At 43.6% G+C, this 288,358-nt stretch overlaps 9 protein-coding genes and 1 pseudogene across 26 annotated transcripts; 6 read left to right on the forward strand and 4 right to left on the reverse strand.

Moving 5' to 3' along the window:
* The first annotated feature begins 9,566 nt into the window (after nt 1-9,566).
* On the forward strand, nt 9,567-144,886 carry LOC139549383 (glycerophosphodiester phosphodiesterase domain-containing protein 5-like). Of its 5 annotated transcripts, XR_011669875.1 has the most exons (18): nt 9,567-9,917; nt 80,621-80,796; nt 104,747-104,850; nt 109,917-110,010; nt 110,276-110,335; nt 112,220-112,318; nt 113,489-113,582; nt 119,499-119,644; nt 122,031-122,113; nt 133,504-133,654; nt 134,189-134,410; nt 136,013-136,170; nt 136,261-136,408; nt 137,307-137,389; nt 138,780-138,794; nt 141,564-141,676; nt 142,010-142,277; nt 142,543-144,886. XR_011669875.1 is itself a non-coding variant. In XM_071359837.1 (17 exons), the coding sequence occupies exons 2-17, from the start codon at nt 80,680-80,682 to the stop codon at nt 142,626-142,628; spliced, it is 1,773 nt and encodes a 590-aa protein (XP_071215938.1). In that variant the 5' UTR covers nt 9,568-9,917; nt 80,621-80,679; the 3' UTR covers nt 142,629-144,886. The 5 variants fall into 5 exon arrangements, 3 of the variants coding, with proteins under 3 accessions (XP_071215938.1, XP_071215940.1, XP_071215939.1); XR_011669876.1 differs by lacking the exon at nt 138,780-138,794 and having other exon boundaries at nt 9,568-9,917; XM_071359837.1 differs by lacking the exon at nt 142,010-142,277 and having other exon boundaries at nt 9,568-9,917.
* On the reverse strand, nt 142,932-150,832 carry LOC139549384 (heat shock 70 kDa protein 13-like). The gene is made up of 5 exons (XM_071359841.1): nt 150,030-150,832; nt 149,401-149,741; nt 149,024-149,237; nt 146,881-147,048; nt 142,932-146,628 (listed from the first exon to the last, which is right to left on the reverse strand). Exons 1-5 carry the CDS (start codon nt 150,052-150,054, stop codon nt 146,039-146,041), a joined length of 1,338 nt encoding a protein of 445 aa, XP_071215942.1. The 5' UTR covers nt 150,055-150,832; the 3' UTR covers nt 142,932-146,038.
* A 469-nt stretch (nt 150,833-151,301) lies between these two features.
* On the reverse strand, nt 151,302-190,903 carry LOC139549381 (SAM domain-containing protein SAMSN-1-like). Of its 5 annotated transcripts, none has more exons than XM_071359833.1 (15): nt 190,618-190,903; nt 188,285-188,440; nt 187,517-187,560; nt 186,563-186,603; nt 184,442-184,543; nt 181,330-181,466; nt 181,125-181,187; nt 178,929-179,115; nt 178,364-178,746; nt 159,951-160,160; nt 158,281-158,399; nt 154,037-154,193; nt 153,707-153,919; nt 153,161-153,308; nt 151,302-152,200 (listed from the first exon to the last, which is right to left on the reverse strand). In XM_071359833.1, exons 1-15 carry the CDS (start codon nt 190,639-190,641, stop codon nt 152,049-152,051), a joined length of 2,136 nt encoding a protein of 711 aa, XP_071215934.1. In that variant the 5' UTR covers nt 190,642-190,903; the 3' UTR covers nt 151,302-152,048. The 5 variants fall into 5 exon arrangements, with proteins under 5 accessions (XP_071215934.1, XP_071215933.1, XP_071215935.1 ...); XM_071359832.1 differs by having other exon boundaries at nt 178,364-178,749; XM_071359834.1 differs by having other exon boundaries at nt 154,037-154,188; nt 158,282-158,399; nt 178,364-178,749; nt 190,618-190,901.
* Nucleotides 190,904-194,842: 3,939 nt separating this feature from the next.
* Nucleotides 194,843-196,559, forward strand: LOC139549394 (CD59B glycoprotein). The gene is made up of 3 exons (XM_071359862.1): nt 194,843-195,012; nt 195,978-196,079; nt 196,217-196,559. Exons 1-3 carry the CDS (start codon nt 194,958-194,960, stop codon nt 196,300-196,302), a joined length of 243 nt encoding a protein of 80 aa, XP_071215963.1. The 5' UTR covers nt 194,843-194,957; the 3' UTR covers nt 196,303-196,559.
* Nucleotides 196,560-201,068: 4,509 nt separating this feature from the next.
* LOC139549390 (V-set and transmembrane domain-containing protein 5-like) lies at nt 201,069-217,334 on the forward strand. The gene is made up of 4 exons (XM_071359857.1): nt 201,069-201,611; nt 214,165-214,491; nt 214,760-214,903; nt 215,027-217,334. The coding sequence occupies exons 1-4, from the start codon at nt 201,536-201,538 to the stop codon at nt 215,056-215,058; spliced, it is 579 nt and encodes a 192-aa protein (XP_071215958.1). The 5' UTR covers nt 201,069-201,535; the 3' UTR covers nt 215,059-217,334.
* Nucleotides 215,298-223,396, reverse strand: LOC139549386 (mediator of RNA polymerase II transcription subunit 17). Of its 2 annotated transcripts, none has more exons than XM_071359847.1 (12): nt 223,262-223,396; nt 220,468-220,732; nt 219,237-219,400; nt 218,725-218,944; nt 218,462-218,598; nt 218,139-218,373; nt 217,753-217,883; nt 217,364-217,548; nt 216,993-217,130; nt 216,289-216,406; nt 215,863-216,022; nt 215,298-215,720 (listed from the first exon to the last, which is right to left on the reverse strand). In XM_071359847.1, exons 2-12 carry the CDS (start codon nt 220,706-220,708, stop codon nt 215,512-215,514), a joined length of 1,938 nt encoding a protein of 645 aa, XP_071215948.1. In that variant the 5' UTR covers nt 220,709-220,732; nt 223,262-223,396; the 3' UTR covers nt 215,298-215,511. The 2 variants fall into 2 exon arrangements, with proteins under 2 accessions (XP_071215948.1, XP_071215947.1); XM_071359846.1 differs by lacking the exon at nt 223,262-223,396 and adding an exon at nt 221,120-221,203.
* LOC139549389 (centrosomal protein of 295 kDa-like) lies at nt 223,390-229,488 on the forward strand. 4 transcript variants are annotated; one of them, XM_071359852.1, is made up of 14 exons: nt 223,390-223,520; nt 223,665-223,820; nt 223,911-224,001; nt 224,272-224,385; nt 224,469-224,597; nt 224,800-224,983; nt 225,237-225,386; nt 225,555-225,809; nt 225,938-226,038; nt 226,190-226,396; nt 226,571-226,650; nt 226,911-226,986; nt 227,889-228,649; nt 229,353-229,488. In XM_071359852.1, exons 1-9 carry the CDS (start codon nt 223,507-223,509, stop codon nt 225,991-225,993), a joined length of 1,149 nt encoding a protein of 382 aa, XP_071215953.1. In that variant the 5' UTR covers nt 223,390-223,506; the 3' UTR covers nt 225,994-226,038; nt 226,190-226,396; nt 226,571-226,650; nt 226,911-226,986; nt 227,889-228,649; nt 229,353-229,488. The 4 variants fall into 4 exon arrangements, with proteins under 4 accessions (XP_071215953.1, XP_071215952.1, XP_071215956.1 ...); XM_071359851.1 differs by lacking the exon at nt 226,911-226,986; XM_071359855.1 differs by lacking the exons at nt 226,571-226,650; nt 226,911-226,986.
* A 3,040-nt stretch (nt 229,489-232,528) lies between these two features.
* On the forward strand, nt 232,529-235,227 carry LOC139549387 (uncharacterized). 3 transcript variants are annotated; one of them, XM_071359849.1, is made up of 9 exons: nt 232,529-232,668; nt 232,799-232,962; nt 233,085-233,247; nt 233,290-233,415; nt 233,548-233,742; nt 233,974-234,539; nt 234,699-234,837; nt 234,955-235,027; nt 235,162-235,227. In XM_071359849.1, the coding sequence occupies exons 1-7, from the start codon at nt 232,665-232,667 to the stop codon at nt 234,786-234,788; spliced, it is 1,308 nt and encodes a 435-aa protein (XP_071215950.1). In that variant the 5' UTR covers nt 232,529-232,664; the 3' UTR covers nt 234,789-234,837; nt 234,955-235,027; nt 235,162-235,227. The 3 variants fall into 3 exon arrangements, with proteins under 3 accessions (XP_071215950.1, XP_071215951.1, XP_071215949.1); XM_071359850.1 differs by having other exon boundaries at nt 232,799-232,972; nt 233,085-233,415; XM_071359848.1 differs by having other exon boundaries at nt 233,085-233,415.
* On the forward strand, nt 234,799-246,051 carry LOC139549647 (coiled-coil domain-containing protein 150-like; annotated as a pseudogene).
* An 81-nt stretch (nt 246,052-246,132) lies between these two features.
* Nucleotides 246,133-287,446, reverse strand: LOC139549385 (endothelin-converting enzyme-like 1). 4 transcript variants are annotated; one of them, XM_071359844.1, is made up of 18 exons: nt 287,070-287,440; nt 282,253-283,444; nt 282,041-282,109; nt 281,705-281,815; nt 281,418-281,510; nt 277,709-277,833; nt 257,786-258,008; nt 256,361-256,459; nt 253,932-254,006; nt 251,693-251,796; nt 250,973-251,031; nt 250,491-250,542; nt 249,533-249,600; nt 249,051-249,175; nt 248,889-248,954; nt 248,396-248,491; nt 248,204-248,280; nt 246,133-248,091 (listed from the first exon to the last, which is right to left on the reverse strand). In XM_071359844.1, the coding sequence occupies exons 2-18, from the start codon at nt 283,111-283,113 to the stop codon at nt 247,992-247,994; spliced, it is 2,403 nt and encodes an 800-aa protein (XP_071215945.1). In that variant the 5' UTR covers nt 283,114-283,444; nt 287,070-287,440; the 3' UTR covers nt 246,133-247,991. The 4 variants fall into 4 exon arrangements, with proteins under 4 accessions (XP_071215945.1, XP_071215944.1, XP_071215943.1 ...); XM_071359843.1 differs by having other exon boundaries at nt 246,133-248,280; nt 282,253-283,440; nt 287,070-287,446; XM_071359842.1 differs by having other exon boundaries at nt 246,133-248,280; nt 287,070-287,446.
* Between the last annotated feature and the right edge of the window lie 912 nt (nt 287,447-288,358).

The raw sequence follows: 288,358 nt of genomic DNA on the forward strand, positions 1-288,358 counted from the left end.
ATTACAGATATGAAAATAAAAATGTACCTCTGAATGGAACCAGTTGCTCATCCACTGTTACTTCAGACCCAGGGTTGTAGAGGTATTGCAGATGCTCCACCCACTTCTCCCAGACCTCTCTTATGTTCGCCAGTTTGTCTCTCCCACGTCTTGCAGGTCTTGAATCACGGTTATCAAATCGTAGCATGCTTGAGAAAGTGTAAAAGACTTTCAGTGGCATCGTGGCACGGAAAATCACCCTTCCACTCTCTGCATCCCAGAGACTACATGTAGCCTCGCCTCAGGACCTATACACACCTGCTAAGATTAGCAGCCCTATGTAGGCATGCAGGTCAATCTCATCCATCTGTAACGGCAGATTTCCTCCTCTTCGTCTGAAGAGGAGGTGTAGCAGGGATCGGACCAAAGCGCATCGTGGTTAGTGTTTATCATGTTTTAATAATGACAAAAACGTGAACACTACAAACTACAAAACAATAAATGTGAAAAACCGAAACAGTCCTATCTGGTGCATACCACAAAGACAGAAGACAACCACCCACAAACCCCAACACAAAACAGGCTACCTAAATATGGTTCCCAATCAGAGACAATGACTAACACCTGCCTCTGACTGAGAACCATATCAGGCCAAACATAGAAACGTGAAAACTAGACACACAACATAGAAAGCCCACTCAGCTCACGTCCTGACCAACACTAAAACAAAGAAAACACAAAATAACTATGGTCAGAACGTGACAGTACCCCCCCCCCCCCAAGGTGCGGACTCCGGCCGCAAAACCTGAACCTATAGGGGAGGGTCTGGGTGGGCATCTGTCCGCGGTGGCGGCTCTGGCGCAGGACGTGGACCCCACTCCACCATAGTCTTTGTCCGCTTTAGTGTCCTCCTTTGAGCGGCGACCCTCGCCGCCGACCCTGGCCTGGGAACCCTACTAAATGGGCCCACAGGACTGAGGGACACTTCTGGACTGAAAGATGCCTCTGGACTGAAGAAGCAGCTCCGGACTGAGGGGCAGCTCAGGACTGAGGGGTAGCTCATGACTGAGGGGTAGCTCATGACTGAGGGGTAGCTCATGACTGAAGGGCAGCTCATGACTGAAGGGCAGCTCATGACTGGAGGACAGCTCATGACTTCAGGGCAGCTCCTGACTGGAGGGCGGCTCTGGCAGCTCCTGACTGGCGGGCGGCTCTGGCGGCTCCTGACTGAAGGGCAGCTCATGACTGGAGGACAGCTCATGACTTCAGGGCAGCTCCTGACTGGAGGGCGGCTCTGGCAGCTCCTGACTGGCGGGCGGCTCTGGCGGCTCCTGACTGGCGGGCGGCTCTGGCGGCGCTGGGAAGACGGGCAGCGCAGGCGGCGCTGGGCAGACGGCAGACTCTGACCTGCTGAGGCGCACAGTAGGCCTGGTGCGTGGTGCCGGAACTGGTGGTACCGGGCTAAGGACACGCACCTCAAGGCTAGTGCGGGGAGCAGCAACAGGGCGTACAGGGCTCTGGAGACGCACAGGAGGCTTGGTGGTGGTGCCGGGACTGGTGGTACCGGGCTGGAGACACGCACCACAGGGCGAGTGCGTGGAGGAGGAACAGGGCTCTGGAGACGCACAGGAAGCCTGGTGCGTGGTGTTGGCACTGGTGATACTGGGCTGGTGCGAGGAGGTGGCACCGGATATACCAGACCGTGAAGGGGTACTGGAGCTCTTGAGCACCGAGCCTGCCCAACCTTACCTGGCTGAATACTCCCCTTAGCCCGGCCAGTGCGGCGAGGTGGAATAACCCGCACTGGGCTGTGCTGGCGAACGGTGGACACCATGCGTAAGGCTGGTGCCATGTACACCGGCCCAAGGAGACGCACTGGAGACCAGATGCGTTGAGCCGGCTTCATGGCACCTGGCTCGATGCCCACTGTAGCCCGGCCGATACGAGGAACTGGGATGTACCGCACCGGGCTATGCACACGTACAGGAGACACTGTGCGCTCTTCCGCATAACACGGTGTCTGCCCGTACTCTCGCTCTCCACGGTAAGTTGGCGCAGGTCTCCTACCTGACTTCGCCACACTTCCCGTGTGCCCCCTCCCAAGAAAAATTTGGGGCTGCCTCTCTGGCTTCCAGCCACGCCTCCGTGCTGCCTCCTCATACCACCGCCTCTCGGCTTTAGCTGCCTCCAGCTCTTCACGAGGGCGGCGATATTCTCCAGTTCGAACCCAGGGTCCCTTACCGTCCAGAATTTCCTCCCATGTCCAGGAGTCCTATGTACTTGGCCGCTGCTGCTGCTGTCCCTTACCACGCTGATTGGTCCGGTTTTGGTGGGTGGTTCTGTAACGGCAGATTTTCTCCTCTTCGTCTGAAGAGGAGGTGTAGCAGGGATCGGACCAAAGCGCATCGTGGTTAGTGTTTATCATGTTTTAATAATGACAAAAACGTGAACACTACAAACTACAAAACAATAAATGTGAAAAACCGAAACAGTCCTATCTGGTGCATAGACACAAAGACAGAAGACAACCACCCACAAACCCCAACACAAAACAGGCTACCTAAATATGGTTCCCAATCAGAGACAATGACTAACACCTGCCTCTGACTGAGAACCATATCAGGCCAAACATAGAAACGTGAAAACTAGACACACAACATAGAATGCCCACCCAGCTCACGTCCTGACCAACACTAAAACAAAGAAAACACAAAATAACTATGGTCAGACCGTGACACCATCCTTTCCAGTTTTCTCCATACTTACGGAAACCCTCCAAATTTGTAATCTCCAGGATGATTATTTTAGATGGCTGGTGTGCTGAACATGTAGAATGTTGAGGCAATGTCCTGGGCATGGGCAACTGCATGTCTTGTGGACCCTGGGGTCATCCTTCTGACATTTTGTGCTGCCATCCTGCTCTGGTTGTCATATGGTGACAAGGACCATGTTATTTTGTTATTTGACCAAAATCTGGGGATTTCTTCTTCATCTGAAGATGATGCATCGTGCTCTGGGTTGTATTCTCCCCCATCTTCTTCTTCAGATACCTCCTCCTCTTCTAAATCGTTGTTCTCTGGTTCCTCCTGGACATCTGAAAAAATCTGATCTGCGACCTGTTGGGCACTGAAACGTGCACTCATGGCTTCAGCAAAGAGAGAACTGGGGGGACTGTCATCTGCAGCAACTTTAAAGCCTCTGACTGCATTCCCCATTAGTAAGCAATACTTTCAATAGATTTTTATTTTGTCTGAAATGTAGTTTATTTTCTCTGTAATTGTTTTTATTTTGTCTGTGAACTTGAGTCATGTGTGGGGTCATGGAGGGGAGTGTCAAGTTCGTTGAAAGGATCGGACCAAGGCACAGCGTGCGTAGAGTTCCACATAATTTTAATAAACTGAAACTCACCTAACAAAACAACAAACAACCAAACGAAACATGAAGCTACTGATGTGCACTAAGGCAACTATACATAGACAAGATCCCACAACACAAATGAGGGAAATGGCTACCTAAATATGATCCCCAATCAGAGACAACGATAAACAGCTGTCTCTGATTGGGAACCATATCAGGCCAACATAGACATACAAAACCCCCTAGACATACAAAACCCTAGACATACAAAAACTACCGTACCCACCCTAGTCACACCCTGACCTAACCAAAATATATAGAAAAACAGAGATATCTTAGGTCAGGGCGTGACAGGGAGATGCTGCACATGCACAATACAGTTTTAGTTTTGTCTGAGTTCACTCAGTAGCACACATAATCTCCATTTCTCATTGTATGTGTGTGTGTGTGTGTGTATGTGTGTGTGTGTGTGTGTGTGTGTGTGTGTGTGTGTGTGTGTGTGTGTGTGTGTGTGTGTGTGTGTGTGTGTGTGTGTGTGTGTGTGTGTGTGTGTGTGTGTGTGTGTGTGTGTGTGTGTGTGTGTGTGTGTGTACATAATCTTATAACTGCCGGGTCAAAAATTACTCTAAGACAATCTTTGTACCCTGGTGGTGTACAACTTTCATGGAAATATGAACAAAGGCGATGTTTCACTTTTTGTAATGTTGGGGTCACTCTAGGAAAAGTCATAAAACTTCAAGTTGAAAGAAAATAATTTAGGGGTTTTCTCTGCAAATAAACATAGTGGCGGTGTTAAGGGTGTGTACTGGAGGCGAAGTCGGGTGCAGGAGAGCAAAGTGCAGAACAGAACAGAGCAGAACAGGCACACTTTTTATTCCGGTCCAACGAAAGCACAAAAGTACATAAATGTGCCCAAACACGGAACATAGACAAAAAGTATGGCGCGTAACAATACCCACATAACATAAATACAATTTCACACAAAGACATGGAGGGGAACAGCGGACTAAATACATGCAGTGTGATTAGGGAATGAAAACCAGGTGTGTATGGAACAAGACAAAACAAATGGAAATATGAAAAATGGAGCGGCGATGGCTAGAAAGCCGGTGACGTCCATCGCTGAACGCCGCCCGAACAAGGAGAGGAGCCGACTTCGGCGGAAGTTGTGACAGGCGGGTCATTTTTGACCCTTGAGACAACACAAGGTTTAAATTGCCGTCACATGCCAGCTGATGAGAGACTTGCCTTTTGGTGATTGGGGGAGAATGTTCCTGAGGCTTCTACAAACACAAGTCCGCTACCATACCCATGCCGCAGTCCCATGTCCCCACCCCCTCCCCCAGGCTCTGTTTTTTTATTCTATAATAGTCAAATACTCTGAAATTCCTCATCCCCTGCATGAGTCAGGGTAGGCCTAGTTCAAACAAGCCTGGCCCAATCCCCAATGGAACTAATCTACATGCAAAGATGGCTCTATCCAGAGTAACAATACATTCGTTTTTGAGTGAGGAATCTATAAAACTCACCAGGGCCTCATACGTGCATATTCCATTTTAGTTCAGCAGACCAAAATGGACTTAACGGTGCTCCTGTGAAAGAATGTATATTCTATACTACTGAGCCATTTTCTTTATGTTAGTATTCTTATCTTTTATTATTTATTATTGTTGTTTCCTTGTCGAGAAGAAACTTTCAAGTAAGCATTTTGTTGGCCAGTGTATACCATGTGTATCCTGTACATACGACTAATACAACTTGAAACTCCTGTGAAACGATGGAGGGACTAGTAGGCCTACGCCTGGTGGAGATAGGGGCAGATGTTACACATTTCTGTTGCTCTTCTGTACCTCTGTACACAGCACTTATATATGAAATCAAAAGCCTTAGGGGGTGCTACTACTTCTTACTTAACCCACAGGGTTGAAAGGCTAGGGTTGTGTTTCGGGGGACACACGGCTCTCGAAAAAGGGTAAAAAAACAAAACTGTCATTTTGCTCTCATGCTGAACGTTAGAAACACTATCAGCATTTTCTGTGTTTGAGTTTTTGTGTTTCTACATGATTGGACTTGTAAAACACTACCGCTATGCAGGATTCTGTACCTTCACTCAGCGAATATGACAGACACAAGGGATCTATTGAGTTAAAGGAAGCTTGGGTGGTGCTGCCAAGACTAACATATGATGTAAGACCTCGGTGATGTTTCCACGATGCTGAAGGATGTACATTTCTGAAGCATTACCTTTAGGTCTACGTCTTGTAGATATGTAAAGAGCAGCGTAATTAAAGAATCAGCAAATGTATCACGATCATGCAATTCACAAATCGTGAATAGTCTACGATGAATAATACATCTATAAACTCGTTATCTTATAGGAGGTATTTTGATGCCATGTCAATATATTTTTATACTGTGGTTGATAGTATGTGTAACCATTGACCAACACAATACATTGGAAAAACAACTATTGTGTATTTCTGTCAAGTTGAAGTATGTCACGTTCTGACCATAGTTCCTTTTTTATGTCTTTATTTTAGTTTGGTCAGGGTGTGAGTTGGGGTGGGCATTCTATGTTGTTTTTCTATGTTTTGTTCTATACGTTATATTTCTATGTGTTTGGCCTAGTATGGTTCTCAATCAGAGGCAGGTGTCGATCGTTGTCTCTGATTGAGAATCATACTTAGGTAGCCTGTTTTCCCACTATGGGTTGTGGGTAGTTGTTTTCCATTTTAGTGTTTTCACCATTCGGGACGGTTTCGGTTTTCATTTTGATTCTCTTGTTCTTTTTGTATTTTGTATTCATTCTTATTAAAAGTTATTATGGATACGTACCACGCTGCATTTTGGTCCACCTCTCCTTCCACCAACGAAAGACGTTACAAAGTAACTAAACTTCTATTGCTTAGAATCATTCATTTTTATTTTGTTCCAACATCCAGCTCTTGTTCCAAACTCTTGAACTTTACATATTAAACTTGATTTGTCTTAATTATGGTTTGATTAACTTTTGCTCCTCTTCAGGTCTGTGTCTGTGCTGGGCTGACAGAATAGGCTAATGACTGCCTGGGGGTGGGACAAAGACCGTATAAAAGGGTAATCTAGGGAAGGGCTAGTAATACTTGGCTATTGGATTAGCATGTCCTCTGGTGGTCTAAAGAGATTAGACATGTTCCCAAACGGCAACTAAGTTTCCTTTTCACTGTGCAAGTGCAGTACTTGAGGGAGACTCAAGTTTATCTATTTTTTAATTGAGTTCACATTTTGGCACTTTAAAATAATTGTAATAATCTTGTTGCGGCTTTAATATAACCCTGAGGTTAGTTCTGATTGGACTCCTATTCTCATTATCTGTCTTCTGAATATAGACTTCTTATTTTATTATTATTTATTCATACTAATTCATCTGTTTATTTTCCTATTTAGATAAGCATACATATTAAAATGTTTATTTTCCTATTTAGATAAGCATACGGATTAAAGACGTGTCAAAATGAACCTGTAAATATTCACAATGGGACTAATCCCATTCCATTCTACACATAGCCACTGGATGGTGGTCAAAACAAATAAATGCCTTGTCTGATCTGAAGTTGAAAGTTTTGAACTGAGATTGAGACAACACTGTAATAAGTCTTTGCAATTTTGATCCAATTGGAGGAGAAGGTCAGTCAAGGAACGTTGGATCTTCTCCTCTAATGCATTTTGAGAAAGAGGGCAGGAGAGAGTATGTAAGGAATCAAGGAAAGACGATTGAAAAAGAGCCCAGTTCTCCATCACCTGAGAGGTCGCAAGCTGTTACATCCTAATTTGACCCTTGCTTCACACACCTTCACCTGTACAAAGACCCCAGTCTGTGATGGCCCCAGTACCTCTATCACCAAGCCACCCTTCCTGCTGCTTGGCCTTTTGGAGGAGGGATGTACAGAATCATCAAACCAGCTGGAGCCTCTGACTAATGCCTGCCTAGGGAGAGCAGGGGGTCTGCTACTCTGCTGCTGCTCCCTCACACATCAAATGTCACAGGAAGTAGTCCAAACACCATGCTGCCTCCCCTCCTCTGTGCCGCCGCACGCTCCCAGCCTGGAAGTGGAGCCCTGCGTGAGTGTGTGTGTGTGCGCGTGCGTGTGTGTTTGAAATGTAGATGGATGATCCGCTGGCTGTCATGCATCATTTCATGTGAAGAGATTAATTGGACTTAAATCATTAATTTTCCATTACTTCCATCCGTGGGTTGTTCAGTCTCTTGCTAATTGAGAATTACAAAGTATAAATGAACCAGATGGATGCATAAAGGATCTACACTACTACAGTGCTAAAATGATGTTCAATCATTTTGGGTGCCATCCATAAAATCACACTTGTACATGTCTTGACAACAATCACTGTGCAATTCTCATTCAAGGTTCTCCCTCTGTCAAATTGAATTGACGTCAGAATGATAGCAATGAAAGCCTTTTCTGTTTCCTTAGTGATACATAGAAATATATATTTATTTCCTGGTCACAATTCCCCTTCCGCTTGAGATAGGGATGCACTGTCATGCCAACCACAGATTCAACTACTTGATAGAAAGAAAGTTACACCTATAACTAGTGCCTAGAGTTTTTCCTGATCAGGTAACATGGTCAGGAAAAAACATCAGGCCTTAATTATGATGAAAACTATAACACTATGAACATATACAAAATATATACTATGAAATGTAGAGTTAATTTTATTCTGCACTTTTTAGGACATTCTAATGTTGCTATTCTTTGTGTGGGAAATCTGGATGTGCGCAATTGCAACTTGGGCAGAGATTAAATGGTATGAAATTAACAGCTGAGCCCCAACCAGAACAGAAGCTGCTGTTTATCAAAGCCTGGTTCTGTTAACGACAGTAAGTTCCGTTTGGGTGAGTGAGAATCAATGACACAAGCCTTTTTTACCCTCAATTATGCAAACAAAACAACATAATATTGTCCTGAGAGTTGCATAATCTACATTTTAAAAAATCCTTACATTAAAGTTTTACATAATGAATGAAGAGAGCTGACAGTTTATTAGCACCTGATATTACACAAAAAAAATGTGGGGTCCAACAAGGGTTCTTCTAAGATCCTAAAAGTTCCTCAAAGAACCTTAGGGTTCTTGGCTCTGAAAAATGCACCCGAAAGGTTCTTCCAAGAACCCCAGAGGGGGAGGGGTTCATCGAGGAACCTCCTTAGTTGGTGGGGGTTCGAACCTAACTGCCCAACTGAAACATTTGGATTTGAGATGACAGCAGGTGCAGGCAGAGAAAAATGTAAAGATCTCCTCAATGTAAGGTAAGGTTTCTCCCTTGTTTGATCTAAATTGATATTGTTTTATGATCATACCATCTATTTTTTTATTTTTTTTATTTGTAGAAATGGTAGTGTTGTTTCACATTTTGTCCATTTTCTAAAACAGAAGATGGACACAATTCAATGGATATCAATCAACAAAGAGGTAAGAATATGTTAAAGGCTGTAGCTGCATTGGGTGCAGATGACTGAACTTTTGTGTGTGTCTGAGTCTGCAGGTATACTGACCAGTAGGCAGACAAAGGTATGTACAATTGGTATTGGTATGTTGTGCAGATCACATGTATCATCTACAGTTCATTTTGGTTTATCTAAACCCTTACAAGACTCAGTCACAGCAGCATCCCTTCAATGAAAATCCCAGAGGCGTTTATACAAAGGGATTTGTATAAAAAACATTATCAAAAGTGAAAAGTTGTTTTTCATTCACATTTACCACAGAAACCAAGGTATGAATACTGCCATGTGCACATAAAAACAAAAAAAATCTGTATAATTGCTTTTTTTTGGATTCACACACTTCACCCTCCCACAATCTGAATAAATGATCATGGCTGTAGTGACAGATTCAGATTCAGATTTGTGACAGCAGTGGGGTTCCTGTTCCTCTAGTCTACTGGGTGGTGTTGACTGTCCACCAACAGTCTCAAGGTGTTTTAACACTTTTTCTTTAATAGATTGCTATTGAGTCAGTGATGCTTTTGGCCGTGCCCCATCAGAGCCACTATATATAGCATTTTACTGTGTGTATGATGTGGGTTATGGAGCTATATTTGATTACTTTTACATGATCATAACCTCATCCTTTGTTTTTCAGCCTTTTCATGCTTCTTACAATGGGAGACGTCGCGTGCCGGAAGATGGGTGACGCTCTTTCCCTTTAAAATAAAAGCTACAACTCCGCCCACTGGTAGTCAGTCGATTGATTTACTCTCCCGGTGTTCATAGGCAAGGCTTGCATTAACCTCAGAAGACTCTAACCTTGGAATATTTACTGAGAAAACGAAGTTAAACTGATACACACTTCAATGTAGCATAAACCCACGAGGTTGAATTTTGTGGAATAACTCTGGGTCGAATGGTTTTCCTTTGTTGTGACAGGACACATTTCCTTTTGACAACATTTGGTGGCCACCCACCTCAACACAGACAGCAGCCCATTTGTCGCGTGGTGTGAGGACAGTTGGTCTGAGGACTTCGTAAAATATTCCTACAACTTCACATGGGAGAAAAAGCCTGAAATAATTGATAAAGGTGAGTGTTGTCATATCCAAGCGATTATCTGAGCAGTTGAAGTAAGTGGGTGCCATGACATGGTATCAAAGTCGTTTTTTGTTGAAGAGGAACAAAAACCGGTGGTTATTTACCTTTTGTGACAAAGTAACCTACCCATTTGTTCATTCACTCAGGAGAAGTTGTTGCATTTTTATTTCTGTAAATTTAGTAACTTCAGAAGCTCACATGCATGGCACGCTTATGAAATATTAATTAATTCACACCTTGAATTAACCTAATAGGCTACAAAGGGCACGCCCGTGTATGCGAGACATAGCCTATGGTTGGAAAACCCTAACTGTATTGGGAGAAAATATGACTATATTTAGTTAAGGATGTATTATTTATCTATTTATAGGCTACACACCGCCTCAGACAACCAGCCTTTACAGGCATTTTCATCTGTCCAATTTACGGACAAATAAATCTGGCATCAATGGCAGTAACTTTCACTATTCTTGAACATGCAGGTTTCACTTCCAGATCTATGGATGTATGAAGCAGCAGTAAAACATAGGATAACAGCCCCCTTTTGACTAATGCACATACCCTAATTCACATGCATCTCTGAATTGTGGTATGGCATCGGCGGCCCTCCCATTAGGACGTTGGGGCGGCGCTCCACTTGTAATTGCCAAAAAAACACACACTTGTGATAAAAAAAAGTACCAATTTTAATTGAAATATCGCACCATTAATGGATTTTGTTTTAAATGTGTACCTGTTCGATTCCAGGCTGTATCCCATCCAGCTGTGATTATGAGTCCCATAGGGCGGTGCACAATTGGTCCAGCGTTGGCCGGGGTAGGCTGTCATTGTAAATAAGAATTGTTCTTAACTGATTTGCCTAGTTAAATAAAAAATAGACTGTCTTGTCTCGCTCAAATGTTTGCTCTAGTCTCCCTCCCAATATTTATCTCGCACCATATGGCTTACTTCCGCACGACTAGATCTGCTCTATCAGGTACACATGGCGTTAAAGTAAAAAGCTAATTGTAATTAACTTGTAAATAAATAATCATAACAGTCATGGAAGCCTGAGAACTGATAAACCAGACCTCTACATCCAACTAACTAGAACACTAGCTAGAACCTTCTCATGGCGGATCTGGTAGGACAAAAAAGCAAGACTGTGGCTTATTGTTTCCCCCCCATGTTATTCATCAGGTTCTAATGTAGCTAGGTGACAGGGCAACATGTTGTGTGGACTACAACTGTATTAAACCGGGTGTATCACAAAGCATGATCAAATGAATTAGGCAGCTACAGTAATTTTGATTAACAGAAATATTTGTTTTGTTTATTTTATTACATTTTTATTTTTTTAAATAATGAACCAGTCGATCATTGATAAGCAGCTAGCTAGTTGGTAGCTTGCTAGCTCCCATGACAATTTCATGTCTTTAAAAACTAATATCTGACTAACTCTGAAATTGATAAGCAGCTAGCTAGTTGGTAGCTTGCTAGCTCCCATGACAATTTCATGTCTTTCAAAACTAATATCTGACTAACTCTGAAATTTGAAGTTATTTCAAAATGAAAGTTAACTGGCTAGTGTATCATTCTTTGTGACATTGTTAGATGTGTGTTCACTTATTGCATTTGCATGGTGGTTGCGTTCTACCTAGTGCACTCGTTCGCTGGCTGCTCATTCTAAACAGTAAATAGTATAATATAATCTGTTCAAAACAGTGGCAGAATTGTGAACGCTGCGTGTAACACATCTGGTGTCAGGATAAATAAAATGCAAGGTCTGCTAACTTTCTTTAATTATGTTTAATTACAGTAAACAATGAATGGCAAATGCAATTTTCGTATATACGGGTTCGCTGTTTCACTGCGCAGGATGAACAGAGAACTGGCAAGAAGTACGTAAACAGCTGTTCTTATACCGTGATGACGTCGTTTCAACGCGTCTGTTAGCCTATCACAGTAGAGGCTGGGCTTGGTTTAGACTTTGCCCCACTTTGCTGGCCCCTTGGCGCGTTCCTTTGTCCACATCTGGTTGCTGGGTAGATTAGCACCGTCTTGGGTCTGTCGATTCTACACTAAAACAGTTCCTAATATGGTATTGTCCAGTATTCTAACCTCCTCGTTGGTCTAGAGAGATGCACCCCTCCCCTCTCCAGACTGTCCACAACTTTTATGGCCTGTGTTGGTCAGTCCTTTCACCTACACACCCACACCCCTCTGTATAGTTTGTGTATGTGTGTAACAAAACAATATTCCTCTTCAACCAATATGCTAACAGGCTATTATGCTTAAACATAAATCCTAACAGAATGTGCTGCAGTGAGCGTTTGGTTTTTGACAAGCAAAAGTGAAATAGGTGTATTTATGCTGTTGTTCAAATGCACAGATTTCTTTGAGAAGATGCATAAAGCAACTACCAGTAGTTCAAAAAACTTGGCATCATATTTCTGTCCTGCTGCTTGGTTGACAACTCCAACCACCTCGTGCCCTGGGTATTCAGCCAATCAGCGGCCTTCACTGATGTATGGCGAATTTCAAAATGCATAAAAACAAACTGCAGATATGTACATAGAGGAAATCATGAATAAGGTCGTGTGAACCTGCCAGTACCAAGTAGAAAAAGCAGATTTCTTTTTTTTAAGGTATGATATTTAAAAAAAATATATATATAAATTATTTCACCTTTATTTAACCAGGTAGGCCAGTTGAGAACAAGTTCTCATTTACAACTGCGACCTGGCCAAGATAAAAGCAAAGCAGTGCGACACAATCAACACAGAGTTACACATGGAATAAACAAACATACAGTCAATAACACAATAGAAAAAATCTATATACAGTGTGTGCAAATAAGGTAAGATTAGGGAGGTAAGGCAATAAATAGGCCGTAGTGGCGAATTAATTACAATTTAGCAATTAAACACTGGAGTGAGATGTGCAAGTAGAGATACTGGGGTGCAAAGGAGCAAAAATAATATATATATGGTGATGAGGTAGTTGGATGGGCTATTTACAGATGGGCTATGTACAGGTGCAATGATCTGTGAGCTGCTCTGACAGCTGATGCTTAAAGTTAGTGAAGGAGATATGAGTCCAGCTTCAGTGATTTATTTTTTTTGCAATTCGTTCCAGTCATTGGCAGCAGAGAACTGGAAGGAAAGGCGGCCAAAGGAGGAATTTGCTTTGGGGGTGACCAGTGAAATATACCTGCTGAAGTGCGTGCTACGGGGGGGGTGACCAGTGAGCCGAGAATAGGCGGGGCTTTGCCTACGAACGACTTATAGATGACCTGAAGCCAGTGGGTTTGGCGACGAATATAAAGCAAGGGCCAGCCAACGAGAGCGTACAGTTCGCAGTGGTGGGTAGTTTATGGGGCTTTGGTGACAAAATGAATGGCACTGTGATAGACTGCATCCAATTTGCTGAGTAGAGTGTTGGAGGCTATTTTGTAAATGACATCGCCGAAGTCAAGGATCGGTAGGATAGTCAGTTTTACGAGGGTATGTTTGGCAGCATGAGTGAAGGATGCTTTGTTGCGAAATAGGAAGCCGATTCTAGATTTGATTTTGGATTGGAGATGCTTAATGTGAGTCTGGAAGGAGAGTTTACAGTCTAACCAGACACCTAGGTATTTGTAGTTGTCCACATATTCTAAGTCCGAACCTTCCAGAGTAGTGATGCTGGACAAGCGGGCAGGTGCAGGCAGCAATCGGTTGATGGGCATGCATTTAGTTTTACTTGCATTTAAGAGCAGTTGGAGGCAACAGAAGGAGAGTTGTATGGCATTGAAGCTCATCTGGAGGTTAGTTAACACAGTGTCCAAAGAAGGGCCAGAAGTATACAGAATGGTGTCGTCTGCTATCTATGCTCTGTCAAAAATGCTATCAACTTTGACTGACGTGTGTTGCGTGAGGCAATGCATTTTACTTTGGCATCAAAAACCTGAGTGGTGAGTGTCAATTTCTCTACACTCTGATGTAGACAGACTAGATGTCTCGTATTATTGGCGAGTGTGAACTTAAAAACATCAGTCATCACAGATATTGTTGTCTAGATGCTGAAATGTGTCATTTTTTATGGATAACTCCGCATTATTGCAGCAGTCTGGCTAGGACAGGCACAGGAAAATGGACTAGAACATTCCATGGAATGCACTTGTGTCCTCAACAGTTATTCTTATGTGTTTCATGTGTACACACCAAACACACTGATTGGGGTGCCTACAGCCTACACCTTGACTAGAGTTTGAGTCAGTTTCAGTTTCACAGTAATTGATTCTGAGGAAGAGAATATCAGTCTCACTGTTAACCTATTTATAAATGGCTCATAATACAAATGTTAAGATGACATGAAATGTTACGTGATGGACTCTAATATCTGGAACCTTTTCTTAGACAATTTTTGTTTATGTATTTCGAGCATAAGCTTTGTCCATTTGCACTGGTGCGGTTCTCAACATTTCTTTGTCTAAGAATATCATGCAGCCCATCTTGCTTGCATAATTGCTCTTGGGGGCATGAACTGCCAGAGGAATGTTTATTCCATAAATGGTGCCATCGTTTTCTTTTATAGCCAGTGTGTGTTCCTTGAGGAAGGCAACAGTCAAGATCTGCTGTTGGTCTTACGTCTATAATAAGAGCTTCTATCACTAAGGCAACAACTGCATGTTTAGCAGTCGAGATGAGATGGCAGTGTGGTATTATCCTAATTAACATGTGGGAGCGGAAGATGGTGAGCGAGCGTATTATTACAGCCTGTCCCGTTGGGAGTTAAGCCCTCCACCACCACCTACCCTCTCTTTGACACCCTACCTCCAGTAAAGACACACCTTCTCTCTGACCCCCCCATGTATCCTGGTGTGATGAGTAGGCCTAATGTAAGAATGGGGTCACTGCATGCCTAACCACACCCCTTTAGCACTACCACTGGAGGACAAGAATGTGATTTGGGGGGGGGGGGTGGGTCAGTTCCACTGCTAGACTGGGGATTTGAAATTCTCACCTTATGTATAGTACTTTCAATCATATGACTTCTATCTTTGGTTTTTGTATAAAGGCAAACAGCCTGTCTTAAGGCGTCCACACGCTCCCCAAACTAAACAGTTCGGAAGAGTTCATGCATATACAATTGAAGTTGGACATTTACATACACTTAGGTTGGAGTCATTAACTTGTTTTTCAACCACTCCACAAATTTCTTGTTAAAACTTACGGCTGAAATCCCGGTAACGGGATCGATTTGACAACAGCCAGTGGAAGTGCAGGGTGCCAAATTCAAACAACAGAAATCTCATAATTAAAATTCCTCAAACATACAAGTATTATACACCATTTTAAAGATAAACTTGTTGTTAATCCCACCACAGTGTCCGATTTCAAAAAGGCTTCACGACGAAAGCATACCATGCGATTATGTTAGGTCAGCACCTAGTCACAGAAAAACACAGCCATTTTTCCAGCCAAAGAGCTTCATCAGATGGCACTCATAGGACTTCATGTTACACAATACATGTATGTTTTGTTTGATAAAGTTCATATTTATATCCAAAAATCTGTTTACATTGGCGCGTTATGTTCAGTAATGTTTTGCTTCCAAAACATCCGGTTATTTCGCAGAGAGCAAAATCAATTTACAGAAATACTCATCATAAATGTTGATGAAAATACAAGTGTTATGCATGGAATTAAAGATATTCTTCTCCTTAATGCAACCGCTGTGTCAGATTTCAAAAAAGCGTTACAGCTAAAGCACACCATGGAATAATCCGAGTACAGCGCTCAGACTAAAACAAGCCATACAGATACCCGCCATGTTGTGGAGTCAACAGAAGTCAGAAATAGCATTATAAATATTCACTTACCTTTGATGATCTTCATCGGAATGCACTCCCAGGAATCTCAGTTCCACAATAAATGTTTGTTTTGTTCGATTAAGTCCATCATTTCTGTCCAAATACCTCCTTTTTGTTTGCGCGTTTTGTTCACAAATCCAAATTCACAAAGCGCAGGCACTTAGTTCAGACGCCAGTTCCATTACAGTTCGTAGAAACATGTCAAACGATGTATAGAATCAATCTTTAGGATGTTTTTATCATAAATCTTCAATAATATTCCAACCGGACAATTCCTTTGTCTTTAGAAAGGAAAAGAGCTCGTGCTTACGGCCGCGCGCGAGACTTATCTCATGGCATTCTGCCAGACACCTGACTCAAACAGCTCGTATTCGCTCCCCCTTCACAGTAGAAGCCTGAAACAAGGTTCTAAAGACTGTTGACATCTAGTGGAAGCCGTAGGAAGTACAATCGGACCAAATTTTACACTGTATATTGGATAGGCAAAGACTTGAAAACCTACAAACCTCAGATTTCCCACTTCCTGGTTGGATTTTTTCTCAGGTTTTTGCCTGCCATATGAGTTCTGTTATACTCACAGACATCATTCAAACAGTTTTAGAAACTTCAGAGTGTTTTCCATCCAAATCTACTAATACTATGCATATCTTAGCTTCTGGGCCTGAGTAGCAGGCAGTTTACTCTGGGCACCTTATTCATCCAAGCTACGTAATACTGCACCCCGGCCATAAGAAGTTAACAAACTATAGTTTTGGCAAGTCTGTTAGGACATCTACCTTGTGCATGACACAAGTTATTTATCCAACAATTGTTTACAGACAGATTATTTCACTTATAATTCACGATCACAATTCCAGTGGGTCAGAAGTTTACATACACTAAGCTGACTGTGCATTTAAACAGCTTGGAAAATTCCAGAAAATGATGTCATGGCTTTAGAAGCTTCTGATAGGCTTATTGACATCATTTGAGTCAATTGGAGGTGTACCTGTGGATGTATTTCAAGGCCTATCTTCAAACTCAGTGTCTCTTTGCTTGACATCATGGGAAAATGAAAAGAAATCAGCCAAGACCTCAGAAAAAAAATTGTAGACCTCCAAGTCTGGTTCATCCTTGGGAGCAATTTCCAAACGCCTGAGGGTACCACGTTCATCTGTACAAACAATAGTACGCATGTATAAACACCATGGGACGCATGGCACGCAGCCGTCATACCACTCAGGAAAGAGATGTGTTCTGTCTCCTAGAGATGAACACACTTTGGTGCGAGAACTGCAAATCAATCCCAGAACAACTGGACAATGACCCCCAAGCATTCTTCCAAAGTTGTGGCAAAATGGCTTAAGGACAACAAAGTCAAGGTATTGGAGTGGGCAACACAAAGCCCTGACCTCAACCCTATAGAGAATTTGTGGGTCCGCCGTTCAGACGATGGCTCACTGGGAGAGGTAGGGAGGTCCTCCAGTACCTCCCCCAGCAGAACAGAGGTCCTCACTACCCGTCCCTCCTGTACCCGGTTCCAGTGGGATGCGTCTTGCCCTTCCCGGAGAGTATGATGGGACGGCGGCACGTTGCCAGGGTTTCCTGCTACAGCTGGACCTCTACCTGAGCAACGTTTATCCAGCTCCCTCGGGAAGGAAGAGGGTGTCCGCCCCTTAGGGAGAGCTCTGGAGTGGGCCAACACCGTGTGGGGAGAAGGAGATGCGGCGTTGGATGACTTCACGCAATTCACCGGTGAATGTCTGTTCCACCTGAGGCAGGGGACGAGGAGCGCCCAGGAGTTCTCACTGGAATTTCGGACCTTGGCCGCCGGAGCGGGATGGAGCAACAGGGCTCTCATCGACCACTACCGTTGCAGCCTGCGCGAGGATGTCCGTCAGGAGTTGGCCTGCAGGGATACCACTCTTACCTTCAACCAGCTGGTGGACATGTCCAATACGGCTGGATAACCTGCTGGTCACCCGCGGACGTCCAGAGAGGGCTTTGTCGATTCCTTTTCCCAGCACCACTGCTCCGGTGCCTATGGAGCTTGGAGGTGCTGCGCACAGGGAGACCGGAGGAGAGGCTTTCACGTGTACCATCTGTGGCCGCAGAGGTCACACTGCTGGTTACACTGCTGGTCGGTGCCGTGTTGGTTCCTCTAGGGTTCGAGGCAGCAGGCAGGACACTCTGGCGTCACCCCAGGTGAGAAGGCACCATTCTCACCCAGAGCCCTCGGTTGCACACATGTTTTTGTTTGTTACTTTTCCTGAGTTTTCACCGCATTCCCAGCATAAGGCGCTTGTCGATTCTTCAGGCGCGGCTGGGAATTTTATTGACAGATCATTTGCCCATAGTTTAGGGATCCCCATCGTTCCCGATAGTCGACCATTAGGGTCACGGTTGATTAGGGAGGTAACCGCTCCATTTGGGCATGGTGACGCAGGGGGGTCATACGGAGAGAATTAGTCTATTCATTATTGACTCTCCTGCGTTTCCCGTGGTGCTGGACCTACCCTGGTTAGTTTGTCATAACCCCACTGTTTCTTGGCTACAGAGGGCTCTCACAGGGTGGTCGCGAGAGTGCTCAGGTAGGTGTTTAGGGGTTTCCGTTGGTGCTACTACGGTGGATAGTCCAGACCAGGTCTCCACTGTGCGCATTCCCCCTGAATATGCCGATTTGGCTCTCGCCTTCTCCAAAAATGCGACGACTCAATTACCACCTCATCGACAGGGTGATTGTGCGATAGATCTCCTGGTAGGCGCTGCACTTCCCAGGAGTCACGTGTATCCCCTCTCAAAGGCGGAGACGGAGGCTATGGAAACATATGTCTCCGAATCCCTGCGTCAGGGATACATTCGGTCCTCCACTTCACCCACCTCCTCGAGTTTCTTTTTTGTGAAGGAGGGAGGTCTGCGCCCGTGTTTTGACTATCGGGGTCTGAATCAGATCACTGTGAGGTATAGTTACCCGCTACCGCTTATAGCCACAGCGATAGAGTCAATGCACGGGGCGCGCTTCTTCACAGAACTAGATCTCAGGAGCACTTATAATCTGGTGCGTATCCGGGAGGGAGATGAGTGGAAGACGGCTTTCAGTACCACCTCTGGGCACTATGAGTACCTCGTCATGCCGTACGGGTTGATGAATGCTCCATCAGTCTTCCAAGCCTTTGGAGATGAGATTTTCAGGGACCTGCACGGGCAGAGTGTAGTGGTGTATATTGATGACATTCTGATATACTCCGCTACATGCGCCGAGCATGTGTCCCTGGTGCGCAAGGTGCTTGGTCGACTGTTGGCGCATGACCTGTACGCCAAGGCTGAGAAATGCCTGTTCTTTCAACAGTCTGTCTTCTTCCTAGGGTATCGCATTTCCACCTCAGGGGTGGAGATGGAGAGCGACCGCATTGCAGCTGTGCATAATTGGCCGACTCCCACCACGGTAAAGGAGGTGCAGTGGTTCTTAGGGTTTGCCAACTACTACCGGAGGTTTATCCAAGGTTTTGGACAGGTAGCGGCTCCCATTACCTCACTGCTGAAGGGGGGCCCTGTGCGCTTGCAGTGGACAGCTGAGGCGGACAGGGCTTTTAGTCGCCTGAGGGCTCTGTTTACCTCAGCTCCCGTGCTGGCTCATCCGGATCCCTCTTTGGCGTTCATAGTGGAGGTGGACGCGTCTGAGGCTGGGATAGGAGCTGTGCTCTCTCAGCGCTCGGGTACTCCACCGAAGCTCCGCCCCTGTGCCTTCTTCTCGAGGAAGCTCAGCCCGTATAAAAGTACAGTATAAAACACTGAATAGTAGTACCACAGTAGTGAACAAGGTGTATCAGTCACCCAAGTCTATGGAGGCCACAGAATTCAGATTTTGTAAAACGACTTCAATTCATATAGATAAACTCCAAGATAACATTGTAGTCAACTTTTAATTTTTAGACGGTTACATCATTTGAACACATAAAATGTGGGACGACAATGTCCCCATAGACGATGATAGTAAAGTAGAATGAAAATACAAATATAATGCAAACAAACAGAACAAGCCAATAAAAACCTGCCATCTGGTTCTGGCTCCTTGGCATCAGAGTCAGACCGAGGCACCTGCGGTGGATGGTTCAGGCGCGCGGAGGAAACATAAGTCGCCGCCCATGTCCACCTTCAGCGCGCCGTGCTGCGCCAGAAAGTGGGCGCAGACCGCCACCGCAGTAAGACCCCGGTGTTCGCACTGGGGGACCGGGTCTGGCTCTCGACCCGAAACCTGCCCTGCCGGAAGCTGGGTCCGCGGTTTTTGGGGCCATTTAAAGTCCTGAGGAGAGTGAACGAGATATGTTATAGGTTACAGCTTCCCCCCGATTACCGCATTAACCCCTCGTTCCATGTGTCTCTCCTCAGGCCGGTGGTGGCTGGCCCGCTCCAGGCGTCTGAGGTGCAGGAGGTTCCTCCGCCCCCTCTGGACATCGAGGGGGTCCCGGCCTACTCCGTTCGTTCCATACTGGATTCGAGACGTCGGGCGAGGGGCCTTCAGTACCTCGTGGACTGGGAGGGGTATGGTCCGGAGGAGAGATGCTGGGTTCCGGTGGAGGACGTGTTGGATCCTTCTCTGCTGCGAGAGTTCCACCGTCTCCATCCGGATCGCCCTGCGCCTCGTCCTCCGGGTCGTCCCCGAGGCCGGTGTCGACGCGCTGCTGGACCCGCGCGTCGGTGCGGGGGTACTGTCACGACTTCTGCCGAAGTCGATGCCTCTCCTTGTTCGGGCGGTGTTCGGCAGTCGACGTCGCCGGTCTTCTAGCCATCGCCGATCCATTTTCCACTTGTTTTGTCTCGTTTTTCCACACCTGGTTCTCATTTCCCTCGTTATGTGTTGTGTATTTAACCCTCTTTCCCCCCCCCCATGTCTTTGTGTGGTATTGTTTATCTGTTTCATGTATGCGCACGTATGTCTGGTGCGCTGGGTTATGTCAACCCGTATTGTATTTTGCGTTCGTTGTGCCGTGTACTTTTGGCTCACCTAAGTAAAAGCTCCGTTTGCTACCCACTATCTTCTCTCCTACGCCTGACTCCCTTGCAGCCATTTACACATACCTGACAGATGCAGGTTAGTCGAGGTAATTTGTACATGTAGGTAGGGGTGAAGTTACTATGTATAGATAATAAACAGCCAGTAGCAGCAGAGTAAAAACAAAGGGGGGGAGGGGTCAAAGTAAATAGTCCAGGTGCCCATTTTATTAATTGTTTAGCAGTCTTGTGGCTTGGGGGTAGAAGCTGTTAACCTCTTGACGCTAGGGGCCAGATTTCTTTTACATTTTTTAATAACGTTCCCAAGGTAAACAGACTATTTCTCAGGTCCAGATCGTAGAATATGCATATAATTTACAGATTAGGATAGAAAACACTCCACAAAGTTTCCAAAACTTTCAAAATATTGTCTGTGAGTATAACAAACCTGATTCTGCAGGCGAAAACCTGAGAGAATCTAACCCGGACGTGATTTTTTTTAAATTTTAAATCTGTGTTTCCTGGCCCGTCTTCCATTTAAAGGGGTATCAACCAGATTCATTTTCTAATGGCTTCCTCAGGCTGTGACCAGGCTTTAGACATAGTTTCAGGCTTTTATTTTGAAAAATGAGCGAGATTTTTCAAAACTAGTCAGGTGTCCTCTGATTAGTTCCTGCACGCGAGAGGGGTAGCGCTTAATTTTCTTTCTCTCTTTTATTGAATAGGTTACGGTCCGGTTGAAATATTATTGATTATGTTTGTTAAAAACAACCTGAGGATTGATTATAAAAAAACATTTTACATGTTTCTACGAACATTACGGATACTTTTTGGAATTTTCGTAGAACGGAACAAGGCTTTAGTTTTCTGAACATAACACGCAACCCAAATGGCGTTTTTTTGTTATAAAAGTAATATTTATCGAACAAAAAGAACATTTGTTGTGTAACTGGGAGTCTCGTGAGTGCAAACATCCGAAGATTATCAAAGGTAAGCGATTAATTTTATTGCTTTTCTGACTTTCGTGACCATGCTAATTTGGGGCTAGCTGTTGTAGCATTGATTGATACACTCACAAAAGCTTGGATTGCTTTCGCTGCAAAGCATATTTTCCAAATCTGACACGATAGGTGGATTAACAACAAGCTAAGCTGTGTTTTGGTATATTTCACTTGTGATTGCATGATTATAAATATTGTTAGTAATATTTTGCGCCCTGCAATTCAGCGGTTGTTTAGGAAAATGATCCCGCTAAAGGGATCCGTAGCGCAGAGAAGTTAAGGAGCTTGTTGTGCGGTAGCAGAAAGAATAGTTGACTGTGACTGGAGTCTTTGACCATTTTTTTGGGCCTCTGACACCGCCTTGTATATAGGTCCTGGATGGCAGGAAGCGCAGTGATGCACTGGGCCATACGCACTACCATCTGTTGCGTCTTAGTCGGATGCCATGCAGTTACCATACCAGGTGGTGATGCAACCAGTCAGGATGCTCTCGATGGTGCAGCTGTCGGACCTTTTGAGGATCAGGGGACCCATGCCAAATCTTTTGTCTCCTGTCGTGCCCTCTTCACAACTATCTTGGTGTGTTTGGACCATGATAGTTTGTTGGTGATGTGGGCACCAAGGAATTTGAAACACTCGACCCGCTCGACCACAGCCACGTCGATGTGAATGGGGGCCTGTTCGGACCTCCTTTTCCTGTAGTCCACGATCAGCTCCTTTATCTTGCTCACATTAAGGGAGAGGTTGTTGTCCTGACACAACACCTCCCTGACCCCCCTATAGGCTGTCTCATCGTTGTTGGTGATCAAGCCTACCGCTGTTGTTGTCAGCGAAGTTAATGATGGTGTTGGAGTCGTGGTTAGCCACGCAGTCGTGGGGGAACAGGGAGTACAGGAGGGGACTAAGCAAGCACCCCTGAGGGGCACCAGTGTTGAGGATCAGCGTGGCAGATGTTGTTGCCTACCCTTACCACCTGGGGGCGGCCCGTCAGGAAGTCCAGGATCCAGTTGCAGAGGGAGGTGTTTAGTCCCAGGTTCCTTAGGTTAGTGATGAGCTATGAGGGCATTATGGTGTTGAAAGCTGAGCTGTAGTCAATGAACAGCATTCCCACATAGGTGTTCCTTTTGTCCAAGTGGGAACGGGCAGTGGGGCATGCGATTGATCTGTGGATGTGTTGGGGTGGTATGTGAGTTGGAGTGGGTCTTGGGTTTCTGGGATGATGGTGATGTTAGCCATGACCAGCCTTTCAAAGCACTTCATGGCTAGTGACGTGAGTGCTACGGGACGGTAGTCATCATAGGCAGGTTACCTTCACTTTCTTGGGCACAGGGACTATGGTGATCTGCTTGAAACATGTAGGTATTACAGACTCGGCCAGGAAGAGGTTGAAAATGTCAGTGAAGACACTTGCCAGTTGGTGCATGCATGCTTTGAGTACTTGTCCTGGTAATCCGTCTGGGCCTTGTGAATTTTGACCTGTTGAAAGATCTTACTCACATCGGCTACATCCGGAACAGCTGGTGCTCAAATGCATGCTTCAGTGTTGCTTGCCTTGAATGCATTTAGCTTGCCTTGAATGCATTTAGCTTGTCTGGTGTCTTGCGTCACTGGGCAGCTCGCGGCTGGGTTTCCCTTTTGTAGTCCGTAATAGTTTGCAAGCCCTGCTACATCCAACGAGTGTCAGAGTCGGTGTAGTAGGATTTAGTCTTAGTTTTGTATTGATGCTTTGCCTGTTTGGTGGTTCGTTTGAGGGTTTAGCGCAATTTCTTGCGCTAAACGCAAGCACCCGGATTAGTGGATTAGTGTCCCGCTCCTTGAAAGCGGCAGTTCTAGCCTTTCACTCATTGCAAATGTTGCCTGTAATCCATGGCTTCTGGTTGGGGTATGTACTAGGGATGCATTTGTCAGATACCGATATATTTCTCCTTGCCAAAAAAAAACTATACTGATATTTGAATCATTCTAGTACAGTTAAATAGTTGAAATACACACACACACACACACACACACACACACACACACACACACACACACACACACACACACACACACACACAAACTGACCAAAAAGTTATTTTGTCCACATTATGTTTTACTGGTAATCAAAACCTATTTCTTTCACTTACTTGCTGTGCTGTTTCGTTGTTAATTTGTTCAGTCTCAACCAGAATTTAATCTTACAGTACATGTCAAGCCTTGAAGTTTCAGCTCTGTCTGTCCGTGGCCTCTCCTCCTCGGTGTGCACTGTTTTTGTGTCCTTTTCCATTTTGTCCAGCTGTGTCTGTAATATTTTACGCAAACCCTGTTTCTTGTCTGCATCGTAGTAGCGGTCCTTGTACCTAGCATCGAGCATGGCGGCAGCACCGTAAAGCGGCTCCGAGAGAATGCCACCGAATCGCTTGTTCATAGCCTAAAGTACTTTTGCAAGTTTTAACCCCACGTTCTTTGTCGGCAGTTTTGTTGAGCAGGCATTTCAATGCCATTACTGATAGTATCATGTCTGCTGCATACGCAGTAGATTATCTTATTTCTCGAGTGAGTTGTTCAAATGGAGCTATGAGTGTATTCATGTTCTCAAATGCCATTGAAATGGCAGCAGCGTTATGAGAACCAGCACATTCTTGAGCATGCAATACGGCTTTCCTCAGTATGAAATCCTCATCGACCCACTGTGCTGTCACTCAGCATGCTCATGGGGCTGACATCGCTGGTCCAAATGTCAGTCGTGAAGCTAATCGCAGTCCAAGTAGCTCAGGGATATAAGTTTCAACGATACTTTTACTCCAGTAGGGCAACATCTGAAAAATAGCGCCTACTTGGCAGTGTGTACCGGGGCTTGAGGTACTCGACCAGTCGGCAAAAGCCAACATCATCCACGACAGAACGGTTGATTGTCAAGAGCAATGAATTTCATTATCTTGGTGTTAATGGATTTCGCCTTTGCGGTGTCCCGCTGAAATTTTCTTACTCTTTCAAATGACTGCTCGACTTGAACTTTTTTAGTTGTTGGAAGTGTGTGCTTAGTGTTTTTCTGCTTTTGTTCTGTGTAGCACTGTATTTTTCTTGTCATCTACCTACGTTATATAGGTATGCACATCAGCTTTGACATAAGTTTTTAACGCCGATGTGCAAAACCTAACATCGGGCCGATGCTGATGTTGGCATTTTTAGCTAATATCGTCCGATTCCGATATGCTTACCGACTATATATTGCGCATCCCTAATATATTGCGCATCCCTAATATGTATGTACGGTCACTGTGGGGAAGATGTCGTCGATGCACTTATTGATGAAGCCTCTGAGGTAGTATACTCCTCAATACTATTGGATGATTTCTTGAGTTTGAGGAAAGTGTATACTGGACAAACGGTACTATTGCCGCTTTTTCCTCGTTTTTCAAGTTAAGGTCTTTTTAAGGGAGTATGCGAGCGCACTAGCTGAGGCGCCAGCTGTACTGAAGCATGATGCTGATTCCTTTACCTGATTAGATCAGTAAAGATTTTACCCCGCTTATTGCTAGCAATTAAATCTTCTTTGAACATCATTGGCATAAGGGCTGGGAATTGCCAGGGACGATACGATATTATCACAATACGATATGTATTGCTATTCTCACGCTTATCTCGGTTTCTATATGTATTGCGATTCGTTACTGATTTTTGTGTTTCGATGTTCCAAACATTTTGTTCACCTGACTGCTGCAGAAGGACAAGAGAGCCATAAGAAAAGTGTTGATCAGTCATGGAAATAAAAGTGCTGAAAACAAATTGGCTCCCTATTTATAAAGAAGATGGAGAAAAGGCTATGAAGGAAAAATACTGGAGTTTTGGTGCAGGTATAGCGAACTAGCGCAAAAATAATATTTGATATTGTCAAAAATAATATCCTGACATGTATCTGTATAGATTTCCCCCCCATCACTAATTGACATGTTTACTTAGTCTCCATAGCGACTCAAAGCTAGAGGCACCCAATTATGTCATATTTCTACCCCCACGGTGAAAGGCAACACTAGTCTAACCATATGGTGAGTCAGAGCCAACAGTGTTCCTTCTCTTTGCAGACACAAATGTTTGTCCTGTAAAACAAGTATGAAATGAACCTTCCAATGATTAGAAGTCAGTAGCGCTGCAGCTCTCTCTATATGGTAAAGAGATTTTCAAGGAGAAGGATTGCTTAACAGACTGTGCTTGTCTGTCTGCCTGTCTGTCCCTGACTGTCTACCTCAACTCAGTGAGGAGAACATCACCTGGCACAGATCAGTCCCCTGATAGAGGACATAGCTCTGTGTGATGCCAACAACAGACAGATGGCTACCGTACCGACCAACCATCTATTGCCCATCCATACAGATGGCACCTGCCTGGATACTGCCTGTGTCTACGTTCAGTACAGTAAAACACGGGCTGTACTGTAGAGCACACAATGAGTTAATGAGAATGGCGATGGCGTTTGTTCGTTCACACAACTCAACAATAGTTCCTCCTGTGTCTGCATGCCACAAAGGCCTTTGTCAGCAGTTTCCTTTCCAGGCCACTGTATCAGCACCTATGATTAGGAGCCAACACCAGAATTACTTTCCCTGGCCTACCTCGACCTGCCAGACAGACTGGGAGGGAGAGCTGAGCCATTGTTTTAATACTGAGCAGGCAACACCAGCATGATACAGGGAACATTGTGTGAGGCAGACGGGACAAGGTTTGAGGACGCGCCCCAGGGGGAAGTGTATGCAACATGAGATCGGCCAGTCAAAGCACTGTTTGTTCAGACGGAGGGCCTGGTTCTGTTGCTCCTTCATCTGAGAAGCTGCTTCAGCCAACAAACTAGAGGCAGTTAAAGGGGAAATATATTTTTCTAGGGGTTATTTTTCATGTGGAGGTATAACCATGCCACCGAGATACATCTCTACAGTCTTTGACAGAGGTTCTCTGCTGGCAAAACCAAGGGCCTTTTTGTTGTAAAAGAGCAGGAATAGGAATCCATGTGATTTGTTAGGTAAGAATCCCCATCTGTGTGGGGAAAGGTCAAAATGAGAGGCGAATCGCCCCGTTGGGAAGAGCGCATCGTGAATTGTAAAGAGTTCTTACTAAACAGTAGGCCTACTGCGTCTGTCCTGGAGCAGCTGGGCAAATTGTTGCAATTACACATTATGAATTGCTATATAATTCGCAGTTTTATCAAACGGACCATAGTATAATTAATGATCTCTCTCCATTCCACTATCTAGTATGTCCTGAGTATCCATAAATAAGTATAATTTCTGATTAAATTTCATCCCTAAAAGTTCATGGTCCATAACAAGTCATTTTACAAAGACAATTACGTGGCTGAGTGATGAGAGTATTATTAAGTCTCCTTTAGTGCACTGTAATAGCTCTAGCTATGTAGCCTCTGTATCTAAAAGTGTTCTAAAAACCAACCACACGGAACGTCCCCTCACACAAACTGTTGCTACTGTAGTCATACGTTTTCAAATACTTTCATAGCTTCTTGAGACTGCAAAAAAAGTATAGAAGTAGAGGTCGACCAATTATGATTTTTCAACGCCGATACCAATTATTGAAGGACCAAAAAAGCAGATGCCGATTTATATACATATACATACAGTGGGGCAAAAAAGTATTTAGTCAGCCACCAATTGTGCAAGTTCTCCCACTTAAAAAGATGAGAGAGGCCTGTAATTTTCATCATAGGTACACTTCAACTATGACAGACATAATGAGGGAAGAAAATCCAGAAAATCACATTAGGATTTTTCATGAATTTATTTGCAAATTATGGTGGAAAATAAGTATTTGGTCACCTACAAACAAGCAAGATTTCTGGCTCTCACAGACCTGTAACTTCTTCTTTAAGAGGCTCCTCTGTCCTCCACTCATTACCAGTATTAATGGCACCTGTTTGAACTTGTTATCAGTATAAAAGACACCTGTCCACAACCTCAGTCACACTCCAAACTCCACTATGGCCAAGACCAAAGAGCTGTCAAAGGACACCAGAAACAACATTGTAGACCTGCACCAGGCTGGGAAGACTGAATCTGCAATAGGTAAGCAGCTTGGTTTGAAGAAATCATATATATATATATATATATATATATATATATATACAGTGGGGAGAACAAGTATTTGATACACTGCCGATTTTGCAGGTTTTCCTACTTACAAAGCATGTAGAGGTCTGTAATTTTTATCATAGGTACACTTCAACTGTGAGAGACGGAATCTAAAACAAAAATCCAGAAAATCACATTGTATGATTTTTAAATAATTTATTTGCATTTTATTGCATGACATAAGTATTTGATCACCTACCAACCAGTAAGAATTCCGGCTCTCACAGACCTGTTCGTTTTTCTTTAAGAAGCCCTCCTGTTCTCCACTCATTACCTGTATTAACTGCACCTGTTTGAACTCGTTACCTGTATAAAAGACACCTGTCCACACACTCAATCAAACAGATTCCAACCTCCACAATGGCCAAGACCAGAGAGCTGTGTAAGGACATCAGGGATAAAATTGTAGACCTGCACAAGGCTGGGATGGGCTACAGGACAATAGGCAAGCAGCTTGGTGAGAAGGAAACAACTGTTGGCGCAATTATTAGAAAATGGAAGAAGTTCAAGATGACGGTCAATCACCCTCAGTCTGGGGCTCCATGCAAGATTTCACCTCGTGGGGCATCAATGATCATGAGGAAGAAGAGGGATCAGCCCAGAACTACACGGCAGGACCTGGTCAATGACCTGAAGAGAGCTGGGACCACAGTCTCAAAGAAAACCATTAGTAACACACTACGCCGTCATAGATTAAAATCCTGCAGCGCACGCAAGGTCCCCCTGCTTAAGCCAGTGCATGTCCAGGCCTGTCTGAAGTTTGCCAATGACCATCTGGATGATCCAGAGGAGGAATGGGAGAAGGTCATGTGGTCTGATGAGACAAAAATAGAGCTTTTTGGTTTAACTCCACTCGCCGTGTTTGGAGGAAGAAGAAGTATGAGTACAACCCCAAGAACACCATCCCAACCGTGAAGCATGGAGGTGGAAACATCATTCTTTGGGGATGCTTTTCTGCAAAGGGGACAGGACGACTGCACCGTATTGAGGGGAGGATGGATGGGGCCATGTATCGCGAGATCTTGGCCAACAACCTCCTTCCCTCAGTAAGAGCATTGAAGATGGGTCGTGGCTGGGTCTTCCAGCATGACAACGACACGAAGCACACAGCCATGGCAACTAAGGAGTGGCTCCGTAAGAAGCATCTCAAGGTCCTGGAGTGGCCTAGCCAGTCTCCAGACCTGAACCCATTAGAAAATCTTTGGAGGGAGCTGAAAGTCCGTATTGCCCAGCGACAGCCCCAAAACCTGAAGGATCTGGAGAAGATCTGTAAGGAGGAGTGGGCCAAAATCCCTGCTGCAGTGTGTGCAAACCTAGTCAAGAACTACAGGAAACGTATGATCTCTGTAATTGCAAACAAAGGTTTCTGTACCAAATATTAAGTTCTGCTTTTCTGATGTATCAAATACTTATGTCATGCAATAAAATGCAAATTAATTACTTAAAAATCATACAATGTGATTTTCTGGATTTTTGTTTTAGATTCCGTCTCTCATAGTTGAAGTGTACCTATGATAAAAATTACAGACCTCTACATGCTTTGTAAGTAGGAAAACCTGCAAAATCGGCAGTGTATCAAATACTTGTTCTCCCCACTGTATATATATATATATTTTTTTTTTTCCCATTTAATTTAAAAAAATGTTTTTTTTAATTTGTAGTAATGACAATTACAACAATACTGAATGAACACTTATTGTAACTTAATATAATACATCAATAAAATAAACATGTTCAATTTGGTTTAAATAATGCAAAAACAAAGTGTTGGAGAAGAAAGTAAAAGTGCAATATATGCCATGTAAAAAAAGCTAATGTTTAAGTTCCTTGCTCAGAACATGAGAACATATGAAAGCTGGTGGTTCCTTTTTAACATGAGTCTTAAATATTCCCAGGTAAGAAGTTTTAGGTTGTAGTTATTATAGGAATTATAGGACTATTTCTCTCTATACGATTTGTATTTCATATACCTTTGACTATTGGATGTTCTTATAGGCACTTTAGTATTGCCAGTGTAACAGTATAGCTTCCGTCCCTCTCCTCGCTCCTAACTGGGCTCGAACCAGGAACACATCGACAACAGCCACCCTCGAAGCAGCGTTACCCATGCAGAGCAAGGGGAACAACTACTCCAAGTCCCAGAGCGAGTGACGTCACCAATTTGAAATGCTATTATCGCGCACCCCACTAAATAGCTAGCGATTTCACATCGGTTACACCAGCCTAATCGCGGGAGTTGATAGGCTTGAAGTCATAAACAGCGCAATGCTTGAAGCATTGCGAAGAGCTGCTGGCAAACACACGAAAGTGCTGTTAGAATGAATGCTTACGAGCCTGCTGGTTCCTACCATCGCTCAGTCAGACTGCTCTATCAAATCATAGACTTAATTATAACATAATAATAACACAGAAATACGAGCCTTTGGTCATTTAAAATGGTAGAATCCGGAAACTATAATTTCGAAAACAAAACGTTTATTCTTTCAGTGAAATACGGAACCGTTCCGTATTTTATCTAACGGATGGCATCCCTAAGTCTAAATATTGCTGTTACATTGTACAACCTTCAATGTTATGTCATAATTATGTACAATTCTGGCAAATTGATTACGGCCTTTGTTAGGAATAAATGGACTTCACACAGTTCGCAATGAGTCAGGCGGCACAAACTGCTGCATATACCCTGACTGCTTGCACGGAACGCAAGAGAAGTGACACAATTTCCCTAGTTAAAAGAAATTCATGTTAGCAGGCAATATTATCTAAATATGCAGATTTAAAAATATATATTTGTGGATTGATTTTAAAGAAAGGCATTGATGTTTATGGTTAGGTACATTGGTGCAACGACAGTGCTTTTTTCGCAAATGCGCTTGTTAAATCATCACCCGTTTGTCGAAGTAGGCTGTGATTCGATGAGAAATTAACAGGCACCGCATCGATTATATGCAACGCAGGACACGCTAGATAAACTAGTAATATCATCAACCATGTGTAGTTAACTAGTGATTATGTTAAGATTGATTGTTTTTTATAAGATAAGTTTAAAACTAGCTAGCAACTTACCTTGGCTTCTTGCTGCCCTCACGTAACAGGTAGTCAGCCTGCCACGCAGGCTCTTCGTGGAGTGCAATGTTAGGCAGGTGGTTAGAGCGTTGGACTAGTAACCGGAAGGTTGCAAAAACGAATCCCTGAGGTGACAAGGTAAATATCTGTCATTCTGCCCCTGAACAAGGCAGTTAACCCACCGTTCCTAGGCCGTCATTGAAAATAAGAATGTGTTCTTAACTGACTTGCCTAGTTAAATAAAGGTGTTAAAAAAAAGTTTTTTTGTTAAAAATCTGCAAATCAGTGTCCAAAGATACCGATTTGTTATGAAGACTTGAAATCGGCCCTAATTCCGATTAATCGGTCGACCTCTATATAGAAGACAGGCTTACTTGATTTGAAACTCAGGTGGAGAGGAGGGATCCCAGATGGCCTACACCTGCTGTCAGTTTTGGTATAGTAGAGAAGCAGCAATAGAGGCAGGTGCCAGCCAGCCAGCCAGCCAGCCAGCCTTGCCCACAGGTCTGCAGGACAGTGTTAGAACACATCAGACTTGCTTCTGTTCTGCGTGGAGATTGCTAGCCAGAAGCGCGTATTACACCATGTCTGGTTGATGGTGAGGAAGTCCTCAGGTCTCAGACAAGCCTGCAGGCAGCAACATCCTCTAAAAGACCTGAGGGTAATGATCATTAATGGAACGGTTCACCCATTTTGAATGTTATATTGTTTTTGTGCATCTCTGAGTGATGATCTATCGATTTCCCTGGGTCATTTCATGTGTATCTGAGTTACTGGCATTCAAGCAGGCAGAAATCCAGCAGGTATGACGTAGAACCGTGATGAAGTCAGTCTCACTACACTGGAAGTTAATAGGAATACGACTTTTAGATCGCGGAAATGTATATCATACATGTCAGATTTCAATACTGGCTGATCTCATAACTCGTGAGGATGTCTTTTCTCAAATGAGCCATTTATCATATTTTTGCGACATTCCTACCTCGAGGAAATGTGTAATTTAACGGAGGGTCTAGCACACTTTTCCTATTTGTCTGCCTCTTTAGGCCAGGGTGCATTGCATGGTGCAGTGTTGCCAACTCCTCAGTAAGGAAAGTAGCTATTGGCTGTCCTAAAAGTCGCGAAATGACGTCATCGCCTAATTTGCATTATTGGCCATGTGCATGTACTTGTGATGGACGCTGTAGGAAGGAGGAATAAATAACATTGTGGGAGAGACAAAAAGTGAGTAAAAAACACCCTAAATATGTTAAGACCTACAAATGAACTTCGTCGATTTTTGTTTTTATGTCACAATTCCAACCCTCCTCCTTTATCCGGGTTTGGGACCGGCAAAAGTGACCCAAAAGGGACACTCTGGCGGAGTTACTTAGTTTTTTAGTTTAGTTTTCTTAATTTGGTTTGGTTTTTAACCTTATGGTCCACTTAGAAACCTACAACAAGTCACAGTAAAACATGAACATTTTTAACCATAACATTTTTTACATATTTTTTGTATACAATCTACATTAACAATCTAAATGGACCAAAAAAAGACAATAGAAAAAACTGTCAATGGCAATGTGAGAAATTTATGGTAACTAGTCTGGCCCTAATTCAGCCAGCGGCGGCTTCCGGCATGCGCGATTCATTTGCAGTCTGGACGTGGAGGGGTGAACATCTCCTGCTCTGACTGCAGCGCGAGGACTGGGCCGCCTGTGAGTGCTTTGGGATGGGGGTGGGGCCCACGGCAGCACCCGCTGCCTGTTGAGAAGAGTAAGAATGATAAGTGCTTTCACTTCAGTCTCCAATAACACCAGAAAAAGTCGCTAGATTTGGCGCTAGTCATTCTTTTGAAAATGTGTCGCTAGAGGGGTGCTGTTGCCGGGGGTATTATAGAAAGAAGATAGGAATCCAATGAATGAAGGAATGTATAACGTGCCACCCAGCAGACTGTCGATCAATTGCGTTCACTTTATCATGCTGCGTCACGTGCTTGCTAAGCTAATCAAATCAAATGTATTTATATAGCCCTTCTTACATCAGCTGATATATCAAAGTGCTGTACAGAAACCCAAACAGCAAGTAATGCAGGTGTAGAAGCACGGTGGCTAGGAAAACTCCCTAGAAAGGCCAAAACCTAGGTAGAAACCTAGAGAGGAACCAGGCTATGAGGGGTGGCCAGTCCTCTTCTGGCTGTGCCGGGTGGAGATTATAACAGAACATGGCCAAGATGTTCAAATGTTCATAGATGACCAGCATGGTCAAATAATAATAATCACAGTAGTTGTCAAGGGTGCAACAAGTCAGCACCTCAGGAGTAAATGTCAGTTGGCTTTTCATAGCCAATAGCCAATCATCGCGCAATCCCTTCTAGATGTCGAGAAACGTGCCTATTTTCCTCAAGTATGCAATGTCACGATTCCAAAGCTATACGATACTAAAGGTAGCCAGTTAATTATCTCACATCTCTGAAAATATTTTTAATGTTGTACTTCTTGTTGATGAAATTTTGGTTGTTTGGTTTTTGAGCTAGCTCCCATTCACTCCTTGAAGGAGAGTGCTCCTTGTCCCAGAATCGCCCAGAATGCACCACGTGGCCCATTGATGTAGCATGGGCAATGTTTCCCATCTCCTCAAAAGTAAGGTGACCAGATTTCTGAAATTAAAACTGGGGACATTTCCAGTTCGGCGGTCAATATATCATTAAAATATACAATGTTATTATCTATGAAATAAAAAAGGGTGGACGATTCCGGTTACATGTATTTAGTCTAACAGGCACACTGTGATAGAGAAAACAACTATATTACAGAAACACTACAGACAAGACAGAACTGTCCAATCTGAACAGCCATTCAGTGGTCCTGGTAGTCTGGGTAGAATAAGAGCAGAAGAAAACATGAGCAAAATTGAAAAAACAGACAATAGTATATGTGAAATACTTAAGATAATAAAGAAATAAGACGATGATGAGATTGGTAACTACATAATATACTTATACCAACCAAATCTGTATATTTCTCAGAAGAATGTATCTTCAGGATTGATCTGTCTTTGGCCAGCTTCTCCATGAACTCCTGGCAGGGGAGGTTGAAGTTTGTCTTCACAATAAGCATGGCCTTGATGGTAGGAACCTATTTCTTGCTGCTGTCCATATATCATTCATTTCGGAGAACACTCTCGACTGGTGCATTACTTCCAGGTAAGCACATGACAACCGACGCTAATCTAGCCAGGTTAGTGTGTGGGATGTCGTTCTCTTTGAAGTGGGTAACCACCGTGCTCCATCTCTGACTAAGTGGGGTCTCAGATGTTTTCCATTCTTCAAGCGATCCCCCCTTTAGGAACTCTTGCAGGCCACTAACCTCGTCAAACAATGCATCCTCATTGATGGTCACATTGGGGCATTTTTCCTGCAGTGTGCCTGCTGCCTTCTGGATCTCTTCACGCTGAGGTTGCCCTTTTAAAAGGAGACAATGTAAATCTTTTAGATTATCTGTGTGCTTTCCCCATGCTTGTAAGTCGTTCACAGCCGTAGTGAAGAATGATTGGGATGTTTTAAGAGAGCTCTCTTTAGACATTGCTCCATTTCCTTCAAGCTCTCTCAGAAGTCCTCTGACCAAAACTGGAATGAAGTTGTCATCACATCTTGCAGTCTATTTTGCCTCAATGTTTCTCAGAATTGCAGCTGACTCCACAGCACAGCGGTCCTGGCATTCAAGCATCTTGATCATGTCACTGAATACGGTCAAGTTTCCATGGACAAAGGCCAGCCAAAGTTCAGTCAGTGGATCTTCAAACATTGTTCGCAGGACAACAGGGCATTTGTCGTCAGAAAGAAAAAAGGATTTAAATGGCACATACCTTTTCAGCACTCTTTCTAGAGCATGGACAGCCAGCGATCATTGCTGTGTCCTAAAGTGTTATGGTACTCCTGGCCAACAAACTCACAAAAGCTCTTCAGTCTTTCTACTCTGACGGTGAAAATATCCAAATATCTTTGTGAGCAGGTACTCAACATCAAGGGGAATCATAACCAAAGCTGTTCTGGTCGTGTTATGAATGATGTGGGCAGGACAACCTAAGCCAATCACCTCCCGCTGCAGAGCATTTTTAACTTTGGTATGGACATTGACCCTCCCCAGCCCATTCAGTCCTCCAAAGTTGGTATTTGTGTTGTCGGCAGAGAATGCCACGACTTTGTTTTGCAGGTTACATTTTTGGATGACCACCAGGTGCAATCTCCTCTGCTGTTTCTCCTTTCAATTCAACAAAATCATGCAGTTTTGTTTTCACAGATGTGTTGCCACCATAAATCTTACAATATCTGACTACTATTGGCAGCAGCTTTACATGTCCATGATTGGATGCATCAATGGACAGGGACACATTCAACCTGGTCTAGGTCCTGTGTTACCAAAGTAGTTGCCCATGTTGCTAACACGTTACTCACTATGGCTTCACATTTTGTCCTAGCACATGTAAACTTCGGCTCATAAAGCTTTCGTGTCAGTTGTGCTGTGCAGTCCATAGATCTGTAACTATGATTGTGTCGCATAGTGTGGTATGCAAAGACACCCTCCTGCACAGCTAAATCATATTCTTCTTGGGAAGGCTCTACCTTCTTGAAGAATGTGGTGACTGAGGGCATACCAACACTGGCAATCAGAGAGGCTTTATGCTTTTTTGTCTGTTGATGTTCTGCCACTGCCGTTCATCCCCCGCTGCCAATTGAAAAAGAGGAATTACAAAGGGTGCAGTTAACCATTCTTTTGTCTTGACCTGAGTGTATAAATGGAAATGCTCTCATGTTGTCATTAAAATGGCATTTCCGTTTCTTGGAAAGAGCTATTGTACCTCCTCTGTCTGCTCTTCTTCACTCTCCTTGTGTCACTCTTCTTACTCTTAACTTTTTCTTCTCCTCCAATCTTTCTCCACTCATCTTCCTGCTCTTTCTTCCTTTCCTTCTCTTTACCTTTCCACCTCACTCTTCCACACTCCTCGCTTCACTCTTTTTACTCCCTTAATTTTTCCTTCTCCAATTTTTAATAATAAATAGTACACTATTAGATAAAATACTTTGGTTAACAGAATCTCATTGCTTGCCTCATTTTTGTATTTTATCTATAAAAAAAATTGTTTGCAATAATAAATTGGCAGGCTCTGTAATCATATTTACCTTTCCTCCTCTCTTTCACTCTTCTTCCTATCCAGTCTTCCTCCTCTCCACTACCACCTCCTTTCCTCCTCCTTTCCACTCCACTACATACCATAACAGTAGCTGGCTAACCTAGCTAGACAACTTAGTCGACATAGCTAATGTTAGCTAGCATAACCTATTTAAAACCTTATAAAGCAGAGCATCTATCTATATAATAAATTGTGACATAACATCATTAGCTAGTATCTCAAACGAGTAACTTACCTGTCTTGAAAAGACATTTGTGGTGATGTTGTGGATTCACTTGACACTTGCTAGCTCCTGGCTGAGTTTTCCACAGCAGTTTTCTCTAAAACTAGCACGAGCAAGTAGTTAGAAGAGTGAATGAAGCTGATATAGCGAGCAGCCCCCTCTGCTGGACAAAACAAGCACAATGCGATTGAGACGTCAACCGGTAGGCTCTGCTGCTCGGTCTTGCCACGTAAAATATTATTTAACTTTGCAGTCTGTTTTTAACGCACAGTTAAAAACGGGGACATTTCCGGGGACAGCTCCAGCTGTCTGGACACCCTACTCAAAAGTATATTTGCGCTGCAAATGTTAGACTCCTCTCTGAGGCACATCGATCTACAGGTTGAACATGGTCAGATTGTAGACTCCTAAATCAATAGTGCAGTTTGTTTAGCCTATTTTACAGCTAACTTAGTTACGTTACATGGTATTATTGTGTGTAGGTATGTTTGCTTGCTAGCTAGCCAGAGAGTATTGCATTGTGGATTTTGTAGTCGACCAGTGATTTTCCATGTTGCTGCCAACCTTATTATAATGCCAAAATGAAACATTTGCTCACAAATAATATTGTTCTCCCATATTAGTGTTATTTAACACTGTACATATAAAGGAATTAGTGGTTTTGGGTGTTCTAGTATGTGTTGCCTCGTAATAATGGATGTGCTGCACTTTACTCTGGACAGTTAACCTCTCTAGGGTATGTGGGACGGTAGCGTCTCATCTCGTCAACAGCCAGTGAAACTGCAGGGCGCCAAATTCAAAACAACAGAAATCCCATAATTAAAATTCCTCAAACATACATGTATTTTACACCATTTTAAAGATACACTTGTTGTAAATCCAGCCACAGTGTCCGATTTCAAATAGGCTTTACGACGAAAGCAAACCAAACGATTATGTTAGGTGAGTGCCTATTCACAGAAAAACACAGCCATTTTTCCAGCCAAAGAGAGGAGTCACAAAAAGCAGAAATATAGATAAAATTAATCACTAACATTTGATCTTCATCAGATGACACTCATAGGACTTCATGTTACACAATACATGTATGTTTTGTTCGGTAAAGTTCATATTTATATCCAAAAATCTGAGTTTACATCGGAGCGTTATGTTCAGTAGTTCCAAAACATCCGGTGATTTTGCAGAGAGCCACATCAATTTACAGAAATAGTCATCATAAATGTTGATGAAAATACAAGTGTTACACATTGAATTTTAGATCCACTTCTCCTTAATGCAACCGCTGTGTCAGATTTCAAAAAAACTTTACGGAAAAATCAAACCATGCAATAATCTGAGTACGGTGCTAAGACGACAAATCAACCCAAAGAGATATCCGCCATGTTGGAGTCAACAGAAGTCAGAAACAGCATTATAAATATTCACTTACCTTTGATGATCTTCATCAGAATGCACTCCCAGGAATCCCAGTTCCACAATAAATGTTTGTTTTGTTCGATTATGTCCAAATTCCTCCTTGTTGTTCACGCGTTCAGAACACAATCTAAACTCACGACGCACGTGCAAGTCCAGACGAAAAGTCCAAAAAGTTCCGTTAGTCTGTAGAAACATGTCAAACGATGTATAGAATCAATCTTTAGGATGTTTTTAACAAAAATCTTCAATGTTACAACCGGAGAATTCCTCTGTCTTCAGAAATGCGATGGAACGCAGCTAACTCTCACATGAACGCGCATGGTCAGCGCATGGTCAGCTCGTGGCACTCTGAGTAAGGTCTGTCCCAATCTCCTCTCATTCGCCCCCACTTCACAGTAGAAGCATCAAACAAGGTTCTATAGACTGTTGACATCTAGTGGAAGCCTTAGGAAGTGCAACATGACCCCATTTCCACTGTATCTTGGATAAGCAAAGAGTTGAAAACCTACAAACCTCAGATTTCCCACTTCCTGGTTGGATTTTTTCTCAGGTTTTTGCCTGCCATATGAGTTCTGTTATACTCACAGGCATCATTCAAACGGTTTTAGAAACTTCAGAGTGTTTTCTATCCAGATCTACTAATAATATGCATATCCTAGGATCTGGGCCTGAGTAGCAGGCAGTTTACTCTGGGCCCGCTTTTCATCCTGACGTGAAAATACATGCTCAATACCCCAAAGAAATTACATTGTTGTGTGGGTGACTTGGAAACTGTACTACTCTGGCCTGGCCTCCACATTGCTACTTTTGCTTAATGGCAACCAACCCCTGCTTTTGTCTTTTGATTTTCACCCCACTCATCAGGTCTCTAAGCACCATCCTGTTGGTTAGCGCTGCTCTCCTCCACTGTCTCTGTGGTAGCCTTAATCACAGGCTTTCACCTCTGAGGGAGAGGAGGCATCTGCAAACATACATTGTGCCCACATGACAGGCTCACTGTTACGGAGACTGCATGACTCAATGAAATGCATCACCACCTGACAGCCTGAAAGAGAGCTACTGCTTGTTGATGCTAGTCTGATTTAATTGGCTGTTTGATCAAGGAGAACAAAACTGTTTGAAACCAAGTAGTGTGCGATTATGCAAAAGTCTGCGTTGTGTATCCAAGCAATATCTCCTTTACATGGTGTGTCTTTTCACATTTTTATCTTAATATGTAATCCTTTAAAATCTGTGGAACATAATTCTGGATTACAGCATATCTCCCTTGCCTGCCTATGTAAAATAAAAAATGTATGTACAGTGAGGGAAAAAAGTATTTGATCCCCTGCTGATTTTCTATGTTTGCCCACTGACAAAGAAATGATCAGTCTATAATTTTAATGGTAGCTTTATTTGAACAGTGAGAGACAGAATAACAACAAAAAAATCCAGAAAAACACATGTCAAAAATGTTATAAAATGATTTGCATTTTAATGAGGGAAATAAGTATTTGACCCCCTCTCAATCAGAAAGATTTCTCGCTCCCAGGTGTCATTTATACAGGTAACGAGCTGAGATTAGGAGCACAGTCTTAAAGGGAGTGCTCCTAATCTTAGTTTGTTACCTGTATAAAAGACACCTGTCCACAGAAGCAATCAATCAATCAGATTCCAAACTCTCCACCATGGCCAAGACCAAAGAGCTCTCCAATGATGTCAGGGACAAGATTATAGACCTACACAAGGCTGGAATGGGCTACAAGACCATCGCCAAGCAGCTTGGTGAGAAGGTGACAACAGTTGGTGCGATTATTCGCAAATGGAAGAAACACAAAAGAACTGTCAATCTCCCTTGGCCTGGGGCTCCATGCAAGATCTCACCTCGTGGAGTTGCAATGATCATGAGAACGGTGAGGAATCAGCCCAGAACTACACGGGAGGATCTTGTCAATGATCTCAAGGCAGCTGGGACCATAGTCACCAAGAAAACAATTGGTAACACACTACGCCGTGAAGGACTGAAATCCTGCAGCGCCCGCAAGGTCTCCCTGCTCAAGAAAGCACATATATATGCCCGTCTGAAGTTTGCCAATGAACATCTGAATGATTCAGAGGACAACTGGGTGAAAATGTTGTGGTCAGATGAGACCAAAATGGAGCTCTTTGGCATCAACTCAACTCGCCGTGTTTGGAGGAGGAGGAATGCTGCCTATGACCCCAAGAACACCATCCCCACCGTCAAACATGGAGGTGGAAACATTATGCTTTGAGGGTGTTTTTCTGCTTAGGGAACAGGACAACTTCACCACATCAAAGGGACGATGGACGGGGCCATGTACCATCAAATCTTGGGTGAGAACCTCCTTCCCTCAGCCAGGGCATTGAAAATGGGTCGTGGATGGGTATTCCAGCATGACAATGACCCAAAACACATGGCCAAGGCAACAAAGGAGTGGCTCAAGAAGAAGCACATTAAGGTCCTGGAGTGGCCTAGCCAGTCTCCAGACCTTAATCCCATAGAAAATCTGTGGAGGGAGCTGAAGGTTCGAGTTGCCAAACGTCAGCCTCGAAACCTTAATGACTTGGAGAAGATCTGCAAAGAGGAGTGGGACAAAATCCCTCCTGAGATGTGTGCAAACCTGGTGGCCAACTACAAGAAACGTCTGACCTCTGTGATTGCCAACAAGTGTTTTTCCACCAAGTACTAAGTCATGTTTTGCAGAGGGGTCAAATACTTATTTCCCTCATTAAAATGCAAATCAATTTATAACATTTTTGACATGCGTTTTTCTGGATTTTTTTGTTGTTATTCTGTCTCTCACTGTTCAAATAAACCTACCATTAAAATTATAGACTGATCATTTCTTTGTCAGTGGGCAAACGTACAAAATCAGCAGGGGATCAAATACTTTTTTCCCTCACTGTATGTCAGCAGCAATATAAATGAGGACACCTGTTGTAACTGATGCTTTGATGCCCCAGCAGGTGATGCCTCCCTCTAACTCCCCAAGGAGAAGGCTATATTTACCTAAATCTATTATCATCTGATCAATCACCTTCTCCTCGGGCTCTGATTCCAGATGCACATTGGATGCAGTATAACCCAGTATTACCAACCGTCTGACTCAGCTCTTTTTTCTCTGCCTGTGTCCTGCCTGCGACAGATCACACCTCTCCTTGGCCCATGAGAGGAGACAGGGCCTGAGCCCTTCCTCTGAGATAGATCCTTTTTCTCTAATGAGAGGAGGATCTCTTTATGGCATCTGACCCAGTTCTACTATACCCCTCCTGTCCTGGCAGACTTCTGGTGCTCCTTCAGGATCCCTATGCTGACCTTTCCTGGCAGATTTCCGGTGCTCCTTCAGGATCCCTATGCTGACCTTTCCTGGCAGATTTACGGTGCTCCATCAGGATCCCTATGCTGACCTTTCCTGGCAGATTTCCGGTGCTCCATCATGATCCCAATGAGCTAGGTGACAGCTGTGCCTTTATTCATTCATTGTACTAATTTTAATTGAAATTAATGACCCAGTGGCACACCCCCATCATTCTCAGTAATACCAACGCGTTATTAGACGTCCATTAGATGTTAGATTACCAGTGACCCATTTTTCAGAATGATGAATGTAGCTTAGTCTCAGCCTTGCCTTTCACGCTGTACAGCATCTCTGTTGAGAATTTAGAGCTGGGGAAATTCAGTGTGTGCAAATGTTGGATCTGTTAATGAGGCAAACCGCAGTGACTAAATCGTAAGAAATTAAGATGTTTCTTCATTGCTTGCTTCAGTGTTATTATGGCCAAGGGAAAAACGTTGCTGCTAGGTATCATCATATTAGTTTTTGCAACATATTAGGTTATACCCTCACAGACAATGTCAGCAGTTTGGAAAGTGTACCTGCAACATTAGACTTTACTGCAGAGGGGCTTTGCTTCAGGTTACTGTGACGTTTCCTGTGCCTTCTGGCAAAAAAACAATGCCTTTTGGAGATTCTCTTTCCTTCATACCTCACTTGCTGTTACAGTGAATGTACCAACATATCATTCCACAACTATCTCGCAGTCTGTCTCCTGACTCTCCTCCTCACCGGATGCCTGCCTATGACGGTGACACTTGAAAACTAATTGTGCCTTTTATAGTCAAGTTGTGGAATTCACACGTGTTGATCTACGGTTGGCCTATTCCCATTTTAAACTTTTAGCTGAAAAAAGATCTGTTGGGATTATTTTACTTTGAATATCTTTAATTTGCAGGATTTTGCTTATATAATATCTGTCTAGACCAGTGCAAAATGGAGACTAACATGCCCTAGTTTTGCAGATGTTCTCCTAAAGTAGCCTAGAATGGGTCATTAGTTATATCTTTTTTATTTTTTTACCGTTATTTTACCAGGTAAGTTGACTGAGAACACGTTCTCATTTGCAGCAACGACCTGGGGAATAGTTACAGGGGAGAGGAGGGGGATGAATGAGCCAATTGTAAACTGGGGATTATTAGGTGACCATGATGGTTTGAGGGCCAGATTGGGAATTTAGCCAGGACACCGGGGTTAACACCCCTACTCTTACGATAAGTGCCATGGGATCTTTAATGACCTCAGAGAGTCAGGACACCCGTTTAACGTCCCATCCGAAAGACGGCACCCTACACAGGGCAGTGTCCCCAATCACTGCCCTGGGGCATTGGGATATTTTTTTTAGACCAGAGGAAAGAGTGCCTCCTACTGGCCCTCCAACACCACTTCCAGCAGCATCTGGTCTCCCATCCAGGGACTGACCAGGACCAACCCTGCTTAGCTTCAGAAGCAAGCCAACAGTGGTATGCAGGGTGGTATGCTGCTGGCTTGAGTAAGGACAGTGCTCATGTTCCCAATTTTATCATGGATATCTGGAAACTTGTTGGACCTACACTGCACATTTTCAGTGGTGAACAATATTGGGTAACTGAGTGTCAAAACAACTCATGTTCAACTATAATTACCCACCACCTCTCTGTGAACTTTGCTTGTATTTCACATGCTTGTATTGAATGTGGTGTGTGTGTGTGTGTGTCACCTAAAGGTAAACAGATCAACGTGTCTATAGTTTCATCAGGTCACCCTTCAGTATCACAAGATAAGATGGGCCTATTCCATCAGGCGCCCTTGTTATGCTTGGGTGGTATCCAGATTGTCATACCTTCATACCGTCCTTGTGCCATACCTGGATATTCGGTAATACCAGCATTGAACACAAAGGGAGCGGTTTTCAAACTCCACTGATACTCTGTAATCTGAAGGTTAGCGATGCTAACAAGTACATGTATAATCCCATAGAGAATGCTAACTAAATGTTTCTGCCCTAAACTATACAAGTAACTCAAATGCTACTCAGTTTGCTCTACGCACAAAACAAATATTAGCCAGTAGGGGATTCTCTGCTGTTATCAAGTGAATGCTTGATTTTGGAAGAAGCTAACCACTTAGCTAGATAGCTAACTAAGCTCAGCAAAAAAAGAAACGTCCTCACTGTCAACTGCGTTTATTTTCAGCAAACTTAACGTGTAAATATTTGTATGAACATAAGATTCATCAACTGACATAAACTGAACAAGTTCCACAGACCTGTGACTAACAGACATTTAATAATGTTTCCCTGAACAAAGGGGGGGGATCAAAATCAAAATTAACAGTCAGTATCTGGTGTGTTCACAAGCTGCATTAAGTACTGCAGTGCATCTCCTCAAGGACTGCACCAGGGTTTGCCAATTTTTGCTGTGAGATGTTACCCCACTCATTGCGTTCATTTCATCTGTCATATTACTATGTGCAAGTTCCCGGACATTTCTGGGGGGAATGGCCCTAGCCCTTACCCTCCATCCAACAGGTCCCGGACGTGCTCAATGGGATTGAGATCTGGGCTCCTCGCTGGACATGGCAGAACGCTGACATTCCTGTCTTGCAGGAAATAACACACAGAACGAGCAGTATGGCTGGTGGCATTGTCATGCTGGTGTCAGAGTCAGTAGAAAGGCCTCTTTAGTATCCTAAGTTATCATAACTGTGACCTTAATTTCCTACAGTCTGCAAGCTGTTAGTGTCTTAACGACCGTTCCACAGGTTCATTAATTGTTAATTGTTTATGGTTCATTGAACAAGCATGGGAAACAGTGTTTAAACCCTTTACAATGAAGATCTGTGAAGTTATTTGGATATTTCCAAATTATCTTTGAAAGACAGGGTCCTGAAAAAGGGACGTTTCCTTTTTTGCTGAGTTTAGCTACTAAATTAGCAAACCAAATGCACAACTGCAGAGCATTTAGCACATTAAAGACAGTTGGCAAACATTTAGTTGTGAATTCCATACTGTAACTAGATCACCTGGCACGTGCTGCACAACAGTGAGAGACTCACTGACACGTGACTGGGGACTACCGTAAGCTTCATAGTAATGTGACAGATGAAATGAACGCAATGTTCTTTATCTCCTAATGTATTGCACAAGTTGATTGCAGGTGTTTACTTAAAATATTCAAATGTATTTAAAAACTTCTAAGAAATGGTTTAAACGGTATTGAAAAACCATCTTATGGCTTTTTCCAAATACCCCGGTATACACTATTTATTTCACCTTTATTTAACCAGGTAGGCTAGTTGAGACCAAGTTCTCATTTACAACTGTGACCTGGTGAAGATAAAGCAAAGCAGTTCGACACATACAACACAGTTATACATGGAATAAACAAACATACAGTCAATAATACAGTATAAAAAGTTGATATACAGTGTGTGCAAATGAGGTAGGATAAGGGAGGTAAGGCAATAAATAGGCCATGGTGGCAAAGTAATTACAAAATAGCAATTAAACACTGGAATGGTAGATGTGCAGAAGATGAATGTGCATGTAGAGATACTTGGGTGCAAAGGAGCAAGATAAATAAATAAATACACTATGGGGATGAGTTAGATTGGATGGGCTATTTACAGATGAGCTATGTAAAGGTGCAGTGATCTGTGAGCTGCTCTGACAGCTGGTGCTTAAAGCTAGTGAGGGAGATATGAGTCTCCAGCTTCAGTGATTTTTGCAGTTCGTTCCAGTCATTGGCAGCAGAGAACTGGAAGGAAAGGCGGCCAAAGGAGGAATTGGCTTTAGGGGTGACCAGTGAGATATACCTGCTGGAGCGCGTGCTGCTATGGTGACCAGTGAGCTGAGATAAGGCGGGGCTTTACCTAGCAGAGACTTGTAGATGACCTGGAGACAGTGGGTTTAGCGACGAGTATGAAGCGAGGGCCAACCAACGAGAGCGTACATGTCACAGTGGTGGGTAGTATATGGGGATTTGGTGACAAAACGGATGGCACTGTGATAGACTGCATCCAATTTGTTGAGTAGAGTGTTGGAGGCTTTTTTGTAAATTACATCGCCGAAGTTGGCAGCATGAGTGAAGGATGCTTTGTTGCGAAATAGGAAGCCGATTCTAGATTTAATTTTGAATTGGAGATGCTTAACTTCTCTGCGCTACGGATCCCTTTTACGGGATCATTTTCCTAAACAACCGCTGAATTGCAGGGCGCAAAATATTACTAAAAATATTTATAATCATGCAATCACAAGTGAAATATACCAAAACACAGCTTAGCTTGTTGTTAATCCACCTATCATGTCAGATTTTGAAAATATGCTTTACAGAGAAAGAAATCCAAGCTTTTGTGAGTGTATCAATCAATGCTAGAACAGCTAGCCCCAAATTAGCATGGTCACGAAAGTCAGAAAAGCAATAAAATTAATCGCTTACCTTTGATAATCTTCGGATGTTTGCACTCACGAGACTCCCAGTTACACAACAAATGTTATTTTTGTTCGATAAATATTACTTTTATAACAAAAGAAACGCCATTTGGGTTGCGCGTTATGTTCAGAAAACCAAAGCCTAGTTCCGTTTGACGAAAATTCCAAAAAGTATCCGTAATGTTCGTAGAAACATGTCAAATGTTTTTTATAATCAATCCTCAGGTTGTTTTTAACAAACATAATCGATAATATTTCAACCGGACCGTAACCTATTCAATTAAAGAGAGAAAGAAAATGGAGAGCTACCCCTCTCGCGCGCGGGAACTAATCAGAGGACACCTGACTAGTTTTGAAAAATCTCGCTCATTTTTCAAAATAAAAGCCTGAAACTATGTCTAAAGCCTGGTCACAGCCTGAGGAAGCCATTGGAAAATGAATCTGGTTGATACTTTAAATGGAAGAAAAAGTAAATGGAAGAAAGACGGGCCAGGAAACACAGATAAAAAAAATCACTTCCGGGTTAGATTTTCTCAGGTTTTTGCCTGCAGAATCAGTTTTGTTATTTACACAGACAATATTTTGACAGTTTTGGAAACTTTGGAGTGTTTTCTATCCTAATCCGTAAATTATATGCAAATTCTACGATCTGGACCTGAGAAATAGTCTGTTTACCTTGAACGTTATTTAAAAAAAAAGAAAAAAAGAAAAGCTGACCCCTAGCGTCATTAATGTGATTCTGGAAGGAGAGTTTACAGTCAAACCAGACACCTAGGTATTTGTAGTTGTCCACATATTCTAAGTCAGGACTGTCCAGAGTAGTGATGCTGGACGGGCGGGCAGGTGCGGGCAGCGATCCGTTGAAGAGCATGAATTTAGTTTTACTTGCATTTAAGAGCATTTGGAGGCCACAGAAGGAGAATTGTATGGCATTGAAGCTCGTCTGGAGTTTAGTTAACAGTGTTCAAAGAATGGCCAGATGTATACAGAATGGTGCCGTCTGCTTAGAGGTGGATCAAAGAATCACCAGCAGCAAGCGCGACATCATTGATGTATACAGAGAAGAGTCGGCCTGAGAATTGAACCCTGTGGCACCCCCATAGAGACTGCCAGAGGTCCGGACAACAGGCCCTCCGATTTGACACACTGAACTCTATCAGAGAAGTAGTTGGTGAACCACGCGAGGCAATCATTTGAGAAACCAAGGCTGAGTCTGCCGATAAGAATGTGGTGATTGACAGAGTCGAAAGCCTTGGCCAGGTCGATGAATACGGCTGCACAGTAATGTCTGTTATCGATGGCGGTTGTGATATTGTTTAGGACCTTGAGCGTGGCTGAGGTGCACCCATGACCAGCTCTGAAACCGGATTGCATAGCGGAGAAGGTACAGTGGGATTCGAAATGGTCGGTAATCTATTTGTTAACTTGGCTTTCGAAGACCTTAGAAAGGCAGGCTAGGATAGATATAGGTCTGTAGCAGTTTGGTTCTAGAGTCCCTCCCCCTTTGAAGAAGGAGATGATCGCGGCAGCTTTCCAATCTTTGGGAATCTCAGACAATACGAAAGAGAGGTTGAACAGGCTAGTAATAGGGGTTGCAACAATTTCGGCAGATCATTTTAGAAAGAGGGGGTCCAGATTGTCTAGCCCGGCTGATTTGCAAGGGTCCAGATTTTGCAACTCTTTCAGAACATCAGCTATCTAGATTTGGGTGAAGGAGAAGTGAGGGAGGCTTGGGTGAGTTGCTGTGGGGGCTGTTGATCAGGGTAGGGGTAGCCAGGTGGAAAGCATGGCCATCTGTAGAAAAATGCTTATTGAAATTCTCAATTATAGTGGATTTATCGGTTGTTAGTGTTTCCTAGCCTCAGTGTAGTGGGCAGCTGGGAGGTGGTGCTCTTATTCTCCATAGACTTTACAGTGTCCCAGAACTTGATTGTGCTAGAGGATGCAAATTTCTGCTTGAAAAAGCTAGCCTTCGCTTTCCTAACTGGCTGTGTATATTGGTTCCCAACTTCCCTGAATAGTTGCTTATCACGGGGGCTATTCAATGCTAATGAAGAACGCCACAGGATGTTTTTGTGCTTGTCAAGGGCAGTCATGTCTGGAGAGAACCAAACGCTATATCTGTTCCTGGTTCAACATTTTTTGAATGGGGCATGCTTATTTAAGATGGTGAGGAAGGCACTTTTTTAAAGAATAACCAGGCATCCTCTGCTGACGGGATGAGGTCAATATCCTTCCAGGATACCCGGGCCAGGTCGATTTAGAAAGGCCTGCTCGCTGAAGTGTTTTAGGGAGCGTTTGACAGTGATGAGGGTTGGTTGTTTGACCGCAGACCCATTACGGATGCAGGCAAGTAGGCAGTGATCGCTGAGATCTTGGTTGAAAACAGCAGAGGTGTATTTGGAGGGCAAGTTGGTTAGGAGGATATCTATGAGGGTGCCCGTGTTTACGGATTTGGGGTTGTACAGTGGGGCAAAAAAGTATTTAGTCAGCCACCAATTGTGCAAGTTCTCCCACTTAGAAAGATGAGAGAGGCCTGTAATTTTCATCATAGGTACACTTCAACTATGACAGACAAAATGAGAAAAAAAATCCTGAAAATCACATTGTAGGTTCAGACACACGGCTAGGACTTCTGGGTTGGCAGAGTGTGCTAAAGCAGTGAATAAAACAAACTTAGGGAGGAGGTTTCTAGTGTTAACATGAATGAAACCAAGGCTTTTACGGTTACAGAAATCAACAAATGAGAGCACCTGGGGAGTAGGGGTGGAGGTAGGCACTGCAGGGCCTGGATTAACCTCTACATCACCAAAGGAACAAAGGAGGAGTAGGATAAGGGTACGGCTAAAGCCTATCAGAACTGGTCGTCTAGTACATTCGGAACAGAGAGTAAAAGGAGCAGGTTTCTGGGCACAATAGAATAGATTCAAGGCATAATGTACAGACAGAGGTATGGTAGGATGCGAGTACATTGGAGGTAAACCTAGGCATTGAGTAATTATGAGAGAGATATTGTCTGTAGAGACGTTTAAACCAGGTGATGTTACCGCATACGTGGGAGGTGGAACTAAATGGTTGGTTAAGGTATATTGCGCAGGGCTAGAGGCTCTACAGTAAAATAAGACAATCACTAACCAGGACAGTAATGGACAAGGCATATTGATATTAGGGAGAGGCATGCGTAGCCGAGTGATCATAGGGGTCCAGTGAGTGGTTGGGCTGGCTGGAGACATGGCGATTAAGACAGCTAGCAGGCCGGGGCTAGCAGAAGGGCTTTAGAGGGATGTCGCGACGGAGGAAAGTTTGTTTTAGCCTCCGCGTACGGTGACGTCGATAGACCAGTCGTGATGGATTAGTAGGGTTCCGAGTAGCAGAGGGATCCAAGTCCAATTGGCAAAATAGGTATAGTGGCCCAAGAAATTGGCCGATGGATCTATTCAGCTAACAGTCCAATATGCTCTAGACAGCTAGCGGGCCGTGGGTAGCAGCTAGCAGATGGGCATACAGGGGAAGTCGCGACGTAGGGGCCAGTTGAGTACCCCCTCGAGCAGGTTACGTCGGGAATCCAGTCGTGAAGGATCGGCGGGGTTCCGTGCCCCGTACCGGCAATAGAAGGGGTCCGGGTATTGTAACCCAGGAGTGACTGATGGGCCTCTTCACCTAGCTGGGAGAATGGGCCTAGCATGGGCTAGCTCCAGGCTAATTGGTGCTTGCTTCGGGACAGACGTTAGCCAGGAGTAGTCACTTGGATTGCAGCTAATTAGCTGCAATGATTCAGGTGAAAAGGTTCAGAGCTTGCGGTAGGATCCCGGAGATATGGAGAGAAAATAGGTCCGGTATGCTCTAGTTTGAGTCGCGTTGTACAAACTGGCGAGAGCTTCCGAGCTAAAGGTTAGCTGATGACCACTAGCAGTGGTTAGCTGACTACTAGCTAGTAGCTAGTGAGCTGGCTAGCTTCAGCTGGGGGATTCTGGTTCCGAGGTAAATAAAAATACTTTAGAAAAACAGATCCACACCACATTGAGTGAGGCGGGTTGCAGGAAAGTATTTTGAAGTTGAGGTTTAGAAAAATGTAAAAAGATATGCGAAGAAAAATATATCAAAAGATATATACGTGGGACACGACAAGACGAAGGACAAAGTTGTCTGACTGCTACGCCATCTTGGATAAGACCGATATATCGAAAAACCGCCCAAGCCTAGCCCTTGTGTAAGTAAGACTTTTGAGAACTTGCCGGCTGAAGTCTTCCTAGAAAGGTGTTTCATAAGCACTGCAGTCGGTGCAAAATCTTCAATTCACTCAATTCCTCTGGTTTGTTGTTTTCTTTTACCCACAAAGTCGACCCCTCCCTCGGCAGAGCTTTGAAGAATGTTCCCTGGCTCCTCTGTGCTTGTGTGGATAGGGACTATGGGGAGCAGTGGTAGTGAATAGTTTGCTGTGAGGTAGGGGGGTAAACTCTACTTCCCTGATGCTTCTGGTAGTAGCTCACTAGCCCTGGTCTCACAGGCCCTGGCATAGAGGCATGCTTTCTCCTGGTGTCTCTCTGGTAGCCAGCTATCCCTTGTCTCAACGGGCCTGACTGGGATGCTTTATTTCCCTAGACTCCAAGCCTTCCTGTTACAGTTTGAGTTGATACATGACTCATCTGCTGCTGACATATTAAAGGCAGCAGCCTGTTTGCCTGCCTTCAATATGCCAGGCAGCAAGCCACTGGGAGAAACTACTAACTGTATTAGGCTTGTCACTCATTCTTTACAGTGCACACAGCTCTTCAAGCTCTTATTGCTCTGTTCTGTCTTCTGGGCATGCGCAGTGAGTGAAATGACTTAGTCATAGATATCTAGGAGTACTATCTTGCTTAACATCTCAGGTGGAATAGAATATGCCTTGTTGGTTCACCTAATGGTAGCTGTAAGCACATGATTATGTATCAATAAAAACGACTCTAGTGCCTGTTGAAATGTGCAGAATGTACATGTTGACAGATCCGTTAGGACATATTATGCAACTTCTTTTTTAATGGGCCTCCAACGGAGGCCAAAATGTTCTTGCCGTGTTTCTTTACAAGCTGTTGATGAATACTCTGATTTGTTGTTTCAACCCAGTGTCGTGGGGTATAGAAATCCAAGAGTCAATGTACCTCGAACTGCCATGCCACCGGTCTTGTGTGCTTACATAACATCTATATTCATCCAGGTGATTGTGTGTTTTGAAGGACAAAAACTTTAGTCAATCACAATTCAGTCAAACATGTGCTTTTCCTATGTTTTCATATATATACAGTACTAGTCAAAAGTTTGGACACCTACTCATTCAAGGGTTTTTATTTTATTTTACTATTTTCTACGTTGTAGAATAATAGTGAAGACATCAAAACTATGACATAACACACAGAATCATGTAGTAACCAAAAAAGTGTTACAAATCAAAATATATTTTAGATTCTTCAAAGTAGCCACCCTTTGCCTTGATGACATCTTTGCACACACTTAGCATTCTGTCAACCAGCTTCACCTGGAATGCTTTTCCAACAGTCTTTAAGGTGTTCCCACATATGCTGAGCACTTGTTGGCTGCTTTTCCTTCACTCTACGGACCAACTCATCCCAAACCATCTCAATTGGTTCAGGTGATTGTGGAGGCCAGGTCATCTGATGCAGCACCCCATCACTCCTTCTCAGCCTGGAGGTGTGTTAGGTTATTATCCTGTTGAAAAACAAATTATAGTCCCACTAAGCGCAAACCAGATAGGATGGCGTATTGCTGCGGAATTCTGTGGTAGCCATGCTGGTTAACCTCTTTAGGGTACGTGGGACGGTAGCGTCCCACCTTGTCAACAGCCAGTGAAACTGCAGGGCGCCAAATTTCAAAAAGGTTTTACGACGAAAGCACACCAAACGATTATGTTAGGTATGAGCCAAGTCGCAGAAAAAGACAGCTATTTTTCCAGCTAAAGAGAGCATTAACAAAAGCAGAAATAGAGATAAAATTAATCACTAACCTTTGATAATCTTCATCAGATGACACTCATAGGACTTCATGTTACACAATACATGTATTTTTTTGTTTGGAGAGAACTTTCTAATATCACGTGCATAAAAAAACTCACGCTGGGGCGACCGTTAGAGATATTTGGAACTCACGCATGAAAGGGTTAAAGCACACTTAACTTCTCTAGGGTAGGGGCAGCATTTTCACGTTTGGATGAAAAGCATATTCAACTGCATATTCAAAAGCATATTCAACTGCCCAAATTCAACTGCCAGTTACTCATCCCCAGGAGATAAGATATGCATATTATTAGTAGATTCGGATAGAAAACACTCTGAAGTTTCTAAAACTGTTTGAATCATGTCTGTGAGTATAACAGAACTTATTTAGCAGGCGAAACCCCGAGGACAAACCATTCAGAATTGTCTCACTGTCTTTTCAATGAGTTTTCATTGGGAAACCAGATATCTAAGCGAATTGCTTGCAGTTCCTACGGCTTCCACTAGATGTCAACAGTCATGAGAAATAGGTTGAGGTTATTCCTTTGTGTAATGAAGAAATACGGCCATCTTGAAGTCAAGGCACTCCAGGTGTCCTGGACATGCGCTTCAATCAAACAGAAAGCATGCAACATTTCATTTAATCCTGTATTGAACACATATCATCCCGTCTTCAATTTTATCGATTATTAACGTTAAAAAAATAAATGGACATTTTGGATATATATCGACGGAATTAATCGAACAAAAGGACCATTTGTGATGTTTATGGGACATATTGGAGTGCCAACAACAGAAGCTCGTCAAAGGCATGAATTATATTTTTATTTCTGCGTTTTGTGTCGTGCCTGCAGGGTTGAAATGTTCTCTCTCTTTTGTTTACTATGGTGCTATGCTCAGAAAATAGTATCGTATGCTTTCTCTGAAAAGCCTATTTGAATTCTGACATGTTGGCTGGATTCACAACCAGTGTAGCTTTAATTTGGTATCTTTCATGTGTGATTTAATGAAAGTTTGATTTTATAGTAATTTTCATAGTAAATCATTTTAATTTGGCGCTCTGCATTTTCTCAGGCTTTTTGCCAAGTGATCCATTCCAGAATGTGTTTGTTATGTAACAGTACATTTAATCTGCGCTACCCTCAAACAAAAGCACGCAGCCTGTTTTTATTTGTCAATTTTAAATTATTTTCTAACAAGTTTTTTATTTTCTAATAACAGTTTGAAATGAGGTGTGTTCAGCCTCATTCATTCACATAAAAGTAGTCATTTTTACTTTTGCGGACCAATTAATTTTTTTTGACATTTCTGACCCGGACAAAATTCCCCAAACACTTCTCAATTGTTTGTGCAGGACATTTACTCATCTGCCGTCCTGCATACACGTGTTCATATTATTCCACCTGTCGCCTGCATCGAAATCAAAGTTGTTTTCGTTACCAATAATACCTTTGGAAATGTGTGCGTTTCTATCAAAGTGGTTTATTACGTTATAATAGTTTCTGCATGTCGTGTTATGTCGTTTCTACTGTAGCATCATGTTTTTGTGTATATTCCTTATAACCGCGGACACGCGATGTAACGTTACTCATTTCATAACATTTATGGTGTTATACTCAATGCTTAGGTAGCTAGCTACATTCGCCTATTAGCTCTGGAAAACAATGCTAATTGCGTCAGGGAAGTATTAGCATGTGTTGTATTTTGAAGCTACCCTGGCCTTTTGACTCCCAAGTGGCACAGCGTCTCAGTGCTAGAGTCGTCACTACAGACACCCATCTTCAAATCCAGACTGCGTTTCTATCAAAGTAAGTGCCTAATTACGTTATAATAGTTTCTGTGTCGTGTTATACCGTTTCTACTGTAGTTCACTGTGTGTATGGAGCATAATATATTTGTGTATATTCCTTATAACCGCGGACACGCGAGGTAACGTTACTCATGTTACTCACCTTTTATGGTGTTATATTCAATCGTGCTTATGTAGCTAGTTACATTATTCTATTAGCTCTGTAAAACAATTATAAATGCGTCAGAAGTATTGGCATGTTGTATTTTGACGCTACCCTGGAAAAATTGAAAAATATCTTATACCACTTGGTCGTTTTCTGAGTGCATTCCACAAAGCTGTTTATCATGTCGGCCTTATCCACTGCCCCCATTTTGAGGTAATAGTCAAGCACACAGTCTGGTTTCATGTTTCTCTGTCTGGTTTGTTTCTCTCTCCCGTCAGGTGGTTCACCTTCCCTGTGGCCGACATGGTTGCTGTATGGACAGTGGAGAGGACATGGATGTCTCGTTTGTCATGGCACTTTACTGCCAGCTGTTAACATTTCTTATTTTGTATAACGGGTCATTTAGGATGGTAGTAGCGTTGATGAAATGCAGTCATAGCAGCAGAACTAGAAAGCAGTCTTTACTGTCACCAGGAATGTATACATTTCACTAATTGTGGTTGTCCCCCACTCCTGGCTCTCTCTTATCCTGTAGCTCCAAGGCATAGCGATTGGTCTCTACTATGTCTCCCACCAGCTCCTCTGTCAGAAACAACTTGAAGCACTCTGCCTCAGTTGGAAATGGCAAGGGGCGTTGCACTCCAGACTGGGACTCATCAAAGCAAACACCAGGGCCAGGAGGGGTGAAACAGCAGGGCCAGGAGGGGTGAAATGACTGGTGGCCTTCCAGCTACCACAGAACTCCTGTACTTCATCCACTGTTGGTATGCCTCCATCACCACCAGCATCTTCAAAGGGAACTGGGACTTTGTCAGTGGACAAGGGAAATTCAGATTCAGGGTTCTCAATGGCTACAAGGTTGGGGGGCAGCTCCTCACTGTCAGAATCTGATTCCTGACTTTCATACTCAGACTCATTGTCAGAATTTTAAAAAATCTCCAGAATTTCCACATTTGTTTGTTGTCTCCTTTTGAAAGACATTGCTAATGCTTCAGCTCATCTCACTAGCTACATACATAAACAACAACACTGAATGGTTTAGAGTGAGAGGGTACGTGGTTGACTGCCGGCACGCGCCACTTGTATCAATAAATCACTATCAGAAAATGTTTTGTGTGGCAATTATTTGTGTATTTACGGTTTTATTCACATGTTTTCAAATCTAGGTGACAAATCATGCATTCCGATTCTTGCACAGATTGTAATGGACACACATTATGTGTGTAAAATACTTTTTTGAAGGTTGTACTGATTATGATGAGCTAAGCTAATTCCAGCTGTGTAGTCATGTTTGTTGACATTCAATGCATTCTGGGTTCACGTAATCGTCTGTTTGACCAAAGATGTTATAACAAAATGAGGTGAGTAAGAGTTCACTCGTTTTTTGAGGACTTCCGGAAATGAAGGGTGGGATGTGAACGACGGTAGACGACACACCCCTTCAACATGCATACTATAAACAGACCAAACTCATCTGGTCTTCTCTTATTATCTTCGGTTTCTGTGAGGAAAAAAATGCATGGCTGCGCGCTGAAACTAATCGTCGGATTACTTTCGATTTCTAAAAAGTGCTTTACCTAATTATTTCGATCAATGGTGTGCTCACCCGTGATGTGATTAATTATACATAGTAATTGCTATTAGCTAATTCATATTGTAGTTTATGTCAGCCGAGAGTTAGAAAATATGACTGCTTGTGTTAGGTCAATCTTTCCTCAGCGCTAGGACAAATGTAGCCTACATTTTTCCGGTTAGGATGATTGTGTTATGCTATATATTCTTCTGTGAATATCTGAACATTGAATCCAAAAATAAACTGCTCACATTCTGGACATAACTTTGTAAGGACTGTGTTTGTGTATATAGTTTCTGGAAAAAGTGTGGCCAGCTCAAACGCTGATTGTTGCGTCATTCGAAACTGGCCGTTCTAAACGAGCGTTCTAAATGAGTGTTCTAATCACACGGGTGTGATCGTACGCTTCAGGGACCACTGTAGAACGATCACACCCGTGTGATGGTACGTGTGAAAGGGTTAAATTCTAAATAAATCACTAACAGTGTCACCAGCAAAAAAACATAGCTCTTCCTCCATGCTTCACGGTGGGAACCACACGTGGAGATCATCCGTTCACCTACTCTGCGTCTCAAAGACACGGCGGTTGGAACCAAAAATCTCAGATTTGGACTCATCAGACTAATGTATAGATTTCCATAGGTCTATTGTCCATTGCTTGTGTTTCTTGGCCCAAGCAAGTCTCTCTTCTTCTTATTATTGGTGTCCTTTAGTAGTGGTTTCTTTGCATCAATTCGACCATGAAGGCCTGACTCGGTCTCCTCTGAACAGTTGATTTTGAGATGTCTTACTTGAACTCTGAAGCATTTATTTGGGCAATCTGAGGTGCAGTTAAATAAATAAAAAATGAAGTTTTTTTATTTGACCTTTATTTAACTAGGCGAGTCAGTTAACTTCTTGAGGGCAGTATTCCGTATTTCGGATGACTGACGTGCCCAAAGTAAACTGCCTGTTACTCAGGCCTAGAAGCTAGGATATGCATATAATTGGTATTGGATAGAAAACACTCAGAAGTTTCTAAAACTGTTAAAATAATGTCTGTGAGTATAACAGAACTGATATGGCAAGCGAAAACCCGAGAAGAATCCATTTAGATTTTTTTTTTTAGGTGTCTGCCCATCCAAATCCTTGTTTATGGGAAAATCAAAGGAATACCTCCCAGATTGCAGTTCCTAGGGATTCCACTAGATGTCAACAGTCTTTAGAAAGAGTTTCAGGCTTGTTTTTTGAAAAATGAGCTAGAATTTGTAGTTTTTCTAGGTGGCTCCCATTTTGACTGTAGTATTGTGGCACGCGTGGATGAGGGCGCGCAATTCGTTATTTATCTCCGGTATTGAACATACTATTCTCCGTCTTAAATTTCATTGTTTATTTACATATTAGGGTACCTGAGGATTGATTAGAAACGTTGTTTGGACAAAGTTTATTGGTTACTTTCAGGATTCCTTTGTATGCATTTTGAACGAGGGGAAACAGGTGGATTACTTGAATCAAGCGTGCCAACTAAACTGACTTTTTTGGGTAATAAAGAAGGACTTTATCGAACAAAACGACCATTTGTTATGTATTTGGGACCCTTGGGATTGCAAACAGAGGAAGATCTTCAAAGGTAAGTGATTTATTTTATCGCTATTTCTGACTTTTATGACACCTGTGCTGGTTTGGAAAATGTTTAATAGCTTTGTGTGTGTGTGGGGCGTTGTTCTCAGATAATCGCATGGTATGCTTTCGCCGTAAAGCCTTTTTTGAAATCTGACAAAGCGGCTGGATTAACAAGAAGTTAAGCTTTTAAATTATGTAGGATACTTGTATTTTCATGAATGTTTAATATTACGATTTTGAATTTGGCATGCTCCGATTCCACCGGATGTTGTCGAATTTGATCCCGCTAGCGGGATTTCCGATCTGTGGTATTAAGAACATATTCTTAATTACAGTGATGGCCTACCGAGGAACAGTGGGTTAATTGCCTTGTTCAGGGGCAGAACGACAGATTTTTACATTGTCAACTCGGGGATTCGATCCAGCAACCTTTCGGTTACTGGCCAAACGCTTTAACCACTAGGCTACCTGCTGCCCCAAGAAGGAACTTAATGGACTTATCCTCTGCAGCAGAGGTAACTCTGGGTCTTCCTTTCCTGTGGCGGTCCTCATGAGAGCCAGTTTCATCATAGCGCTTGATGGTTTTTGCAACTGCACTTGAAGAAACTTTCAAAGTTCTTGAAATTTTACGGATTGACTGACCTTCATGTCTTAAAGTAATGAATGATGGACTGTCATTTCTCTTTGCTTATTTGAGCTGTTCTTGCCATAATATGGACTTAGCCCTATTTGGTAAAATGAATAAAATATAAAATAAAATACCATCTTCCTACCTTGTCACAACACAACTGATTGGCTCAAACGCATTAAGAAGGAAAGTCCACAAATTAACTTTTAGCAAGGCACACCTTTTAATTTAAATGCATTCCAGGTGACTACCTCATGAAGCTGATTGAGAGAATGCCAAGAGTATGCAAAGCTGTCATTAAGGCAAAGGGTGGCTACTTCGAAGAATCTCAAATATATTTTTGTTTACTACATGATTCCATATGTTATTTCATCGTTTTGATGTCTTCTATTATTCTGCAATGTAGAAAATAGTAAAAAATAAAGAAAAACCTTTGAATGAGTAGGGGTGTCCAACCTTTTGACTGGTTCTGTATATTCACACTGAGGTTGGAATAATACTGTGAAAAGACTGCCTGACATTTCAGCCTGATTTGCTGCTCTGGAGTTTTGGCCTTCCATGGTGACATCAACATGCGGTAAATTAGATAATAAACCAATAAGGGTTCCAAACCTCTGCCAATAATAGCAAATTTTTCGTTTTCCCCTCCCCACTCCCAGACAGTGCTAACAAATTTCTTGCTTGAGAAATTTCTCTCTGCTAAGAAGGTATTTTTTGTTTATTTTTTACCATTTTAATTGAAAACTGAGTTCTTACCCTTAAATTATTTGATATTGAGATGAAAAATATCTGCATTGGATCTGTAAGGGGATCCCTCATCCAGAACCACCTGATTAGGAATGATGGGGCATGACGGTAGGAATTGACGGGGAGCGATGGTAGGCACTTCGAGAAAATATACAGTAGTCTGAGCACTGCTTTTGCTTCCCTGCATGGCTTTTGTAATTTGTCCACTGGGGTGGTGTATGCCTGTGTTTTTTTATGGCTTTGCAGAGCACCGTTGTCCATCTCCATAAAACCCCATGGCTCTTTCAGATGCATGAGGCGTAACACCTCTAAAGGTTGAGCTCCCTGGCCCAGCGCACTGCATGCATGCTCATCTCAGAACACATCTGACAGGTGATGGCCTTTCTGGCCCAGTGTGTTCTGGGAAGTCAGCTTGCTGGGAAGGATCTGGTCGCTTCCTGTCAGCTGTCATGAAATGGCATTTAGTCTGCAGCAATAGAGCACAGTTACTCCAAGGGGTCAGGCCTATGGAGCTGGCTGTTGGAAAAGGACTCCAGAGGAGTGAAGTTTAAGCAGCTTAGTGTTGTGACTGCATGTTTTATTAGAATCCAATCCTACTTGCCTAACTACCTACCGTAGGCCAGGGTTAATGGAAACTATGGAGCTGATGAACTTGATGACTCAACTGTGGAGTGCGGACTACTTCCCAAGTGTGTGTGGTGGTAATGGTCAGGCTTTTTCAACCTGGATGCACCGTATAATGGATACACCACGTAATGAATGTATTGCTAGTGTTAATGCTGTTGTGAGTTTTCAGGCCTCATATTAAGGCTACCTGTGGTCTTGGTACCTCATCAATATCCCTCCCTCCTTCTGAGTGAGTAGCTGGCTAATTAGTGTCCCCCAATGTCCCTAAGAAGAGACAATGTCTCTGATTATTCACAAGCACGCTCATCTGTTTCCAAGGCTAGCTGCCTGCCCCAATTAAAGCTCAGAGAGCCAGGGCGCACACATCTGTTTTATCCCTACTTAACAGTACAGGCTAATAGGCCATTGGAGAACTGGGACATTTTCAGCTTCCAGGAATTGTTTACAGATCCTTGCGACATTGAGCTGTGCATTATCATGCCGAAACATGTGATGGCGGCCGATAAATGGCATGACAATGGACCTCAGGATCTCGTCACGGTATATCTATGCATTCAAATTGCCATTGATAAAATGTAATTGTGTTCATTGTCTGCAACTTGTCTGTCCATACCATAACCCCATTGCCACTCTGTTCACAATGTTGACATCAGCAAACTGCTCCCCCACACAACGCCATAAACGCTGTCTCCCATCTGCTCGGTATGTTTGAAACCGGGATTCATCCGTGAAGAGCACACTTCTCCAGCGTGCCAGTGGCCATCGACAGTGAGCATTTTCCCACTGAAGTCGGTTACAACGCCGATCTGCAGTCATGTCAAGACTCTGGTGAGGACGATGAGCACGCAGATGAGCTTTCCTGAGACGGTTTCTGACAGTTTGCGCAGAAATTCTTCGGTTGTGCAAACCCACAGTTTCATCAGCTGTCTGAGTGGCTTGTCTCAGATGATCCCGCAGGTAAACAAGCCGGATGTGGAGGTCCAAAACTGGCATGGTTACACGTGGTCTGCGGTTGTGAGGCCGGTTGAACGTACTGCCAAATTCTCTAAAACCACTGAGGCGGCTTATGATAGAGAAATGAACATTCAGTTCTCTGGCAATAGCTCTTGTGAACATTCCTGCTGTAAGCATTCCAATTGCGCTCTCCCTCAACGTGAGACATCTGTGGCGTTGTTTGACAACAGCACATTTTAAAGTGGCCTTTTATTGTCCACAAGATGCACCTGTGTAATGATCATGATTTTTGATATGCCACACCTGTCAGTTGGATGGATTATCTTGGCAAAGGAGAAATGCTCACTAACAGGGTTGTAAACAAATATGTGCAAATCATTTTAGAAATAAGCAGTTTGTGCATATGGGACGAACACTTTACGTGTTGCGTATATATTTTTTCAATATATAGTATTTGATATCTTTCCAAAAAAGCTTAAAAGTTGTGCTTAACTTAGCAAGTCTGACATGATGGCACCTAATGGAATAGTCCCAAAAGTTTAAAACCCACCCACCTGGAACTCTGCTGAACAATGGTTGTTCATGATCATCAGGCTCTCTCTGATGATCGGGGATGCCAGGACATCCCTCTGCCTGTCCAGTGGAATGTGCCAACTGTATCCTTCACATTTGCATTAGAGTTACGCTGACGGGAGTACTTTTGGAAAGTGTTTTGTGTGTTAGCCTGCTATTGTCCTCTATGTTTAGCAGCTGTGGGGGTGAAGGGTGTATAGGAGTGTGCTGGGCCTGGGACGGTCGTCTGCTCTGACTGCGCACGACACGCAAAGTCATGCCGCACCACACCGTTACAGCTGTCTGTGTGATTTATCATGGACTCCTGTTAGGAACGGTGTGTGATGGGGTTGCTGTGATTTCTGTGTAGCTTGAGGCCACGTGCATCATGTGCATGTTCAAGGCTAGTAGGCTACAAAATCAAATCACATTTTATTTGTACACGCGCCGAATACAGCAAGTGTAGACTTTACTGAGAAATGCTCACTTATGACCCCTTTCCCAACAATGCAGTTTAAAAAGTAAGAATATTTTAACAAATGGATAAAAAGAAAATAGTAACGCAATAACAGAATACAATAACGAGGCTATATACAGTGGGGCAAAAAAGTATTTAGTCAGCCACCAATTGTGCAGGTTCTCCCACTTAAAAAGATGAGAGAGGCCTGTAATTCTCATCATAGGTACACTTCAACTATGACAGACAAAATGAGGAAAAAAAATCCTGAAAATCACATTGTAGGATTTTTAATTAATTTATTTGCAAATTATGGTGGAAAATAAGTATTTGGTCAATAACAAAAGTTTATCTCAATACTTTGTTATATACCCTTTGTTGGCAATGACAGAGGTCAAACGTTTTCTGTAAGTCTTCACAAAGTTTTCACACACTGTTGCTGGTATTTTGGCCCATTCCTCCATGCAGATCTCCTCAAGAGCAGTGATGTTTTGGGGCTGTTGCTGGGCAACACGGACTTTCAACTCCCTCCAAAGATTTTCTATGGGGTTGAGATCTGGAGACTGGCTAGGCCACTCCAGGACCTTGAAATGCTTCTTACGAAGCCACTCCTTCGTTGCCCGGGCGGTGTGTTTGGGTTTCATCTTCAATGCCCTTGCTGATGGAAGGAGGTTTTCACTCAAAATCTCACGATACATGGCCCCATTCATTCTTTCCTTTACACGGATCAGTCGTCCTGGTCCCTTTGCAGAAAAACAGCCCCAAAGCATGATGTTTCCACCCCCATGCTTCACAGTAGGTATGGTGTTCTTTGGATGCAACTCAGCATTCTTTGTCCTCCAAACACGACGAGTTGAGTTTTTACCAAAAAGTTATATTTTGGTTTCATCTGACCATATGACATCCTCCCAATCTTCTTCTGGATCATCCAAATGCTCTCTAGCAAACTTCAGACGGGCCTGGACATGTACTGGCTTAAGCAGGGGGACACGTCTGGCACTGCAGGATTTGAGTCCCTGGCGGCGTAGTGTGTTACTGATGGTAGGCTTTGTTACTTTGGTCCCAGCTCTCTGCAGGTCATTCACTAGGTCCCCCGTGTGGTTCTGGGATTTTTGCTCACCGTTCTTGTGATCATTTTAACCCCACGGGGTGAGATCTTGTGTGGAGCCCCAGATCGAGGGAGATTATCAGTGGTCTTGTATGTCTTCCGTTTCCTAATAATTGCTCCCACAGTTGATTTCTTCAAACCAAGCTGCTTATCTATTGCAGATTCAGTCTTCCCAGCCTGGTGCAGGTCTACAATTTTGTTTCTGGTGTCCTTTGACAGCTCTTTGGTCTTGGCCATAGTGGAGTTTGGAGTGTGACTGTTTGAGGTTGTGGACAGGTGTCTTTTATACTGATAACAAGTTCAAACAGGTGCCATTAATACAGGTAACGAGTGGAGGACAGAGGAGCCTCTTAAAGAAGAAGTTACAGCTCTGTGAGAGCCAGAAATCGTGCTTGTTTGTAGGTGACCAAATACTTATTTTCCACCATACTTTGCAAATAAATTCATTAAAAATCCTACAATGTGATTTTCTGGATTTTCTTTTTCTTATTTTGTCTGTCATAGTTGAAGTGTACCTATGATGAAAATTACAGGCCTCTCTCATCTTTTTAAGTGGGAGAACTTGCACAATTGGTGGCTGACTAAATACTTTTTTGCCCCACTGTACAAGGAGTGTCGGTAATGAGTCAGTGTACTGGGGTACAAGGTAGTTGGTGATTTGAGGTAATATGTCCAGGTAGCCGTTTAATTAACTGTACAGCAGTCTTATGGCATTGGGGTAGATGTGGGCGAACAACGTCTCACATATCTGGTTTGAAGCCATATACTACCTTGAGAGAAATTTCTCACCACTATATTATAAATTGCTGTTGCTCTGCATTAAAAGGTAGTTGGCACTGAAGGGGGACACATATCCTATATGATTGAGAGTTTTATATTGAACATTTACTGTTGTAAGCAATCTACGACAGTGCATCACATTCATGAGGTCTCCTATTCTAAACCACTCACTATTCCCTTTGATTGGATGCCTATATGACACTGAAAAGGCTGTTGAGAGAATTAATTGAAAATGTAATCATGTGACATTTGGCATTTTAAGATTTTAATTTAGTCTTGGGCATCTTGGCCTAATCATATTTCTTTCACATACCGCTGCTATAGCCATGTGAAATGATTGTATTTGCAGCCCTCTCAGACACAGCCCAGTCCATTTCACTAAATAGGATTAACTTAGAATGATTGACCCTGAAATAGGAAGAGGATTTGAAATGTGAGAGGGTGGGCTGTGTAATGGATTTCTCTATTATGTCACTCAAACTGCTGTTTATTTAAATGACTAAGTATCACAGTGTGCCTTAGATTCCCCTCATTTCATTATGTCGTCCCATTATAGACAGTTAAAATTGTATTTCCCAATGGGATGCCTAAATGCAGAATAGTTTCCCTTAAGAAATGAGTGATATTATTATGAATCAACCACTTTGTTGGTGCCTCTGTACCTCAGTGGGTTGATGTGGAGTGGGCAGGCTCTCAAGAATACTTCCACTATATCTACTCCCTAATGCACTCTGCAGTGCACTTCACTGGGCCTGAGGAGTCTAATACAGGACTGGAATAGGAGAGACTCAATAATTCCGCCCACTGCACATGGAACTCTATCAAACCTGCACAGAGTGAGATTGGAGCCCACACACCTAAACAGACAGTTGTAGCATGCCACTCGACGCATTGAGGTGAGCTCTCTGGCTCACGAGGTGTTGGTGCATGAATATGCGCCGCAGTTCCTGGCAAGTGATTTAGCGCAAGTGGGACGAGGAGCTGTGTCAGCCTTTTGGAGCCATGTGGGAGAGTGACTCGAGGGAGGAAGTCACTCGTTTCGCAATTGACCAAATGAAAACCAACCATCTGTTAATTAAATGTGTTGATGAATCACAGAGGGAGAGAGGAGAGGGCAGATGTGACACTGAGTGACAGGCTGACTGTCACCACTCCACTGACTCATCAACTCTGCCTGAGACTCTGAGCTTCTTTTAACGTCAGTGATCTAATTACTATCAGCCTGCTTGTTAAAATGTACTCTTCACTGAGCGTTTCATTAACCAAAGCCTCCCCTATTCATCTATATGCTTGATGGCTATAGCTCAATTCTCCAAGGAGATGGTTGTGGTTTTTAATGGCAATGAGGAGAGATTTATTAAAGCCAATAAAATCCTTTAATGAGGTGGTCTTATGATAGAATGTCAGGTACTAATGAAAGGACCAAACTAATCTATCAATTCAAAAAGGGAATCCATGCTTGGAGCTCCATCTAGAAAATTGACCCTTTGCGAAGCCCTGTCCCCCTTGATTACTGTTGCGGCCTCGGACAACATTTTCCCGGAAGCCCAATTTCCCATTCAACCACTGGCGAAATCCCCTCACAATGATCTAAAACTGTGTTTCTAATACCCAATTAAATTAAATGCAGACTACCCCTTGCTAGTCGGGAAACTTGGGTATGTTGTGGTGGACTGTCATTACAATGTGAATGGGTCTTAATTCACTGTCAGCATGCAATCAAAGCTATAACCACTTTTGGAGCTAGAGGTTTCAAATCATATCCTGATGTCGACAGCAGATGGGAGTTGTATTCATAACATTGCTAACTTAGCTAGGTAACTTACATTTTGAAAAAGCAAGGTATATTAAGTAGCTAGCTAGCAATGCTTGGTGGTTAATGAGACTGAGAGCTAGCTAACCAGCTGAGCTAGCAAACAATGTAACAAAAGTATCATTTTGGATTTGAAAAATACCCCCAACAGGCTCTGCATTTCAGGAATCAGAGTAGCAAGTCCTGCTGGTGCACTGTTCAGTTATTTATTCATAACTTGTTTTTTTCATCATTTCATGCGATTTATAATATTTTATATTTTATTAACAATACAAAACATAGACATACAAACGACTACATCATACACATCTGCCCAGACCCACTAGCCCCCACCCCTATCTCTAGCGCCCTTTTCACTTTCTGCCTCATGGCCTCAAACTGCACAATTTTGTTTCTCTATGTTGCCCACTCTCTTTACATTTTTAGAATAAAGCATTTGACCTTTCCATTGCTTGAACGATGGAGGATTGGCAGATTTTTTTATCTTTTTCTTTTTTCTTTTTTTTTCTCCCAGTTTCATGTGATTTCAAACGTGAGCTTGTCGGACTCGATTGGAGCGTTGTGATTTGTTGCCCAAATTTCTGAGGCGGGGTTTAGCGTATGGTCAATTGTCTATAGATTTAAGTTTGCACAAAGTCCATCTAAAATAGCCTTGGGAATCTGAATCCGACTGACCCTGTGAAGTTTAGCTGCCTATGGGTCTTTGAGCTCCAGCTAGTTGGGGCGGCAGGTAGCCTAGTGGTTAGTACGGCGAATCCCTGAGCTGACAAGGTAATAATCTGTCGTTCTGCCCCTGAACAGGCAGTTAACCCACTGTTCCTAGGCCGTCATTGAAAATAAGAATTTGTTCTTAACTGACTTGCCTAGTTAAATAAAGGTACAAAGAAAAAATTCCAGTGTGTTACCTCTGCTGAGAGGAGAAGCTATGAAAGTCTGAGAGGTGTCTGTACTATGTTATCTGTAACACTCCAGCCCAATGGCTGTGGCCTGACATCTGGTCATGCTGAAGGCCTGTGCTACTTGGCCTCAGTCTACTTCTAGTCTGTTTGGTGGTTAATGGAGTCTCACTCTCCCCTCTCTCTCTGCTGGCCTGGGAAAAGTGCTGAAGCATTTCCTACCCTGCCTCTTTGATTGGAGGAAATGAGGCAGCAGAATCTGAGATGAACAATTTGGGCCTTCCTCCCCCTTCTGTCTTATTTCTCAGACATTAGGACAGAGAGCATTCAAGGCAACGTGATTTGCTGTCCGCAACAAATATTTTGAGAACGTTGGGCTTTGTAAAGAAAGAGCTGGTCTTGTTTAGCAGACGGTAACAGACAATGTGTGACTTTGTTGGGACAGCCCACGCTCCTAACAGTATGCTGCCAGGCTTCTTTACTTGCAATCGGTCACCATTGCATAATGCTCAGGAAAATTAACAATGGTGAGAAAAATGCACTTTAGACACATTTCAGTCGTGCCTTTACTCAATTGGATCACATTGGAGATAACGAGATCACGATTGCTCTGCAACTAGTCTAAACTGCATCGGCTATATTTACATTAGTTATTTCTACATCTTTCATGTTGTTGTCTTTATCTTGAAGGCTTAGTCTACATGCCCAGCCATTACATTACATATCTTGTCTAGCACTTCATACAAGCAGTTGTTAATCCTAATTTTATGCAAGATAGATACAAGGCAATCTGATTTACATGATTTTTGCTGGTAACGTAACTAATTAGTTCGTTTTTTTTGTAATCAGATTACATGTAATCAGTTACTCCCCAACCCTGGTCATGGTTTGTCATAGTGAGCTTTCATCTAGGTGGTGCACGGTTTACACCAGTGGTCACCAACCTTTTCTGGGTCAAAATGCAAGCAGAGACCCCTCAGTTTTTTTAAACATCACTTAAAAAACGTAAGCCTATGCAACATTAATCAATACAAAAAATTAACCAATTCATGTTACTCCTATGACCAGAGAAAGTTAAATATTCCTTGATATGAAAAAAGACAAGCCGCTAAAAATAACAACGGCAGTTTATCGTAACACTTTGCTGTAGTCATTCATTACAGCTGCAGTGTATATATTGTATATATCAAAGATGTCGCTCTTGCTACGGGTGATTCCGTGATCCACCTCTACGCAGACGACACCATTCTGTATACATCTGTCCCTTCTTAAGACACTGTGTTAACTAACCTCCAAACGAGCTTCAATGCCATACAACACTCCTTCCGTGGCCTCCAACTGCTCTTAAACGCTAGCAAAACCAAATGCATGCTTTTCAACCGTTCGCTGCCCTCACCCGCCCGCCCGACTAGCATCACTACTCTGGATGGTTCTGACCTAGAATATGTGGACAACTACAAATACCTAGGTGTCTGGCTAGACTGTAAACTCTCCTTCCAGACTCATATCAAACATCTCCAATCCAAAATCAAATCTAGAATCGGCTTTCTATTTCGCAACAAAGCCTCCTTCACTCACGCCGCCAAACTTACCCTCGTAAAACTGACTATCCTACCGATCCTCGACTTCGATGTCATCTACAAAATAGCTACCAGTACTCTACTCAGCAAATTGGATGCAGTCTATCACAGTGCCATCCGTTTTGTTATCAAAGCGCCTTATACCACCCACCACTGCGACCTGTATGCTCTAGTCGGCTGGCCCTCGCTACATATTCATTGCCAGACCCACTGGCTCCAGGTCATCTACAAGTCTATGCTAGGTAAAGCTCCGCCTTCTCAGCTCAGTGGTCACGATAACACCCACCCGTAGCACGCGCTCCAGCAGGTATATCTCACTGGTCATCCCCAAAGCCAACACCTACTTTGGACTCCTTTCCTTCCAGTTTTCGGCTGCCAGTGACTGGAACGAATTGCAAAAAGCTGAAGCTGGAGAATTACATTTCCCCCATTAACTTTAAACATCAGCTATCTGAGCAGCTAACCGATCGCTGCAGCTGTACATAGTCCATCTGTAAATAGCCCACCCAATCTACCTACCTCATCCCCATATTGTTTTTATTTACTTTTCTGCTCTTTTGCACACCAGTATCACTACTTACACACCATCTGCTCATCTATCACTCTGGTGTTAATCTGCTAAATTGTAATTACTTTGCTACTATGGCCTATTTATTGCCATACCTCATGCCATTTTCACACACTGTATATAGACTTTCTTTTTTTTCTATTGTGTTGACTGTACACTTGTTTATTCCATGTAACTCTGTGTTGTTGTTTCTGTCACACTGCTTTGCTTAATCTTAGCCAGGTCGCAGTTGTAAATGAGAACTTGTTCTCAACTAGCCTACCTGGTTAAATAAAGGTGAAATAAAAAGTAAATAAATAAATAAAAAGTGCTGGTTGTAGTGTGAGTGGAAGTAGGGAGATCACACACTTTATGGCTTATAACAATGTTGAACGAAGTGTTGACCATGCTGAGTAACAACTTAACATGAACTTACTCATAAAAACAGCAGCTCTTTGCTGTATTCGTTGAGTCTCTCTCTAGACATGGTTTTACATTTTTGAAATCTCACAGTATAATCTTTGCTGTGCGTTCAAAGCTTTTTTTTATTATACATTTTATTTCAACAAGGAAGACTGAGACCAAGGTCTCTTTTACAGTCTAAGCCTATGGCTAGTGGAAACTATGCAGACATGATGATCTATCTGATTGGCCAACGCTAGGCCTTTAGGTGCCATTGATTGTCTCTCTGGGCTTGCCGGGTAGGCGGACTTCTACCATCAGACACATGAAATGGTTAAAAATGGGAACACTGCCTTCCCGGCGCTAGGGCTGCTGACTCAAGTGCACCTACCGCCAACAATGCGAAACAAATTTAAAAGAAATAGGAACTCAAGGCTTTATCGTTATTTTTTTTACATAAATGTTTGGTGATTGACAAGGAATGCCTTGGAGATCGACATCGATCGTGATCGACCGGGTTGATGACCACTGGTCTACACCTTTACTCATCTCTCTCTTTGCCTGTTCATTATCTAATGCAAACAATCTTTCTGTGAATATCGAATTGTCTGCATTCTGTGCAGTATAATGTATTAGTAACTAATGCTGAACTGGAACACCTAGTCTAAGAGTATGCCCAACCATTGTTATTGGTCATGCCTTTCCATTGGTCCATTTGAAAATACCCATCCACTTCATTGGGCAATGGATATTCTGTAACGATCAATCTCTACTCTGGAAACCTGACTGGACTAGAAACCTAAATACAAATAATTATCAGAGAATGGCATGATCCAAGATATTCACTACAGTGAAGTTGAGTGCTGCCTATTAACCCTACTACATAATAGGATGACCTAGAATAGGTGTGTATATGTTTTACTTGAGCTCATATTTGAAGTTGGTTAGTTCAGTGTCATCATCCTGTCTATGAAACTAAGACCCTCCCAAGTCCTTTCTTCTCCATATTAATACACACACACACACATGATAGTGCCCAAGAATAGAAGCCGGAACTACTTCATTATGCAGTACTCACTTTAATATATCCATTCCTCACTAAACCTTTGAAGTACTAGTACCACAGTTCCTTAGATACGAAGTGCATATAGTCACTTAGTTACAGCCTTAAGGATTCTGATGGAAGCAGTGCAGCCTGGGAGGTTGGGAAGTCTTTGGACAGCAGTTTGTTTCCACAGCAGATTTTATAAGCCCATGGTTTGTCCTTGTGTTATGCATCCATCCACCCCTCTGATGTGATTTATTTAGACAAAAAACAGGTGATCAAATAGCTGTGCTGCTGCAAGGCAGGGCAGGCAGCAGTGTCTGATCCTCAGCTAAACCCTACAGCACCCTGAAGCTCCTCAGCCAGGACTAGTCTTACTCCACCACATGGCTCAGCCTGATTTTGGTCTGGTCACGGAGCTGCACCACAGGGCCAGCTCATGCATGACAGGGTGGTCTTGACAAGCCCCCTGCCCTCCTCACTGCAGTTCCACTAATAACAGGAAGCACAGCCTCCTCCGACGATGCAAATAAACAGCTGTCTAGAGCAGCAGAGCTCACACCGCCCTGATTGCATGCTGATGAGTGTAATTAACATGCATTTCAAATCCCTCCTAAAACACAGTGCTGCTCACAAAGACAGCCCATAGGATAGCTGCAATTTAAAACCTGCTCAGTGGGAGGACTAGCAAGTCAGGCAAAATCTTCAATTGAGAAACATGCTGATAATATTGCATTCTAATCTCCATTTGTAATCATTTTCATTAATCACCAAGCCATGTTTACTAACAGTTTAAACTCACATCCTCGGGTGTAATCTTGTGTACAGATGAATTATTTACACTCTTGATAACATCTTGGATTGTTTCACATTCAGATTGTAATCAGCATGCATTTTTCAGAGTAAACTTGATCAGCATGTTCCTTCATACCCCAGGAGGACTGTGACACATACAGTATGGAGCCAGCCAGGCCCAGGCTTAATGTTAATGTCATTATTGTTATTATTACATCTGATATGAGTTGCTGCTGAGCCAGCAGGATCTTTCAGTCAATCTCTGAGTAATTAATCTGTGATTAGTCAGAGTAGACCCAAGCCAAAACTGGCTTCTTCCCCGCCTGCCCAGTGCAGCCCCCCCCCCCCCCCATGCAATGTTCAATAGACGCTCTGTGCGCCCAGTCCTTTAAATTATGACTATATTGTAATTTAGCTCTGACCCTGTAGGTATCGATGGAAGCCACAAGAGGCAGCCACAGTTGTCATTAGAACCAGGATTTGACAATGGCAATTCGAATTTGTGTCTTGGCTTGGTATCAAAGCACTGAAAGGGCTTGTCATTGTACTGTGTAGGGGCTGATTGGGACCAGAAATCGGCCCTGGCATTTCTAACACAAGTTTTTAAAAAATCCACCCTTGAGGCCCCCACACCAGACAATTTTTTCCCCCCTTGAGGCCTCCATTACTAGCCAGATAATTCTCATTTTGCGCAATAAAACCAAGTTAGACAGACCCACTGCGCTAAAAATCGACCAGCCCATCTAGCATTTTCCCGTCATGCCAGATGGCCAGTCCGCCACTGGTACTGTGTTCTTTTTACTGAGGTACTTCAATGACACTTGGGAACATGTTTTTTTTTGCTTTGATTAGGGATGCACGATATATCGGTGAATATATCGGAAACAGACGGTATTAGCGAAAAATGCCAACATCAGTATCGACAATGTCTAGTTTAACGCCGATTTGCAAAACCAATGTCAAAGCTGACGTGCATTCCTATATAACGTACAGTTGAAGTCGGAAGTTTACATACACTTAGGTGGGAGTCATTAAAACTCGTTTTCAACCTCACCACAAATTTCTTGTTAACAACCTATAGTTTTGGCAAGTCGGTTAGGACATCTACTTTGTGTATGACACAAGTCATTTTTCCAACAATTGTTTTCAGACAGATTATTTCACTTATTATTTCACTTATTATTTCACTCTGTATCACAATTCCAGTGGGTGAGAAGTTTACGTACACTAAGTTGACTGTGCCTTTAAACAGCTTGGAAAATTCCAGAAAATTGTCATGGCTTTAGAAGCTTCTGCTAGGCTAATTGACATCATTTGAGTCAATTAGAGGTGTACCTGTGGATGTATTTCAAGGCCTACCTTCAAACTCTGTGCCTCTTTGCTTGACATTATGGGAAAATCAAAAGAAATCAGCCAAGACCTCAAAACAGTTGTCTGGTTCATCCTTGGGAGCAATTTCCAAACGTCTGAAGGTACCACGTTCATCTGTACAAACAATAGTACGCATGTATAAACACATGGGACCATGCAGCCGTCATACCGGTCAGGAAAGAGACGTGTTCTGTCTCCTAGAGATGAACCTACGTTGGTGCGAGAAGTGCAAATCAATTACAGAACAACAGCAAAGGGCCTTGTGAAGATGCTGGAGGAAACGGGTACAAAAGTATCTATATCCTCAGTAAAACGAGTCCTATATCGACATAACCTGAAAGGCCGCTCAGCAAAGAAGAAGCCACTGCTCAAAAACCACCATAAAAAAGCCAGACTACGGTTTGCAACTGTACATGGGGACAAAGATTGTACTTTTTGAGAAATGTCCTCTGGTCTGATGAAACAAAAACTGTTTGGCCATAATGACCATCGTTATGTTTGGAGGAAAAAGGGGGAGGCTTGCAAGCCGAAGAACACCATCCCGTCCGTGAAGCACGGAGGTGGCAGCATCATGTTGTGGGGGTGTTTTGCTGCAGGAGGGACTGGTGCACTTCACAAAATAGATGGCATCATGAGGTAGGAAAATGATGTGCCTATATTGAAGCAACATCTCAAGACATCAGTCAGGATGTTAAAGCTTGGTAGCAAATGGGTCTTCCAAATGGACAATGACCCCAAGCATACTTCCAAAGTTGTGGCAAAATGGCTTAAGGACAGCAAAGTCAAGGTATTGGAGTGGGCATCACAAAGCCCTGACCTCAATCCTATAGACAATTTGTGGGCAGAACTGAAAAAGTGTGTGTGAGCAAGGAGGCCTACAAACCTGACTCAGTTACACCAGCTCTGTCAGGAGGAATGGGCCAAAATTCACCCAAATTATTGTGAGAAGCTTGTGGAAGGTTACCCAAAACGTTTGACCCAAGTTAAACAATTTCAAGGCAATGCTACCAAATACTAATTGAGTGCATGTACATTTTTGACCCACTGGGAATGTGATGAAAGAAATAAAAGCTGAAATAAGTAATTCTCTCTACTATTATTCTGAAATGTCACATTCTTAAAATAAAGTGGTGATCCTAACTGACCTAAGACAGGGAATTTTTACTAGGATTAAATGTCAGGAATTGTGAAAAACTGAGTTTAAATGTACTTGGCTAAGGTGTATGTAAACTTCCGACTTCAACTGTAGGTACATGATGTAATGACGCCACGTAAAATTTTGCGCTACACGTGTAACACAGCATTCCCAACCTAGCCCACAATGTCTGCTGTGTGGATCGAGCAGTCAAGTCGAGCAGTTATTTGAAAGAGTAAGAACATTTCAGCGAGACAACTCAGTCGAAATTCATTAAAGCCAAGATAATAGAATTCATTGCCCTTGACAGTCAACCGTTCTCAGTCGTGGGTGATGCTAGCTTCCGCTGACTGGGCGAGCACCAATACACATAACCAAGTGCGCTATTTTTCAGATGTTGCCCTACCGGAGTTACACAGTAATAGCGTCACTGCTATTAGCTTCACGCCATGCATACTGTAGAACGCCGTTTGGGTCTTTGTGTGTCAAAAAAGATACAGTATCACTGTCAAAGTTGTACAAAAAATGTCTGCAAACACCGGCCACGAACGATGTGTTTACTATACCGCGTTGGTAATGAAGCATCATTTGTTCAACCGCAACTTCTGGGGCAGCTAGCTTTAGCTTAGTACCTAGCTAGCACCAATACAACCAGTCTGAAAACAATGACCATTAGAAACTGCAGTCATTTTCATTATTCTTAGCAATGATTTAGGAATCCTTGTGAGTAAGTATTAGCTAGGTTGGTGTGTGTGTGTGTGTGTGTGTGAACTATATAACTGTTCTAGAATGCTTAAAAGGCAGCTAAAACTTTAAATATCGGTATCGTTTTTTGGGGGGCAAGGAAAATATTGGATATCGGTATCGGCCAAAAATGTCATCGGTGCATCACTAGCTTTGATGGTAGATGTTTTTTAAACCCCTTTTTCTCCCCAATGAAGTGGTATCCAATTGGTAGTTAGTCTTGTCTCATCGCTGCAACTCCCGTATGGACTCGAGAGGCGAAGGTCGAGAGCCGTGCGTCCTCCGAAACACAACCCAACCAAGCCACACTGCTTCTTGACACAATGCCCACTTAACCCTGAAGCCAGTCGCACCAATGTGTCGGAGGAAACACCATGCACCTGGCGACGTGCACTGCGCCCTGCCCGCCACAGGAGTCGCTAGTATGCGATGGGGCAATGACATCCCTGCCAGCCAAACCTTCCTCTAACCCGGACGGCGCTGGGCCAATTATGTGCGCCTCCCCATGGGTCTCCCGGTCATGGCCAGCTGCGACAGAGCCTGGACTCGAAACCAGAATCTCTAGTGGCATAGCTAGCACTGTGATGCAGTGCCTTAGACCACTGCGCCCCTCGGGAGGCCATGGTAGACATTTAACTAAAGAGATCCATCAAGAAGCTTTAAAATTCTGGGGGAATTGTTGAATTGAAGTTGAGCAATATTCCAATTGTAGGCCTATTTCTGTAAGGGGGTAGTGAAATCAATCTGCCATAATTAATGAATGTGTTAGTTATATGCAATTAAAAGTTATATGTTTATTGTAATTCAACGACCACTTATGTCTTTCTAGTTCAGTGCAATATGTTGGTATTGAAGTCAAATCAAATTTAATTGGTCACATACACATGGTTGGCAGATGTTATTGCGAGGGTAGCGAAATGCTTATTCTTGTAGATAAAACTTTAAATATCGGTATCGTCTAACAGGTAATATCTAACAATTCCACAACATAACCTAATATCTGTTAGGTTCAAATTTTTCAGAGTAAATAAATCACGGACACTAGAGAAGCTTAACCAAGTTTAATTCTTCCCAAAGTGTCGTTACAGCTGTAAGTCAGCCAAAAAACATGTTCTCACCATCACAATTATATATAGATATATATATACCCCACTTTGGACACTCCTCCTTCTCTCCAATCCTTACATCTTATGGTTCCACAGGAAGAGGGTAATAAACCCTTATTACTCCCTTCAGGGGATCTGACCTGACCTCCTAACTCAACTTTTAATCCACAGATGTCCATCTGCTCCCCTATAGCAATCCTGTGATCTCCTGCCGTCCACCCAGCACATTCCACAGCCACTCTGTCTTTCTACACATCTCACTCCTTTATATACTATACGTCTGATCTATCATGTCTTTAATATCTCAATGTTCAAAGTTTATCCCGAATCCAACAGTCCCTCCTCTTGAACAATAGCGTCCTAATGTTCAATTTACATAAACTTGGAAATTACTTATAAATGGATAAACAATGATTATAAAACATGAATTAAACAAACAAACAAATAGAACAAACAATAAATAAACATTCACTGTGAGGTTTACAAATTCAGAGACTTATGACCTCTGTACTATGATCACGTCATACACAATTTTATTTCCATCTCCATCACACAACAAAATGCTATTCCAGCTGAATCTGCTGTCTTGTTCCATGTCAGATGGAGCGGCTTTTAGTTTCTCCACTTCCCCCTTCTGGTTCCTAAGAGAGTAATAGAACAAGACTTGGAAAGCAACAAAAATACATAAAATATAACAGCATTAATAATCTGATAAGCTATGCATAATTATTATGCATGAAAACCAAAGTCTGAGACCATGACAATTCCCACTCTCTCTTCACCTGACTCTATGCCTCCAGGATACTTTCCTGCTGGGTTCCACAAAAATGAAAGCTCTGTAAAAAGCTTCCTCATGCTTTTGCCCAGTCTTCCCCTTTCGGCCCCAGGTTCCGAGAGGTGTTCCCAAGCCATGTCATTTTCACTTTGTTCCCCATCTCCTCCATTTCACCTGATAGGCACGTGACCTGATATGCAAGTGCGTATCCCTAATCAATGTTACATCCTCTTGAGGTAACTCAGCACTGTAAATGCTTTCACGTCAATGTCTTCAACATTTTGTTCATAGTACAATTACCCAAACATCTATCCTCTATGATATGATGCATTAACCAATAAAGCAGCTAACCTCAACCCAACTAGGATGTTTAAAGTAGCTCCCAGAACCAACCCATCTGTATGTCTTACAGTGGAATCTAGTCTCGCTCGCTTGCTCCGTTTCCTCTGTCATGGTGTCTTCAAGCTCACCCATTATGCTGCTGGACCTCACTTCATGTGAGAACTATGCACCCCCCAAGGAGAGACATGACGATCTTTACCGCTGCAGGTACTGTACGGAGTAGTGTGTGTGGCCCAAATCAACGCTGTCCCAACACCCCCGCTTGGTGTCTCTTGATGTACACTCAATCTCCAGAATTCAGCCCGTGCCCTTGGTTATCTCTGCTTTCACCTGAGGATATACACACTGCAACACATGGGTCATTTCCTGACAACAAAAACTCTCCACCTATGGCAAGATCACTAATTTGTGACATTTGAATAGCCTCCCCTGTACTCCCATCGGTCTCCAAGTTACCAGTTACCAATCCATGTGGCACAAGTCCTCATAAACTGATATTTCAACAATGCTACTAAAGTAACCCCTGCTACTACTAACATGTCCCATGACTATAGTCTCACAATACGCCTCATTTGAGCAGTAGTCCAGTTCCATGCTGTCATTATAGCATCCTTCGCTACTAGTTATGCTCCTTCAGTTACTGTCGCTACTATGACTGCCGTGAGAATAACTCCTGCATGTAATCTGTCAAATGTTTGCTGGTTGTTAGAAATTGGGAAAAAGATGAATGATTTAGGAAAAATATCCAACCTAACAAAACTCTGAGTCACATGTGTCCTGAAAGTTTACCATAGTGTCTGAAATGCCACCATTATCTCTTCTACTCTCACCATGAACTAAGTATGTGTAATGTTCAACTACATCCCCATATTGTGTACATTTAGCTCATAGAAGAGGGAAGACAGCTATCTCCTGTAACCATATACAGTCTCTGGGAACTACAGTTAGAAACATACTAACACATTCTCACATCAGTTAGTCAATATACATCATTCCCTCCTCTGGAACAATGGAGGGAATGATGTATATTGACTAACTGATGTGAGAATGTGTTCGTATGTTCCACGAAACCTAAAAACATATTGACTTGAAAAGGAAAGCGAAAAAAAAGTACATGTTTAATAACTTAGCACCATCCATTGATGCGATTTAACAGTACAATTCTGAATACAGGGTAAAACAAAAGAGAACAAAAAACTTTCATGGTTGTCCCAAGCTATCATCCAGTGATTCCCTAACAAACCACCTCCCTTCAGGATGACACTTAGAGATAAGGTTTCTGGAGACTCTCTCGGCCAAATACATTTTAGCAGCGCCCCCACCCCTCATCGTTCTGTAGCAATTCTCTCTCGCTGTATCCCAATCATAAATAAAACATTTGATAAATTATCCAACCAAAATGTAGAATGGCAGTCCTTAGTGCTGACTTTGAGTCTAGGACTCGAATTCCAGCTTCTCAATTTAGCACACATCATCCCTGTTAGAACATATATTTATAAACAACCTTTTATTGCTGGTAATAACTCTTCTCATTACAGCCCCCCTTTGTCCCTGTTTTCCTGTCACAAGTGGCCTGGTAATAAAATATCAGTATCTCAATGCATTCTTAGTCTAAATAATTAGCAGGTTGTATACCACCACCCCCCATTTCCTTCACCCGACACTTATCATTCTAGCGTGTCTTCTTCAGATATCGTTTACAGTTCATTTTCCCAACGGTGCCTGTGACATTTCATGGCCCTTGATAATGTCCCGATTTTAATATCCAAGTAGATAGTTCCGTTTCTCCCACGTACACCAGTCTCTCACCTGAGCCGTTCTCTCTCTCCACGCTCACTCCACAGGCGCTATCAGCACCCCGGCCCCGGTTTATGGCTCGGACTCAGATAGGAGTGGTAAAAGTCACTGTCTCTCATTGCACGCCTTTGTCGCTCTTTCTTCAGCCGGTTAGAGAGGGTTTTGAGGTTTACACACACTCTGTGGTCAAGTTATTCCTACCATGCATTAAGACACGATCTGACCACCTTCTATGATAACCTCAAAAAAGTACAGATCATAACAATAGTCTAGTTCATTTCTGTTTCAGGAAATCCAAACAAACATTGACTATATGACGGATTTTGACATTAACCTTTTCTTCATAACATTATCTCAACGACAAATGTCAAAAAGCATAACATATTGTTACTGCTAAAACCATTTTTCTAAATTAGTCCATGCTCCTTTATTCTACTGGCGACTTCTCGGAAGAGTTACCAGATTATGAAGTTAGCACCCTAACCCCTCGCAGAAATCCACACTCCATTATCCAATCTGGTAAAATTTGTATCAAAACAAAAACACAAATGAAATCAGCAATACATATATTACAATCCATTTTAAATAATTGTCATACCTTATTCACATTTTCCTTTCTATATGCAGACTGAACACTGTACCAATGTATAAGTACAAAGACCAGGACCTCAGGGAACTGGTAATTTTCCCCTTTCGAACACGTGATTCAAAAAGATGTTAAATCAAAAATAAACAAATTCGAATAACTAATCAACTTAGAATTACAACTCTTTAACTCCCTACGGAAATAATAATCTCCTAAAGTAATGGTACAATTTGGATAGAGATTGGTGTTTCTCATTCATTTTATAATTAAATCCCCCTATTCTGTTAATTTCTAGTGAGGTTGATCATTCCTCACAATAATTTTTTAGGATACAGGCCATTCGACACCATTAAAATGTTTCCTCTACGTTTTCTTTCCCTGTCCTTCAGAAACCATTTAAATACCTTTCAAACATTTCGATCCTTCTGCATTCCCAATTTAACTGAATTGAAAAGACCCTATTCAATAAATCCCACAATATCAACACACCACTGTCGCACATTCAATACCAGTAAATGGTGTGTGCGTGCTGGTGAACCGTAGGTCCAGAACACACATGAACCGGCCTCACTTATTATCTTGAACTCGTTTATGGCCTAATCCAGATACGTTAATACCTCAAACTGCCGAATATCACTAACTGCTCTCCCCCTTCAATCTCAGGGGACCTTCCAAATCAAAATAATGAAACCCCTCTTTCGGAAGTTTAGTTCACACACATTCCGTTAGCATTCACTATGCAACATTTTAATCAGCAATCCAAAAGTATTAATTATAAACTAAACCTGTTAATTATAAATTCACTGTCCTTACTCCATTGATTAAATATTTGTTTTAATCCACCCCATCCTTTATTTAGCATGTACTACCCTTAGACACGGCGACATTATCTCACCACCGAGTCTAACACTGGTCTTCTTACCCCATGATTCTCCATAACCAACACACCACATAAAACATTTTAAAGTTCATTTTAGGTTTGGTAACCCCAATACCAATTCCTCGTGACCCCTCCACCCTTTCGACCATTCTATTCCAGAATAAGACGACATAAAACCTAAATCTATTTAAAAATAAAACCACAAAATGTCTCATGATATAAAAAAAAACAAACAAGGCATTCTGAGTTTGCAAGGAGTGTTTGGCCATCTAATTTAAATGTGTTACCTTTAGAGTCCATTCCCCTGGCATTTCGCCTAGATTCTTCCACCCAAAATACATTTTCCTGTGGCAAATCTAGCCAATTTCCCATCGTAAGGAATCCGCAATATTTAATCCCTGGCCTCTACTAAAAAGTTAGGTAAAACGTGATGTCATACGTTTCCTTCACATAGAAACTGTAATCTCTATGAACCACTTATCGATTGAACAGAGCCTATACACCGCTAGGTGAAAGTTTCATTCCTGCTACTTTCCGGAGGACTTTCAGGAGTTTTTCAATCTTTCTGTCCCAGCTTTGATGCACCTGTGCTGACCTTGCCTTCTGGATGGAAGCGGGGTGAACAGGTAGTGGCTCGATTGGTTGTGCTTGATCTTTTTTGCCTTCCTGTGACATCGGGTGTTGTAGGTGTCCTGGAGAGCAGGTAGTGTGCCCCTGGTGATGCGATGTGCAGACCGCACCACCCTCTGGAGAGCCCTGCGGTTGTGGGCGGTTCAGTTGCCGTACCAGTCGGTGATACAGCCCGACAGGATGCTCTCAATTGTGCACCTGTAAAAGTTAGTGAGGGTTTTTAGGTGACAAGCCAAATTGTTCAGCCTCCTGAGGTTGAAGAGGCGCTGTTGCGCCTTCTTCACTACACTGTCTGTGTGCGTGGACCATTTCAGTTTGTCGGTGATATGTACACGAGGAATCAAAAAACTTCCCACCACCTCCACTGCTGTCCCGTCGATGTGGATAGGGGGGTGCTCCCTTTGCTGTTTCCTGAAGTCCCCGGTCATCTCTTGTTTTGCTGACATTGAGTAAGGTTATTTTCCTGACACCACACTCCAAGGGCCCTCGCCCTCCTCCCTGTAGGCTGTCTCGTTGTTGTTGGTAGTCAAGCCTACCACTGTAGTGTCGTCTGCAAACTTGATGATTGAGTTGGAGGTGTGCATGGCCACGCAGTCGTGGGTGAACAGGGAGTAAAGGAGGGGGCTGAGAACGCACCCTTGTGGGGCCCCAGTGTTGAGGATCAGCGGAGTGGAGATGTTTCCTACCTTCAACACCTCGGGGTGGCCTGTCAGGAAGTCCAGGACCCAGTTGCACAGGGCGGGGTCGAGACGCAGGGTCTCAAGCTTAATGATGAATGTGAAGGGTACTATGGTGTTGAATGCTGAGCTGTAGTCAATGAACAGCATTCTTACATAGGTATTTCTCTTGTCCAGATGGGATAGGGCAGTGTGATGGTGATTGCATCATCTGTAGAGTGGGTCTAGGGTGGAGGTGATGTGATCCTTGACTAGTCTCTCAAAGCACTTCATGATGACAGAAGTGAGTGCTACGGGGCGATAGTCATTTAGTCCAGTTACCTTTAGCTTTCTTGGGAACAGGAACAATGGTGGCCATCTTGAAGCATGTGGGGACAGCAGACGCCGGTATCGGCGTTGAATAATCATAATCGGTTGACCTCTAGTTACAATCCCGGATATGTCTTTGGAAAGCAACTCTTGCCTTAATTTTGTCGACTTTGTTAACTAGGGACTGGACATTAGCGAGTAATATACTTGGAAGCGGTGGGTGGTGTACGTGCATCCGAAGGCTCACTAGAAGACCACTCCTTCGACGGTGTTGTTTTGCGTCGGCCTCTGTAATCAGTTCAAATGCCCTGGGAGGTGCAGACAAAGGATCCGCTTTGGGAAAGTTGTATCCCTGGTCGTTGTGCTGGTAAGTTGACGTCTCTCTGATATCCAATAATTCTTCCCGGCTGAATGTAATAACACTTAATTTCTTCTGGGCTAACAATGTAAGAAATAATACATGAAAAACTAAATAATGCACAGTTTCCTAAGGACTTGAAGCGAAGCTGCCATCTCTAGCGGCACTATCTTTCTCTTCTCATTCCATGCGTAAATAAGCGTGTGGCATGTTGCTTTTCAAATTTCATCTGTCTTGCTGACTTGATATTCAAATGTCACCTCAGTGAAATACCCACAACAATCAACCTTACACCGGTCTTGTGTCCTAATGGATACAATATTTCCTTTTAGAATGTATTGTAGGCAATACTGATGTTTCTGTTTTCTTGTTGCTCTCCCATGCAGGTTTCCCGTTTGGTCAATGGGATGTTAGAGGTCTGGAGGCGTGCCAGAACTGAAGGAGCATGGTGAAGCACCAACCCCTGCAGGTTTACGAGAGGCAGCTGTGTTTGTCATGTCTCACAGGGATCTATGGGTGCCGGTGGAAACGGTACCAACGGTCACATGATGACACCACCAAGGTGAGTTCTGCCTAGCAGACCTTACGTTTGTACCTAAATGACCATAATGGACATGGCATATTGGTGTTGGTATATGGAAGTTAGTAATTTCTGGAAGATCTATTATCGGCCAAATGTCAGTTGGTTGACGGGAGCGAGTGTAATCGAATGGTACCAGTCCACTTTTTCTTTTTTTCGTTCCAAGTTCACTGCAGGATTACAGCACCACACTGCATCTTATATCTCACTATTAATTAAAAACACTCTAATTTGTAGTGTCTGTGAGAGCGTGCAGTGCATGTGGGCAGGATTCCTCCCTTATGCCATCCGTTACCCATGCCCAATCTTTCAAGATGCATTTATAAAAAGCCATGTAGGCCCTGGCATAGAAATGTGATATACAGTGCCTTTGGAAAGTATTCAGACCCCTTGACTTTTTCCACATTTTGTAACAAACAATTGTTCCTAATCAATCTAAACACAATACCCCTTAATGACAAAGCAAAAACTGGTTTTTGTAAATGTTTGCAAATTTATTCAATTAGAAACTGATATCACATTTACGTAAGTATTCAGACCCTTTACTCAGTACTTTGTCGAATGCACCTTTTGGTAGCGATTACAGCAGGGTGCCTTATTGGTTATGACGCTACAAGCTTGGCACACCTGTGTTTGGGGAGTTTCTCCAATAATTTTCTGAAGATCCTCTGTCAGGTTGGATGGGGAGGGTTGCTGCACAGCTTTTTTTTCAGGTCTCTCCAGAGATGTTCGATCGGGTTCAAGTCCGGGCTCTAGCCGGGCCACTCAAGGACATCCCGAAGCAACTCCTGCGTTGTCAAGGCTGTTTACTTAGGGCCGTTGTCCTGTTGGAAGGTGAACCTTTGCCCCAGTCTGAGGTCCTGAGTGCTCTGTAGCAGGTTTTCTTGAAGGATATCTCTGTACTATGCTCAATTCATCTTTTCCTCGATCCTGACTAGTCTTCCAGTCCCTGCTGCTGAAAAACATCCCCACAGCATGATGCTTCCACCACCATGCTTCACCGTAGGGATGGTACCAGGTTCCCTCCAGACGTGACGCTTGGCATTCAGGCCAAAGAGTTCAATCTTGGTTCCATCAGACCAGAGAATCTTTTTTCTAATGGTTTGAGAGTCTTTAGGTGCCTTTTGGCACCTAAAGGATGATCAATGGAAACAGGATGTACCTGAGCTCAATTTGGAGTCTCACCGCAAAGGGGCTGAATATTTATGAAAATAACGTTTTTTTTAATTTATTTTTATACATTTGTAAAAATGTCTAAACCTGTTTTCTCTTCGTCATTATTGAGTATTGTGTGTAGATTTTAAATGTATGGAAGGATCCATATGGGGAGGGAGAAAGGTAAACGCATCAATCAATCAATCAGTCAAATGTATGTATAAAGCCCTTCTTACATCAGCTGATGTCACACAGTGCTGTACAGAAACCCAGCCTAAAACCCCAAACAGCAAGCAATGCAGGTGTAGAAGCATGGTGGCTAGGAAAAACTCCCTAGAAAGGCCGGAACGTAGGAAGAAACCTAGAGAGGAACCAGGCTATGAGGGGAGGCCAGTCCTCTTCTGGCTGTGCTGGATGGGGATTATAACAGAACATGGACAAGATGTTCAAATGTTCATAGATGACCAGCAGGGTCAAATAATAATAATCACATTGGTTGTAGAGGGTGCAACAGGTCAGCACCTCAGGAGTAAATGTCAGTCGCCTTTAATAGCCGATCATTCAGAGTATCTCTACCGCTCCTGCTGTCTCTAGAGAGTTGAAAACAGAAGGTCTGGGACAAGGTAGCACGTCCGGTGAACAGGTCAGGGTTCCATAGCCGCAGGCAGAACCATTGAAACTGGAGCAGCAGCACAACCAGGTGGACTGGGGACAGCAAGGAGTCATCAGGCCAGGTAATCTTGAGGCATGGTCCTAGTGCTTAGGTCCTCTGAGAGAAAGAGATAGAATACTTAAATACACACAGGACACCGGATAAGACAGGAGAAATACTTCAGATATAACAGACTGACCCTAGCCCCCCGACACAAACTATTGCAGCATAAATACTGGAGGCTGAGACAGGAGGGGTCGGGAGACACTGTGGTCCCATCCGACGATACCCCCGGACAGGGCCAAACAGGCAGGATATAAATAACCCCACCCACTTTGCCAAAGCACAGCCCCCACACCACTAGAGGGATATCTTCGACCACCAACTTACTATCCTGAGACAAGGCCAAGTATAGCCCATGAAGATCTCCCCCATGGCACGACCCAAGGGGGGGGGGGGGGGGGCAACCCGGACAGGAAGATCACGTGAACCTCGCCTGGTTCACCAACTACTTCTCAGACAGAGTTCAGTGTGTCAAATGTTGTCCAGACCTCTGGTAGTCTCTATGGGGGTACCACAGGGGTCAATTCTCGGGCTGACTCTTTTCTCTGTATATATCAACTGATGTCGCTCTTGCTGCGGGTGATTCCCTGATCCACCTCTACGCAGACGACACCATTCTGTATACATCTGACCCTTCTTTGGACACTGTGTTAACTAACCTCCAAACGAGCTTCAATGACATACAACACTCCTTCCGTGGCCTCCAACTGCTCTTAAACGCTAGTAAAACCAAATGCATGTTTTTTAACCGTTCGCTGCCCGCCCACCCGTCCCAGCATCACTACTCTGGACGGTTCTGACTTAGAATATGTGGACAACTACAAATACCTAGGTGTCTGGCTAGACTGTAAACTCTCCTTCCAGACTCATATTAAACATCTCCAATCCAAAATTAAATTAGAATCAGCTTCCTATTTCGCAACAAAGCCTCCTTCACTCACGCTGCCAAACATACCCTCGTAAAACTGACTATCCTACCGATCTTCGACTTCGGCGATGTCATTTACAAAATAGCTTCCAATACTCTACTCAGCAAACTGGATGCAGTTTATCACAGTGCCATCTGTTTTGTCACCAAAGCCCCTTATACCACCCACTACTGCGACCTGTATGCTCTAGTCGGCTGGCCCTCGCTACATATTCGGCGCCAGACCCACTGGCTCCAGGTCATCTACAAGTCTATGCTAGGTAAAGCTCCGCCTTATCTCAGCTCACTGGTCACATTAACAACACCCACCCGTAGCACGCGCTCCAGCAGGTATATCTCACTGGTCATCCCCAAAGCCAACATCTCCTTTGGCCGCCTTTCCTTCCAGTTCTCTGCTGCCCATGACTGGAATGAATTGCAAAATTCACTGAAGCTGGAGACTTATATTTCCCTCACTAACTTTAAACATCAGTTATCTGAGCAGCTAACCGATCACTGCAGCTGTACATAGCCCATCTGTAAATAGCCCACCCAATCTACTTACCCTATCCCCATATTGTTTTTATTTACTTTTCTGCTCTTTTGTACACCAGTATTTCTTCTTGCACATCATCATCTGCTCATATATCACTCCAGTGTTAATTTGCTAAATTGTAATTACTCTGCTACTATGGCCTATTTATTGCCTTACCCCTCGCCATTTGTGCACACTGTATATAGACTTTCTTTTTTTTCTATTGTGTTATTGACTATACGCTTGTTTATTCCATGTGTAACTTTGTTGTTGTTTGTGTCGCACTGCTTTGCTTTATCTTGGCCAGGTCGCAGTTGTAAATGAGAACTTGTTCTCAACTAGCCTACCTGGTGAAATATAAAATTAAATGAACTCAACCCACTCAAGTGACGCACCCCTCCTAGGGATGGCATGGTAGAGCACCAGTAAGCCAGTGACTCAGCCCCTGTAATAGGGTTTGAGGCAGAGAATCCCAGTGGAGAGAGAGGGGAACCAGCCAGGCAGAGACAGCACTAACTGAAGTTTATTTAGTGTTTTATCTGGGAAGCCGGAAAGTAGAGCATTGCAGTAGTCTAACCTAGAAGTGATACAAGTATGAATACATTTGGACAAAGTTTCAGATTTTTGCAATGTTACGTAGATGGAAAAAAAGCTGTCCTTGAAACAGTCTTATTTGAGACGACTGTACAACCATCAAGATGAATTGTCAGATTCAACAGAAGACCTCTTTGTTTCTTGGGACCTAGAACTAGCATCTCTGTTTTGTCCGAGTTTAAAAGTTGAAAATTCCCTTCGGGTGTGGCATACAATTTGACACACTGTAACATGTATTGCAGTGTCATCCTACATCTCACGTGCACCTCAAACACAAATATGTCAAAGTACCCTTTTTCTAGTTATAGGAATGACCTCTCGTCCTGTGAGCTTAACATGCAAGCTATGCTGAGTGGTGGATGGATGAGCTATACGTTTTGACCTTTCATTCCTACCCTATTTGCCCTCAGGAAGGTAATGCTGCATGAGTTCTTTAAATCTTCAGATAGATGGAGCACATTCATGTTTGACAGGTCGAAGGCCACATGGAGAATTGTTTTTCATCCTTTGGTGGGAATAGTATCCCGTGGCTCTGTTTCCTGTTGTCTCTGAGACTGGTAGATATGGTACTGCAGAGTCAGCTGTGTGTGTGTGTGTTTGTGTGTCGCCTTGGCCACCATGGCCATGTGTGGCGGGCGCGTTGGCCCACTGGGGGAGAATCGGCCAATCAGCAGCCTGTCTGTGTATAGTACCACAGGATTATATTGGACCTGCTGTGGTGCTACTCTGTGTGTTTACCAGTCTCCTCCTTTGCCAGAATCTGCATCCCAACCTCAGACCCCCACTATGCCATGTTTCAGTAGCATATTTCTCTGCTTCCTCCCATGAGCCTATTATTATGGAAGTACTGTACATTTGAAATGTACAAGCATGAATAACAACTCAGTAAAAGAAGTATAACTGTAAAAATTAAGTTAAATTGGATTTCTAGTCTACAAATTGGCATAATTATTTTTTTGCGTTTTGTGTAACTTATGTTTTAACTTATTGTGTACATAATATTGCTGCTACCGTCTCTTATGACCGAAAATAACTTCTGGACATCAGAAAAGCGATTACTCACCACGGACTGGAAGAATTTTTTTCCTTTAACGAGTCCGACGAAAAGGATATCCTGCTTTCACTGGAACAGGCCCAGATCCACACCTTTTGCGTGAAGAAAAGACGCCGGAAAAGGGGACGCAGATTGGCTGTCCTTCTGAGAAGCCGGAGGCGAGCGAGTAAACTCCCACTGCCATCCGTTCTTCTTGCTAATGTGCAATCGTTAAAAAATAAAATTGATGACCTATTATTAAGATTATCCTACCAACGGGACATTAAAAACTGAAACATCTTATGTTTCACCGAGACGTGTCTGAACGAAGAAATGGACAATATAGAGCTGGCGGGATTTTCCATGCACCCGCAGAACAGAGACACTACCTCTGGAAAGACCAGGGGTGGGGGTGTGTCTTTTTGTCAATAACAGCTGGTACGTGATGTCTAATATTAAAGAAGTCTCGAGGTATTGTCACCTGAGGTAGTGTGGTCGACAACTTATCATAAGGTACTCTATCTACCAAGAGTTCTCGTCTGTATTATTCGTAGCAGTCTATTTACCACCACAAAGCGAAGCTGGCACTAAGTCCGCTCTCAACCAACTCTATAAGGCCATAGGCAAAGAAGAAAATGCTCACCCGGGAGCGGCTCTCCCTGTGGCCGGGGAGTTTAATGCAGGCAAACTTAAATCAGTTTTTCCAAATTTTTACCAGCTTGTTACAGGTGCAATCAGGGAAGGAAGAAAATCCTAGACCACCTTTACTCCACTCACAGAGATGCGTACAGAGCTCTCCCCTGCCCTCCATTTGGCAAATCTGACCACAATTCTATCCTACTGATTCCTGCTTACAACCAAAAACAAAAGCAGGAAGTACCAGTGACTCGCTCAATATGGAAGTGATCAGATGACGCGGATGCTACACTACAGGACTGTTTTGCTAGCACAGACTGGAATGTGTTCCGGGATTTATCCAATGGCATTGAGGAATACACCACCTCAGTCATTGCCTTCATCATCAATAAGTGCATCGACGACGTCTTCCCCACAGTGACTGTACGTACATATCCCAACCTGAAGCCATGGACTACAGGCAACGTCCGCATCGAGCTAAAGGCTAGAGCTGCCGCTTTCAAGGAGCGGGAGACTAATCCGGACGCTTATAAGAAATCCCGCTATGCCCTCAGACGAACCATCAAACAAGCAAAGCGTCAAGACAGGATTAAGATTGAATCCTACTACAAGTGATTTGAAAGGCTGGTCATGGCTCACATCAACAGCATCCTCCCAGACACCCCAGACCCATTCCAATTCGCATACCGCCCCAACAGATCCACAGATGACGCAATCTCAATCGCACTCCACACCGCCCTTTCTCACCTGGACAGAAAGAACCACTATGTGAGAATGCTGTTCATCGACTACAGCTCACCATTCAACACCAAAGTGCCCACGAAGCTCATCACTAAGCTAAGGACTCTGGGACTAAACACCTCCCTCTGCAACTGGATCCTGGACTTCCTGACGGGCCGCCGCTAGGTGGTAAGAGTAGGCAACAATATGTCTGCCACGCTGATCCTTATAACTGGGGCCCCTCAGGGGTGTATACTTTGTCCCCTCCTGTATTCCCTGTTCACCCATGACTGCGTGGCCAAACACGACTCCAACACCATCATTAAGTTTGCTGACGACACAAGTGGTTTGGCCTGATCACCGACAACGATGAGACGGCCTATAGGGAGGTCAGAGAACTGGCAGTGTGATGCCAGGACAACAACCTCTCCCTCAATGTGAGCAAGACAAAGGAGCTGATCGTGGACTACAGGAAAAGGCGGGCCAAACAGGCCCCCATTAACATCGATGGGGCTGTAGGGGACCAGGTCGAGGGTTTCAAGTTCCTTGGTGTCCACATCACCAACGAACTATCATGGTCCAAACATGCCAAGACAGTCGTGTACACGACAAAACCTTTTCCCTCCCAGGAGACTGAAAAGATTTGGCATGGGCACCCAGATCCTCTAAAGGTTCTACAGCTGCACCATCGAGAGCTTCCTGACCGGTTGCATCACCGTCTGGTATGGCAACTGCACGGCATCTAAGGTGCTACAGAGGGTAGTGCGAACGGCCCAGTACATCACTGGGGCCAAGATTCCTGCCATCCAGGACCTATATAATAGGCGGTGTCAGAGGAAAGCCCATAAAATTGTCGGAGACTTCAGTCACCCAATTTATAGACTGATTTCTCTGCTACCGCACGGCAAGTAGTACCGGAGCGCCAAGTCTAGGACCAAAAACCTCCTCAACAGCTTCTACCCCCAAGCCATTAGACTGCTGAACAATTCATAAAAATTGCCACCGGAAAATTTACATTGACCCCTAACTAGCGCTAGTGCAATTGCTAACTAGCGCTAGTGCCATTGCTAACTAGCGCTAGTGCAATTGCTAACTAGCGCTAGTGCAGTAACTGGAAGTCTGAGTATCTGCTAGCAGATACCATAGACTTCGTCACGGTGCTAATTATCCTTGGCTTGTGAAACTACCTCTAACTTCCTTCATAATGGACACAGAGCCATGAAAATCCTATCCACAAGTTCATCTGACTCTGGGGAAGTAGGTAAATGGCCTCATTGCCAAAATCCCAAAGTATCCATTTAACTATGGATGCTGTGCTGCCTTGTATTGGAGGACTATAGTCATCTCACATTTGGCAGATCGCCTGTTAAGTGTGCCAGCACTGCCAGGTCAGATGACATCATAGATGCATCTTTAATAGCCAATGTTACCAATCAGTGTTGCTAATCAAAGGATGGTATCAGTTACATGATGTGATGTTTAAACATGACAGGCAGCGTCACTGAACCATGACCATGAGAAACCCAAGGTCTTAATGTGACATGGACTCCCTTCATAATGCCCAGATTCAGAACAGAATAGAAGTGGTTGCTGTCGTCGTCTCCTCTGAGCTGGATAATGAACAGGCCAGTGTGCCTGAGCCTCCCTCTTTGTTAACTTGGTCTTTGAGTTAGTGGTTTGTAGAAAGGCCGACCACGTCACTGGCACTGCAAGCTGATCTGCCCTCAGTAATAATTGAGTTTTTCCATTTAGCCAGTCTTTACCAGTCTTTACTAGGAACGAGCATAATTCTGTAGACTTGGTCTGTTAAATGACATAGAGACACGTGAAACTGAAATCCTGTTCAAATCATTTGCTACCATCACCGTTTTATGTCGCAACTAAAGTCTGCACTAAACTAGAAAACCAGATGGGCAACATTCTAATATGGCAGGGAACATTCAGGCAACATGCAGGGAGGGAGCATTCTCTTTGCTAGCTTTTTCTTGGCTTCCTCTCAAGTCTTCCATTACTTCTTTAGTTCCCTGACAGAATAAAAGGTCAAAAGCTTCAACACCTCTGCAGAAAACACATTTACAGGGTGTCAGAGCTGTAGAAGTTACTGAGTAAACAAGCGTTAGGAGGATGTCTCTATATTCCCGTGGGACAGGGCCAAGAGAGCCTTGGAACACAAACCGTGATGTGCAGTGATGGTGTTGGTGGGCCCAGGAGCGTTCTGTGATACAGGTGCACCAGCACTCATCCTCCGACTTCTGTGTGATGATTCTCTTCTATGAGATGACTAAACATGCAACCGCTAGGCTAGCTGAATGAGGGGACGATGGTGATAGTCTGTCATGATCGTTAGTAAAGCTTTAGAGGGACTAGAAATCAGTCCTAGGTTTTCTAATCTCTGATCATATTAATGATGGAAATTTATTTTGATGGTAATTTGATTACGTGAAATGAAATTTGACTAATTTAAGCACTATGTTCATATAAGACATTCAGGTAAGCAATTATATTAATACCCTTTGGTGGAGGTCACGATCAATTGTCTTTGAAAACAAATTAACTGGTAACCTTTGTACTAATAGCGCCTTGTCTACCCGTCTCTATAGTTCAATAATCATATGTAAGCACCTTTTCAGTCAGTCTGCACTCACTTCCAGTAGTGCTGACATTCAAACAAGTGCTCTTAATATTGGGCGAGGAGGGGAATAGCCTAATCTTCCTGAATCAAGTCTCTCCAAAGGGAAATGTTTTCTGTCAGTTTGAATCCCTCTCCGGCTGTCTGTCTGTCTCTACTCAGATTCTCTTTGAGTTCGCTAAGTTCAAAACGGCAGGAGGGGACTGTTTACCCACTACAATTGCCGGTTATATTGAGGGGAATTATTCCATGTAAACATTAGAGGTCGATCAATTATGATTTTTCAACACCGATACCGATTTATTGGAGGACCAAAAAAAGCCGATACCGACTAATCAGCCGATTTTTATTTCATTTATTTATTTGTAATAATGACAATTTCAACAATACTGAATGACCACTTATTTTAACTTAATATAATACATCAATTAAAATAAATTTAGCCTCAAATAAATAATGAAACATGTTCAATTTGGTTTAAATAATGCAAAAACAAAGTGTTGGAGATGAAAGTAAAAGTGCAATATGTGCCGTGTAAAAAAGCTAACGTTTAAGTTCCTTGCTCAGAACATGAGAACATATGAAAGCTGGTGGTTCCTTTTAACATGAGTCTTCAATAATACCAGGTAAGAAGTTTTAGGTTGTAGTTATTATAGGAATTATAGGACTATTTCTCTCCATACCATTTCTATTTCATATACCTTTGACTATTGGATGTCATTATAGGCACTTTAGTATTGCCAGTGAAACAGTATTGCTTCAGTCCCTCTCCTCGCCCCTACCTGGGCTTGAACCAGGAACACATCGACAACAGCCACCCTCGAAGCATCGTTACCCATCGCTCCACAAAAGCTGCGGCCCTTGCAGAGCAAGGGGAACAACTACTTCAAGGTCTCAGAGCGAGTGACGTCACCGATTGAAACGCTATTAGCGCGCACCCCGCTAACTAGCTAGCCATTTCACATCGGTTACACCAGCCTAATCTCGGGAGTTGATAGGCTTGAACTCATAAACGGCTCAGTGCTTGAAGCACAGCGAAGAGCTGCTGGCAAACGCACGAAAGTGCTGTTTGAATGAATGCTTACGAGCCTGCTGCTGCCTACCACCACTCAGTCAGACTGCTCTATCAAATCATAGACTTAATTATAACATAACACATAGAAATACGAGCCTTAGGTCATTAACTTCTCTAGGGTAGGTGAGACGCTAACGTCCCACCAGGCCAACATCCTGTGAAACTGCAGAGAGCTAACATATTAAATACACCATTCGTTGTATTAAACATTCTTGTAAATATATGTATCTTACATCATTTAAAAGATGAACGTCTTATTAATCCAGCCGCTGTGTCAGATTTCAAAAAGGTTTACTGCAAAAGCAAACATGCGATTTTCTGAGGACGCCGCCCCACACACACAGGTATTACTAGCATTTTCCAACCAAGCATTAGCGTCACGAAAGTCAGAAATAACAATAAAATAAATCGCTTACCATTGAAGATCTTCCTCTGGTGGCAATGCCAAGTGTCCTAACTACACAGTGAATGTTCGTTTTGTTTGATAAAATCAATTTTTATAGCCTAACACGAAACATTTGTAAACCGGTTGCGTCGTGATTTCCGTCTTATTCAACTTTGGACGAAGCGTTCGTGGTAATTACACACACTAAACCAACGTTTATCCAGTCATGGTTGGTTTCATTGCAATCCCCTGGTTGTTACTAACACAACCATACATGATGGCTCTTTTCCCGGGACGTATTGACCGAAACAAACCGATTGGAAGACACCAATCAATGACCTCATTGCGCACCAATTTACATTTACATTTACATTTAAGTCATTTAGCAGACGCTCTTATCCAGAGCGACTTACAAATTGGAAAGTTCATACATATTCATCCTGGTCCCCCCGTGGGGAATGAACCCACAACCCTGGCGTTGCAAGCGCCATGCTCTACCAACTGAGCCACACGGGACCGATGGTCCCAATGGTAGGACCGGTCTATCGTTGATTGACTGTATTTTGGCCCAATGACCACTGATCATCTTGAAATCTAGCTTGGAAGATAGCCAATGAGCTGAGGTAAACCGCAATATGTAATGGTTATACGTTTGAAGACCAGCCTTTGTCGTAAACTCTGGCGTAAAAGAGGTTCATTCGCCATTGCAAATCCTACTTGACGGAGCCACGAGTGTAACGCATAGCAGTACATATTCAATAGCATTTTCAACAAGTTTATATATTTAAATTATGGCGAATAAATCAGGAAAAGCTAAAACAAAGTCTAGAGTCTGTGAACACCACAACCAGTGGTGTTCACCTGCCCAGATTCATCTCTGCAGGCATGAATGTGCTTCAGTGCAAAAAGGGCACAGTAGGGAGACGTCGTTGTGTGCTTTGTCACAGGAAATGCCCCATCACCTGCACCACCTGTTCAGTAAGCCTCTGCTTTACAGCAGAAAGAGACTGCTATGGGCCATGGCACCAGCAGCACAATATTGTGTAAAGGACTGAGGGTCTTCACAATATTGTAAATAGAACATGTGTAAATAGTTACCCTTGTTGTTTGTTTATTATTATTTATTTATTTTAATAATTTTTTTCATATATATATATATATATATTTTTTGTGGGGTGTGTTAGAATAGCATTTATGTATTTTGTTTATAGTTATTTCCTTCAAAATGTATCACTGTACCAATTTGGCCACTTGGGTACATTTGTGTGGGACACCTGGGTGACTTCATGCTCAATGTCATGTAGCTCGCTCATTTTTGAAGTTATCTGTCTAAAACCTTGCTCAGCTATTGTTGCCATCTTATGTTCTTCATTCAAATCATCCACAACATCCTATCTGTATGTTTGGCTGTTCTTGGTCATTTGAAAGATGATGCAGCAACAATAAAAAACAGAAAACGTATGTTTAATTCCTTGTATTTTCTTCTACCAGATCTATTGTGTTATAGTCTCCTACATTCAATTCACATTTCCACAAAATTCAGAGTGTTTCCTTTCAAATTATACCAAGAATATGCATATCCTTGCTTCTGAGCCTGAGCTACAGGCAGTTAGATTAGGGTATGTCTTTAGGCGGAAATTGAGAAGAAGGGGGGGTGCCCCAAAGAAGTTAACATGGTCAAATCCGGAAACTATCATTTAGAAAACAAAACGTTTATTATTTCAGTGAAATACGGAACCGTTCCGTATTTTATCTAACGGGTGGCATCCATTAGTCTAAATATTGCTGTTACATTGCACAACCTTCAATGTTATGTCATAATTATGTACAATTCTGGCAAATGAATTACTGTCTTTGTTAGGAATAAATGGTCTTCACACAGTTCGCAACGAGCCAGGCGGCCCAAACTGCTGCATATACCCTGACTGCTTGCACGGAACGCAAGAGAAGTGACACAATTTCCCTAGTTAAAAGAAATTCATGTTAGCAGGCAATATTAACTAAATATGCAGGTTTAAAAACATATACTTATATATTGATTTTAAAGAAAGGCATTGATGTTTATGGTTAGGTACACATTGGTGTAACGACAGTGCTTTTTTCGCGAATGCGCTTGTTAAATCATCACCCGTTTGGCGAAGTAGGCTGTGATTCGATGAGAAATGAACAGGCACCGCAGCGATTATATGCAACGCAGGACGCGCTAGATAAACTAGTAATATCATCAACCATGTGTAGTTAACTAGTGATTATGTTAAGATTGATTGTTTTTTATAAGATAAGTTTAAAACTAGCTAGCAACTTACCTTGGCTTCTTGCTGCACTCGCGTAACAGGTAGTCAGCCTGCCACGCAGGCTCCTCATGGAGTGCAATGTAAGGCAGGTGGTTAGAGCGTTGGACTAATCGACAAGATCGAATCCCCGAGCTGACAAGGTAAACATCTGTCGTTCTGCCCCTGAACAAGGCAGTTAACCCACCGTTCCTAGGCCGTCATTGAAAATAAGAATGTGTTCTTAGCTGACTTGCCTAGTTAAATAAAGGTGTAAAATAAAAAATAAAAAATCGCCCACAATCAGTGTCCAAAAATACCGATTACCGATTGTTATGAAAACTTGAAAGCCGATTTAATCGGTCGACCTCTAGGAGACATGTTATTAAAGTCTGTTGTGTCCTTACAACAACATAAACAACAGCCAGGCCTGGTTGCAAAAATAGCCTGGTGTTTTCCTTTATAAACTAGCCTATTAGGTGGTTTTCTTTTGTCATCAACCTTATTACTAATGCTGTGTCATGTCCTTTGCGTGTAGATCTATGGAAGGAAAGATCGATATGACACTGATTATACTTGGCTGGTTCTCTTTTGGTTAATTCAGTACATCCCTTCTCAATTTACTTTTCACCAGCTCTTGGCACTGTGTAAAGACATTCTATGGGTTTGTGCTTTTTAGAAGATAAGATGGATACAAACTTCTAGAGAATGTTTGAAGCACAATTTTTCATTTTGTTTTCCATAATCATATAGCTTTTGTTGGTTGGTGGAAGTGTAGGCTACCTTCTAGTACGTGTTATGTCCAAAAGGCTAACCAGAGAAAATACACTTTCAGCAGTAGTGTGTGACTCTTACCACATTGTGTGATTTATCAGAGGCTGTATTCTCTCCCCTGTGTTAGTGTTCAGTGAGTCCAGCCAGTCCGTGAGGTTACCAAAGTCTCCAATGTTTTCCTGAACTTTTCAACTCTTCAGATATGAGTGTCCAATGACAACACGCTGTTTCAGATCAAGAGCTGACCAAGAAGAACAGGTAATACCAAAATATCTAGGGTATCAGTGTATCATATTAGTTGTAAGGTCAGCAGCTCCACAGAGCTGAAGAGGCCATTCTGTTCTGTAATAAGTGAAGCCACGGCCAGTTGGTGCTCCTGACAGTTCTGTCTTAATTGGAGAGAGGGTGGAGGAACAGAGGGCTGGAACCCTCTAACCCTGATCTTCTCAGGGCAATGCTGTTGGTCTGATAGGTGGGCCTTGGCTGGGTGGGGAAACACACTAATGATTTTGAGGGAGTTGTGAAGGGACTAGGGCTGTGATGACCTGTGGGACATTCAGTGACAACCCCACCAGCTGCTGGTCTGGCCCAGGACAACAAGGACAACAAGGAGACGGGCAGACCACTGCCCCAGGAAAGGGTGGGTGATGGTGGAGAGGATTCTCTCGCTCGCTCGCTCGGCCTGTGTGTACACCTGCTTCAGTCCCTAGTTGCATTCTTAAAAAAAGAAAAACATGTATTGAATATTTAAAACATACAATATACTTGCAGTGAAGCCGCTCAACAACTACACCACATTAGTCATCTAATGGACTCCCATCCAGAGCGACACACAGAAGCAAACAGGGTCAATGCCCTGCTCAAGGGCACGTCGACAGATCTCCCACAAGGTCAAAAATGGGGACCTGATCCAGCGATCCATCAGCCACCGGCCCATGCTCCCAACCGCCAGGCGACCAGCCCTCTAAGATCCCCCCCCCCCCCCCACAGTTCCCCAAGAGCTGCCCCTCAACCATCCGAGACCCCTCCCACAATAAAATAATCCATTCCCCACCTCCAAGACCCCCCCCCCCCCCATGACCAAAAAAAATAACAAAAGACAAGGAAAACAGAAAACAACAATGCAAACAACAAAAGTCATAACAGAAAGGCGAACTGAATATGTTTGAGTGCATGTATAGCACTATTTGTGTGTGTGTGTGTGTGTGTCATCCAGAACGCCGCAGCCCGTCTGGTGTTCAACCTTCCCAAGTTCTCTCACGTCACCCCCGCTCCTCCGCTCTCTCCACTGACTTCCAGTTGAAGCTCGCATCCGCTACAAGACCATGGTGCTTGCCTACGGAGCTGTGAGGGGAACGGCACCTCCGTACCTTCAGGCTCTGATCAGGCCCTACACCCAAACAAGGGCACTGCGTTCATCCACCTCTGGCCTGCTCGCCTCCCTACCTCTGAGGAAGTACAGTTCCCGCTCAGCCCAGTCAAAACTGTTCGCTGCTCTGGCACCCCAATGGTGGAACAAACTCCCTCACGACGCCAGGTCAGCGGAGTCAATCACCACCTTCCGGAGACACCTGAAACCCCACCTCTTTAAGGAATACCTAGGATAGGATAAAGTAATCCTTCTAACCCCCCCCCCTTAAAAGAGTTAGATGCACTATTGTAAAGTGGTTGTTCCACTGGATATCATAAGGTGAATGCACCAATTTGTAAGTCGCTCTGGATAAGAGCGTCTGCTAAATGACTTAAATGTAAATGTGTGTGTGTATATGCATGTGTATAAACACCTGCACGGCATCATCCACAGGCAAACCCTAGTTGCATTCTTCATAGTTTGGCATATTCCAGATAGTTAATTGATGATAGACTTTGGACTGTAGTGTTAAGTGGTGAAGTGTGTTTTAATACAGGACTGGACAGATGCACAATTTTGATGTTGTTGGTTCCGTTTTTTGTGCTCCGTTTTATTTACTTAATTTGTTATGGATATGGGGCAGCATTTTCACATTTGGATGAAAAGCGTGCCCAGAGTAAACTGCCTGCTACTCAGTCCCAGTTGCTATTAGTAGATTTGGATAGAAAACACTCTGAAGTTTCTAAAAATATTTGAATGATGTATGTGAGTATAACAGAACTCATATGGCAGGCGAAAACCTGAGAAAAATCCAACCAGGAAGTGGGAAATCTGAGGTTCGTAGGTTTTCAACTCTTAGTCTATCGAATACACAGTGTCTATGGGGTCATTTTGCACTTCCTAAGGCTTCCACTAGATGTCAACAGTCTTTAGAACCTTGTTTGATGCTTCTACTGTGAAGTGGTGGCGAATGAGAGTCAGAGGTCTGCCAGAATGCCTTGAGCTCGTGACGCTCATTCACGTGAGAGCGAGCTCTGTTCCATTGCTTTTCTGAAGACAAAGGAATTCTCCGGTTGGAACATTATTAAAGATTCATGTTAAAAACATCCAAAGATTGATTCTATACTTCGTTTGACATGTTTCTATGAACTGTAATATTACTTTTCGTCTGAACCTTTGCCTGGACCTGCCCGCGCGTCGTGAGTTTAGATTGTGTACTGAACGCGCGAACCAAAAGGACTAATTTGGACATAAATGATGGACTTTATTGAACAAATCAAACATTTATTGTGGAACTGGGATTCCTGGGAGTGCATTCTGATGAAGATCAACAAAGGTAAGTGAATATTTATAATGCTATTTCTGACTTATGTTGACTCCAACATGGCGGATATCTTTTGGGGTTGTGTTGGTCTCTGAGTGCCGTACTCAGATTATTGCATGGTGTGCTTTTTCCGTAAAGTTTTTTTGAAATCTGACACAGCGGTTGCATTAAGGAGAAGTATATCTTTAAATCTGTGAATAACACTTGTATCTTTTATCAATGTTTATTATGAGTATTTCTGTAAATTGATGTGGCTCTGTGCAAATTCACAGGATGTTTTGGAAGCAAAGCCAAATGTAAACTGAGATTTTTGGATATAAATATGAACTTGATCGAACAAAACATACATGTATTGTGTAACATGTTGGCCCGGGAGTGTCATCTGATGAAGAATTAATTTTATCAATATTTCTGCTTTTTTTTACTCCTCTCTTTTGTTGGAAAATCGCTGTATGCTTTCTGTGACTAGTTGCTGACCTAACATAATGATATGTTCTGCTTTCGCCTAAAAGCTTTTTTGAAGTCGGACACTGTGGCGGGATTAACCTCTCTTGGGTACGTGAGACATTAGCGTCCCACCTCTTCAACAGCCAGTGAAACTGCTGGGCACCAAATTCAAATACAGAAATACTCATTATAAAAATTCAGAAAACAAAACATATTTTACATAGGTTTAAAGATTAACTTCTTGTGAATCCAACCACGGTGTCAGATTTAAAAAAATGCTTTACGGCAAAAGCATACCTTACGATTATTTGAGAACATAGCCCAGCAGACAAATCATTACAAACAGTAACCAGCCAAGTAGAAGAGTTACACAAGTCAGAAATAGAGATAAAATTAATCCCTTACCTTTGATGATCTTCATATGGTTGCACTCAGCAGACAATCATTTACTCAAATGTTCCTTTTGTTCGATAAAGTCTCTTTATATCCAAAAAACTCAGTTTTGTTCGTGTTTTCTTCAGTAATCCACAGGCTCAAACGCAGGCAGACAAAAAAATCTAAATTGTATCCGTAAAGTTCATAGAAACATGTCAAACGATGTTTATATTCAATCCTCAGGTTGTTTTTAGCCTAAATAATCGATAATATTTCAACCGGACAATAACGTCGTCAATATGAAAGGTAAACAAAGGCACTCTCTCGGTCTCGCGGATGAAAAAGCTCTGTGACACTTTAGGGTCCACTCATTCAGACTGCTCTTACTTCCTAATTTTTCAGAATACAAGCCTGAAACAATTTCTAAAGACTGTTGACATCTAGTGGAAGGCATAGGAACTGCAATTTGAGTCCTAAGTCAATGGATACTGTAGTGGCATTGAATAGAAAACTATAAAACCCCCAAAAAACTACTTCCCGAATGGATTTTTCTCAGGTTTTCGCCTGCCAAATCAGTTCTGTTATACTCACAGACACGATTTTAACAGTTTTGGAAACTTTACAGTGTTTTCTATCCAAATTTACCAGTTATATGCATATCATATCTTCTGGGCCCGAGAAGCAGGCAGTTTAATTTCGGCATGCTTTTCATCCAAAATTCCGAATGCTGCCCCCTACCCTAGAGAAGTTAACGAGAATTGTATCTTTAAAATGGTGTCTAATACTTGTATGTTTGAGAAATTTCAATTTTGAGATTTCTGTTGATTGAATTTGGCGCCCTGCAATTTCATTGGCTCTTGGCGAGGGGTTCCGCTAGCGGAGCGGAACCCCAGTCCTTGACAGGTTAACAAATAAGGAACACACAATGTGCACTTAGAATCAAAATACAGCTGTAGACAGAAGTCAAAGATCAAATATCAGACATACAACTGATGTCTCTCCTGAGTTCTGCAAAATAGGAAAAGTCCTAAGTTATTTTATTAAGCCCGAAGTCCAGCCCTAGTGATGTCACTGCACCAGCTCTCTGGTCTTGGCCATTGTGGAGAGGTTGGAGTCTGTTTGATTGAGTGTGTGGACAGGTGTCTTTTATACAGGTAACGAGTTCAAACAGGTGCAGTTAATACAGGTAATGAGTGGAGAACAGGAGGGCTTTTTAAAGAAAAACTAACAGGTCTGTGAAAGCCGGAGTTCTTACTGGTTGGTAGGTGATCAAATACTTATGTCATGCAATAAAATCATACAATGTGATTTTCTGGATATTTGTTTTAGATTCCGTCTCTCTGTTGAAGTGTACCTATGATAAAAATTACAGACCTCTACATGCTTTGTAAGTAGGAAAACCTGCAAAATCGGCAGTGTATCAAATACTTGTTCTCCCCACTGTGTGTGTGTGTGTGTGTATATATATATATATATATAGAGAGAGATTAACTATATATAGTTAATAGTTCATCTTGATTAACTATTTATATATATATAGTTAATCTGTAGTCCAGGACCCTATAAATGTGGAGGGGGAGGGGTCTTATAGCCCTTCCCCTTCTATTAATACAACATAAGCATAATCAATTATAATACATCAAACATTTGGTGCAGCCCCTATCATGACCCCATCAATGTACAGAAGCTAACTAAAGCATTATCCTATGAGATTGAGGAGTGTGTGAATACTAGGCGGAATTGGTTCTCTAGGCTAAAACGCTCTCGACACATTTCAATAGATATTGCCAAGTGTGCCTTCTGGCGTGTGGTAGCGTGTTTGCATGATGTGTGTATATGATGAGTAATGGGTGGGTTCTTCCTCACACCTCTTATCTTGCTTCCACAGAATTGCCATGTGAAATAAGTGTAATTCAAAGTGTTCAATAAGTGCATTCAATAAATCTCATGCAAATTATTCAATTTAGATTTTTTTTTAATTGAAGGATTGGATACCATTTAGCCTGAGGACTGTTGATGTGTAGAAGTAGTATTTCTGTGGATTGACTGGGCTAATGTAGTTTGAATTGTCGTGCCTTACTGTAACATCATTAATTCTGCAGACATAATCCTGTAGCCAGTCCAACAAATTGCCTTCATTCCTTTAATATTGTACAAGATTACATTATATACTGTAGCACAATAAATTAGACATGAACAGAACATTTATATAATTTATTTCGGCAATGGCAGCAGTCAATTGTGTAGCTACTAATGAAACATTGTTCTTAACCTCTGTAAGACGATGTTCCAAACACTCATCTAGAATGTCTCTACATCTCCTTTCTGAGTTCAAAGTCTTGCTCTGCTCTAGATGTCCACATGGATTCCCTTCCAGTGGATTCCTTTCCAGTGAACTTCACATGCCTGCATGCTTGATTTGATAGACCCAGCCCTCAGGGGTTGGTGTGGAATTAGCTCATTCCTCTACTGAGCTGCAGTCAGGAGCTACTGTAGATGGGACAGCAGTAGGGCAGGGGAATTCTGGAGCCTAATAATATTATCATCATCATGGTGTTAGTGAATCATTCATTTATTATGTGCCCCATCTGTCTGTCCTCCTATTACCTTGCTGGTGCACTTGGATCCAACGTTCCCCTTCTCTGTTTAAAACAGGGAGTTAAACCTGATAATGAGTTTACAGTATATGTGGACGTTCTAGTTTAGCATCACTACATTCATTATAATTTGCCTGCCTGTGATTTTTTTTATTTTATGACCGTCTCGTGGGAGTGCTCTTTAGCTTGCTGACCTGCAGTGAAGGTGGACTGTTCTGTGCTCCATGCTAGGTTTGTGTGTGATATCTTCCGTGCAGCCGAATGCTGGTAGGTCTATCTATAGTCATAATGACACTATAAAAGCCTGGACTCCTAGTAGGCATGGGTAGAGGCAGACGCTATAATGACGTTGGTACTGGGAGGTAACGAGAGGAAATGGCCCCACAAGAGAAAAGCCAATACAATCATAAAACACTACACTCCTGACTGCTGGCTGTTTAGATGGAGCCACTGGAGAATAGTGGAGAATACTCTGTTAGCCTTGGAGCTAGCAAGTAGGAAGGAAATTGGATTACTTGCAAGCACCTTTTGAGGAGTAGACCCATTTAGGCACAGCACAGCAAGATGGCCTTGAACATATACAAATATATTGCGTCACCAAAACTAAACTCGTTATACCTAAACTGGTCAGTAGAAAGCTACTGTGATGTAACGAGTAGAGCTCTTTTCTAACCATCTTGAAATATTAATTTAAAGATGCGCTATGCACAAATCACTCTGCATTTCCTGGTTGCTAAAATTCTAATAGTTAATTTGACTAACCATGCAAGTGTAGTGTAGAGAATCATTGTACCATCTAAACCTCTGTGAAATACCTTTTCAAAAACCAAAAATATTGTATTTTCAGATGTTTGAAGCTGGTGTACAAAACCTAAAGTAAAAGATGCAAAAACTAAACTTAAGAACAGGAAGCATAGAAATAGCACATACAGAACATATCTACTGCTTTCAGTGAGAATGACACAACACACATTTCTATGTGAATTTGGTCAGGTTACCCCAGAGAAGTTACATATTGCAGCTTTAACAATTTAGAATATGGCGTTTGTTCGACTGTACATGCAAATATGTTATTTAAGTGATGACATGTCTGCAATCTACTCATATTTGGTCCTGAGAGACAGTGGAGGATCCTCTCAGATTTTTAGCAGTAATACGCGGGTTTATGGTTCCACAGAAGATAATTATCCCTTGATCCTTTTCATCCCTCTATTTTTAGCCTCTGTTGGTCAATGAGGCTTAGGCTATGATGTATTCCATCCTTATTCAGCTGTCTGCCTGCCTAGTGCCCTTCAGACAAGCAGTACAGCAATTTTTATGACATTTCAAAAAATATATATACATTTTTCTTCTCGGTAGAGGAAAGTAATTTCCTCACCCCGCTCCCACTAGCAGAGTACAAGGCTGAATGAGTCGGCTCTGTTGGGCTTGAAAACCTCCCATTCAATACAATCTAAAACCTTTTATTTCCTCTCAGACCCATTAAATACTATACTTTTACAAAAAATATTCCTGACCCCTCTTGACTGGAAGATAATATTGACCATTTAACCTCACTTGGACACGTCTTGTGATAAATATAATAAAAAGGTTGCATCCCTCATTTCCCTCATTTTTGAATGGAAGTTCAAATATCATTCAAAATGATATGATTCAACAGACTACTAGATCTATTACGCTCAGTACATTTTGAGTTGGTTCCTTGTTTCGACTGTAGTCAGAAAGCAGTTTTTAATGCTATGGTGTCGGCCCTGGCCTGAAGGCGTATGTTCCTCCCTAAATAAAGCAAGCCTTGCAGAATGCAAATGTGATGTCATCAGGCAGGCAGGCCGTATCATGCCAGACATCTCTGATTTTGATCAGCTCCTAAACAGCAGCAGAGAAGAACAGTGAGACAGGATTAAGGTTCAGTCATACTGTACACGTTGCACATACTATACATGATGCTGGCTTGGCTGAATATTAATTGAAGGAAAAAATGTGACAGCCAGCCTAATAATGCTCAAAACACGTTTGAAATTATGTTAATTTGAAGCTTGAATTGCACATTATTTACGTACACATTTATTGCACATTGTATGCAATCTTTGCCACTCACAACTGGCCTGGCAACTTGATTAGCTCCCAAACAACCAGGTTAAAAGGATCCCCAACGTTTTGTCTCCTTTGTTGTCCAAACACTACCTACTAATTGACCATCCAGTCCCCTCTCCCAGGGGTGTCACCTCTGTTCACGTGCTGATGGCAAAATGGATTACAATGTCCCCTTGCATGACCTCAAGGTGTCCCTCTCCCAGGTGTTTCTGGGTAGTCATTAAAAGCCAGGGGGACAGGGCCAGAGCAGTTGGATCAGTCAGCAGGGCTGCCAGTCAGACCCTAGCCTGCACCACAGGGACCACCTCCCTACCACAGGGTTAACCCTATAGTTACCTTGATGTCTGGCTTTCTCACGTTGCAATCAATATGAGATTTGGAAGTGTAGCCATGTGAAACTAACCCTATGGTAACCGTTCTGGAGTCTGTATTACTATGATTTCTGAACAAGTGATTTTCTTAGTACGGTCATAGAAGGAATTAGTAAATATTCTAGGTCAGAAAATAGAGAATAGCCTAATCTTCATGACTAATGTTCAAACTTAGACGTCAAACAGTAACAAGGTTCTGGTCTATATAATAATAATAATTTAACATATGTTGTTTTCCCGATTTTTATAATTACTTATCCGGAAGAGATTGATGGCTAAAAAGAATCACCACCTACAAATCCCACATGCTTCCTTCCCTCATACTACTATAATCTCAATCCCTGCCCCAAATCACCAATCTGCCCCATCCTGTTACGTAATAATCCTCATACCATCCCAAACATGTGCTTTAGTGTCCCCCTAGTTAAACTGCTGTTTGGCCTGGGCTGAACTCCACATAAACACATTTAGGCTCTCCTCTCAAGTGCCCAGGGAGATGGGCAGAAGGTATACAGGGGGCTCAGGCTGGTTATCTGTCACCACCCAGCCATTAGACCTGGCCCTGTCTGACACCCTGTGCTACTGCCAGCTGATGCCCTCCATGGAACAGTCATCCAAGGTGAACGTCCAGACAGCTTTGTTTGTGCTCTCATATCACCTTGATATCTCCTGTCAAAGCAATGCTACAGGGTCAACTGGGTCTTATTCTGGATGGTGCAATGTAAGAACATTATTAGAGAAAGAAATGTTATGTATAGAGCTGGAACAAGTGTTTTATTTTGTATTTTTATAATTTTTTTGCAAATCAGACAGTCATGTCAGTTATATTTCTACATCGCTATCTAAGCGTTCTCCAGTCCTCCAGACTCTGAGTAAGCCTGATTGCTAATTTGTGGGCTGGTGTACAAATACAGTGTGAAGAGCAGCCAGTCTTGCTGTCTTTGAAAAGCTCACGTTTTGTGCATTGTCTTCCAAGTTGTGTGCATGTCCGCATGCTAACATTATATCTTGTATCTCTTTTATTAGAGCTCTTATTACAGCTTGCGGTGGCATTGGAAGGCTGACCAATAGTAGGCTCATGGTCTCATTGGCTATTTAAGTTAATGTGAGTAATTACTTGATAGGGATGACAGTGGATTGGGGGGATGTGAGCTTTGAGCCCCCCTGCTTTTTTACTGAGACCATGTCGCCCTATGACAGTTCAGATCTAATTTTATTTGTCATATACACGTGTTTTATTTGTCACATACACTGCATACTGCCTCTACCTCCGCTGATACCAGACATGTGGTTCTCTCTTTTTAATCAGTTGCAAAGCGGCTTGAATGTTGTTTTGTCTTTGGTCATGCAGGCTTTGTGAATGTGTACACAAAGTGGAAGTGTGAAATTATTTAGTAACAGAATTGACAGTACATTCACTATAAAACATGAGCATTATTGTATTGACTTGTTCTCCAGACCATTCCTCATTTGTTTGTGGTTTACCACCTTAATCTGATGCAGCTAGCGAATGGTGTTTTAAATGTTTGTCATGACTCCAGGTTTGAGCCATCAGTTTGTGTGCCGGCACTGGCTGCACCGTCATCAGTCTCTCTACATCCAGATTATAGTCTTTGGCTCTCACGTTGGCTGGATTAGGGCAGATTGCCCAATGATGACTCTGCCGGATATTTAGGAGACTATTGTTGCTTGCATTTGTGTTGTCAGTGTTGATTGTGATGTTGACGTATGGGGGTAATGTTAAGTGGTGTGCCAGTCTGGGGTGGAGAAAGCACTTTCTCATCAGCCCTTTGCTCATACAGTGAATGTACCAATAGTATTCCAATGTTTCCTCACCTGTTTCAACACAACACTGGCCAAAGTGCTTTATGTTAATCTGATGATATTTGACTAATGGTACTGTGGTAAAGGTAATAATCCTTCCTTTGTGTGTTTTGATTCCCAGTGGGAGTTCCTGTGGTCTCTCATCCTCTTCTTCACCTTCTCTCTGCTCCTGGTCTGGTTCTACTTCTGGTGGGAGGCACACAACGACTACAATGAGTTCAACTGGTGAGTCCTGCTGTACCGTGTGTGTGCTAGTTATACAACTCATAGATTAATGTCTCTCAGTATATCGGCGTCATCCGTCAGTGTTCTGTTCACTAAATGATCCTATGACCGTCCCCTACATTGATTCTCTGGCAATTACTTAGATTAATGTTTTACTTTTAAAAGCTGCCATTTTGTCTCCATATGTTTTTGCCTAAACTGAAAATACTAACTCTAGAGTGTTTTTTATTTTATTGGTTGGCCAACACATTTTGGGATAATCCTCTTCCCTAATATGGGTGCGGATGTATGGGCCTTAGGGCATCTATCACTGCAGATTATTGTGAGCATGATTACATAAAGCAGGAATACCCTTTGACCCCAAATCACCTCTCATATTATTCCATTCATGTCTTCCACACAGTTACCATAAAACCAATTATACTTGGAGACAATTCAGGTGTTGGTTTTGCCATGAGACAAGAGACATTGCGCATTCAATTGAAGAATATACTACCACTGAAATTATGAATTGGGTTTATTTAGCTGAGCTTTTGACCAAGCTCTTGACCAAGTCCTCAAAGCCTCCTACATTGAATGTGCACGCTATGTCCCAGAGTCCACTATGATAAGAGAAACTCCTACATGGCAGTATGTGCCTCTAAGCTTTAGTCCAGCCAGATCCGTGTGTACTGTAGTTTCATAGTGTTCAGTGGCATTTCATTCACGCTGGGCTGTCAGACCAGACAGACACACGGTCAGGTCAGCTTGTGTCTGACAATCATTCTCACCCAGAAAACAGAGACTAAAGACTAAGTTCTCGTACACACCAACAGCGTTTGCTGGCCGAGAGCACTTTGCACCTCAGAGTGTAATTTGCAAACCGAGCTCATACCGATTTTACATCTAGAATTGCGTGAAAAATGTTGGCAGTCAGACGTCTACAAACACATTTAGTGCAATGTGTGCGTGCCTTGAGAGAGAGAGCAAAGCTTTGTTTCTTCTTGTAAGGTGCAATTTGCTTTGTCCCCCCAAGGTCATTCCCCTCACTCTCTCTGTTCGCCACCGCCTTTCTCTTCCTCTCATTAGTGCTCAATGTCACCTCTGCTTCCCCCATCATCCTTTGCTCTGTATTTCTCTCCCTGCCCCTTCATCCCACTTTCTCCATCTCCTTTCATTCTCTTATCTCTCTGCTCCTCTCTTCTCCTCTCTCCTATTAATTTTATCATCACTCTCTCTACACACTCTCTAAAGGCGTCAGCATGCTTCAGTTCGGCTGGTGCCTAGCTGAACTCAGCTAAATCAAATAAAATCTTATTGGTCTCATGCGACAAATACAACCGTTGTAGAACTTACTGTGCAATGCTTACTTGCAAGCCCTTAACTTCTTTCGGCTGAAATCCCGTTAACGGGATCGATTTGACAACAGCCAGTGGAAGTGCAGGGCGCCAAATTCAAACAACAGAAATCTCATAATTAAAATTCGTCAAACATACAAGTATTATACACCATTTTAAAGATAAACTTGTTGTTAATCCCACCACAGTGTCCGATTTCAAAAAGGTTTTACGACGAAAGCACACCATCTGATTATGTTAGGTCAGCGTCTAGTCACAGAAAAACACAGCCATTTTCCAGCCAAAGAGAGGAGTCAGAAAAAGCAGAAATAAAGATAAAATGAATCACTAACCTTTGATGATCTTCATCAGATGGCACTCATAGGACTTCATGTTACACAATACATGTATGTTTTGTTCGATAAAATTCATATTTATATCCAAAAATCTCAGTTTACATTGGCGCGTTATGTTCAGTAATGTTTTGCTTGTAAATCCAGCCAAAGTGTCCGATTTCAAAAAGGTTTTACGACGAAAGCACACCAAACTATTTTAGGTATGAGTCACAGAAAAAGACAGCCATTTTTCCAGCCAAAGAGAGCAGTAACAAAAAGCAGAAATAGAGATAAAATGAATCACTAACCTTTGATGATCTTCATCACATGACACTCAAATTCATGTTACACAATACATGTATGTTTTGTTCGGTAAAGTTCATATTTATATAATATATATTTATATCTCACTTGGCAAAAAGCCTGAGAAAATGCAGAGCGCCATATTCAAATGAATTACTATAAAATCAAACTTTCATTAAATCAAACATGAAAGATCCCCAATTAAAGCTACACTGGTTGTGAATCCAGCCAACGTTTCAGAATTCAAATAGGCTTTTCGGCGAAAGCATACGATGCTATTTTCTGAGGATAGCACCATTGTAAACCAAGAGAGATAAGCATATTCCAAACCTGCAGGCACGACACAAAACGCAGAAATAAAAATATAATTCATGCCTCACCTTTGACGAGCTTCTGTTGTTGGCACTCCAATATGTCCCATAAACATCACAAATGGTCCTTTTGTTCGATTAATTCCGTCGATATATATCCAAAATGTCAATTTATTTGGCGCGTTTGATCCAGAAAAACACAGGTTCCAACTTGCTCAAACGTGACGACAAAATATCTCAAAGGTTACCTGTAAACTTTGCCAAAAAATGTCAAACTACTTTTGTAATACAACTTTAGGTATATTTTAACGTTAATAATCGATAAAATTGAAGACGGGATGATCTGTGTTCAATACAGGATTAAAACCAACCGTAGCATGCCTTCTCGTCATGCGCTTCTATCTCACAGGACACCTAGAGTGACTCGACTTCAAGATGGCCATATTTTTTAACCTCAACCAATTTCTCTAGACTGTTTGACATCCAGGGGAAGCCGTAGGAACTGCAAGCAAGTCGCTTAGAAATGGTTTCCCAATGAAAATTCATTGAAAAGAGAGTGACCTCAAAAGAAAAAAATCTGAATGGTTTGTCCTCGAGGTTTCGCCTGCTAAATAAGTTATGTTATACTCACAGACATGATTCAAACAGTTTTATAAACTTCAGAGTGTTTTCTATCCAAATCTACTAATAATATGCATATCTTATTTACTGCGGATGAGTAGCTGGCAGTTTAATTTGGGTATGCTTTTCATCCAAACGTGAAAATGCTGCCCCCTACCCTAGAGATGTTAAGTTCTGCTTTTCTGATGTATCAAATACTTATGTCATGCAATAAAATGCAAATGAATTACTTAAAAATCATACAATGTGATTTTCAGGATTTTTGTTTTAGATTCCGTCTCTCACAGTTGAAGTGTACCTATGATAAAAATGACAGACCTCTACATGCTTTGTAAGTAGGAAAACCTGCAAAATCGGCAGTGTCTCAAATACTTGTTCTCCCCACTGTACTTCTCCTTAATGCAACCGCTGTGTCAGATTTCAAAAAGCTTTATGGCAAAAGCACACCATGCGATAATCTGAGTACAGCGCTCAGCCACCATACAGATACCCGCCATGTTGTGGAGTCAACAAAAGTCAGAAATACCATTATAAATATTCACTTACCTTTGATCTTCATCGGAATGCACTCCCAGGAATCCCAGTTCCACAATAAATGTTTGTTTTGTTCGATAAAGTCCATCATTTATGTCCAAATACTTCCTTTTCGTTCGCACGTTTAGTACAGTAATCCAAATGCACAACGCGCGAGCACTAAGTCCAGACGAAAAGTCAAAAAAGTTAATACAGTTCGTAGAAACATGTCAAACGATGTATAGAATCAATCTTTAGGATGTTTTTATCATAAATCTTCAATAATGTTTCAACCGGACAATTCCTTTGTCTTTAGAAAGGAAAAGGAACAGAGCTCGCTCTCACGGCCGCGCGCGTGACTAAACTAATGGATTTCTGCCAGACACCTCGTTCAAACAGCTCTTATTCGCTCCCCCTTCACAGTAGAAGCCTGAAACAAGGTTCTAAAGACTGTTGACATCTACTGGAAGCCTTAGGAAGTGCAATCAGACCAAATTTACACTGTATCTTGGTTAGGCAAAGACTTGGAAAACCTACAAACCTCAGATTTCCCACTTCCTGGTTGGATTTTTCTCAGGTTTTCGCCTGCCATATGAGTTCTGTTATACTCACAGACATCATTCAAACAGTTTTAGAAACTTCAGAGTGTTTTCTATCCAAATCTACTAATAATATGCATATCTTAGCATCTGGGCCTGAGTAGCAGGCAGTTTACTCTGGGCACGCTTTTCATCCAAACGTGAAAATAGCGCTCCCAGCCATAAGAAGTTAACCAACAATGCAGTTTTAAGAAAAATAAGAGTTAAGAAAATATTTACAAAATAAACTGAAGTAAAAAAAAAAAAATGAAAGCGAAACAATAAAATAATAATAACGAGGCTATATATAAGGGGTACCAGTACTGAGTCAATGTGCGGGGGTACAGGTTAGTTGATGTAATATGTAAATGTAGGTAGGGGTAAAGTGACTATGCATAGATAAATGATGAGTAGCAGCAGCGTAAAAAATGGGGGGGGGGGGGTCAATGCAAATAGTTTGGGTAGCCATTTGATTAGCTGTTCAGCAGTCTTATGGCTTTGAGGGTAGAAGCTGTTAAGAAGCCTTTTGGACCTAGACTTGGCGCTCTGGTACCGCTTGCCGTGCGGTAGCAGAGAGAACAGTCTATGACTAGGATGGCTAGAGTCTTTGGCAATTTTTAGGGCCTTCCTCTGACACTGCCTGGTATAGAGGTCCTCTGGTGAAACAGCCTAGATTCGAACATCTGGCCGTGATTGGGAGTCCCATAGGGCAGTGCACCACTGGCCTAGCGTCGTCCGGGTTTGGCCAGGGTAGGCCGTCATTGCGTAGTTAAATGAAAAAAATAATGTATAGTCAGCCAATTAATTTCCCTCAGGGTGACAAAAAGACCCCTGGGGATAGGAGCACGACGTTGCCCATAGGCACAGATCTAGGAGCCGCTTCCCTTCCCCCTCGAATCCAAACCTTTTCCACTAGAGGAAACACAAAACTGACATTAGATCAGTGTCAACACCTACTCCTGGTTGGCCAGTGCTGGTTTCTACGATCTTGCGCTCATCATCTCAGAGACCAAATCAGCACTAACTGTAGCCTGTCCTGATATCCATGAGACGCTACTATTGTGTAACTGGCTTCCTTCCGTCTGACAGGTTTTTATATAACCGCTCTGGGGAGTGGAGCGACGGGACCGTTCCAATCCTGGCCACTACCGCTGCCGGCTTCACTTATATTGCATTTTTAATGGTGAGTTGTGTCATCTCATCAAACTTTCACTGTGAGATGATATTGATGCTGTGTCTAGGGCCTGGGTAACAGCCAGGTAATGTTAGGGGTGTAACCTGGCAGGGCAGAAACGTGTTGCCATGCATGTCTGGACCAAGTCCAGCCATGCAGCCATGCATGTCTGGACCAAAGTTATGATGGCGCAGGCAACTGTGGACCTGTTTTGAAAATGGTGGTTGTGGAAATTCACGTGATATGATTTATTTATGTGTGTCTATTCTTTCAGATTTTAGCACTTTGCCACATAGCAGCGGGACAACAGCTGAACTTGCACTGGCTGCACAAGGTAATGCTCAAGTGTGCGATTTTTGGTGTGTATGTACAGTTAAAGTCAGAAGTTTACATACACTTAGGTTGGAGTCATTAAAACTCGTTTTAAAACTCGTTCAACCACTCCACAAATTTCTTGATAAAACAAACTATAGTTTTGGCAAGTCGGTTAGGACATCTACCTTGTGCATGACACAAGTTATTTATCCAACAATTGTTTACAGACAGATTATTTCACTTATAATTCACTGTATCACAATTCCAGTGGGTCAGAAGTTTACATACACTAAGTTAACTGCTTTTAAACAGCTTGGAGAATTCCGGACAATTGTCATGGCTTTAGAAGCTTCTGATAGGCTAATTGACATCATTTGAGTCAATTGGAGGTGTACCTGTGGTTGTATTTCAAGGCCTACCTTCAAACTCAGTGCCTCTTTGCTTGACATCATGGGAAAATCAAAAGAAATCAGCCAAGTACTCAGAAAGAAATTTGTAGACCTCCACAAGTCTGGTTCATCCTTGGGAGCAATTTCCAAACGCCTGAAGGTTCCGCCTTCATCTGTACAAACAATAGTACTTAAGTATAAACACCATGGGACCACGCAGCCGTCATACCGCTCAGGAAGGAGACACGTTCTGTCTCCTAGAGATGAACGTACTTTGGTGTGAAAAGTGCAAATCAATCCCAGAACAACCGCAAAGTATCTTGTGAAGATCCTGGAGGAAACGGGTACTAAAGAATCTATATCCACAGTAAAACGAGTCCTATATCAACATAACCTGAAATGCCGCTCAGCAAGGAAGAAGCCACTGCTCCAAAACCACCATAAAAAAGCTAGACTACGGTTTCCAACTGCACATGGGGACAAAGATTGTACTTTTTGGTCTGATGAAACAAAAATAGAACTGTTTGGCCATAATGACCATTGTTATGTTTGGAGGAAAAAGAGGGAGGCTTGCAAGCCGAAGAACACCATCCCAACCGTGAAGCACGGGGGTGGCAGCATCATGTTGTGGGGGTGCTTTGCTGCAGGAGGGACTGGTGCACTTCACAAAATAGATGGCATCATGTGGAAGGAAATTTATGTGGCTATATTGAAGCAACATCTCAGGACATCAGTCAGGAAGTTAAAGCTTGGTTACAAATGGGTCTTCCAACTGGACAATGACGCCAAGCATACTTCCATAGTTGTGGCAAAATGGCTTAAGGACAGCAAAGTCAAGGTATTGGAGTGGCCATCACAAAGCCCTGACCTCAATCCTATAGACAATTTGTGGGCAGAACTGAAAAAGTGTGTGTGAGCAAGGAGGCCTACAAACCTGACTCAGTTACACCAGCTCTGTCAGGAGGAATGGGCCAAAATTCACCCAACTTATTGTGGGAAGCTTGTGGAAGGCTACCTGAAATGTTTGACCCAAGTTAAACAATTTCAAGGCAATGCTACCAAATACTAATTGAGTGTATGTAAACTTCTGACCCACTGGGAATGTGATGAAAGAAATAATAGCTGAAATAAAAAATGTTCTCCTATTATTCTGACATTTCACATTCTTAAAATAAAGTGGTGATCCTAACTGACCTAAGACAAGGAATTCTTACAAGGATTAAATATCAGGAATTTTGAAACTGAATTTAAATGTATTTGTCTAAGGTGTATATGAACTTCCGACTTCAACTGTACGTGCTTTAGTGTTTGACTGTAATTGCGCATATGTGTATATGGCCTGTATATTGTGTGTGTCTTCAAGTGGCCGACTGAACACTGCCTGAACCCCACATTTTGAGTTCATGTTTTCCTGGGGATTGTGAAAGCAGTGACATCATGCCCCAGGGTGCTGTGGGGTGGTGTGTGTGTGTGTGTGTGTGTGAGATTGTAACAAACTCTGTTTGCCCCTATAGATTGGAGTGAGTGCTGCCCTGCTGACCACTGCCATCGGATTCATATCTGTCAATCAAACATGGGGGGAGGAGTGGGCAGTCATCCCTATATCACTCCAGGTCAGTTCAATAACCCGTGCCCCTTTAGGGCTCTGCATCATACTGTATTACACAGGACACCTTCCTGATATGTGGTTATATACTTGAAAAATCATGTGTGAACGACTGTATTGAACTACAGTACCAGTCATAGGTTTGGACACCTACTCATTCCATGTTTTTTCTTTATTTTTTACAGTTTTCTACATTGTAGAATAATAGTGAAGACATCAAAACAATGAAATAACACACATGGAATCATGTGGTAACCCAAAAAGTGTTAAAGAAATACATTGTATATTTGAGATTCTTCAAAGTAGCCTTGATGACAGCTTTGCACACTCTTGGCATTCTCTCAACCAGCTTCATCAGGTAGTCACCTGGAATGCATTTCAATTAACAGGTGTGCCTTGTTAAAAATTAATTTGTGGAATTTCCTTCCTTCCTTAATGCGTTTGAGCCAATCAGTTGTGTTGTGACTAGGTAGGGGTGGTATACAGAAGATAGCCCTATATGGTAAAAGACCAAGTCCATATTATGGCAAGAACAGCTAGATTAAGCAAAGAGAAACGACAGTCCATCATTACTTTAAGACATGAAGGTCAGTCAATACGGAAAACTTTGAAAGTTTCTTTGTGTTGTCGCAAAAACCATTAAGCGCTATGATGAAACTGGCCCTCATGAGGACCGCCACAGGAAAGGAAGACCCAGAGTTACCTCTGCTGCAGAGGATAAGTTCATTACCATTAATTGCACCTCAGATTGCTGCACAAATAAATGCTTCACAGAGTTCAAGTAACAGACACATCTCAACATCAACTGTTCAGAGGAGACTGTGTGAATCAGGCCTTCATGGTTAAATTGCTGCTAAGAAACCACTACCTAAGGACACCAATAAGCAGAAGAAATGACAGTCCATTACTTTGACTAGGTATGTCCAAACCTTTGACAGTTACTGTACATAAAATTGCAACATTCAAAATAGAAATGCGTCTAATATATATATTATTAAGACTGAGTCAATATGTTAATTAATCATTTATTTTATTGAATAATTTATGGTTTTAGTAATCATGCAGTAGCCTACCATATGTCATACTATTGACAACTGTGATTGAGAGTAGTAATTCCACACCTTCAATACTGAATGATTTCATTAATAGAATGGGTCTCCTTTGGTCCCCTGTCCAGGCCACAGGTCCCTTCCTACACCTAGGAGCTCTGGTGGCTGTCACCGCTCTGGCCTGGCTGGTGGCTGGGCAGGTCGCCCGCACAGAGAAAATAAGTAAGCAGGCCGACCCGACCCCGACTGTGTTACTGACCATGGTAGTGTTGCACGGTATACTGAAACTTCTGTACTAGAGTTTTTGTTACTTTCGGTACTTCTGTCAAATGTGTCTCAAGTCATATATGGATTGAGTCTTTTTAGTAATTTTTCTGAATCTTCTCAAGGGGGCGGTAGTAAGCTAGCCATGCTACTTGCGCTTGTGCATGCAGCTGACACAGCGCCAGCCATTTTTAATAAGCAAGTGAGAGAGCGAAAATGTCGACATCATGGCTTCTTCAAAAGAAAACATCATACCTCCACGTCCGCAGCTTGTTGACAAAACTGTCTCCAGAAGCGAACTGTGGGAATACTTTGCTTGTGGAGCAGATGAGGGCTAGCCCACCGAAACAACTAAGCAAAAGGTGTTACAAAGCAGTGCAAGGGACGTTTAGTTCCAAAACTACATTAAAAAAAATACTATTTTACACATGACATTTGCATTGTAACTTTGTAGTTATTCTACGAAATTTGTATTATTTTTGTATGAACATATTGTAGCGACCCTGTTTTATAAGCACGGATATCGACTCAGCCACACGAGCATGCTTTTGTGGTACAGTCGATGGCACGCTGGGCTTCGGGCCATAAGGTTGATGGTTCGAACCTCGCTCCCTGCCTGTTTCATTACAATATATTTAGCATGACATTCATGTGAGCATTATAATATGATTACACAACCAAAAAGTTTGGTGAAATGCACTCATAACTTGACAGCAATATATTTAGACTACTTCACATTTGTCTGGGCTTGCTAGCAGTAGCCACTAGCCTACCAGCAGCCCTAGGCAGAGAATTGCACCATGGGAAGTGAAATGCATTCTGGGAATCGTAGTATACGGTGTAAATTCCATTGTACTTCTATGGCATGTAGACTATTGCAATATAGAAGCTTAAGAAATGAGCTTCAGTGTTTTTTTTGTGGTTTTGGAACTAAACTGTTCATTTAGTACATTATTTAGCTGTAATGAATAATGAATTATAGGTCTAATGAATGTAATTTCACCCAATATTTTGGCCATAGATAAGCAAATTAACCCTTTGTCTGCTCTGAGTCTCCGATTATATAGTTTTGCATAAGGAAAGTTGAAGATATTCTTATGTTATTTAATGGTGTTTATTTTTTGCAAGACATTTTATATAAAATTGAAGATATTCTATTTGTTATTTTAGTAGTTCTACCAGTTATCAACACATTGTTCAATGTAAAAATAAAAATAAATCAGCCCCAGTGGTTTTCTGGGACTAGCTACAGTACTACGCTTTCTTTTTTTGTTGCAGTGGCAACCTTTCAGTATTGAGTAGCCTTTTGGTAATGAATATCGTTTTGGTATCTAGTATTATGATACTAAACCTGGTATCGGTATTGAAGTTTTTTTTAAATCTGCTATTGTGACAACACTAGACCATGTTACCGACTGTTCACCTCACAGAAGAAAGCTCAGCCACTTCTGTCAGATGACCTTAAAGGAATTCTCCACCCCAAAAAAATATTTTGGTATGTTTCATTAGTCCATTGTTGACATCATAGGATGCAAAATGCATCATATTGGGATGATTTCTGTTTTTTGAAAGTTACATATTTTGAAAACTTGATTGCTGACAAGCAAAACTTTTTGGGACTATGTCAACAATGGACTAATGAAAGAAATACCAAAAGATAGATTTTGGGTAGAGTTTTCCTATAACAGCCTCACAGAGCCCTGGGCGTTAAATGATCAAATCAAATCAAATCAAATTTTATTAGTCACATACACATGGTTAGCAGATGTTAATGCGAGTGTAGCGAAATGCTTGTGCTTCTAGTTCCGACAATGCAGTAATAACCAACAGTAATCTAACCTAACAATTCCACACTACTACCTTACACACACACACAAGTGTAAAGGGATAAAGAATATGTACATAAAGATATATGGATGAGTGGTGGTACAGAACGGCATGGCAGATGCAGTAGATGGTATAGAGTACGGTATATACATATGAGATGAGTACTGTAGGGTATGTAAACATAAAGTGGCATAGTTTAAAGTGGCTAGTGGTACATGTATTGCATAAAGATGGCAAGATGCAGTAGATGATATAGAGTACAGTATATATACATATGAGATGGGTAATGTAGGGTATGTAAACATTGTATTAAGTGGCATTGCTTAAAGTGGCTAGTGGTACATTTTTACATAATTTCCATCAATTCCCATTTTTAAAGTGGCTGGAGTTGAGTCAGTATGTTGGCAGCGGCCGCTAAATGTTAGTGGTGGCTGTTTAACAGTCTGATGGCCTTGAGATAGAAGCTGTTTTTCAGTCTCTCGGTCCCTGCTTTGATGCACCTGTACTGACCTCGCCTTCTGGATGATAGCGGGGTGAACAGGCAGTGGCTTGGGTGGTTGTTGTCCTTGATGATCTTTATGGCCTTCCTGTGACATCGGGTGGTGTAGGTGTCCTGGAGGGCAGGTAGTTTGCCCCTGGTGATGCGTTCTGCAGACCTCACTACCCTCTGGAGAGCCTTACGGTTGTGGGCGGAGCAGTTGCCGTACCAGGCGGTGATACAGCCCGACAGGATGCTCTCGATTGTGCATCTGTAGAAGTTTGTGAGTGCTTTTGGTGACAAGCCGAATTTCTTCAGCCTCCTGAGGTTGAAGAGGCGCTGCTGCGCCTTCTTCACAACGCTGTCTGTGTGGGTGGACCAGTTCAGTTTGTCCGTGATGTGTACACCGAGGAACTTAAAACTTTCCACCTTCTCCACTACTGACCCGTCGATGTGGATAGGGGGGTGCTCCCTCTGCTGTTTCCTGAAGTCCACAATCATCTCCTTTGTTTTGTTGACGTTGAGTATGAGGTTATTTTCCTGACACCACACTCCGAGGGCCCTCACCTCCTCCCTGTAGGCCGTCTCGTCGTTGTTGGTGATCAAGCCTACCACTGTAGTGTCATCTGCAAACTTGATGATTGAGTTGGAGGCGTGCATGGCCACGCAGTCGTGGGTGAACAGGGAGTACAGGAGAGGGCTCAGAACGCACCCTTGTGGGGCCCCAGTGTTGAGGATCAGCGGGGTGGAGATGTTGTTACCTACCCTCACCACCTGGGGGCGGCCCGTCAGGAAGTCCAGGACCCAGTTGCACAGGGCGGGGTCGAGACCCAGGGTCTCGAGCTTGATGACGAACACCATGTACACAAAGGGCAAGCCCCCGCCAGGCCCCCGTCAGGTTGGCAGGGATACTAGGCATTCCTCTGGCCTCACATGACACTACCAGTCCACAGGACATTATTAGGCCCTGAGGGCTGTTGACATGGCCAATTAGACATCAAGTACTGGGGTATTTTTGCCATCCTTAAATCTGTCAGAGACTAGTACAGGGGAGGCAGAGTAGTGTTTCTTAGTTGCTTGGGGATCTAGATTAAATACTGAATCATCAGTGCTATTTTTGGAGGCACATTACTTTAATGAATATTCAGTTGTAGTTTATAGACACTCCATTTCCATTTTTTTATACTTTGTATTTGGGTAGAACAGTGGATTTTTGTGCACAGACACAAAGCCGTAGCAGTTTGTTTTCTCTCACAGTAACTCTTAACGAAGAGTTACATTATTAATGTGTGCTGTAATATTGCTACAATATAAAACCCTATCATTTATTTATCCTTCATTTTACCAGGCTAGTCTTATTGAAATACAGTATACAGTGCATTCGGAAAGTATTCAGACCCCTTGACTTTTCCCACATTTTGTTACGTTACATCCTTATACTTAAATGTATTTCATTCGTTTTTTTCCTCATCAATCTACACACAATGCCCCATAATGACAGAGTGAAAACAGGTTTTATTTAAAAAAAATCAAGTCTATAAAAAATTACTTATTTACACAAGTATTCAGTCTCTTTGCTATGAGACTTGAAATTGAGCTCAGGTGCATCCTGTTTCCATTGATCATCCTTGATGTTTCTAAAACTTGATTGGAGTCCACCTGTGGTAAATTCAATTGATTGGACATGATTTGGAAAGGCACACACCTGTCTGTATAAGGTCCCACAGTTGACAGTGCATGTCAGAGCAAAAACCAAGCTATGAGGTCGAAGGAATTGTCCGTAGAGCGCCGAGACAGGATTGTGTCGAGGCATAGATCTGGGGAAGGGTACCAAAAGATTTCTGCAGCATTGAAGGTCCCCAAGAACACAGTTCCTCCATCATTCTTAAATGGAAGAAGTTTGGAACCGCCAAGACTCTTCCTAGAGCTGGCCACCTGGCCAAAATGAGCAATCGTAGGAGAAGGGCCTTTGTCAGGGAGGTGACCAAGAACCTGATGTTCACTCTTCCAGAGTTCCTCTGTGGAGATGGGAGAACCTTCCAGAAGGACAGCCATCTCTGCAGCACGCCACCAATCAGGCGTTTATGGTAGAGTGGCCAGACGGATGCCACTCCTCAGTAAAAGGCGCATCTCTGGTCTGATGAAACCAAGATTGAACTCTTTGGCCTGTCACGTCTGGAGGAAACCTGGCCTACTGTGAAGCATGGTGGTGGCAGCATCATGCTGTGGGGATCTTTTTCAGTGGCAGGTACTGAGAGACTAGTCAGGATGAACGGAGCAAAGTAGAGAGATCCTTGATGAAAACCTGCTCCAGAGCACTCAAGACCTCAGACTGGGGCAAAGGTTCACCTTCCAACGGCACAACGACCCTAAACACACAACCAAGACAATGCAGGAGTGGCTTCTGGACAAGTCTCTGAATTTCCTTGAGTGGCCCAGCTAGAGCCTGGATTTGAGCCCGATCGAACATCTCTGGAGTGACTTGAAAATAGCTGTGCAGCAATGCTCCCCATCCAACCTGATAGACATTGAGAGGATCTGCAGAGAAGAATGGGAGAAACTCCCCAAATACAGGTGTGCCAAGCTTCCAAAGAAGACTCGAGGCTGTTATCGCTGCTAAAGGTGCTTCAACAAAGTACTTAGTAAAGGGTCTGAATACTTATGTTAATGTGATGGTTTTGTATTTTTTCATACATTTCCAAAAAATTCTACAAACCTGTTTTTGTTTTGTCATTATGAGGTATTGTATGTAGTTTGAGAAAAAAATATCTATTTCATCCATTTTAGGATAAGGCTGTAACGTAACAAAATGTGGAAAAAGTCTAGGGGTCTGAATACTTTCTGAATGCACTGTATATCTCTTCAACAAATAAAATCAATTTCAGTGCAGCATACATTAGCCTGCGGTCTAGCGGTGGCTTACAGAGGTCAATAGGTCCTGGATGTGAGGTTAGATGTGTAGCTAGCTGGTGTACCTCTGTGAATGCCAGAGAGGTTCTGAGGGCAGAGGGTGAAGGCTTTCAGCCTTGTGTCTGTAACAAGAGTTCTTCTGACGCAGTCGATCTGGCCGAAGTACTGACCTTGAAATGAATCCAACCTCCTGTGTCAGTGATGTACTCTAGCTACATTTATCATCACTTACCTGCACTACAGCGCACAGAGATGGAACAGGAGAAAGTGTGGCTAGAGGCTGGCTGGCTTTGACACTGTATATATCTCAACCCAAACTGTCCACGTAAAATGTTAAGAAACATTCAGTGAATGGTCTTCCTGCTCATAGAGAAGCTACTTTCAGATGTGATATTTATTTCTGTCCTTTACCATCTCAGTACAATAGACATCCGTGACAAGAGCAAAAAAGTATCCCATGACATTGAAGCTTTTGGCCGTAGCTATTCTATATACTCAGGTATTCTATTAGTTTTGTTTTGTCTAACCCAGGGTTTATATTCATTCTAAATCTATTTTGTGTTCTACGCCCGCCCCAGGGGTTTCATTCATTATATATCTATGTTGTGTTCTGCCCCAGGGTTTCTATTCATTCTATATCCATGTTGTGTTCTGCCCAGGGTTCCAGGTGGTGGTTCTCCTGCTCTACCTGAGTGTTCTACTGGGCCTCTACATGGTCCCCCTTTCCATCACCTCCCCCTGCATCATGGACCACGCCAACCTCACTCCACGCCCTGATGTCATTGGCCACCAGGGCGCCCCCATGGTGAGTCAGCTGAACCAGCTGCCCAATCAGAGAACTTGTAGGGGGAGGCACCTCCTACACTATGCTTATAGAGTATACAATAAAAGACACATAGAGATGTAACCTACATAGAGGGCACTAAAGAAACCATGCTGGCCAACAGTTTATCTTCATATTTCCACCCACTCACTTCCTTCATACTACCTATGGCTATTCTAGTGTATTAATGACCCTCTGAACCCGAGCTGAAAATAGCCCAGAAATAGATGCTGTAAACAGACTTCTTGGCTTTCTGTAAGCACTAAATAGAAACTATAGGCTATTGTGTGTGAGAGTACTTACCTATCAGCTCAATCTATAGAAGTAAGATTTCATATGATACCATGTTTAGTATTTCTTCACTTGTTTTCTTCATTCATATCACGTTGTGCTGCATTTCTCCCCAGGCATGCCTTCCCTTTCCAGGATATAAAAGCATTTTTGTTGTAATTTATTAAATTAAAATGTGTATTTGATTGAGAGGAAGTGTGTGTGTGTGTGTGAGAGAGAGAGAGAGCCCACGCCTGCTTTGTTTGTCTTGATTTGCTTGACTTGTCATCCAGACACTGTATACTGTATAAGCCTAGTGCATGAAGAATTCTCATGCTGTTGCCAAAGCCTCACCTCTCAACTCCTAACACAGGGTTTCCCAAACATTTTTAGCCCGTGACCCCATTTTGCTATAAAAAATTATTTGGGACCCCACCAATTCAAAAATGTTTTATTTAATCACCAGTCTAAGTTTACTTTTTTAATTTGGACTATAACAGTCTATTACAAATCAGTCTGGCAGTGTTTTTGACAGTATTTCAATCTGAAGCTGATATGGTTTGAAGTGACTGAAATGCATCAGAAAGGTATTGGGAAGTTCAGAAGATCATCAGGCAATAATGTTGTATGATCTTTTGTGTAGAAAATAACATCATTAGCTAGGTTTCCATCCAATTGACAACAGATTTTTCAGGCGAATATTCTAAAATATGCATATAGAAAATATGCAAATTTTCCACCAAACTGACTTGTTGCAGATAAAAATCAGTGCGTACTGACAGTGCACATAAAACGTACTTCTTCACGTAAGTTTTGATGTACCAAATAAAAATAGAATGTTCAATGTGTTTCCATGGCATTTTCAACACTTCCAATAGTTTTGTCACAAACTGTTGTGTTAAATAGCAAATGGGCCTACTCTGGTCTTCGCACGTGCACTCTAGCCAACAGCTCGCAGATACAATGAGCAAGACAATATTTGCTCATAATTAATTTTACAGACACCACAAGATCCCACCATGTCGAACTAACAAATTACTTTTTGGCATTCATTAAATGGTACCGAAACTTCGTGTTTCCATCACATCTGTCGTGATTTTTTTACGGTATGACTTGCGTATGAACTGTGGATGGAAACATGGTTACAGATTTTCTTTTTCTCCCTGTCTAATTTAGTGCTTGGTCTTGTCCACTCGGATCTAACAGCTTGTGGGCAAAGTAAAGGGAAACCATACAGACCAACATGTTCCTGAGAGTCATGTCTTTCAAAGATGAGGTCATAATATTTTGTAGCTTAAACCATTCAAAAGCCACATTTGTAGGAAGGAAACAGAAACCGCTCTGTTTAATATAACTGCATCTAGTGGTTACCAGATGTTACTGACGTAACCCCTTGTTCGATGAACAAATCGTGAATTTGCTCTTGCGACCCGAATCAGGCTTCCCCTAGTTTGAGAAACCCTGTCCTAACTACTCGTACACATGACACATCCAGCGAGCTGCAGACAGACACACACACACCACTGCTCTGCTCCCCAGCCAGCCGGTTGGGGCATGTTACAGTAGTTGATCACCCCAGAAGTAACACTGTGGTGAAATTAACAGTCTTAAAGACCTGAGAACTCCCCCAGGACACACCACATGACCCACTCTCTTTACCAGCAGCACTTTACATTGATTTTCCCAGGCTTCCAGTCCCCTCACAGTATTACAGTTTGAACTACAGTATCACTGACTGTTATCAGTTTGACCCATGTGGCCTGGTATCGTGTATTGCACAAGTCATTATGTTCAATAGTCTGTTGTTTATCAAACATATGAGCTCATAACCCATGACTTTTAACTGGAATCCATTCTCCAAGTTTCCTCACAGCCATTTAAAGGGACTTTTTTTTTTTGTGACAAATTCATCTCCAGCACCACCCCAACAACATACTATGTGAAAATGGCGCATTTCAACTGAGTATTAGACTTCTGAAACCTATATGAAACTGTGAACTCTCAGATTGCAGTAAGGTATATGAACCTCTCTGACCTCCATGAAACATCAATATAATGTATGTGCTGATGATGTTCCTCTCTGTCCGTCTGTCTGTAGATGGCTCCAGAGAACACTATCCTGTCCTTCCAGAGGGCTCTGCAGATGAACGTCAGTGGGCTGGAGGCTGACGTGGCCATCAGGTACACACACACACACACACCGAAAGAGACTCACAGTGCAGCCAAACTAGATCAGTAGGGAGTCCAGTCAAGTCTGTTGTGGTTGATGGAGGAGTCCAGCCAAGCACAGGTCATTCTGCTGGTCTGGCCCTCCTGTCCAGGATTCGGCCCCTTATAGTCAGGCAGGCAGGCAGCATGACGGAAAGCCAAGTCTAGGTCCAAAAGGCTTCTTTGCAGCTTCTACCCCCAAGCCATAAGACGACTCCTGAACAGCTAATCAAATGGGTACCCAGATTATTTGCATTGCCCCCCCCCCGCCCCTTTCAGCTGCTGCTACGCTCTGTTTATTATCTATGCATAGTCACTTTAACACTACCTACATATTACCTCAACTAACCGGTGACAGTTTTAGCAGTGGTAGCAGCGGTGGTAGCAGCGGTGGTAGCAGCGGTGGTAGCAGCGGTGGTAGCAGCGGTGGTAGCAGCGGTAGTAGTTTTAGCAGTAGCAGCGGTGAAGGTGGTAGTAGTAGCGGTAGCAGTTTTAGCAGTAGCAGCGGTGGTGATGGTGGTGGTAGTAGTAGTAGTAGTAACAGTTTTGGCATTAGCAGCGGTAGTAGTTTTAGCAGTAGCAGCGGTGGTGGTGGTAGTAGCAGTTTTAGCAGTAGCAGCAGTAGTGATAGTAGTAGTAGTAGTAGTAGTAGTAACAGTTTTAGCATTAGCAGCAGCAGTAGTAGCGGTAGTAGTTTTAGCAGTAGCGGTGGTGGTGGCAGGAGGAGGAGGGCACCAGAAAGCTAAGTCTTGGTCCAAAAGGCTTCTTAGCAGCTTCTACCCCAAGCCATAAGACGACTCCTGAACAGCTAATCAAATGGTTACCCAGACTATTTGCATAGTCTGGTCAATTTAGTAGCAGCGGTAGTTTTAGTTATGGTAATAGTATCAGCAGCGGCGGTAGTTATAGTAGTAGTAGCTGCGGCGGTAGTTTTAGTAGCAGCGGCGGTAGCTTTAGTAGCGGTGGCGGTCATCTTAGTAGTAGTAGCAGCGGCGGTTGTTTTAGTAGTAGTAGCGGCGGTTGTTGTAGTAGTGGCGCGGCGGCGGTAGTTTTAGTGGTGCGGCGGCGGTAGTTTTAGTGGCACGGCAGCGGTAGTTTTAGTTACACGGCAGTGGTAGTTTCGGTTGCTGCAGCGGTAGTTTTAGTAGCGGCGGTAGTTTTAGTAGCGGCGGTAGTTTTAGTAGCGGCGGTAGTTTTAGTAGCGGCGGCGGCGGTAGTTTTAGTAGCGGCGGCGGCGCTGTAGTTGTAGCAGCAGCGGCGGTATATTTAGTAGTAGTATGGGCTGCAGCGGCGGTAGTTTTAGTAGCAGCGGAGGTCATTAGCGGCAGTAGTTTTAGTAGCGGCAGCGGCGGTAGTTTTAGTAGCGGCAGCGGCGGTAGATATAGTAGCAGTAGTGTCGTGTCTTTGGCTATGCCAGATTAATTGCTATGACATGCTATTCTATAGTAGTAGTAGTAGCAGCGGCGGTAGTTTTAGTAGTAGTAGCTGCGGCGCTAGTTTTAGTAGCAGCGGCGGTCATTTTAGTAGTAGTGGCGGTCATTTTAGTAGTAGCAGCGGCGGTTCTTGTAGTAGCTGCGGCGGTAGTTGTAGTAGTAGTGGCGCGGTGGTGGTAGTTTTAGTGGCGCGGCGGCAGTAGTTTAGTATTAGCGGCAGTAGTTTTAGTAGCGGCAGCGGCGGTAGTTTTAGTAGCGGCAGCGGCGGTAGATATAGTAGCAGTAGTGTCGTGTCTTTGGCTATGCCAGATTAATTGCTATGACATGCTATTCTATAAAATTATTTGAATAATCTGATTGAACTAATCATGTAAATATAATTAACTATAGAGGGACACCACGAAAGAATATTTATAGAGCTGTTATCTTCCGAATAAACTCTTAAAGATTTAGTAATATTTTACATCCATAGCAGTCACATTAATCGTCATTTTATTCAGTCTCATCTGAAAGTGGTAAATCCTTGGTTATCTGCAAGAATCCTGGCTAACAAGTTGAATCAGCAATACAAAATTGGGTTTAATTATTTATTTACTAAATACCTAACTAATTACACAGAATCACACATACACAATTAAATCATAACTTGCCGTCATAAAGAAAAACGTCCCTAGCGGGCGGAATAGATATGACAGCTTGTTACACAAAGGGAAGGGGCTGAGTTTTAGTGAAAGAGCGGGAGACTGGAACATAGGCGAAGCTGTACCATCGTAAATACAGTATCTTATGCATTCTAAATTACCGCCCATTTGAAAAAGGAAAATGCAATAAATATTTACTCTGAGCTGCGCTTCCGTAGGTTGGTGGAAGATGGACCGTGTCGCCAACCCGAGTCCTCTGTCCTTTGAAGAATGTCTCTGGTGGTCACTGGATACGTTGGAGTAGCGTCGATGTGTAGTAGACGGGATACTCTGACTGTCCTTCCTAACCTGCGTTTGTAGCAGCTGTTGCTAACTCAACGGCTAGGAGGTATCACTTCTGTAGTGAATACGAGTTCAAAGTTCATACCATTTGCAACCAAAGTCCATGCTGATGTTGGCTTAGTTCTGTAGTTATTATCTGAACCATTCTGACATCGGATCGTCATCCTAAATGTACCCGGAACAGGAAGTTATATTTTTGTCAATGGCTTTTATAGTGGAGGGAGAGGGGTGTGTCTGAAAAGTTTATAACCCATGTCTCTTCACAGGGGCGGGCCCCTGGTTGAGCAGAAGCCAAGCTTATGAAAACCCAAATCTCTCATTTGGAAGCTAAAATTACATTTCATCTCCTCACAAATAATTTCATATTCAAACATTTGAATTAAACAACAATTCCATGTGAATCCGATACCTCTGATGTTTAGACTTTCCACAGTAGAGTTTATGTCATTCTATCATTGATGAGAATGTGTCAGAGGGCAACCAAACTGACATAATATACCTTAAGTACCACCGCATATGTTCAGTTGGTCGGATTACCAGAATATAGTTCATTTCCCCCCCAACTTCTGATGTTCCCAGAATCTCTATGTTAACCAATGGGTTTTCTTATGTCACATCAGTTATAGTAGGGAGAGAGAAAAAGGGGGAAAGAGGTATTTATGACTGTCATAAACCTACCCCCAGGCCAACGTCATGACAGTAGCAATCGCGGCGGTAGATTTAGTAGTAGCAGCAGCGGCGGTAGTTTTAGTAGCTGCAACGGTAGTTTTAGTAGCTGCAGCGGTAGTTTTAGTAGCTGCAGCGGTAGTTTTAGTAGCTGCAGCGGTAGTTTTAGTAGCAGCGGCTGTAGTTTTAGTAGCAGCGGCGGCGGCAGTTTAGTAGTAATAGCGGCAGCAGCGGTAGTTGTAGTAGTAGCGGCGGTAGTTGTAGTAGTAGCGGCGGTAGTTTTAGTAATAGTAGTAGCGGCGGTAGTTGTAGTAGCGGCGGTAGTTTTAGTAGCAGCGGCGGTAGTTTTAGTAGCAGCAGTAGCGGCGGCGGCGGTAGTTGTAGCAGCGGCGGTAGTTTTAGTAGCAGCGGCGGTAGTTTTAGTAGCAGCGGCGTTAGTTTTAGTAGCAGCGGCGGCAGTTTTAGTAGTAGTGGCGCGGCGGCGGTAGTTTTAGTAGCAGCAGCTGCGGCGGTAGTTTTAGTAGCAGCGGAGGTCATTTTAGTAGTAGTAGCAGCGGCGGTAGTTTTAGTAGCAGCGGCGGTAGTTTTAGTAGCAGCGGCGGTCATTTTAGTAGTAGTAGTAGCAGCGGCGGTTCTTGTAGTAGTAGCGGCGGTAGTTGTAGTAGCGGCGGTAGTTTTGGTAGCAGCGGCGGTCATTTTAGTAGTAGTAGTAGCAGCGGCGGTTCTTGTAGTAGTAGTAGTGGTGGTAGTTGTAGTAGTAGCGGCGGTAGTTTTAGTAGTAGTAGTAGTGGCGGTAGTTGTAGTAGCGGCGGTAGTTTTAGTAGCAGTAGTAGTGGCGATAGTTGTAGTAGCGGCGTTAGTTTTAGTAGCAGCGGCGGTAGTTTTAGTAGCAGCGGCGGTAGTTTTAGTAGCAGCGGCGGTAGTTTTAGTAGCAGGGGCGGTTGTTTTAGTAGCTGCAGCGGCGGTTGTTTTAGTAGCTGCGGCGGTAGTTTTAGTAGCAGCGGCTGTAGTTTTAGTAGCAGCGGCTGTAGTTTTAGTAGCAGCAGCGGCGGCAGTTTAGTAGTAATAGCGGCAGCAGCGGTAGTTGTAGTTTTAGTAGTAGTAGTAGCGGCGGTAGTAGTAGTAGCGGCGGTAGCGGCGGTAGTTGTAGTAGCGGCAGTAGTTTTAGTAGTAGCAGCGGCGGTTGTTTTAGTAGTAGTAGCAGTAGCGGCGGTAGTTGTAGCGGCGGCGGTAGTTGTAGTAGCGGCGTTAGTTTTAGTAGCAGCGGCGGTAGTTTTAGTAGCAGCGGCGGTAGTTTTAGTAGTAGTGGCGCGGCGGCGGTAGTTTCAGTGGCGGCAGCTATAGTTTTAGTAGCGACGGCGGTAGTTTTAGTAGTAGTATGGGCGGCAGTAGGTTTAGTAGCAGCGGTGGCGGTAGTTTTAGTAGTAGCGGTGGCGGTAGTTTTAGTAGCAGCGGCGGCGGTAAATTTAGTAGCAGCGGCGGCGGTAGTTTTAGCAGCGGCGCTGTGGTTTTGGTAGCAGCGGTTGTAGTAGTAGCGGTGGCGGTAGTTGTAGTAGCAGCGGCGGTTGTTTTAGTAGTAGTAGTAGTGGCGGCGGCGGTAGTAGTAGTAGCGGCGGTTGTTTTAGTAGTAGTGGCGCGGCGGCGGTAGTTTTAGTGGCGCGGTAGTGTTAGTGGCTGCGGCGGTAGTTTCAGTAGCGGCGGTGGTAGTTTTAGTAGCGGCGTTAGTTTTAATGGCGGCGGCGGTAGTTTTAGTAGCGGCAGCGGCGCTGTAGTTTTGGTAGTTGTAGCAGCAGCGGCGGTATATTTAGTAGTAGTATGGGCTGCAGCGGCGCTAGTTTTAGTAGCAGCGGCGGTAGTTTTAGTAGCAGCGGCGGTAGTTTTAGTAGCAGCGGCGGTAGTTTTAGTAACAGCGGCGGTAGTTTTAGTAGCAGCGGCGGTAGTTTTAGTAGCAGCGGCGGTTGTTTTAGTAGCAGCGGCGGTAGTTTTAGCGGCAGCGGCGGTTGTTTTAGTAGCAGCGGCGGTAGTTTTAGTAGCAGCGGCAGCGGCGGTAGTTTTAGTAGCAGCGGCTGCGGCGGTAGTTTTAGTAGCAGCGGAGGTCATTTTAGTAGTAGTAGCAGCGGCGGTAGTTTTAGTAGTAGTAGCTGCGGCTGTAGTTTTAGTAGCAGCGGCGGTAGTTTTAGTAGCAGCGGCGGTCATTTCAGTAGTAGTAGCAGCGGAGGTTCTTGTAGTGGTGGCGGTAGTTGTAGTAGCTGCGGCGGTAGTTATAGTAGTAGTGGCGCGGTGGTGGTAGTTTTAGGGGAGCGGCGGCGGTAGTTTAGTATTAGCGGCAGTAGTTTTTGTAGCGGCAGCGGCGGTAGTTTTAGTAGCGGCAGCGGCGGTAGATATAGTAGCAGTGGCGGCGGTAGTTTTAGTAATCGCGGCGGCTGTAGTTTTAGTAGCTGCAGTGGTAGTTTTAGTAGCAGCAGCGGCGGCAGTTTAGTAGTAATAGCGGCAGCAGCGGTAGTTGTAGTAGTAGCGGCGGTAGTTGTAGTAGTAGCGGCGGTAGTTGTAGTAGTAGCGGCGGTAGTTATAGTAGTAGCGGCGGTAGTTATAGTAGTAGCGGCGGTAGTTGTAGTAGTAGCGGCGGTAGTTTTAGTAGTAGTAGCGGCGGCGGTAGTTGTAGTAGCAGCGGCGGTAGTTTTAGTAGCAGCGGCGGTAGTTTTAGTAGCAGCGGCGGTAGTTTTAGTAGCAGCGGCGGTAGTTTTAGTAGTAGCAGCGGCGGTTGTTTTAGTAGCAGCGGCGGGGGTAGTTTTAGTAGCAGCGGCGGTTGTTTTAGTAGTAGTAGTAGTAGCGGCGGCGGCGGTAGTTTTAGTAGCAGCGGCGGGGGTAGTTTTAGTAGCAGCGGCGGTTGTTTTAGTAGTAGTAGTAGTAGCGGCGGTAGTTTTAGTAGCAGCGGCGGTAGTTTTAGTAGTAGTGGCGCGGCGGCGGTAGTTTTAGTGGCGGCGGCTGTAGTTTTAGTAGTAGTATGGGCAGCAGTAGTGTTAGTAGCAGCGGCGGCGGTAGTTTTAGTAGCGGCAGCGGCGCTGTAGTTTTGGTAGTAGTAGCTGCGGCTGTAGTTTTAGTAGTAGCGGCGGCAATAGTTGTAGTAGCTGCGGCGGTAGTTGTAGTAGCAGCGGCGGTAGTTTTAGTAGTAGTGGCACGGTGGTGGTAGTTTTAGTAGCAGCTGCGGCGGTAGTTTTAGTAGCAGCGGCGGTCGTTTTAGTAGCGGCAGCGGCGGTAGTTTTAGTAGCAGCGGCGGTAGTTTTAGTAGCGGCAGCGGCGGTAGTTTTAGTAATAGTAGCTGCAAGCGGCGGTAGTTTTAGTAGCAGCGGTGGCGGTAATTTTAGTAATAGCGGCGGCGGTAGATTTAGTAGTAGTAGCTTCAGCGGCGGTAGTTTTAGTAGTTGCATTGGTAGTTTTAGTATTAGCGGCGGCAGTAGTTTTCGTAGCAGCGGCGGTAGTTTTAGTAGCAGCGGCTGCGGCGGTAGTTTTAGTAGCAGCGGAGGTCATTTTAGTAGTAGTAGCAGCGGCGGTAGTTTTAGTAGTAGTAGCTGCGGCTGTAGTTTTAGTAGCAGCGGCGGTAGTTTTAGTAGCAGCGGCGGTCATTTCAGTAGTAGTAGCAGCGGAGGTTCTTGTAGTGGTGGCGGTAGTTGTAGTAGCTGCGGCGGTAGTTATAGTAGTAGTGGCGCGGTGGTGGTAGTTTTAGGGGAGCGGCGGCGGTAGTTTAGTATTAGCGGCAGTAGTTTTTGTAGCGGCAGCGGCGGTAGTTTTAGTAGCGGCAGCGGCGGTAGATATAGTAGCAGTGGCGGCGGTAGTTTTAGTAATCGCGGCGGCTGTAGTTTTAGTAGCTGCAGTGGTAGTTTTAGTAGCAGCAGCGGCGGCAGTTTAGTAGTAATAGCGGCAGCAGCGGTAGTTGTAGTAGTAGCGGCGGTAGTTGTAGTAGTAGCGGCGGTAGTTGTAGTAGTAGCGGCGGTAGTTATAGTAGTAGCGGCGGTAGTTGTAGTAGTAGCGGCGGTAGTTTTAGTAGTTGTAGTAGCGGCGGCGGTAGTTGTAGTAGCAGCGGCGGTAGTTTTAGTAGCAGCAGCGGCGGCAGTTTAGTAGTAATAGCGGCAGCAGCGGTAGTTGTAGTTTTAGTAGTAGTAGTAGCGGCGGTAGTAGTAGTAGCGGCGGTAGCGGCGGTAGTTGTAGTAGCGGCAGTAGTTTTAGTAGTAGCAGCGGCGGTTGTTTTAGTAGTAGTAGCAGTAGCGGCGGTAGTTGTAGCGGCGGCGTTAGTTTTAGTAGCAGCGGCGGTAGTTTTAGTAGCAGCGGCGGTAGTTTTAGTAGTAGTGGCGCGGCGGCGGTAGTTTCAGTGGCGGCAGCTATAGTTTTAGTAGCGACGGCGGTAGTTTTAGTAGTAGTATGGGCGGCAGTAGGTTTAGTAGCAGCGGTGGCGGTAGTTTTAGTAGTAGCGGTGGCGGTAGTTTTAGTAGCAGCGGCGGCGGTAAATTTAGTAGCAGCGGCGGCGGTAGTTTTAGCAGCGGCGCTGTGGTTTTGGTAGCAGCGGTTGTAGTAGTAGCGGTGGCGGTAGTTGTAGTAGCAGCGGCGGTTGTTTTAGTAGTAGTAGTAGTGGCGGCGGCGGTAGTAGTAGTAGCGGCGGTTGTTTTAGTAGTAGTGGCGCGGCGGCGGTAGTTTTAGTGGCGCGGTAGTGTTAGTGGCTGCGGCGGTAGTTTCAGTAGCGGCGGTGGTAGTTTTAGTAGCGGCGTTAGTTTTAATGGCGGCGGCGGTAGTTTTAGTAGCGGCAGCGGCGCTGTAGTTTTGGTAGTTGTAGCAGCAGCGGCGGTATATTTAGTAGTAGTATGGGCTGCAGCGGCGCTAGTTTTAGTAGCAGCGGCGGTAGTTTTAGTAGCAGCGGCGGTAGTTTTAGTAGCAGCGGCGGTAGTTTTAGTAACAGCGGCGGTAGTTTTAGTAGCAGCGGCGGTAGTTTTAGTAGCAGCGGCGGTTGTTTTAGTAGCAGCGGCGGTAGTTTTAGCGGCAGCGGCGGTTGTTTTAGTAGCAGCGGCGGTAGTTTTAGTAGCAGCGGCAGCGGCGGTAGTTTTAGTAGCAGCGGCTGCGGCGGTAGTTTTAGTAGCAGCGGAGGTCATTTTAGTAGTAGTAGCAGCGGCGGTAGTTTTAGTAGTAGTAGCTGCGGCTGTAGTTTTAGTAGCAGCGGCGGTAGTTTTAGTAGCAGCGGCGGTCATTTCAGTAGTAGTAGCAGCGGAGGTTCTTGTAGTGGTGGCGGTAGTTGTAGTAGCTGCGGCGGTAGTTATAGTAGTAGTGGCGCGGTGGTGGTAGTTTTAGGGGAGCGGCGGCGGTAGTTTAGTATTAGCGGCAGTAGTTTTTGTAGCGGCAGCGGCGGTAGTTTTAGTAGCGGCAGCGGCGGTAGATATAGTAGCAGTGGCGGCGGTAGTTTTAGTAATCGCGGCGGCTGTAGTTTTAGTAGCTGCAGTAGTAGTTTTAGTAGCAGCAGCGGCGGCAGTTTAGTAGTAATAGCGGCAGCAGCGGTAGTTGTAGTAGTAGCGGCGGTAGTTGTAGTAGTAGCGGCGGTAGTTGTAGTAGTAGCGGCGGTAGTTATAGTAGTAGCGGCGGTAGTTATAGTAGTAGCGGCGGTAGTTGTAGTAGTAGCGGCGGTAGTTTTAGTAGTAGTAGCGGCGGCGGTAGTTGTAGTAGCAGCGGCGGTAGTTTTAGTAGCAGCGGCGGTAGTTTTAGTAGCAGCGGCGGTAGTTTTAGTAGCAGCGGCGGTAGTTTTAGTAGTAGCAGCGGCGGTTGTTTTAGTAGTAGTAGTAGTAGTAGCGGCGGCGGCGGTAGTTTTAGTAGCAGCGGCGGGGGTAGTTTTAGTAGCAGCGGCGGTTGTTTTAGTAGTAGTAGTAGTAGTAGTAGCGGCGGTAGTTTTAGTAGCAGCGGCGGTAGTTTTAGTAGTAGTGGCGCGGCGGCGGTAGTTTTAGTGGCGGCGGCTGTAGTTTTAGTAGTAGTATGGGCAGCAGTAGTGTTAGTAGCAGCGGCGGCGGTAGTTTTAGTAGCGGCAGCGGCGCTGTAGTTTTGGTAGTAGTAGCTGCGGCTGTAGTTTTAGTAGTAGCGGCGGCAATAGTTGTAGTAGCTGCGGCGGTAGTTGTAGTAGCAGCGGCGGTAGTTTTAGTAGTAGTGGCACGGTGGTGGTAGTTTTAGTAGCAGCTGCGGCGGTAGTTTTAGTAGCAGCGGCGGTCGTTTTAGTAGCGGCAGCGGCGGTAGTTTTAGTAGCAGCGGCGGTAGTTTTAGTAGCGGCAGCGGCGGTAGTTTTAGTAATAGTAGCTGCAAGCGGCGGTAGTTTTAGTAGCAGCGGTGGCGGTAATTTTAGTAATAGCGGCGGCGGTAGATTTAGTAGTAGTAGCTTCAGCGGCGGTAGTTTTAGTAGTTGCATTGGTAGTTTTAGTATTAGCGGCGGCAGTAGTTTTCGTAGCAGCGGCGGTAGTTTCAGTAGTAGTAGCAGTTTTAGCAGTAGTAGTGGCAGTAGCAGTAGCAGTAGCAGCAGTTTTAGCAGTTGCAGCGGTAGTAGCAGTAGCCCTGCTACATTAATCTGAGAGGCAACAAAGAGACCAAAAATAACCCTGAAGGAGCTGCCAAGCTCCACAGCGGAGATTGGAGTATCTGTCCATAGGACCACTTTAAGTCGTACACTCCACAGAGCTGGGCTTTACGGAAGAGTGGCCAGAAAAATGCCATTGCTTCAAGAAAAAAATAAGCAAACACGTTTGGTGTTCACCAAAAGGCATGTGGGAGACTCCCCAAACATATGGAAGAAGGTACTCTGGTCAGATGAGACTAAATTGAGCTTTTTGGCCATCAAGGAAACCGCTATGTCTGGCGCAAACCCAACACCTCTCATCACCCCGAAAACACCATCCCCACAGTGAAGCATGGTGGTGGCAGCATCATGCTATGGGGATGTTTTTCATCGGCAGGGACTGGTAAACTGGTCAGAATTGAAGGAATGATGGATGGCACTAAATACAGGGAAATTCTTGAGGGAAACCTGTTTCAGTCTTCCATAGATCTGAGACTGGGATGGAGGTGCACCTTCCAGCAGGACAATGACCCTAAGCATACTGCTAAAGCATCACTCGAGTGGTTTAAGGGGAAACATTTAAATGTCTTGGAATGGCCCAGACATCAATCCAATTGAGAATCTGTGGTATGATTTAAAGATTGCTGTACACCAGTTGAACCAATCCAACTTGAAGGAGCTGGAGCAGTTTTGCCTTGAAGAATGGGCAAAAAACCTAGTGGCTAGATGTGCCAAGCTTATAGAGACATACCCCAAGAGACTTGCAGCTGTAATTGCTGCAAAAGGTGGCTCTACAAAGTATTGACTTTGGGGGGTGAATAGTTTTCTTTTATCTTTATTTATTTATTTATTTATTTATTTTTTAACTTATGTCTTGTTTGTGTCACAATAAAACATATTTTGCATCTTCAAAGTGGTAGGCATGTTGTGTAAATCAAATGATACAAACCCCCCAAAATCTATTTTAATTCCAGGTTGTAAGGCAACAAAATAGGAAAAATGCCAAGGGGGGTGAATACTTTCGCAAGCCACTGTATGTGCTGATGGGCTGGGCTCTGGGCTGCACTGAGCTCATGGTGGAGATGACTAATGAAACCTAAACAGGGCCTGGGCCAGTCTCTATACATCTGCCTGACCAGAGACACAGGAGAGCTATGCACGTGTGTAGACACACGCACAAACACACATCTGAAAGGACAGAGGTCATTCTGGCACTAATTGAATATTTCAGTCACACTAAATGGTCACTAAAAACGATGAGGAATGACAGGCTACATGATGTGTTTGGTCCGATTTAGTTGCTTGGGATGAAATCTTACGAAAGTGTTGCGATTCTACTTTTGAATTTGACGAACAATTCCAAGTGTAGGTAATTTGTTGTTTTCTATGTCTTACAACCTGAGGTTAAGTGAAAAGGCGGGGAAATTATTTGACATTCAAAGCGAAGGTGAAGCAAGCAACATGAAATTAGCTTTGATGTAAAGTTAGTTTTGCCTCAAACAACTCTAGTCTGTTTCTGTCATGATTGAAGTGTTTTGGGGCTTCCCTAGAGAGCATTCAGTATTTCTGTTGTAAGAACAAAATATCAGGGGATATAAAAATCTGAGATTTTGAGAAGTAAGATCGTATCATATTGAAAAAAAATGTACGGCAATGAATATACTATTTTATTAGTAGACCTGACTGTTTAACTCTTTCCTGTCCTAGCTTTGACGGGGTGCCATTTCTGATGCGAGACCGCACGTTGAGGAGGACTACTGACGTGGGGAAGGTGTTTCCAGCCAGACAGCTGGACGATGCCTCCTCCTTCAACTGGACAGACTTACACAGCCTCAACGCCGGCCAGTGGTTCCTCAAGGTACGACAATATTACTCACAACCCCTCTAGGAAAGAATGGTTCTGTCACACCTCCACTAGGGAGGAATGGTACGGTCTGTCACACCTCCACTAGGGAGGAATGGTACGGTCTGTCACACCCTCTCTAGGGAGGAATGGTACGGTCTGTCACACCCTCTCTAGGGAGGAATGGTACGGTCTGTCACACCCTCTCTAGGGAGGAATTGTATACTCATATGCCATCTTTCGCTCTCTGAAGGTTTTTAATCATGCAGTAATCACACCACCCTTTCTTTCACTAGGCCTATATTTCTCCTCCAAGCTTTGGGTCCATTTCATTGCCACTCGGCTGATAGGAAATCTGATGAATGTGGAGAAAGTGCCCAATTTTATCAATCAAGATTACTTCACTGGATTGAGTTCAAATAGAATTGACCCAAACCCTGATCTCATCTCTCATCATAAAGTGGTGTATTATTACAATTGCCATATAATCTTAGAAATACAGTAAATTGATCAGATTGACTGTGAGTACCTGTGTGCATTCTCCTCTAGGACGACCCTTTCTGGACGGTCCAGTCCATGGCTCAGAGGGAGGTGATGCTGGTGGGGAACCAGAGCGTGTGTAGTCTGGAGCAACTGCTGAGGCTAGCCTCCCTCCATAACCACACAGTGGTGTTCAGCCTGCGACGACCCCCGCACAGACACCCCTGCTACCACAGCTGGATCAACGATACCCTGGAAGTCATACGCCTGTCTGGGATTCCACAGCACCTGGTGAGACAGGCAACACTAGTGTACCCGACTCAGATAGGGGTCCTTTGTAGCACAGTTGGTAGAGCAATGGTGCTTGTAATGCCAGGGTAGTGGGTTTGAATCTCGGGATCACCCATACTTAAAATGATGATTTAAGTCTCTTTGGATAAAAGCATCTTCTAAATGGCATATTATTATATAATATTATTATTATAGATAGTGGACAGAACCTTGTTAGGGCTCAGACCCTGTCCCCCTGGGTTATCTAGGGAAATCAAGAGGAGGAAAACAGCACTCATAGTGGAGAGAGGGAACTGACTACTGTCAGCTTGAAGCTGACCTGAAGATTGCCTGTGACATCCATCACTGTCACCAATGTAATAATCATTACTCTGTCACCACTGATGTCACTAACTGCACATCTACATGTCCCATAAGTAATCTGAGCTGTCTGTGTGTCTCGGCCGGTGTGTGTGTGTCTCGGCCGGTGTGTGCGTGTGTGTCTCGGACCGGTGTGTCTCTCGGGCCGGTGTGTGTCTCGGCCAATCTGTGTGTGTGTGTGTGTCTCGGCCGACCTGTGTGTGTGTGTCTCGGCCGATCTGTGTGTGTGTGTGTATGTCTCGGCCTGTGTGTGTGTGTGTATGTCTCGGCCGGTCTGTGTGTGTGTGTCTCGGCCGGTCTGTGTGTATGTGTCTCGGCCGGTGTGTGTGTGTGTCTCGGCCGACCTGTGTGTGTGTGTCTCGGCCGACCTGTGTGTGTGTGTCTCGGCCGATCTGTGTGTGTGTGTGTGTGTGTCTCGGCCGATCTGTGTGTGTGTGTGTGTGTGTCTCGGCCGATCTGTGTGTGTGTGTGTGTCTCGGCCGATCTGTGTGTGTGTGTGTCTCGGCCGATCTGTGTGTGTGTGTGTGTGTGTCTCGGCCGATCTGTGTGTGTGTGTGTGTCTCGGCCGATCTGTGTGTGTGTGTGTGTGTGTCTCGGCCGATCTGTGTGTGTGTGTGTGTGTGTGTCTCGGCCGATCTGTGTGTGTGTGTGTGTGTGTGTCTCGGCCGATCTGTGTGTGTGTGTGTGTGTGTGTGTGTCTCGGCCAATCTGTGTGTGTGTGTGTGTGTGTCTCGGCCGATCTGTGTGTGTGTGTGTGTGTGTGTGTGTGTGTCTCGGCCGATCTGTGTGTGTTTGTGTGTGTCTCGGCCGATGTGTGTGTGTGTGTGTATCTCGGCCGATCTGTGTGTGTGTGTGTGTCTCGGCCGATCTGTGTATGTGTGTCTCGGCCGGTCTGTGTGTGTGTGTGTCTTGGCCGGTCTGTGTGTGTGTGTGTGTGTGTGTGTGTGTGTGTGTGTGTCTCGGCCGGTCTGTGCGTGTGTGTGTCTCGGCCGGTCTGTGCGCGTGTGTGTCTCGGCCGGTCTGTGTGCGTGTGTGTCTCGGTCGGTCTGTGCGTGTGTGTGTCTCGGCCGGTGTGTGTTTGTGTGTCTCGGCCGGTGTGTGTGTGTGTCTCGGCCGGTCTCGGTGTGTGTGTCTCTGTCTTGGCCGGTCTGTGTGTGTGTCTCGGCCGGTCTCGGTGTGTGTGTCTCGGTCTGTCTCTGTGTGTGTGTGTCTCGTTGTATGTCTGTGTGTGTGTGTGCGCAGGTGATGTGGACCCCAGACTGGGACAGGGGGCAGGTAAGACAGGTGGCTCCAGGGCTTCAGCAGACATCAGTAGAGAAGCTGCCGCCTCAAGTCCTTCACCAGCAGGGAATCAGCAGCCTGCTGCTACGTTACAGCCAGGCCAGCCCCTATGACATCCGGTGGGTTAACAGGCACAGACACACATACACTGTGTGCTTCTTCTGTATATGTGTGTATGAAATATGAATGTGTCTGTCTGCACCCTCCAGAGAGTTCTCCAGGAGCAACGTGAGTGTGACTCTGTACACGGTCAACAAGCCCTGGCTGTTCTCTGTGCTCTGGTGCAGCGGGGTCTCCTCTGTCTCCTCTGAAGCCCCCAACATCCTCAGAAAGGTGCCTTACCCCATCTGGCTCATGGTAAGTCCCTCACAGCACCCCTTTACTACTCACACCATTACCCCCACAGCACCACCCTAGCACTTACACCATTACCCCCACAACACCCCCCTAGCACTGGGGCGGCAGGTAGTGGTTAGAGCGTTGGACTAGTAACCGAAAGGTTGCAAGATCGAGTCCCCGAGCTGACAAGGTAAATATCTGTCGTTCTGCCCCTGAACAAGGCAGTTAACCCACTGTTCCTAGGCCATCATTGAAAATAAGAATTTGTTCTTAACTGACTTTCCTAGTTAAATAAAGGTAAAATAAATCAAATAAAAAAACACCATTACCCCGACAACACCCCCCTAGCACTCACACCATTACTCCCACAACACCCACCTAACATTCACACTATTACCCACACCATTACCCCCCTAGCACCCACACTGCCCCAGGCCCTCCTGGCACCCCTCTCTGGGTTAGCAGACTGACTCACAGCAGGGAACACAATGGGTGGTGCAGACTAGAATATAGAGCCCATCCTGGGTGAGGTTGACATGGAGTTCAGGCTAGCACTGCATCTGTTACCCAACCTGTGTCTGTCTGTCCTGTCTGCTTGCCTGCTAGTCAATATGGCCACTATCTACACCCTACACACTATCCATCTGATAGTATGGGATCTAGGTCTATGTGGAACTTACATTATTCTGACTAGTGTATTCTTTTGTTATTGTCCCATCAGTAACTTGGAGCACCTTTTGATTAACTAGTCCATTATGCATTACACATTAATTACTGTACCACAATATTATATGAATTTCAATATTACATCATTTTAGGAAGGCATTCTTTGTTCTAGGTTTGTTGCTACCTGGCTGTGAGTTGTTTTAGGAGACAGTGCCACCTGGTGGTCTAATGCTGTCATGTTGGGTTTCAGAGTCCAGATGAGTACTGTCTGATCTGGGTCGCCGCTGATCTCATCTCCTTCACTGTAGTTATAGGAATTTTTGTATTCCAAAAGTAAGTACTCCTTAAAAAAAGTATATATAATATGTTGTGATATCCAATTGGTAGTTAGTCTTGTCTCATCGCTGCAACTCCCATGCGGACTTGGGAGAGGCGAAGGTCGAGAGCCATGCGTCCTCCAAAACACGACCCTGCCAAGCTGCACTGCTTCTTGACACACTGCTCGCTTAACACAGAAGTCAGCCGCTCCAAGATGTCTGAGGAAACACCATACAACTGGTGACCGAAGCCAGCGTGCATGCACCGGCCGCCACAAGGAGTTGCTAGAGCGCGATGGGACAAGGACATCCCAGCCGGCCAAACCCTCCCCTAACCCGGACAACGCTGGGCCAATTGTGTGCCGCCTCATGGGTCTCCCGGTCACGTCCGGCTGCGACACAGCCCGGGATCAAACCCAGATCTGTAGTGACGCCTCTAGCACTGATCAGTGTCTTAGACCGCTGCGCCACTCAGGAGGCCGAGTACTCTGCTGTTTTTTCTTAGGATGTAATTTTGAAATGTAGTACTAGGTAGTAATCAAGTGTTTTCCTCTCTCTCTTAATTATCTGTAATTGCTGCCATAGTGCCTCTGGTAGCCTTTACACAGTTATCACATCTCTCCCTCCCTCAGTGTGTCCGCTTCACACCCTCTCTCCTTCCACACAGCTGTGTGTGTTCTACCTCTCAGAGGCTTAATGCATAATAATGACATCTGTCGTTTAGCAGACGCTTTTATCCAAAGAGACTTAGTCATGTGCCCATACATTTATTACGTATGGGGTGGTCCTGGGATTCGAACTCACTATCCTGGCTTTGCAAGAGCCATGCTCTACCAACTGAGCTACAGAGGACCAGCAGGCTCCATGTATACAGCAGGCTCCTTGTATGTTGTACAAGCACACATTAACAGATAACTCTGCATACACACATTACCAGCAAGGCCATTTTCCAGCAAGCGTGTTAAAACACAGGGATGGATGAAACACTAGTTATTTGATAAAGCTCATTTACAATGCCAACACCTTGGCTTTGAGAATCAGCTGGAGAAGTATCTCTCGTCAACCAAACAATGTTTCCCCTTACAGTTGTTTGCACTTTGAAGTAACATTAAACCAGAAAGTATGCTTCCTTGAATCTTCTGAAAGACTATGGGAAGCTGCTAAAAGGAATTTAATCTTCCTTCCTGAGCCATAATGCTGTTGTGGGATGAAGGACAGCAGACCAAGGCCTCCATCCTCTAGTCTTATGTGTGGGTGTGCTATGCTTAGCAAAGTGCTGGCCGCTGCTGGCTTCTAAACTGACTTATTTTAATCTCTCCGCCTTCTCTTCTTCTTTCTTCTTCCTCCTCTCCTCTGCCTGATGTGCATGCTCCTCCTCTTCTCTGCTGCATTTTGGCATCTGGCAGCTATCACATTATCAGGTAACTGGGTCAACTCTGACCCACGATGGTTTCCCTTTTTATCTTTCTTCCTCTATCTCAGTGAAGCCAGTATCTCCATCCTTTATTTCTATATACGTCATCATTTACATCTTAGATCTCTCTCTCTTTCTCACCTGTATCGTTGTTGTATTTCACTGCTGCCACTTCTCGTCCTCCCCGCTAGAGGGGAGTATAAAGTAAATACAAGCGAGCCTACCACTATTGGCCTTTTAGTGGCAGACGGCAATGCTTTCTCCCACACAGCACAAATGCTTGTGTTCACTTTTATCCCGCTTGAGTTTTACTTTTTACATTATCGACCGAATGACAAAGTCTACAAATTCATTCTAGAAATGCATTAGAGGGAAGCGCTCATTTTCATTTATGGTGTTGATTTGGACAAAAGCTCTGCTGGGTTATTTTTAAGTGCATTGATGCATTAGCCAAGACACACTATTGCTAATGTAATCATTTTGATTTACATGCCTCTATTTGGAAATTACCATAATCAAATGGATTAGGGAAGTAAATCTTCTTGCCTCAAATGTTACTCCAGTTGTGATGTTCAAAGCCAGTCACAACCAATGATGTACATAAACTCAGTGGTGTAAATTACTTGAGTAAAAATACTTTCAAGTACTACTTAAGTCGTTTTTCTTAGGTATCTGTACTTCACTTTTACGCCTACATTACTAAAGAAAATAATGTACTTTTTACTCCATACATTTTCTCTGACACACAAAAGTATTTGTTACATTTAGAATGCTTAGTAGGAAATCAAACAATACATACAGTACATCACATACACGTGATAAGCAGATGTTATTGCGAGTGTAGCGAAATGCTTGTCCTTCTAGCCCCGCCAGTGTAGTAATATCTAACAAATTACACAACATATACCCAATACACACACATCTAAGTAGGAATGAATTAAAACTATATACATATGGACGAGCGATAGAGTGGAACAGACTAAGATACAGTAGAATAGTATAGGAAACAGATGTCTTTAATTAGCACAACAGTTTTCAGCTGTGCTAACATAATTGTAAAAGGGTTTTCTAATGATTAATTAGACTTTTTAAATGATCAACTTGGATTAGCTAACACAACGTGCCATTGGAACACAGGAGTGATGGTTGCTGATAATGGGCCTCTGTACGCCTATGTAGATATTCCATAAAACATCCGCTGTTTCCAGCTACAATAGTAATTTACAACATGAACAATGTCTACACTGTATTTCTGATTTAATAAGATTTTTTAATGGACAAAAAATGTGCTTTTCTTTCAAAAACAAGAACATTTCTAAGTGACCCCAAACTTTTGAACGGTAGTGTACATGTGAGATAAGTAATACCAGATATGTAAACATTATTAAAGTGGGCTGTGATTCCTAGTCTATGCCTATAGGTAGCAGCCTCAAATATGTTAGTGATGGTTGTTTAACAGTCTGATGGACTTGAGATCGTTTGTAAATTGGTGTTGGTGTGCCCCTGGCTATCCGTAAAATTGGTGTAAGGAATTTTAAATGATTTTTACTTTTGATACTTAAGTATATTTTAGCAATGACATTTGCTTTTGATACTTTTATTTTATTTTTTTATTTCACCTTTATTTAACCAGGTAGGCTAGTTGAGAACAAGTTCTCAAATACTTAAGTATTTGATTTGAACCAAATACTTTGACTTTTACTCAAGTAGTATTTTACTGGGTGACTTTTACTTTAGTGAATTTCTTTTAAATTAAGTTATCTTAACTTTTACTCAAGTATGACAATTGGGTACTTTTTCCAACACTGTATGAATCCTGGATTGCTGATGCTATGTATTGGCCATTGAGAGGCATTGAAGCCACCGGTCAGCCATATTGGCACTCCCTACTGTATTTCAAATAAATGTGATCATGGACAAAATTACATGTATTTTATTGTAGTGGGTACAATAACATTAGTAATTAAAACAAATTATACTTTAAGAAATGTTTTATTTGTACGTTTAGCTCACATAATATAATGTAAAAGTATGCATTAAGGTGTCTAATAGAATAAATGGGGGGAAACGAATGTACATAAATAAAGGCATTTCTATAGCTTCCCCACCATTGTAGAAACTATTTTGGGAGTGCCAGGATGGAGGCACGGTGGCATCAACACAGCGCCCCCTATCAGTCATCTAGTGTATATATAAATATTAGTCACAGCTAGTCAGTAACTGAAGAATGAGCTTTCAGAGAAGTGGGGATGTCTTTGGCTCAGACTCTATTTGTACGTGTCCTTGTAGATGCATGTGTGCATAAATCATTTGATTCATTCAGTACAGCACCCAACTTCAATATATATCTGTTTACTTGGTGTCATTTTGAGGTCAGCCAATTAGAAGTAAAAGACTTTGAGGCAAAATGGTGCCCAGTGCCCACACTTGGTGACCTAGAGTATCTCCAAGAAAAATGGGCGACGCATTTTGACATGCCGTTATCTCCATATAGAACAGGTCCTTGAGAGCAGAGACAGCAGTATTGTGGTATGACCAGAGGCTCTATATCAGGGCTCTCAACCCTGTTCTTGGAGCGCTACCTTCCTGTAGGTTTTCACTCCAACCCTAGCTGTAACTAACCTGATTCAGCTTATCAACCAGCTAATTATTAGAATCAGGTGCGCTACAATAGGGTTGGAGTGAATACCTACCGGATGGTAGCTCTCCAGGAACAGGGTTCGGAGAGACCTCCTCTATATGATGCCCTGACCCCTGTGTGACCTTTCCTCACCAGATGGAGGTTGAGTGGCATGCACAGCTACAACCCTGAACAGATCATGCTGAGTGCCGCAGTCCGGAGGTCCAGCAGAGACGTCAACATCATGAAGGAGAAACTCATCTTCTCCGGTAAGGAAGGACCCCACAGAGAGGAGAACTGGAATTCCTGTGTCTACTGTATTGTGTGTTGGTGTTTGTTTCTCTGGTTGTGTCCCAGTACTCTGAAATGTCTTCCACTCCTTTTCTCCTGTCCTTATTTATTTACCACTGATCTGATGACATTGGATAGATGAAGTGCATGCCCGGTTGTTTTGGCCAGCCATATTGCTTTCACCTATTAATCAGTGGTCACAGAAAAGGAGACAAGGGAAGGCAGCCATTTTAGGAGTATCTGGGGATGCCAGTATGTGACCCTATCCCAGCATGCATCTCTGAGTGTTTTATGTAATTGCCCTCCCCAAGGTCAACCGCAGTAGCCGTCTCATCCTGTGTGTGTGTGTGACCTGCACTCCTCTCCACCTCACTCTTCATCCTGCCATCTGTCCATCCTCCTCCGGCTGCTGTGACCATTCCTCCGACCATTCCATCCATCCCTCCCTTCCCGCCTCCCTCTGCCTGCCCCGCCCTTCCCCCCGCTCCTCCCCAATCGCCCACAGAGTCCTGCATCATGTATAAGGGCTCCTAGACAGCCCACTGTGACCCACCAGCCTCTCCTGGTGGGTGGTGAAAGGTAAGTCTAACGGGGATGCTGATATGAGTCTTCAATGACCATCAGTCAGTCCAAACCACTCTAAAATCACACTAGTAGGTCTTAGAAGATACATGGTGACATACAGAGCAAAGGAAGCTAAGGGATTTCTCTGGTGTGGTTTGGATATGCAGTGATATTGTTTTTGATGTTCTGTGTATTCAATGTGCATTGATGTGGTCTGTGTTATATCAGTGAAATACCCTCTGAACACCTACTGATGTCCCTTCACTCTTCTGCCTCCCAGAGGTTAGCAATGGTGTGGGCAGTGCTGAGGACCTGTACATGGAGAATGGCTTTGACTACTACAACAACGAAGGCATCTCCCATTGACTCTCACTCTCCTAATGTGAATCTACTGAAAGACACCTGACTCTACTAGCATGTGGAAACTGAGTAAATTAAGACTTCCAAGTGACTTGTGATTGGCTTGTCTGTTCTGATTACTCTTGTTTTACTCAGTGCATCCAGATTGTTCCTCTGAACTACTGATTGATTGACAGGCTGCTGTATTGCTGAAGAAGCCCAGGCAAGCACCACCCATTGCTTTGTACATTCTGTAAATAGGTTTGTTTTTGCTTGTTAAATACAAATGTGGGACTAAAAGCACTTTTTATTGATGAACCAATTGATTTGTCAGATCTGTGGCCTCTTCTCACCTCTAGGTCATTTTTTTTTTTACAATTTGTTTGTCAGAAAAGGGCATTTATTTGAAAATATATTGGTCCATTATATATCGTTTTTCACTCAAACCTCTTTGATTGAATGGGCTCATGGGCCGGATCTGGCCCACGGACCGTAGTTTGCCCACCCCTGCTCTGGAGGCCCCTCCAGTTACCAATGCTTGTTTATTATTAAGAACCTATTTGTTTGTTTTTAAACTGTTATTTACTTGCAGTCACTTTATAGCACAGCCAATTCTTAGTTATTTAGAGGATTTTACTACTTGTGCAGCATTGCTCCTATTTCTTGCCACGTTTGGGCGCTATTCAAATTTTTAGGAACAAAAACAACACGAACAAGCTGTTTACAGAGGTTCCTGCCTTCTTCGACTAAGTGAAATATTTACACGATGTAAGATAATGATTTGAACAGCATTTCCTTCATCCATGCATGTGACATACAATATCAAGTGACTTGTGGAGCTGTGCTGTCTCGGGCAGGGCTTGTGTTCAGGCAGAACTGATGTGTGTTTTTGTGATGTTTTCGGTTCATTGTGAATGTTTTGATTTTTAAAGGATGTGAACAGTATATTATGGCAGTAGAGATTTCACCACCTATCCCAAGTATGCAGTTCTACATGGAATGTGTGCATATTACAAACGTTTTATATGCTATGGCTGTCTGAGGATTATATTGGAAATGTGATGCATAATAATAGCAATAGTGTTGAGAAGTTTATGAAAGTCAAGTCATTTAAATATTTTGCAGACCAACTTCTCAATGGCATTTGAACAGCAAATTGCATCACATAGTGACATTAAAGGGTATATTTTATGTCGTGATGAAGTGGGGTGTGTTATATTAACTGTGAAAATAAAGCTCTAGGCTGTTGAAGCGACAACGCTGAGTATCAGAATAGTTCACACAGGGTCAAGGAACGGATTGACTTGTGTTCATTTACTCCTTTGGTATTTGTGTGCCTCAGAAGTCAACATTAAAATGCTTCTGATACCAAAGTGATCCTTTTATTGTGATTTTTCTAGATGGAAGATAACTGTAACACCATTTAGGTTGGTGTTACTGTTGACTGTGTAGATTTAGCTCATGTCAACCATATTCCTACTGTATGTGAACGCTTGATGTACAGTGCCTTCAAAGTATTCACACCCCTTGACTTTTTCCACATTTTGTGTTAGACTGAATTTAAAATTGATTGGCCTACAGATAATACCCCATAATGTTAGTGGAATTATGTTTTTATTAAAAATGAAAAGCTGGAATGTCTTGAGTCAATATGTATTTAACCCCTTTGATATGGCAAGTCTAAATAAGTTCAGGAGTAAAAAGTCACATATGTTGCATAGACTCAATCCAAGTGTGCAAAGCTCTTACACTTACCCAGAAAGACTAATCTTGCTACCAAAGGTGATTCTAACAAGTATTGACTCGGGGGTGAACACTTAGGTATTTTCAAACATTTCTAAAAACGTTCACTTTGTCATGGGTAGTGTGTGAAGAAACAAATCCATTTTGAATTCCGGCTGTTATACAAAATGTGGAATATGAATACTTTCTGAATGTACTGTATGTTCTATGCAGTAGCCCATGCCAGTAACTAACCATTGTGGATCTCTAACATACTGATGTTTTTCCATCAATTGTACAGTTACACGGCAAGATGTTACCACATTGCTGAAGAAGCTAGTGAGTGACAATGGTAAAAGTAATTTTCAGTTGATATGTGCTGGGAACATTATCACAAATGTCCTTTTATTTTTTTCTTCCACCTATACTAAAAAGTCAGTATCATGGAATGCAGACAGCAAGATGCATGTTGTTATTTTCTCTTACAGAAATGGCAATCTCTGTTTGGTCCTGAACTGTGTTTAAATGGATTTGTATGTATATTAAAGCTGGCTTTAATTTTGTTCGCTGCTCTAGAAAATCCAATGGTATTTACGTAATTCAGGATTTATTTAAAGCAGCATGTAGTACAAGCAGATATCTAAGGGAGCCATTTGGAGGGGTGATTTGAAGAAGCAAAACTTGCAGTACAAAAATATCTTCATCTACATACTCCGTTGAAATGGAATGGTCCAGATAAATTCCTATAGCATATCGCTAGAGAACTGTGCAGTATCTGAGGCACGTTCAACAAGATATGCATGCAAACTGTTTACCTTGTTGAACAAACCTCTAAAAGGTATATTATTTAAATGTGTCCACTGTATCAGTCTTGACTTGACTAGTATTTTGGAATGTACATTCTATACATGAGAATGTCAACAAACATGTTCTCTAATTCCAGGGGCTGTAACAGCCTCAACCATTACTGTCCACCTGCAGTCTTGTGAGACACGGTAACACTTCAAACAGGCACCATAAGCCTAGTCTTGTGTTTTTATGGCACTTACTTACACATATAGAAATACGTCAGCCAGTGATTCTTAATTCAATTGCACCAGAATGATGAGCATGTCCCTTATTTAGAACATCTGTTAACCCATACAAAACTGAGCATAGGCTATTGTTTGAATGTAAAGCTAGTAACGATGTGTGCAAAAAGTTTTGGTCCTAAACTAATAGCATTATGCCTTCGTCAATAGGACTGGTGGTTCTTCATATCAGGTGACTTAAAAGCACAAAGCCTAATAGTGCAGCTCTCTGAAAAGGCACAAGCACGTTGTCATCCACTGAAAAACATAACACCATGTACAGTACCCCCCCCCCTCACAGTACAAACACTATAAATAAATAAATAGCTGAAGGTGTCTTGGCTGGTCACAGTTCTCTAGAAATAAAGGTTGTTCCCTGAGTTGAACACCATTTTCAATCTACTACAGTTGGTCTAATAAGTTGGGTTGACAGTAAAAAAGTGATGGTGTAATTTGAGTTTCTCTGTGAGAACATATTCCAGTAGCTATTATTACAGCTGAAGAACATATTTTAACCTCATAATACTATTGCACACCTTGTGAAGATGGAGAAGCACAATTAACAGTTAGAATGCAGACCATCCTTTAATATGGCAAGTATCTGTTTGGTGGCATCCTTAAGTCCCTTGCTACCTCTCGACTAGATCAATTGAAGATGGTCTTGCGGAGGTGTCTGTTGGGAATCTCTATAGCGCTGACCTGTAGAGGCCAGGAGCCGCCCATGATGCCAGCCTGGATGGCCACCCCAGTCACCACTGCCAAGTCTGGGTCCACTGAGGTGTTGGGCTCCTTCCCAAAGTACTCACTGATCAGCTTCCTGATCCTAGGGATGCGGGTGGAGCCTCCCACCAGAACTATCTCATCCACCTCCTCCTTCCCCAGGTGGCCCTCGGCCAGCACTGTCTCTACAGGCGCCAGAATCTTCTGGAAGAGGTCGGCATTCAACTCTTCAAACAGCTCACGGGTGATGACTGCTTGGAAGATGACTGGGATTGGGTCCTTGGTGGGCCCCTGTGGTGGTTGCTTGGGGTCTCCTTGGGGCTCCAGGTGCAGGGGTACCCTGAGGTCGGCGCTGGGCTGCAGGGTGAGGTTGAGCTTGGCTGCCTCCACAGCCTGGCGGAGATGGTGGATGTCCTCTTTGAGGGTGGGGGGAACGCCGTACTGCTGGCGGACCCTCTCCATGGTGTACTGGAGCAGCCTCTGGCTGAAGTCCTGTCCCCCCAGCTTGTTGTTACCTAGGAAACGAAGACAACAGCAAGGATCATTCTCTGAGCCCAAGAATACTATCTGTTAGTGTTGTATTGGGTTTGATTCCATTTCAGGTCATGTACTGTATGATTATAATTAGTTGTGCTAATCTTTAACTACAATATGGGAAATGTTCCACTTGTAATGTATGCCCAATTTAAAACCAGAAGATATATGAAAATGACCAACTAAACCATGCGTATCTACAACATAAGGAGTTGAGAGTAAATTAGTCTTACCTGCCATGGCTCTGGTGAGGAACATGCCCCCCTGTTTGTTGAGCAGAGAGACGTCCAGTGTTCCTCCTCCCAGGTCTACCACCAGCACGTTGAACACGTCCACCTTGTGTAACCCATACGCCATCGCTGCAGCTGTGGGCTCGTTGATCACACGCAGGATGTCCAGTCCTGAGTGGTGTAAACAGAACAATCAGATGTTAGTTATAGTGGGTAGTGTAGATTTGGTCAAAGCCCTTAGGAATCTTAATGACTTTGGATTAGGTGTCCAATATTCTGCATCAGTGCATTCGTAAAGTATTCAGACCCCTTCACTTTTTCCACATTTTATTACTTTACAGCCTTATTCTAAAATTGATTAAATAGTTTTTTCCCTCTCAATCTACACACAGACCATAATGACAAAGCAAAAACTGGTTCAGAAATGCAAATGTATTAAAAATAAAATTGAAATATCACATTTACATAAGTATTCAGACACTTTATTGAAGCACCTTTTGGCAGCGATTACAACCTGGAGTCTTCTTGGGTATGACGCTACAAGCTTGGCACACCTGTATTTGGGGAGTTTCTTCCATTCTTCTCTGCAGATCCTCTCAAGCTCTGTCAGGTTGGATGGGGAGCGTCGCTGCACAGCTATTTTCAAGTCTCTCCAGAGATGTTAGATCGGGTTCAAGTCCAGGCTCTGGCTGGGCCACTCAAGGACATCCAGAGACTTGTCCCGATGCCACTCCTGCGTTGTCTTGGCTGTGTGTTTAGGGACATTGTGCTGTTGGAAGGTGAACCTATGCCCCAGTCTGAGGTCCTGAGTGCTCTGGAGCAGGTTTTCATCAAGGATCTCTCTACTTTGCTCCGTTCATCTTTCCCTCGATCCTGACTAGTCTCCCAGTCCCTGCTGCTAAAAAACATCCCCACAGCATGATGCTGCCACCACCATGCTTCACCGTAGGGATGGTACCAGGTTTCCTCCAGATGTGACGCTTGGCATTCAGGCCAAATAGTTCAAGCTTGGTTTCATCAGACAAGAGAATATTGTTCCTCATGGTCAGAGTCCTTCAGGTGCCTTTTGGCAAATTCCAAGCGGGCTGTCATGTGCCTTTTACTGAGAAGTAGCTTCCGTTTGGCCACTCTACCATAAAGGCCTGATTGGTGGAGTGCTGCAGAGATGGTTGTCCTTCTGGTAGGTTCTCCCATCTTCACAGAGTAACTCTGTAGCTCTGTCAGAGTGATCATCAGTTTCTTGGTCACCTCCCTGACCAAGGCCCTTCTCCCTCGATTGCTCAGTTTGGCCGGGCGGCCAGCTCTAGGAAGAGTCTTGGTGGTTCCAAACTTCTTCCATTTAAGAATGATGGAGGCCACTGTGTTCTTGGGGACCATCAATGCTGCAGAAATCTTTTGGTACCCTTCTCCAGATCTGTGCCTCAACACAATCCTGTCTCGGTGATCTACGGACAATTCCTTCAACCTCATGGCTTGGTTTTTGCTCTGACATGCACTGTCAACTGTGGGACAGGTGTCCAATCAATTGAATTTACCACAGGTGGACTCCAATGAAGTTGTAGAAACAGCTCATTATGGGGTAGTGTGTAGATTGATGAGGAAAAGTTATATTTAATCAATTTTAGAATAAGCCTGTAACGTAACAAAATGTGGAAAAAGTCAAGGGGTCTGAATACAGTAACACAGTTATTTTAGAACAAACACCTAATTATATCAGGGATTGACATTAAAGTCTAATGCAGTTGCACATCCGAAAATGTAAATTAGCTATTTACAAGCAGAAGTTACATATTACCCGCCTTTCACCTACCCATAGGAGAGGAATCAGAAAGATCAGTAATTGAATTATTTGTATTTTGGTTATCACTAAAAACAAAAACAAAATTATCAGAGCAAGCTCAGCTCGCCATAAATTATCTATCTTTCACTTACACAATGTGGATGAACCAGAGCAGGCTCAACTTGCGCTCAGTTTTACTTGCCCCAGGCAATAGGTCAACCCTTAATGTCAATCCCTGTATGATAGACTGTTTCTAAATGAGACTACACTAAACAGCTATACAGTGTAAGTAATTCCTGTAGCAGTGTTTACACATCAAATCAGATATTGTATGACTGTTGATACAGTATTGCCAGATAGACTGACCGGCCAGGTTGGCAGCCCTGATGGTGTAGTTCCTCTGTCTCTCATCAAACTCAGCAGGGACAGAGATAACAGCCCTCTGAATGTGGACACCCAGGTGACGCTCCGCCATCTTCCTCATCTTCAGCAGCAGCCGAGAACCAATGAACTCGGGAGTAACTGTGAACGTCTGATTGGTGGTGACAAAGAACTCTGCACTGCCATTGTTGTTTATCACCTGAAAGAAAGGTGTTACAAATGAAAGTCAGCAGTCATTGATATAGCATATTTATACACCTGTAATCACACATAGCTTATGTAGCCAAATGCTGATGATGTATTAATTAATTTTCACTGTGGTGTATTGACTGTCAAAGTAACTACAGGAGTATGTACTGTACCTTGAATGGATAACGAGCACTTTCCTGCTCAAGGAGCTCTTGTTCGAATATTTTTCCAATAAACCGCTTGGCATCATAGATGGTGTTTTCAGGATTGCTGTCGGCCAGATCCTGACCCTCGTGACCGGCGAGGACTTCGGTAGATGTGAACGACACCGCACTAGGGATGCTCTTCCGCCCCTCCTCATCCCCTATCACCTCCACATCCCCGGTACCCGGGTGGAATACTCCTACGGAGCAGAAAGTGGTCCCCAGATCTAGGCCGATCACTTTGGGTTTCGGTGGAGGCAGATACTGCTGACCCAGATAGCCAGCCAGAAATAAAGCCAGAATGACCGATCCTGCGACACGGAAGATAAAGAAATGACGTGGGTTTAGCGATAGATGTTGACTACGTAGCTAACTAACAACTGGTACCGATAGCCTACATATTTACATATTAATTCAGCGTTGACAGTTCTGACACTTCGTTTACCTTTCCAGCTAACTTGACTACTGTGAATTAGGTAGCAACTAGCCAGCTGTTACCACCGGTAATTTGTCAGCCCACTTGCTACTTACTGTTAGCTAGCTAAACAGCTGGTTAGTTACACAACAACAAGCACACGTTACGGTTAAATCTTACTTACCGATCATAGACATTTCCCCAGCCATTGTCAAGTATTGATCACCACCGAACTGAAACGTAGTAAAACTAAATCTAGGCTAATCGCCTCATCAGTTTCAGAATGGATGAATGTTGTCACTAGTTACCACAGCCACTAAGCCATAAACCCCGCCTATATCTACAATTTATCTTCTTCAAATACAATTTAAAACTTAACCCTTAAATACACTGCTAACCTTATGACTAACCATATCATTTTACGATAGCCAATTGTGACTTTGTGACTGTAGTAATTTGGGAAACCCCTCTTGACCTGTTCTACGTTCAGAATAATGTGGTTGATCCACAGAACTACACGTCACCATTATAGGGTGCGTTCGTAAATTTACTCTGGAGTGCCAGAGGACATTGTCCGCTCTGAATTTACGAACGGACAATCTGACAACGCTCTGAATTTAAAAACACGCAGACCGTTGTCAGATTGTCCTTTCGTAAATTCAGAGCGTTTCGCTCTCAGAGAGCACTAGACGCTCTGGCCGAGGAGTAGCGTTGATCCGAGCGTTCCGACCTCACAACGGCAGTGAAGCACCCAAGCTAACTGGCTAAAGTTAGCTAGCATGCTAGCTACTTCCTGGCATAAATGAGAGAACACCTCACTCTGACCATTTTCTCGCCCTTTCTCGCGCTGGTTATGCTGTGTTCATGTTATTCGGAGCGTTGGTGACTAACTGTGCTGATGGCAACAATTTAATTACGCCTTTTTGCCGAGGTTTACTGACACCGGCCATACTCAACGAGTGTTGAGCGTTCGTAAATGAATCAGTTATTTTGAGCGAATTTACGAACTCACCCATAATGTGGTCTAAAGCTTCTGGGTAACGTAGTCCAATCCATGCGTTATCGTTTATATATACACAGTATGAGATAGCAAAGCAACAACGTTTCCCATGAACACTAGTCGTATATCACGTTCAAATGAGTGTGTTCAGTGTCGTAACATTTTGAGGCATTTATAAGTGTATGTATGTCCCTTAAGGTCCTTGTGTAATTGTAATGTGATATTGTACCCCCTAGCTCGATTGTCCATTGTATATAATCTATATATACTTGTGTTCCCTCATGTACTTTCTGTATTGATTTGTTTATAATAAAAATAAAATAAATAAAAACATTTTGAGGCATGCAACATATAGCAATATTGTACAACTGCAACACCTTTTCTGTGCACATTTTGCTTAAAAATATATTATACATTCAATGCAGTACAAATTAACGGATTAGTTAGACAGATGACTCTTGATGCATAAATACTTTATTAATTATTAATGTGTGACATATTGCACTTATTGAGTTCTACAAGTATGTACTTTTCACAGGAGGTTGGTGGCAACTTAATTGGGGAGGACGGCTCGTGGTAAGGGCTGGAGCGGAAAAATTAGAACGGTATCAAATACACCAAACATATGTTTGTGTTTGATGCCCTTCCATTCGATCGTTTCAGCCATTATTATGATCCGTCCTCCCCTCAGCAGCCTCCACTGGTACTGTACATTTTGTTGAACCAGGATTGTTCAAAAATATATTTAAAAACCCCCGGGCACGCACACACACATGTTTGTTTTACTATCCTTGTTGGGACAAAATATAATTTGTCAGGGGTGTCATTCCATGGAGGGCCTAGTGTCTGCAGGTTTGAGTTGTTTTCCTTTCAATTAAGCCATAAACTACCAGGTGTGGGGAGTTCCTTTCTAATTTGTGACCTTAATTCATCAATCAAGTACAAGGGAGGAGTGAGAACCCGCAGCTATTCGGCCCTCCGTGGAATGAGTTTGACACCTGTGCTTCATGTGAATGAATAGGTTAGATAAAAAGGTGCATAAATGAAGGCTTTTAAGGAGGAACAAATTCATTGGTTGTAAGAAAAATTGGCTACATTTAATTAATTAAATCCCATCTTGTTAAATCAAATACAGACAAGACAAACATGGTGAGCCATCGTAATTTACATGTCAAAACTTGTTAGTTAGGATAGTCTGGCCTATCAGCGTGTGACTGGTTGGCTCTCTGTGTCCTCTTTGCTGTTTTCAGAGCACTCTGATAGAATAAAGCAGCCTGAGTCTCTTGGACAGTCGCTCTTCTCCACCTTCAAACTGTGTGATGAAGAGGGCTCCTCACTCTCCCTCACATCATCGCCTGCGAACACAAGAACAAAGCAGTCTGGTTGGTTGGATCCTCAGACCCAGACAGACACCTGCGGGTTGCCAGGTTAACTGCCCCAATCCAAGTCAATTTAAATTAATTCGGGTTGCCATTCTCAAACCATCCAAATGGAATTAAGCTTGATTTAATGACTAGATTCATCCCTGGCTGGTAATCTTTGCCAGGGCTAGCCAACATCCAGTCATGATATCTGGTTCAGCCAGGGTGGCAGTGCCATCTGTTTGGTCCGAAACTATCCCACAGTCACGATATCTGGTTCAGCCAGGGTGGCAGTGCCATCTGTTTGGTCCGAAACTATCCCACAGTCACGATATCTGGTTCAGCCAGGATGGCAGTGCCATCTGTTTGGTCCGAAAGTATCCCACAGTCACGATATCTGGTTCAGCCAGGGTGGCAGTGCTATCTGTTTGGTCCGAAACTATCCCACAGTCACGATATCTGGTTCAGCCAGGGTGGCAGTGCCATCTGTTTGGTCCGAAATAAGCCCAAACACACATTTATGACCTTAATTTAGACCAACATCAATGGTGTTATGTGGGGACACAAACATAAATAACCTTTATGCTAATTGAACGCATCCCGTTTTGTAAGCAGCTGACAGAAACTGTCTACTATTGCTCATTTCCTAATCTGGATTAGAGACCAATCTTTGTTTCATTTTACGTTTCAGAGCCTTGCAGTGTTTTATAGAGGAAGACATTTTGCCTCTTTAAGCAGTTTCTCTCTGACTGGTGCCAACTCAGCAGGATGAGCAATTCTAAAATAACCGCAGCGATAAGCATCTGCTTATTATAACATACAAAGATCAAGATGTTACTTCCTGAGTGTAGTGCTGCGCAGCATAAAATGTCTGTGGTACAATTGGCTATTCCCTTTGCCCCAATATAAATACAGTAGGGCTAGGCTACAATAGAAATTGGTTTTGCTACTCACTCTCTGTATATCTGCAGTCGACAGCAGCCAGCAGCCTGCCTCTGTGTTCTGGATTCATCACGTTCAGCTCTATAAGGTGTTTCTCCTGCAGGTGCCTCAGGTCCTCTACTGTCTGGTAGCCATTCAGAAGCAGTGCAGATGCATACTCCTTGAATAAACAAGATACAGTTCCACTGTCAATCTCATCTACCTTTCATAATCTTATACTAATCTGTTCACCTTTGAGTCCTTTAGGTTATGTTAATGCATATTAAAAATGTTTGTTGTGTAATTGAGACAACACTGATTGGTTACTGTAAAGAGGAAAGAACAAAATGTGTCGGTATTTGGAAGTCATTTTAACAGGGTCAGAGCTTGACCATGGCTAGAAGCTATCCAGCTTTTGTCAAATTAACATCATTTTAGCTAACCATAACCCTTTTCCTTACCTTAACCCAATTATTCTAACCTGCTAGGTTAATTCTCCTAACCTGCTACGAAAAGTCAAATCTGAAGTTAATTTGACAATAGATGGATCCCTTCTAGCCATGCCATCCAAGCACTCACCTCTAGATGTAGCCGCTCCAGTAGTTCCAATAGTGTCTTTGGTCGTGGTCTCTTGCTCATCCTCTGAGGCCTGATCTTTGGTGCCTCCTCCTCTCTTTCTTTCTCCATGAGCATGTCAACGTAGATGAACTTGAAGTTGCCTACTTTGTTGTTCAGAATCCCCGTCCATATGCCCATGGGAGGTTTACTGATGATGCTGATAATGTCTCCAACCTGGGAAGAGATATCAATATATTGGACTCATACATATAGATCATGAAACAGCTCTTACAAACAGCTTTCATGGCATTTCACAATACACCCATTCTGGAAGCATTATCTTCTGTCTACCTTGAGTTTGAGGGAGTCAGTGTCATATGGGCTGGGAACAAAGTCTGTGTGGACCCGTGCTCTACCACAGAAGTGTCCATTGTAGGAGCCGTCCTCTTCTAGTCTCAGACTGTCTCTGGTACTGGAACCATCTGAGACGCTGGCCAAACCACCTGAGCCAACAGGGGACAATACATCAAAATATGATTACACTGCACAGATTTACCCCTGGACCAAGAATAGGTTGTGTGTGTATCCTTGTGTTGGAGGGAAGGTTACAAGCCTATCCTAATATTGTAATATGATGGTAATAATAAAATAAAATCAAATGTTATTTGTCACATGCACCGAATACAACAGTTGTAGGCCTTACAGTGAAATGCTTACTTACGAGCCCCTAACCAACAATGCAGTAAAAAAAAAAGAAATAAAAGTAACAATTAAAGAGCAGCAGTAAAATAACAATAGCAAGACTATATACAGGGGGATACCGATACAGAGTCAATGTGCGGGGGCACCGGTTAGTCAAGGTAATTGAGGTAATATGTACATATAGGTAGAGTTATTAAAATGACAATGCAAATAGTCAGGGTAGCCATTTGATTAGATGTTCAGGAGTCTTATGGCTTGGGGGTAGAAGCTGTTTAGAAGCTTCTTGGACCTAGACTTGGCGCTCTGGTACCGCTTGCCGTGCGGTAGCAGAGAGAACAGTCTATGACTAGGGTGGCTGGAGTCTAACAATTGTTAGGGCCTTCCTCTGACACCGCCTGGTATAGATGTCCTGGATGGCAGGAAGCTTTTCCCCAGTGATGTACTGGGCCATACGCACTACCCTCTGTGGTGCCTTGCGGTCGGAGGCCGAGCAGTTGCCATACCAGGCAGTGATGCAACCAGTCAGGATGCTCTCGATGGTGCAGCTGTAGAACCTTTTGAGGATCTGAGGACCCATGCCAAATATTTTCAGTCTCCTGAGGGGGAATAGGTTTTGTCGTGCCCTCTTCACAACTGTCTTGGTGTGCTTGGACCATGTTAGTTTGTTGGTGATGTGGACACCAAGGATTTCGAAGCTCAACCTGCTCCACTACAGCCCGTAGATGAGAATGGAGGCATGTTCAATCCTCTTTTTCCTGTAGTTCACAATCATCTCTTTTGTCTTGATCACGTTGAGGGAGAGGTTGTGGTCCTGGCACCACAGGGCCAGGTTTCTGACCTCCTCACTATAGGCTGTCTCGTCATTGTCAGTGATCAGGCCTACTGTTGTGTCATCGGCAAACTTAATGATGGTGTTCGAATCGTGCCTTGCCGTGCATTCATGAGTGAACACGGAGTGCAAGAGGGGACTGCACATGGAGTGGCAGTGTAGCCTAGTGGTTAGAGCGTTGAACTAGTAACCGAAAGGTTGCAAGTTCAAATCCCCGAGCTGACAAGGTACAAATCTGTTGTTCTGCTCCTGAACAGGCAGTTAACCAACTGTTCCTATGCCGTCATTGAAAATAAGAATTTGTTCTTAACTGACTAGCCTAGTTAAATAAAGGTAAAAAATGCAGCCCTGTGTTGAGGATCAGTGTGGCGGATGCGTTGCTACCTTCCCTTCCCACCTGGGGGCAGCCTGTCAGGAAGTCCAGGATCCAGTTGCAGTGTTTAGTCCCAGGGTCCTGAGCTTTGAGGGCACTATGGTGTTGAAAGCTGAGCTGTAGTCAATGAATAGCATTCTCACATAGGTGTTCCTTTTGTCCAGGTGGGAAAGGGCAGTGTGGAGTGCAATAGAGATTGCATCATCTGTGGACCTGTTAGGGTGGTATGGAAATTGGAGTGGGTCTAGGGTTTCTGGGATAATGGCGTTGATGTGAGCCATGACCAGCCTTTCAAAGCACTTTATGGCTACAGATGTGAGTGCTACAGGTCTGTAGTCATTTAGGCAGGTTACCTTAGTGTTCTTGGGCACAGGGACTATGGCTGTCTGCTTAAAACATGTTGGTATTACAGACTTGGACAGGGAGAGGTTGAAAATGTCAGTGAAGACACTTGCCAGTAGGTCAGCGCATGCTCGCAGTACACATCCTGGTAATCCATCTGGCCCTGCGGCCTTGTGAATGTTGACCTGTTTAAAGGTCTTACTTACATCGGCTGCAGAGAGCGTGATCACAGTCTTCTGGAACAGCTGATGCTCTCATGCATGTTTCAGTGTTGCTTGCCTCGAAGCGAGCATAGAAGTAGTTTAGCTCGTCTGGTAGGCTCGTGTCACTGGGCAGCTCTCGGCTGTGCTTCCCTTTATATTCTGTAATGGTTTGCAAGCCGTGCCACATCCGACATGCGTCAGAGCCGGTGTAGTACGATTCGATCTTAGTCCTGTATTGACACTTGCCTGTTTGATGGTTCGTCGGCGGGCATTGCGGGATTTCTTATAAACTTCCGGGTTAGAGCCCCGCTCCTTGGTACGTGGCAGCACTAGCCTTTAGCTCAGTGCGGATGTTGCCTGTAATCCATGGCTTCTGGTTGGGGTATGTATCTACGGTCACTGTGGGGATGACGTCATCGATGCACTTATTGATGAAGTCAATGACTGATGTGATGTACTCCTCAATGCCATCGGAGGAATCCCGGAACATTTTCCAGTTTGTGCTAGCAAAACAGTCCTGTAGCTTAGCATCTGCTTCATCTGACCACTTTATCATTCATTGAGTCACTGGTGCTCCTGTTATAATTTTGGCTTGTAAGCAGGAATCAGGAGGATAGAATTATGGTTATATTTGCCTAATGCAAGGCGAGGGAGAGCTTTGTATGCGTCTCTGTGTGTGGAGTAAAGTTGGTCTAGAGTTTTTTTCCCCTCTGGTTGCACATTTAACATGCTGATAGAAATTTGGTAAGACCGATTTAAGTTTTCCTGCGTTAAAGTCCTCGGCCACTAGGAGCGCCGACTCTGGGTGAGCGTTTTCCTATTTGCTTATGGCGGAATACAGCTCATTGAGTGCGGTCTTAGTGCCAGCATCAGTTTGTGGTGGTATGTAGACAGCCACAAAAAATACAGATGAAAACTATTTAGATAGATAGTGTGGTCTACAGCTTATCATGAGATACTCTACCTCAGGTAAAATCTTTACTCCACTTCCTTAGACTTCCTTAGATATCTTGCACCAGCTGTTGTTTACAAAAATACATAGTCCGCCACCCCTTGTCTTACCAGATGCCGCTGTTCTATCCTGCCGATACAGTATATAACCAGCCAGTTGTATGTTGATAATGTCATCATTCAGCCACGACTCTAATAATATATTACAGTTTTGAATGTCCCGTTGGTAGTTTAATCTTTCGTAGGTCATTGATTTTATTTTCCAAAGATTGCACGTTTGCAGGCAGAATGGAAGGCAGTGGGGGTTTATTCGATCGCCTACGAATTCTCAGAAGACAGTCCGCCCTCCGGCCCATTTTCTCTGCCTTCTCTTCATGCAAATGACAGGGATCTGGGCTTGTTCCCGGGAAAGTAGTATGTCATTCACGTTGGGCTCGTCGGACTCGTTAAAGGAAAAAAAGGATTCTGCCAATTCGTGTTGAGTAATCGCAATTCTGATGTCCAGAAGTTCTTTTCGGTCATAAGAGAGCAGCAACATTATGTACAAAATACAAAATAAGTAAAAAAATAAGTTACAAACAACGCAAAAAAAACAACGCGAAGAAACAACGCAAAGAAACATTTGGATAGGAACCCGTAAAACGTCATCCTTCTTCTCCGGGGCCATCTTAATAATATGGTCATACAATGGTAAAATAAAACTCATGAAAACACATGACATTAGCTTATCCTTAATTTACAAACGTGTAACTTCATTTACAGACTTGTATGAGGAGAGACATGACTTTCTGTTGACATCCCTGTGGAGATGTCACGACTTCCGCCGAAGTCGGCTCCTCTCCTTGTCAATCGCCGAACGCCGCCCGAACATCACCGGCTTTCTAGCCATCGCCGCTCCATTTTTCATTTATCCATTTGTCTTGTCTTGTTCCATACACACCTGGTTTGCATTTCCCCAATCAATTTACATGTATTTAACCCTCTGTATCCCATCATGTCTTTGTGTGTAATTGTTTATTGTTACGTGGTTTGTTCAGGCGCATTACTGTTGTTATTCGCCTTAGTTTTGGCACTTATATGTTTTTTTTTTGTGCTGTCTATTTTGGAACGGAAATAAAGTGTGCCTGTTTGCTACACTCTGCTCTCCTGCACATGACTTCGCCTCCGCTACACACGCATAACAGGAGAAGACTTACTGGAGGAGCTCTGTCCGCTGTAGAGGCTCTCCAGAGAGTTGCTGGTCTCTTCAGAGCCTTTCTCAACAGGAAGACTGCTCTCTGTTTCCTCCTCTAGGTCTCTGTCAGTGTCCTCACCCTGCATGGGGAAATACAAGATGGACAAGCCACTATGTGAGTCAGCTAAATCATCTCAGGGTCGATTCCTTTGCTATATAAATAACAGTGCCATTTATATAAGGAAGGAAGTGTCATTAGGTTAACAATTCAACATAGCCACTTACAAATACTGACCAGGTTGTTGGATACTATTTTGTCACTTAGACCTAATTTCAACACAAATTGAGTATTGCTTGGCCAGACTTATACTACATGACCAGAAGTATTTGGACACCTGCTCGTCGAACATCTCATTCCAAAATCATGGCATTAATATGGAGTTGGTCCCCCTTTTGCTGCTATAACAGCTTACCACTGTTCTGGGAAGGCTTTCCAATAGATGTTGGAACATTGCTGCAGGGACTTACTTCCCTTTAGCCACAAGCGCATTAGTGAGGTCGGGTACTGATGTTGGGCGATTAGCCCTGGCTCGCAGTCGGCATTCCAATTCATCCCAAAAGGTGTTAGATGAGGTTGAGGTCAGGCCTCTGTGCAGTTCAGTCAAGTTCTTCAACACCAATCTTGACAAACCATTTCTGTATGGACCTTGCTTTGTGGGGACAGTGGGGACAAGGGGACATTGTCATGCTGAAACAGCAAAGAGCCTTCCCAAACTGTTGACACAAAGTTTGAAGCACAGAAAAAAGAAAAAAAAAGAGCCCCAGACCATTATTCCTCCTCCACTAAACTTTATAGGTGGCACTATGCATTGGGGCAGGTAGCGTTCTCCTGGCATCCACCAAACCCAGATTCATCCATTGGACTGCCAGATGGTGAAGCGTGATTCATCACTCCAGAGAACAAGTTTCCACTACTCCAATGGTGGCGAGCTTTACACCACTCCAGCCGAAGCTTGGCATTGCGCATGGTGATCTTAGGCTTGTGTGCGGCTGCTTGGCCATGAAGCTTCCAACTAACAGTTATTGTGCTGACGTTGCTTCCAGATGCAGTTTGGAACTTGGTAGTGAGTGTTGCACCCGAGGACAGACAATTTTTGCGCATTACGTGCTTCAGCATTCGCCGGTCCCGTTCTTTGAGTTTGTGTGGCATACCACTTCGCGGCTGAGCCGTTGTTGCTCCTAGAAGTTTCCACTTCACAATAACAGCACTTACAGTTGACCAGGGCAGCTCTAGCAGGGCAGAAATTTGAAGAACTGACTTGTTGGAAAGGTCGCATCCTGTGTCGGTGCCACATTGAAAGTCACTGAGCTCTTCAGTCAGGCCATTGTTTGTTTATGGAGATTGCATGGCTGTGTGCTCGATTTTATACACCTGTCAGCAATGTGTGTGGTTGAAATTGCCGTATCCACTAATTTGAAGGGGTGTCCACATACTTTTGTATATATAGCGTATTTTACAAGAGTTTTCTTATGACATAGGTAGACGTCACAATGTTGCATTTGAGGATGTGGGTTATAACCAGTCAGATGGAAAATATACAATATTTTAAGAGCCTCTAGATGTGTTGATACACTATGCAAATATAAGCACTGTGTAGGATGAGAAAGAGGCAGTCTGTAGTGTGACTCACAGCTTCCTCAGAGAAGGTTTTGAAGTGCTTCTTGCCCATCTTCCTGCGCATGGTTAGAGAGATGGCCTTCATCTTCTTCCCCAGGCTGCCTTGTTTGGTCTGATCAGAACTCTCACATCCAGACTCCTCTGTCACTTTTGTTACATTTTCCTCTAGTCTGGCTGGTGATGGTTGTCTGATGCCGTCAAATCGCCCAAAACTGGTGGAGCGCTGCATGGAGAGATCACAGATGACAGATTGAATATGTGTTTGCCACAGTGGCAGCAGGAGTCAGGACTCAATCTGGAACATTATGCAATACATGTTGCACCCCCATCCCACCCAATCACTATGGGTTTTTGATGATTTCCTTTCCTTTTACGTTTCATATTATGCCTATGAGGGAACAATTCAATGGTAATGAATTATGTTATCCTACTCCCTTGATTTACAGTAATACTGTGCCATTGTCTTGAGCAATGTGTCTTGAGCCTAGAAGTCTGGCACGTGAGGCTACTTGAACTCAATCCCATTTGCACTATGCTTGTATCTCTATCATGATGTGCTTGTGAGGTACAGTTAATAGATTTTCTAATTTTTCATAAACCTAAAAGTATTTAATGAATAATTCCAGTAAACCCCTATTAAATACCAGGACCACACACTGCAGCAATCTAGGGAACCTTTTGAGTAATTTGACGGACCCTCCCCCTCCTCACAACTTTGACCATATATCTGCTGCACTTCCACACAGATGACCAATGTCTTCTTTCTACTGATCATCAGTCAAAGACATTGCTTCTTCTTTTAGTTAGAATCACATTTTAGTGCTAACTATTGTGGGTAGTTAGCACTAAAGAGTTTTCAATTCTACACAAATAGTTATCAATTCAATGTATTTAAACATGCTACTTAGAAATAATGTGTTTCCACCTACCTTTGGTTTACTGGGCTTTGGTTTGTCTGAAACATTTGAGGCTGCCCTCTGTAGCATTTTGTGTTGATGTTGTTTGGTTTTAGAGTTCAGTCTAATGTAATCTTAAAGAAGCCTATCTGGACTCTGACCAACTCTGATGGTAGTTAAGTGTTAACTGCACTAAACTAACCCAGAACGAATGCTTGGCTTCCTCAAAATGACAGGATGTGACTGATGAGGCAATCAACATTCTTTCTATTACCACGGTATCCGTTTCAGAAGGGGAAAAAACACATTCTGCTAGATGAGCACTTTGCAGTCACCCTCTAAAAACATTTACATTTCTAGGAACACTGTGATGAAGGTGACATAATTTTAGAACCTAGTTACCATTTGTGGTTGGGCTACATTTGCTGCATGACTCACACCTGGCATAGGCTATACAGTGCCTTCAGAAAGTATTCATACCCCTTGACTTATTCCACATTTTTTTGTGTTACAGCCTGAATTCAAAATGTTATAAATATATATTTTTCTCACCAATCTACACACAATACCCCACAATGACAAAGTAAAAAAAATAAGGAGATTTTTGCTAATTTATTGAAAATTAAATACAGAAATATCTAATTTACATAAGTATTCACACCCCTGAGTCAATACATTTTAGAATCACCTTTGGCAGTGATTACAGCTGTGACTATTTCTGGGTAAATCTTTAATAGCTTTGCACACCTGGATTATACAATATATGGACATTATAATTTTTTTAATTCTTCAAGCTCTGTCAAGTTGGTTGTTGATCATTGCTAGACAGCCTTGCATTAGATGTTAAAGCCGATGTAAGTCAAAACTCTAACTAGGCCACTCAGGAACATTCTTGGTAAGCAATCACAGTGTGTATTTGACCTTGTGGTTTAGGTTACTGTCCTGCTGAAATTATGCCGATTAAAAGCTACCCATAACATGAATACCATGCTTGAAAATATGAAGAGTGGTACTCGTGTTGGATTTGCCCCAAACATAACACTTTGTATTAAGGACATGAAGTTCATTACTTTGCCACATGTTTTGCAGTTTTACTTTCGTGCCTTATTGCAAACAGGATGCATGCATTGGAATATTTGTATTCTTTACTGGCTTCCTTTCTTTCACTCTATCATTTAGGTTAGTATTGTGGAGTAACTATAATGTTGTTGAGCCATCCTCAGTTTTCTCCTATTACAGCCATTGTTTTAAAGTCACCATTGGCTTCATGGTAAAATCCATGAGCTGTTTCCTTCCTCTCCGGCAACTGAGTTAGGAAGGACACCTGTATCCTTGTAGTGACTGGGTGTATTGATACACCATCCAAAGTGTAATGAATAACTTCATTATGCTCAAAGGGATATTCAATGTCTGCTTTTTTTTATTTGTACCCATCTACCAATAGGTGCTCTTCTTTGCAAGGCATTGGAAAACCTGTGTTTGAAATTCACTGCTCGACTGGTGACTTTACAAATAATTGTAAACTCAGCAAAAAAAGAAATGTCCTCTCACTGTCAACTGCGTTTATTTTCAGCAAACTTAACATGTGTAAATATTTGTATGAACATAAGATTCAACAACTGAACAAGTACCACAGACATGTGACTAACAGAAATGGAATAATGTGTCCCTGAACAAAGGGGGGATCAAAATCAAAATAACAGTCAGTATTATCTGGTGTGGCCACCAGATGCATTAAGTACTGCAGTGTATCTCCTCCTCATGGACTGCACCAGACTTGCCAGTTCTTGCTGTGAGATGTTACCCCACTCTTCCACCAAGGCACCTGCAAGTTCCCGGACATTTCTGGGGGGAATGGCACCAGCCCTCACCCTCCGATCCAACAGGTCCCAGACGTGCTCAATGGGATTGAGATCCGGGCTCTTCACTGGCCATGGCAGAACGCTGACATTACTGTCTTGCAGGAAATCATGCACAGAATGAGCAGTATGGCTGGTGGCATTGTCATGCTGGAGGGTCATGTCAGGATGTGCCTCCAGGAAGGGTACCACATGAGGGAGGAGGATGTCTTCCCTGTAACGCACAGCGTTGAGATTGCCTGCAATGACAACAAGCTCAGTCCGATGATGCTGTGACACACCGCCCCAGACCATGACGGACCCTCCACCTCCAAATTGATCCTGCTCCAGAGTACAGGCCTCGGTGTAACGCTTATTCCTTCGACGATAAACGTGAATCCGACCATCATCTCTGGTGAGACAAAACCACGACTCGTCAGTGAAGAGCACTTTTTGCCAGTCCTGACTGGTCCAGCGACGGTGGGTTTGTGCCCATAGGCGACGTTGTTGCCGGTGATGTCTGGTGAGGACCTGCCTTACGACAGGCCTACAAGCCCTCAGTCCAGCCTCTTTCATTCTATTGCGGACAGTCTGAGCACTAATTGAGGGATTGTGCATTCCTGGTGTAACTCAGGCAGTTGTTGTTGCCATCCTGTACCTGTCCCGCAGGTGTGATGTTCGGATGTACCGATCCTGTGCAGGTGTTGTTACACAGGGTCTGCCACTGCGAGGACAATCAGCTGTCCGTCCTGTCTCCCTGTAGTGCTGTCTTAGGCGTCTCACAGTACAGACGTTGCAATTTATTGCCCTGGCCACATCTGCAGTCCTCATGCCTCCTTGCAGCATGCCTAAGGCATGTTCACGGGACCCTGGGCATCTTTCTTTTGGTGTTTTTCAGAGTCAGTAGAAAGGCCTCTTTAGTGTCCTAAGTTTTCATAACTGTGACCTTAATTGCCTACCGTCTGTAAACTGTTCGTGTCTTAACGACCGTTCCACAGGTGCATGTTCATTAATTGTTTATGGTTCATTGAACAAGCATGGGAAACAGTGTTTCAACCCTTTACAGTGAAGATCTGTGAAATTATTTGGATTTTTACAAATTATCTATGAAAGACAGGGTCCTAAAAAAGGGACGTTTCTTTTTTTGCTGAGTTTATGTGTGGTGTACAGAGATAAGGCGATTCAAAAATCAGATTAAACACTATTATTGCACACACTTATTATGTGACTTGTTAAGCACATTTTTACTCCTGAACATATTTAGGCTTGTCATAACAAAGGGGTTGAATACTTATTGACTCAAGACATTTCAGATTTTAATTTTTAGTTACTTTGTAAAATTTTCAAAAAACATAATCCACGTTGACGTTACAGAGCATTGTGTGTAGGCAGTGGTGGAAAAAGTACCCAGTTGTCATACTCAAGTAAAAGTGAAAGTCACCCAGTAAAATACCGCTTGGGTAATAGTGTATTTGGTTTTAAATATACTTAAGTATCAAACGTAAATGTAATTGCTAAAATATACTTAAGTATTAAAAGTAAAATACTTAAGTATTAAAAGTAAAATAAAAAAGTCTAAATCATTTCAAAATCCTTATATTAAGCAATCCCAGACAGCACAATTTATTTATTTTATTTTTTGTGGACTGAAATCAATTACTATTATTTGGGTTCAGTTCTTTCCAAAGTTCTTTCACACAAAACATTCCAGTAAGAAAAAAGCAGAAAATAGAATTATCCGAAATTATACTGTCAATGTTGAACTTTTCTTTGCTCAAATGTCAAAATCTCGGGTGAATGTTTTGAGGAAGTGTTGAGGCTATGAACTGCAGACACAGAAAGATGGCAACTTTGTGATGTCGAGACGGTTTCCGTTTGAACATTTGGACTCCGTATGGACGGTTGACTAAAACAAGCTCTTCTTGATCTACTTGATAATACATTTGACACATTAAATGTTATTTACTGCCACATCATATCAAACATGCTGTGATTATCTTACATTAGGCTATATAAATAGCTATTCTAAGATAAATGTTGCCCTCAGGAAATTAGGGAATCAGTCAGCATCAATGACCTATTTAATTCATACTGTGGTTGATAACTTTATAGCAAGCTAGTACGTTGGTTATTAGGTTACAGTGTCACACCCTGATCTGTTTCACCTGTCTTTGTAATTGTTCTCCACCCCGGTGTCGCCCATCTTCCCCATTATCCCCTGTGTATTTATACCTGTGTTCTCTGTTTGTCTGTTGCCAGTTCATCTTGTTTATCAAGTCAACCAGCGTTTTTGTTCTCAGTGCCTGCTTTTCCCAGTCTCTCTTTTTCTCGCCTTCCTGGTTTTGACCCTTGCCTGTCCTGACTCTGAGCCCGCCTGCCTGACCACTCTGCCGCTCTGCCGACCTGTACCTTTTCCCCACCTCTGGATTATTGACCTCTGCCTGATAGTACGAACTGGCCATTACTGACCCAGCAGACCCGGGCCAGCTGCGCAACGCCATCTCCTCCCAAGGAGCCTCCATTTGTAGGCACAAGGAATTGCTTTATGGTCTTATAGAGAGGGTCCAAACGTTGGCTGAGCGACATGACTGGGCGTTGGACATGCTGCTGGAGCAATTCCGCGGGTAGTCTGGGGTGGCAGCCTGCCACGGTGGTAACCCCTCCGCCCCTCAGTAACTCAGTGGTTAGCAGCGTCGCCCCACCGGCCACTCCACCTTCCTGGGAGCCCCGCTTACCTCCCCCGGAACACTTTAATGGAGAACCGAGCACCTGTCGGGTGTTTTTAGCTCAGTTTTGAGCTTCACCCCTCCTCCTTCCCCTTTGATCACTCCAAGATAGCCTACCTCATAACGCTGATTTCTGGGAGGGTTCTCACCTGGGCTACTGCCATATGGGAACAGCCGGCCATGTGCGTGAGTCTGGAGGGGTTTGTGGGAGAGGTGAGGAAGGTTTTTGATGCCTATGAGAACAGTGAGGAACAGACAGCCCCCTAGACGGGGATTATCTTAGAAAACATCTAAGAAAGCACTGAGGTGTACCACACTGGTCGTAAAGGAAGTCCAGTGGACTTGTCCACCTCCAAAACAAATGGCAACAATAATCATTCCTTGAAACCATGTGTAGGTTCAACTACAATACAACTAGTAAAATGCTCCAATCATGTGTTCCGGTAGTATAATATTTCAGAATAAATCGGTAGGATAACTGGTCCCCTTGAGTACCAATGCCAATACCAGCAACAGTCAATCCAGCTACAATCAGTAAGAAGGTTAGAGACCTAACCAATCAAATTACCCTTGACAACAGCGACATAGGAGTCACTCAGAGTGCAACACATGGAAGGGAATCTCCAGTATACTCTTCCAATGGTTAACACACATGTCACTAATAAATAGAATCCTCAATTCAGGAGGAAAATTATTAGAAGTCATGAACCGTGATCACACCACGTACGACTGATCCAATAGTTAAAGAGTACTTCCGTCGTGAGGTTAGCTCCTCCGTGGATAACATAGCTATGAAATAGACTTCTTCATACCTATCACCACTACAATAGTGGACGACACAGTGACTTGTTGTAAAAACTACTACAGACTCCCGACACCAATTCTGACCGACCTCCAGGAATTGACCTGAAAATTATCTGACTACGTCAGACTCATTCTGAACAAGTTGTAATCTGCCAGGATACTTGGTTGTCTTCCATTGACATGTGCGCTTGTGTAAGCATAAACGCACATGCACAACGGAACATCCAATTAGGATTTATAATAGGATCACTTAAGGGTCCAAGCAAAATACCAGCCTTAGTAAAGTTGAACATTTACTTTGAGGCCTTTGACTCTACAGCACTCACCAGTTCTCTTCCCAGAAGTCCATAGGTCATCTCTGTAGACTGCCCAAAACTAGTGCCTTACAGCTGTTGACTTATCATATAGTTATCAACTTAGGATAGTGCCTAAGCAACACACCAAGTAGAAAACCCCTAGATATGGCATTAGAGACAATGCCATGATAGTCATTTTGCCAGAACATTGGACGTATATAGAATACAGTCCAATTAGATGATTTAAGTGTGAGAACTATATTTTGTATATCTTTTGTTTATGCTTTCATTCCTTTTCGGATCAGTTCCTTTGACACTTAGGAAGTGATACAGCCACAAAGAAAGTCCCCATACAACCATCACTTAGTGCCACAATGCCGCTCATTGGGGAGTGAATGTAATTATATGTATTTCATGAGTGTGTGTGCGTTGTTAATATCTGCCTAAGTTACTTCCCAGATCTTCCAGTCTGGACGACGACCAGACGACAGGTCCGGAACGGCGATCCAAAATCCGGACACCCACTGCCCATCCTTGTGGCGGCATGCCCCGCTGTCAGAGAGCCTACCAAGGTAAACCACCAGAGGGGGGGACCGCAACGGCGATCACCAACCAGACATCAACTGTCCATCCTTGTGATCCTTGTGCTCATCCTTGTGCTCTCTCCTACACCCAGGCTGCTGTTAGGCAGGTCATAAATTCCTGGAGGAGATTCTTCCTCATGGCCAGACAGTATAGAGAGTGAGTGAGTTTTCATAGAGAGAACAAAGGAATTTCTTCCACCTCACAGAACTTGAGAACTGAACAATATTCATGTTCTGGAGAATGTATAAAAGTTCGGTGAAGTAGCCAGCTACGAACTGGTTCAACTCATGAGAGACAATACAGCTACATTACCATAACCCTGTTTATACAAGAGTCTCAGTTATGAGGTCTGCATCTAATTATTGTATAAAATGAATGAGTAAAGATGAAACTATTTGTGAAATGATGTGATGCTATATAAGGATGTTAATGTGAGAGAATTGTATTTCTGCTTAAAGTTTCACTAAGTCATTGGCCCGCCCCCAGGAGCACAGACATGACCTGGTGTCATGGGACAGCCCCTAACTATGTTCAGAATAAAACCCCCACCTGGGTTTTCCCACTTCAGACCATGCTTCTCTCAATTACGAGAGGGCTAAGGTTTGAGCCCATTGCTGAATTCTTAACCATACCACGTGGTTAAACTCTGAGACTATCTAACCGACAGAATAAGAACAAATCTTTGATACTAATTACTGTCTGCAGCTAGGAATTTGGAATCATTGAACGCGAAGACCGACAACCGCCGAAACATCTATTCTATAACAACATTGCTGAATGTTACTCTGAACTATACGTTCTAACCACGGCAGAGAGAGAGAGAGTGCGGACAAACTCTCCAACAGAAACAAACTTTCCAACAGAGATCAAGACGACACACTGAGCGTAAATATATATATTGATTGCAATTATTCCCGAATGAGTGAGCGTTCATGTGCAAAGGATTAGCATTTCAATTGTTATAATTATCAACTTTGTAGTGTCTTTTAACTCAGTCGACCCCCACTTCCCTTTGTCCACCAAGCCGCCATGCCGGTTTAGCCCACTAGGGCACATTCCCCTCTCATTTCCTTCTAACCATATCTACTTGTTTGTTTGTGCATTTCTGTGATTATTTAGTTAGTTAATAAATAAACGATTTAAGACAATTGATGTATGGATGACTCATAGTGAAGACCGGGTTCGTGCAGATAACCAACAATTTATGACTGCTTTTCCCAGTCTCTCTTTTTCTCGCTCTCCTGGTTTTGACCCTTGCCTGTCCTGACCCTGAGCCTGCCTGCCGACCTGTACCTTTGCCCCACCTCCGGATTTTTGACCTCTGCCTACCCTGAGCCTGCCTGCCATCCGGTACCATTGCCCTACCTCTGGTTTACTGACCCCTGCCTGCCTTGACCTGTCTATTGCCTGCCCCTGTTGGAATATTAAACCATTGTTAAAACTTCTTATGGCTGCGATCCCCGTACAGGGATCAACATCCGGGGAAATTTCAGAGTGACTAACTAAAGATACAACGTCGTAACATCCTTCAAAAGATTAGAATCTTGGTAATCAAACTACGTTTTCCGATTTAAAATAGCTATTACAGAGAACAAATGCCATGCTTTTGTTTGAGAAGAGCGATCAACAACAACAAATACTTTCCGCCATGACAGTTTTGACACATTCACATTCTGATATCTTGCTCTTATTTCTCTTCCTGAGGGACCCAGTGATCAAATGAAGTGCCGTTTTCTTTGATAAAATCCATTTTCATTCTCGCCATTGACCAACAGACTAGTTGCAGTCACGCTTGTTACGCACAGCAGTGTTTTGGAAAGTGTTTTTTCAACGATTTCATTGAAGACATCATGGCGAATAAATCAGGAAAAGCGAAGTCCAAGAGATTGATCGGGAAAGTGAGACAGATTTTTTGTTTGAGGAATCTTTGAGTGAACACAGTTATGATCCAAACATTGAGGAGCTGTTTCTGCTTGGACAGGACGTACTACTGGACTGGTAAGTGTTAATGCCGTTTTATGAAATATAAATATATATATATTTTTCTTTTGCAAAAATATATATATATATATTTTTTTTTTGCAATTTGCAATGAAATGTGTAAAGTACACATTGGCTATAGTGTGTCTGTGTGTATGTATGTGTACGACCCATAACCTGTGTGTGTGTGTGTGTTGTTTGTTTGTTGGTTTGTTTGGGGGTGTGTGTGTGTGTGTGTGTGTGTGTTTGTTTGTTTGGGTGTGTGTGTGTATATGTCAGATATATATATTTTCCATTTTTTATTCAAATGGAATGGAGTAGAACAGCAAACACACACATATGTGTTCATATGCCACAGTTCATTACTGCAGGCATGACTGTGCCTCAGGGCCAAAAGGGCAGAGCATGGAGGCGTCGTTGTGTTCTGTGTCGCATGAAGTCCCCCATCACCTGCACCACTTGTTCAGTTTGCCTCTGCTTTACATCAGAAAGAGACTGCTATGGGACATGGTACAGGCAGCAAAATATTGTGTAGAGGACTTCCAAAGGGTCTACCCCTGTTTTTATTTATTTTTTATTATTTGTATAATTTTTTTTGTGTGTTAGAATTGCTTTTTGATATGTTGTATATAGTTATTTGCACTGTTGTATATAGTTATAGGTCATTTCACCAATTCGGCCACTTGGGTACATTTGGGCAACTTGTGTGGGACACCTGGGTGACTTCATGCTAAATGTCATGTAGCTCGCCCATTTCTGAAGTTATCAGTCTGAAACTTTGCACACCTACAGTTGCCCTGTTGTGTTATCCATCAAAATTATCTCTGGCTATTCTAGTACATGTGAAAGATGATGCTACAACAATAAAAAAAACAGAAAACGTATGCTCTTTCTTTCTCTTTTCTTCCACCAGATCTACTGTGTTATATTCTCCTACATTCAATTAACATTTCCACAAACTTCAGAATGTGAATATGCATATCCTTGCCTCTGGGGCTGAGCTACAGGCAGTTAGATTAGGGTATGTCTTCAGGCGTGAATTGAGAACAAGGGATGCAGCCATAACAAGTTAATTCGACGTTGTCTGCATCTGGGTCTTACCTTCATACCTGATACACAGCAAGCTTTTCTACATGACTTCTTCCTTGCATTGGAATGTTCCAAACCGTTAGTCATTCTCAACATTACTTATACACGTAGAAAAAAAGGTGCTATCTAGAACCTAAAAGAACCCAAAAGAGTTCTACCTGGAACCAAAACTGGTTCTCCTATGGGGGCAGCCGAAGAACCCTTTTGGAACCCTTTTGGAACCCTTTTTTCTAAGCGTGTAGGCCTAAGTTTGGAGAGGATCCTGTTGCCTTTTACAAAGTATTCAGCGCCGACAGAGATGGCCGCCTCGCTCCGCGTTCCTAGGAAACTATGCAGTATTTTGTTTTTTTATGTGTTATTTCTTACATTGGTACCCCAGGTAATCTTAGGTTTCATTACATACAGTCGGGAGGAACTACTGAATATAAGAGCAACGTCAACTCACCATCATTACAACCAGGAATATGACTCTCCCTAAGCGGATCCTGTGTTTTGCCTTCCACCCAGTACAATGGATCTGATCCCAGCCGGCGACCCTAAACAACGACGCCGTAAAAGGGGCAAACGAAGCGGTCTTCTGGTCAGGCTTCGGAGACGGGCACATCGCGCTCCACTCCCTAGCATACTACTCGCCAATGTCCAGTCTCTTGACAACAAGGTTGATGAAATCCGAGCAAGGGTAGCATTCCAGAGAAACAGAGAATGTAACGTTCTTTGCTTCACGGAAACATGGCTCACTCGAGAGACGCTAACGGAGTCGGTGCAGCCAGCTGGTTTCTTCACGCATCGCGCCGACAGGAACAAACATCTTTCTGGTAAGAAGAGGGACGGGGAGGTATGCCTTATGATCAACGAGACGTGGTGTGATCATAACAACATACAGGAACTCAAGTAATTCTGTTCACCTGACTTAGAATTCCTCACAATCAAATGTCGACCGCATTATCTACCAAGGGAATTCTCTTCAATTATAATCACAGCCGTATATATCCCCCCCCAAGCAGACACATCGATGGCCCTGAACAAACTTTATCTGACTCTTTGTAAACTGGAAACCACACACCCTGAGGCTGCATTCATCGTAGCTGGGGATTTTAACAAGGCTAATCTGAAAACAAAACTCCCTAAATTCTATCAGCATATCGATTGTGCTACCAGGGCTGGTAAAACCTTGGATCATTGTTATACTAACTTCCGCGGCGCATATAAGGCCCTCCCCCGCCCTCCTTTCGGAAAAGCTGACCACGACTCCATTTTGTTGCTTCCAGCCTACAAACAGAAACTAAAACAGCAAGCTCCCGCACTCAGGTCTGTTCAACGCTGGTCCGACCAATCTGACTCCACGCTTCAAGACTGCTTCGATCACGTGGATTGGGATATGTTCCGCATTGCGTCCAACAACAACATTGACGAATACGCTGATTCGGTGAGCGAGTTCATTAGAAAGTGCATTGACGATGTCGTACCCACAGCAACGATTAAAACATTCCCAAACCGGGGATTGATGACAGCATTCGGGTGAAACTGAAAGCGCGAACCACTGCTTTTAACCAGGGCAAGGTGACCGGAAACATGACCGAATACAAACAGTGTAGCTATTCCCTCCGCAAGGCAATCAAACAAGCTAAGTGCCAGTATAGAGACAAAGTAGAGTCGCAATTCAACAGCTCAGACACAAGAGGTATGTGGCAGGGTCTCCAGTCAATCACGGATTACAAAAAGAAAACCAGCCCCATCGCGGACCAGGATGTCTTGCTCCCAGACAGACTAAATAACTTTTTTGCTCGCTTTGAGGACAATACAGTGCCACTGACACGGCCCGCTACCAAAACCTGCGGGCTCTCCTTCACTGCAGCCGAGGTGAGTAAAACATTTAAACGTGTTAACCCTCGCAAGGCTGCAGGCCCAGACGGCATTCCCAGCCGCGTCCTCAGAGCATGCGCAGACCAGTTGGCTGGTGTGTTTAAGGACATATTCAATCAATCCTTATCCCAGTCTGCTGTTCCCACATGCTTCAAGAGGGCCACCATTGTTCCTGTTCCCAAGAAAGCTAAGGTAACTGAGCTAAACGACTACCGCCCCGTAGCACTCACTTCCGTCATCATGAAGTGCTTTGAGAGACTAGTCTAGGACCATATCACCTCCACCCTACCTGACACCCTAGACCCACTCCAATTTGCTTACCGACCCAATTGGTCCACAGACGACGCAATCGCAACCACACTGCACACTGCCCTAACCCATCTGGACAAGAGGAATACCTATGTGAGAAAGCACCCCCCCTACCCACATCGACGGGACAGTAGTGGAGAAGGTGGAAAGTTTTAAGTTCCTCGGTGTACACATCACGGACAAACTGAACTGGTCCACCCACACAGACAGCGTTGTGAAGAAGGCGCAGCAGCGCCTCTTCAACCTCAGGAGGCTGAAGAAATTTGGCTTGTCACCAAAAGCACTCACAAACTTCTACAGATGCACAATCGAGAGCATCCTGTCGGGCTGTATCACCGCCTGGTACGGCAACTGCTCCGCCCACAACCGTAAGGCTCTCCAGAGGGTAGTGAGGTCTGCACAACGCATCACCGGGGGCAAACTACCTGCCCTCCAGGACACCTACACCACCCGATGTCACAGGAAGGCCATAAAGATCATCAAGGACAACAACCACCCAAGCCACTGCATGTTCACCCCGCTATCATCCAGAAGGCGAGGTCAGTACAGATTAAGATCAAAGCAGGGACCGAGAGACTGAAAAACAGCTTCTATCTCAAGGCCATCAGACTGTTAAACAGCCACCACTAACATTTAGTGGCTGCTGCCAACATACTGACTCAACTCCAGCCACTTTAATAATGGGAATTGATGGAAATTATGTAAAAATGTATCACTAGCCACTTTAAACAATGCCACTTAAATATAATGTTTACATACCCTACATTACTCATCTCATATGTATATGTATATACTGTACTCTATATCATCTACTGCATCTTTCCATCTTTATGTAATACATGTATCACTAGCCACTTTAAACTATGCCACTTTATGTTTATATACCCTACATTACTCATCTCATATGTATATACTGTACTCTATACCATCTACTGCATCTTGCCTATGCCGTTCTGTACCATCACTCATTCATATATCTTTATGTACATATTCTTTATCCCTTTACACTTGTGTGTATAAGGTAGTAGTTGTGGAATTGTTAGGTTAGATTACTTGTTGGTTATTACTGCATTGTCGGAACTAGAAGCACAAGCATTTCGCTACACTCGCATTAACATCTGCTAACCATGTGTTTGTGACAAATAAAATTTGATTTGATTTGAACAAACAAACATTGTCCTCACAAATAATGGTCAAATTCACATCAGAAACAAATAAAATAGTGAGTGCATGCAGGAGTTGTAAAGGCAACGGTTTAACTCTTTGCATGTCATGGTACTACAGTTGAAGTTGGAAGTTTACATACACTTAGGTTGGAGTCATTAAAACTCGTTTTACAACCACTCCACACATTTCTTGTTAACAAACTATAGTTTTGGTAAGTCGGTTAGGACATCTACTTTGTGCATGACACAAGTAATTTTTCCAACAATTGTTTACAGACACATTATTTCAATTATAATTGACTGTATCACAATTCCAGTGGGTCAGAAGTTTACATACACAAAGATGACTGTGCCTTTAAACAGCTTGGAAAATTCCAGAAAATGATGTCATGGCTTTAGAAGCTTCTGATAGGCTAATTTACATAATTTGAGTCAATTGGAGATGTACCTGTGGATGTATTTTTAAGGCCTACCTTCAAACTCAGTGCCTCTTTGCTTGACATCATGGACAATTGCAGAATGGTAAACTTACTAAATTACTAGAGTTGACTGTGTGATATTAGGTTGCTTCTTGTGTAAATATTTTCAGTCTGGATTTTAATGATTTGTATTCAAAAGAAATCAGCCAAGACCTCAGAAAAAAATTGTAGACCTCCACAAGTCTGGTTCATCCTTGGGAGTAATTTCTAATTGCCTGAAGGTACCACGTTCATCTGTACAAACAATAGTACGCATGTATAAACACCATGGGACCACGCAGCCGTCATACCGCTCAGGAAGGAGACGCGTTCTGTCTCCTAGAGATGAACGTACTTTGGTGTGGAAAGTGCAAATCAATCTCAGAACAACAGCAAAGGACCTTGTGAAGTAGCTCGAGGAAACAGGTACAAAAGTATCTATATCCACAGTAAAACGTGTCCTATATTGACATAACCTGAAAGGCAGCTCAGCAAGGAAGAAGCCACTTCTCCAAAACAGCCATAAAAAAGCCAGACTACTGTTTGCAAATGAACATGGGGACAAAGATCGCAGTTTTTTAAGAAATGTCCTCTGGTCTGATGAAACAAAAATAGAACTGTTTGGCCATAATGACCATCGTTATGTTTGGAGGAAAAAGGGGGAAGCTTGCAAGCTGAAGAACACCATCCCAACCGTGAAGCACGGGGTTGGCAGCATCATGTTGTTGCTTTGCTGCAGGAGGGACTGGTGCACTTCACAAAATAGATGACATCATGAGAAGGGAAATTATGTGGATATATTGAAGCAACATCTCAAGACATCAGTCAGGAAGTTAAAGCTTGGTTGCAAATGGGTCTTCCAAATGGACAGTGAACCCAGGCATACTTCCAAAGTTGTGGCAAAATGGCTTAAGGACAACAAAGTCAAGGTATTGGAGTGGCCATCACAAAGCCCTGACCTCAATCCTATAGAAAATCTTTGGGCAGAACTGAAAAAGCGTGTGCGAGCAAGGAGGCCTACAACCCTGACTCAGTTACACCAGCTCTGTCAGGAGGAATGGGCCGAAATGACCCAAGTTCAAGGCAATGCTACCAAATACTAATTGAGTGTATGTAAACTTCTGACCCTCTTGGAATGTGATGAAAGAAATAAAAGCTGATGTCACACCCTGGCCTTAGTATTCTTTGTTTTCTTTATTATTTCAGTTAGGTCAGGGTGTGACATGGGGAATGTATGTGTTTTTGTAGTGTCTAGGGTGGTTGTATGGTTTAGGGGGTTAAGTAGAGTAGATGGGTTTGTGTTTAGTGTAGGTGTCTAGCTGTGTCTATGGTTGCCTGAATGGTTCTCAGAGACAGATGTCATTAATTGTCTCTGATTGGGAGCCATATTTAAGGCAGCCATAGGCACTAGGTTAATGTGGGTAATTGTCTATGTTGTACGTTTGTAGCCTGTGTGTGCACTTACGTCATTAGCTTCACGATTCGTTTGTTGTTTTGTTTCAGTTTGTTATAGTGTTTGTTGCGTGTTTTTTCCCTTTCTCTACAATAAAAGAGAATGTATTTTGCACACGCTGTGCCTTGGTCCACTTTCTCTCAGCAAGACGATCGTGACAGCTGAAATAAATCATTCTCTCCTATTATTCTGACATTTCCCATTCTTAAAATAAAAGTGGTGATTGTAACTGACCTAAAACAGGGAATTTTTACTAGGATTTAATGTCAGGAATTGTGAAAAACTGAGTTTAAATGTATTTGGCTAAGGTATATGTAAACTTCCGACTTCAACTGTATATCTGTATAATCAGTCCTCTGATGTTATAGGAAGGGGATTAAATTAAATGTTTACATTGCAGAGCTACAATTGACCAATGGCAAATAATAGAAGTCTATGGACAATAACATTCCCTAATCCCACACTGCTTGCAATCAGGAATGCTTGTCTCAGTCCAGGATTACAGTTTCTAATCTATTTCTTCAGACCCTCCAGGCAGACCCTTGGAAATAAATACTCAGCAGTTTTTCATGATTGTTCTTAAATGTTGCAAGAAATTATTTTCATCAACTAGTCCTACAGTTGTGGCCAAAAGTTTTGAGAATGACACAAATATGAATTTCCACATAGTCTGCTGCTTCAGTGTCTTTAGATATTTTTGTCAGATGTTACTATGGAATACTGAAGTATAATTACAAACATTTCATAAGTCTCAAAGGCTTTTATTGACAATTACATGAAGTTGATGCAAAGAGTCAATATTTGCAGTGTTGACCCTTCTTTTTCAAGAACTCTGCAATCTGCCCTGGCATGCTGTCAATTAACTTCTGGGCCACATCTTGACTGATGGCAGCCCATTCTTGCATAATCAATGCTTGGAGTTTGTCAGAATTTGTGGGGTTTTGTTTGTCCACCCGCCTCTTGAGGATTGATCACAAGTTCTCAATGGGATTAAGGTCTGGGGAGTTTCCTGGCCATGGACCCAAAATATTTATGTTTTGTTCCCCGAGCCACTTAGTTATCACTTTTCCCTTATGACAAGGTGCTCCATCATGCTGGAAAAGGCATTCTTCGTCACCAAACTGTTCCTGGATGGTTGGGAGAAGTTGCTTTCGGAGGATGTGTTGGTACCATTCTTTATTCATGGCTGTGTTCTTAGGCAAAATTGTGAGTGAGCCCACTCCCTTGGCTGAGAAGCAACCCCACACATGAATGGTCTCAGGATGCTTTACTGTTGGCATGACGCAGGACTGATGGTAGCGCTCACCTTGTCTTCTCCGGACAAGCTTTTTTCCGGATGCCCCAAACAATCGGAAAGGGGATTCATCAGAGAAAATGACTTTACCCCAGTCCTCAGCAGTACAATCCCTGTACCTTTTGCAGAATATCAGTCTGTCCCTGATGTTTTTCCTGGAGAGAAGTGGTTTCTTTGCTGCCCTTCTTGATACCAGGCCATCCTCCAAAAGTCTTCGCCTCACTGCGCGTGCAGAATGCACTCACACCTGCCTGCTGCCATTCCTGAGCAAGCTCTGTACTGGTGGTTCCCCGATCCCGCAGCTGAATCAACTTTAGGAGACGGTCCTGGCGCTTGCTGGACTTTCTTGGGTGCCCTGAAGCCTTCTTCACAACAATTGAACCGCTCTCCTTGAAGTTCTTGATGATCCGATAAATGGTTGATTTAGGTGCAATCTTACTGGCAGCAATATCCTTGCCTGTGAAGCCCTTTTTGTGCAAAGCAATGATGAGATGGCACGTGTTTCCTTGCAGGTAACCATGTTTGACAGAGGAAGAACAATGATTCCAAGCACCAGCCTCCTTTTGAAGCTTCCAGTCTGTTATTCGAACTCAATCAGCATGACAAAGTGATCTCCAGCCTTGTCCTCGTCAACACTCACACCTGTGTTAACGAGAGAATCACTGACATGATGTCAGCTGGTCCATTTGTGGCAGGGTTGAAATGCAGTAGAAATGTTTTTGGGGGATTCAGTTCATTTGCATGGCAAAGAGGGACTTTGCAATTAATTGCAATTCATCTGATCACTCTTCATAACATTCTGGAGTATATGCAAATTGCCATCATACAAACTGAGGCAGCAGACTTTGAAAATGTATATTTGTGTCATTCTCAAACCTTTTGGCCACGACTGTACATTAAGTTACTAGAGGGTAGCATGCAGTGGAAATGTATCTACAGTACACACACATTGATTTAGAATGGAACACCCTAAACACTCCTACTGTGACATTAGGAATGTTTATTTTTCCAATTGATGCTGTTGACAGATACAGTATAATCCTATATTTTTAGACATGGCCCTATTTTATATTTTATAACCCTGTTTATTAGAAAGAAAAATCTTAAATAGCCATATTACAGATTCCTAAAGATAAACATTTGTCCAAACACTAGCCACTCCTTTTTCCTAGTTTTGCCTTCAATGAACTGTAACCAATAGGTGTTGATCCCTCTCCAGGAACCAAATAAAAAAATCAATCTATAGGAGCCTATGCAATCACAACACTGGAGTAATCTGAAATAATCTGCCCCAGTGTCACGTAAACTCCAAACAACAGTTTTGTCTCACACAAAGCACTCAGAGCATGTGCTCACTGAATTTCAGATTGATACAGTATACTGCATGTATAGAAATATCTCAATGAGTGCATGTGAGCCCATCCTCTTTCTTAGTGTTTGTTTACCAAACCATAGTTTTTATAGCAGTCACCTACTATGGGTTAAAATAAAACCAAATCATCTATTTCAATGGAATGTAATGATTGGTTCGTTCCAAGGCATTTGGAGTAGGGTATAGATTGGAACAAAAATGTCCACAAAATTCCCAGTCTATTACAGATATACTATATCATCTACTATAATCTACTTTAACAGATGGCTATGTTGTTGTTTTTTGCCATTAACTCACATTAGGGTTGCAGAGGTCCACATCAGTAACAGAGAGGGGGACACCCTGGGGCGAGGGGTCCCGTTTCAGGCTTTCATCTTGGTACACCTCCTGGTGTTTGTCCTTGGCCCGGGGCAGGGTGTAGTCATGGGCATAAACGGGGTACTCTGTGAGGGGCCTGCGGCAGATGTGGTAGGACGTCCCACAGGCCGGAGCGTTCTCAGCTGGGTTACTCCAGCAATGGTTCCTAGGATGAGCTCCAGGGCCTCCAGGCCCGGTCCTAAGCTCCATGGCACCCGGGGCTAGGGTAGCATTCTCCTGGGCTGATGGTAGTACAGACTCACAATCAGCAGCTGACCTCCGGACCACATCCAGATACGGTCCTGCCATCACTGGGATGGGCCCTGCTGGGTAGTGACCGGAGAAGAAGGGTACAGAAATGAACATCTGACAAATTAGCGATATTCATCAAAATTGTATAGAACACATGTTTTGTCATGCTTTGTCATGTTGTTACTATCTATGTCAATATGATCAAGAAGACCATAAGTGTCGTGGTCTGTGGTAGATTTTCTGAGTTCCTTACTTCGTGTGGTGTCCTGATTTTTCTTGGCCCATTCTTTTCCATTTTTTGCACTCCCTTTCTTCCAAGTCTTCTGATTCCCAGGTTTTTGACTCCCAGGTTTTTGACTCCCAGGCTTTTGACTCCCAGGCTTTGGACTCCTTTTGATTGGCACTCTGGGCCTGGCCACTTCCCCGTTGGCATGGACAATCTGGAGCGTCACAAAAATCAAACACATAATAAAAACATGTCCGTTTTGGAGGTTGTCAATAACCACGTTTCCATTCACAGTTTTTATCCAACTAAAGTCATCATATAAAAAATTATAATAATATGACAACTGTGATGAAAACAGGAAGTTTCGGTACAAGTTTATAAATGCTGACAGATAATTTGTTCTTTCGACACGGTTGGATCTTTTGTGTCGATAAAATTAATTAGGACAGAAATGGCAGTTGAAATGGTGGAAATGTCTTTATGAGCCAATACTGATGTAATAACCATCATATCTAAGTAAACTTGGAGTAACGCGATGATATGGTGTGTGGTTCTCATCCCACTATGACTCGGGAAACCATGCAGTTTATTAGGCTACAGATCAAATAAGTTTGATGAACATCAGAGGGTGGTAAATACACTGTGATCTTGATGCTCCTTCTCAATACATTTTGAGGGTCTTGTTCTGGTGACATGATGATCGACGCTTGACAGCCGTCTGACAAATACACATTTTCTCGCTCTTATCAATAATAATCTCATCATGTAGACCAACTTTTTCGTTGTTTTGAAGCTAGTTTTCTTGCAATTATTCTATACATTTTGCCATGTCTGTTTATTAATGTGATATTTGAGTGACTCGAACAATACAACCAAATCTATGGGATAAAAAACCTGGCTAAAAAAACTTAGCTGACATGGGCTAGTTGATCTGGACACAGATTATCACCTTGGAGATTAGATCTTGCAACCTTTCGGTTACAAGTCCAACGCTCTAACCACTAGGGTACCTGGGGCGGCAGGATCGAATCCCCGAGCTGACAAGGTGAAAATCTGTCGTTCTGCCCCTGAACAAGGCAGTTAACCCAGTGTTCCTAGGCCGTCCTTGAAACAAAGATTTTGTTCTTAACTGACTTGCCTAGTTAAATAAAGTTAAAATAAAAAAAAATAAGAAAATAAATTCTGACAAGTTATAAATTGCTCTCTAAGGAATGCAATGCCCAACATTGCATGTTGTGCATTATACTATTACAACTTTGAAGAGTAAATTGAAAATTGGATTGAGTTCCTACAACTACAAAACATATTTGGGGAACCACTGATGTAGACTATACCCACACAGTCTACCTGCACTGTATCTGCGAGCTGTTGGCTAGAGCACACGTGCCAAGACCAGAGAAGGCCCATTTGCTATGTAACGCAACAGTTTGTGACAAAACTATTGGTAGAGTTGAAAATGTGATGGAAACATTTGGAACTTTAGGTACATGAAATCTTAAGAGAAGATGTACATGTTGTGTGCAAAATGTCATCACGCACTGATTTGTATCTGCAAAAAGTCAATCTGGTGGAAACACCACTGGTGGAAAAATGCACAGATGTTCTTTATGTGGATTCTAGAGTATGTCTATTGGTGTGAAAATATGTCGCCAATTGGATGGAAACCTAGCTATTGTCAGGTTCAAAAAGATCAGTCTTGTCTTATGGTGGTTTTACGGGTTAGTATTATGAACAGCTAGTCATGCATTTTCTCTGGGTGAGATGCTGGCATTACTGGTGTCCAAATCCCATTTTCGGATACCAGCATACTGCACTAGTCTTGTTAGCATCTGTGCCAAGCTGCCAACACAGCGACTGAGAGAGGCTCTGAGTGCCCAAATGTGGATCCACTCCAACACCATTGGCAAGCAATACCATGTCTGGACCACACTGTGAATTAGTGAGAGTAGACACTCCCTTGGCACTCCCATGGTGCCACCCCAACAACCCACCCCTCTTTGCCATGTGGCCCAGAGATTATGGGAGCATAGTGGTACCCATCTCCCAGCTGAGCCATCTGTACAGCATTGAAACTTAATCAGCATTTGTGTTAAGTGATTGCCCAATTTAAAGCCAAGAGGCTCTTTGGATGTGAAAACAGGCAGACCGCCGTCCTATTATTAAACCGTAAAACTCTGGGCTGGGATGGGCAGCATGGAGTCTGCTGCTGGGCCGATCACTCACCAGGTCTCTCTGCCGGCTGTTGCGCCTGTCTGGATTCTGAGCCCACCCCTCGTAACTCACCATCTACATACAACAACAGAAAGAAAACATTTATTAAATCAACTTTAGGAAAAAATAGATAGAGCAAATAGAAATACGTAAATTGTAAATAAATTGTATAAGCTCATGGTACTGGACAAAGTGAAGGATAGTTATTTTCCCCAACCTGAGTTGGTGGGGTTGGTGGTTTTTCATTCTTCTTTATGCTCGACTTGCGTCCTCCTCTTCCCCCTTTGGTCTTGACATCGGTTCTGATCATGGCTTTGGCCTGGACCTCAGTTCTGAGCATGGGCTTGACCATCTCTGAACAACAGAGTCACACCAGTCAGAAGTCTCTCTAAACTCCTAAACCTTGATAGTAATGTTCCAATATAGCACTGTGATTGAGACTTTTATTTTGAGATATAATCTCGTGTCCATTCATAAGGAGGCTAGTATCAGCTACATTTATGCCTTTACTAGACTATAGGGATATTTTATATATGAATGCTTCCGCTCAGTGTTTGAGATCAATTGACACCCTTTACCATGGCACTTTGAGATTTATTTTAAACTGCAAAACCCTTACGCACCACTGCACTTACAAGTATTTTGTAAGGCGTTCCAAGACGATGGCGCAGAGTACATAAAAGCTATTTTACCAAATTCAGTTCGGACATTTGGAACAGTTAGCAGGATAAAGTCCAGCGAACGAAGAGAGTACCTACCACATTTCTGAACAATTAAAATGCCCAAATAAAAAGGTAGTAAACCCTAAATGGCTTTGTAAATATAAGTATATCAGGGTTGGCTGGCCTTCTCTAGTCACTCGTAGGCTCAGTCACTGGTATACTTTTATTTACAAAGCCATTTTGGGTTTACTACCTTTTTATTTGGGCATTTTAATTGTTCAGAAATGTCCGAACTGAATTTGGTAAAAGGTATTTTATGTACTCTGCGCCATCGTCTTGGAACGCCTTACAAAATACTTTTAAACTGGAAGAACTTTTCCCAATTGGTATTTTTAAATCACTGATGAATGATCTTGAGACTGATTCCCTGACCTGTCAATGTTTTTAATTTGCTGTTTTTGATTTTGTTATACTCTTGTGAATTCTATGTTTTTTATTAGATTACTTGTAGTTTTTCATGTTGTTTGTCTGTAATTTTTGTAATGACATGGTGCTGCCTATCTTGGCCAGGACGCTCTTGAAAAAGAGATTTCAAATCTCAATGAGCCTTTCCTGGTTAAATTGTCTTGTCGTCCTTCACACCCGTTTCCAATCTCATCAATTACATGTTGTGTATTAAACCCTCTTTTTCCCCTCATGTCCTTGTTGGAGATTGTTTATTGTATGTGTTGTGCTAGTCATGTGTCGGTGTGCGACGGGTTTTGTACCCACTTATTATTTTTTGTATATTTTGGTTTTTGGTGTTTATGAGCACTTATTAAAAGACTCCGTTTATACCAAGTTCGTTTTCCTGCGCCTGACTTCCCTGCCACCGACACGCACTCATTACAAGACCCCTTGACTTTTTCCACATTTTGTTACGTTACAGCCTTACTCTAAAATGTATTAAATAAACCATTTTCCTCATCAATCTACACATAATACCCAATAATGTCAAAGCGACAACAGGTTTTTAGAATTTTTTTCAAATGTATAATTTTTTAAAATATATATACCTTATTTACATAAGTATTCAGAACATTTGCTATGAGACTCGAAATTGAGCTCAGGTGCATCCTGTTTCCATTGATCATCCTTGAGATGTTTCAACAACTTGATTGGAGTCCACCTGTGGTAAATTCAATTGATTGGACATGATTTATAAAGGCACACACCTGTCTATATAAGGTTCCACAGTTGACAGTGCATGTCAGAGCAAAAACCAAGCCATGAGGTCGAAGGAATTGTCCGTAGAGCCCTGAGACAGGATTGTGTCGAGGCACAGATCTGGGGAAGGGTATCAAAAAATGTCTGCAGCATTGAAGGTCCCCAAGAACACAGTGGCCTCCATCATTCTTAAATGGAAGAAGTTTGGAACCACCAAAACTCTTCCTAGAGCTGGCTGCCCAGCCAAACTGAGCAATCGGGGTAGAAGGGCCTTGGTCAGGGAGGTGACCAAGAACCCGATGCTCACTCTGACAGAGCTTCAGAGTTCCTCTGTGGAGATGGGAGGACCTTCCAGAAGGACAACCATCTCTGCAGCACTCCACCAAACAGGCCTTTATGGTAGAGTGGCCCGACGGAAGCTACTCCTCAGTAAAAGGCACATGACAGCCCGCTTGGAATTTTCCAAAAGGCACCTGAAGGACTCTCAAACCATGAGGAACAAGATACTCTTGTCTGATGAAACCAAGCTTGAACTATTTGGCCTGAATGCCAAGCGTCACATCTGGAGGAAACCTGGTACCATCCCTACGTTGAAGCATGTTGGTGGCAGCATCATGCTGTGGGGATGTTTTTCAGCGGCAGGGGCTGGGAGACTAGTCAGGATCGAGGGAAAGATGAACGGAGCAAAGTAGAGATATCCTTGATTAAAACTGGCTCCAGAGCACTCAGGCTTCAGACTGGGGGTGAAAGTTCACAACGACCCTAAGCACACAGCAAAGACAACGCATGAGTGGCTTTGGGACAAGTCTCTGGATGTCCTTGAGTGGCCCAGCCAGAGCCTGGACTTGAACCCAATCGAACATCTCTGGAGAGAATTGAAAATAGCTGTGCAGCGACGCTCCCCATCCAACCTGACAGAGCTTGAGAGGATCTGCAGATATGAATGGGAGAAACTCCCCAAATACAGGTGTGCCCAGCTTGTAGCGTCATACCCAAGAAGGCTGTAATCACTGCCAAAGATGCTTCAACATAGTTCTGAGTAAAGGGTCTGAATACTTATGTAAATGCGATATATAATAATTATTTTTTTACAAACATTTCTAAAAACATTTTTTTGCTTTGTTATTATGGGGTATTGTGTGTAGATTGATGACAGGGATTTTTTTTAATCAATTTTAGAATAAGGCTGTAACGTAAGAAAACGTAGAAAAAGTGAAGGGGTCTGAATACTTTCTGAATGCACTGTAATTCATCCAAGGCCTGACAGCAAAGTGTGTTAAGAAAAGCTCCAGTCTGCACAACACTCTACATAAGAGGGATTTGGGTGCTATGGAAATCTCAGACACTTGAAAACTGTAGGTCACACTCAAGTGACGCCACAGCCAGATCCCATGTGGTGGAGTGTCTAAATGAAAGCATGTGAATAGATCCGCTTAACCTCAAAATCCCCAAACAATTTACCTTTGTTTTGATTGTTCTCAATGTGGACTAAATCTAAATCGTTTTCTGGAGGGACTTTGGCGGGCAGCCAGAGAGCAGCATTGCCGCTGGCAGCGGCATGATCTGCAGGGAGAGAAATCAAAACTGTTAAGGGTTTATTTGGCTGACCAAGTTCAGGTCAGGCCACAGTGAAAACAAAATGGAGGCCCTAAGTACCACAGACAGCCAAGTAGGTTACCGTGGCTGGCTAGGAGAGTTTAAGCTTTCCAATTTTATTTTTGAATGTGTCCTCCTCCCTCAAACAAGTTTTGCAACAAAATACTGTAGTAGACTCCTGGGACAAGTGCCAGTGATCTTTTTACCTCATTCAGCACAAAAACATTAAGAGGTTTTGGTGCAATGCTCTCTTGGCAATGTAACTGTTTGTCTGTGCATTGCTCATGTTTGACTATTCGGTTGAAAATGTGTGTCTGGCTAATGCTAAACTGTTGATTGATCGTCTTTCAGATGGGACGTTAAACGAGTGTCCTGACTCTCTGTGTTCACTAAAGATCCCATGGCACTTATTGTAAGAGTAGAGGTGTTCATCCCGGTGTCCTGGCTAAATTCCCAATCTGGCCCTCATACCATCAGCCTCCAATTGACTAATTTCATCCCCCCTCCTCTCCGCTGTAACTCTTCCCCAGGTCGTTGCTATAAATGAGAATGTGTTCTCAGTCAACTTACCTGGTAAAATAAGGGTAAAATCAAAAATTCTATAAAATTGTATTTTTGTTCTTCGTGGTATAGTATATAATTTAGTCACACACTCTTGCTGCTGGTGATTCTCTGATCCACCTCTACGCAGACGACACCATTCTGTATACTGGCCCTTCTTTGGACACTGTGTTAACTAACCTCCAGACGAGCTTCAATGCCATACAACTCTCCTTCCGTGGCCTCCAACTGCTCTTAAATGCAAGTTAAACCAAATGCATGCTCTTCAACTGATCGCTGCCCACACCTGCCCGCCTGTCCAGCATCACTACTCTGGACGGTTCTGACTTAGAATATGTGGACAACAACAAATACCTAGGTGTCTGATTAGACTGTAAACTCTCCTTCCAGACTCACGTTAAGCATCTCCAATCCAAAATGAAATCTAGAATTCCTATTTCGCAACAAAGCCTCCTTCACTCATGCTGCCAAACATACCCTCGTAAAGCTGACTATCCTACCGATCCTTGACTTCGGAGATGTCATTTACAAAATAGCCTCCAACACTCTACTCAGCAAATTGGATGCAGTCTATCACAGTGCCACCCGTTTTGTCACCAAAGCCCCATATACTACCCACCACTGCGACCTGTATGCTCTCGTTGACTGGCCCTCGCTTCATATTCGTCGCCAAACCCACTGGCTCCAGGTCATCTATAAGTCTTTGCTAGGTAAAGCCCCGCCTTATCTCAGCTCACTGGTCACCATAGCAGCACCCACTCGTAGCACGCGCTCCAGCAGGTATATTTCACTGATCACCCCCAAATCCAATTCCTCCTTTGGCCGCCTTTCCTTCCAGTTCTCGGCTGCCAATGACTGGAACGAACTGCAAAAATCACTGAAGCTGGAGACTCATATCTCCTTCACTAACTTTAAGCACCAGCTGTCAGAGCAGCTCACAGATCACTGCACCTGTACATAGCCCATCTGTAAATAGCCCATCCAACTACCTCATCCCCATACTGTTATTTATTTGATTTATTTTGCTCCTTTGCACCCCAGTATCTCTACTTGCACACTCATCTTCTGCACATCTACCACTCCAGTGTTTAATAGCTATTTTGCAATGATTTCTCCACTATGGCCTATTTATTGCCTTACCTCCCTTATCCTACCTCATTTGCACACACTGTATATAGACTTTTTTCTATTTTATTATTGACTGTATATTTGTTTATTCCATGTGTAACTCTGTGTTGTTGTTTGTGTTGCACTGCTTTGCTTTATCTTGGCCAGGTCACAGTTGTAAATGAGTACTTGTTCTAAACAAGCCTACCTGGTTAAAAAAAAGGTGGAAAAAATAAAAAAGTATTGAAAAAAATCTGCCTGGCTATCACTTCTCTTTTCATCAAGTACGCCTCACAAGCAGACCTTTATTATACATACCCAATGTTCCGTTATCTGATGCTGATTTGGATACATGTGTTCTGAAATTAAAGGGCAGACAAATTACAGGATTAAAGCCACAATCTGCCATTTCAACAACCTGATTGACCCAAAGGGATACTGTGCACTTAAGACAGCAAGTCCCAGGGATCATTGCATTATATCTGACTACATTTTAAGTGGATATTGTTTTAATCCCCAGTCTAACAACAACACAATTTTATTACCAAGGGGCTGGGAACCATATTGTGGTCTACTGCTATAGATGTATTTAAAGAAAGTCCTGGTATGTCTTCAAGTGAGAGAGAATTCCCATATAATTCAATCATGTAAGTTGTTGTGGTTCAACATTTGTCTTTGCAGTTTATAGCTGTCTAAAACCATAAAGGACATAGAGATTGCTCTTAAGTGCTGCTTGTGTAGCTTTTGAAGTGGGACATCAATTAGAGAAGCCAAAGGTGTTGACTGAGATTTGTATAGTACGTGGATGGGCTCGAATCCACTTACTCAAACTAGCACAGAGCCCTGTGCCTCCTGCTTTCTTGGCAACCAACATAACAGGGCCTCATTTTCATCTGATCACATAAGATTGGTTTGACAAGTGACACCGAAATGAAAATGAAATTTTCCAGTGTGTAATTGATTTGGATTGCGATGTTCCTTCCTTTCCAATCCTTTGCTTTAGAGAGCATTGTATAAATAGACAGATGCTTGGGGGGCTTACAGTGTGAAATCTACATAGGGGCAGAAAGGCAGGAAGCTTGGTAAAGATTTGCGACTTAAAGTATTATCCCTTGGGAGATTAGAGCGCCTTTGGAGACATTTAACTCTACTGACTGAAGGCTGAACTCAGGGCTGCTCCACTCCCATGTGCTTTTTTATTATGGATACACTACCCTGCATGCACACTCTGTCAATAGAAACCGATCTGAGCAAAGTATGACATGAACTCACCTTCTTTTCTTCTTGTTGGTGTTGTTCTGCACCTGGGAGATCTCCTGAAAGCAAAAGACAACCGTATCAATCTTTGATTCTACATGCTTATACTGTATGTGCTCCCGAGATGTGCAGCGGTCTAAGGCACTGAGGCACTGCACTGCATCTCAGTGCAAGAGGCGTCACTACAGTCCCTGGTTTGTATCCAGGCTGTATCACATCCGGCCGTGATTGGGAGTCCCATAGGGCGTCGCATAATTGGGCCAGTGTCCTCCAGGTTTGGCCGTCATTGTAAATAATAATTTGTTCTTAACTGACTTGCCTAGTTAAATAAAGGTTCAATAAAAAATGTAAACACGTGGAAGAGTTTGCCTGTTGTCAAGAAAACATTTGCTTAAACATGACAAAATGATTGGTTGTGATGTCCACGTTATCTTAGCAGAGCAGAATGGATTGGCGGCTGATGGTCCATTGACAGGGCCAGCTGTCAATGGATTGTTTTCATCTTCATAATTGAATAATGAGCTTTATTGTTTGGGTCTAATCTAATCCTCTGGCAGACCACAAATCTCAACTCCTGCGAGAACAGGTACCCCACAAGATCTAGCTCTGGTTTTGTCCAGATGGCTAATTTATACCCATGACATGGCATTATATAAATTATACACAATATAGTTGACAATATCCTGCCATGAATGCACTAATCAGTGAGTATGTTGGGGGCACAGAAAAGAGGAGCTACAGATTTTAGCATTTGGTATGTTTTAGGTATGTGTGTGTAATCACCATGGAGATGGATCGTCCCGAGCCACGCAACTTGGGGTTTTCATTCAGCAGCACTGCGGGGCTACAGGAGCGGCTGGAGGAACGGCTGGGGATGGTGTAGACCTGGGCATCACTGGAGTCCTGCACAGCCTCATACAGACTGCCCATAGAACCCTCCTGGACACACACACACACAATCACAGACACAATCAGGAGACACACTGTAGACTGCTGCGCTAATCTAGCAACAAAGACCTGTTTGAGATTTCTTGCGTCTTGGGGGAAGGTTGATAAGATTTGATCAGATATCTCTATGGATTACCATCTCTTGATTGAATAATTTTTTACACTGAACAAAAATATAAACGCAACATGTAAACTATTGTTGGACCCATGTTTCAGGAGCTGAAATAAAAGATCCCAGAAATGTTCCATATGCACAAAAAGCTTGTTTTTCTCAAATTTGTCAGTAAGCATTTCTCCTTTGCCAAGATACTGTAATCCATCCACCTGACAGGTGTGGCATATCAAGAAGATGATTAAACAGCATGATCCTTACACAGGATTGTGCCAGGGACAATAAAAGGCCACTCTAAAATGTGCAGTTTTGTCACCCAACACAATGCCACACCGCAGACCACGTCTAACCACGCTAGCCCAGGACCTCCACATCTGGGATAGTCTGAGACCAGCCACCTGGACAGCTGATAAAACTGTGGGTTTGCACAAACTGTCTGAAACCATCTTACGGAAGCTCATCTGCATGCTCGTCGTTCTCACCAGGGTCTTCACCTGACTGCAATTCGGCGTCGTAACCGACTTCAGTGGGCAAATGTTTACCTTTGATGGCCACTGGCATGCTGGAGAAGTGTGCTCTTCACGGATGAGTCCCAGTTGCAACTGTCCCAGGCAGATGGCAGACAGCATGTATTGCATTGTGTGGGCGAGCAGTTTGCTGATGTCAACGTTGTGAACAGAGTACCCCATGGTGGCGGTGGGGTTATGGCATTGGCAGGCATAAGCTACAAACAACGAACACAGTTGCATTTTATCGATGGCAATTTAAATGCACAGACATACCGTGACGAGATCCTGAGGCCCATTGTCGTTCCATTCATCCGCCACCATCACCTCATGTTTCAGCGTGATAATGCACAGCCCCATGTCGAATGGATTTGTACACAATTCCTTGACGCTGAAAAGCCATTGAAGAGGAGTGGGACAACATTCCACAGGCCACAATCAATCAATTCTATGTGAAGGAGATGTGTCGCCCTGCATGAGGCAAATGGTGGTAACACCGGATACTGACTGGTTTTCTCATCCACGCCCCTACTTTCTTTATAAGGTATCTGTGACCAACAGCTTCATATCTGTTTTCCCAGTAATGTGAAATCCAGAGATTACGGTCTAATACATTTATTTCAATTGACTGATTTCCTTATATGAACTGTAACTCAGTAAAATCGATGAAATTGCTTCATGTTGCGTTTATATTTTAGTTCAATGTAAAAAGACAATCTGTCAGCAGCACCTGTAGAACTGTCTTGATCCATTACATCTGGGCCACTACTATGTATTGTGAACTATTCCGTAGAAGATGTACACATGATGGTGAATAACAATAGAAACAACAAATCTGCAATCAAAAGCCTGAAGCAGCAATCACGCTTCATCAATCTGCTGATCTTGGATCAGTTCTGAGGACAAGTAGGTCAATAATAACTGTGTTCAACATCCCTAACATCTGGCCAAGGAGAGGACTTGGTAGGCTACAGCAACATACTCCTCTAATACAGTTGTGCTTGTGATTTATTTACTTTCTATGAAAACTCCCATATCTGTGTCATCCCAAAAACAACCCATCAAAGCTACACTCTAGTGTAATTACAGTAATAGCATCCCTTAGTTGCTTCCATACACAATCACAGAAATGTACAGTACAAGACACAATTGTACTCCTTCCAAAGACTACAACAGCCATTTTAAAATGAGATTTTATAGCACCATAAAATTCATCAAAAGACACTGAAGTAAAGCCCCACAGAAATCCTAGTCCGTTTGTGTCCTGCTTGGCTCAAATCCACCACCAAATCAAGCCATGCCTCTCCAGTGGCGTAGTGCAAAGTCCAAGGGGCAGAGAGAAAAATGTTTTAAAACGAATTTCCTGTCGTAAAAAAAATGAACAATCATGGCTTATGATTTGTTCATGTATTTTTTGGTGTGGCAAATTGTGCTATGCCAGTGTGCTGTATTTTTAGGAACACATCAGCCCCTCCTCAACACACAGACACATCTGAGAGAGAGAAGCCCTACACTCTGAGGAGAGGTAGAAAAAGAAAGTTGAGCCTTACCAGAGAGAAGCAGAAGAGGTTCATCTTTGCAGAGAGGAAAGACTATACCAGTCTCTTTCCCCTGGAGCTGGTGAGAGCAGTGTGGACTGGATAGAGCTTTAGAGAGTTGTGTGGACCGGACAGAGCTGTAGAGAGCTATGTGGACTGGACAGAGCTGTAGAGAGCGGTGTGAACTGGACAGAGCTGTAGAAAGCGGTGTGAACTGGACAGAGCTGTAGAGACTGTTGTGGACCAGACAGAGCTGTAGAGAACTGTGCCGGGGAGTCACTCCGTCAGAGACACAACAGCCCTCCGCTAGTCGCTAGTCAAGGACTGCCTGTCTGCCGTCTGCTCAGATTAATATCACATGAAATCTCTTCCATAATCCAATAGAAGGAGGGACCATTACTCCATTAAAACCAAAGAGACCTCACTCATTCACAAAAGAAGCCCCTCACTGGAGTACCAGAATGCTACACTACATACACTACCGCTCAAAAGTTTTTTTTTTTATTGTATTATTTTATAAATTGTAGAATAATACTGAAGACATCAAAACTATGAATAACACACATGGAATCATGTAGTAACCAAAAAAGTATCAAACTTTTATATATAATATATTTAATATTTGAGAATCTTCAAATAGTCACCCTTTGCCTTGATGACAGCTTTGCACACTTTTGGCATTCTTTCAACCAGCTTCATGAGGTAGTCACCTGGAATGCATTTCAATTAACAGGTGTGCCTTGTTAAAAGTTAATTTGTGGAATTTCTTTCCTTCTTAATGCATTTGAGCCAACCAGTTGTGTTGTGACAAGGTAGGGAGGGTATGCAGAAGATAGCCCTATTTGGTAAAAAACCAAGTCCATATTATGGCAAGAGCCGATCAAATAAGCAAAGAGAAACGACAGTCCATCATTACTTTTAGACATGAAGGTCAGTCAATGCAGAACATTTCAAGAACTTTCAAAGTTTCTTCATGTCAGGCGGTGGGTGTAGCTGGTGCATGAAGTCAGGCGCAGGAGAGCAGAGATGAGTGAACAACGCACTATACTCAAGAAAATAGCACAAGTAACAGTACCAATGTGCGAACAATAACGGTTGCCACAAAACACGGGTGAAAACAGCACCTGGACAAAACCAGCCGGAAACGTACCGACATGAACAATAAACAATCACACACAAAGACATGGGGGAAACAGAGGGTTAAATACATGACATGTAATTGGGAAATGAAAACCACGTGTGTAGGAAACAAAGACAAAACCAATGAAAAATGAAAAGTGGATCGACAATGGCTAGAAGACCGTCGACGTCGACCGCCGAGCGCCGCCCGAACAAGGAGAGGAACCGACTTTGGTGGAAGTCGTGACACTTCAAGTGTAGTCGGAAAAACCATCAAGCGCTATGATGAAACTGGCTCTCATGTGGACCGCCACAGGAATGGAAGACCCAGAGTTACCTCTGCTGCAGAGGATACGTTCATTAGAGTTACCAGCCTCAGAAATTACATCCCAAATAAATGCTTCACAGAGTTCAAGTAAAAGACACATCTCAACATCAACTGTTCAGAGGAGACTATGTGATTGGTCGAATTGCTGCAAAGAAACCACTACCTCATGAAGCTGGTTGAGAGAATGCAAAGAGTGTGCAATGCTGTCATCAAAGCAATAGGGTGGCTCAAATATTAAATATATTTTCGTTTGTTTAACACTTTTTTGGTTACTACATGATTCCATACGTGTTTTTTCATAGTTTTGATGTCTTCACTATTATTCTATAGTGTAGAAAATAGTAAAAATAAAGAAAACACTTTTGACCGGTAGTGTATACAAAGTATGTGGACACCACTTCAAATTAGTGAATTTGGCTATTTCAGCCACACCCATTGCTGACAGGTGTATACAATCGAGCACACAGCCATGCAATCTCCATATACAAACAATAGTAGTAGAATGGCCTTACTGAAGAGCTCAGTGACTTTCAGTGTGGCACCGTCATAGGATGCCACCTTTCCAACAAGTCAGTTTGTCAAATTCCTGCGCTGCTAGAGCTGCCCCGGTCAACTGTAAGGGTTGTTATTGTGAAGTGGAAACTTCTAGAGCAACAACGGCTCAGCCGCGAAGTCGTAGGCCACACAAGTTGACAGAACGGGAGTGCCGAGTGCTGAAGCACGTAAAAATTGTCTGTCCTCGGTTGCAACACTCACTGCCGAGTTCCAAACTGCCTCTGGAAGCCATGTCAGCACAAGAACTGTTCGTCGGGAGCTTCATGAAATGGGTTTCCATGGCCGAGCAGCCTAAGATCATAATGCACAAGCTTGCTGCCATTGGACTGTGGAGCAGTGGAAACTTCTCTGGAGTGATGAATCACACTTCACCATCTAGTAGTCCGACGGACAATCTGGGTTTGGTGGATGCCAGGAGAACGCTATCTGCCCCAATGCATAGTGCCAACTGTACATTTTGGAGAAGGTGGAATAATGGTCTGGGGCTGTCTTTCATGGTTTGGGCCAGGCCCCTTAGTTCCAGTGAAGGGAAATCTTGATGCTGCAGCATACAATGACATTCTAGACGATTCTGTGCTTCCAACTTTGTGGCAACAGTTTGGGGAAAGACCTTTCCATGACAATGCCCCTGTGCACAAAGCGTGGTCCATACAGAAATGGTTTGTTGAGATCAATGTGGAAGAACTTGACTGGCCTGCACAGTCCTCAACCTCATCAAACACCTTTGGGATGAATTGTTACACCGACTGTGAGCCAGGCCTAATCGCCCAACATCAGTGCCCGATATCACTAATGCTCTTGTGGCTGAATAGAAGCAAGTTCCCGCAGCAATGTACCAACATCTAGTGGAAAGCCTTCCCAGAAGAGTGGAGGCTGTTTTTACAGGAAAGGGGGTCCAACTCCATATTAATGCCCATGATTTTCGAATGAGCTGTTCGACAAGCTGATGTCCACATACTTTTGGTTATGTAGTGTAGATTAAGCCATGGGGTGGATAGAAAGTCAATGTTTCTGGGGCCATGCTTTCATAGGTTATTTCAGTGGGCCACTCGTACTACTGCACAATGTGACTGATGTTTTAGACTAGAGGTATTGAATTCATAATGGTGTGACGTTTACCACTTTCAGCGTATGCATATTGCTGACGTATGTTCTTGTTTTAAACCACTTGCCACTCTTCTCAGTTCCACACAAGTCAGCATGTGATGTGCTGTAAAGTGATTTGGTTTCAAAGGGCATTTTGGGTCCCTTCAATTTAATTTTAATTTTAATTGAACCTTTATTTAACTAGTCAAGTCAGTTAAGAACAAATTCTTATTTACAATGACAGCATACCGGGGGAACAGTGGGTTAACTGCCTTGTTCAGGGGCAGAACAACATATTTTTACCTTGTCAGCTCGGGGATTCGATCCAGCAAAGCTCTAACCACTAGGCTACCTGCCATCCCAATTAAATATAGGTAAACATGTAGTAGTTGTTCTAGCAGCCTTGACCCAACTGCAACTATAAGGCAATGTGATATGGAGTGAAAGGTTGCAAGAGGTTTCATCAAAGGTAACTTTACTCCCAACCAGCTACTAGTTTTAGGCAAGGCCATGCAAACCTTAACCTTATGTGAGATATTTCCATGAAGTCTTTGAAAAACAGATGTATTCCTTAGTAGCCCATTGGTTGTAATGCTGTATGTCATCTGTGTCATACATTCCTACAGAGACAGACTGGCCATAGGCAGTTCTGGCAAATTCCAGATGGGCTGATCAATCTGTAGCACAATGGGCCTGTCTAAGTTGGTGTTTTTGCACATATGTATAATTATTTGGCTAATAATGGGGCATCTGGAGGAAAAATGGGGGGCCGGTGTGTTAGAAATGCCTAATTTCTGGTCCTAGTTGGTTCCTGCATACCAATTTGAAAACTTCTGAAAGTAATGCTTTTTTAAGATAATGAATAGGACTATGCTTGTGAAGTTCTATTCATTTAGTTGTTTGGACTGTAATGAAAGAATGCAGTCCAACTGGTTAGGTTATTTAACCAGGTTATTTCCTGGTTATTTCCTGGTTATTTCCCAGCAATGGGGACAACACTCTATTGTCTGATTTGCATGCCCAGATGCTGATGCCAGATTCACTGGCAAGAATGCATTCTTAGAACATAGAGAGGACTGAAAAACCACTTCACCAGTCCCTCCACTGTAGTTGCTCCTCCTCCTTGTCTCAGGGGAAAGGAATGTATTTAATGTAAGTGCACAATGAAATAAACCAGTCTGTTTAGGTGAGTACTCAGTACAGTGCAAGGTGTATCAGTACAAAAGCTGTATCTGTACATTACTCCTTCACACTACTGAACAACATGAGGACCCTGCTACTGACAACCGTGCTGCTGGTGCTGCTCTGTAGCACTCAAGGTGAGCAAACTTAATAAATATAGACTGGTTTATAAATATGATAGATGCAACACTTGGTTGAGGTGTGCTTTAAAAAAACTAAATTTCAGGTCCAGGGTAAAATGATTTATATGTAGCCTATGTTGCATGATGTTGCTGAACTATGTTTGTTAGGGGAAAGTTTGATCTTATAACAGTGAAGGATCTTCAACAACTTAGTAAGGAATGAAAATGCTCACAGTCCTCTTGATAGACTTACAACTAACTTTCTCATAACCAATGAATTTATTTGCAGTGGTGTAAAGTACTTAAGTAAAAATACTTTAAAGTACTACTTAAGTTGTTTTTGGAGTATCTGTACTTTACTTAACTGTTTCTGTTTTTGAAAACTTTTACTTTTACTCCATACATTTTCCCTGACACCCAAAAGTACCAGTTACATTGTGAACGCTTACCAAGAAAAAATGGTCCAATTCACACAATTATCAAGAGAACATCCCTGGTCATCCCTACTGCCTCTTATCTGGCAGACTCACTAAACACAAATGCTTTGTTTGTAAATGATGTCTGAGTGTTGAAGTGTGCCCCAGGCTATCCCTCAATTAAATCAACAACAAAATCGTGCCGTCTGGTTTGCTTAATATAAGGAATTTGAAATGATTTATACTTTTACTTTTACTTTTGATACTTAAGTATATTTTAGCAATTACCTTTACTTTTGATACTTAAGTATATTTTAGCAATTACCTTTACTTTTGATACTGAAACATATTTAAAACCAAATACTTTTAGACTTTTACTCAAGTAGTATTTTACTAGATGACTTACACTTTTATTTTAGTCATTTTCTATGAAGGTATCTTTACTTTTACTACAGTATGACAATTGGGTACTTTTTCCACCACTGTTTTTTTGATAAGCTAATGATGATTTACACTTTAAGAATCCTATCATCACTTCTGCTCTGAATGTGAATTTCTCCACAGTGCTCACACTCAGGTGTTACACCTGTGAAGAGGATGACGCTGACTGCAAGCAAGTGACAGAATGTCCACCATCGAGCATGTACTGCAGAACTGTGGTGACTGGTAAATATTCCACTTTTCTTCTTTCATTCAGTCCTTTCAATCTGTATCAATAATATTGATGTATTATTAATCAACTGAGTGCAATAATCATCTGTAAATTGCTCAAACATTTTCTACTTCCTTCTTTTCCTTCACAGCGGACACGGTGACTCGTACCTGCGAGGAGATGTGTGTCTCGGGTGTCAACGCCTACTGTTGCCAGGGTGACCTGTGTGAGAACTGACATGATCCACGGAGAACCATCACCACTGACTACACACGGTCACCTTCTGTTTAGATACAGTTGAATGTTGTGTGGGAAATACTTTAGAATATGGGATACATTATAACCTTTCAATGAATTACATTAACATTTTAGTAATTTAGCAGACACTCTTATCCAGAGCGACTTAGTTAGTGCATTCATCTCAAGATAGCTAGGTAAGACAACCCATATCACAGTCACATTTTTCCTCAATAAAGAAGTTATCAGCAAAGTCAGTGCTATTGTTTGTGATAATCTTTAAAAAAAGCAATCTTATACTTTCTGTCGTGCAAAAAAATCGAGCCCTTTGAACGACTCTCAACTGTTTCTGCTGTCCTTCAAAGCTTGACTTAATGCCATAAAACATGGAGGTTTTACAGTAATGAGGATTTCCAATGCCTGAGCTGTGATTCTAGTGTAGCCTCTCCTAGTCTCCTCTCTCTCCGGATGCTCCTGAGTGGGTCATGCTGGCTCATGGCCTCCTGCTGGGATGTGGGTCACCAGACGGGGACAAAGCTGGCCTGTCGTGGCCGTATGCATCTGGGCAGGCAGGATTATCTAAATCCCTCCGATGAGGGGGAGTTATAGAGAACCTTTACCACTCACCTGGCAACTCAACCCCACTCTCCTCTGAAAAAAGTATGCTTGATCATGGTGTAGATTGCTTTCTTTTCGAGAGATTAAAAACAAAGAAAATGACAGTTTTAGAGTGAGAAAATAGGAAGACTTTACACATATAAAATAATCTTATTCTGCATAACTGTAGATAAGGCAAATGTTTAAATGTCATCACTCACCACAGGTCAGTGCCCGCTGGGCACAGACGTTAATTCAACGTTTATTCCATGTTGGTTCAACGTAATTTCATTGAAATGACGTGGAAACAACGTTGATTCAACCAGTGTGTGCCCAGTGGGTGGTCTGTGGCTGGTCATCTAAATCAAACAGGCAAATATGTGTCACATCTAGATATGTATTTATCTTCTAACCATTATTTATTTTTCCATTAGAGCTCCAAATTTGAGGATTTGTGGGTGTTAAAAATAACCCTGGAGTGTTAGAGAGCCAACCTTCACTCCTTTGCACATCATGTGAAAGGTGTTTCATTCAAACCTCTTAAAGGGGTCAACTTAACACACACATTCCATGAACAAAAGAGAACATGTTATCCCAGAAAACCTCTGATCAAGGCATTTTTATAGTTGCCCAGAAAAGGCTGAAACTGATTTACAGTTTACAGAAACAGTGCAAACGGTGCATGGAAACAATACGTTATGATATGAATGGCATGAATGGCATGTTTGGCATTCAACCAAATTAACAACATGTAATACAAATGAATTTTTGAATGAAGCAATGATTAAATTATTTGTTCCTTTACCCTTCGTGATCCAACAACTACATCACATGCTGACATTTAGCGGCCTGGTATACAGCTCCACATTATGGATTTAATCTCTATTTTGAATCATAAGGGACACTGTTATTAAGCAGGTTTTATGATAAACCCAGTTGCATAACTTACAGTGATGAACAAAAGCCACTAGAATCAGCATAACCTTTATTTTAACAGGGAAGACATATTGAGACCAAGGTCTCTTTTAGAAATGCTGTATATACAACATATAGTGCATTCAGAAAGTATTCAGACCCCTTGACTTTTTCCACATTTTTTTTTACGTTACAGCCTTATTCTAAAATTGATTCAATTGTTTTCCCCCCTCATCAATCTATACACATACACCATAATGACAAAGCAAAAAACGTTTTTTATTTAAAAAAAATGGAAATATCACATTTACATAACTATTCAGACCCTTTACTCAGTACTTTGTTGAAACACCTTTGGCAGCCATTACAGCCTCAAGTCTTCTTGGGTATGACGCTACAAGCTTGGCACACCTGTATTTGGGGAGTTTCTTACATTCTTCTCTGCAGATCCTCTCAAGCTCTGTCAGGTTGGATGGGGAGTGTCGCTGCACAGCTATTTTCAGGTCTCTCCAGAGATGTTCGATCAGGTTCAAGTCCAGGCTCTGGCTGGGCCACTCAAGGACATTCAGAGACTTGTCCTGAAGCCACTCCTACATTGTCTTGGCTGTGTGCTAAGGATCGTTGTCCTGTTGGAAGGTGAACCTTCGCCCCAGTCTGAGGTCCTGAGCGCTCTGGAGCAGGTTTTCATCAAGGATCTCTCTGTACTTTGCTCCATTCATCTTTCCCTCGATCCTGACTAATCTCCCAGTCCCTGCCACTGAAAAACATCCCCACAGCATGATGCTGACACCACCGTGCTTTCCTCCAGACGTGACGCTTGACATTCAGGCCAAAGAGTTCAATCTTGGTTTCATCAGACCAGAGAATCTTGTTTCTCATGGTCTGAGAATCTTCAGGTGCCTTTTGGTGAACTCCAAGCGGGCTGTCATGTGCCTTTTACTGAGGAGTGGCTTCCGTCTGGCCACTCTACCATAAAGGCCTGATTGGTGGAGTGCTGCAGAGATGGTTGCAGAGAAGGTTCTCCCATCTCCACAGAGGAACTCTAGAGCGCTGTCATAGTGACAATCGGGTTCTTGGTCACCTCCATGACCAAGGCCCTTCTCTCCCGATTGCTCAGTTTGTCCGGGCGGCCAGCTCTAGGAAGAGTCTTGGTGGTTCCAAACTTCTTCCATTTAAGAATGATGGAGGCCACTGTGTTCTTGTGGACCTTCAATGCTGCAGAATTTTTTTTGGTACCCTTCCCCAGATCTGTGTCTCGACACAATCCTCTCGGTGCTCTCCGGACAATTCCTTCGACCTCATGGCTTGGTTTTTGCTCTGGCATACACTGTCAACTGTGGGACCTTATATAGACAGGTGTGTGCTTTTATAAAGCATGTCCAATCAATTGAATTTACCACAGGTGGACTCCAATCAAGTTGTAGAAACATCTCAAGGATGATCAATGGAAACAGGATGTACCTGAGCTCAATTTCGAGTCTCATAGCAAAGGGTCTGAAAATAAGGTATTTCAGTTTTTTATTTTCTAAAAACCTGTTTTCGCTTTGTCATTATGAGGTATTGTGTTTAGATTGCTGAAAAGAAATGTGGAAAAAGTCAAGCGGCCTGAATACTTTCCTACGGCGCTATAAATATACACATTAATAATTAACAGTGCCCTCTTCAGGTCAAATATAGTAATGTTGGCATTATGTTCAATAACGCCAGCTCTCTTGTTTACCAGTCAAGGTTACGTCCTCACCAGGGGAGAACTACTGCCCACTCTCATTGAAGCCATGTGAGTTCAAGGCCGAGCCCGGTACTGCAGGCATTGTTAACAGAAAAGAGGACACCGCCATTATAGTGAATGGAAAAATGTGAATCTTCATGTAATTAAAAAAATGTTTGGAAGACAATCATGGTACCAATAATTGCTTCTAATACACCAGAAGTATGTCCTTGAACCGATCATTTAAAAATCACACTGAAGAAGTTCTAAGAATAATTGTTGTTAATGGCAGTCTGCAGTACCCTGGTCGGCCTTCAACTTGTGTCAATAAGAGAGATCAAAGGCGGCAGCACTGAGCCTACCTGCAACGTCACTTCATGGTTGAGTTCAAACTGTGTATGTTGTCTCCATGAGATGCCATCTTAACTGACTTTATTTGGCTTCAATGCGCTATAGAGAGAAATATAAATGACGTCATTTTGTAGGCACTACCTCCGCAATGGTTCGTTGGACAAAGCTTATGGGGAAATGAATGGCATTTTTGTAGGGTTTTTGGATAAACACCGAAAATAAGGTCTGTGGTAAACACAGGTTTTTTTCTATGAGATAATCTTCATCAGCTACACAACTTTTTGTGAATTTTTAAGCATTTATGTAATTTTAAAAAGCACATAAAGACTTCATAATTTATAAAGATCATGTTAACTAACTGATATTATCTCATAGTACAAAACGTATAAGATCTCCTAAGCCTGTGTATACCACATACCTTTTCAGCGTTTATCTCAAAACCCTATTCTTTCCCCATAGGATGGCTGAGTGAACCAGAGATAACTCATTTCCGGGCTTTAGGACTACAAGCTGACGAGCCCTATTGAGTCTTCACATAGGAATGAATGGTGTCGATGGCTTTGTCCAATCATATGCAGTCATTGGTCCTCACCCCAAAAGTAGACAGGTCTACAGATATATGATCTTAATTTGACCAGTTTCTCACAGCAGATTATAATTAATGGACAGTTTTGTAGGGCAAAAAAAAAATGTTTAAGTGGAAATGACAAACTTAAGAAGCCTTTTTAAACTTTGAATACACTACAAGTTTGCATTTTCTGCTATGCAAATTAAGATCCTACTTCTGTACATTGATTGGGAGTGGTTGAATAAGTGACAAAAAAACACGACTCATCTAATCCAATTCATGCATAATACAGTGTTACACCAAAACCCTTTAGATAGGAGAAAGGCTGACTGCAGACTAAAACAGAAGGATCACAGTTCTTACATTGATCCTTGACTAAACAGAACACATTTTGAGGGAAAATATTCCTAAAAATACTTAGTATTCTAAGCTATTGCAACAGTGACCAGGCGGCCAATAGGCAAAGACGATTTGTGATTTACTACATTGCAACTTTTATTCATGTGGCCATCATAGAGAGGTGCAGTCCTCTTAGAATAGATCTATGAATAGACACTCCTTCCTGTCTGGCCTGCTCAGCAAGGTGTGTCCAAACTCGAATACCAGTTATTCATCCCACGGTGGTGCGTTTCTGGGAGGTAGTACAGGGAGAGAGTACAGGGTGGCAGTACAGGTGTGTCTCTCTCTGTGTGTGTGTGTTTCTGCATGAGTGTGTGTCTGCATGTGTGTTTACTCTGTTATTGCCTCCCTCCATCCCTCTCTCTCTCTCTCCCTCTTTCTCTCTGTGTTAGTTTGAATGTATACACAGTAATCTCCTCCTGATCCTGTCTGATAGGTGAGCTGCCGTTGCACAGGCAGAGCAGCTTAGGTAGCCAGTGAGCACAGAACTGAGAAGGACAGAAGAGAACATCACCAACAAAAGAGAGATAATGTTTTCCACCAGAGTAAAACATTAACAATACACTGAGAATAAAAAGGAAGGAGAAACACAGGAAAGAATGGATTTTCAGAGAAGAGTAAAGCGAATGCTCCAGAATGCGGAATGACCCAGTAGACACTCCGTACTGGTGAGAATATATGGACCTGGGGATCTAATGTGGCCTTTGCGGCTCTGGGACGCACAGGAAGTCGCTCTTTTCCTCAGCCTCACATTGTATGTGTGCCACCTAGGTATGTATCCTACCCATACATGGAAACACTTCTGTCAGCATGTATTCATATATGGAAATACTGATTTGAATGTGTTTAAATGTGTGAGTACTTGCGTGTTTAAGGGCATGCCTATGTTTGCCTCAGGGTGTATGATGTATGCCAATCACTTGCAGAAGAAACTTTCTTCTGGTATCAGTTGACTAACTTTGAGTATTCTCCAACATTTGCTCTGATGTGGTTTGTACCGGTGTATCAGAATAATAGTACAGTTAGACACACAGTGGTTTGTTAATTCACCAAAACTTCGATACGGAATGATGGTTTCAAGGCATTCTTCTGGCAGCCAAATGTTTCTCTGTCATTCTTTCCACGCTGTAACAAAATGATTTGTGCATGCTTCATCTTGAGTGCATGCTTCATCTTGTGTACACACACACCTTTAATTGGACTGGTGTGTCTGAGTCAGTAATTCACATTGATTGCAACACATCTTACATGATAAAACAACCGAAAGCAGGTAGCCATGTGGGCAATTCAAAACCCATCAATCAATCAATCAAATGTATTTATAAAGCCCTTTTTACATCAGCAGAGTGCTTATACTGAAACCCAGCCTAAAACTCCAAAGAGTTTGTGGCTAGGAAAAACTCCCTAGAAAGGCAAGAACCTAGGAAGAAACCTAGAGAGGAACCAGGCTCTGAGGAGTGGCCAGTCCTCTTCTGGCTGTGCACGGTGCAGATTGTAAGATTACATGGCCATTTAGGCCAGATTGTTCTTCAAGATGTTCAAACGTTCATAGATGACCAGAAGGGTCAAATAATAATCACAGTGGTTATAGAGTTTGCAACAGGTCAGCACCTCAGGAGTAAATGTCAGTTGGCTTTTCATAGCCAAGCATTCAGAGGTCGAAAAAGAAGGTGCGGTAGAGAGAGAGAGAGAGCGAAAGAGGGAGAGGGAGGGTCGAAACAGCAGGTCCAGGACAAGGTAGCACGTCCGGTGAACAGGTCAGGGTTCCATAGGCAGAACAGCAGAAATGAAGATCTCCCCCACCGCACGAGCCTGAGTGGGCGCAAAACCGAACAATTCGAGTATAGCAAAAAAGGCCTGGCACGACGTGATGCACCCCTCATAGGGATGGCATGAGAGAGCACTAGCAAGTCAGTGACTCAGCCCCCGTAGTATGGTAAGAGACAGAGAATCCCAGTGGAGAGAGGGGAGAGAGACAGCAAGGGTGGTTCATCACTCCAGTGCTTTGCAGTTCACCTTCGCACCCCTGGGCCAGACTACACTCAATCATAGGACCTACCGAAGAGATGAGTCTTCAGAAAAACTTAAAGGTCAAGACCAAGTCTATCTCTCTCACATAGATAGGCAGACCATTCCATAAAAATTGAGCTCTATAGTAGAATGCCCTGCCTCCAGCTGTTTGCTTAACAATTCTAGGAAAATGAAGGAGGCCTGCATGACCGTGGGGTACGTGTATGTATGTACGGCTGGACCAAATTGGAGAGATAGGTAGGAGCTAGTCCATGTAATGCTTTGTAGGTTAGCAGTAAAACCTTGAAATCAGCCCAAGCCTTAACAGTCAAGATTCTAGCGGCTGTATTTAGCACTAGCTGAAGTTGATTTAGTGCTTTATCCGGGTATCCAGGGAGTAGAGCTTTGCAGAATTCTAATCTCGATGTGACAAAAGCATGGATTGGCATTTCTGCGTAATTTTCTGACAAAAAGTAAAAGATTTTTGCAATGTTTTGAAGATGGAAAAAAGCTGCTCTTGAAATATTTTTTATATATTTGTCAAAAGAGAGATCAGGGTCCAGAGTAACATTCAGGTCCTTTACAGTTTTATTTTGATACAACCATTGAGATTAATTGTCAGATCAAACAGAACATCGCTTTGTTTCTTGAGACCTAGAGCTAGCATCTCTATTTTGTCCAAGTTTAAAAGTAAAAACATTTGCCGCCATTGTAACGATTGTCTGTGGTGGAAGAAGGATCGGACCAAGGTGCAGCGTGGTAATTGTTCATCTTGTTTAATGAAGGTGAACACTCAAAATACAAACAACAACAAATGTGAAAAACCGAAACAGTACTGTCTGGTGCAGACACACAAAGACAGAAAACAACCACCCACAAAACCCAACACAAAACAGGCTACCTAAATATGGTTCCCAATCAGAGACAATGACTAACACCTGCCTCTGATTGAGAACCATATCAGGCCAAACGACAAACCCAACATAGAAACACAAAACATAGATAACCCACCCAACTCACGCCCTGACCACACTAAAACAAAGAAAATACAAAAGAACTATGGTCAGAACGTGACAGCCATTCACTTCCATATGTCTGAAACACAGGCTTTCAAGGTAGGCAATTTTGGGGATTCACCATGTCTCATCAGTGTCGTCTGCATAGCAGTGAAAGTTAACATTGTGTTTCCGAATGACATCCCTAAGAGGTATACACTGAGTGTCCCAAACATTAGGAACACCTGCTCTCTCCATGACAGGTGAATCCAGGTGAAAGCTATTATCCCTTATTGATGTCACTTATGAAATCCACTTCAATCAGTGTAGATGGGGAGGAGACAGGTTAAAGAAGGACTTTTAAGCCTTGAGACAATTGAGACATGGATTGTGTATGTGTGCCATTCAGAAGCTGAATGGGCAAGACAAAAGTTTATGTGCCTTTGAACGGGGTATGGTAGTAGGTGCCAGGCGCACTGGTTTGAATGTGTCAAGAACTGCAATGCTGCTTGGTCTTCATGCTCAACAGTCTCCCGTGTGTATCAAGAATGGTCCACCACCCAAAGAACATCCAGCCGACTTGACACAACTGTGGGAAGCATTTGAGTCAACATGGGCCAGCATCCCTATGGAACGCTTTCGTAGAGTCCATGCACTGATGAATTGAGGCTGTTCTGAGGGCAAAAGAGGGTGCAACTCAATATTAGGAAGGTGTTCCTAATGTTTTATACACTCAGTGAAAACAGTAGTGTTCCTAAAATGGAACTGAGCAACACCGAAACCATCCACAGAAACAAACTGATATCTTCCTGTCAGATAAGATCTAAAGCAGGCAAGAACTTGTCCGAGTATCCAAGCTAGTTGGAAGAATTCCAATTTGGTGGAGCGCTATTTCCGTTCCAATTTTCTGGAAACTTGCTTCAGGGCTTGGGTATTTTCTGTATATCAGGGAGCTAGTTTCTTATGACGAATGTTTTTGTTTTTAGCTGTGCAACGGCATCTAGGGTATTACGCGAGGTTAAGTTTAGATCCTTGGTTAGGTGGTTAACTGATTTTTGTACTCTGGCGTCCTTAGGTAGGTGGAGGGAGTCTGGAAGGGCATTTAGGAATCTTTGGGTTGTCCGAAAATGTATAGCAAGGGTTTTAATAATCCTTGGTTGTGGTCTGAGCTAATTATTTGTTGCGATTGCAAACCTAATAAAATGCTAGTCCTATAGTCCAGGATTATGAGAAAAAATATTTAGATCCATAATATCTATTCCACGGGACAAAACTAAATCCAGGGTATGATTGTGACAATGCGTAGGTCCGTAGACATGTTGGACAAAACCCACTGAGTCGATGATGGCTCGAAAGCCTTTTGGAGTGGTTCTGTGGACTTCTCCATGTGAATATTGAAGTCATAAAAAATGTGAACATTATCTGCCATGACTACAATGTCCGATAGGAATTCAGGGAACTCAGCGAGGAACGCTGTAAACAGTAGCTATAGAAAGTGATTGAGAAGGCTGCATAGACTGCATAGACTTTTTTTGTAAATTTAAATTTGCTTTCATAAATGTTAGCAACACCTCCACCTTTGCAGGATGCTCAGGGGATATGGTCACTAGTGTAACCAGGAGGAGAGGCCTCATTTAACGCCGTAAATTCATCAAGCTTTAGCCATGTTTTAGTCAGGCCAATCACATCATATGATTAGTGATTAGTTCATTGACTATGACTGCCTTTGAAGTGAGGGATCTAACATTAAGTAGTCCTATTTTGAGATGTGAGTTATTAACACAATCTCTTTCAATAATGACGACAGGAATGGAGGTCTTTATTCCAGTGAGATTGCTAAGGTGAACAACCGCCATGTTTAGTTTTGCCCGACCTATGGGGAAAACTGAGCTGACTACACTGACTGTGTTGGGAACAGACTCCACTAAGCTGGCAGGCTGGCTAACAGCCTGATGCCTGCACCCATCTCATTGTGGAGCTAGAGAAGTTAGAGACCTGTCTATGTTGATAGATAAGATGAGAGCACCATTCCAGTCCGTCCCTCCTCAGCAGGCCAGACTTGGTCCTGTTGGTGGTGAGTACCAGGAAGAGGGCCAGTTATGTATAAATTCTATATTTTGGGAGGGGCATAAAACAGTTTGATTTGTGTTAGTCTGCTGTAGAGCTCATCACTCCCCCTAACTGGGAGGGGGCCAGAGACAATTACTCAATGCCAACACATCTTTCTAGTTAAGTTACACGCCAAAGTTTTGTTGCGCTTGGTGACCTCTGACTGTTTCATCCTAATATCGTCGGTGCCGACATTGATAACAATATCCCTATAACCTACACTCTTCAGACTAGCCTTTACGCCCCCTGGTAAACAATATATGATTGCTGGATAATTCTTTTTAAGTTTAATATTGCGGTTAATGGAGTTGCCAATGATTAGTGTTTTCAATTTGTCAGAGCTAGTGGTGGGAGGCTTCGGCGGCTCAGACCCGGTAACGGGTGGAGGAGAGACCTGGAAAGTCTTGGGCTCTGACTCGGGCTCTGACTCCGACTCGTTGGTTGGTGGGGAAAACCAGTTGAAAGTTTCTATCGGCTGAATGAGCGACAACGGTTGAGAATGCCGACAGCATTTCTTTCCAGAAGCCATAAGCTTGTTTGGCAAGTTTCAAGGAAGACGAACTAAGAACAACCTGTTATTAAAGACAGTGACGCAGAAGGTTCACAGTACCTGGAAGAACCTGTTCTATAGTATAATATATTTTTAAATTCCTAACATTTCTAACATCTTACTGGTCTCAAGACTGACTTGGACATGACTTAGGTTTCAGGCTGTTAGGCGTGCACATCATTGACGACCTGGAATGGTCCCTTCACACAGACAGTGTGGTGAAGGAGGTGCAACAGCGCCTCTTCAACCACAGGACGCTGAAGAATTTCGGCATGGCTCTTAAGACCCTCATGAACTTCTACAGATGCACCATTAAGAGCCTCCTGTCGGGCTGTATCACCGCCTGGTACGGCAATTGCACCATTCGCAACCGCAGGGCTCTCCAGAGGTTGGAACGGCCAGACCAACGCATCACCGGGGGCAAACGGCATGCCCTCCAGGACTTCTACAGCACCTGGTGTCACAGGAAGGCCATCAAGGACCTCAGCCACGAGCCGTGGCTATTTTACCCCGCTACCATCTAGAAGGTGAAGACAGTACAGGTGCAAAGCTGGGACCGAGAGACTGATAAACAGCTTTTATCTCCAGGTCACCACTAGCCATCCTTCGCCCAGTACCCTGCCCTGAACCTTAGTCACTGTTACTAGCAGGCTACCACCCGGTACACTACTTACTGCACCTTATAAGATTGCATTTAATAATGTTTACATACTGTACTGTTTTTCCCACTTTATAGGTACATTGCATTCGGAAAGTATTCAGACCCCTTGACTTTTTCCACATTTTGTTACATTTTGCCTTATTCTAAAATGGATGAAAAAAATACTCCTCAATCTACACATAATACCCCATAATGACAAAGCGAAAAAAAGTTTTTTAGAAATGTTTGCAAATGTATTAAAAATAAAATCCAGAAATATCTTATTTACATAAGTATTCAGACCCTTTGCTATGAGAATCGAAATTGAGCTCAGGTGTAACCTGTTTCCATTGATCATCCTTGAGATGTTTCTACAACTTCATTGGAGTCCACCTGTGGTACATTCAATTGATTGGACATGATTTGGAAAGGCCTGTCTATATAAGGTCCCACAGTTGACAGTGCATGTCAGAGTAAAAACCAAGCCATGAGGTCGAAGGAATTGTCCGTAGAACTCCGAGACAGGATTGTGTCGAGGCACAGATCTGGGGAAGGGTACCAAAATGTCCCCAAGAACACAGTGGCCTCCATCATTCTTAAATGGAAGAAGTTTGGAACCACCAAGACTCTTCCTAGAGCTAGCCGCCCGGCCAAACTGAGCAATCGGGGAAGAAGGGCCTTGGTCAGGGAGGTGACCAAGAACCCGATGGTCACTATGAAAGAGCTCCAGAGTTCCTCTGTGGAGATGGGAGAACCTTCCAGAAGCTCTGCAACACTCTACCAATCAGGCCTTTTACGGTAGAGTAGCCAGAAAGAAGCCACTCCTCAGTAAAAGGCACATGATAGCCATCTTGGAAATTGCCAAAAGGTACCTAAAGACTCTCAGACCATGAAAAACAAGATTGAACTCTTTGGCCTGAATGCCAAGCGTCACGTCTGGAGGAAACCTGGCACCATCCCTACGGTGAAGCATTGTGGTGGCAGCATCATGCTGTGGGGATGTTTTTCAGTGGCAGGGACTAGTCAGGATCAAGGGAAAGATGAACGGAGAAAAGTATAGAGAGACCCTTGATGAAAACCTGCTCCAGAGCACTCAGGACCTCAGACTGGGGCAAAGGTTCACCTTCCATCAGGACAACGACCCTAAGCATACAGCCAAGACAACGCAAGAGTGGCTTCGGGACACGCCTCTGAAGGTCCTTGAGTGGCCCAGCCAGAGCCCGGAATTTAACCCGATCGAACATCTCTGGAGAGACCTGAAAATAGCTGTATAGCGATGCTCCTCATCCAGCCTGACAGAGCTTGAGAGAATCTGCAGAGACGAATGGGAGAAACTCCACAAATACAGGTGTGCCAAGTTTGTAGCATCATACCCAAGAAGACTCGAGGCTGTAATCGTTGCCAAAGGTGCTTCAACAAAGTACTGGGTAAAGGGTCTGAATAGTTCAGTAAAAGTGATATTCAGTTTTTTTAATATGTTTACAATTTTTTTTTAAATCTGTTATTCCTTTGTCATTATGGGGTATTGTGTGTAGGTTGATGAGGGAAAAAAACTGTTTAATCAATTTCAGAATTAGGCTGTAACATAACAAAATGTGGAAAAAGTCAAGGTGTCTGAATACTTTCTGAATGCACTGTATTCTAGTCATGGCTCATCCTATATACCGTAACTACTGCTCTATTCATATACTGTCCATACACATATAGGGACAGACTGATATTCTGCAAAAGGTACAGGGATTGGACTGCTGAGGACTGGGGTAAAGTCATTTTCTCTGATTATATATATATATATATATATATGTGTCACGTTCGCTGGAATGATTGTCGGACCAAGTCGCAGCGGATGTTGAGTTCCACATTATTTATTAGAAAGTGAAACTAAGCAAAGACAAAAACAAATAAACAATAAACTAACAACGAACCGTGACTACAGAGTTGCTACGTGCACTAACTCAAAACAATATCCAATCAACACAGGTGGGAAAAACAGCTACTTAAATATGATCCCCAATTAGAGACAACGATTACCAGCTGCCTCTAATTGGGAATCATACAAATCACCAACAGAGAAAATAAACTAGAACACCACATAGAAAGAAATTCGATCACCCCCAGTCACGCCCTGACCCACTTCACCATAGAGAAACAATGGCTCTCTATGGTCAGGGCGTGACAGTACCCCCAAAGGTGCGGACTCCAGCCGCAAAACCTGAAACCAAATAGGGAGGGTAGGGGGGGGGTGATTAGTGTCGGTGGCGTCTCTGGTGCGGGCCGAAGAACCTGCTCATCCCGCGGATCCAGCCATGGACCCAGGCTGAACACTGTGCCTAGACTGGATCTCGATGCCGAGGAAGGCTCCTGCCATGGAGCGGGACTGGACACCGGCCCTGGCCTGGACATCGGTGCAGAGGAAGACTCCTGCCATGGAGCTGGACTGGAAGCCGTGTTAGGAGTGGGCATCGGCACAGGGGAAGGCTCCCGCCATGGAGCGGGACTGGTCGCTGTGCCTGGACTGGGCACCAACGCAGAAGAAGACTCTGGCCTTGGAGCTGGACTGGACGCCGTGCTCAGACTGAGCATCGGCACAGGGAAAGGCTCCGGCCATGGAGCTGGAGGTTCCGGACCGTGGACCGTCTCAGGAGGTTCCGGACCGGGAACCGTCGCCGGAAGCGCCGGACCGGGAACCGTCGCCGGAATCTCAGGACAGGGAACTGTCGCCGGAAGCTCTGGACTGGGAACCGTCGCCGGAAGCTCTGGACTGGGAACCGTCGCCAGAAGCTCTGGACTGGGAACTGTTGCCTAAGCAAAGACAAAAACAAATAAACAATAAACTAACAACGAACCGCGACTACAGAGTTGCTACGTGCACTTACTCAAAACAATATCCCATCAACACAGGTGGCAAAAACAGCTACTTAAATATGATCCCCAATTAGAGACAACGATTACCAGCTGCCTCTAATTGGGAATCATACAACTCACCAACATAGAAAATAAACTAGAACACCACATAGAAATAAATAAATTAGATCACCCCCAGTCACGCCCTGACCCACTTCACCATAGAGAAACAATGGCTCTCTATGGTCAGGGCGTGACAATATATACAGTATGTTTGGATGAGCAATGTAAGAGCGGCATAGATTAAGATACAGTAGAATAGGATAGAATACATTATATATAGTCGTGGCCAAAAGTTTTAAGAATGACACAAATATTAATTTCCACAAAGTTTACTGCTTCAGTGTCTTTAGATATTTTTGTCAGATGTTACTATGGAATACTGAAGTATAATTACAAGCATTTCATAAGTGTCAAAGGCTTTTATTGACAATTACATGAAGTTGATGCAAAGAGTCAATATTTGCAGTGTTGACACTTCTGTTTCAAGACCTTTGCAATCCGCCCTGGCATGCTGTCAATTAACTTCTGGGCCACATCCTGACTGATGGCAGCCCATTCTTGCATAATCAATGCTTGGAGTTTGTCAGAATTTGTGGGTTTTGTTTGTCCACCCGCCTCTTGAGGATTGATCACAAATTCTCAATGGGATTAAGGTCTAGGGAGTTTCCTGGCCATGGACCCAAAATATTGATGTTTTGTTCCCCGAGCCACTTAGTTATCACTTTTACCTTATGGCAAGGCGCTCCATCATGCTGGAAAAGGCATTCTTCGTCACCAAACTGTTCCTGGATGGTTAGGAGAAGTTGATCTCTGAGGATGTGTTGGTACCATTCTTTATTCATGGCTGTGTTCTTAGGCAAAATTGTGAGCCCACTCCCTTGGCTGAGAAGCAACCCCACACATGAATGGTCTCAGGATGTTTTACTGTTGGCATGACACAGGACTGATGGTAGCGCTCACCTTGTCTTCTCCGGACAAGCTTTTTTCCGGATGCCCCAAACAATCGGAAAGGGGATTCATCAGAGAAAATGACTTTACCCCAGTCCTCAGCAGTCCAATCCCTGTACCTTTTGCAGAATATCAGTCTGTCCCTGATGTTTTTCCTGGAGATAAGTGGCTTCTTTGCTGCCTTTCTTGACACCAGGTCATACTCCAAAAGTCTTTGCCCCACTGTGCGTGCAGATGCAGATGTCCTGCTGCCATTCCTGAGCAAGCTCTGTACTGGTGGTTCCCCGATCCCGCAGCTGAATCAACTTTAGGAGACGGTCCTGGCGCTTGCTGGATTTTCTTGGGCGCCCTGAAGCCTTTTTCACAACAATTGAACCGCTCTCCTTGAAGTTCTTGATGATCTGATAAATGGTTGATTTAGGTGCAATCTTACTGGCAGCAATATCCTTGCCTGTGAAGCCCTTTTTGTGCAAAGCAATGATGACGGCACGTGTTTCCTTGCAGGTAACCATCGTTGACAGAGGAAGAACAATGATTCCATGTACCACCCTCCTTTTGAAGCTTCCAGTCTGTTATTCGAACTCAATCAGCATGACAGAGTGTCACGCCCTGGCCTTAGTTATCTTTGTTTTCTTTATTATTTTGGTTAGGTCAGGGTGTGACATGGGGGATTTATGTGTTTTGTCTTGTCTAGGGGTTTTGTATGTTTCTGGGGTGTTTTCTAGTCTAGGTGTTTGTATGTCTATGGTTGTCTAGATTGGTTCTCAATCAGAGGCAGCTGTTTATCGTTGTCTCTGATTGGGAACCATATTTAGGCAGCCATATTCTTTAGCGATTTCGTGGGTTATTGTCTATGTATTGGTTGCTTGTGTCTGCACTTTATATATATATATAGCTTCACGTTCGTTTTGTTGTTTTGATTAGTTTGTTTAAGTGTTCTTTGTTTTCGTGTTAAATAAATAGAAGAATGTATTCGTATCACGCTGCGCCTTGGTCCTCCTCTCTTCCACCTTACAACGAACGTGACACAGAGTGATCTCCAGCCTTGTCCTCGTCAACACTCACACCTGTGTTAACAAGAGAATCACTGACATGATGTCAGCTGGTCCTTTGTGGCAGGGCTGAAATGCAGTGGAAATGTTTTTGGGGGATTCAGTGCATTTGCATGGCAAAGAGGGACTTTGCAATTCATCTTATCACTCTTCATAACATTCTGGTGTATATGCAAATTGCCATCATACAAACTGAGGCAGCAGACTTTGTGAAAATTATATATTTGTGTCATTCTCAAAACTTTTGGCCACGACTGTACATATGAGATGAGTAATGCAAAATATGTAAACATTATTAAAGTGACTAGTGTTACAGTTATTAAAGTGGCCAGTGATTTCAAGTCTGTGTATATAGGGCAGCAGCCTCTAATGTGCTAGTGATGGCTATTTAACAGTCTGATGGCCTTGAGATAGAAGCTGTTTTTCAGTCTCTCTTGTACTGACCTAGCCTTCTGGATGATAGCAGGGTGAACAGGCAGTGGCTCGTGTGGAGGTTGTCCTTGATGATCCTTTTGTCATTCCTGGTCCTGGTGCTGTAGGTGTCCTGGAGGGCAGGTAGTTTGCGATGGGCAGACCGCACCACCCTCTGTAGAGCCCTGCGATTGCAGGCAGTGCAGTTTCCATACCAGGCGGTGATACAGCCCAACAGGATGCTGTGCATCTGTAAAAGTTTGTGAGAGTTTTATGTGCAAAGCCAAATTTCTTCAGCCTCCTGAGGTTGAAAAGGCACTGTTGCGCCTCCTTCAGCACACTGACTCTGCCGTTTCCTGAAGTCCACGATCATCTATTTTGTTTTGTTGACTGAGTGAGAGGTTATTTTCCTGGCACCACACTCCCAGGGCCCTCACCTCCTCCCTGTCTCGTCATTGTTGGTAATCAAGTCTACTACTGTTGTGTCGTCTGCAAACTTGATGATTGAGTTGAAGGTGTGCGTGGCCACGCGGTCATGGGTGAACAGGGAGTACAGGAGGGGGCTAAGCACACCAGTGTTGAGGATCAGTGAAGTGGAGGTGTTGTTTCCTACCTTCACCACCCGGGGGCGGCCTGCCAGGAAGTCCAGGACCCAGTTTCACAGGGCGGGGTTCAGACCCAGGTCCTTAAGCTTAATGATGAACTTGGAGGGTGCTATGGTGTTGAATGCTGAGCTATAGTCAATGAACAGCATTCTTACATAGGTATTCCTCTTGTCCAGATGGGATAGGGCAGTGTGCAGTGCGATGGCGTTTGCATCGTCTGTGGATCTATTGGGGCGGTAAGCAAATTGAAGTGGGTCTAGGGTGTCAGGTAAGGTGGAGGTGATATGATCCTTGACTAGTCTCTCAAAGCACTTCATGATGACAGAAGTGAGTGCTATGGGGCGATCGTCATTTAGTTCAGTTACATTTGCTTTCTTGGGTACAGGAACAATGGTGGACATCTTGAAGCATGTGGGGACAACAGACGGATAGGGAGAGATTGAATATGTCTGTAAACACTCCAGTCAGCTGGTTTGCACATGCTCTGAGGCCAGCAGCTTTGCGAGGGTTAACATGTGTATTGTTTTGTAGCTTCTAGGTATTACTGCACTGTTGAAGCTTGAAACACAAGCATTTCGCTGCACCTGCGATAACATCTGCAAATCTGTATACGCAACCAATAAACTTTGATTTGAGATGAGCGAAGCGCCAGAATCACATACCAATGAGCCATCTCAAAGTAATTTGATGACAGCAACCCCATCATACAGTATGAAATAGGCCAATATAAATGTAAAAGTCTGTTTTTTATAGAATAATATGTTATGTAATGTCTGTTGTGGAACTGGTTATGTAAGGGAATAGTGTAAAGGGTGGGTATTTCTTATGTCCAGAACTGAGGGGCCAATTGTGCTCTAAAGAAAATAAAAATTGAAGGTATTTGATCCCTTGCTCATATAAAGGCAAGTGGGCTCGAGTCAGGAAGTTTCTATGGTGATAACATGTCAATAACACATCAGTGTGTGGGTCATAATATGTTGATTTATCTGATTCTAAAATACAAATCATATATATCAGGTTCTCTCTATCTATCATACATTAACCAGCACTGTTCCTCTCTTTCCCTTCCTCCCTCCACTATGTCCTTCCTCTGGCAGCTGGAGCCATCTCAATACGGTCTCCTCAGCAGAGTCTGACCAGGCCTGTCCAACAGGATGTGTTGTTCTCTGTGGACATCTCCTGTGTTGGGACTCCCACCATACAGTGGACCTTTATGTCTGGCAGGGTGAGCAGAGACATTGGGGCGTGGCAACCTGGTGGGTATACCAATGTATCAGAGGACTACATGGACAGAGTCCACACATACACTAATGGGTCTATGGGACTGTCGGACCTACGTATTCAAGACGCCGGCTTCTACGTGATCACTGTGACTGAACTGTCCGGGAGCAGCAAAGATGAAGGCTTTGTCTTGAAGGTGGAAGGTGAGTGAATAGTGGGCGCAGGCCTGTATCACAATGTGGCATTTTGCTTTACGGTACAGTGTTAGTGTTTCATCATAGCTGACATTTACATGAACCCCTTTATGGAACTGTTTTCTTCTCAGTCCTGGAGACGGTTTCTGTAGCGGCCTTATGGTGTTAATGAACAGTATCTTTACAAGTAGTTCAGTACAAGTGACCTTCATTTCTGAGTAAGCTAGTTAGCGGAAGTGAGAATGAACATGGTGTGTTCTCCCTCCCTGTGTTGTAGAAGTTCTGTATGAGGACCTCCAGTACCTGGCAGTGTTTGCTGTAGGGCTGGCCTCCCTGGCTGGCTTTCTCATGGTCTCCATGTGGCTCATGGACAAAGCCTACTGCCGGATCAAGGCATGGAGACAGAGGCAGCAGATGCCAGGTAAATTATTTTAGAATGCTTTTTGGTGTAATAGATACATTTAGTAATTCAACGACTCAAGTTTAATTGTTCTTGTGTGTACTCGGTTTGTGTGTCATTGAATCTCATGTTTTCTCTCTCCAGAGAATGATGTAACTGACCTGCAACCTCTCTGATATGAAGATCTATGAGACAGCCAGATGACACTGCCCAAAAACCAATCTGAGCTAAAAATTAAAGACTAATGTTAAGCGTCCACAGCGTGTAAATATGACCAGGTTACTGATTCCAGGAACAGATGAAGGATTGTCAACCTACGTGCCTCAAGACTAGCTGCATGTATTATTTTACTGTACACACAACAGCTGATATTAGTCCATGCTATTTTATGTAAGGAAACACACTGACAAGTGGAAACAAATAATATATTTATTTTCACAGCTGAGTTTTTTTACTGTAACAACATTTGAAATATATATTTTTTTACATTGACACGGGTAAGTCAAATGTCCAAGCAATTCTACTAACATCAATGCATGATTTCCACAAAAGTGGATCAAGTTAGGATTCAGCACATAGAAAACATTCAGAGACAGCAAGAGAGAGAGAGAGTGTGATAGTGGCCAGACCTAAGGACAGGGGGTGAGGGCAGCCATGAGAAGCTCCATCTTGTAGACAAAGTTGCGTCCCTCCATCTTACTCCAGTGGACCTCCTTGTAGGGCCCTCGCAGGTGGTTCCACTTCCCATCCTGGATGACGTCAGACTTGGGCAGCTCCTTGCTCTGGCTGCGTGGGAACTGGACCAGGACCTTACAGCCACTCTCTGGACCATTACGCACTGGAGAAGATACAACACATTAATTTGGACAAATGTTACAATTAGCTTATACATTTCAGTCATTATATTAGTTTTCAGACTAAATTAGTTGTTTAAGGTGTATGACATCCAATATGCCAGATTGATTGATTGAAGACGGTACCCGAGATGGCGTATTCCCCATTGGAGGAGGCGACGGTGATGGCCGAGGCATTACCGATGCTCTCCACAGAGCCCAGGCCCACATGGTTACTGAAGCTCAGAACATGCCAACCCATCACCTTAGCCAGCTGCTGTACCGCATGGACCTGGTGCTGAGACATCTGTAGTGCCAGGGGACAGACACAGGGGACACTGTTACTGACACTGGTTCAGACAGGCAGCTACAAAAAGGCTACATCAATACTTTGAAATTGATTTGAATAAAAGTTCAAATCAGCAATAAGCAATAAGCCAAGTGAAGAACTAGGTCTAGCAAATGTTATGCACTTTAGAATATATAGGTGGCTTCTAGCTATACTTGAGTGTAATACTGGGTACATAAACAGCAGTTAACGGTGATGTGACAGCAGTCAGTGAGTCCCTTGACCTGGGAGAGAAGAAAGTCCTGCAGCTCCTGTTCCTGGTGAGAGAGTGTGATGACACGGCCGTCCCTGTGCACCACTCGTATCTGCTCAACCCCTATGTTCAGCTGCAGCTGGATAGACCTGCACACACCCACACAGAAGGTCATGGAACATTCTTTTTCCATGGTCAAAGTTTATTGCTAGACAATACTTTTTATTTTTACCGAACGTTGAAAAAGCTGAATAATTGCCCAATTAAATTGGTGGTAATTCATTAAGGTGAAACCTCTTCTTCTGTTGTTCAAGCACGGAACCTAACTTTTTCCCTTTTAATTTATTCTCACCATATATCCAGGCTGTATCACAACAGGCCGTGATTGGGAGTCCCATAGGGCGGCGCACAATTGGCCCAGTGTCGGCCGGGTTTGGCCAGTGTAGGCCGTCATTGTAAATAAGATATTTTTCTTAACCAACTTGCCTAGAAGATATGTTGACACTTCCTGGCCCAGAAGTATATTCTCTAAACACAGTCCCTTAAACAATGTAGAAAGAGTACTCTCTGCCTCTGTTCTCCTGGCTTTAACAGTACTCTGTCTCTGTTGCTCTAGCCTAGCCAGTCCTCCTGGCTTTAACAGTACTCTGTCTCTGTTGCTCTAGCCTAGCCAGTCCTCCTGGCTTTAACAGTACTCTGCCTCTGTTGCTCTGGCTTGGCTCCTGCTCCACTTACTTGCAGATCTGCTCGTAACCCTGGGAGGTGATGAGGACTTTGACACTGGACTCGTACACATCGTTGATGTTGGACCAGTGGGCCTGGATCTGGGGGTCTTCTATACGGCTGGCCAGGCTGTCGATGGTCCGCGCCGTCCTGAAACAGACACGAGGGGTGGACTTGCAGTCAATGTTGATTTGCTGTCCTGTAAAATGTTTATTTAGTAACATATTGTTTCATTGTGCAAACATTTTCATGATTTGTGATTTGACAAAAAAGATAAGGGGTGCTTTGAGTGAAACAACAAGCCTGACAGAAGAATATTATTAAAAAATAAAACAATATGACAGTATGAGCTTACCATTGATGTGGTGTGTTTTTGTGCCTACCTGCTGCGTAGGAAGATGTGTTTGGCCTGTTTGATGATCTTCTCCAGTAGGCCCTCATTCTGCTGCAGGTTGGAGATCTCAGCCTTGTCGTAGGCCATGGGCCCTGCCATACGCTGCCTTTTGTGGCCAAAGGGGGCACTAGCCGGATGGGGCATCACTATCGAACTCAGGGTCTGCTTGTGGAACTGTGGGTGGGAAGGGCGGGGCATTTATATTGATCAATATGTATCACAGTTCACACAATCAGCAGTGATACACACATGTGCATATGTATAAGATGAAATAAAACACGGGGGACTTAGTTTGGTCAGTATCTGTCTGAGTACGTCTTTGGTCAACAATATAATTACTAGATGGAATTTTCCACCCAGAAAGACTGGCGGACCCACCTCTCTCATGAGCTGGTGCAGGTTGTGTTCTAAAACGTAGAGGTGGTCGTCGGGTTTGGGTTTCTCTGGTGACGCCCTCTGGTTCTTCTTCTCTCCAGTGGAGTGACACAGAGAAATGGACAACTGGAGACCTGCAGGGAGGATAGACAACCTTAATAGTGGTGTAATACAGAAATCTCTTAAGAGTAGGACTCTGCACATCTGACGAGGGGTGAATAACAGCAAAATAACAGCTAAAGCATCTCTGGACACTTAGAACGTACTACTCCAGGTAACAGACAACAACAACAAAAACGCATTGATTTTGCAAAATGCATGGTTTCATGGAGTGTTCATTTTCCATGGGCTACAATAACTCTCCTAAAAGCATTGTGAAGTGTCCTCACCTGGGAAGGGTTGATAAATGATCTGGTTCTTGACAACGATGTGGGGGATCTGGGACTTGATCTGAACCGCCTCCCGGGACAGCTGGGCGAAAATCTCCTTACAGAGCAGCACGTTCTGGGCAGCTTCCAGCTTCACATGCCATGGCTGAGTACCTGCTTTAGCTTTAGGCTGCCTCCTGAACAGGCTCACAGTGCCTAGGTCACCTATGTCAGGGGCTTGTTTCTGGATTGAAACCTGGAAGACAACACATAATGTTTGAGAGGCCAGGCCGAACATCAACATTATCACAATGAGGTATGTTCCCTGAGCAGTATCTATTCACTTTGATGTAAGCTGATCCCTCCAGATCACTGGGGATCTGGACGTTCAGTGGACAGTAATCCTCCGGGAGCTTCTTGTCCAGGTCGATGTCAGTGTTCTTTATCACCTCAAAGGTGCCGGCATGAGGAAACAAGGATCCTGCAGAGAGATACATGGCATTAGAAATTAGCTATATAATGTCATAAAAACAATGAATGTGCAGAAGGTGGTAAATACTGCAATGACACTAAATGAAACATTTGAGCAGAGTTAAAGCCTCCACACCTGCGCTCCTGTAGCTGAGGTCTCCCAGGATCTTGTCTCCTACTTTGCGTAGTTTCCACTGCGAGCGGAGCCGCAGCAGCTCTGAGTTGAAGTCTCTCTGTCTCCTGTTCTCCTGGTTCTCTGCCACTGACTTGCTTAGTTTGTCTGCCCCCTTCAGGAGCAGCTGAGCTGCTGTGGCCAAAGACTTCTTCTTACTGATGAGCTGGAACACCTGGGGTGTCTATAGTAAGGAGTGAGGTAGGGAGGTCAGGGGAGAGAGAGTGAGGTCATAGGTACATGTCAAATAGTCCAGTGGCTTCATCTCCTTCATCTGCAGTGACCTCAAAACACAGGATGGATCAAAGTAAGCAATATGTTGGATGTGTATTGTGTACCGGGAATTAGCTTTCATTATCAGTTTAGTTCTTCCACGTCAGTGCAAATGAAGACAGAATGAAAAAAGAACCACTTAAGACTACTGAGATGCATTGAAAAGATTGAAGTCCGGAGTAAAGCCACTTAGCTAGGCCTACCTTTCCGGCTGATGGGTCCTGGGACACTGGGTCCAGGGCCATGTACTTCTTCTCCTTGACTACGCTGAGGACGTCGTATAGCACACACATCTCTGTCAGGGAGCTGCGGAGGTTGTTACGCACAGAGTCCCAGGGCCACAAGGACGGCTGGAACTTCACTGTGGCTGGAAGAAGGAGCAAGTATCAATCAACCATTCTGTTCAGATCAACTCCATACAGAGCGCTTAATAGAAATCATAAGTGTTGCTTCAGATTTGGGCCGGGTACATACCAGTATTGCGATACTTATTAGTATCGTGGCAAGGAAACAAAACACGAAGCAGATTTAATTTTTTAGGAAAACAGACCTAATGTTGGAAACAAATGTCATTATGTTGTCATCCAGTCACATTTATTTATTTTCCAAGCTATAGCACACAATGTTTTACAGACAGCAGGTTTTCAAAGGACCAAAGACTTAGGTCTGCTTTGTGTTTTCATTTTTGCCATGGAAAAAATATTGTGCTATTGGTATCATTGCAGCCCTGCTACAGATGTCTATCAGATGGTCTCAGGAACATAAGGTACGGTGGTTTTTCGATAATAACTCTCCAAGGCAGAAATAATATCTTTACAGTCAATTAATGAAGCTGGTGTAGACTGTCGTGGAAATTCAGTCCTGAGAGAGATTTGGTCAATTCTTCAAACAATCATCTTTATTTAATATTGATTAATTATTGCAATAATGAGGCTGGTTGACCCCCCCACCCTTGAGTGTTGGACCGAGTAACCTAACCTTCACACATATGAAGAATACTTTATATTGCTGACACTAACAATGCTCAGCCATGGTTGGTTCAACCCCCCTCATGCAGACCAAAGAGCATCATAAGCCACTCTGGGTTCATCCTGTCATTATCTGCACGTGGGTTGTTGTCTTAACCCAAACCCTGGCTTAGTTTCCCAGATGCAAAGATGATTTTGAGACAATGAGGGATTGTTCTACTCCTAAGCTATCTCTAGGAAAACACATTATTGTCTATGCAACGCTGTCTTTAACTCATTTGTCAGCTCAAACCATCTCTGCAGGGAACTAGAGTGGAGACCATAAAAACACAGACACTAACAGGACAGAAATATCCTCATATTTGTTAAGTATTAATTGCTAACTATTAATATCAAACAAAATCAGGTAAATGTGTAATTTTTCTATCGCAAGACAAACACTGAATGTGTCCATGGGGTGACATACCTTCATCCTCCTCTGGTTCTTGCTTCCCCCACTCCTGGGGGTCCCTGGGCTCTGTTTCCGCCCCCTCTTCATCGGAGTCTGATCCCTGGCCAAAGTCGATCCTCTGGGCTAGCTTGGCCAGGTTCTGGGACATGGACAAGGGAGGGACATATGTCTCCATGCCATCCAAAGACACCTCCTGGACCTGCTTCTCGCAGGACGACTCGATGCTGACACGCACTGCTGGACCACTACCCGACATGTTGATGGTGAAGAGGAGTCACACCTAAAGCACACAAAACCATTCTAATCACTACATTTTACCCACCATAACTATGATGATCATAGACCATGGGCAAGTTAAGACAAATAAGGAGCTAGCTAAAAAGACTACAGCTAGCCATGTAGAAAATATAGTTGGCTAACTTAGCTAGTTGGCAATGAGTGATGCTAGACATTGTCACATACTGTAGCTAGTTAACTTTAGCATTGGCTAACAACAGATAGCTAGCTAAACAAAGCAAACAAGCCAGTCCAATTAGCCTAGTATAAAATCCAGCTCCCTAATACACATTACAATTAGATACAAGTGGAATACAATCTATGTTAATCAAACGATTTTCAACGGAATGTGAGATAGATAGCTAACTAGCTAAATATAAATATAGCTCACAGTTAAGAAAAGGGCGACTTTTGCATTGTCTTCTTCGTGTGTACTGTCCTGGAAACCACTGGTCGTGGGCTATGCTGCCACCTACAGTGCATTTCAGTGTACAATATATGGGTACGTTCCACACATACTGTGTGTTCAGGCAATTTTGTGTTTAATAACTGATAAAGAAAACAATTTCGTCAAGTATTTTATTTATTAAAGGTCCAATGCAGCCATGTTTAACTCAATATCAAATCAAAAGTAAATTTGATATCAATAAAGAATCTATCAGCAAAGTCAAGAGCTAGTAAGGGGGGAAAAGTAAGGTGCGAGTGTTAGTTCACGAAAGGCATTTTGGGGGCAGGGTGAGGAAGGGGTGCGAGAGGGGTGCTGTGAGATTATTTAAAAGACTCTTTGAAGAGGTAGGGTTCAGATGTTTTTGGAAGAGGGGCAGGGACTCTGCTGTCCTAGCTTCAGGGGGAAGCTGGTTCCACCATTGGGGTGCCAGGACAGAGAAGAGCTTGGACTGGACTGAGCGGATGCTGCCCTCTCATAGGGGTGGGAGGGCTAATGAGACCAGAGGTAGCAGAACAGGGTGTTTATAACTAAACCAAGATAGACCACAGCCTGTCATTTCCAATGGGAACAAATGAGTCATAGTGGGCAGAACAAGCAAGGAGGTGGGCATTGCCAAGCACGAGCTAGCGAGATCCTATTAGCCCGTTCTAGCAAACATCTGCATATTTCCGTTAGGGAACTCCTACTCTGTGAAGTGCGCGTGTGCAATAACTCAATTCGCCTTTGCACTCAGAAAACTGTATTATTAAGATCAAGTGTTTCATCAATGAGAAAATTTGCAGAATGTCGTCCAAAATCCATCTCGTTCCATCTTCTCCCACTGTCGGATACTGGGCTTCCTCTCTCTACCATATTTGGTAGTGAGTGGAAAAGCCAAGCAGGTGCTTCACATTTATAAATCTGTTGAAATATCTGTCTCATTGTTCTATCTGTGATGGAGTGCTCGGTTTAGGGGTGTAGGGTTTGACCATAACCTAAAGGTATGGAGGGGCAGTTCCTCTTGCTGATCCGTAGGCTAGTACCATTGTCTTGTAGTGGAAGAGCAATATCTCAAGCAAGAATTTAGCTAGGACTGTCTGGAATTGGAGAGGGGAAAACTGAAAACTAGCTGTTATTGGCAGATTGGGTTGGAACTCTCTTTCTTATTGGTCTATTAAATAGTTACCTTCTGTGATTTCACCAGGCAGGCCAAAACTCCATCCCATCAAAACAGGCTGACATTTCTTTCCAAAGACTTGTACTAAAAGGGCGTTATCATAATTTCCCCAATTTCACAGTATTATTCCAACCTCATAAAGTGGAAATATATAAAAAACACAAGAAAATCAAGTTGACTGCACTGGTCCTTTCAATTTGAAAGGATGTCCCATCAGCAATGCAGCAACAGATAAATTATATGTTGCAAGCATTTCTAAGGCTGTGTTTAGACAGGCAGCCCAATTCTGATTTATTTCACTAATTGGTCTTTAAAAAAAAAAGATCAGCTCTGAAAAACACCCAATTAAGGAAACATTTCAGAATTGGGCTGCCTGTCTAAACGCAGCCATAGTCGCCCAGTTTGTGGTCATGGTGGAACGCATCCAATCACATGATTTAGCGGGCAGTTTAAAATACAGGAAGTGACGTTTGACGATGACCTAACGCTTTTACGCGTTGGCTAATAAACAACACTTTCGAAGATGATTTTGCAACGCATTTGAACGTTAGCTAATTCAAATTAGCAGAGTGTTTTATTTATTTGTTCAGCTAACGCATCATAAAGATTTAAAACAATGTAGAATGCGAAAACGGGTATATTTGTTCTGCTATGAAGTTTCTGGTGCTAGCTAGCTAGCTAACTAGCTTAGCACAACAACTGAATGGCCTTTGTTTCATGGGTGTTTTTCAGCCAGACCAGCGAACTAATCTTTTCGCCTGGCAACATCCCTGGATTTTCTAAAGCTGAAGAGAAAGGTGTCTCGATTACGGTTAAGTCCAAATGAAGAAGCGCAACTCATTCGAGAGGAACACGAAAGGAGAAGGAAGCTGCGAATAGAACAGGTATACCGTAGCTAACGGCTAGCAAACTAGCTAGAAAACACTCACTGTCAGTATGCCAATGCATACACTGCCAAGTGCGGATCATTAGCTACCACTCTTTCACAGGTGCGGGAACAGGAGCGGTATATCGCCCTGCAAATCCGCACGGAAATTCGGCAGCGACTGGAGCGCGAGCTGCAGAACCTGGCGCAGGAGTTGAAGGAGGAGTGGGAGCGACAGCAGAGGAAGAAACAGGAGACCCTGCAAAAGTTATCAGGACAATCTCCGAGTTTTGGGAGAGGGACATAGAAATGCCAAAGAAAATGTAAAATCTCTCAACCCATGTCTTAGCTATGTGTGATCCATTGCAGACTGCCAGTGTAATGTTACTGGGTTTTGTTGGAATGTTTAGGGTCATGGGTCTTGCCCCAGATCACAAAATAACTGTCTTTACTTCACTATACAACAGGTTGATCAAGGCACACGTCATGTTTCCCCAGAAGCCTGACTGTGAGGCAATTGCACAGAAAAATGAGGAGAATTACGTTCGGGTAGATGAGCGCTATCGAGACGCCATCAAAGAGCTCAAATCACAGAGACAGAAAGAAAAGGAGGAACAAAATCGGTGAGCCTATCCACTGGATTTTATTTGGCCAAACAAACATGGTATTTTTTTACTTTGTTTTATATTAATTTGTTTTTCTTCTCCCCAAAGTTTTGAGGCTAGGAAGAAGGCCATACAAGTGGAGAAGGAGAGGGCAGCAAAAGTGGCCAACCTCCCATCCCTTCCACCCAACCCAATTGAGGTACAATTCATGTTTAGGATTCGGGCACATTGTGACCTGTGGTCCTACCATTAAAAAGTTGTACTATGAGCCTGTAGGTTTGCGATGGGAAGTTCATAATCAAATGCAGCATGAAACAATGGAATACAGAACCCACATAACATTCTAAAAGCACACATTTAAAAGTATTCCATTGTAGTACTAGCTAACAACAGTCTGAATAGAGCTTATCTAAACAATACCAGAAAAGATATTCTAAAATGTTTGTGCATTTCATTTGACTATTAACAGAATATTGAGTCAAGGAAGCTACCTGGAGTGAAGAAATCGGACGTGGATGCCTTCTCTGTGACCCACTATCACATGCCAGAGACTGCAGTGGACAGGGAAGTCGACACAGCACAGGTAATCTACTCTTTCAAAGCTAAAAAATATGCAATGGCGCAGTGTGATATTTCTAATGTAACCGGTGTGTTTTGTTCCCTCAGCCAAAGGCATGGGAGGAGGTGCGGCACCTGCAGGAGCTAGGACAGGAGGAGCAGAGGGAGAGACAGGAGCAGCTGGAGAAAGCTCGTCTTAGGGGCAACCACGCACTGAGGAGGGAACGGCTCACACAGGTACATACTTCTACACAATCACACTCAACTTGTTGAAGACTATTCAAGTGATAACATGACAGAAAAGTTAATGTACAACTTTCTGCATTACGAGGATAAATCTGTCCTGAGCTGTTAAAGGAATGCCTGAAATCCTTTCAATGCATATTGTATGCGTCAAGGCCAAGACAACAGCAATACTTATGTTTTTCTGCTGTGTCAGGACCGAGAGCGTCTCCTGGTGGACCTGGAACACATGCATCAGACAGACCTGTTGAGGCGCAGGCAGGTGATGACTCAGATGCCTGCCCAGATCTTCCAGCCGCTCTACAAGAGACAGGAGATGAGGGAGGACTGGCAGAGGGACATGGAGTTCACTTTTGAGGATATGTACACTGGAGAGAGGAGTAAGGAGGGGAGGTGGGGGGTCCAAATCAGGATCTACCAGACCCGAGTGCTCTACTCTGGCCATGAGTACAAAATTTGTTGGTATTGCCCTGGTGCATAGATAAGTTGTTTTACTTGATTGAAATGGAGAGATTTACCCTATCCTAGACAGTCGTGTGGACACATCGTTAGGACACCTAATTACCATTAGTACGTTGGGCATGGAGTTTCTCTATTCGTCTAATTAAACATGTACTGCTCTCTTGCCTGCAGGAGTGAAAGGTGCCCTGGTGCTGCAGCTGGTCCCAGAGCCTCTCGCAGCTGTGTCCACTGGCAGCCAGGATGAAGACCTAGACCTGACCCTGGAGGAGGCCACTCCTGACCTTACACCCTTGGCTGGGGCAGAGGAACAACAGGATGAAGGTGATAAGATGGATGACATTCTGATGTTGGACTCTGGCTTTGATTAATGTTTGAATTACTGACTATCAGAGGATGACCATAGTGTTGTCAAAAAAGGTTATGCAAACTGTAATAAATGGATTCGGATCATGTGCACAAAATAAACAACTATTTTGCCTTTAATGGTAGAACCATCCAGGCCTCTAGGTGGTGCTCCCAGACAGGCCTTGAAGAAACTATTGACCAGCATCAGGTCACAGAGACACCAGTGGGGCTACCGGAGGCTGGTTGACCCCACGTCTGACTGCCAAACTATTCAGACAGCGGAGCGCGACACGACCTCAGGTGGTACGACCATTGAGTCAGGCTCTCTGGCCAGCGAAAAGCGGGGCCGACCGTTGACCACTAGTCCCAGACTCCCTGACCCCTCTCAGCCAGCCCAAGGTTAGTGAGCCCTTAGTAGACCGTCTGTATTTGCTATCAAAAGTTGAAGAGTCAAGAGAAGCATTGATTGAGAAAATAGCGTCCCAGTGTTTGTTTGATTTTCCACTTCATGTATTTTATCTGTTCAGCTATAGAGACAACAGAGGAGTACATAGTAGCTGGTACCCTGCTCCATCCTGATTAACAAGCCATCAAGATCCACACATTTGAAACCGAGAGGAAGAGAAGGGTACCATTCATGCATGTCTATAACATGTCTGTGTAATATTTCTGTCTTGAGGGGATGTATAATAAAACAAGTGAATGTATTTACCTTTCTGGGAAAGTGTCTCTAAAGCTGAAAGCTCATAGTTTGACCTGTGGGTGCCTCTGTTTTCCAGGAGGAGGAGCTGGAGAGGCAGGAGCAGATAGCTCTGCTACAGGATTTAGGGGAGAAGAACAGCAGGCCGGAGCTGCTGCTACTACAGGAGGCCCAGGAAGAGAGAGGGCAGCTACAGACGGCCATGACCCAAGACACTGCTGCTGCTGCATCTGGAACACCGAAAACACCAGCCCAGGACGTCAGCCCTGCTGCTCCATCTCCTGATGTAAGTGGATGTGGGTGAGATTGTGTGAATGTATCTGAGTCATGATGTAAATCAATAATAGCCTGAATTTTATTTTTCAATATATTTCATGATGGTTTTTACACTTGAACTGCGCTCTGTGTGTTTCCACATGCAATAGCGACACTGACTTGTTCTGTGGTTGTCCCTGTGCAGTCTACTATACACTCAGCTGCTGAGGATGACCACTCCAGGAGAATCAGAGAGTATCAGCAGTGTCTCTTAGACCAGAACAGGTGTGTTTCTCACAATGGCTGATTCGTATGATGAAATTTGAAAGAGCTGCCTATTGCTGATTTTGCGTATCGCATGTGCACAGCAGATATCGTAGGGTGGCAGGTAGCCTTGCGGTTAGTGTTGGGCCAGTAACCAAAGGGTCGCTGGTTAGAATTACATATATATATATAGAATTACATATTATATATAGAATATATATATATAGAATTAGAATTACATAGCCATCACGGTTGACAACTCCATTGTGTCCTCCTCCCAGAGTGCTAAGAACCTTGGCGTGATCCTGGACAACACCCTGTCGTTCTCAACTAACATCAAGGCGGTGACCCGTTCCTGTAGGTTCATGCTCTACAACATTCGCAGAGTACGACCCTGCCTCACGCAGGAAGCAGGGCAGGTCCTAATCCAGGCACTTGTCATCTCCCGTCTGGATTACTGCAACTCGCTGTTGGCTGGGCTCCCTGCCTGTGCCATTAAACCCCTACAACTCATCCAGAACGCCGCAGCCCGTCTGGTGTTCAACTTTCCCAAGTTCTCTCACGTCACCCCGCTCCTCCGCTCTCTCCACTGGCTTCCAGTTGAAGCTCGCATCCGCTACAAGACCATGGTGCTTGCCTACGGAGCTGTGAGGGGAACGGCACCTCCGTACCTTCAGGCTCTGATCAGGCCCTACACCCAAACAAGGGCACTGCGTTCATCCACCTCTGGCCTGCTCGCCTCCCTACCTCTGAGGAAGTACAGTTCCCGCTCAGCCCAGTCAAAACTGTTCGCTGCTCTGGCACCCCAATGGTGGAACAAACTCCCTCACGACGCCAGGTCAGCGGAGTCAATCACCACCTTCCGGAGACACCTGAAACCCCACCTCTTTAAGGAATACCTAGGATAGGATAAAGTAATCCTTCTAACCCCCCCCCCCTTAAAAGAGTTAGATGCACTATTGTAAAGTGGTTGTTCCATTGGATATCATAAGGTGAATGCACCAATTTGTAAGTCGCTCTGGATAAGAGCGTCTGCTAAATGACTTAAATGTAAATGTTAGAATACCCGAGCAGACAAGGTGAAAAATCTGTCTGTGCCCTTGAACAAGGCACTGAACGCTAATTTGCTGTGGCTGACCTTGTATAAAAAAACATCTCACCGCACCTATCTATTGTATGTAACAATACAATTAAAATCTTCTGTTATGGTTGTTTTTGGGAATAACCCCCCCATATTTTTCTATGTTTCCATCTCTTAGCCTTCATAAGCAGTCAGTGGAAGAGACTCGCCGGCGTCTGGAAGAGTACCAACACACGCTAAGAAACTGCTATTCTGGTATAACTACGTCAACATGTCTCCCTCCTGGTACCACAGCCTGTCCTCTACCACACTTTAAAGTAGTGTGGTAGTGCCACTAGAACTCCCCTCTGGCTCTGCCCTTCTCCCCTGTCTCCCTGTAGCACTTAGTACCCACTCTAGAGCTCACACCCCTCTGGACCTCCCCACACGGGAGCCCTCCATCTTGGCTCAAACTCTCTTCCTTCCTGGCGCAACAGTCTGCTCGCATATCAACTCCAGGGCCTCACCAGTGCAGCTAGAACCCACCGCTAAAAGCCTGAGAGACCAAAGAGCAGGTGTTTCTGCTTGGCTGGCGGACAATGTGTTTAGTATTGTCACAGAGGACCTCCCTGAGAGGCTACCTCTACCTCGTTGGACCCCCAGTCCTACAGACCACATCCTGTTTCCCTCCACTCTACTCCACACATCCCACTCCCATCAAAAACGGACTCCATCCCAGCCATCAGCCCAACCCTTTCAGAAGAGTCAGCTACTCTCCCTGGGGAGGCCCCGGTGAAGCCTGGGCCTGTCCTGCGGGCCTCAGCCAGGTCTGGGGAAGAGGTGGAGAGGCAGAGGCAGGAGATACGCGAGGCCCAGAGGGAGCAGGAGGAAGAACGGAGATGGCTGGAGGAAGAGCAGAGGGAGGATTTACAGGCACTGCTCACTGCTGATGAGACACAGGTGAGGAAACAAACAATACCTGAAGGGTTTTACCTGCTGTTACTAAGACAGGGCCACTATTGGTTTAAAGTGATTCAAAAAATAAGAGTAACACTAACATATAAAATAAATAGGTAGCCCAAACATGTAAATTATTTCAATGAAATTGCGTGGATATACTCTTGTCTACTGACTCTAAAGTAGTTTACCAGACTTCTGTGTCTGCCGGTCTCTCTCTGTGTCGGTGTGTGTGGCTCCCCAAGCCTGGTCCAGAGATCGCTGATGGTTTGGGGTCAAAGGTCCTGGGGTCAGAGCGTGTCCATCTGATGGCAGCTCTGCTCAGGGCCATCGAGTCCAATGGGCAAACATCATCTGTAGAAGTTAATCTGAGCCAAGACAACACACTCAATGTCCAGAGTTCACACCCAGACAGACCTGCCCCTCACCAACTTCCCCACCACCACCCCCGAGCAGCCAAACCCCCGGTGGCCCGTGCCAGGCTGGCCGTCATGGAGATGACAGAGCAGCATGAGCTCAGTGCCATCCAGGAGGTGGAGACGCCAGCTAACGCCAGCCTGATCACAGGTCGGCCAGCCAGCCACACACTCAGGGGGCACCATACACTACACCAAACGTGGCAGTGGTCAGCTCTGGTAACCACTTGTATACATTCTTCATAAACAAGGGTGTATCTCTAACCAGCTACTCTGTGCTGTGTCCACAGGTCCAGAAGGGAGTGTGAGGCTGTCTCGTATTGAAAGGGCATTCCCAGAAGAACAGGACCACTCGGCCCACTCTGAGAGAGGTCACTCCAGCACCTCTGTGTTCAGTGTAGGGGAACACACAGCTGGGAGTGAGACATTAACCGGGTCTGGTAGATCCAGCAAGCTATCCTGGAGAGAGAGATTACGGCTGGAGGCTGGTGCCTCTCCTGAACCTGGTAAGGAAAGGAGGAAATGGATGAAGGGGAATAGGAAGTTATCTTATGCCAGGGTGGTTACCACAGGAGTATATGACAGGGATCCTTTCACTTAGATTTAGACTGATGGTCATGGGGTCCTCTGACATTTTCATTCACTCTAATCCAACTATTATTTTTCCTGGATCCCACCCCAGTCTGCACAGAACAGTCTCATCACTCCTCTGAGTTTGGGAGAGGTGTCCCTGGAAAATCTCCTGAGGCAAGTTTAACCCATGATTTATGTCTGAGGGTTTTTACTGGTTATATTTGGCTCCCTCGGAGGTCCACCATATTGTGGATAAATTGAGGAGTTATCAAATCTGAGTGTTTATGGTCTGTCCTACAATGCCCATGATATTGCTTGAGAATAAGTTTGTTGTATTTGTGTCTTGTGTTCGTGTCTGGATTCCTGTTTCCTTTCTGAGCGATGATGTAAATCAATATTGTCCTGAAGTATATTTGAAATATATTTAATGATGGTTTCTACACTTGAACTGAGCTCTCTGTGTGTGTGTGTGTGTCTGTATTTTCTTTCTGAGCCATGATGTAAATCAAATATTCCTGAACTATATGTGAAAACATATTTCATGAGGGTTTCTACACTTGAACTGAGCTCTTTCCACAGTATTATTTACAGTGCATTCGGAAAGTATTCAAACTCCTTGACTTTTTCCACATTTTGTTACGTTTGTTAGGTTCTAGTTATCAGAGTAAGAACTCGACGGACACTATGAAAACTTAAACCAAGTTTATTCCTCCCAAAGGATCGAACAGCTAAATCGACAAAAACATGTTTACAATAGTGGTGGTATATATATACCACTTTGAGTCTCCTCCTCGCTAAACATTGTATATTTATTGCTAGGCAGGAAACTAAGTGAAACTGCAAACTTGTCCTTCTCCCTTAACCTGACCTGACCCCTTCATCACTAATCCATGACTCTCTCTCCTCTTATCAATGCCTGCCACATGATCGTTTTCCCTACACTCAGTACATTCCAAGCTTAATTGCACACCATATACTTTCCTCCTACCATTAACTTCTGGTGTAGACCCTCTAAAGCATAGCACTCAATATTTCAATAGAATACCTGATAGAACCCAGAATCCATCACGTTACAGCCTTATTCTAAAATTGATTACATAGATTTTTTCCCCTCATCAATCTACATACAATACCTCAGAATGACAAAGCAAAAACAGGTTTTTAGACATTTTAGCAAATTTATAAATAAACTGATAGCACATTTACTTAAGTACTCAGTACTTTGTTGAAGAACCTTTGGCAGCAATTACAGACTCAAGTCTTCTTGGGTATGACTCTACAAGCTCGGCACACCTGTATTTGGGGAGTTTCTCCCATTCCTCTCTGCAGATTCTCTCAAGCTCTGTCAGTTGGGATGGGGAGCGTTGCTGCACAGCTATTTTCAGGTATCTCCAGAGATGTTCAATCGGGTTGGGCTCTGGCTGAGCCACTCAAGGACATTCAGAGACGAAGCCACGCCTGTGTTGTCTTTGCTGTGTGCTTAGGGTCGTTGTCCTGTTGGAAGGTGAACCTTCCCAGCCTGAAGTCCTGAGTGCTCTGGAGCAGGTTTTCATCAAGGATCTCTCTACTTTGCTCCGTTCATCTTTCCCTCGATCCTGACTAGTCTCCCAGTCCCTGCCACTGAAAACATCCCCACAGCATGATGCTGGATGCTGCCACCCCCATGCTTCAATGTAGGGATGGTGCCAAGTTTCCTCCAGGTGTGATGCTTGGCATTCAGGCCAAAGAGTTCAATCTTGGTTTCATCAGACTAGAGAATCTTGTTTCTCATGGTCTGAGAGTCTTTAGGTGCCTTTTGGCAAACTCCAAGCGGGCTGTCATGTGCCTTTTTTACTGAAGAGTGGTTTCTGTCCAGCCACTCTACCATAAAGGCCTGATTGTTGGAGTATTGCAGAGATGTTTGTCCTTCTGGAAGGTTCTCCCATCTCCACAGAGGAACTCTGTCAGTGACCATCGGGTTATTGGTCACCTTCCTGACCAAGGCTCTTCTCCCCCAATTGCTCAGTTTGGCCGGATGGCCAGCTCTTGGAAGAGTCTTGGTGGTTCCAAACATCTTCCATTTAAGAATGATGGAGGCCACTGTGTTCTTGGGGACCTTCAATCCTGCAGAAATGTTTTGGTACCCTTCCCCAGATCTGTGCCTCGACACAATCCTGTCTCGGAGCTCTACTGACAATTCCTTTGACCTCATGTCTTGGTTTTTGCTCGGACATGCACTGTCAACTGTGGAACCTTGTATAGATAAGTGTGTGTGCCTTTCCAAATCATGTCCATTCAATTGAATTTACCACAGGTGGACTCTAATGAAGTTGTAGAAACATCAAGGATGTAAATAAGGTATTTCTAGTCTAAATTCTAAAAACCTGTTTTCGCTTTGTCATTATGGGGTGTTGTGTGTAGATTGAGGAAAAACATGTATTTAATCCATTTTAGAATAAGGCTGTAACGTAACAAAATGTGGAAAAAGTAAAGTGGTCTGAACACTTTCTGAATGCACTGTATATACACTCGCTATGTTATCAAACCTTGTCTAACCCTGGTGTCTTCCCCTGTGTTGTGTCCCTGTCAACTGTTTTGTCCAGTTGGAGAGCCTGTCCTTCCAGTCAGCTGGTAGACCCTCAGAACCAGACTACCTGTCCTCCACCACCATCTCTTCTGCCAGCTTCGCCACCACTGACCCTGAACACACCTCCACCAAAATAGGTGTGTGTGTGACTTGTTTGTAAGCCTAATCAATTATCTATCCAGGCCAGTCATGTCAGAAATTCTTATTGATAAATGATAGTTGCATTTAAAATGGAGAAATCTAATCGTCTGTTTTATTTTCCCCCCCTATAAGACTCTTCCCTGCTCTTGGCTGGGTTTGGAAGAGGGAAAAAATCATCGGTCAATGGCTCCTCTTCGCGAAGACACAATTCCTGTAGGGACGTATCTGGTCCTGGGTCTCCCATCTCAGACTCACTCCTACACGGCAGCAGTATTCAGCGCATCATAGACAAATACACCAGGGAGTTCAACCTGGGAACCAGATGGGTACACACACAATTTTAATCTTTCTTTTTGATTGCAGTATCCTACCCATGGGAATTTCCAAACAGCAGCCTCTTACAATTCCCCTTCCTCTCTAATTATTTTTCCTCCTCCCACCCACGTTCCTCTGCAGTGATAGAGGGGTCAGTGTTTGAGGAGCCCAGCTTCTCTGTGTCCCAGCAGCAGCAGAAGCCCCGGTCAAAGCAACTGCAGGAGAATGAGGGACCAGACAGGTCACCTGTGTGGGGGGCCCGACCCACACACTCTCCCCTTGGACACCGAGTCAGGAGCTCAGAGGCACGACCAAGTGGGTTCATCCACACCCTCACACTCCATTCAATGGCAATATGGGTTCAGAGTAAATACTCAAATTTTGTTGTTTTAGTATCAACATTGACTTTTTTAAAAATCTTATTCAGGAATGGGACAGCACTGTCAACCGGATCATAGATCGCCTCTCAGACAAGTCCTCCTCATTGGCTCTGGACCAGGGGCAGGACTCCACTATCAGCCCAATGATTCGCCAGCTCTCAGGTCAATCAACCTCACTGGACCACGGGTGGGATTCGACTTTGAGCAGAATGATTGGTGGACCCTCCAATCAATCAACCTCTGTGAGCCAGCTGATTGGTAGGATGCGACTGGACCAGTCATCCCAGTGGCTGGATGAAGGCCAGGATGAGAGCTGGATTATGGGGCCTCAGGTTGGAGAGCTGGATGAGTCTGCTTCCCAATGGAGTGGGAGCTCAGGTAACAGTAATATTCCATCCATATTCATTGACGGTCTGCTTAGGGTGTGTTGGTTTGTGTTATTGCATGTCTTATTTCAGTGTGCAAGAGCACATTTCTTGCTAATGCTGTACTGAACCCCCCCTACATTAGGAGCTGATGGGTCAAACTTCCTAGGCTGGGTGGATTTGAGAAGCTCGGGCCAGACAGGAGTCTCATCTGACCGAGAGGGAGCCCCTGAAGCCCATTCACTGAGCAGCTCCTTTCTCCCTGGACTGGAACCTCTGCCACACTACCAGTGCCTGCAGCGCTCTGGCACCAGCTCCCAGGAAGTAGACAGGACTGGGGGTAAGTCTATTCGAGATGTTTTCTAATGATGAATCAGGATTTCCTGATAAAAAAAAATATATATATTTTTTTTTTTGTAAAAAAATAATTCTGACCTCATCCTCCATTTCCTACATCGTTGACCCACCTAACTAGTATTCCCCTTTCCCTCATTTGTTGTGATGGTATGGCTGAGGTACTAGGTTCAGACTGTTAATCATATTTTACTATGTTCTGTCTCTGTGGATCCAGCCTCTGACTCCTTCCACCCCCTCCTGGCTGAAGTAACACACAACGAGACCGCTGAACCGTCCATGACCTTTCACCTTCCAGAAGAGGAAGTGGAGGGGCCATGTTTCCACGAAGAAGAAAGTGACCATGAAGCACCTGCAGGGGACCTTGAAATCTCTGCATGCTCAGAGGAGTTTGTGGACAACACTTGGTCTGTCACCTCTGACCCCTCTCCTGAGTGCCTGAGAGGAGGGGAGGAACCACCTCAGCCATCGCCTACCCTGTACGACTCCTTGTACCAGCTGACCACGTCCCAGTGCCTCCCTCATAACTCTGCTCTGGGTGTATCCCCAGGAGCAGCAGTGGGGGGTCTGGCAGCATGTTCCCTCTCAGGCGCCTCTCTCTGTGAAGATGTCCCCACTTTGGACAAGCCACTTGAAGGCGGGGATACTGATATGGAGAGCACACCAGCACCTCAGACAGTTGACCAAGGAGGTGCTATTATTAAGGACCTGGGTGCAGGAGAGCCGGATGTCCAGCTATGTTCAGAGTCAAAGATCAGCCCTCCCATCTGGGAGAGAATAATGGTATGTCATTACATATAATTCACTATTCAAATGTTTCAGACTATTGGTCCAGTGAAGGGGTTGTTTAACGGATGTCACTCGAGGCGGGCTTTGAGAAGGTGTCTTTGATGCTAATAGTTGATCTTTGTGATTTGATGTCTTTCTCCTCTTCTCTCTTAGGTGGGCAGTGTGAAGGGGATAATGGACGATTCCATGCTGACCCTGGTGAGCCTGACAGACACCACATTTAAAGGACAACGGACTCGCTGAGGAAGGAGAGATGGATGAGGTATCAGACCAAGAAGGTATTGTGGAAAAGGTAATTGCCCAATGACCAGAGGAGTCTGTGAAGACTGAGCAACTGAATCTCGCTGTAACTTCCTCCTGTGCATGCATTTTGTTGGGTAGTCTCTGACCTTGGTGTGATGTTTTCTAGGAATCAGAGTGGACAGTGTTGCCAGAGGAGGACGCCAGCCTACAGGAGGAAGAGACAACCCCCTCTCATGCAGGTGAGAACCAGAAGACCTGAAACTTCTGACTCCTCTCTTTTCTTCTGAGTCCTTTCTTGGTCTGTACAAGATCCTGAAGTGCTTTAAGTACAGATGTGAATCCTTGTTTATACTTTTTCTCTTTCCATGGCAAGTAATGCTGCTGGAGTTCCAGTCGTGTCCCAGCGTGAATCTACAGGAGGCCTTCCAGGAGAAACGCAGAGCCCTGATCCAGAGGTCTGCCCACAGGGTGGAGGAGATTCAGGCCAAGACGGCTGAAGCCAAAGCAACCACCAGGGCCCAGTCTGACCCAACCACTGTTCAGCCATCCACTACTAAACCCAGGAGAGAGGGGAGGAGTGCAGAGTCAACCTATGCAGGAGTGGATGCCAAGCAGAAAAAGCAACAGCCAAAGCTCCAAACTCCCTTGCCCCCTCCCATGCTAGGTAACAATAGATGCGTCTAATATTGTGTTAACAACCAACCAACACATGGCAACTCTTGGGGAAGGAATGTGGGGTTAGTGATGGGTCAAACACTTGGTCTTAGGCGTTGTACTGTTACTGAACAGAGTCCTCTCTTTGTCCTCGGTGAGTGAAGCCAAGCTGAAGAAGGTTGGGGAGGTGAGGATCAGCACTCCTGAGATGATGTGTGTGGCTGACATGCGCCAGAGAACAGAGAGGTGACAAGTTCTTTCTATTCTGCTGGAACAAGACCCAACCACACATCACATTAACATGATATCCTACTCTGGTACCTAAGATGTTTTTTCAGTGCCACCCGTTTCTCTCATGGTCTCCCTGCAGGTTGTACAGCCGACTAGATGAGGTGAAGCTTCAGAAGGAGGTCAGGAGCAGACAGGAGGCATATGCCAAAAACAGGGAGAAGGCCAAAAAAAGGTCACACGGTAACATTTAAAATACCCCAAATTTTAAAGGAATTTAACATGATACTGTATCTGGCATTACTGTATATTGAATTAATTGAAAGTTGAAGTGGATTGATATACATCAACATTAGTCAGTTTGAATTGATATGATTTCTGTTTTCTCTCGTTACAGAAAACCTTACAGAAGCTACGGGCCAAGCAGTCTCCGCAATGATACTGAATATCAGTTTTATCTGTTGTCATGTGTGTTCTGTTTGCACTTATTTTGTACTTCCATGTGTTTTTGTACAGTTTAATCAGTAATGTAAAATATATTTTTAAAGTGTGTATATAATCTGCGTTCAGTCTATTCATCACAACTTACTACTGTGTTCACACAACAAAAGCAGCTAGTGCACTATTGCACCTTGAATACTGTAGGTACACACATTGCAATATGAGAATGTTATGTTGCCTGTAAAAATATTTTGGTTTTAGGTTTTTATAGCCAATAAGGTTGTTTGTTGCTGATTTTGCCTGTCCTTATAAGTTGTATTGTGGAAGGCCACTTGAACTGAAAAGATTGGAAAACGTCTAAACTTGTCACACGAAATAAAGGCCTCCCACCATTTTAAAAGGTGATACACTGGGGCATATTCATTACAAAACTTATCAAACGGAAGGAAACGGGAAGGGACCTACCCTAATTTGTTCAATAGAAACTCCTTTCGCTGTTTGCTTCCGTAATGAATACGCCCCAGCTCATTATATCGTGGTATTGTTGAATACTTATTGGCTTGAAGGGCATTCTTGAGCGCGCATTATTTCCCTATAACACACAGTATATTTGCACGGTAGAATTCAATGGATATAGTTCCGTCTTACATGTTCTATGTTTGAGCTGCTTTTGAAAGCAAAAGTCTAATTGAAAACCATTATTGGCATTGTTGAATTCGCTTTTCATAATGGCAAGCTAGTACTAAACAAAACTAGGAAGTCTGTTTGGTTACTATGGCAACTACTGTTCCTATCTAGTGAACTTTCTAGCTACTTCTAGCGGTATAAAAAGGATAATCAACTCGGGACTATGCGTTCTCCGGAAAATAATGCAACTCTGTGGAAGGTCACTCCGCTAGCACGTCGTGGAACATATACTGTACCTTCCACGTCATTCATTATTTTCCAAAGAACGCATAGCCCCTCGTTGATTCCCCCTTATTTAACAATAGATTGGAGTATACAGTATTTCTAAAACCATGTGTAGGTTACCACTTAATCTGTATCCATACCCATTGGATGCAGTGATCACAATATAGTAGCTATATCTAGGAGAACCAAGGTTCCAAAAGCTGGGCCTAAAATAGTGTACGAAAGTTTTTGTGTAACTCTTATGTGGATGATGTACAAAATATTTTTTGGTCTGATGTGTTTTAATAAGGAGCATCCAGATGCTGCACTTGATGCATTTATGAAATTGCTTCTTCCAATTATTGATAAACATGCACCTGTTAAGAAACTGACTGTTTGAACTGGTAAGGTTCCATGGATTGATGAGGAATTGAAAAACTGTATGGTTGAAAGAGATTGGGCAAAAGGAGTGGCTAATAAGTCTAGCGGCACAAATTGAGAAATTATATGACTTAACTTAAAGAAACTGTATTATGAAGCCAAGATCAATGATATAAAGAATGATGGAAAAAAACAACATTTTGGCTTACTTTAAATGAAACTATGGGCAGAAAGACAAATTTAACTCCATCTTTAAGCTAATCAGATCTTATTCATCACAACCATTTGATGTTGGCAATTATTTTAATGATTACTTATTTGGCAAAGTGGGAAGACTTAGGCAGGAAATGCCAACAACGAACAGTGAGTCATTGTATTCATGCATAAAAAAACAAATTATGAAAGAAAAGCATTAAGTTACAATTTTGTGAAGTGAGTGTGGGACAGGTGGAAACATTATTGTTATTGATCAATAATGACAAACCTGGCATTGACAACTTAAATGGAAGGCTACTGAGGATGTTAGCTGACTCTATGACCACTGCTATCTGTCATATCTTTAATCTTAGTCTAGAGGTAGGTGTTTGTCCTCAGGCCTGGAGGGAAGCCAAAGTAAATCCGCTACCCAAGAGTGGTAAAGCAGCCTTTACTGGTTCTAACAGCAGACCTATCAGCTTGCTACCAGCTCTGAGCAACTTTTGGAAAAAAATTGTGTTTGCAAATACAATGCTATTTCTCTGTTAAACCTCTACAGTATCGGTGCCCCCCCCCCTACGTTAAGCTAACGTAGGCTAATGTGATTAGCATGAGGTTGTAAGTAACATGAACATTTCCCAGGACATAGATACATCTGATATTGGCAGAAAGCTTAAATTGTTGTTAATCTAACTGCACTGTCCAATTTACAGTAGTTATTACAGTGAAAGAATACCATGCTATTGTTTGAGGAGAGTGCACAATTAGGAACTTGAAAATGTATTAATAAATCAATTAATAATCAGGCACATTTGGGCAGTCTTGATACAACATTTTGAACAGATATGCAATGGTTCATTGGATCAGTCGAAAACTTTGCACATACACTGCTGCCATCTAGTGGCCAACATCTAAATTGCGCCTGGGCTGGAATAAGACATTATGGCCTTTCTCTTGCATTTCAAAGATGATGGTACAAAAAAAATACAAAAAAACACTGTTTTTTTCCTTTGTATTATCTTTTACCAGATCTAATGTGTTATATTCTCCTACATTTAATTCACATTTCCACAAACTTCAAAGTGTTTCCTTTCAAATGGTATCAGGTCCTGAGCTACAGGCAGTTAGATTTGGGTATGTCATTTTAGGCGAAAATTTTAAAAAGGTGCGGATCCTTAAGAGGTTTTAACAAATTGACAACAGCCTTTCAGCATGCTTAAAGGAAGGGGCACTCAACATGTACTGTACTGACACAAATTACTGATGATTGGTTGAAAGAAATTGATAATAAGAATATTGTGGGAGTTGTTCTGTTAGATTTCAGTGCATTGATGTTATTAACCATAACCTGTTGTTGAGAGAACTTAGGTTTAATGGCTTTTCAATCTCAGCTCTGAATCCACGATATGGCAATCTAAAATAACTCAAAGGGTTTTCTTTAATGGAAGATTCTCTAATGCCAAACCTGTAGGGTGTGGTGTACCGCAGGGCAGTTCTCTAGGCCCTCTACTTTTTTCTATTTTTACCAATGACATGCCACTGGAATTTAACAATGCCTGTGTGTCTATGTATGCTGATGATTCAACCATATACGTGTCAGCATTCACAGTTAATGAAGTCCCTGAAACCCTTAACAAGGAGTTGCAGTCCATTTTGGAATGGGTGGCCAGTAATAAACTGGTCATGAACATCTTTAAAACTAAGAGCATTGTATTTGGTACAAATCTTTCCCTAAGCTATAGACCTCAGCTGAATCTGGTAATGAATGGTGTGGCTGTTGTACAAGTTGAGGAGACTAAATTACTTGGCATTAGCTTAGATTGTAAACTGTCATGGTTAAAACAAATAGATTCAATAGTTATAAAGATAGGGAGAGGTTTGTCTGTAATAAAGAGATGTTATGCTTTTTTGACACCACACTCAGCAAAGCAAGTCCTGCAGGCGCTAGTTTTGTCTTATATTGATTATTGTCCAGCCATGTGGTCAAGTGCTGCCAAGAAAGACCTACGGTGCATTCGGAAAGTATTCAGACCCCTTCCCTTTTTCCACATGTTGTTACATTACAGCCTTATTCTCAGCAATCTACACATAATACCACATAATGACAAAGTGAAAACAGGTTTTAGAAATTTTTGCATGTTTATAAAAAAGAAGAAAAAACAATACCCTATTTAGATAAGTATTCAGACCCTTTGCTATGAGACTTGAAATTGAGCTCAGGTGCATCCTGTTTCCATTGATCATCCTTGATGTTTTTACAACTTGGAGTCCACCTGTGGTAAATTTAATTGATTGGACATGATTTGTAAACTCACACACCTGTCTATATAAGGTCCCACGGTTGCCAGTGCATGTCAGAGCAAAAACCAAGCCATGAGGTCAAAGGAATTGTCCATAGAGCTCCGAGACAGGATTGTGTCGAGGCACAGATCTGGGGAAGGGTATGAAAACATTTCTGCAGCATTGAAGGTCCCCAAGAACACAGTGACCTCCATCATTCTGAAATGGAAGAAGTTTGGAACCACCAAGACTCTTCCAAGAGCTGGCCGCCCGGCCAAACTGAGCAATCGGGGGAGAAGAGTCTTGGTCAGGGAGGTGACCAATAACCCAATGGTCACTGACAGAGCTACAGAGTTCCTCTGTGGAGATGGGAGAACCTTCCAGAAGGGCAAACATCTCTGCAGCACTCCACCAAACAGGGCTTTATGGTAGAGTGGCTGTACGGAAGCCACTCCTCAGTAAAAGGCACATGAGAGCCCGCTTGGAGTTTGCCAAAAGGCACCTAAAAGACTATCAGAAACAAAGATTGAACTATTTGACCTGAATGCCAAGCATCATGTCTGGAGGAAATCTGGCATCATTCCTACGGTGAAGCATGGTGGTCGCAGCATCGTGCTGTGGGGATGTTTTTCAGCGGCAGGGACTGGGAGACTAGTCAAGATTTACATTTAAGTCATTTAGCAGACGCTCTTATCCAGAGCGACTTACAAATTGGAAAGTTCATACATATTTATCCTGATCCCCCCGTGGGGAATGAACCCACAACCCTGGCGTTGCAAGCGCCATGCTCTACCAACTGAGCCACACGGGACCGTGTCTAGGGCAAAGATGAACAGAGCAAAGTACAGAGAGATCATTGATGAAAACCTGCTCCAGAGCGCTCAGGACCTCAGACAGCTGTCAAAGGTTCACCTTCCAACAGGACAACGACCCTAAGCACACAGCCAAGACAATGCAAGAGTGGCTTCGGGACAAGTCTCTGAGTAAAGGGTCTGAATACTTACGTAAATGAGAGATTTCAGTTTTTTCTTTGTAATAAATTTGCAAACGTTTCTAAAAACCTGTTTTTGCTTTGTCATTATGGGTTATTGTGTGTAGATTGATGAGAGAAAAAAACAATTTAATCCATTGTAGAATGAGGCTGTAACGTAACAAAATGTGGTAAAGGTCAAGGGGTTTGAATACTTTCCGAATGCACTGTAGTTAAGCTGCAGCGGATCCAGAACAGAGCGGCACGTCTTGCTCCTTATTGTAATCAGAGGGCTAATATAAATACTATGCATGCCAGTCTCTCTTGGTTATGTGTTGAAAATTCCTAATTGTTTGCATAGTCAACTTACGCACAGCTCTGACACACACTTACCCCACCAGACATGCCACCAGGGGTCTTTTCATAGTCCCCAAATTCAAGAAAGCGTAGAGTATTATATAGAGCCATTATTGCATGGAACTCCCTTCCATCTCAAATTGCTAAAATATATAGTCTCTCGTTCGTTCGTTCGTTCGTTCGTTCGTCCAGGCTACATGTTATTCTATTCCTGTGTCTCTCTCAGGCAGAGAGGAGTCGTGTGGCCAAGCAGCTGCAGGAGCAAGACCTCCTTCTGGAAGTATCCAGGCAGAACTTCAGGGGGCACTATCAGCTAAAGTTAAATTGCAGATGGAGCTGTGGGTGCTAAAGCTAATACTCATAGGAATTAATCATCTCTATGAATGAGGAATGAATAGGATCTCAATGATAATGCTAGCCACACACATCCACCACATCCTCTCTTTCTGCTCCACACGGAGACTCTGAAGGTTGACCATGCCCGACTACTGCAGAGTTCCGCAGTTGCCCAAGAGACAGTTGTCACTCAGCGGGAGCTTTTGGATCGTACCATTGAGAGGTTGCGAGGGGATCTGAACTCGTATGTAAAGGAAGCGGAGGTTGTGAGGACAGACAGGGACAGTGCAAAGACTGAGGTGCAGCTGCCATGTCTCTTAGAAAATACATAGCCTAAGAGTATAAGGTTGTTAAAACCTAACTGTGCTTTGCATTGTCTCTTTTTATAGTGTCTGTGGATGTCCTTAAATGTTACAGTATGTCCTTATCTCTCTGTCTTTGGGTCACAGATGTGCATTGTGGTCACCAAGCTAGAGGGTGAGAGGAGTGCTCTGGAAACGCAACTCGCTAAAGTCAAGGTACTGTACTGCCAAAGATCTCTGATGGGCCTCCGTATTATGAAATGGGTCTCCGCAGTATGAAAAGGGCCTCAGCATTAACAGTGAAAACACTTTGTGTCTGAATCTGACCATATCTTCCTTAACTGTCCTCTGTCCACTTTTCATCCTGTGTTATTGACAGTTGGAGGCAGGCAGTCTGAGCTCCACCTTGCAGAAGCAGGAGGAAGAGAACAGGAGGCTCATGGGAAAGCTGGCTGCCATGGAGCACCAGCAGGTGAGCGATCCATTCAGTATCTACAGACTGGGGTCACATCACTTTAAATCTGTCCATCCATAGTGAATGTGTGTTTGTATGTAACATACTTTCTCTATTATTATCTTTAATTTCCCCTCACCTCTCATCTCATGGTGTCCTCTTTACCCAAATTGCTCAGCAGCAGGTGGAGTAGATGCTGAAGGAGCTGACAGACAGTAAGAACAACCTGGCCTATGAGAAAGGGAAGCTACAGGTAAGGACTTTACACATAAAACCAGTGATGGAAAAAGTACCCAATTGTCATACTTGAGTAAAAGTAAAGATACCTTAATAGAAAATTACTCAAGTAAAAGTGAAAGTCACCCCGTAAAATACTACTTGAGTAAAAGTCTAAAAGTATTTGGTTTTAAATATACTTAAGTATGAATAGTAAATGTAATTGCTAAAATATACATTCGTATCAAAAGTAAAAGTATAAATAATTTCAAATTCCTTATATTAAGCAAACCAGACAGTATGAATTTCTTGTTTCTTTAATTTACGGAGAGCCAGGGGCACACTCCAACACTCGGATATAATTTACAAACGAAGCATTTGTGCTTAGTGAGTCTGCCAGATCAGAGGCAGTAGGGATGACCAGGGATGTTCTCTTGATAATTGCGTGAATAGGACCATTTTCCTTTTTTGCTAATCATTCAAAATGTGTCAGGGAAAATATATGGAGTGAAGGTAAAGTAGTCAAAAATATAAATTAGTAAAGTACAGATACCCCCCCAAAATGACTTAAGTAGTACTTTATTGGTATTTTTACTTAAGTAATTTATACCACTGACTAAAACACACCGACCACACCTGTTGATATGTGTGTGTTGATGTATCCTCATGTTGAAGTGTATTTCCTCCTAATGCTCTTCCTCTTCACCAGACCAGGAGGAGCTGCAAGCTTTAAGGGACACCCATGTAGGAAGTGTCCAACAACGCACATTGAGCTCTGTGTTAGAGGACAAGTACACACAGGTACACACACTCATGGTAGTAATGTGGTCATGTAGTAATGTGTTCATATGTCAAAAACAAGTTAACTCCCTAACATACACCTGTCTACTCTCCTACAGGTCAGCTCTGAAATTAGCACCCTAAAGACAACCTGTCATAAATTGGAGGCTCAGGCAGGCCCAGGCTGCAGTCCAGGTGAAGGAGGGGGAGGTGGTGCCGGCGATGTCAGCCAGAGACGAGACTCTCAGGGACAGCCAGACCCTGAGGGGACAACTGGACAAACTGCAGGAGCAGCATGGGGACAAGGTCAAAGGGCTAGTAAAATGGTTACCCAACCTGGGTCCTGGAGAGCTACTGGGTGTATGCATGCTTTTGTTCCAGCCCAGCACTAACTCACCTGATTCTGCTCTTTGTGTTTGTCCTGTAGCTGTGTGAGCTGGAGGGCTGGCTAGGTGTGTCTCGTCAGGGTGGGGGCAGTGTGGCTCAAACCCTGGAGAATGTTTTGGCCTCCCACTCCCGTCTGCAACACAACACTGAGTCTGTACAGAAGGAGGTGGGGCGACAAGAGCAGGAGCTAGCCTCACTCAGAAGAGATGGGTAGGTGTGTGTCTGTCTGTTGTGTATGTATATATGGGTGTATGTTTGAACAACCAATGTATTTGTCAGACTGCAGGGTCAGAGAGCGATGCAGAGGCTACAGGCAAAGGTGGAGAAGCTCCAAGAAAAACTAAATGGTAACTACATCCATTAATGAGTCATCAACACACATGTACCCACAAACAGCTCTTACCTTTTAATAGTCATAGTAGTTTACAAAGATACATTTGATTCTCTAGCTGGAACCCTTGCATAAGGCCTTGGATGTTGCAAGGCTGGACAACAAGAAACTAGCCCAGAGTTTGGAGCAGGTTGTGTTGGCCAACAGCACTCTGCAGGCCAACCTAGACCGAGCCAGAGACCAACCCCAGAACAACATCACACAGAGGTAACTAACTAGGACTAATGTAGATAGTGGGGGTTTATTTTAGTGTGGTTTAATTATGTGAAAGCGTACATGGTTACTTAGCATGAATGTGACATTCATGTCTAAATTTTGCATGTCTATCAGAGAGACGGAGCTGGCTGAGGCCAGAACAGAGAATGGTCGATGGTCAGAGCATCTGGAATCTATGAAGCTTCAGATAAGGAAAGAGAGGGACTCTGTGAAGAGGTTGTCACAGAGAGAAATCTCAGAGGTACTGCACTCTCTCTCACACTCCATCATCAGTCAGAACTCATGAACATGAACATGAAATATCATCCGGCCTCGTTCCTCATCACTCTTTATTTCTGTCTTTCCCTTCTGTTTATGTGTCTCTCTCTTTCTCTTCAGTTGAGAAATGCGCTTGCGGATTTGTCATCTAGGTCAGCTGACCTCTCCAGGGCCAATCAGGAGCTGCGGGAGAAGATGTCTGAGTTGGAGAAAGTGGTGTCCAATCAGAAAGCCTGTCTTCTCAGAGATCAGAAGACACAGCTCAAACAACACCTGGATAACAGAGCCACTCTGGGCAACTCTCAGAAAATAGAAGTATCTACAGCACTATCTAATATATCAAATCAAAGTGTGTTGGTGGCGTACATCGTTTAGCAGATGTTATAGCGGATGCAGTGAAATGCTTATGTTACTAGCTCCTAACAATGAAGTAAAATGTCAAACACAAATAGTCAACAACAAAAAAGTGAGTGCACACAGTTCATCATGCAAATGCAACAGAAAGGTGCTTTCCTCTCGTATCCCTTTATCAACTCTCACTTATAATGCCATGAGTCTGCAGTCCTCTCAGCTTTTAATGCATTCTTTGTTTGGTGTTTCAGCGGTACTTCTTTACCACAGTTCTCCCAAAGTGACTCCATTAAACTCAATGAAAGATAGACTCTAGAGTGCTAGGAAGTGCTAAAATCACTGAGTGACTAGTATGTCTTAACTGCCTGTGAAATTCAGAGAATTGTCCAATCTGTAGGAGTAGGAATTACAGCTATTCATTAACTTATCAAATATTTAAGTCCTCACACCCTCTGAGAAAGCCTCTTAGATCTAAAAGCACTATCGGGTAAATGTTTGGTTCTCTAGAGGGGGTTTAAAGACCTGAGAATTTTCTCGGTTGCAGGCACAGACTATTCACATTTTTCAGGGAAGGAGATTTCTAATAAAAAGGAGGTATTGAGTAAATTTTCTGTACAAAAATCTCTTTGTAATGGCGATTTAAAGTGCTCCACCAAAGTTAACAAAGACGTGCAGAACTGTAGCTGGAAAAACATCATCAAGGCTGGAACCATCCAATTTTATATTTTTGAAATACGGTCACGACTTTGCCCTGAGCATTTTTATAAGCACACACCTTATTGAAACCTCTTGGTGGGAATGTTAAGCACAGTTATGTGATCCAAATAACTTTGTCAGACACTTTATGAAAATTGCCTGAGGTGTTTGTCTCAATGGGGTTATTCTGTGTCTTGTCAAAGAGAGTGGTGTTGTCTTACAGACAGTTACCCAGCGGCTATGGGGATGTGTATCTGAACAGGGGATGAGAGCGGTTCCGGACGTAGACACATAAGTTCTCTATTTTATTCTTGTCATGTTCCAGACTCTGTGTGATAGCAGGCCTCCAGAACCACCAGAGTGGGAGAGATGGAGATCCACCATGCAATGCTGGGAGACCAAGAGCGAGCTGGCTTGCATCGCAAGTGGATACAAACCTGGTGGGACATATGCGCTAACACACTGACACACACAACAAGATGTGCATACTGTATAGTGCATACATACACACAACTAACACACACAACTAGTGGACCAAGGCACATGGAGAAACCAGCCCCTCACAGTGATCCCATTTATTTATTTAAAACATTGAACACCAAGAAATATGAGCGAGCACGAGCAGCCACATATATGAGATAGCAGTCACATATATGAGATAGCAGTCACATATATGAGATAGCAGCCACATATATGAGATAGCAGCCACATATATGAGATAGCAGCCACATATATGACATGGCAGCTGAATGCTGAGAACTGTGTGTGATGTCATCCTTTTATCTCAGTCTTAACTGTAAAGCTGGTTTTGAACATGCTGTTTTCAGAAAAAGAACTGTACAATTATAACTTATACATAGATTGTTCTTATTTTTTAGATTCTTTATACAAAATTATAATATATTTTTTATATCACTGTACAAATGTTTTTTCTTTTTTTCTCTGACTTGACTGGAGTCACAGTTTTGTGTGTACAGCATGTAGATGATTTGTTATGACCGTGGAATATCAGTCATATTGATCCTTCCTTTGAAAGCTTCTTGGCTATGCAGACCAGGCCAGGGGCATTCATCAAAGTTCATCAGAGAGAGTATGTGCTGTATCAAGGAAGGCCCCGGAGTTAACATAATCCAATAGGAAGGCCCCGGAGTTAACATAATCCAATAGGAAGGGCTCCGAGTCCATAATGTCAAATCGAAATGACTCTCAGTTGAAGTTGTCCAATAGGATAGATGAAGTTGTTCAACAGGACCATGCTTCCATCTTAGAAACACAGTCTTCTTGCTAAAGAATCCATACTCTAGGGTATGACAGTGAGACATGGGGTTGTGAGGAGTTTGGAGTATCCGGTGGATCGTGAAGCATAGTTCACCATGATTTACACTAAGGTAGGAGTGGAGAGGTTAAGGGTTTAGACGGACTAATCCATGATGTTCCATCACTATTCTTTGGCACTTTGGCCACTGGACACACACTTAGCTACAAATCCTGAGCAAAAGGTCACTATGGATTCCACTCTCATTAAAAAAGGGACCTTCAAAACCGTACAAACACACACATACTCACAGTAACACCATTCCAATGATGTCCACAAGGCCAAGACCAGACAAGAAACAACAGTCAAGACGAACAAGGACTCCACAGTGGAGACCACTTCTTTGTTCAGCCACTTGAGGGCAGCATGGCAGCACGGTGTCCACTATTTACCTCATAGAAAAGACTCACAAAAACATTGGCAGGCAACACACTGATCCCAGTGAGTGCAGTCCATACTGGCCATTGTCATTCAGGCAGTACAATCCCCATTCCCAATCCCTTCTACACAAAGTTCTTGATAACACCAACTCTGAACCTGTTGCATTAAATTGGATTTAATAACACTTGACTACTGTCAAAAGTGATTCAAATAATTATAATGAATTGACATCACACAAATCAAAACCAAAAAGGTAATCCCATGATACAGTACATCTGTTGAAAAAAATAGATGTATATCTACAAATATATAATTAAATGATATGCTTAAATGAGTGCAGATACTCACGTTGGGTGCCGGCACTGTTTATTTAGGTGTAAGAGCTCCACAATACTTTGAGCTAATATTTTATAAGAGAAACAGGAGCTCACGCAGTAGAACATTTGAGGTGCCGGTACTCTGCTCTGGGGAGCTCCTGCCCAAGTCAAGCACTGGATATCTACATGAGTAGACAGTGAAGTGATCATGGTTTTGCCTGGTGGTGATGACATTATTTGCTTGCAAATTCTGTGATAATAGGAAAAGGTAGTCCCAGGATTGAGATGGAAGTAAAAGTGAAACTGAACATAATGTCTGATAGGTTGGTTAGAAGAGTTTAGTTCAGGTCACAGGTAAGTTCTAGTTGTTGGTGGGTGGTGAAGTTCAGAGGTCAGTGTTGAGGGGTCACCATACAGAACATTTGTCGACAGGGTGCATGGGGGAACCCTTTGGACAGTGGAACACTCGGGCAAACTCATCAAACTGGGACACGCTGCCAATCACCCTGCAGAGGTAGAGGGGATAGAGAGAGAACAGTCCAATCGGAGAGGGGCGTCATATTAGGTATGGCCTGTGATAGGCTGATGCACATCAGGAAAGTGAGGAAGTGTATGTACCTGTAATGCTCTGGTGCGTGCTTGTCAGTCAGTAGCTGCAAGTATATGGACTGAGACCGTCTCTTCATACACCAGTTCTAATAGGAGAGAGGAGACAGCAGTAAAGACCATAAAAAATATAATCTTTACTCCAACTAAAAATAAAAAGATTCCCAAGACTAAACAACAGTCTGTACGTAGTTGTTTGTGTACCTGTGCGAAGGCGATGAAGAGTAGTTGTTCATGTGTGTATTTGAGTCCAGGGAGAGGTCTTTCTGGACCATGTTCTCTGATCCACTTCTGATATGCCTGGAGAGTGGGAGAGAGTGTAACAGAGGATTGGAGAGATGGATGGAGAGAGAGATATATGAGACCTGGGCTTACAAACACACTGTAGCTTGTCATTAGTCCACAGAGATAGTGATTGAGAGCTCTATTTAATCTGTAACGCCAATGTTTTTGTGAGTCTTTTCTATGAGGTAAATAGTGGACACCGTACTGCTATATAAATGTTAAGGTCATTTCCGATTGAGCCGACATGCAATGTTTACCGTGAATGCAGTCTTCGCTAGAGCAGGAATATTTCTTTAAAATGTAAATCACGCTGTAAAGCTGATCTTCCGTGATGCTGATTGAATAGAGCCCTTACAGATGGTAATCAATATTGATTGACAGCTAGCACAGCCTATTGGAAGATTTCACTCACAAAGTAAGACAGTTTAAGGCCTCCCATATCTGCTATATTCTCCCCCAGAGTCAGACGGCCATTCACCTACAGACACACAGGGGAAAGATACCATTGCAACTCCCATTACAGGTGTGTGTGAGTGTCTAGTAAGCAGTGTAACAAGGTATGCTATGCACCCACCCTCTGGTTGTAGACGGTGAAGTTGTCGTAGAGTTTGACGATGCACTCTGCTTTCTTCTGAAACTTCTTGTATGACTCCTCCGTCCACCACTGCTTCAGGTTTCCATGGCGATCATACTGGCCACCTAAGAGAAAGATTACATAATTTAGCATGGTGGTCACTATTCGGCCATGCTGCAAGGTACAGTTGTTGGCTATAACCTTTTACTCTCTTGAGTCATTTGACTGATTTCATTGGTTGGGTTAAGGGGAGGCGGGACTTCCATACCTTGCAGCATGGTCTGATAGTGACGACCCACTTAGATGGGGGGCAAGAGGCTTGAGTTAGGATGACCAATGTGGACAAAAGACATGAACCCCTTATTCAGAACTGATATTGCACTGACATTACAGTTTTACTACTGTTAGGCTACTACTGGTCATGCCCCATTGGATTTTAATATTTTCTAGGACACGTGTAAGACAAAGAAGCGTTCTCTCACCCCAGTCATCATATCCATGTGTCAGCTCATGACCGATGATGGCTCCTATTCCTCCATAGTTCAGAGATCTAGAGGGAGGAGGGAGAGAGGGGATGAGTTACTAATCACTTAGCATATGAGGACAACAGCTTAATGTATTTATAATAACACATAACACAAACTGAAACTTTTTATCAGCCTGCAGTTCTAACCCGTCCTGAAGGGGACAGTAGAATGTTACATGAATCATAATCTGACCCATTGATATCATATCTAACTCTGTTAATAACTGAATAGAGGGAGAGTTCTGGCCACCTCTCCTTGACCTGGGTGGGTGTAGTCTGGCAGACCATGCAGATAGAGACTGATGCGATGCAGGGACTGCTCGAGGCCTCCGGCTATCCACATGACCAAGTCTGAAAATGACTTTCTGACAGGACGTCGATACCCTGCTGAGAGTTGCCCTCCAAACCTGAATAAACTAACTGGCTGAGTGAGGCTTCATTACCTGGGGCCTGATAGCAGCGCTGGACTAGCCTCAGTCTTCATGGCAGGTTAGGGCTACTGCAGTAATAACTCCAGGGAACGGTACCACGATCACACATCTAATATCATATTCCATTCATCAGTATGCATGGGTGGATGCAGCGGTCGTTTATGTGGAGTGGTAGTGATCACTTCTAATGGAATAAGTATGTGAATAAATAATACCGTGCCGTGAGAGTTGAGGGTTGCAGTATAGCTGTGATTGTGTTGTGATCATTAAGTGAGAGGGGAATGGTTTGGAGGTAGAATACGAGGGGTAATGTAAGGGGAAAGTAATGGTGTATAGGGGTTGTCCTGGACAACTACAGTACAGCGGGTGCAGGCTTTTGTTCCAGCCTAGTAGGCTACTAACTAACGCACTTGATACAACTAATCAATGTCTTGATTAGCAGTTGATTAGTTGAATGACTTCGAAATATTCAGTTGTACTCACTGTGGAAACTCAGGGTCGTACAGCGTGGGCTGAAGGATTCCAGCGGGAAATACTAAAAGTAAAGAAAGAGATAGCATAAGATAAAGAGTCAGGTAGATAGAGGGAGAGAAAGGGAGGGAGGGAGAGAGAGGTAGGGGAAAAAATTAGCTCGTGTGGCTGATGGCTGTGTTTGTCTGGCTCTCTCTGTCCTTTGCTGCCTGCTCTGTAACTCACCATTGATTTTTCTGTGAGGTAAATTTGATCCACGAGGCAGACGCAGACACCAATAGAGGCCAACACTGGTGGGAAAGTGAGGGGAGATGACAAAGTGTGTGGGGCGGAGGAAAGTGAGGGGGGCTGGTGTAAGTAAGTGAATGCAGAATACGTGAGTTAGGGCGTGTGGGTGCCTCATCACATGGATGGACCAGAAAGAAGAAGAGGGAGTGTGTTATCTTGTATATACTAAGAGCATTGATGTGCATTGGGATCACACACTGACTCACCCATTTGATTCTTGTTTGGGAGATAGTAGGCATTGAGGGCCTGAGGGGGAAGGAGCCACCTGAGAGGGAAACAGTCAATCAGGGGTTTATTAATCCTACATTCACTAAACATCTTCAAACAACAAGAGACACAGATACTTCTCAAGTGTCACAGGCAATTTATCTCATAACTTGAGATATTTTAAGGTGAAATCATTCAATATTTTGTCCAATATTGAGAGTTCCTGTCTGCACAAGAAAACAGTCCCTTCATCATAATCTTTTTAAATCCGGACACATTGATTTGTGGAAATTTCCCAAATTAATAACTTTGAAATTCAGAGATGCCCCTGTTCTGGTGGGAAAGACAAATGGCCCTACGGCAGCAGAGAGATGGGGACACCGATGGAGGCATGGGGACATGTTTTCTCTGCAGAGGGAGATAAGAATCATGAAAGGAGTGTATTTGTGATAAAGGAGGAAGACATGATTTGGCAGTACAGGGTGGAGGGCTTCAGCTTGTTTGGACACAAAATCAGTTTTGAGTGCTGTCCTAGGAGCACATTTTAAACAGTCACACAAAAGACAAGCTTATGGTATCTTCAATCACTTCTATTACTCTTGTCATAAAATGTAATGTTTTGTGTCAAGAGGTGCATATCATTTTGGTTCTGTGTGTAGTTGTGTTTAGTTGTGTTATTGTGACACTGAACATCTGGAGCAGTTGAAAGCATCACTCACGCAGTCTTGTCCACCTGCTTGTGGATCTTCTTGACAGACATCTTGATGTTGAACTTGATGCTGTTGAGGATGTTTTTGAAATAGGTATTTTCATCCACATCAAACTGGATAACAAATAACAGAGATGGAGAGAGAGTCAATAAGAGCAATAGAGGGAGAGAGAGAGTACGTCTGTGAGGGAGTAAAAGTTTTTTTTAGGGGGTGGATCAGCTTTAATATTGCGGATAGATTGTCACTTCCATCAATGTAATTGTCTACATCATTTCCAGTCCCCCATATATTTTTGGGATAAATATATATTTTTATACAGTACTGTGCAAAGGTTTTGGGCAGGTGTGAACATGCTGTAAAGTAAGAATGCTTTCAAAAATAGACATGTTAATAGATTATATTTATCAATTAACTAAATGCAAAGTGAGTGAACAGAAGAAAAATCTAAATCAAATCCATATTTGGTGTGACCACCCTTTGCCTTCAAAACAACATCAATTCTTGTAGGTACACTTGCACAAAGTCAGGGATTTGTAGGCATATAGTTAGGTGTATGATTAAACAGTTATACCAAACAGGTGCTAATGATCATCAATTCAATATGTAGGTCGAAACACAATCATTAACTGAAACAGAAACAGCTGTGTAGGAGGAATAAAACTGGGTGAGGAACAGCCAAACTCCGCTAACAAGGTGAGGTTGCTGAAGACAGTTTACTGTTAAAAGTCATACACCATATCAAGACTGAGCACAGCAACAATACACACATTTCAAGGCAGAAAGGGGTTTCCAGATGTGCTGTCCTGTCACGCCCTGACCTTAGAGATCCTTATTTAGTCTCTATGTTTGGTTAGGTCAGGGTGTGACTCGGGTGGGAAATTCTATGTTTTCTATTTCTTTGTTGTTTTGCCGAGTGTGGTTCCCAATCAGAGGCAGCTGTCTATTGTTGTCTCTGATTGGGGATCATATATAAGTTGTCATTTTCCGTTTGGGTTTTGTGGGGTGTTGTTTTCTGTTTAGGTTGTTTCCCTGACAGAACTGTGCGCTTTCGTTTTCTCTTTTTGTCATTTTGTTTGAGTGTTTTTGTGAACATTAAATCATGAACACTTTCCACGCTGCGCTTTGGTCTCATTCCGACGAAGAACGTTACATGTCCAAGCTCTTTTGAAGAAGCACAAAGAAACAGGCAACGTTGAGGACCCTAGATGCAGTGGTCGGGCCTGGAAACTTACTGCAGCAGATGAAAGACACATCGTGCTTACTTCCCTTCGCAATCGGAAGATGTCCAGCAGTGCCATCAGCTCAGAATTGGCAGAAAACAGTGGGACCCTGGTACACCCATCTACTGTCTGGAGAAGTCTGGTCAGAAGTGGCCTTCATAGAAGTCTTGCGGCCAAAAATCCATACCTCCGACGTGGAAACAAGGCCAAGCGACTCAACTATGCACGAAAACACAGGAACTGGGGTGCAGAAAAAATGTACATATTTGGCTGTAGCCAAATAGAGCGGTACACAAATGAGTGTCTGCAGGCAACAGTGAAGCATGGTGGAGGTTCCTTGCAAGTTTGGGGCTGCATTTCTGCAAATGGAGTTTGGAATTTGGTCAGAATTAATGGTCTCCTCAATGCTGAGAAGTACAGGCAGATACTTATTCATCATGCAATACCATCAGGGAGGCATCTGATTGGCCCCAAATTTATTCTGCAGCATGACAATGCAAATTAATTACTTAAAAATCATACAATGTAATTTTCTGGATTTTTGCTTTAGATTCCGTCTCTCGCAGTTGAAGTGTACCTATGATAAAAATTACAGACCTCTACATGCTTTGTAAGTAGGAAAACCTGCAAAATCAGCAGTGTATCAAATACTTGTTCTCCCCACTGTACATACATACACATACATACATACATACATACATACATACATACATACATACATACATACATACATATATATATATATAAACATACATATACACATATTTTTAGAACATACCTTCCTTTATTATTCCCCAAACCCTACCACCGGTCCCCCAACTGGAGTAAACTATTAAACGATAACACTTAGGCTTCTACTTCCAGCTTATACATACTATACACATTTTACAGACACAATCTATTGTACAGTGGTTATATTTTGTTTGTTTTTAGTCCTGGCCTTCCTCTATTTCTGATGTCCATTGACTTTGATTTCTATTTGCCATATATTTGTAACTGCTATTTCACAAAAGTAAAAGTTGTCTCACCCCGTACTCCTGGTCTATGAGCTCTGGTTTGAGGAGGAAGTCTGGATAGCCTGTCATCACCATCATATGCTGCAGCTGAGAGAGGGAAGGGAGAAAAGGGCCAGAGAAAAAAGAGGGGGAGAGAAAGAGAGAGTGAAAGAGAAGAGGGGGAGTGAAAAATAGACTGCAAATATTTAGCTGCCATATCCTTCATAGACCACACACACATGAGCAGACTGTTATAATGGGATTATACTGGAGACCCGTTTGTTTCAGCACATGCTCTAAAAGGATTAAGATCTTATATTCAGAAATTATTTGACAACATTCTCAGATAGGGATATAATAAACCAGTATTAGACAACATTCTCAGATAGGGATTTAATAAACCAGTATTAGACAACATTCTCTGATAGGAATTTAATAAACCAGTATTAGACAACATTCTCAGACAGGGATTTAATAAACCAGTATTAGACAACATTCTCAGACAGGGATTTAATAAACCAGTACTAGACAACATTATCTGATAGGAATTTAATAAACCAGTATTAGACAACATTCTCAGATAGGGATTTAATAAACCAGTATTAGACAACATTCTCAGATAGGGATTTAATAAACCAGTATTAGACAACATTCTCAGATAGGGATTTAATAAACCAGTATTAGACAACATTCTCAGACAGGGATTTAATAAACCAGTACTAGACAACATTCTCTGATAGGAATTTAATAAACCAGTACTAGACAACATTCTCTGATAGGAATTTAATAAACCAGTATTAGACAACATTCTCTGATAGGAATTTAATAAACCAGTATTAGACAACATTCTCAGATAGGGATTTAATAAACCAGTATTAGACAACATTCTCAGACAGGGATTTAATAAACCAGTATTAGACAACATTCTCGAATAGGGATTTAATAAACCAGTATTAGACAACATTCTCAGATAGGGATTTAATAAACCAGTATCAGACAACATTCTCAGACAGGGATTTAATAAACCAGTACTAGACAACATTCTCTGATAGGAATTTAATAAACCAGTATCAGACAACATTCTCAGATAGGGATTTAATAAACCAGTATCAGACAACATTCTCTGATAGGAATTTAATAAACCAGTATTAGACAACATTCTCAGACAGGGATTTAATAAACCAGTATCAGACAACATTCTCAGATAGGGATTTAATAAACCAGTATCAGACAACATTCCCAGATAGGAATTTAATAAACTAGTATTAGACAACATTCTCAGATAGGGATTTAATAAACCAGTATTAGACAACATTCTCAGACAGGGATTTAATAAACCAGTATCAGACAACATTCTCAGATAGGGATTTAATAAACCAGTATTAGACAACATTCTCAGATAGGGATTTAATAAACCAGTATTAGACAACATTCTCAGATAGGAATTTAATAAACCAGTATTAGACAACATTCTCAGACAGGGATTTAATAAACCAGTATTAGACAACATTTTCAGATAGGGATTTAATAAACCAGTATCAGACAACATTCTCAGATAGGGATTTAATAAACCAGTATTAGACAACATTCTCAGATAGGGATTTAATAAACCAGTATTAGACAACATTCTCAAATAGGGATTTAATAAACCAGTATTAGACAATATTCTCAAATAGGGATTTAATAAACCAGTATCAGACAACATTCTCAGATAGGGATTTAATAAACCAGTATCAGACAACATTCCCAGATAGGAATTTAATAAACCAGTATTAGACAACATTCTCAGATAGGGATTTAATAAACCAGTATTACACAACATTCTCAGATAGGGATTTAATAAACCAGTATCAGACAACATGCTCAGATAGGGATTTAATAAACCAGTATCAGACAACATTCTCAGATAGGGATTTAATAAACCAGTATTAGACAACATTCTCAGATAGGGATTGAATAAACCAGTATTAGACAACATTCTCAAATAGGGATTTAATAAACCAGTATTAGACAATATTCTCAAATAGGGATTTAATAAACCAGTATCAGACAACATTCTCAGATAGGGATTTAATAAACCAGTATTAGACAACATTCTCAGATAGGGATTTAATAAACCAGTATTAGACAACATTCTCAAATAGGGATTTAATAAACCAGTATCAGACAACATTCTCAAATATGGATTTAATAAACCAGTATTAGACAATATTCTCAAATAGGGATTTAATAAACCAGTATCAGACAACATTCTCAGATAGGGATTTAATAAACCAGTATTAGACAACATTCTCAAATAGGGATTTAATAAACCAGTATTAGACAACATTCTCAGATAGGGATTTAATAAACCAGTATTAGACTGATCCAGAATAAAATAACCCCTGCTTTCATCCTAAATGGTAATACAGCAGGCCTACAGTATCTTTTTGGTTATATATAAGGTAGTGTGGCATCCTGACCTTGGCCCTGGCTGCCTCCTTGGTCACCTCATCCATCCAGTCCAGCTCTTGCAGCCGGAGGTCCAGTGAGTGCTTTATGTCCTCTACCAGCTCCTGTACCTGTGGGAAGATAATATGGGTCGGAGGTTAGAGGTCAGTTGTCTAAAGGTTCCATTGGGAGTGGGCCAGAGAGATAGCTATATTGGGTACGCCCAACGCCAAATAGACCCTTCACCCCCTGCTCCTGCCCCTAGGCACTTTTCATAGATCTGAAACTGAAAGGATGGGTTAGCTGTCATATGTAGGAAATTCCAACATAAAGTGCCTAGGGCTAGGTTCTGGGGTTGAGGCTAGGTTGGCATTGAACACAACAGAGGGGGAGAGAGGGGTGAGACAGAAGGAGGAATAGAGGATGAAGAGCTTAAATAAAGAGAAGGTTCAGAGGGGTTAGAAATGCCATTGGAAACCACATCCCCTAGAATGAAGAAGACAATATATAGAGGCAGACTAGAAAAGAGTGGGTTAAGGTGTGACGATGGAAGAGTGGGATGGAGAGAGAGAGAGAGAGAGAGACATTTTCAATTCTACTTCACCAAACAATTACAGAAAGTAACAAAGAAAGAGAGACAGTCATAGACAGAGGGACAGAGAAAGAAGCTGCCCTACCTTGGCCCTGCTGTGAGGAGAGATGAGGAAACAGAGGGACAGAGAAGGAAGCTGCCCTACCTTGGCCCTGCTGTGAGGAGAGATGAAGAAACAGAGGGACAGAGAAGGAAGCTGCCCTACCTTGGCCCTGCTGTGAGGAGAGATGAAGAAACAGAGGGACAGAGATAGAAGCTGCCCTACCATGGCCCTGCTGTGAGGAGAGATGAAGAAACAGAGGGACAGAGAAGGAAGCTGCCCTACCTTGGCCCTGCTGTGAGGAGAGATGAAGAAACAGAGGGACAGAGAAGGAAGCTGCCCTATCTTGGCCCTGCTGTGAGGAGAGATGAAGAAACAGAGGGACAGAGATCGAAGCTGCCCTACGTTGGCCCTGCTGTGAGGAGAGATGAAGAAACAGAGGGACAGAGATAGAAGCTGCCCTATCTTGGCCCTGCTGTGAGGAGAGAGGAAGAAACAGAGGGACAGAGAAGGAAGCTGCCCTACCTTGGCCCTGCTGTGAGGAGAGATGAAGAAACAGAGGGACAGAGATCGAAGCTGCCCTACCTTGGCCCTGCTGTGAGGAGAGAGGAAGAAACAGAGGGACAGAGATAGAAGCTGCCCTATTTTGGCCCTGCTGTGAGGAGAGATGAAGAAACAGAGGGACAGAGAAGGAAGCTGCCCTATGTTGGCACTGCTGTGAGGAGAGATGAAGAAACAGAGGGACAGAGATAGAAGCTGCCCTACGTTGGCACTGCTGTGAGGAGAGATGTAGAAACAGAAGGACAGAGATAGAAGCTGCCCTACCTTGGCCCTGCTGTGAGAGGAGAAGTGTTGCTTGACGAAGAGTGCTCCCAGGGCCATGCCGAAGTGTTTGTTAGCCTGGGTGAGACACAGCATCCCCAGCTCCAGCTGACGCTCCGTACCATCAATCTCCCGGGAAAACTCATGGATGGTGCTCCGGAACGCCGTGGACAGGTGTTCACTGAGAGCTGCTACAATCCGCCACAGCATGTAGTTATGGAGAACCCTGGCAAGAGAGGGAGGAGGTAGAGAGAAGGGGGGAACGATGAGTTTTAGTTTTTAACAAGCCTTTTTTATATAATTAAGGAGTGCCCCTACAGAGATTCAATGTAGAATCCTCTGAAAAAGAGAGAAGCTAAAATCATAGAAGGGGGAAGACAGAAAAGGTGGACAGAGAGAGAGGGGGGGAGTAAAGCAAAGGAGATACAAGCAGGTTAGAGAAGAGGAGAGAGACCGAGAGTATCGGTGGGGGGAAGAGAGGAGAGATGGACAGCAAATGAAAAGAGTCCAAGAGTGACTCAGACGAGTAGAAGTAAAAAATAAATTAATGTGTATTTCATTCATGTATTCAAATGTTATTTTCTCTTCTCAGTAAAGTAAAGTTGTATTTAATGTGTTGAGGGATCCCACAGAATGAACATACCATTCTGTCCGCAGGACAATTGGCCCTGTCTCCTACTGCGAGACTACGCTCCACGTGAAACGCTTTTTGTTTTCTGTTTTTATTTTTGACACGCGTGCTGCATATTAAATCAAAATTGCTTTGGCAAGGCAGCCCCAGTGTCTCGCCAACAAAGCACTTCTGAAGTGAAATTAATTGAGAAGAGAGAGGGAGAGCGAGGAGGAGGGAGGGAGAAAGAAGAAGACTCAGTGTCCTTGTTCTTTTATACCTCTTATAATCAGTACAGATCAGTATGTTGTAGGTGTGGCAGCTTCGCTTGGTTTTGTGTGTGTGTGTGTTTGAGTTTGTTTACTTGGTTGAATAAAACACCTGTTTATTCATTTGGTGCAGATGACTTGTTTGCAAGGGGCATAGCTAGAGTGTGTGTGTGTGTGTGTGTGTCAAAATCTAATCCCAGATAGAGTTGGCGCGTGGGGTGTTGTGAAGATTTAGGAGACCTGTGAGATTAGATGGAAAAAGCTTTAGTAAAATGTATTCTAATGATCAAACAATAGCCCTGAATCACAATGGGATGGGAATTAAAAATCATTAGAAGACTGGATTGTAATGGAACCCATTATTAAGACAGAATACATTGTCCGTCCAGAATACCTGCAGACATTACCTTCTGTAATAATGGTCGTACAGTTTCTACCCACAGTCTAACTTCACTACTCACACAAACACACACAACCACATTCATACACACTTCCCATTGAGGTGAGTGATAGAGTGACAGACGGATGAGCAGAGAGAAAGGAGGGAATGATAGGGAGAAGAGGAGAGGTTGTAAAGAGACGCTGGTGTTGTCATTAATGTTTCAGCCTCATTGGACATCAGCTCATCTGGTTAATGGGATTGAATGCAGTTGTCTGGGTCTTGTCAATAGAACCCAGCAACATGGGCATTACACACACTGCCAAAGGGAGGGAGGGAGAAGGAGGGTGGGAGGAGAGAAGGGAGGGAGAAGGAGGGTGGGGAGAGAGAAGGGAGGGAGAAGGAGGGTGGGGGAGAGAAGGGAGGGAGAAGGAGGGTGGGGGAGAGAAGGGAGGGAGAAGGAGGGTGGGGGGAGAGAAGGGAGGGAGAAGGCAGGTGGGGGAGAGAAGGGAGGGAGAAGGAGGGTGGAGAGGGAGAAGGGAGGGAGAAGGAGGGTGGGGGGAGAGAAGGGAGGGAGAAGGAGGGTGGGAGGAGAGAAGGGAGGGAGAAGGAGGGTGGAGAGGGAGAAGGGAGGGAGAAGGCAGGTGGGGGAGAGAAGGGAGGGAGAAGGAGGGTGGGGAGAGAGAAGGGAGGGAGAAGGAGGGTGGGGGAGAGAAGGGAGGGAGAAGGAGGGTGGGGGAGAGAAGGGAGGGAGAAGGAGGGTGGGGAGAGAGAAGGGAGGGAGAAGGAGGGTGGGGAGAGAGAGGGGAGGGAGAAGGAGGGTGGGGAGAGAGAAGGGAGGGAGAAGGAGGGTGGGGGAGAGAAGGGAGGGAGAAGGCAGGTGGGGGAGAGAAGGGAGGGAGAAGGAGGGTGGAGAGGGAGAAGGGAGGGAGAAGGAGGGTGGGGGGAGAGAAGGGAGGGAGAAGGCAGGTGGGGGAGAGAAGGGAGGGAGAAGGAGGGTGGAGAGGGAGAAGGGAGGGAGAAGGAGGGTGGTGGGAGAGAAGGGAGGGAGAAGGCAGGTGGGGGAGAGAAGGGAGTGAGAAGGAGGGTGGAGAGGGAGAAGGGAGGGAGAAGGCAGGTGGGGGAGAGAAGGGAGGGAGAAGGAGGGTGGGGAGAGAGAAGGGAGGGAGAAGGAGGGTGGGGGAGAGAAGGGAGGGAGAAGGAGGGTGGGGGAGAGAAGGGAGGGAGAAGGAGGGTGGGGAGAGAGAAGGGAGGGAGAAGGAGGGTGGGGGAGAGAAGGGAGGGAGAAGGAGGGTGGGGGAGAGAAGGGGGAGAAGGAGGGTGGGAAGAGAGAAGGGAGGGAGAAGGAGGGTGGGGGGAGAGAAGGGAGGGAGAAGGAGGGTGGGGGGAGAGAAGGGAGGGAGAAGGAGGGTGGGGGGAGAGAAGGGAGGGAGAAGGAGGGTGGGGGGAGAGAAGGGAGGGAGGAGGAGGGTGAGGGAGAGAAGGGAGGGTGGGGGAGAGAAGGAGGGTGGGGGAGAGAAGGAGGGTGGGGGAGAGAAGGGAGGGTGGGGGAGAGAAGGGAGGGAGAAGGAGGGTGGAGGAGAGAAGGGAGGGAGAAGGAGGGTGGGGGGAGAGAAGGGAGGGAGAAGGAGGGTGTGGGGAGGGAAAGGAGCGAGAGAGAAAGCGAAAGAGATGGGACGGCACAGGGTTTAAAAAGGAATATGTGCAAGCAAACAACTAGAGAATTAAACTGAGGGTGACCGAAAGAAGAAACCCACACACAAAGGAGGCCTTGTAAAAAGTTTAAGTGTGTATGGAATTGCTTCTCCACTCTCCCTCTGACTGTGGGGCTCTGACACATGGATCTGAACTGTCTGAATGACAGGAGGGGAACACATTTTTTTTAAACATTTTTATTTTACCTTTAACTAGGCAAGTCAGTAAGAACAGATTCTTATTTTTAATGACGGTCTAGGAGCAGTGGGTTAACTACCTTGTTCAGGGGGCGAACAACAGATTTTCACCTTGTCAGCTCAGGGATTCGATCTTGCAACCTTTCGGTTACTAGTCCAACTCTCTAACCACATACTGTTCCAGAACACAGTGGATGTATGTCTGTGTGTTTTCTTTTCTTTCACTGTCTGTCACCCTTTTGCCACTCAGCAGGTAGAGAAGCTCAGTGAGTTCCCACTGCGAGAACAGACTGAGACTGTATGCATTCCTGCAAGTGTGTCTATGAGTGAGTGTGTGTGTCCGCCCGCCCCCTCTCTCCAGGCAGTATGTGGTGTGAGTGACAGTCACCCATGGGGAGGCCACAGCCCAGCGTGTCCAGAGCCCAGACAAAGACCTGTTTCTGGGCTGCATTAGTGACCTCCCAGGGCCTCTCAGCTCTGCTGTTCCATAAAGCAGACAGATGTACAGCTGGCCTCCGTCAAACACCTCTGTCACAGCCTCACCCCCTGCCTGGCCCAAATGTGACTGTGTGTGTCCTAAAGAGATGTGTGTGTGTCCTAAAGAGATGTGTGTGTCCTAAAGAGGTGTGTGTGTGTCCCACTGTCTGTGTGTGTGTCCCAAAGAGGTGTGTTCCTCTGTCTGTGTGTGTTGCTCTGTCTGTGTGTGTTCCTCTGTCTGTGTGTGTTCCTCTGTCTGTGTGTGTTCCTCTGTCTGTGTGTGTTCCTCTGTCTGTGTGTGTTCCTCTGTCTGTGTGTGTTGCTCTGTCTGTGTGTGTTGCTCTGTCTGTGTGTTCCTCTGTCTGTGTGTGTTCCTCTGTCTGTGTGTGTTCCTCTGTCTGTGTGTGTTCCTCTGTCTGTGTGTGTTCCTCTGTCTGTGTGTGTTGCTCTGTCTGTGTGTGTTGCTCTGTCTGTGTGTGTTCCTCTGTCTGTGTGTGTGTTGCTCTGTCTGTGTGTGTTCCTCTGTCTGTGTGTGTTCCTCTGTCTGTGTGTGTTCCTCTGTCTGTGTGTGTTCCTCTGTCTGTGTGTGTTCCTCTGTCTGTGTGTGTTGCTCTGTCTGTGTGTGTTGCTCTGTCTGTGTGTGTTGCTCTGTCTGTGTGTGTTCCTCTGTCTGTGTGTGTTGCTCTGTCTGTGTGTGTTGCTCTGTCTCTGTGTGTGTTCCTCTGTCTGTGTGTGTTACTCTGTCTGTGTGTGTTGCTCTGTCTGTGTGTGTTCCCTCTGTCTGTGTGTGTGTTGCTCTGTCTGTGTGTGTTCCTCTGTCTGTGTGTGTGTCCCTCTGTCTGTGTGTGTGTGTCCCTCTGTCTGTGTGCTCACTGCCCACAAAATGAGGTGGAAACTGAGCTGCACTTCCTAACCTCCTGCCCAATGTATGACCATATTAGAGACACATATTTCCCTCAGATCACACAGATCCACAAAGAATTCGAAAACAAATCCAATTTTGATAAACTCCCATATCTACTGGGTGAAATTCCACAGTGTGCCATCACAGCAGCAAGATTTGTGACCTGTTGCCACAAGAAAAGGGCAACCAGTGAAGAACAAACACCATTGTAAATACAACCCATATTTATGTTTATTTATTTTAACTTGTGTGCTTTAACCATTTATACATTGCTACAACACTATATATATATAATATGACATTTGTAATGTCTTTATTGCTTTGAAACTTCTGTATGTGTAATGTTTACTGTTAATTTTTATTGTTTATTTCACTTTTGTATATTATCTACCTCACTTGCTTTGGCAATGTTAACACATGTTTCCCATGCCAATAAAGCCCCTTGAATTGAATTGAATTGAATTGAGAGAGAGAGAGAGAGAGAGAGAGAGAGAGAGAGAGAGAGAGAGAGAGAGAGAGAGAGAGAGAGAGAGAGAGAGAGAGAGAGAGAGAGAGAGAGAGAGAGAGAGAGAGAGAGAGAGAGAGAGAGAGAGAGAGAGAGAGAGAGAGAGAGAGAGAGAGAGAGAGAGAGAGAGAGAGAGAGAGAGAGAGAGAGAGAACAGATGAGCTCCCGCATTTTTCAGCATGTTTTTACAAATAGATAGATTTAGAGTTAGATAAACTTGGATTTTTCGCCAAGGACATATACAGGATACTACCCTCCACAACATTACCTTCATTCCAAATCCAAACTCCAAACCTACAACCTGATTTTGGACAAAATGACCTGGAACCATTCCTACTACCAAAGATTCTTATTTCCAAGCTATACAGCAAATGCTCTGACAAACAAACAACAAAAACCTGAAAACACCATCCAACCTGGAACTGAGCGAGTCATGTTAAGCCTGAAGCTACTTTTAAAGCCAAGAAGAAAAACACATTACAATGATATATTTTACTTTATAAGGACTGAATGCTAAGTTAAGGCTACCCCAAGCTTGCTAGGACAGAACATATCTGACTGTAACTTCAATTAGCACTGAGGTGTGAAGTGAGAGGTGTCAAAGCCCTTGAGCCCAACAATGGCAGGAGAGTTGCACAGCCTACCTCACCCAAATGCAGAGGCCTTTGAAGCCCCCTCCCACTGTTCAGAGGTCATTACAATACAGTACCCTCTGGAAATAAAAAATGAGAAGGCACAAAAAAAGTACAAAAATAAGCTCTTTATGGAAAATCAAGAGACACTTTTTGCTGACTGCCATAAAATGGGAACATAAGCAACTTAATCTTCCACACAGATCCTCCCCTGGCATGGCACAGTGCTATATTAACACACTACCTCTCTGGTAGGAGGGGGGTTGTTAGTGATGGGTGGAAACTCTGCACATTAGACAACGAGGACTCTGAGTCAGCCAATGTCAACCTGTACAAGTCTGGAACAGTAATGGTACAGGGCAACCCCAAACAGTTTCAGCTGGATGTTCACATAATCAAAGAGAGAGCTCAGCAGGATAAGCTCTCTCTTGAGAAAGATACCCCCAACCCGAGCGTGTCAGACCAGACCTCTTAATTATACAACCCCACAGACAAGCAACCCCAAGCGGTAAGTCAACCTCCCAGCACAGAGTACTACTCCCTCATTGAAATGAAGGACAAATTCACCCAGCTGGAGGTAAGGCAGGTGGAGCTGGAACAAGAGGTGAACACACTCCAGTCAGTACAAAAAAATGGTCCAGCTCATCAACACCCCCTCAACCAGACCTGGAGAGCTGGAGGTGGAAAGAGACATATCTGCACTCTGGCCTGTGGTGAGATAACATCAACAGGAGAAGGAGCAGGCGAAGAACATAACACTAGAGAAAAAGATGACGTGTGACAGAGAACAACCCATAAGGGAGCTAGCCACCCCCGCAGAGAAGCCAGCAGAACAGCCCACCTCAGAACCTGACCACAGCCTCAACATCACAGCAGGACAGACAAATGAAGAACCCCAAGCCCAGGGGATCCCATCCCCTATGAGCACCCCTCTGTCAGCCACCCTGATAGCCCACCTGACAACCCCCCCACACTCACTGAGAACATATACAAGCCACAGATTTGACTCCTTATGGACTCAAACTGGAAATATATATAAGAAAATAAACTTTTTCCCAAACATACAGTGTCTAAACTCTGGTGTCCAAACACTCAACACACCCTAGACCTTCTGACTGAGGACCAAATAGGGTCACCCAGCCACATAATAATACACACAGGCACAAACAACCTGAGAACACAGCAGGAAAGGGTGGCCACAGCACTCAAGGGAGTGATTGAAAAAGCTTCTTCTACTCTCCCCAACGCACATGTGGTTATCTCCACCCTGCTACCACGAAAAGACTTCCCCCCTGCCACCATACAGCGGCTAAACACAAGTATTTCCCGTGACTGTGCCTCAAAATCAAATGTCTACCTGGCCCCCCACTCCACCCTGGACTTGAACATCCTTTTTGACTAGGTTCACCTATACAAGGCAGCAGTGCCCACCTTTGCCCGGACTCTAAAGGATCTCACCCTCAACCGCAGCTCCAACACTTCACACAGGAGCAACAGATCAACAGACACCCCACCCAGACCAGCGAGACAATATCCTAGACCTGCCGGACACCTCCCCCCGGACCTATACATAGAGGACCCACGCCGAGAGGACCTACATCCAGACCACAGCACTACCAGCGACATACACACCCCCACCCCAACCAATCAACACCCCAAGTCAACCATGCCCACACCCCATTTAGGTCCCATCAGATCAGACCTATGCCCCTCCTGCCCACCCCATGCACCCCACCCCCGCAAAGAGGGCCTCAACATGATATGCCCAGGCAGTGAGCAAGCAAACAGGCCCAACCCCGACTCTTACACTAGCCCAAGCCAATGGCATGTACCAAATGCTCAGCATGCTCTGCTCACACTTACTGGTCTGAGGCCAAACCACATGAATAACAACACTGGACACTTTATGTAACACAAAGCCTTCACTATCTCATCCTGGAATATCCAAGGTCTGAGGTCATCTGCCTTTGGCCTAAAGACTTCACCAAAAAAATCAGAAGTACAGACATTGTCATCCTACAAGAAACATGGTATAGAGGCGATGGGCCCATTGGTTTCCCTCTACTGTAGTTTACAGAGAGCTGGCAGTCCCCTGGAGGGGGAAATCAATCATTTCCAGTCCCAGGGACATGTACTAATCTGTGGCTAAATGTCAGAACTGGACAAGAACCTGACACCTTCAGCACACAGGTGGACAAACACCTACCTGGAGGTGACAGCATTCCCTCCCCCATATACCCCCCTAGGCACAACTAAGACAACATAACCAACAAAAACGGGTCACAACTCCTGCAGCTCTGTTGCATGCTGGGTATGTACATAGTCAAAGGTAGGCTTCGAGGGGACTCCTATGGTAGGTACACCTATAGCTCATCTCTTGGCAGTAGTACTGTAGACTACTTTATCACTGACCTCAACTCAGAGTCTCTCAGTACGTTCACAGTCAGCCCACTGACACCCCTATCAGATAACAGCAAAATCACAGTCTACTTGAACAGAGCAATACTCAATCATGAGGCATCAAAGCCAAAGGAACTGAATAATATTAACTTCTTTGGGGTAGGGGGCAGTATTTTCACATCCGGATGAAAAGCGTGCCCAGAGTAAACTGCCTGCTACTCAGGCCCAGATGCTAGGATATGCATATTATTAGTAGATTTGGAAAGAAAACACTCTGAAGTTTCTAAAAGTTTCTAATATGAGGTTTGTAGTTTTTCAACTCTTTGCTTATCCAAGATACAGTGGACATTGGGTCATATTGCACTTCCTACGGCTTCCACTAGATGTCAACAGTCTTTAGAACCTTGTTTGATGCTTCTACTGTGAAGGAGGGGGGAATGAGGGCTCTTTGAGTCAGGGGTCTGCCAGAGTGGCATGAGCTGACCATGCACGTTGAAGATTTATGTTAAAAACATCCTAAAGATTGATTCTATACATCGTTTGACATGTTTCTACGGACTGTAACGAAACTTTTTGACTTTTTGTCTGGACCTAGTGATTGCGCCTCATGAATTTGGATTACTGGGCTAAACGCGCAAACAAAAAGGAGGTATTTGGACATAAATTATGGACTTCATCAAACAAAACAAACATTTATTGTGGAACTGGGATTCCTGGGAGTGCATTCTGATGAAGATCCTCAAAGGTAAGTGAATATTTATAATGCTATTTCTGGCTTCTGTTGACTCCACAACATGGCGGATATCTGTATGGCTTGATTATGTGTCTGAGCGCTGTACTCAGATTATTGCATGGTGTGCTTTTTCCGTAAAGTTTTTTTGAAATCTGACACAGCGGTTGCATTAAGGAGAAGTGGATCTAAAATTCCATGCATAACAGTTGTATCTTTTATCAATGTTTATAATGAGTATTTATGTAAACTGATGTGGCTCTCTGCAAAATAACCGGATGTTTTGGAACTACTGAACATAACGCGCCAATGTAAACTGAGATTTTTGGATATAAATATGAACTTTATCGAACAAAACATACATGAATTGTGTAACATGAAGTCCTATGAGTGTCATCTGATGAAGATCATCATAGGTTAGTGATTCATTTTTATCTCTATTTCTGCTTTTTGTGACTCTTCTCTTTGGCTGGAAAAATTGCTGTTTTTTTTGTGACTAGGTACTGACCTAACATGGTATGCTTTTCTTCTTCCGTAGTGTATTTCTGTATTGTTTTAGTGATTCACCATAGTGAAGGCATGGTATGCTTTTGTCGTAAAGCCTTTTTGAACAACAAGTTTATCTTTAAAATGGTGTATAATACATGTATGTTTGAGGAATTTTAATTATGAGATTTCTGTTGTTTGAATTTGGCGCCCTGCACTTTCACTGGATGTTGGTCAGGTGGGAAGTTAGCGTCCCACGTACCCTAGTGAGGTTAAGAAATGCTATAGATGGAAGGAAAGTAGTGAGGAAACCTACCTAAAAACAATTAGGAAACAACAAATTCAATCCCTTTTAGACAACTTCCTGGACAAAACATTTCACTGTAATAGTGAAGGTGTAAACTTGGCAGTAGAAAACCTAAACAATATACTGTATTTGACCTCTCAGCTTCCCTATCAAATCTAAAAATGTCAAACGGAAAGCCGAAGAAAATTAACAACAATGACAAATGGTTTGATGAAGAATGCAAAAACCTAAGAATGAAATTGAGAAACCTATCCAACCAAAAACATAGAGTCCGGGAAAAACCTGGGCCTATGCCTTCACTATGGTGAATCACTAAAACAATACAAAAAAAAAAAATCAAATCAAATCAAATTTTATTAGTCACATACACATGGTTAGCAGATGTTAATGCGAGTGTAGCGAAATGCTTGTGCTTCTAGTTCCGACAATGCAGTAATAACCAACAGTAATCTAACCTAACAATTCCACACTACTACCTTACACACACACACAAGTGTAAGGGATAAAGAATATGTACATAAAGATATATGGATGAGTGGTGGTACAGAACGGCATGGCAGATGCAGTAGATGGTATAGAGTACGGTATATACATATGAGATGAGTACTGTAGGGTATGTAAACATAAAGTGGCATAGTTTAAAGTGGCTAGTGGTACATGTATTGCATAAAGATGGCAAGATGCAGTAGATGATATAGAGTACAGTATATATACATATGAGATGGGTAATGTAGGGTATGTAAACATTGTATTAAGTGGCATTGCTTAAAGTGGCTAGTGGTACATTTTTACATAATTTCCATCAATTCCCATTTTTAAAGTGGCTGGAGTTGAGTCAGTATGTTGGCAGCGGCCGCTAAATGTTAGTGGTGGCTGTTTAACAGTCTGATGGCCTTGAGATAGAAGCTGTTTTTCAGTCTCTCGGTCCCTGCTTTGATGCACCTGTACTGACCTCGCCTTCTGGATGATAGCGGGGTGAACAGGCAGTGGCTTGGGTGGTTGTTGTCCTTGATGATCTTTATGGCCTTCCTGTGACATCGGGTGGTGTAGGTGTCCTGGAGGGCAGGTAGTTTGCCCCTGGTGATGCGTTCTGCAGACCTCACTACCCTCTGGAGAGCCTTACGGTTGTGGGCGGAGCAGTTGCCGTACCAGGCGGTGATACAGCCCGACAGGATGCTCTCGATTGTGCATCTGTAGAAGTTTGTGAGTGCTTTTGGTGACAAGCCGAATTTCTTCAGCCTCCTGAGGTTGAAGAGGCGCTGCTGCGCCTTCTTCACAACGCTGTCTGTGTGGGTGGACCAGTTCAGTTTGTCCGTGATGTGTACACCGAGGAACTTAAAACTTTCCACCTTCTCCACTACTGACCCGTCGATGTGGATAGGGGGGTGCTCCCTCTGCTGTTTCCTGAAGTCCACAATCATCTCCTTTGTTTTGTTGACGTTGAGTATGAGGTTATTTTCCTGACACCACACTCCGAGGGCCCTCACCTCCTCCCTGTAGGCCGTCTCGTCGTTGTTGGTGATCAAGCCTACCACTGTAGTGTCATCCGCAAACTTGATGATTGAGTTGGAGGCGTGCATGGCCACGCAGTCGTGGGTGAACAGGGAGTACAGGAGAGGGCTCAGAACGCACCCTTGTGGGGCCCCAGTGTTGAGGATCAGCGGGGTGGAGATGTTGTTACCTACCCTCACCACCTGGGGGCGGCCCGTCAGGAAGTCCAGGACCCAGTTGCACAGGGCGGGGTCGAGACCCAGGGTCTCGAGCTTGATGACGAGTTTGGAGGGTACTATGGTGTTAAATGCTGAGCTGTAATCGATGAACAGCATTCTCACATGGGTATTCCTCTTGTCCAGATGGGTTAGGGCAGTGTGCAGTGTGGTTGCGATTGCGTCGTCTGTGGACCTATTGGGTCGGTAAGCAAATTGGAGTGGGTCTAGGGTGTCCGGTAGGGTGGAGGTGATATGGTCCTTGACTAGTCTCTCAAAGCACTTCATGATGACGGAAGTGAGTGCTACGGGGCGGTAGTCGTTTAGCTCAGTTACCTTAGCTTTCTTGGGAACAGGAACAATGGTGGCCCTCTTGAAGCATGTGGGAACAGCAGACTGGGATAAGGATTGATTGAATATGTCCGTAAACACACCAGCCAGCTGGTCTGCGCATGCTCTGAGGACGCGGCTGGGAATGCCGTCTGGGCCTGCAGCCTTGCGAGGGTTAACACGTTTAAATGTTTTACTCACCTCGGCTGCAGTGAAGGAGAGCCCGCAGGTTTTGGTAGGGGGCCGTGTCAGTGGCACTGTATTGTCCTCAAAGCGGGCAAAAAAGTTGTTTAGCCTGTCTGGGAGCAAGACATCCTGGTCCTCGACGGGGCTGGTTTTCTTTTTGTAATCCGTGATTGACTGTAGACCCTGCCACATACCTCTTGTGTCTGAGCTGTTGAATTTCGACTCGATTTTGTCTCTGTACTGAGACTTGGCCTGTTTGATTGCCTTGCGGAGAGAATAGCTACACTGTTTGTATTCGGTCATGCTTCCGGTCACCTTGCCCTGGTTAAAAGCAGTGGTTCGCGCTTTCAGTTTCACGCGAATGCTGCCGTCAATCCACGGTTTCTGGTTTGGGAATGTTTTTATCGTTGCTGTGGGTACGACATCGTCAATGCACTTCCTAATGAACTCGCTCACCGAATCAGCATATTCGTCAATATTGTTGTTGGACGCGATGCGGAACATATTCCAATCTGCGTGATCGAAGCAGTCTTGAAGCGTGGATTCAGATTGGTCGGACCAGCGTTGAACAGACCTGAGCGCGGGAGCTTGTTGTTTGAGTTTTTGTTTGTAGGCTGGAATCAACAAAATGGAGTCGTGGTCAGCTTTTCCGAAAGGGGGGCGGGGGAGGGCCTTATAAGCGTCGCGGAAATTAGTGTAACAATGGTCTAGTGTTTTTCCAGCCCTGGTAGCACAATCGATATGCTGATAGAATTTAGGGAGTTTTGTTTTTAGATTAGCCTTGTTAAAATCCCCAGCTACGATGAATGCAGCCTCAGGGTGTGTGGTTTCCAGTTTACAAAGAGTCAGATAAAGTTCGTTCAGGGCCATCGATGTGTCTGCTTGGGGGGGAATGTATACGGCTGTGATTATGATTGACGAGAATTCCCTTGGTAGATAATGCGGTCGACATTTGATTGTGAGGAGTTCTAGATCAGGTGAACAGAACGACTTGAGTTCTTGTGTGTTGTTATGATGATCACACCACTTCTCGTTAATCATAAGGCATACCCCCCCGCCCCTCTTCTTACCGGAAAGATGTTTGTTTCTGTCGGCGCGATGCATGGAGAAACCAGCTGGCTGCACCGACTCCGTTAGCGTCCCTTGAGTTAGCCATGTTTCCGTGAAGCAGAGCACGTTGCAATCCCTGATGTCTCTCTGGAATGCTACCCGTGCTCGGATTTCATCAACCTTATTGTCAAGAGACTGGACATTGGCGAGTAGTATGCTAGGGAGTGGAGCGCGATGTGCCCGTCTCCGAAGCCTGACCACGAGACCGCCACGTTTTCCCCTTTTTCGGCGACGCACAGGGTCGCCGGCTGGGATCAGATCCATTGTATTGTGTGGAAGGCAAGACACTGGATCCGTTTCGGGAAAGTCATATTCCTGGTAGGAACGATGATGAGTTGACGTTAATCGTATATTCAGTAGTTCCTCCCGACTGTATGTAATGAAACCTAAGATTACCCGGGGTACCGATGTAAGAAATAACACGTAAAAAAACAAAATACTGCATATTTTCCAAGGAACGCGAAGCGAGGCAGCCATCTCTTTCCGGCGCCTGCGCACACATGTACAGAAATACACTACGGAAAAAGAACGAACAGCACGTCAGAAATCAGCTCAATGTAATTGAGGAATCCATAGAATCTAACCACTTCAGGGAAAATGAGAAAACACTAAACTAACAACAACACGAAAGGTTATCTACCCGAAACGGAGATGTATGGGTAAACCACTTCTCCAATCTTTTTGGCCCTATAACAAAGAACAAAGAACAAAAATATATACATGATCAAATAAAAATCTTAGAATCAATTACTTCTAGTTGCACACAATCCCGGATCCGGGAGCACCCCCATCAGTAAAAAAGCTGACTAGCATAGCCTAGCATAGCGTCACAAGTAAATACTAGCATCTAAATATCATTAAATCACAAGTCCAAGACACCAGATGAAAGATACACATCTTGTGAATCCAGCCATCATTTCTGATTTTTTAAATGTTTTACAGGGAAGACACAATATGTAAATCTATTAGCTAACCACGATAGCAAAAGACACAACTTTTTTTTCTCCACCATTTTTTTCCTGCATAGGTAGCTATCACAATTTCGACCAAATAAAGATATAAATAGCCACTAACCAAGAAACAACTTCATCAGATGACAGTCTGATAACATATTTATTGTATAGCATATGTTTTGTTCGAAAAATGTGCATATTTCAGGTATAAATCATAGTTTACCATTGCAGCCACCATCACAACTCTCACCAAAGCAACTAGAATAACTACAGAGACCAACGTGAATTACCTAAATACTCATCATAAAACATTTATGAAAAATACACAGCGTACAGCAAATGAAAGACAAAGATCTTGTGAATCCAGCCAATATTTCAGATTTTTTAAGTGTTTTACAGCGAAAACACAATATAGCATTATATTAGCTTACTACAATAGCGAACCACACAACAGCATTGATTCAAGCCAACAATAGCGATAACGAATAAACCAGCAAAAGATATTAATTTTTTCACTAACCTTCTCAAACTTCTTCAGATGACAGTCCTATAACATCATATTACACAATACATATAGAGTTTGTTCGAAAATGTGCATATTTAGCGGCACAAATCGTGGTTATACAATGAGAAAAGTAGCCAAGCTGCCAACAATATGTCAGAAGAAATCTTGGGAGAGGCACCTAATCTAATCAGTAACTAATCATAAACTTGACTAAAAAATACAGGTTGGACAGCAAATGAAAGATACATTAGTTCTTAATGCAACCGCTGTGGTAGATTTTTAAAATTAACGTTACTACGACATACAGCGTGCGTTAAAGCCAGACCGCATCGAAATCAATGGCGGAATAGGTGTTTTACATTTTTCAACAGAACAACGAATTAACATCATAAATAGTTCTTACTTTTTGATGAGCTTCCATCAGAATCTTGGGCAAGTTGTCCTTTGTCCAAAAGAATCGTTGCTCGGTTGTAGATTGTCGCCTTCAACTTTGGAATTAGCTGTAAACATTAGCCATGTGGCGAAGACGTGCCCAACTCACTATTGCGCAGCACAAAGAAAATTTCGAAAATCGCAATATACTCACATAAACTGAAATAACTCGGTTTAAAATAACTACGTTATGATGTTTCTAACACCTATATCGAATAAAATCAGAGCCGGATATATCTAAGGGCTATAACGGGAGCTTTCTAGAACGCCATCCTGAGGTCTGTCTTGCGTCATGGCGAACAAAGGAAAGAGAGGACATCACGTTCCGAGCCTATTTATAAGGCCTCAGATCTGCCTAGCAACTCCATTCCAATTCTCACTATTTGCTGACATCCAGGGGAAGGTGTATGCAGTGCATCTCAACCAATAGAAGACAGGCAAATTAATAAACCGACCTCAGAACAGCCTGCATGATTTCAGACTTCTCACTTCCTCACAGGAAAATGTCTCCAACTCGAGTTCTGTTTAACTCACAGATATAATTCAAACGGTTTTAGAAACTAGAGAGTGTTTTCTATCCAATAGTAATAATAATATGCATATTGTACGAGCAAGAATTGAGTACGAGGCAGTTTAATTTGGGAACGATTTTTTTACAAAGTGCAAATAGCACCCCCTATTGACAAAAGTTTATTAATAAGGACTACCAGAAGCCACTGAATTCTCCAATTACATTGAATGAACTGCAGGACAAAATACAAACGTTCCAACCCAAAAAGGCCTGTGATGTTGATGGTATCCTTAAATATACAGACCACAAATTCCAATTGGCTATACTTAAACTCTTTAACATCATCCTTAGCTCTGGCATCTTTCCCAATATTTGGAATCAAGGACTGATCACCCCATCCACAAAATCGGTGACAAATTTGACCCCAATAACTACCGTGGGATATGCGTCAACAGCAACCTTGGGAAAATCATCTGCATTATCATTAACAACAGACTCATACATTTCCTCAGTGAAAACAATGTATTGAGCAAATGTCAAATTGGCTTTTTACTAAATTACCTTTCGACAGACCACATATTCACCCAGCACACCCTAATTGATAAACAACCAAAACAAAGGCAAAGTCTTCTCATGCTTTGTTGATTTCAAAAAAGCTTTTGACTCAATTTGGCATGATGGAAAATTGATGGAAAGTGGTGTTGGGGGAAAAACATACGACACTAAAAAATCAATTTACACAAACAACAAGTGTGCAGTTAAAAATGTAATTAGAAAACAATCCCAATTTCAATAAACTCCCATATCTATTGGGTAAAATACCACAGCATGCCATCACAGCAGCAATATTTGTGACCTGTTGCCAAAAGAGAAGAGCAACCAGTGAAGAACAAACACCATTGTAAATACAACCCATATTTATGTTTATTTATCTTCCCTTTTGTACTTTAACTATTTGCACATAATATGACATTTGAAATGTCTTTATTATTTTGGAACTTGTGTGAGTGTAATGTTTACTGTACATTTTTATTGTTTATTTCACTTTTGTTTATTATCTACTTCACTTGCTTTGGCAATGTTAACATATGTTTCCCATTGAGGGAGGGAGGGGGGAGGGAGGGGGAGTGGGGATAAAAAAGACCGTAAAAAGAGAGAGGAAGGAGAAAACAGAGAGAGGAGGGAACATGAAGCGAGGGGTTTATCACTGAAATCACCATGATGGAGAGATACATGGAGAAAGGGGGGAAAAACTAAAGAAAAGACACAAAATCTCCAGAGCCTCCAGCGACTTGAGGATCAAAGTGGATTGGCTGTAATGCCGGTCGTCACCACAGTGACGATAATAAGGGTGATTATAGTAAAGAGGATTATGATAAGATTATTATTACATTATCTGATATTAAGTGACGTGACATTTTATGAGAGCACTCACCCCACTGTGTGTCTCTTTTCTCATTTCAAAGAACATCTTACTCAATAACTGATATAACTACGTACAAGAACAGAGAAAATGAGGAAAGGAGATAAGAGCAGGAATACAGCTGGAGGGAGGGAGGGAGTTGGTATGAAGGATGAGGGAGGGAAGGGGTATGAAGGATGAGGGAGGGAGGGGGTATGAATGATGAGGGAAGGAGAGAGGGAGTTGGTATGAAGGATGAAGGAGGGAGAGGGTATGAAGGATGAGGGATGGAGGGGGTATGAATGATGAGGGAAGGAGAGAGGGAGTTGGTATGAAGGATGAGGGAGGGAAGGGGTATGAAGGATAAGGGATGGAGGGGGTATGAATGATGAGGGAAGGAGAGAGGGAGGGGATATAAAAGATGAGGGAGGGAGAGGGTATGAAGGATGAGGGAGAGAGAGAGGGAGTTGGTATGAAGGATGAGGGATGGAGAGAGGGAGGGAGTATGAAGGATGAGGGAGGGAGTTGGTATGAAGGATGAGGGAGGGGTATGAAATATGAGGGAGGGAGAGAGAGAGGAGGTATGAAGGATGAGGGAGGGGGTATGAAGGATGAGTGAGGGAGAGAGGGAGGGGGTATGAAGGATGAGGGAGGGGGGAGGGAGGGGAAGAGAGGGAGGGGAAATGAAGAATGAGGGGGAAGAGAGGGAGTTGGTATGAAGGATGAGGGAGGGGGGAGGGGGTATGAAGGATGAGGGAGGGGGTATGAAGGATGAGGGAGGGGGTATGAAGGATGAGGGAGGGGGGAGGGGGAGGGAGGGGAAGAGAGGGAGGGGAAATGAAGAATGAGGGGGAAGAGAGGGAGTTGGTATGAAGGATGAGGGAGGGGGAGGGGGTATGAAGGATGAGGGAGGGGAGAGGGAGTATGAAGGATGCAGGAGGGGTATGAAGGATGAGGGAGGGGAGAGGGAGTATGAAGGATGAGGGAGGGGTATGAAGGATTAGGGAGGGGAGAGGGAGTATGAAGGATGAGGGAGGGGAGAGGGAGTATGAAGGATGAGGGAGGGGTATGAAGGATGAGGGAGGGGAGAGGGAGTATGAAGGATGAGGGAGGGGAGAGGGGAGAGGGAGTATGAAGGATGAGGGAGGGGTATGAAGGATGAGGGAGGGGAGAGGGAGTATGAAGGATGAGGGAGGGGTATGAAGGATGAGGTAGTGGAGAGGGAGTATGAAGGATGAGGGAGGGGTATGAAGGATGAGGGAGGGGAGAGGGAGTATGAAGGATGAGGGAGGGGTATGAAGGATGAGGTAGGGGAGAGGGAGTATGAAGGATGAGGGAGGGAGGTTGGAGGTGTAGAGTATTGAAAGATAAAAAAGCTATACAGACAGACCATCAATTGAAATGTACTGTAATTGTAACTGTAATTATATGAACTAAAATGAACTGAGAGACAGTAGGCTACAGACAGACTACTACAGACTGGCAGACAGACAGGTGTGAAGTGTAGTGTAGTGTAGAGTAGAGTATAACACCAGTCAGTATTGGAGAGCTGTCAGCAGTAGTAACAGGCAACCTGACTCCCACTAGCCCTCACAGCCACCTCTGGAGTCTGGCAAGAGCTGCCTTTAACAGCACAACACCCCCCCCCTTACACACACACACTCAAAAACAAATGTATACACACTGTGACACTTCAACATGACACAACGTATAGTAACAGCCCTAGTAAAACATATGTATACACACTATGACACTTCATGACACAACGTATAGTAACAGCCCTCGTAAAACATATGTATACACACTATGACACTTCATGACACAACCTATAGTAACAGCCCTATTAAAACATATGTATACACACTATGACACTTCATGACACAACCTATAGTAACAGCCCTATTAAAACATATGTATACACACTATGACACTTCATGACACAACCTATAGTAACAGCCCTATTAAAACATATGTATACACACTATGACACTTCATGACACAACCTATAGTAACAGCCCTAGTAAAACAAATGTATACACACTGTGACACTTCAACATGACACAACCTATAGTAACAGCCCTAGTAAAACATATGTATACACACTATGACACTTCATGACACAACGTATAGTAACAGCCCTCGTAAAACATATGTATACACACTATGACACTTCATGACACAACGTATAGTAACAGCCCTCGTAAAACATATGTATACACACTATGACACTTCATGACACAACGTATAGTAACAGCCCTAGTAAAACATATGTATACACACTATGACACTTCATGACACAACCTATAGTAACAGCCCTAGTAAAACATATGTATACACACTATGACACTTCATGACACAACGTATAGTAACAGCCCTAGTAAAACATATGTATACACACTATGACACTTCATGACACAACCTATAGTAACAGCCCTAGTAAAACATATGTATACACACTATGACACTTCATGACACAACCTATAGTAACAGCCCTAGTAAAACATATGTATACACACTATGACACTTCATGACACAACGTATAGTAACAGCCCTAGTAAAACATATGTATACACACTATGACACTTCATGACACAACGTATAGTAACAGCCCTCGTAAAACATATGTATACACACTATGACACTTCATGACACAACGTATAGTAACAGCCCTAGTAAAACATATGTATACACACTATGACACTTCAACATGACACAACGTATAGTAACAGCCCTAGTAAAACATATGTATACACACTATGACACTTCAACATGACACAACGTATAGTAACAGCCCTAGTAAAACATATGTATACACACTATGACACTTCAACATGACACAACGTATAGTAACAGCCCTAGTAAAACATATGTATACACACTATGACACTTCAACATGACACAACGTATAGTAACAGCCCAAGTAAAGGCCACACACACACTAATTCAGCAACTCCTACAAAAATTCTTACACATGCTCAAAACTCATGTATCTTATGCCATTGATTTTCCATGTAACTCTGTAACCTTTGCATTCTTCCTCTGCCTCTTATCCACCCTTTCCCTCCTCTCCTCCTCCCACCCTCCAATCCTTCCCCTCCTCCCACCCTTCCCTCCTCCCACCCTCCCACCCTTCACCTCCTCCCCTCCTCCCACCCTTCCCCTCCCCCCCTCCTCCCACCCTCCCTCCCTCTCTCTCTCACCTTTTGGAGGTGGTCTTGATGATCTCGGAGACTTTCTCCATGTAGTCAGTAGCCAACACCACAATCTCTTCATCCTCAGAGAAGTTATCATGGAAGATTCTGTCCAACAAACGTTTCCAGTGCAGCTGTAGAGACAGGTTAGAGGAGAGGAGAGAGCAGGGAGAGGAGAGGAAAGGAGAGGAGAGGAGAGGAGAGGAGAGGAGAGGAGAGGAGAGGAGAGGAGAGGAGAGGAGAGGAGAGGAGAGGAGAGGAGAGGAGAGGAGGAAAGGAACGGAGAGGGAGAGAGCAGGAAGAGGAAAGGAGAGGAGAGAGAGCAGGAAGAGAAAAAGAAAGGAGAGGAGAGGAGAGGAGAGGAGAGGAGAGGAGAGGAGAGGAGAGGAGGAACGGAGAGGGAGAGAGCAGGAAGAGGAGAGGAGAGAGAGCAGGAAGAGAAAAAGAAAGGAGAGGAGAGGAGAGGAGAGGAGAGGAGAGGAGAGGAGAGGAGAGGAGAGGAGAGGAGAGGAGAGGAGAGGAGAGGAGAGGAGAGGAGAGGAGGAAAGAAATGGAGAGGGAGAGAGCAGGAAGAGGAAAGGAGAGGAGAGAGAGCAGGAAGAGGAAAAGAAAGGAGAGGAGAGGAGAGGAGAGGAGAGGAGAGGAGAGCAGAGAGCCGGAAGAGGAAAGGAGAGGGAGAGGAGGTTTGAGTTTTAGCAAGATAAGAAAACACGATTGTTAGAAACCCCTGCTCACAGTTTAGGTCATCCACAACACAAAGTTCCTCCTTAACTACTGAGCATACAGCATCCCTGTAATCCCAAATGGTCTCATAATCTCCCACTATTTTTAACAGGCAATAGTGGGATAGTAGAAAAGAGTGAGAGAGTGAAAGAGGGAAAGGTGGAGAGGGATAAATCAGTATGAACGTAATTTGACCATGTCTGTCTGTCTGAGCGTGGACTGATGTAGGCTATCTTAATTTGAGCCAGTTTGCTTCAGCAGGAAAATAATCCTTCAGCAACAGGAAATGTGAATTATTATGTGGATTATAATGAATGTACATTTTTGTAGCGATTGATACAGTGGGGAGAACAAGTATTTGATACACTGCCGATTTTGAAGGTTTTCCTACTTACAAAGCATGTAGAGGTCTGTAATTTTTATCATAGGTACACTTCAACTGTGAGAGACGGAATCTAAAACAAAAATCCAGAAAATCACATTGTATGATTTTTAAATAATTAATTTGCATTTTATTGCATGACATAAGTATTTGATCACCTACCAACCAGTAAGAATTCCGGCTCTCACAGACCTGTTAGTTTTTCTTTAAGAAGCCCTCCTGTTCTCCACTCATTACCTGTATTAACTGCACCTGTTTGAACTCGTTACCTGTATAAAAGACACCTGTCCACACACTCAATCAAACAGATTCCAACCTCTCCACAATGGCCAAGACCAGAGAGCTGTGTAAGGACATCAGGGATAAAATTGTAGACCTGCACAAGGCTGGGATGGGCTACAGGACAATAGGCAAGCAGCTTGGTGAGAAGGAAACAACTGTTGGCGCAATTATTAGAAAATGGAAGAAGTTCAAGATGACGGTCAATCACCCTCGGTCTGGGGCTCCATGCAAGATTTCACCTCGTGGGGCATCAATGATCATGAGGAAGGTGAGGGATCAGCCCAGAACTACACGGCAGGACCTGGTCAATGACCTGAAGAGAGCTGGGACCACAGTCTCAAAGAAAACCATTAGTAACACACTACGCCGTCATGGATTAAAATCCTGCAGCGCACGCAAGGTCCCCCTGCTTAAGCCAGTGCATGTCCAGGTCTGTCTGAAGTTTGCCAATGACCATCTGGATGATCCAGAGGAGGAATGGGAGAAGGTCATGTGGTCTGATGAGACAAAAATAGAGCTTTTTGGTCTAACTCCACTCGCCGTGTTTGGAGGAAGAAGAAGTATGAGTACAACCCCAAGAACACCATCCCAACCGTGAAGCATGGAGGTGGAAACATCATTCTTTGGGGATGCTTTTCTGCAAAGGGGACAGGACGACTGCACCGTATTGAGGGGAGGATGGATGGGGCCATGTATCGCGAGATCTTGGCCAACAACCTCCTTCCCTCAGTAAGAGCATTGAAGATGGGTCGTGGCTGGGTCTTCCAGCATGACAACGACACGAAGCACACAGCCATGGCAACTAAGGAGTGGCTCCGTAAGAAGCATCTCAAGGTCCTGGAGTGGCCTAGCCAGTCTCCAGACCTGAAACCAATAGGAAATCTTTGGAGGGAGCTGAAACTCCGTATTGCCCAGCGACAGCCCCGAAACCTGAAGGATCTGGAGAAGATCTGTAGGGAGGAGAGGGCCAAAATCCCTGCTGCAGTGTGTGCAAACCTGGTCAATAACTACAGGAAACGTATGATCTTTGTAATTGCAAACAAAGGTTTCTGTACCAAATATTAAGTTCTGCTTTTCTGATGTATCAAATACTTATGTCATGCAATAAAATGCAAATTAATTACTTAAAAATCATACAATGTGATTTTCTGGATTTTTGTTTTAGATTCCGTCTCTCACAGTTGAAGTGTACCTATGATAAAAATTACAGACCTCTACATGCTTTGTAAGTTGGAAAACCTGCAAAATCGGCAGTGTATCAAATACTTGTTCTCCCCACTGTACATTTTTTTGTTAGGGCAAATCAAGTTAGAAATTTCAAAGTGGAAATTAGAAACCTTAGAAGTCATTTTAAAATCCAAATACACTACAAATTTGCATTTCGTACTGTGCAATAAAATTCTCAGCAACAAAAGAGTGATCAATTAAGATCCTACATCTGTATATCTAATTGTCCATCTGTCTAACCAACAGTTACAGCTACTGTCTATTACTCCTCCCCTGGGTTTTGCTGTCTGTCTCTACATCCATCTGTCTGTCTCTGTATGTCAATTTCACTCTCCATTTGCATATTTTTAGTAATCTCTTTCACATTTCTTGTATTCTTTCTTACTTTTTTTTCTCTCATGTTTCTTTCTCTCGTTTTATCAGTGATGCTAGTGAAGCTCACATCATCCATCTCTCTCTCCTTTCATGTCCACTCCCCCCTTCGCTCCCCTCCCCACCCTTCTTCTCCAATCAGAAGTGATGGAGCAGCTCTGAATTCTCCATCAGTTTTCTGCTGCTCTCCAACGCACCTTACGGCTCTCCCCTTCTGTCTTCCCCCCTCTCCTCCCTCTTTCTCTACCCGCCCAGTCCCTCTCTCCCCCAGATTCATTCCATATGCTTCCCCATCGGTTCCCCTCTCTCTCCTTTCCCCCCTCCTCCCTCTATTCTCCTTCTGTAGTCCCCCGTCGACCACCATTTATCCCGTCCTCTCCCTTTCTCTACCCTCTCTCTCCCTCCCACCTCCCTCATTCTGTAGCCCCCCGTTGGTCTCCTTCTATCCCTGCAGGGCGGACAGCTTCGCTGAGCCACAGAGGCGTGAGTATGAACGGTTTACAGGGCGTAGAATGGCCCCCCCGCCTCGCACACACACACACCCTTCACAGTGCTCTGCTGGAGTTCAGCTTTTAATCCATCATACTTCTGCCCATACACACACACACACACACACACACACACACACACACACACACACACACACACACACACACACACACACACACACACACACACACACACACAATACAGATATAAAGATATAAAGATGTGTGTGTGTGTGGTACTCACACTGGGAGCGATGCGCTGTAGTTGTCTCAGGGTGATGCGGTTGTACATAATGCTGATGTCCTTTCTCTGTTCATCATACTCAGACACAGTGATCTGAAACAGAGGGGAAGAAATATTAGAACTGAACACACACACACACACACACACACACACACACACACACACACACACACACACACACACACACACACACACACACACACACACACACACACACACACACACACACACACACACACACACACACACACACACACACACACACACACACACAGACATAGACTTACGCTGGCCAGGCGTGTTTCCAGCTGTAGGATCTCTTTGGACTTCTGAGTGGCATTGTGAGCTCCCAGCATGCTTAGCAGACGCTCCATCAGGGCCTTGTAAGCTGCCAGGATCTGTCCATGACATCATCATTAATGGACATTGGACAACAACATGACATCATTATTAATGGTCAATGGACAGCAGTGTGACATATGGCGGAGCAGACAGGATAACAAAGGGAACAGCGATGACAGGAACAAACAGGTGGATAGATGGAGAAGAAAGGAATGGGTCGATAAGTGAACAGATGGAAAGATGGAATGGTGGATAGAAAGAGGGAGGAGGTAATCCTTTACCTTCACACTGTCCTCATCCTGCCCCAGGTACAGAGTCCTCTCAGGCAGTGTGAGCCCCTCCTGATCAATCTATAAATACACACACAGTCAAGAGAACACATATGAACACGTGTAAACCACACCGACATGTAAGTAAACAGATGATACATCAGTCAGATGACAAACAGTAGGTGTTCACAGACAGACAGACACATACATACACACATTCTTACCCTGATAGCGTTGCGTGAGGAGTTCTTATCGTCTACGTTGACAGTGAGAGAGAAGAAGACAGCCGTGCTGTACACCCCCTGGGTCCTATAGAGCAGCTCATCAAAGTCTGGTCTGGCTGGTGCAGTACTGCTCTCCCACCCCGCACCACCAGAGGGCGCTCCAACCAGGTCCCACCCGCCACAGCTGTCAATCACATCCGTCATGGGCCCAGACCCCAGCTTGTCAATCTCCTGGATGTTCACACAGGAGCGGTAGAACTCTTTCACCTTGCGTTCAGCCGAGTCCACGGTGCGCCGGCGCACGGGCTCCAGCAGGAGGCGTCGTAGCTTCTCCTCGTTGTGCTCTCCAATGGCGGTGATGATGCCGTAGCTCAGCTTGTCCTCTGGGATGCCATGGCGTCGTAGCCAGCCGCCGCAGGCAAAGCTGTAGAAGTCCTGGCAGGGCTGGATGGTGGGGTCGATGTTGGCCTGGACGAAGCGTGCGGCTCGGACTAACGAGCGTTTCTTCTGGCAGTCCTGTCTGCAGTGCGCCTCCTGCTGGAAGTCCAGGGAGATATATTTGAGTGCCAGCATGCTGCCCAGGATGACACACATCCCCGCAGCAAACACCAGAGCAGAGAGCAGGCAGATCTCCCTGCGGCTCCATCGAGGAAGTCCCTGTCCGCTGTTGATGCCACTCAGGTCCCGATTCCGATCACTAGCCCCGCCCCCTTTGCCTCGGCCCCGCCCAACATTACGGTCCAGGCTCCCACCCAAGTGCAGGCTCATGCCGTTGCTAAGGGTGCCGCTGCTATAGCGACCACCATACTTGACCTCCTGGAACTCATCGTAGTGGGCCGTGAGGGAGTATGTCTTCTCCATGGCAACGAGGGTTGATTAGCGTTACGTTGTTGAAAAGAGAGACTGATAGAGGGAGTGGTGGAAGGTGGTAGAGAGAGAGGAGTCTTTCAGATGGCCAATGGCCCTCCAGGCCTGATATGAGAGAGGAGGGCGCCCACTAGAGGGCTAAAGGGGTAACGCAGCCCAAATGCCCTTGGCTCTCCTGAACACACTCACTGCCTCTTGTATGTCTCCTCTGCTACCCTTACCGTTAGAGAGTTAGGGACCACTGAGGCTATCTCTCTTCTTGTCTGTCAGTGTATCTCTTGGGTCTTGGTCTCTTTCCTTTTCCCCCAATGGAGCCTCAGCCTGTCTTTCAATAGAAAAGGAGGAGAGGGAATAATAATTTTTTAAACCTTTATTTAACTAGTCAAGTCAGTTAAGAACAAGTTCTTATTTACAATGATGGTCTACCCCGGCCAAACCCTAACCTGGACGAGCCTGGGCCAATTGTACGCCGCCCTATGGGACTCCCAATCACAGCCGGTTGTGATACAGCCTGGAATCAAACCAGAGTCTGTAGGGACGCCTCTTGCAATGAAATGCAGTGCCTTAGACCGCTGCGCCACTCGGGAGGTAAAGGGAGGGAGGGGCGATGAGACAGAAGATGGAATCCATGATTACAACACAGAGGTAAAGGGAGGGAGGGGCGATGAGACAGAAGATGGAATCCATGATTACAACACAGAGGTAAAGGGAGGGAGGGGCGATGAGACAGAAGATGGAATCCATGATTACAACACAGAGGTAAAGGGAGGGAGGGGCGATGAGACAGAAGATGGAATCCATGATTACAACACAGAGGTAAAGGGAGGGAGGGGCGATGAGACAGAAGATGGAATCCATGATTACAACACAGAGGTAAAGGGAGGGAGGGGCGATGAGACAGAAGATGGAATCCATGATTACAACACAGAGGTAAAGGGAGGGAGGGGCGATGAGACAGAAGATGGAATCCATGATTACAACACAGAGGTAAAGGGAGGGAGGGGCGATGAGACAGAAGATGGAATCCATGATTACAACACAGAGGTAAAGGGAGGGAGGGGCGATGAGACAGAAGATGGAATCCATGATTACAACACAGAGGTAAAGGGAGGGAGGGGCGATGAGACAGAAGATGGAATCCATGATTACAACACAGAGGTAAAGGGAGGGAGGGGCGATGAGACAGAAGATGGAATCCATGATTACAACACAGAGGTAAAGGGAGGGAGGGGCGATGAGACAGAAGATGGAATCCATGATTACAACACAGAGGTAAAGGGAGGGAGGGGCGATGAGACAGAAGATGGAATCCATGATTACAACACAGAGGTAAAGGGAGGGAGGGGCGATGAGACAGAAGATGGAATCCATGATTACAACACAGAGGTAAAGGGAGGGAGGGGCGATGAGACAGAAGATGGAATCCATGATTACAACACAGAGGTAAAGGGAGGGAGGGGCGATGAGACAGAAGATGGAATCCATGATTACAACACAGAGGTAAAGGGAGGGAGGGGCGATGAGACAGAAGATGGAATCCATGATTACAACACAGAGGTAAAGGGAGGGAGGGGCGATGAGACAGAAGATGGAATCCATGATTACAACACAGAGGTAAAGGGAGGGAGGGGCGATGAGACAGAAGATGGAATCCATGATTACAACACAGAGGTAAAGGGAGGGAGGGGCGATGAGACAGAAGATGGAATCCATGATTACAACACAGAGGTAAAGGGAGGGAGGGGCGATGAGACAGAAGATGGAATCCATGATTACAACACAGAGGTAAAGGGAGGGAGGGGCGATGAGACAGAAGATGGAATCCATGATTACAACACAGAGGTAAAGGGAGGGAGGGGCGATGAGACAGAAGATGGAATCCATGATTACAACACAGAGGTAAAGGGAGGGAGGGGCGATGAGACAGAAGATGGAATCCATGATTACAACACAGAGGTAAAGGGAGGGAGGGGCGATGAGACAGAAGATGGAATCCATGATTACAACACAGAGGTAAAGGGAGGGAGGGGCGATGAGACAGAAGATGGAATCCATGATTACAACACAGAGGTAAAGGGAGGGAGGGGCGATGAGACAGAAGATGGAATCCATGATTACAACACAGAGGTAAAGGGAGGGAGGGGCGATGAGACAGAAGATGGAATCCATGATTACAACACAGAGGTAAAGGGAGGGAGGGGCGATGAGACAGAAGATGGAATCCATGATTACAACACAGAGGTAAAGGGAGGGAGGGGCGATGAGACAGAAGATGGAATCCATGATTACAACACAGAGGTAAAGGGAGGGAGGGGCGATGAGACAGAAGATGGAATCCATGATTACAACACAGAGGTAAAGGGAGGGAGGGGCGATGAGACAGAAGATGGAATCCATGATTACAACACAGAGGTGACGAAGGGTACTGTCTGTTGAGATGCTCTTTTTTTTCTTTCTTTCATTCTGTCATTCTTTCCTAAAGTAATTTTGGATTGATTTCTGACACCCATCAATCAGGGAGATGATGTTGCTCTTTGACTCATGACTTTGGATGGATCGATAGGGAGTAGGGGAGGAGAGGAGAGAGGGAGGGTTAGGAAGATGGAGAGAGAGGGAGAGAGAGAGAGAGAGAGAGAGAGAGAGAGAGAGAGAGAGAGAGAGAGAGAGAGAGAGAGAGAGAGAGAGAGACAATTCTAGGCACATACACACACACAAATAAAACATTATTACACATAAACATTGCACACAAGAAAACCTATGTTATGCACAAAAGCCCACCACACCCATCTTGGCCAGAGTATGGCCTAGGTCCCTAACCACCCTCCATAAATCCTAGATACGATCAATGGACCGAAGGGCACGACGCCCGAGGGATCAGGTTCAGATCAATGCTATTATTATCCAATTCATTTCAGCGCACAATAGGTTATCGTATAGAATGGGAGCAGGGGAGGGCGCACGCGTCTCTGGCTTTCCTGCCGCCTGCCCTGCACGCGCAACCACTCGGGCTGGGCTTGGAGACCCGGGTCAGCGCCATACTGTAAAAAGGTTTATTTTCTTCTAATCAAAGTGGCCATGGACCCTGACGGATCACATTCAGCGGTACTGGAGTTTCTGAGCAGTCCGGTTCTAACTCTTATCGCCGCCTGCCAGAGTCTGCGCACACAACAGAGTGCCGTAGTGATGGTGTAGGGGCTACATACAGCTATAGTGTGACATCGTTTTCGAGAACACTGTTGCATAAGGACCAAAGGGAACCTGAAACATAACTACTTCTCACAAGAATTTACACTTTCCGTGTCTCTCTTACACACAGTCACTGGTACTCATGTGTGACATAACCACACACACGCACGCACACGCGTTCCCGGGGATCGTTTAACCACTAGCTGGACCGCTATTGCACAAATAATTGTGCGTCCCAGACCCATAGACCCATCAGGGCATCCCGGGTCCCTTCCTTTTTCCCTGTCACGCAGCCACCAGGCGCGGGCAGCTAACTCAATTAAACCGGCTAGGATGACCACATCGAGCCCCTACACACACAGTCAATACGCTCGCTACCGCCACTCGATATTATTGGAGTCACTGAAATGGATACGAGGATAAGCGGCGGAGCTGTTTTAAGTTGTCAAAGTCAATAATGTCCATCTTTATAACTTTTATATTAAACGTTCTCACCATCACTCATATGGGATGTGGTGGTTGCATTGGTCCCACTGGAGAAACCAGAGCACTGCTCCCCGTTTAGCATACATGGGCTTAAGAACACATTCATCAAACAGAGGATCGTGAAATAACACATTAACATTCTACTGTCTGTCAGTGGCTATGAATGTGATAGAAAACAGTATGAACTTGACGTCAGTGCTGTTACAAACAGATTTAACTGCTGGGAATTAGACAGACATGCCACGATAGAAATTTAGAATGGGTACACACACACTTACCGGCACAAATTCAGTGTTCAGAGTCTTTCCATGCGCTTTTGATGCAAGTGTGGTCTGCGATAGTGGTTCAGATCGTGTCCTGTCCATGCATGTACATACAGAAGCTGGTCAGAGGGCTAGACGCTGTGAAACATGCCACTCACTGCAAATCCAAAGACCCGAATAAGAGCAGCGCTCATTTGCTCAACAGGACTGTGTGTGAGAGAGAGAGAGTGCGAGAGAGCGTGTGTGACAGACAGGGAGATAGAGGAGTTGGGAAGGGGAGAGAGAGAGAGACTAAGATGGACGATGTAGTCTACCACCACCACGGTAGCGAATAAGTGAGTAGCCTGTCGTTCAATGTTACTACTATAATAAGTGAGTAGACTCTCGTTCAATGATGCCAGTTGAATCATCTCATCAAATATGAATAACACAAGCACTAGGCTATAGCCTAAACATAACGAAATAGTCCAAATTATTATCAAAAGTCAGTTGTACAGGTTATTAAACTGCTGAGAAATCTCATCCAAGCCCAGAGAGCCACACAGAATGCAAACATTCAATCTATAGTTACTATGCAAATCAGTTCAACAACTGCCCATTTCATTAAACCTTAGCCTATCTCATAGTGCATTTGCCAGAATAAGAGGTGGCGGGAAACCATGCTGTTGCGCGCGATCTTGACGTTCAGGACTGATGATCAAGTTGTAAAGATGTCAACAGATGGGCAAAATAAATCAAACACAGTTCTGTTGCTTTCCATGCCTCCCCGGTGCCTGGATATACTAACCATTTGCTGACCCTCAGCCCTCACCCACCCAAAGAAAACGAAAACATTTTGGAAGAGGTGACGTATGTGTAAAATTACTTCGAGTACATAATGTCTATAGCCATGTATCGACAGTTTTCACTTTAAACCCGGTCAGTGTGTAGAACTCATTAGTGTCGTGTATTACCAAGCTACTGTCTAGCCTAGCCTAGCTCTGATGGAAACTGAAAGGTAAACATCGGTGATAAACAGTATACACTGAGCCGGTCCACAGTAGACCTGTCTAATCTGCTCGTTCTGGTGTAACGTCCACAGGACCGAGCACTCGGCGAAATTACACTGCGAGTGAGACACCTAGCCTACAGTCATATAATTCTAACCAGCCCCTGTACGGTAGGGAGGGACGGGGTATCGGTTAGGACACCGACTGTGAACAGATGAGCCACGATCGATGAGGGTTTTGATGAGGGGCTTTCAGGTGAGTGGCGCGCGCGGATACCATGGGACTTTTATTTATTCGAGTTTAATGAAGGTGATA

Source organism: Salvelinus alpinus, chromosome 22, assembly GCF_045679555.1.
Source record: "Salvelinus alpinus chromosome 22, SLU_Salpinus.1, whole genome shotgun sequence".
Lineage (NCBI taxonomy): Eukaryota > Metazoa > Chordata > Actinopteri > Salmoniformes > Salmonidae > Salvelinus > Salvelinus alpinus.

Coding starts and splice junctions, on each gene's coding strand:
- LOC139549383 (XM_071359837.1), top strand. CDS start 80,680: ATGGTGAAGCACCAACCCCTGCAGGTTTACGAGAGGCAGCTGTGTTTG. Junction 113,583..119,498: donor CGCCCGCACAGAGAAAATAA/GTAAGCAGGCCG, acceptor TGTTCTGCCCAG/GGTTCCAGGTGGTGGTTCTC. Junction 119,645..122,030: donor GCCACCAGGGCGCCCCCATG/GTGAGTCAGCTG, acceptor GTCTGTCTGTAG/ATGGCTCCAGAGAACACTAT.
- LOC139549384 (XM_071359841.1), bottom strand. CDS start 150,054: ATGGCTGGGGAAATGTCTATGATCG. Junction 147,049..149,023: donor CAGGGCTGCCAACCTGGCCG/GTCAGTCTATCT, acceptor TACACCACTCAG/GACTGGACATCCTGCGTGTG. Junction 146,629..146,880: donor CCTCACCAGAGCCATGGCAG/GTAAGACTAATT, acceptor TTCGTTTCCTAG/GTAACAACAAGCTGGGGGGA.
- LOC139549381 (XM_071359832.1), bottom strand. CDS start 190,641: ATGAACCTCTTCTGCTTCTCTCTG. Junction 187,561..188,284: donor CGGGACGATCCATCTCCATG/GTGATTACACAC, acceptor TTTTGCTTTCAG/GAGATCTCCCAGGTGCAGAA. Junction 153,920..154,036: donor CTGACTCCCTCAAACTCAAG/GTAGACAGAAGA, acceptor ATCTCTTCCCAG/GTTGGAGACATTATCAGCAT.
- LOC139549394 (XM_071359862.1), top strand. CDS start 194,958: ATGAGGACCCTGCTACTGACAACCGTGCTGCTGGTGCTGCTCTGTAGC. Junction 195,013..195,977: donor GCTGCTCTGTAGCACTCAAG/GTGAGCAAACTT, acceptor ATTTCTCCACAG/TGCTCACACTCAGGTGTTAC. Junction 196,080..196,216: donor CTGCAGAACTGTGGTGACTG/GTAAATATTCCA, acceptor TTTCCTTCACAG/CGGACACGGTGACTCGTACC.
- LOC139549390 (XM_071359857.1), top strand. CDS start 201,536: ATGTGGCCTTTGCGGCTCTGGGACGCACAGGAAGTCGCTCTTTTCCTC. Junction 201,612..214,164: donor ATTGTATGTGTGCCACCTAG/GTATGTATCCTA, acceptor TTCCTCTGGCAG/CTGGAGCCATCTCAATACGG. Junction 214,904..215,026: donor ACAGAGGCAGCAGATGCCAG/GTAAATTATTTT, acceptor TTCTCTCTCCAG/AGAATGATGTAACTGACCTG.
- LOC139549386 (XM_071359847.1), bottom strand. CDS start 220,708: ATGTCGGGTAGTGGTCCAGCAGTGCGTGTCAGCATCGAGTCGTCCTGC. Junction 219,401..220,467: donor AGAACCAGAGGAGGATGAAG/GTATGTCACCCC, acceptor TCCTTCTTCCAG/CCACAGTGAAGTTCCAGCCG. Junction 216,407..216,992: donor GGTTACGAGCAGATCTGCAA/GTAAGTGGAGCA, acceptor GGGTGTGTGCAG/GTCTATCCAGCTGCAGCTGA.
- LOC139549389 (XM_071359852.1), top strand. Junction 224,386..224,468: donor GGGAAGTCGACACAGCACAG/GTAATCTACTCT, acceptor TTGTTCCCTCAG/CCAAAGGCATGGGAGGAGGT. Junction 225,810..225,937: donor CCCCTCTCAGCCAGCCCAAG/GTTAGTGAGCCC, acceptor TTATCTGTTCAG/CTATAGAGACAACAGAGGAG.
- LOC139549387 (XM_071359848.1), top strand. Junction 233,416..233,547: donor CCAATGGAGTGGGAGCTCAG/GTAACAGTAATA, acceptor CCCCTACATTAG/GAGCTGATGGGTCAAACTTC. Junction 234,540..234,698: donor CCATCTGGGAGAGAATAATG/GTATGTCATTAC, acceptor CTTCTCTCTTAG/GTGGGCAGTGTGAAGGGGAT.
- LOC139549385 (XM_071359843.1), bottom strand. CDS start 283,113: ATGGAGAAGACATACTCCCTCACGGCCCACTACGATGAGTTCCAGGAG. Junction 258,009..277,708: donor ATCAAGACCACCTCCAAAAG/GTGAGAGAGAGA, acceptor CTCTCTTGCCAG/GGTTCTCCATAACTACATGC. Junction 248,955..249,050: donor TCACCGTCTACAACCAGAGG/GTGGGTGCATAG, acceptor GTGTGTCTGTAG/GTGAATGGCCGTCTGACTCT.